The sequence below is a fragment of the Somniosus microcephalus genome, chromosome 25 (genome assembly GCF_052327205.1).
Source record: "Somniosus microcephalus isolate GS21.2 chromosome 25, FLI_Smic_1.0, whole genome shotgun sequence".
Lineage (NCBI taxonomy): Eukaryota > Metazoa > Chordata > Chondrichthyes > Squaliformes > Somniosidae > Somniosus > Somniosus microcephalus.
In genome coordinates this window covers 28479948-28740444 of record NC_141011.1, presented here as the reverse complement: position 1 = coordinate 28740444, position 260497 = coordinate 28479948, and the positions used below count along the sequence as shown (strand labels likewise).

The 260497-nt window shown below is 48.3% G+C and overlaps 3 protein-coding genes across 5 annotated transcripts; 2 read left to right on the top strand and 1 right to left on the bottom strand.

Moving 5' to 3' along the window:
• Positions 1-13524: 13524 nt before the first annotated feature.
• necap2 (NECAP endocytosis associated 2) lies at positions 13525-41691 on the top strand. Of its 2 annotated transcripts, none has more exons than XM_085966980.1 (8): positions 13525-13798; positions 30391-30491; positions 31102-31206; positions 33109-33190; positions 33608-33716; positions 34718-34886; positions 35839-35935; positions 41516-41691. In XM_085966980.1, exons 1-8 carry the CDS (start codon positions 13593-13595, stop codon positions 41526-41528), a joined length of 882 nt encoding a protein of 293 aa, XP_085823106.1. In that variant the 5' UTR covers positions 13525-13592; the 3' UTR covers positions 41529-41691. The 2 variants fall into 2 exon arrangements, with proteins under 2 accessions (XP_085823106.1, XP_085823105.1); XM_085966979.1 differs by lacking the exon at positions 41516-41691 and adding an exon at positions 37211-38208.
• Positions 41692-51012: 9321 nt separating this feature from the next.
• On the top strand, positions 51013-166693 carry crocc (ciliary rootlet coiled-coil, rootletin). The gene is made up of 36 exons (XM_085966978.1): positions 51013-51851; positions 53315-53456; positions 54047-54195; positions 70730-70921; positions 71061-71144; positions 72958-73058; positions 74255-74420; positions 77797-77903; positions 79308-79535; positions 82672-82768; positions 83623-83727; positions 85732-85980; positions 86993-87192; positions 91368-91550; positions 91665-91809; positions 92876-93022; positions 99734-99964; positions 100125-100318; positions 103804-103931; positions 104776-104945; positions 105503-105682; positions 107075-107209; positions 109666-109809; positions 112264-112502; positions 112795-112954; positions 115227-115394; positions 116654-117038; positions 119364-119581; positions 123381-123501; positions 125489-125652; positions 131403-131843; positions 146136-146285; positions 147030-147230; positions 152539-152670; positions 159511-159690; positions 162209-166693. The coding sequence occupies exons 1-36, from the start codon at positions 51792-51794 to the stop codon at positions 162290-162292; spliced, it is 6180 nt and encodes a 2059-aa protein (XP_085823104.1). The 5' UTR covers positions 51013-51791; the 3' UTR covers positions 162293-166693.
• Positions 166694-167986: 1293 nt separating this feature from the next.
• On the bottom strand, positions 167987-218667 carry mfap2 (microfibril associated protein 2). Of its 2 annotated transcripts, XM_085966976.1 has the most exons (9): positions 218586-218667; positions 203437-203524; positions 202027-202113; positions 199131-199166; positions 187956-188021; positions 186806-186847; positions 177547-177634; positions 175025-175098; positions 167987-173171 (listed from the first exon to the last, which is right to left on the bottom strand). In XM_085966976.1, the coding sequence occupies exons 2-9, from the start codon at positions 203477-203479 to the stop codon at positions 173068-173070; spliced, it is 540 nt and encodes a 179-aa protein (XP_085823102.1). In that variant the 5' UTR covers positions 203480-203524; positions 218586-218667; the 3' UTR covers positions 167987-173067. The 2 variants fall into 2 exon arrangements, with proteins under 2 accessions (XP_085823102.1, XP_085823103.1); XM_085966977.1 differs by lacking the exon at positions 187956-188021.
• Positions 218668-260497: the final 41830 nt, after the last annotated feature.

The window sequence follows — 260497 nt, the reverse complement described above, 5'->3', positions numbered from 1 at the left end:
GTCGAGAACCAGAGGACACAGATTTCGGGTGATTGGCAGAAAAACCAAAGACGACATGAGGAAAAACTTTTTTATGCAGTGTTTGGTTAGGATCTGGAATGCACTGCCTGAAAGGGTGGTGGAGGCAGATTCAATCACTGCTTTCAAAAGGGAATTGGATAAGTACCAGAAGGAAAAAAAATTGCAGGGCTGCGGGGAAAGGGCAGGGAAGTGGGACTAGGTGAAGTGCTCTTGCGGAGAGCTGGCACTGGCTCAATGGGCCGAATGGTCTCCTTCGCTGTAACCCTTCTATGATTATATTCTATATAGAGCCTTTAACGTTGTAAAATGTCCCAAGGCACTTCACAGGAGTAATTATCAAACAAAATTTGTCACCGAGCCACATAGCAATAATAGGACAGGTGATCAAAAGCTCGGTCACAAGAGGTATGTTTTAAGGAGCGTCTTAAAGGAGGAGCGGTTCAGGGAGGGAATTCCAGAGATTTCTGGCTTAGGCGATCTATTCTGCCTGGGATGATGCACAATGTATACTGTGTAGTAACAGCTAGCTGAGTAGCATGGTATAAAGCTCTAACACTTAGAGTATTCAGATGACTGAACTGATAGTGACATTTTAATATTGGATAGATTAGCTCAGCAGCTTTACTAAGGGTAGTGTAGGACGAAAATCAGTTCACTTTCTCTAATTGGATGAGAGTTCATTTCAGGACAATTTACTGTGTTACAATTTATCTAGCTTTGATCCTTTTGTGTCTGAGCAACTACACGTATGAATATTCCTGGACAGTTCACTGCATTAAAATGTGAATCATTAATGAGAACTAACACTAAGCATTGAATAATAACAATTTGCATTTATATAGTGCCTTTTTAATATAGGAAAAAGTCCCAGGGTGCTTCACAGAAGCGTAATCAGACAAAATTGACTGCGAAAGGAGGCGATAGTCGGAGGAGTGACTAAAAGCTTGGTCAAAGGTAGGTTTTAAGGAGGAGAGAGAGGCATGGAGGAGAAATTCCAGAGCTTACGGCCCAGACAGCTGAAGGAATGGCTGCTAATGGTGGGGTGAAGGGAATGGGGGATGGACAAGAGTTGGAGGAACACAGAGTAATCTTACAGTAAGCAAAAAGAAAATAACAAACATTAAATGATATGTAATGAAAGAGCCATCTGATCCCCAAGTGCCAAGATTATTTTTCCTCCCTCCTGAAGATATTTACTGCTATTTTAAAGCCAAGTGGCTATTCTTTATGCCTGAAGCTAAACACAAGAGTGCCACCACTTTCTGCTGGGAGACCCTTATTCTATCTTCACTCGACATGCACTAATGCTGGGACCATTGGAAGACTGGCTGGAGCCAAGTGTCGTGCCACATCTGCTCTGGCTGAGATCTGGCTAACTCAGCACAGAACAGGAATTGAACTTGGGACCTTCTGGTCTGTATGACTTGGTGACATACTGCCTTAACCTTTGGGGGTGTTGATGTTAATTGAAATTGTTCCTACTCACTTGAAAAATATATAGTATGTAAATAAGTGTAAAAAATGAATGAGAATATTGAATTATGGAATTATGTTTGGTCATGGAAGATGGGAATTACAGGTGTTTTGGTCACTGATGCAGAAGAAGCAAGGTAACGTTAAATTACTGAGGGCTCTCTGGTTCAGTTGAACATAACAACGTATGAAATAGGAGCAGGAATAGGCCACTTGTCCCCTCGAGCCTGCTCCGCCATTCAATAAGATCATGGCTGATCTTGGGCTCAAAGCCACTTCCCTGCCCGCTCCCCATAACCCTGCACTCCCTTATCTTGCAACAATCTGTCTATCTCTACTTTAAATCTATTTAATGACCCAGCCTCCACGGCTCTCTGCGGCACAGAATTCCATAGATTTACGACCCTCTGAGAGAAGAAATTCCTCATCTCAATTCTAAAAGGGCAACCCTTTATTCTGAGGCTGTACCCCCGAGTTCTAGATTTCCCCACAAGGGGAAACATCCTCTCTGCATCCACCTTGTCGAGCCCCCCTCAGTATCTTACATGTTTCAATAAGATCACTTCTCAATCTTCTAAATTCCAATGAGTATAGGCTCAACCTTTCCTCACAAGTCAACCCTCTCATCTCTGGAATTAACCGTGTGAATCGTCTCGGAACTTGGTAACGACAAAGCCTGCAGTGGTATTAACCCTACGAGCTAGAAGAATCCAAGTTGCATCCATGGGCTGAGCTGTGTCAATTTGTCTCAGCTGGAGCAGCAGTAGGAATGTTCGAATTGGCTTCAGTTTTTTTTTTTCCCCCCTCCTTGGTCAGGGCCCCGAGTTTCTAGCTCTGGATCACTCAATTTGGATGTCTGGTGAGGACAGAATTGGGCTAACGTGTGTTTTGTTTAATTTAAAACCCATCAAGGCCAAATGTAAGTGGAAATTTGGTAACGGTATGGGGACAGTCAACAAGTTTGCCTTTCTGCTGAAAACAAAGTACGGTAACTTATGACTAACATCTGAATACCCTTTTTAAAAAAAAAAAAAAAAAAGTTTTATAAAATGAAACTTAATTAGCAGAATTCCGCTTTTGGTTACTGTGTTGATACTTCGTTATAAAGTAGGCGAGGCCATATGTTTGTTGAGTAGTATCCACGTTTTATTAACCATACCAGTTAAACAACAGGAGTTGGAGGACCCAGGGCGCTGAGAGCTCAATGAGTCAGTAGACAACAGCCCAGACACGTGAGACACGTGACGGCGACCTAGATGTTATGTACTTATAGAAAATGAGCACTTTGCGTCACATCCTTTCCCTCACAGAAGACATACTGTCTACCCGTTTATATACTGTATAGTGGAACTCTGAAAATTAACCAAAGCAAAACACACAATCACAAACGGGCACTACGGCAAAACATTGTCATTCAATCGAGCTGGAGGCTTGCGCTGTCTTCCAGATCTGCGATTGGCTATTGGTGTCTGAATACCAGGAGTTTCTGGCGTTGAAGGTGTTGTTGCTTGATGTGGAGACTGTGGACAGTTTAGAGGACCGCTGGGGACCTGCGTTTCAGTAAAGTCCTCGATCTCAGGAGTGCTGTTCACGGGTGGTTCATCAGCTGGTGGCAATTCCTGCAGTAAGTTGAGTCTCCGATTTGCACGTCGTAGCTTTCAGGACCCACACTACAATCTCGTGCTGTAGTATTTGTTCCTTACTTGGAGAACTGTGATGAGCCAAACAGATATCACGCTTCTTGATGTATTGTTTGAGCGCTGTTGCCATCCTGGGCCAATGGAGGCTGTCGTGGGCTCTGCAGATGTGCATTGAATGTGCGACTGATATTAATTCCTTACGTACTGGAGCTACCTCCACGAGAAACTGTCTCTTTGGAAATCAATTCACCTTTGGACTATTAGTTCGTTTTGAAAGTCAAAGTAGGGGGTGGAGACATTCAGGTACCGCTGACTTGATCCCAGGCCAGCCTTGCTGAATGATTAGGCGCGTGCAGTTGCTTCTGAACCAGGTTATCCGCTGCAGCATGCCTGAGTTACCAGCGTGAGTCTCCAACCGGAAGTGATTCACAATGATCGATTTCTTCCAGCTCACGTGTCAAATCACAGATGTTAACTTCTGGCAAGTATGCTCTGTTAAGTGCATCAGCTTGGACCATCTCCACTTATAGGAAACTTTCGGACTGCATTTTTGGAGCCTCGGCAACATTTTTTGAAGTTGTTTCGGCGTGTTGTTTAGTGGCTTGAGCACTAGTGATGCCAATTGACAGTGGTCTGTTTCAACATTCACCACATCCTGGCCGTAGATATAGGCTTCAGATTTATCACAGATGAACACAATCACGAGAAGTTCTTTCTCGATCTGTGTGTATCTCGTCTCTGCTGATGTTTTTGATGCATAGGCAACTGGTCGTCCATTCTGCATCATTGCTGCTCCAAGTCCAGATTGAGATGCGTCGCATTGTAGGGCGATTTCTTCCCTGAGATTGTAATAACAGAGGACTGGTGTGCTGGTGACCACTACTTTTGAGTCGTTGCTACACCAATTCTTGCGATTCGCCTCAGAACCATTCTGCGTTAAATCTCCAAGCAGTTTCGTGATATGGCAGATGTGCGAGAAACTTACTCGGATATTAAGGAAGTGGTAACAGGGGAATGAGAAAATCATATGATTAGACGGAGTCAACATGGTTTTATAAAAGGGAAATTGTGTTTAACAAATTTATTGGAGTTTTTTGAGGATATAATTTAGCAGAGTAGATAAAGGGGAACCAGTGGATGTAGTATATTTTGGATTTCCAAAAGGTATTCGATAAGGTGCCACATAAGAGGTTGCTACACATGATAAGGGCTCATGGGATTGGGGATTGGTTAATGGACATAAAACAGAGAGTAGGGATAAACGGGTCATTTTCTGGTTGGCAAGCTGTAGCTAGTGGGGTGCCACAAGGAATTGGTGCTTGGGCCTCAGCTATTTACAATCTATATTAATGACTTAGATGAAGGGACCGAGTGCAATGTATCCAAGTTTGCTGACGATACAAAGCTAGATGGGAAGGTAAGCTGTGAGGAGGACACAGAGTCTGCAAAGGGATAGAGAAAGGTTAAATGAGTGGGCAATAATGTGGCAGATGGAGTATAATGTGGGGAAATGTGAGGTTATTCACTTTGGTAGGAAGAATAGAAAAACAGAATATTTTTTAAATGGTGATAAACTATTAAATGTTGGTGTTCAGAGAGATTTAGGTGTCCTTGTACAGGAAACACAGAAAGTTAGCATGTGGGTACAGCAAGCAATTAGAAAGGCAAATGGCATGTTGGCCTTTATTGCAAGGGGGTTGGAGTATAAGAGTAAGGAAGTCTTACTACAATTGTACAGGGCTTTGGTGAGACGACAGCTGGAATATTGTGCACAGTTTTGGTCTCCTTACTTAAGGAAGGATATGCATGCCTTGGAGGCGGTGCAACAATGGTTCACTGGACTGATTCCTGGGATGAAGGGATTGTCCTATGAGGAGAGATTGAGTAGACTAGGCCTAAACTCTCTGGAGTTTAGAAGAATGAGACTTGATCTCATTGAAACATAAGATTCTGAGGGGGATTGACAGGGTAGATGCTGGGAGGTTGTTTCCCCTGGCTGGAGAGTCTAGAACTAGGGGGCATAGTCTCAGGATAAGGGGTCGGCCATTTCAGACTGAGATGAGGGGGAATTTCTTCACTCGGAGGTTGTGAATCTTTGGAATTCTCTACCCGAAAGGGCTGCGGATGCTGAGTCGTTGAGTATATTCAAGGCTGAGATAGATAGATTTTTGGACTCTAGGGAATCAAGGGATATGGGGATCGGGCGGGAAAGTGAAGTTGAGGTCAAAGATCAACCATGATCTTATTGTATGGCAGAGCAGGCTCGAAGGGCTGTATGGCCTACTCCTGTTCCTAATTCTTATGTTATATTGAGCAAGTCCAGTCAGTCGTTGGATCCCTACTTACATCAGTCAGTGACTGCATCTCCAAAATTGCTTTAACTTTGGTTGGATCAACACAAAGTCCTCTTCTCGTAGCAACATGCCCGATAAAAGGTACTTATTGCATACGAAGTGTAGCTATATCTTCAATAGTCGGCTGAGGATAATGCTCACACCTGATGTTTTAAGTCTTTGGCATCTAAGCAGATGCGTAGTGTGCCGTTCCTCTTGGGTACAACTACTATTAAACTGATCCATGAAGTTGGCTTTGTTACAGGAGCAATGATGTCCTGTCTGACTAGACCATCCAGGGTTCCATCAGCTTATCCCTTAAAGCCATTGGTACTTGTCACGGGACATGTTGGACCAGATCTACTGCCTTGTCGAGCCTGTTTTGGTACACCGCATCAACTTGTCTGACACCATCACCGAAGACTCGAGGATGTTTAGAATCATTGGCTTTCTTCCGTGCTGTAACCATCCTTTCGGCCTGTCGAGTCCGTGCCAGCTCTCCAAGAGCACTTCAGCTCGTCCCGCTCCCCCGCCCTTTCCCCGTAGCCCTGCAAATTTCTTTCCTTCATGTACTTATCCAACTCCCTTTTGAAAGCAGTGATTGAATCTGCCTCCACCACCCTTTCAGGCTGTGCATTCCAGATCTTAACCACTCTCTGCGTAAAGAAATTTTTTCTTGCGTCGTCTTTGGTTCTTTTGCCAATCTCCTTAAATCTGTGTCCTCTGGTTCTCGACCCTTCCGCCAGTGGGAACAGTTTCCCTCTACTCTATCTAGACCCCTCATGATTTTGAACACCTCTATCAAATATCCTCTTGACCTTCTCTGCTCCATGGAGAACAACCCCAGCTTCTCCAGTCTATCAACGTAACTGAAGTCCCTCATTCCTGGAACCATTCTCGTAAATCTTTTCTGCATCCTCTCGAAGGCCTTCTCATCCTTCCTAAAGTGTGGCACCCAGAATTGGACACAATACTCCAGTTTGGACCGAACCACTGTTTTATACAGGTTCAATTTTGTACTCTCGTTTAACCGGAATTCTTTAATAACCGGCACAATTCTCACTCCGAAAACTACAGTATACAGTCGTTTATAAGTTTTGTTTTACTGTTAAGTAATTAAAGAGTTATGGATTACCCTCAACTGGCATTACTGTACTTAATCAAGCATCTTCCACCATCCATTTAACACAACATTCTGTAGGTGAGTACCCAATTATACTGCACATTTCTTGATTTTTTAAAATTTTTGTTTGTTAAAAATAGCCTCGGTAGATATACCTCTCCATTATCCGGAATTTTTTTATCAACCGGCACCATCCCGATCCCGTCGGTGCCGGATACCAAAGAGTTTCCTGTACCTCTATTTATGAAGCCCAGGATCCCATAAGCCTTTTTTAACTGCTTTCTCAACCTGCCCTGCCACCTTCAACGATTTGTGCACACATACCCCCAGGTCTCTCTGTTCGTTCACCTCCTTCAGGATTGTACCATTTAGTTTATATGTCCTCTCCTCATTCTTTCTACCAAAATGCATCACTTCACACTTTTCTGCATTAAATTTCATCTGCCACGTGTCCACCCATTTCACCAACCTGTCTGTCTTCCTGAAGTTTCACTCTCCTACTCACTGTTCACTATACTTCCAAGTTTTGTGTCAACTGCTAATTTTGAAATTGTGCCCTGTACACCCATGTCCAAGTCATTAATATATATCAAGAAAAGCAGTGGTCCTACATCAACCCCTTGGGAACACCACTGTATACCTTCCTCCAGTCCGTAAACCAACCGTTCACCACTAATCCCTCTTTCCTATCGCAGCCAATTCCGTATCCGTGCTGCCAGTGTCCTTTATTCCATGGGCTTCAACATTGCTGGCAAGCCTATTTTGTGGCACTTTGTCGAACTGCTTTTGGAAATCCATGTACACTACGTCAACTGCATTACTCCCATCAACCCTCTCTGTTACCTCATTAAAGAACTGAATCAAGTTAGTTAAACATGATTTGCCTTTAACAAATGCGTGCTGACTTTCCTTAATTAATCCACACTTGTCCAAGTGATTGTTAATTTTGTCCCTGATTACTGTTTCTAAAAGCTTCCCCACTACTGAGGTCAAACTGACTGGCCTGTAGTTGCTGGGTTTATCTTTACACCCTTTTTTGAACAATGGTGTAACATTTGCAATTCTCCAGTCCTCTAGCACCACCCCCCGTATCTAAGGAGGATTGGAATATTATGACCAATACCTCTGCGATTTCCTCCCTCAATTCCCTCAACATCTTAGGATTTTTATTCTCTTTTTTATGGCATCTGGGCGTTGCTGACAAGGCCAGCATTTATTGTCCATCCCTAATTGCCCTTGAGAAGGTGGTGGTGAGCCGCCTTCTTGAACCGCTGCAGTGTGTGTGGTGAAGGTGCTCCCACAGTGCTGTTAGGGAGGGAGTTCCAAGATTTTGACCCAGCGACGATGAAGGATCGGTGATATACTTCCAAGTCAGGATATGTGTGACTTGGATGTGGTGGTGTTCCCATGCGCCTGCTGCCCTTGTCCTTCTAGGTGGAAGAGGTCGCGGGTTTGGAAGGTGCTGTAGTGCATCTTATAGGTGGTATACACTGCAGCCACGGGCACGCCGGTGGTGGAGGGAGTGAATGTTTAAGGTGGTGGATCGGGTGCCAATCAAATGGGCTGCTTTGTCCTGGATGGTGTCGAGCTTCTTAATGTTGTTGGAGCCGCACTCATCCAGGCAAGTGGAGAGTATTCCATCACATTCCTTACTTGTGCCTTGTAGATGGTGGAAAGGCTTTGGGGAGTCAGGAGGTGAGACACTCGCTGCAGAATACCCAGCCTCTGACCTGCTCTTGTTGCCACAGTATTTATGTGGCTGGTCCAGTTAAGTTTCTGGTCAATGGTGACCCCCAGCATGTTGATGGTGGGGGATTTGGCGATGGTAATGCCATTGAATGTCAAGGGGCAGTGGTTAGACTCTCGCTTGTTGGAGATAGTCATTGCCTGGCACTTCTGTGGCGCGAATGTTACCTGCCACGTATCAGCCCAAGCCTGAACGTCGTCCAGGTCTTGTTGCATGCGGGAGTGGACTGCTTCATTATCTGAGAAGTTGTGAATGGCACTGAACACTGTGCAGTCATCAGCGAACATCCCCATTTCTGACTTTATGTTGGAGGGAAGGATGCATCCCATCCACTCCTGGTGATTTATCCACTTTAAGTACAGCCAGTCTTTCTAATACCTCCTCTTTATCAATTTTAATCCTATCAAGTATCTCCACGACCTTCTCCTTTACTATGTCTATGGCAGCATCCTCTTCCTTGAAGACAGATGCAAAGTACTTGTTTAGTACCTCAGCCATACCCTCCGTCTCCATGCATAGGTCTCCTTTTTGATCCCTAATCGGCGCCACCCCTCCTCTTGCTACCCTTTTACTATTTATATGCCTGTAGAAGACTTTTTTGGGTTACCTTTTATGAGTTGCCATTCTATTCTCACCCTCTCTTTGCCCCTCTTATTTTCTTTTTCACTTCTCCTCTGACCTTTCTATATATCGCCTGATTCTCAGATGTATTTGCAACCTGATATCTGTCATATGCACTCTTTTTCTGCTTCATCATATTCTCAATCTCTTTCATCATACAAGGAGCCCTGATTTTAGTTGTCCTGCCTTTCCCCCTAGTGGGAATGTACCTCAACTGTACCTGAACTATTTCCTCTTTAAAGGCAGCCCATTGTTCCATTACAGTTTTGCCTGCCAACCTTTGATTCCAGTTTACCTGGGCCAGATGCATTCTCATCCCACTGAAACTGGCCTTCCCCCAGTTAAACATTTTTACTCTAGATTGCTCCATGTCCTTTTCCATAGCTAATCTAAACCTTATGATACTATGATCACTGTTCCCTAAATGTTCACCTACTGACACTTGACCTACCTCATTCCTCAGAACCAGATCCAGCAATGCCTCCTCCCTCATCGGGCCGGAAACATACTGATCAAGAAAGTTCTCCTGAACACACTTCAGAAATTCTTCCCCTTCTCTGCCCTTAATGCTATTACGATCTCAGTCTATATTAGGATAGTTGAAGTCCCCCATTATCACTACTCTATAGTTCTTGCACCTCTCTGTAATTTCACTGCAAATTTGCTCCTCCATATCTTTCCCACTATTTGGTGGTCTATAGAATACACCTAGTAGTGTAATGGCACCTCTATTATTTCTTAACTCTAGCCATATAGATTCTGTCCTTGACTCCTCCAGGACATCCTCCCTCTCCAGCACTGCAACATTCTCCTTGACCAATACTGCCACAACACCTCCTATCTCTTTCCTTCCCTATCTTTCCTGAACACTTTATAACCAGGAATATTTAATATCGAATCCTGCCCTTTTTCAGCCAGGTCTCTGTTATTGCCACAACATCCTATTCCCATGTGGCTATTTGTGCCTGCAGCTCACTTACCTTGTTTACTACGCTTTGTGTGTTCACATACATACACTGTAAACCAATCTTAGACCATCCCGTATCCTCTCTTAGTTTGACCCCACCTAATACCTTACTATATCTTACTTTAGTGCTCTCTGCCTCTCCCAATCCTTTCAGCACTTTATTTCCCCTTTCTAATGTTACATCCTGCTGCCCATCCCCCTGCCAAATTAGTTTGAACCCTCCCCAACAGCACTAGCAAACCTCCCCGTGAGGATATTGGTTCCGGCCCTGTTGAGGTGCAAACTGTCCGGCCTGTACAGGTCCCACCTCCCCCAAAACCGGTTCCAATGCCCCAGGAATCTAAAGCCCTCCCTCCTGCACCATCTCTCCTATTTCTATACTCACTAGTGCGTGGCACCGGGAGTAATCTGGAGATTACTACCTTTTGAGGTCCTGCTTTTTAATCTCTTTCCTAGCTTCCTGAAATCTGCCTGCAGGACTTCATCCCTCTTTCTACCTATGTCATTGGTACCAATATGGACCACGACCTCTGGATGTTCACTCTCCTGCCTCAGAATGTTCTGCAGCCGCTCTTTGACATCCTTGACCGTGGCACCAGGGAGGCAACATACCGTACTGAAGTCATATATGCTCCCCTAACTAGTGAATCCCCTACCACTATTACTCCCCCGCCCGCCCCCCCCCCCCCCCGTCTTGGCTCTGACTATACTCCCCAGAAGAACCATTGCCCTCAACAGTGCTGAGAACTGAATACTGGTTGGAGAGCGAGATGCACTCAGAATTTCTGTATTAGTTATGGGCACCACACTTTAGGAAGAACGTGAAGGCTTTGGAGAGGGTACAGAAGAGATTTATTCGAATGATTCCAGGAATGAGGGATTACAGTTACGTGGATAGACTGGAGAAACTGGGGTTGTTCTCTTTAGGGCAGAGAAGGCTAAGAGGAGTAAAAACAGAAAATGCTGGGAATACTCAGCAGGTCAGGCAGGATCTGTGGAGAGAGAAACGGAGTTAATATTTCAGCTTAACCTGAAACGTTAACTCTTTCTCTCTCCACAGATGCTGCCTGACCTGCTGAGTATTTCCAGCATTTTCTGTTTTTATTTCAAATTTCCAGCATCTGCAGTATTTTGCTTTTATATTAAGGCTAAGAGGAGATTTGATAGAGGTGTTTAAAATAATGAAGGGTTTAGATAGTTTTTTTCTTTATTTACTCTGTTTCCAATGGCTGAAGGATCGATAACCAGAGGGTACAGATTTAAGGTGATTGGCAAAACAACCAGCGGCGACATGCCAAAAAACTTTCTTATGCAACAAGTGGTTAGAATTTGGAATGCACTGCCTGATAGGGTGGTGGATACAAATTCAATAGTAGCCTTCAAAAGGGAATTGGATAAATATTTGAAGGAGAATTGCAGGGATATGGGGAAAGAGTGGGGAAGTGGGACTAACTGGATTGCTCTTCAAGAGCTGGTGCAGACTCGATGGGCCGAATGGCCTCCTGTGCTGTACTATTCTATGATTAAGTACTCCTTGGTTGGTGGTTTGTAATTGTCGAGCTGATGCACCAGTAGAGGACGTTCTATTAATTTCATTATCTGAATACGTAATGATGTTCATGCCCTGGCAGACCTTTCTACCCAGCACAGGGTGTATTGTGTTATCGATGAGCTTACAGACCAGCTTACACCTAAAATCACCATGTTGAACCCAGATTCGTACTTGTCCTTTAACAGGAAGCCTTGAACTGCCATAAGCTACAATCTCAGTCTTAAGTGGTTCAACGTTTGATAGCTTAAAATCTCATGTAGCCTTTTGATATAGGTGAAGTGGAATCACATTAGTGTGCACCAGAGCTTTTTTGGAATCCGAGGTAGTTGCCCGACTCGAGTTTAAGTGTAATACACTGAGTCATCCAAACCAATAGCATTGACTTCGTTGATGACGAAGACCTCTTCTGTCCTTGGTTCATCATGTATTGCCCTAGCTGCATTTCTATGTGCAGGCGAGTCTCTTCCACAGCATTTTACTGCAAAATGGTTGGCTTTGCCATACTTTTTGCCAAAGGCAGGGCACAGCTCTCTTCTGTGGAACTCGTGTCTCTTCCTGCAGTTCCAGCACTTGTGAGTCTTTGGGGAAGCCTCTGGCGTTATCCTGAAGTTTGTCACTGTCGCGCCTTGGGGTCTCCTTGACTTTGTATGGCACTCGCGTTCTGTCCACTCGAATCCCCGATGACTTTGAATTGCATTACCATGCTTTCAGATGCATGACAAATCTCGTCTGTCTCCAACAGAGTTAGGTTAAGCTCCTGAAGCAGTCTCTCTCGCACCTTCAGATCTGCAATCCCACACACGAGTTGGTCTCGGAGTATCTCTTCTGGCATTATAGATTGGAAATCGCAGTCTTTGGCGAGTTTTTGCAGTGCTGTACGATACCAGCTCTGTTTCACCAGTTTCTTGTATTCTCCTGTTGAACTTGTATCTCATAGGGAATGTTCTTGCCTGGTTGGCAGTACAGAGAAAACTTTGTTAGCACAGTCCGACCATGTGGAGTAGACTTCACCCGCTTCTTTCCTGATCACTGAGAGAAGTGTCGCCACCATTTTTTTCCCCCACAGAAACCCCACAGTGCAGATAGAGGCCATTTCAGCCCATCGAGCCTGCACCGACACATATCCCACCCTATCCCCGTAACCCCACGTATTTAATCCCCCTAGCACTAAGGGTCAATTTTATCATAGCCAATCAACCTAACCCACACATCTTTGGACTGTGGGAGGAAACCGGAGCACCCGGAGGAAACCCACGCAAACACGGGGAGAATGTGCAAACTCCACACAGTCACCCGAGGCCGGATTCGAACCCGGGTCCCTGGCGCTGTCAAGCTCCGGCGCAAGGGCGTAGCTTTTCCAGGCTCACTTGAATTTCTTCCACTTTTCTGAAGCATTTGCGTCATGGATGGTGAGAGGCGGAGGTGGTGGTAGAGCATACCCTGATGTCCTCTTGAACACACTTTAGTTGTCAAGTAACTGTTTTTAAGTTGTACAGGCTATTGATATGTCCACCAGAAGTGAAAGTTGTTTTAAACAATCACTAACACCATGTGTTGATACTGCTTTATAAAGTAGGCCAGTAATAAAACCAGCGTTGAGAGAAACGTGATAGTGACAACGATGTCATGTATAGAAAAGGACCGTGTTTATTTGCAATACCTAAAGCTCTGACTGGTCCCCTTGGATGACAAGTCCTGATTGCTGATTGGTCGCAGTGAAGGACAAGACACACCGAACAGTTTCTCTAGAGTGTGTAATCAGATCCTCCCCATCGGAATCAGTTACTTTGCAAAGTGTAATTCGAGCAAAGTGATTATCTGCACGAACATTTTTGTGCCTTTACGTCAGTTATCGTGTGAGTCTCTTCTCACTGCCTGTGTTGACGCCTCCGCCAATATCCCGTGATAGCGCGGGAGCCTGGACCAGCAAAGCCTCCTCCAATATCCCGTGATGCCGTGCAAACAGCGCCTCCTCCAATATCCCATGATGCCGTGCGAACAGCGCCTCCTCCAATATCCCGTGATGCCGCGGGAGGCTGTGCGAACAGCGCCTCCTCCAATATCCCGTGATGCCGCGGGAGGCTGTGCGAACAGCGCCTCCTCCAATATCCCGTGATGCCGCGGGAGGCTGTGCGAACAGCGCCTCCTCCAATATCCCGTGATGCCTTGCGATTGTTGGGTGCGTCGGCATTGGGTCCTCCAGTAGTCGGTGGTGCGGCGGGCAGCAAGATGGCGGAAGGTGATTACGAGTCGGTGCTGTGTGTGAAACCGGAGGTTCACGTTTACAAGATCCCGCCGAGAGCAACGAACCGGGGCTACAGGTACGGTACGCGGGGCCTTCGACAGAAAGGGAGTGACAACTCGCATTAATAATAAACCACGGGCTGAGTGGCACTGGAGGTTCCGGTTTTTGGTGAAGGGAGTGCGCGCGAGAGAGAGTTTGACTGAGGGGGGAGTGAGATGACGAAATGTCTGAGGGGGGGATTAGAAGTGGAAATGACCGAGTTGGGGGGGGTGGGGAGTGAGTTGTGGAAATGACTGACGGGGATTGAGATGGGGAAATGACCGAGAGGGTGGGGAGGGAAGTGAGATGGGGTAAAGACCGAGGGGGGAAATGACGGGGGACGGGAGTGAGATGGGGGAAACGACTGAGGGGGGTAGTGAGATGGGGGAAACGACTGAGGGGGGGAGTGAGATGGGGGAAACGACTGAGGGGGGGAGTGAGATGGGGGGAGTGAGATGGGGGAAACGACTGAGGGGGGAGTGAGATGGGGGAAACGACTGAGGGGGGAGTGAGATGGGGGAAACGACTGAGGGGGGGAGTGAGATGGGGAAACGACTGAGGGGGGGAGTGAGATGGGGGAAACGACTGAGGGGGGAGTGAGATGGGGGAAACGACTGAGGGGGGGAGTGAGATGGGGGAAACGACTGAGGGGGGGAGTGAGATGGGGGAAATGACTGAGGGGGGGAGTGAGATGGGGGAAACGACTGAGGGGGGGAGTGAGATGGGGGAAACGACTGAGGGGGGAGTGAGATGGGGGAAACGACTGAGGGGGGGAGTGAGATGGGGGAAACGACTGAGGGGGGGTGTGAGATGGGGGAAACGACTGAGGGGGGAGTGAGATGGGGGAAACGACTGAGGGGGGGAGTGAGATGGGGAAACGACTGAGGGGGGGAGTGAGATGGGGGAAACGACTGAGGGGGGAGTGAGATGGGGGAAACGACTGAGGGGGGGAGTGAGATGGGGGAAACGACTGAGGGGGGGAGTGAGATGGGGGAAACGACTGAGGGGGGGAGTGAGATGGAAACGACTGAGGGGGGGAGTGAGATGGGGGAAACGACTGAGGGGGGGTGTGAGATGGGGGAAACGACTGAGGGGGGAGTGAGATGGGGAAACGACTGAGGGGGGGAGTGAGATGGAAACGACTGAGGGGGGGAGTGAGATGGGGGAAACGACTGAGGGGGGGTGTGAGATGGGGGAAACGACTGAGGGGGGAGTGAGATGGGGGAAACGACTGGGGGGGGAGTGAGATGGGGGAAACGACGGGGGGGGGAGTGAGATGGGGAAACGACTGGGGGGGGTAGTGAGATGGGGGAAACGACTGGGGGGGGAGTGAGATGGGGGAAACGACGGGGGGGGGAGTGAGATGGGGAAACGACTGGGGGGGGTAGTGAGATGGGGGAAACGACTGGGGGGGTAGTGAGATGGGGGAAACGACTGGGGGGGGGGGAGAGTGAGATGGGGGAAACGACTGAGGGGGGGAGTGAGATAGCAGAATAACTTCAAGATAGGGAATAAGGGGAAAGAAAGCCCTCCAAGAGCTGGGAGACAGGAGAAAGCTATCGAAGATAGTGACATGATCCCCGATTGCGCGAACGCATATGCACAATCCCAAGAGGCTGACCTGGCCTGAAATGAGGAACAATATAATTTTTTCATTGTTAATCATTTTGAACTTAGCAGCTTTAATAATAATTATATATTGGGCAATTAGTGAACAATATTAACTCCACAGCTGATAAATAGTAACTTTCTTTTGAGAAAATAGTCACAGTACAATAAACATTGTAAAATACGATACAGCTATTAATGGTATTCACATTCTCTTGTTATTTTGGCCATTGCTGAAGCAACATCACTAATAGATTCTGACCACTAGTTGGAACTAATCTAATTGTTGTTCTCTAAGTGCAGCAAACTGCAAATTCAGAATCTTGTCCAGGCAAAGAATAAGGATCCAGGGGATAACCCAAAATGCGGTCTGGCAGAAATTGTCTCTACTACCATTTGATGTATCCAGTCCCATACCATTTGGATGAGTCTTGTATTTGGAATGACCTGGACAGCCCTGGGAGTGCTTTCCTCGCTTATTCAAGGTCCAAGCGTATAACTTTAATAAAGTGGTTTTGCTGCAGAAATTTGAACTGTATGTGTTGAATTTATTGTGGATGAGATTGAATAGTTAATTTTATACCACGTTGAAGGCCAAAGCTGAATTGGTAGAATTGTGTATAGGGCAAATAACAATGGCTAGACAGCATTGGGAGCTGGCAGAAGGGAGCATATGTTGGTGACGTCTTGCATTTATGGTCAGCCTGCTTGTGACAACTGAGTGCCTGCATTTTCCCTATTGCATCTAAAAATACTGGCCTATTTTATCTGTGCTAATCACAAATTAGATGGAAATTATTACATCTGTGGTTATAATATAAAAACATTCAAAAGCAAAATTAAATGAATGAATGTACACAAGGACAGTCTAGATAGTTACTTAATGTTTCTGGCAAGAAATTGCCTCCAGTTACTGGCAGTAATCATCGACAGTAACTCCTACATCTGCCAATAATATCACTGACCTTGCTGCTAAATCTCAGTTAAAAGAAAAAGTTCACTGGGGCAATAGGAAAAGGTGGTACTAGTTGAGTTGAAGTGCAGCAAAGGGAGGTGGGACTGGTTAGTTTTGGGGGCCAGCGGGGGTAGGGTTGCATAGAAGGCAGGGTAAGAGGGACAGTGGAGGGTGGTGGCCCTTGTTAGGTCAGTAGGCCAGTGCAGAACTGTGAACCTACTGGGTTGGAGGTGTGTTTGTGCCCTAAAGAGGAATCATCAAATGTTTTTTTTTAATATGTTAGTGAACCCAGAACGTGACCTTGATCCTGTCATTGAGTGCAGTGCTTGGAGGAAATGTTTCACATTAGGCAGGATGCTGTTGCTGCAGAATCTGGATTTTGAACTTTGTGCAAGGTCCCACAGGCTGTGCATTCAGAGAAAGCCTTCAATGCAACTTGCACAGCTAGCTATTCAATAATCACTCAAAATATAGGACATATGGGTGTGTAACAGGAAACAGTTCAGCATAACAGCAACTTGTATTTATATAGTGCCTTTAAGTAGTAAAATGACCCAAGGCGCTGCACAGGAGTGTTATCAAACACATTTTGATACAGAGCCGCATAAGGAGATATTAGGGCAGACGCTTGGTCAGAGGTAGGTTTTAAGGATTGTCTTAAAGGAGTAGAGAGGCGGAGAGGTTTTTTGGAGGGCGGGGGCTGAAATTCCAGTGCTTTGGGCCTTGACAGCTGAAGGCGTAGCTGCCAATGGTGGAGTGATTAAAATCGGGGATGAGCAAGAGGCCAGAATTGGAGGAGCGCAGATACCTTGGAGGGTTGTGGGGCTGGAGGAGATTAGAGATAGGAAGGGGCGAGGCCATGGAGGAATTGGAAAACAAGGATGAGAATTTTAAAATCAAGGCGTTGCTTAACCGGGAGCCAGTGTAGATCAGTGAGCACAGGGGTGATGGGTGAGCGGGGCTTAGTGCGAGTTAGGATACGGGCAGCCAAGTTTTGGATGAGCTTACGCTTATGGAGGGTAGAAGATGGGAGGCCGGGCAGGGGAGCGTTGGAATAGTCATGGTGGAGAAAACCTGCCGAGAAAGAAAATCCCATTTTGGTGCAAATGCAGTGTTTGACCGTGTAGTATTGCAGGTGAGCTGCTTTTGAGGAACCCGATCCCTCAGGCTTCAGGAGATCAAGTTTCCAATGAAATGAGGATTCTGTCTGTGGAATTGCTTCATAATGGCACAGCAAACCTGCCGGCTTCTGTGCAGCATATCTGTATGTTTTGCACAACAGGTCTGTCAAGTAATTTTACAGCATGGGTTCCAATAAAAGAGTCGAATGAAAAAACTGCAGGAAGTCAGTGTTAGAGTCTTGAGCTTTGAAAATCCCTGGCAGTTTCTGGGAGTTTTATTTTTAAGCTTTGTGTAACTGACAATATTTACTGCATTGCACACTGTATTTAATTGCATGTGTGAGAAATGCTTGGTGAGAATGATGGTGTGCAGTAGAAACTGGACACCTACAAACTGGAAGTTCCTACTGTGTATTCTGTTGTTGTGGCGAGGCTCTAAGCATCTCTTGCACCCTTCTCCCACCCTGTACTGCTGCTTCTCTATCCCCATTGCTGGCTTCATAGTACCATTCAGTTGGGCGCAGGCCACTGACCTACCCAGTTGGGTGAGAAACATGACGGGCAAAAATTTAATCTTAAAAACTGTATAAAGCGATTGGCTTATATACACACAGATAAATAGTTACTTGAGAACACCTAATCATGACGGGCAGTGTCCCACTAAAAATGTACAAATCGAGAGTGGCAGTAATCGGAATCCACAGACGGCTTGCCACACCAGCTGATTAACATCATGCTGCTGATCCCTCTGAAACCACAGAGCGTGCTTTTCCAGGAACATACTGAGATAGCCAGTCACAGTGCCACTGTTGCTGCTGCTGAACATGCACTTAGTGTTTTCCTCTGTTTCAACTCGGTGCTTATCATTCAAACTGCAAGGTATGTGATAGCTGTGTCTATTCCAGCTTCATGTAACTTTTCCTTTGCTGATTCATTGCTGTCACTGTGTTGTAGTATGCCTTCACTCCTTTATATTGTGATGGGTTTTTTTTCTTTCCCTCCAATTTAATCCTGTTCTGTCCAAAAATTGCTGACTGTTCCATGGGCCCCATCACCCTGAGCCAGGCACCTATTCCTGATGAGTGTGAGCAGGCAATTTAACTGTGGAGGGGATACTGTCTATACCATCCTCCTTCAATGCCTCTGTGTTGCCCAGCTCAGAGGGACTACCCTCACTTGGTTCCACTTTTCCCTATCAAATTGTAGCCAGAGCATATCCAGCCAGGGCTTATCTTCTTGCCGTTGCCTCTGAGTCCCCCAAGGATCTATCCTTGGTCCCCTCCTCTTTCTCATTTACACACTGCTCTTAGTGACATCATCTGAAGACATGGGATCAACTTCTATGCGTACACCTAGCTCTACCTCTCCAACACCTCCCTCCACTGCCTCTCTGCTGTCAGAGTGCTTGTCCCTCTCTGCTGTCTGAGTGCTTGTCCAACGTCCAGTTTTGGATGACCGGCGATATCCTCCAGTTAATCATTGGGCTGGCCAAAGCCATTGTTTTCAGCCCCTGCCACAAACTTTCTATCCTGGCCACTGTCTCAGGTTGAACCAGACTGGGCGCAACCTTGACATCCTGTTCGACATTGAGCTTAGCTTCCGCCCCCTCCGTCACACAAAACGCCTACTTCTGCTTCCATAACATTGCTCCGTCTCCATTCCTGCCTCAGGGCCAAGCCCCTCACAATATCTCCTTCTTTGGCTCTGCATCCATTTTTGTCTGATTACGCCTCTGTGAAGTGCTTTAGGATGACTTTCTACGTTAAATGCAAGCTGTTGTGCCTGCCTAATGTCCATACCTGTGCACGCTCAAGCAGGGGTTACTGGGTAACAGTCAGGAACCTTGGTTCATTTCTCTCCTCTCTCCCTCCACTCTAGCTCAGAAATGTTGGGGCTAATTGTAATACCCGCACTGCCACAGCTGAGATGCTCACCCTGGTCAGTATGGTTCATTATCACACTTGCAGTGTCCATTTACCGCGCAATCTAGAGTTCGTGCTATTAGACACTTCATATTCCAAAAGGATGTTAGATTCAGCAAATACATTTGCAGAGTCAACATGATGTTGGAATACCAACGACAGGGTGAGATTATCTGCTGACAGGGTTTTACCAAGAAAGACAAAACCAGTCTGAACCCTGCTGGATGGGCCTGCCAACTGTGATTCACATGATCAGAGAGCTGCGATGTGGAGGAAGTGTTGGAACAATTGCAGGAAGGAAACACTAGCAAGAAGCAGAGCTTGCAAAGCCATTTTTTAAAACTCCCTAGCACCGAACAAAATAATGGAAAGAGAAAATTTTAAAATGTGTTGCCTATAAATAACCAGGCATTGTCAACACCAATAACTATATGTATCGCAGACTGGAAGATGTGAATCAAGAGAAGTATACTCCTTATTCTGTCCCAGGTTAGTGATATGGGAACAGGACTAGGCCATTCAGCCGCTAAAGCCTGTTCTACCATTCATTTAGATCGTGGCTGACATGGCAGGAGTAAATACATATTTACTTTTGACATTCCTCAATTTCTCGACTGGTTCAATTGATTCATTCACTGTCCAGTGTAGAAGTGAGCTACACAGACCAGGAACGTTCTAAGATGGTCTCTACTGAGTTAGCTGATCCTAGCCACCATGGAAGTTAGGCGTGCTACTGTTGGCTTCAATATCCCTGGGTTGGGTGAGGGGGAAATCAGCCAGAGTTCCTGCTCCTGATTACTATCCAGTCACTCCTGTTTGAAAATGTCCTTCTGTGGACATCGGGATCGGGCTTAGCTCTGAAGCTTCGCTAGTCAAATAACCTGACCAGGTTGATACATGAAGGGTGAACACTTGAGCAGAGTACTGGAGGGCATCTCCGGGGAGATGGGGAGAAAATTGTCTGGGTGGGAGTTTTTAAAAAAAAAAAAAAACCTCAACATTTCAATGCTTTGAGACAAAGTCGGCATCCACGTATACTGTGGGCAGAGTCTGACTACGAGTGCAGGGTATCTCTTGTATTACCCATACGTGAGACAGACATGGCAGGTCTATAATTGTCATAAGTACTAAAAGAAAGAGAAACTTGCATTTATATAGCACCTTTCACATCCTCAGGATGCCCCAAGCCAATTAAGTACTTTTGAAGTGTGGTCATTGTTGTAATATAGGAAACAGGACCGCTAATTTGCACACAAGCTCCCACAAACAGCAATGTGATAAAGATGAGATGCTCTGTTTTAGTTATGTTGGTTGAGGGGTAACTATTGTCCAGGACATGGGAGAACTACCCTGCTCCTCTTCAAAGTAGTGGCATAGGATCTTTTACGTCCACCTGAGCGAACAGAAGAGACCTCGGTTTAACGTCTCCTCCAAATAACAGCACCTCCAACAGTGCCGGTCTCCCGCAATATTGCACTGGAGTGTCAGTCTAGATTTGATGTTCAAGTCTCTGGAGTGGGGCCTTTTTCAATGGACCAGTAAGAGTGACACTCGGCTGCCCGAAGATCACCAGACAAGAATCATAACCAATGCCCCTTTTAGGGCACCACTAATGTAGGAAAGAAACATATAGGGCCAGAAATTCAGTGGGCTTTGCGCCCAGTTACCGCCCAAAGAGGGCTTCTGCGCCAGTAGAGGAGTTTGCGCTGATATTCAGCGCTGTGGTAATGGCGGCGGTAGCCGGTAGCGCGGCGGCGGTAGCCGGTAGCGCTGCGCCGGCACCGATGATGTCATCGGTGTGCGCAGTGCCCCGCTACCGGCCCGACCCCCATATTTAGTTGCGGCCGCCTCTTCCGCAGCGGCCGCAAACAATGATGTGAAGACTGGGCCGTGCTGCAGCCTTAGTGGCGCTAGTTAAGGCGGAGGTGCGGCCGGCCGCTTTTTCGGCAGCCGCCTGCCCGCACCTCCTTCCCCGGCCTCCTCCACCCCCCCCCCCCCCCCCCGCGGCATTGCCGGCTGCTTTCCGGGAGCCCGGCACTTCTCCGTGGTGCCGGGCTCATTTGCCAGCACTAGCGAGCGACGATCTCCGAGTTGCAGGCACCTCCCCCTTAAGAGAAGGAGGAGGCCTGCAGTACCGCAGCCTGCCGCTCCGCAGCGGGTGGCACTGCGGCACCTACAGCGCTGAAATTCAGTTTCAGCGCCCCAAGCGGGGGCGGGCACACCCTGGAATAGCGCCCGGTTCCGACTTGGGGCGCAAAAACTGAATTTCTGACGGGCACAACTGGCTCCGCGCGCAGCGCTAACTTTTGGGCGCTAGCCAGCTGGCGGGGCCAAAGTGAATTTCTAGCCCATGGTCCATTAAACTAAAAGAAGCTGAAATAAGCAACAAAGTCCCAAGAAAAGCAAAGGGAACCTTCCCAATTAAATCATCATGTTAGTAGTGTCTATAAGAGACTCTGTACTCTGCTGTGCTCACCAGTTATAAAAGGCATCAAACATACCGCATGCTGTCTCTCCAGGGTCATCCAGGCACGGACAAGACTGCAGAAGAAATGCAGGTAGCCAGAGCGACCCACTCCCTCCATGGGCCCCACTAATCCTGGACCTACAACTTGCTGTTTTAGCCAGGTCCACAAGAAGAGCCTCTGACTTACCCCCCCCACCTCTTCACCAGGTGGCCAAAGATTAGCATAGTGGGGCTAAAGTGTAACCAAAAGTTTAGGAGCAATTCCTTAAGGTAACTATGCAGGGACTGCAATCTCTCACACTGAATATATACATGGGCCGTAGACTCCTAGGCCGCAAAAATCACATGCGGATTGGGAGTCTGTGAAAGTGCTTTTTTTTTTTTAAAAAGCTGTTGCATGCTACTGCTCTCTGCAACACTCTACCCCAGATCTCCAATGGAGCAGGGAAGCACTCCTGTGTTGAGCCCTCCATTGGGGCTTCTGTCGGACGGCAAGATGACATGCCAGGGCATGTCCAGGTGAGAGACGAGGGCGAGGAAGTAGAGAGTGTGCAGGAGAGGAGTCTGCATAGGAAACCCTTGTGGAATAGCACGGAGGTAATTTCCGTGAGATGGCTCAAGTTGTGAGGTGCGGGTTTCCGAAGGAGATTTCAGGGCCTCGTGCCTGAAAAACTCCACCCGAACGACGGTAAGATCAGGCAGGATCCCTCCACACACTTGAGCCTCCTCGAAACACCTAACGGAGTCAGGGCTGAGTGTGACTTTCAACGTTTGGACGGCTTTGGCCGCGGGCCGGGCGCAGCACCTGAACATCTGACGTGCCTCTGGCGACGTACAATCCACTCTGGTGCATCCCTGACTCTGTTTACCCTCGCAGCCTGAGCCCTCTGCTCCATCAGCCACATACGGGTTTGGGTAGGCTAGACGGAGAAAGTCTGTTCCCACTAGTTGATGGTACAAGGACTAGGGGGGCACAGATTTAAGGTATTGGGCAAGAGATACAAGGGCGATGTGAGAAAAAACCTTTTTACGTGGCAAGTGGTGAGGACCTGGATCTCGCTGCCGATGGAAGCGGAGACACTTGATGTTTTCAAGGGGAGACGGGACAGGCGCTTGATGGAAATAAACTTGCAGGGCTACGGGGATAGAGCGGGGGAATGGGACTGACTGGATTGCTCTACAGAGAGCCGACACGGACTCGATGGGCCGAATAGCCTCCTGTGCCGTTACAACTCTACGACTCTGAATATCGCCCAAGCCAACCATGGAGTGGTGTTGATTGCGGAGCAGTTGCTCTGCCGAGATAGCCGCTACCTCTGACAGAGGAGAGCGCCTGCTGGAGGTAACTATGTTCCAAACCCTGATGAGATCTTGACAAAAGACGGGTAACTCCCGCAAGGCCGGAGTATAACATGCAAACATATAACATGCAAAAGGAGCTGCTGGTTATAACTCAGCCCATATATCTGGCGGAAGAAAATCATCGCCAGCGCGCACCATTTGGTAGGATCCTTTACGTACAGGTATTTCTGAAGGCAGAAAGTCACAACCTGGGTGCGGAGGCACACCAGCACCTGACCGCCCTCTGTAAGCAGGAGACCCGGAACCACAACAGAAACCCAATGCTTCTTTATCCCAGAAGAAGCCAATGTGCTTCCCCTGAATATTGGTGAAAAACTCAGGAGGAGGGATCAAAGTGACCAACCGGTACCATAGCATAGTGGCCACCAGTTGGTTTACGACCAGCACTCGACCCCGTCTCTGGAGTGGGACTTGATCCCACAACCTCCTTACTCAGAGGTGAGAGTTCTGCCACTGAACCACAGCTGAAAACCTGATGATCAGAATTAAGTGGTTAGAATGTAATGATTCACCTTCTTGCTAAATAGCTTTTAGCATTTCTTTTATTTTTCTTTTGATAAATTCCATTTCACCCTGGGCTGATTGTGCTAGCCTGGGAGAAATGCTTGTTTCTGACTGACAGTGAAATCTACAAACAGTTTGAAATGTGGAGTTTGTGTCTCAAATTCTTGATGGCAGAAAGAGGAAGAGATACTGAAGGCCATTACCAGGATATGCTAGTGTCACGTTTCATTATATCGCGTTTGTCCCCGGAGGTGAGTGTATCTTGGCGCGGAATTTTATTTTGTACTTAACAATTTTGTGGGCAGAACATGAAAACGAGTATAGATGTCAATGCCATAGAACAGTCGAATTGTTTAATAGTGCAAGCTCCTGAAAATTAATCGACCTGGCACACTGCCAAACCTTCTCATGTTTCCATCTTTGTCTTCAGTAACTATAGACTCTGGAACAGTTCCCATGGATTAGAGGGTAGCTAATGTTACCCCACTATTCAAAAAAGGTGGTAGAGAGAAAACGGGTAAGCCTGACATCGGTAGTGAGGTCACAGTCTAAGGATAAGGGGTAAGCCATTTAGGACAGAGATGAGGAATTTCTTCACCCAGAGAGTGGTGAACCTGTGGAATTCTCTACCACAGAAGGCAGTTGAGGCCAATTCATTAAATATATTCAAGGAGGAGTTAGATATATTTCTTAAGGGGATCAAGGGATATGGGGAGAAGGCAGGGACAGGGTACTGAGTTTGGATGATCAGCCATGATCGCATTGAATGGTGGAGTAGGCTCGAGGGGCCGAATGGCCTACTCCTCCTGTCTTCTATGTTAAAGCACACAAACCCATGGGTTCCAAGAAAACAACCAGGACCGCATATAGTGAGGCAACAATAGCTGAGGAGGAAGAGTGGAAATTTTCAAACTCCATTATCTGCATTTCATGAGAAATTGAGCTAACCAAGAGTGTCTCAGCCCCAGAGGTCCCAGGTTCAATCCCTGGTCTCTGCTTAATTTTCTGATTATGGCCAAGGCATCAATTTGACAACCCTAGGCTAAGAGGAGGAAAAGAATCAGCAAGGACTCCTGATCACTAACCAGTGACTGCTGCTGGAAAATGCACCTGTGTGGGCATTAGAGATGGGCAGGACCAAACTTGGCTGTTATGGCCTCCACTGTTGGAATAATCTTCCAGCACCCACTATCTCTGGAGTTACATATGAATAATGGCTTCTTGGGTGAGATAATGGAGTCCTGCCAGGGCCCATGGATCCGTGCCCAGCAACGAGTCAATGTCTCTAGAAGATTTGAGGCAAACAGTTCGTGAGTAGGCGGTCAGGGTTGGACAGAGCCAGGGAGGATAACCGTGCTGGGGATTGGGCAGTCGGGGAGGATGACCGTGCTGGGGGTTGGACAGTCGGGGAGGATGACCGTGCTGGGGGTTGGACAGAGTCGGGGAGGATGACCGTGCTGGGGTTGGACAGTCGGGGAGGATGACCGTGCTGGGGTTGGACAGTCGGGGAGGATGACCGTGCTGGGGGTTGGACAGAGTCGGGGAGGATGACCGTGCTGGGGGTTGGACAGAGTCGGGGAGGATGACCGTGCTGGGGATTGGACACAGTCGGGGAGGATAACCGTGCTGGGGATTGGGCAGTCGGGGAGGATGACCTTGCTGGGGGTTGGGCAGTCAGGGAGGATGACCGTGCTGGGGTTGGAGAGTCGGGGAGGATGACCGTGCTGGGGGTTGGACAGAGTCGGGGAGGATGACCGTGCTGGGGTTGGAGAGTCGGGGAGGATGACCGTGCTGGGGGTTGGACAGAGTCGGGGAGGATGACCGTGCTGGGGTTGGACAGAGTCGGGGAGGATGACCGTGCTGGGGATTGGACAGTCGGGGAGGATGACCGTGCTGGGGATTGGACAGTCAGGGAGGATGACCGTGCTGGGGGTTGGACAGAGTCGGGGAGGATGACCGTGCTGGGGTTGGACAGTCGGGGAGGATGACCGTGCTGGGGATTGGACAGTCGGGGAGGATGACCGTGCTGGGGATTGGACAGTCGGGGAGGATGACCGTGCTGGGGATTGGACAGTCGGGGAGGATGACCGTGCTGGGGTTGGACAGTCGGGGAGGATGACCGTGCTGGGGATTGGACACAGTCGGGGAGGATGACCGTGCTGGGGATTGGACAGTCGGGGAGGATGACCGTGCTGGGGATTGGACAGTCGGGGAGGATGACCGTGCTGGGGGTTGGACAGAGTCGGGGAGGATGACCGTGCTGGGGTTGGACAGTCGGGGAGGATGACCGTGCTGGGGGTTGGACAGAGTCGGGGAGGATGACCGTGCTGGGGGTTGGACACAGTCGGGGAGGATGACCGTGCTGGGGTTGGACACAGTCGGGGAGGATGACCGTGCTGGGGTTGGACAGTCGGGGAGGATGACCATGCTGGGGATTGGACAGTCGGGGAGGATGACCGTGCTGGGGATTGGACAGTCGGGGAGGATGACCGTGCTGGGGATTGGACAGTCGGGGAGGATGACCGTGCTGGGGTTGGACAGTCGGGGAGGATGACCGTGCTGGGGATTGGACACAGTCGGGGAGGATGACCGTGCTGGGGATTGGACAGTCGGGGAGGATGACCGTGCTGGGGATTGGACAGTCGGGGAGGATGACCGTGCTGGGGGTTGGACAGAGTCGGGGAGGATGACCGTGCTGGGGTTGGACAGTCGGGGAGGATGACCGTGCTGGGGGTTGGACAGAGTCGGGGAGGATGACCGTGCTGGGGGTTGGACACAGTCGGGGAGGATGACCGTGCTGGGGTTGGACACAGTCGGGGAGGATGACCGTGCTGGGGGTTGGACAGTCGGGGAGGATGACCGTGCTGGGGTTGGACAGTCGGGGAGGATGACCGTGCTGGGGTTGGACACAGTCGGGGAGGATGACCGTGCTGGGGTTGGACACAGTCGGGGAGGATGACCGTGCTGGGGGTTGGACACAGTCGGGGAGGATGACCGTGCTGGGGGTTGGACAGTCGGGGAGGATGACCGTGCTGGGGTTGGACAGTCGGGGAGGATGACCGTGCTGGGGGTTGGGCAGTCGGGGAGGATGACCGTGCTGGGGTTGGACACAGTCGGGGAGGATGACCGTGCTGGGGTTGGACACAGTCGGGGAGGATGACCGTGCTGGGGGTTGGACAGAGTCGGGGAGGATGACCGTGCTGGGGTTGGACACAGTCGGGGAGGATGACTGTGCTGGGGTTGGACACAGTCGGGGCGGATGACCGTGCTGGGGTTGGACACAGTCGGGGAGGATGACCGTGCTGGGGTTGGGCAGTCAGGGAGGATGACCGTGCTGGGGGTTGGACAGAGTCGGGGAGGATGACCGTGCTGGGGTTGGACAGTCGGGGAGGATGACCGTGCTGGGGGTTGGACAGAGTCGGGGAGGATGACCGTGCTGTGGGTTGGACAGAGTCGGGGAGGATGACCGTGCTGGGGATTGGACAGAGTCGGGGAGGATGACCGTGCTGGGGGTTGGACAGAGTCGGGGAGGATGACCGTGCTGGGGGTTGGACAGTCGGGGAGGATGACCGTGCTTGGGGTTGGACAGAGTCGGGGAGGATGACCGTGCTGGGGGTTGGACAGAGTCGGGGAGGATGACCGTGCTGTGGGTTGGACAGAGTCGGGGAGGATGACCGTGCTGGGGGGTGGACAGAGTCGGGGAGGATGACCGTGCTGGGGGTTGGACAGAGTCGGGGAGGATGACCATGCTGGGGTTGGACACAGTCGGGGAGGATGACCGTGCTGGGGCTGGACAGAGTCGGGGAGGATGACCGTGCTGGGGTTGGACACCGTCGGGGAGGATGACCGTGCTGGGGTTGGACACAGTCGGGGAGGATGACCGTGCTGGGGGCTGGACAGAGTCGGGGAGGATGACCGTGCTGGGGGTTGGACAGTCGGGGAGGATGACCGTGCTGGGGGTTGGACAGAGTCGGGGAGGATGACCGTGCTGGGGGTTGGACAGAGTCGGGGAGGATGACCGTGCTGGGGGTTGGACAGAGTCGGGGAGGATGACCGTGCTGGGGGTTGGACAGTCGGGGAGGATGACCGTGCTGGGGGTTGGACAGAGTCGGGGAGGATGACCGTGCTGGGGGTTGGACAGAGTCGGGGAGGATGACCGTGCTGGGGGTTGGACAGAGTCGGGGAGGATGACCGTGCTGCGGGTTGGACAGAGTCGGGGAGGATGACCGTGCTGGGGATTGGACAGTCGGGGAGGATGACCGTGCTGGGGGTTGGACAGAGTTGGGGAGGATGACCGTGCTGGGGTTGGACAGTCGGGGAGGATGACCGTGCTGGGGGTTGGACAGAGTCGGGGAGGATGACCGTGCTGGGGGTTGGACACAGTCGGGGAGGATGACCGTGCTGGCGTTGGGCAGTCGGGGAGGATGACCGTGCTGGGGTTGGACAGTCGGGGAGGATGACCGTGCTGGGGTTGGACAGAGTCGGGGAGGATGACCGTGCTGGGGTTGGACACAGTCGGGGAGGATGACCGTGCTGGGGGTTGGACAGTCGGGGAGGATGACCGTGCTGGGGTTGGACAGTCGGGGAGGATGGCCGTGCTGGGGTTGGACACAGTCGGGGAGGATGACCGTGCTGGGGTTGGACACAGTCGGGGAGGATGACCGTGCTGGGGGTTGGACAGTCGGGGAGGATGACCGTGCTGGGGTTGGACAGTCGGGGAGGATGACCGTGCTGGGGTTGGACACAGTCGGGGAGGATGACCGTGCTGGGGTTGGACACAGTCGGGGAGGATGACCGTGCTGGGGGTTGGACAGAGTCGGGGAGGATGACCGTGCTGGGGTTGGACACAGTCGGGGAGGATGACTGTGCTGGGGTTGGACACAGTCGGGGAGGATGACCGTGCTGGGGTTGGACACAGTCGGGGAGGATGACCGTGCTGGGGTTGGGCAGTCAGGGAGGATGACCGTGCTGGGGGTTGGACAGAGTCGGGGAGGATGACCGTGCTGGGGTTGGACAGTCGGGGAGGATGACCGTGCTGTGGGTTGGACAGAGTCGGGGAGGATGACCGTGCTGGGGATTGGACAGAGTCGGGGAGGATGACCGTGCTGGGGGTTGGACAGAGTCGGGGAGGATGACCGTGCTGGGGGTTGGACAGAGTCGGGGAGGATGACCGTGCTGGGGGTTGGACAGTCGGGGAGGATGACCGTGCTTGGGGTTGGACAGAGTCGGGGAGGATGACCGTGCTGGGGGTTGGACAGAGTCGGGGAGGATGACCGTGCTGTGGGTTGGACAGAGTCGGGGAGGATGACCGTGCTGGGGGGTGGACAGAGTCGGGGAGGATGACCGTGCTGGGGGTTGGACAGAGTCGGGGAGGATGACCGTGCTGGGGTTGGACACAGTCGGGGAGGATGACCGTGCTGGGGCTGGACAGAGTCGGGGAGGATGACCGTGCTGGGGTTGGACACCGTCGGGGAGGATGACCGTGCTGGGGTTGGACACAGTCGGGGAGGATGACCGTGCTGGGGGCTGGACAGAGTCGGGGAGGATGACCGTGCTGGGGGTTGGACAGTCGGGGAGGATGACCGTGCTGGGGGTTGGACAGAGTCGGGGAGGATGACCGTGCTGGGGGTTGGACAGAGTCGGGGAGGATGACCGTGCTGGGGGTTGGACAGTCGGGGAGGATGACCATGCTGGGGGTTGGACAGAGTCGGGGAGGATGACCGTGCTGGGGGTTGGACAGAGTCGGGGAGGATGACCGTGCTGGGGGTTGGACAGAGTCGGGGAGGATGACCGTGCTGGGGGTTGGACAGTCGGGGAGGATGACCGTGCTGGGGGTTGGACAGAGTCGGGGAGGATGACCGTGCTGGGGGTTGGACAGAGTCGGGGAGGATGACCGTGCTGGGGGTTGGACAGAGTCGGGGAGGATGACCGTGCTGCGGGTTGGACAGAGTCGGGGAGGATGACCGTGCTGCGGGTTGGACAGAGTCGGGGAGGATGACCGTGCTTGGGTTGGACAGTCGGGGAGGATGACCATGCTGGGAAGTTGTAAATTTTCCTGCGCTTTGCTCTGGGTGACCACGTCAAGTACTTGAAGTCACTATTAAACAGGTTTTGGGTGGGAGAAAGGTTGCAGTGCAGATTATCTCTCTGACCAGAAGTCATCAGTGTTCTTTATAATGGTGGACTACGTGCTGCATCAGGCAGTGTTCGGATATAGGTCTCTATCTGTGATTCCATGCACAGTTATATCTTGGCCAATCTGACCATTTAGGAAACTAATGAGTTATATGGTGGGGGAATGTTATGTATGTGCTTTTTATTATTAACTGTACAATAATTTCACCAGCCTAGGTTCACCCTGATCAGTGGTGCAGGTACTGGCCTCAGATGATGGCTTGTTACTCCAATATGCCTAACAAGAAGTTGCATTTATATAACCCATTTAACGTAGTAAAAGGTTGCAAGAAATTTCAGATGTTGAGCGTCAAACCTACGAGTGCGGTTATGTCCCTAAGTGTGAGGGGATGACGAATGTGAATGCGTCTACCACTGAATATGGAATGGAATTGGTGATGTCTGCCACACAACGTGTGAAAATCAATGTTGGGAGTACGATATAGCATTGCGTGTGAGCTGAGGGTGTTTAGTTTTTAAGAAGCATTGTTGTAAGACTACCCTTTTCCTGCTCAGAGCTGCAGATTGGAAATTGGACCAACCTGACTGGACCGGGAGACTCCGGATAACAGCAAAAGGAAATATTGCTTACATTAAGTTGGAAGACCGGAATTCAGGTATTCACGTCAACTCAAATTCAGATTGCCTGTGAGATGATCAAAGTTCAGTTCAGTGAGCCCATTTATAGCTTTGAACCCTCTAGAGAATAATCCCCCCCCCCCCCCCCCTCGTGGCCCAAAAAACCAGCAGATATGCTGTTCAGGACAGATGGAACCCTCCTGTTCACATTACACTCAGTAAAGATGAGTGCACTCTCTGTCTAAACCAAATTTTTTGAGTAAGCAGCAGGGACTGCTAATTGTCACCATAATTTTAGCGTGATGCGAGGGAGCTTCATGTTTCCTACCATAATACTTGTCCCATAATATCACAATGAAATGGCAGTGCCCACATTCCTGACGTCAAAATTATTTTTATAATTCAATAATTAAAGGTACCAAGACTAATAATGTATGTGGGGAAAGTACTTGTTTCCTAATGGGTGTGTTTTTGATGACTGCAGATTCTGGACATTGCGCTGTGCATTTAGCAGGTATGCTCTGTAATGAGTTCATGAGGCCACACTAACCACTGTAGAAACTTGACTTGTGGGTGACCAAAGTTGTTGCTGATATGCTGGTTGAAATGACCTTTAACCATGTATTGTTTACATGTTCTTGTCCTCAGGAGAGTTGTTTGCACAGTCGCCAGTGGACCAGTTCCCCGGGATTGTGGTGGAGAGTGTTGTTGACTCCAGCAGATACTTTGTAATTCGCATCGAAGATGGAAATGGTAATTCTACCTGGGGGTTTTATTCAGACCTGGTGTCTCTTTAGCGTTCTACTAGTGTCGTGAGGGACATGGCAACTTTTGCATGATTTTGGCTGCAGTTGATTTTTTTTTTCTTCTTTAAATTAACTTGCGAATGTTTTCATTGCATTATGTAGTTACAGCTACCAGAGGTGATTAATGACAACTTCAGCAGCATATCAATTAAATTAGACTAAAATCTTCTGTTATAAGACTGTCTATAATGTGACCTGTGATTGCAAATGGGAAATCTCACAATAAGGGAGTGAAAGAGACCAACCATAAGAATGAGTTTGTAGTTATATTGTGAATATTGAATGTCTCAGAGCATCCCTAAATGCTTCAAATAAAATGAATTGCTTTTTTTTTCCTGCTGTTTTGTATGTGAAGACATTAATTATTTTGCACATAGCAAGATCCCTCAAACAGTAAGATGATGAATGATCAGTTAATCTGATTTTGCTGCTGTTGGTTGGCCAGGACAGCAGGAGAGCTCCTTGCACTTAATAAGAACATAAGAAATAGGAGCAGGCCATTCGGCCCCTCAAGCCTGCTCCGCCATTCAATAAGATCATGGCTGATCTGATCTTGGCCTCAACTCCCCTTTTCTGCCTGCTCCCAATAACCCTCGACTCCCCTGTAGTTCAAAGACCTGTCTATCTCAGCCTTGAATATATTCAACGACTTCGCCTCCACAGCTCTCTGGGGTAGAGAATTCCAAAGATTCACAACCCTCTGAGTGAAGAAATTCCTCCTCATCTCCGTCTTAAATGAGCTACCCCTTATTCTGAAACTATGCCCCCTAGTTCTAGATACCCCCACAAGGGTAAAACATCCTCTCAACATCTACCCTGTTAAGCCCCCTCAGAATCTTCTATGTTTTAATAAGATCACCTTTCATTCTTCTAAACTCCAATGAGTATAGGCCCAACCTTTCCTCATAAGACAACCCCTTCATCCCAGGAATCAACTTAGTGAACCTTCACTGAACTGCCTCCAATGCAAGTATATCCCTCCTTAAATAAGGAGACCAAAACTGTGTACAATATTATAGGTGTGGTATCACCAATGCCCTGTACAGTTGTAGCAAGACTTCCCTACTTTTATACTCCATCCCCCTTGCAATACAGGCCAACATTCCATTTGCCTTCCTAATCACTTGCTGTACCTGCATGTTAACATTTTGTGTTTCATATACAAGGACACCCAGATCCCTCTGTACTGCAGCATTTGTGAAGCTTGCAGTCCCCATACACACATTGAAGCAGATTGTGAAATATGGAGATGTAATACTGAGCTGTTGTAATTTACACAACCTTGTTTCTGTACTCTTTGCTCTTTAATTTGTATTCTGCAATTGGTGACCTCGAGAAAACAGCAACCTCCAGGTTTGTATCGGCACCAATTCAGGTTTAGACAGTTGAGGTGATCTAATCGAGGTATTTAAAATGATTAAGGGATTCGATACAAAAACTATTTCCTCTGGTGGGTGAATCCAGAATAAGCGGGCATAATCTTAAAATTAGAGTTAGGCCATTGACTGAAATCAGGAAGCACTTTTTCACAAAGGGTAGTGGAAATCTGGAATCTCACCCGCAGAAAGCTGTGGATGCTGGGTCAATTGATATGGAGCAAAGGCAGGTAAAAGAAGTTGAAGTACAGATCAACCATGATCTAATTAAATGCCGGAATAGGCTCGAGGGGCTGAATGGTCCACTCCTAATTCTATGTTTATATCATGTGAGTCAGTTAGTTATGGGTGGTACTCTAAGGTTGTGTCTAGATCACATTGATAAGTCCACTCAATACTGGCTGGAAAGAGGATGTGTAAAATCTGAACTTGTATATACTGTATCATTTGACAAAACCTGTTTCATTCCCCAGGGCGACATGCATTCATCGGCATTGGATTTGTAGACCGGGGAGATGCTTTCGATTTTAATGTCGGTCTCCAGGACCACTTCAAGTAAGTTGTTTGACATCACAGTACTGACCGATTTTGATTGAGGATTGCTGAAGAGATGGATCAAACATTGCGATCAGGAAGTTGCAAGGCCTGTCTAAAGTCTATGGAGCAAATTGTAGTGGGGTTTTAATCTGTTCTTCACTAAAGAGAGCTCATATTTCCATCTTTCAGCCTCTAGTGACAGAAATTACAACAATATTATAGCTCCAGGTTGGAGTCTTGCAAAGTACCTGTAGACTTGGACACCCTGGATTGAATCAGTATGACTCAAATCACTGATGAAGACAATGCAATAAAATAAACATTCTGATTTTGTTTTGCTTATTTTCATTTTAAGGTCTAATTTTCATTGTAAGTTGTGGTTTTCAAAGCTTCAGCTATTCCCAAGCAACAGGCTGCATTTTCTTTGTTTTGTAGATGGGTTAAGCAGCAGAGTGAACTCGCCAAACAAGCTCAGAACCCAGACTCTGGACCCAAGTTGGATTTGGGATTTAAAGAGGGACAGACCATCAAGCTAAGTATTGGGGTGAGGCACAGCAGAAGTTAATTTTCAAATAATCCTGAATCTTATTTAAAATAAGAGAGGATAGTGTGACCAGAGGTCAAAAATATAAACTACAAAAAATAAATTTAAATAATGTACGAGAAGGACCTTCTTCACGCAAAGTAAGATAGGATAAGACAGAGATCGATAGATTTTTGGATATTAAGGGAATCAAGGGATATGAGGATCGGGCAGGAAGGTGGGGTTGAGGAAGATCAGCCATGATCTTCTTGAATGGCGGAGCAGGCTCAACGGACCGAATGGCCTACTGCTGCTCCTATTTCTTATGTAATCTGCCTCCGCCACCCTTTCAGGCAGTGAATTCCAGATCCTAACCACTCGCTGTGTAAAAAATTTTTCCCCATGTCGCCTTTGGTTCTTCTGCCAATCACCTGAAATCTGTGTCCTCTGGTTCTCGACCCTTCCACCAATGGGAACAGTTTCTCTCTATCTACTCTGTCTAGACCCCTCTATCAAATCTCCTCTCGACCTTCTCTGCTCTAAGGAGATCAACCCAAGCTTCTCTAGTCTATCCACGTAACTATTCTCTCACCCCTGGAACCATTCTTGTAATTCTTTTCTGTACCATCTCTAAGGCCTTCACATCCTTCCTAAAGTGCGGTGCCCAGAATTGGACACAATACTCCAGTTGAGGCCGAACCAGTGTTTTATAAAGGTTCATCATAACTTCCTTGCTTTTGTACTCTATGCCTCTATTTATGAAGCCGAGGATCCCGTATGCATTTTTAACCGCTTTCTCAACCCGCCCTGCCACCTTCAACGATTTGTGCACATATACCCCAAAGTCTCTCTGTTCATGCACCCCCTTTAGAATTGTATCCTTTAGTTTATATTGCCTCTCCTCGTTCTTCCTACCAAAATGTATCACTTCGCACTTTTCTGCGTTAAATTTTATCTGTCACATGTCCGTCCATTCCACCAGCATTTAATCAAAACCATTTCCAACCCATTTTTATTTTCAGAATGTAAGGAAGAAGGAAAACTCATCAACTAAGCCTCGTCTAACAGGTAGCGGAATAGGCCTACTCCCACCTCCTCCAGGGGCTAAAGCGCCAATACTGCTTCCACCGCCAGGGTCACAGGCTGTGCAGGATCGAGTGACGCAACAGCCTACGCAGGCACCTGCTGCAGGTATAGTATTACAACAGAAAGATGAGGGTTTCACTGTGGTCTTATTGACCAATATCCTGAATGATACTCATTTTCCCCCTTTTAGGTATAACAATCTTAAAAAAGAGATACAAAGTTATTTCAAGCTGGGTTCTTTTGACATGGAGCCAGAATCTATGAGCAGCTGTAATTGACCTCTATTTGACTACTGGAGTTTATAAGAGGCTGCAATTGCCTAGATTTTTTAGAATTCATTCACGGGACGTAGGAGTCGCTGGCGAGGCCAGCATTTATTGCCCATCCCTAATTGCCTTTGAGAAGGTGGTGGTGAGCTGCTGCAGTCCTTGTGGTGAAGGTACTCCCACAGTGATGTTAGGTAGGGAGTTGCAGGAGTTTAACCCAGTGACAATGAAGGAACAGCTGATATATTTCCAAGTCAGGATGGTGTGTGATTTGGTGGGGTACTTTGAGGTGGTGGTGGTCCTGCTGCCCTTGTCCTTCCATGTAGTAGAGGTCACGGGTTTAGGAGTTGCTGTTGAAGTCTTGCAGAGTTGCTGCTCAAGTGGGGCTTGAACCCGCAACCTTCTGACTCAAGTGAGAGTGCTACTCACTGAGCAACGGCTGATGCCTAGACTAAATTTGTCTATTTAGACCACTTCCCCAGAGAGCACTTGAGTGGTAGCCTTAAAGGAACAAGCCAGGATAAGCACAGTTCCATCTTAGCAGCTGAATATCACAGATGCATTACAGACTGTGATAGTAGTGGTTATATTCAGAAGGTGGGGTCAGTTGTATTGAGTGCCCAATTTCAGATTCTTTTTTATGGCCATAGCCTTGTAGTGTCACCCTGAACTACCTGTGCTTGCTGGCTTCATTCATAAATCTGGTGTGTACTGTCTGTGAATACAGATTTCATTGATTAGTTTGGATCATATGCTGGATAGTTTTACTGATAAATCTATAATTTTTGCAGAATTACTGGGAGGCTTTGGTGCCCCTAATCCATCTCTCCCTCTGGCTTCTCATGCTGCCACAACTGATCTGTGGGGAGACTTTGCAACAGCACCCAGGTTAGTGACCCAACCTCTAAACCTCATGCCATTATTGGTAAAACGGTAAAAACGAAAGTATGTAATAAGTGCAAAATAATAAGTGTTTGTCTAAATTAAGACAGCTATGGTTGTGTTAACTCGCAATACATGAAAAAGACAGCACAATTACCAAGGGTTTTACAATAAACAATTAGTGAGATACTACATGGGAAGCTCACAATACAATATTGGTAGCAAAATATCCCAGAATGCGGATAGACCTATTACTGTGTCGGTCGTGAGTCAAAGTTGTTACACTACCCTGTTTTTATTATATTCATTTTTGCATGTGTTTTTCACTTTTTTTCAAAAGATTTTACACATTCTACAAAATGGCTGCTCCAAGCTGTTGAAAAACAATTGGGAGGGAAAGGGTTACAATCCTCGAATAAAGTTAAGAGATTAGAAAAAAAGTTTGTTCCTGGACGCTGGGGATATGTACAACAGACTCTGAGGGAGCTGATTTGGGGTTATTTGGTACTCTTCAACTGAGCTGGATTGATATTAAGAAGGGGGATTGAGGTTTAAAGAGATATTAACGAGTGCTTGATTTTTTTTTCAGGGTAGATGGGAAGGGACTTGGATCTGTTCTTTAAAGCTGGATTGTGGCAGAGAGGGAAAGAGAATCCATGATAGAGTAATCATACATGGATTCTGGATAAAGTGGGCTTGATGAGCTAAATGGCCTTATCTTGCTTAAAATAATTTTAATATACAGGTACAACATCGGTAATCCGGCATCCTCGGGACCAGGCCGGTGCCGGACCACTGAAGGTGTCGAAAGTCACCACAAACACCGCCACCACCTGCTCCTCCTCTTCCTGCTGCTGCCCTCCCTGTGCCCCCGCTGCCCACGGGCTGCTTGGGCTCGGGCTTCATCGCTCCGCCGAGCCGTCGGTGATGCTGCGCGGTCCAGGCGCTGATCCTGACCCGGTGGCGGTCCCGGGACCCGAGCCGGACCCATCCCAGGGAGGGAATGTGACAGGACTTTCCTCGTGCTGGACCACTGAAGGTGCCGGACCGTCGGGTGCCGGATTACCGGTGTTGTACCTGTAGTTTATTTTGGGACTCTGATATGCAGTGGGTTGACACTCTGTCCTCTCACTCTGGGACCTGGGTTTGAACCTATCCCAGACTTGAGATGAAAGTTTTCTTTATTTGCCACTGGGATGGTACAGGAATTGTCTTTTTTAATTTTAAAAATACATTTTGCACAAAATGACTTCTGATAACTTTAACTTTCTTGTTCTTCAGCTCTGCTACAAGTCAAGTGGCCCAGAGTGCCAATTGGGTTCAGTTTTGACATGGGGCAGCTTTCTGTTTTCTCCTTTGAAAATGCGAACCTGAGAGACCATGATTGACACTTCCTATCTGATGAGATTCTTGGAGACGGAAGCTGCTGGGAGTCCATGGTGTCAGAGCCAGCAGGATTCTGGACTCTCAGGCTGCAACCTTGGAACTTTTCATTTCCATTAACAGTGCATCTGTACCAGAACATCTATCCCATCCCTGTAACCACGATGTTCCTGAGAGCCCGGACATGCATCACCATGTAACTATGGTGCTTTTGCTTTACAGTGACTGGACTCAGTCTCAAAGGTCAATGGGACACAAATGCATATCAAAAAGGAGTTATCATGTTTTTGAATTTTTTTTACGCAGGAGTATAATGTGTAATAATGGTCCTAACTCAAGAGTTCCTTAAACACATCAAACTGTTTCACACAGACACTGTATTCAGTAGATTTCCATTCCATATGTGATAATCTTCCATTATAACAGCTTGTGGGGTGGGGGGAAAGAGTACTGTAAAGAACTGATTTGTACTTAAAGAACAAAGCACTATGATTCACTGAAATCCTACAGAATCTCATGCCGCACGAGGAAACTGGCGTATGTCATGTTTCTTCCAAGTGGTGGTTTTGTAATCAGCGACGGAGTGATGTGGGTGGTGATGGACGTGGTGACCGGTGGCAGACGACTGGGCTTTTAAATACTCTCTGCTTTTCTTTCCAAAATATTTGTCTGCTTTGGCCAGTGCCCTTTTACTTTTGGGCTGACCTGTGAACTATTTGTGTCTGTAAATAAGAGTTTGTCTATTTCAGTATTTATACAGATTGATGGGAGGGGGGGAATCCTGCATCTGCGGTGGGAGAAAAATTGGGAGCTGTTGATGTTAACGCTGGGTTAAAATCAGGGAATTTCTTTAGAGTTGGAAGAATGTTCCAAATAAAAATGTCTATTGAAGTTAATTGTGTTTGGATGTTTTGAGTTTTTGTGCTGTCCCGGAGTGACTCTCAACCAATCGGCTACCATTAAAGCTCAGTCACCATTGTTATGTCAGTAAACACAGTAGCTGATTTGCACACGAGTGGATCCCACAAGCAGCAATGAGTCGAATGACCAACGATTTATTTTTTTGGGGTGTTGGTTGAGGAAGGAACATTGGCCAGGACATCAGGAGAACTCCCTGCTCCTCTTTGGTGCTATGGGACTTTTTCTGCCAGTGGCACAGGCAGCCTTGCAAGGCTGCACCTCCAACAATGCAGCACTCGGTCGCAACTACCATGGAGTGTCAGCCTAGATTATGTGCTTAAGATCAGGAGTGGGGCTTGAACCCATAACCTTCTGACTCCGAGCCAAATGTATTACTAATTGAGCCAGGCTGACCTGTAGAAAAGCAATACTCCAAAAGGAATAGGTGACCCCCCCCCCCCCCTTGGATTTCATTAATGAAAAGAGGTTTAAAAAAAAAAAAAATAACCTCTGCAGGTGAAAGAAGAAATTCAGCTATCACCGTGGTGATGAGCCTCCCATTGAAGGGTTTGTTTACCAGTGCATTGAAGCTAGATGAATATTACAACAGTTGTTCCCAAACCTCAAGAGTGTTGTTTAAGCAAGAGCAGAATTATAGTTTGTTAGCGTCTAGGGGCAGAGTTTGCTATTGGTTACCTGGCACCACAACCACAGAACAAAGACTCTATCTCTGGCCAAGTCTGTCTCCCACACTGGCTCAGATAACCAGTTTAAATAAAGGAGAGAAATTCTACAGCAAGCCCCGCCCCAGGGACGCTGAAAGAGAATTCTATAGCTCAACATTGACCACAGCAGACCAGCCGGGATCACCCACTGCTTGCCTGACTGCTGATGTAGTAAGTACTGACTATTGCTGATTTATGATTAACCTGTTGACGGCTGCTGTAATGTTTAACAAACATTTTGTCTTCTGAATTATATTTTATATACACACAAGAACAAAAATGTTACTCTGGTTTGCAATAATTTACCATCACACTGGCAGAATTCCTAAATGATTTCAAACAGAAGCTATTTCATGCCGAATCAGCTCAAAATCCTAAAGATTATAGAGAGATCTACTCTTGATATGTCTGTCAGCCCCTAAGGCCAGGGTGTCACTGACAAGTTATATTAAATTTTTCTTTCTTTGTACTTGGAGAATGATGATTGGTGACTTAACTTTTTCCATTTGTACACTGTCATGGAAGCTTATCTGGAATTTATTTCAGAATCCAACTCTTTAACCTCACGTTCAAGACACAGTTGTGAAAGTAAAGTGGACTTAATTATTGTTTTACACCCCAGACTAGGCTGTCCAGTTTGTGAACAGTATCTTTTTTTCCATTTTCTCCACCACTGCCTCTGCCCAGCACCATTTCCTTGCAGGGATACATTTCCATGAATGTCAAGTGACATCCGTCCATTTATGATCTGTGAATGAATTTAGACAGTAAGCATGGAGAAGGAGGCATCATAGTGGACTCCAACCCCAGCCTTGCCCAATGTCCAGAAACATGCACTTTCTGGAAGTGGTCTGGGACCTGCCTTATTTCTCTTGGCCAGTTGCAGCACCCCTTCTATTACCCCCAGCTGAGATCAGTGCTGGAGCCTGCCACTTTCCTGTCTCAATGCCTTGGTATTCAATTGGATGGTGCATTTACCAACTGAGCTTGTGAACCATATTAAAGATAGATAATCTGAGGTTAGCCATCTGCAAAAACTACATTGTAGAGCTGGGTGTGATCGATAGACCAGAGGTTATACTTGAGTGCCAGGGTCTATACACTTTTTTTCTTAACCAACATCAGTAAACTAGAACTGATCACCCATGACTCAGTAGTAGCACTCTTGCCTCTGAGTCAGAAGGTAGTGGGTTCATGCCCCATTCCTGAGACTTGAGTGCATAATCTAGATTTACACTTCACTGCAGTACTGTTCTTAATGCCGTCTTTCAGATGAGATGGAAGGATGTAAAATGTCCCACAGCACTATTCAAAGAGCAGAAAAGTTCTGGTGTCCTGGACAACATTGAACCCTCAACTAACATAGTTTTTTTTAATATAAAGTGATAATTTATCTCATTGCTATTTGTGGACCTTGTGTGCAAATTGGTTGCCATGTTTCCTTGCATTACAACAGTGACTACGCTTGGGAAAAGTAACATTGGCTGTGAAGTGCTTTTGGACGTCCTAAGTTTACGCAAGGTGCTATATAAATGCAGGTTTGTTCTTTCTATCTGTTTGAATCTAATAATCCCTGCAGTCCAGGGTGATAAATAGGTTTGTTCCATTGGGATTTCATACCATGGCTCCACTTCTTTGGAATTTGGTTCTTTTATTTGTTGAGAAGCATAGGTGAAGAACCAAGGCCTATAGTGTAAGACTGGCCACCATCAAGATTGGAAAGAGTAGGAGAGAAGATGTGCTAAATCAGAAAGTGATCAGCTAAGTTACCGTTTTAAAAGCCTGTAGATTGTAGGAGGAAGGGCATTAATGCAAGAAGTTCCATAAATTTAAGAGGAAAGTTCTGGATTGCCATAATAACTATTTATAAAATAGACACAGAAACAGGAGTGCGGTGGAGAGAGAAGTGTTTGAGGCTGGTAATGAGAAGGGTCACCTATAGGACCATATTGGAGGCCACAATGGTACTACAAGGATGGCACTGACTCCTAAATCTGGCGAGTTGACGAATAATTGTGTGAGCACAGGCTAGAGCGGCTGAGTTTGCAAGGGTCATGACCCTTGTGCTGGAGGTATGTTGGTTTTCACGGCTGCAGGCTGACTGATGTTGTATACATTGGTGCAGCTATTTTGGTTTAATAGGGTTGAGGTTTTATTGTATGGCTTTGAGATACAAAGCAGACATTCAAGCCCCGGAAGTGGTGCAGTGAAGAGTCAGGAGCCTCATCCCGAGTGTTACGAGGACAGAATTATGAGGAAGGAATGAACAAACGTCGTCTTTTCGCCATTGAAAGGAAATAACGAGCGATTACCATATGCAGTAGATGTATACGAGATAGTATAAGTAGTATAAAAAGGGAAATTTTCAGCTCTACTTATATTGAAACTTGACTGTGGGGGGCGCAGGTTCTAATTGGGGGAAAAGGCAAATTCTCGACTGTCCGCAAGATCTGAACACAGTGAGCAACACGTGGAATAGACTTCTGAGTTAGGAATCGTTCCAAACATTTAGCAAACAGTAATGGAGGCGCTTCTGAATGAATGAGCTAAGATGGGCTTTCTTTCTTCCCCTATTCAGATTTGCCCTGTAAACTAGTTCCCGCCCTTCACGTGTTCTGTTGAACCCTGGAACAATGTGAACTCTGACATGGTTTTAAGAAAACTCAGTAAAAACTCGAAATATGTTCCTGTTCACTCCGGACGATTCTGTTGTAACCGAAAAAAATGCAGTAAAAATAAAAACACTCAACTGAACGAGACAAGCTTCAGATTAAACAAATGGGTCATTTTTCATGTTGATCAATATTTCCCATATTTTCAGCTTCACCACATTCCGCTCTTGGGTATTGGTATTTTCTGCTGTTGCTGTACTTATGCGATTCTTTATGATTTGGGGTAAAGTGCCGGTGTCTTATCCAGAATGGAGCCGCTGCAAACCGAGCCCTGTTTAGTGTGTTCATGCATGGCGCAAGTTTAACTGGGGTCAGTGTCTATCCTGTGAGCACATCGTCGGTTCAACCGGGGTGAGTGTGAGCCCTTTGCAAGTTTAAACTGGATCAGTACGGGTTTAAACCTACGTCGGTATGTGTACGTAGTACAGATATAGTCCAGGTATCTGTGTACACGGTGCAGGTTTAGCTCGGGTCTGTCCTTGTGTACACTGCAGGTTTGGCCCGGGTCTGTTCTTGTGTACACTGCAGGTTTAGCCCGGGGGGGGGGGGGGGGTCTGACCGTGTGCACACTGCAGGCTTAGCCCGGATCTCTCCTTGTGCACCCGGTGCAGGTTTGGCCCGGGTCTGTTCTTGTGTACACTGCAGGTTTAGCCCGGGGGGGGGGGGGTCTGACCGTGTGCACACTGCAGGCTTAGCCCGGATCTCTCCTTGTGCACCCGGTGCAGGTTTAGCCCGGGTCTGTCCTTCTGTACACTGCAGGTTTAGCCCGGGTCTGTCCTTGTGTACACTGCAGGTTTAGCCCGGGTCTGTCCTTGTGTACACTGCAGGTTTAGCTCGGGTCTGTTCTGTACACTGCAGGTTTAGCCCAGGTCTGACCCTGTGTATACTGCAAGTTTAGCCCAGGTCTGTCCTTGTGTACACTGCCAGTTTAGCCCGGGGGGCTCTGACCTTGTGTACACTGCCGGTTTAGCCCGGGTCTGCCCCTGTCTACATTAGCACGCAGATTGAGCCAAGCTTCGGCTGAAATTAGCGCCCTCGCGGCCGCTCTGCCTTTGACCGGCTCCGGAGAGAGAGCCCCAGCCGGTACTCGGGATCAGCGAAGGAAGCGGCTGAGATTAAAGACAGCAGCTGGGTGCAGCGATTGACCCCCGGCAGACCGAGGAACGTGGCGCCCGGGGGTGGGAGGTAGGAGGCGGTTTCACAGCACAAAGAACAAAAGGAGCGAAATTGGTAGAAGGGATTTAATGCAGATTAACGCGTGACCTGGAAACAATAACCATGAGGCCGGCTCAAACTGACCAGCAGTTGAGCGAACATTTGGTCAGATTTTTGAAAAGAATTCCCCTTACAATCGCAATTTTAGCGAAATCGCAGTCTCTGTGTTTTTGTTGTTTGTGACTGGATCTCGGAAACAATCGTGTTTAAGAGCAATCCAACTTCTTCCCCCTTGGAGCGTTTTACTACGCTGAGGGCGGGATACAAATGCAAGTTGTTAAATAACTCCCGGCTCCTGTCTTTCTGAAAGTAAAAGCAACAAATGGCAACTTTAGACTCCAGTAAATATTACACTTAAATGCAAATCGTAAAGAAAAACAAAAGAAAACGCTGGAAAGGGAAATATTAGTGTTACCTTTGCCCTACCATATGCTTTCAGCATTTTCTGTTTTTATTTTAGATTTCCAAGTATCTTTTAGTCTAACTTTTGAATGTAGGTTTAAATCAGCATTGCACTGATTTTGGGAGTGGCGACTGAGACTGTTGACTGTCCTGGACTGGCCTGTCACTTTTTCTGATGTGACATTGACCACCCCCCCCCCCCCCCCCCCCTTCAGAGAGACAAGCCAGTTAGCATCTGTGGCTGCCTCTTCTGATATGTCTGCTGATTATACCTGGCCCTATCTCCCCACCACCTCACTCCAACCCACAGCTATCTCCCTTGCTGTCATACTGACTATTGTACATCCAGTCATAGATGTGTAAACATTTCCTCCAGCTGAACATTGAGAGTTTTAGTTCCAACTTATTGTAAATTCAGCTGTGCATATCCTGCCCTACATCGAGTCCCGTTCTCCCATCGCCCCCGTCCATGGGAAGTGAGAGGACAGTCGGGGTTATATGTCCTGATTTTCCCTCAGGAAGACCCTTGTATCCACAGCTGTGGCTCAGTTGATAGAAGGTTGTGGGTTCAAGTCCCACTCTAGGGACTTGAGCACATAAGGCTAGGCTGACAGTGCAGTGCTGCGGGAGTGCTGCATTGTCGAAGGTGTTGTCTTTTGGATGAGACGTTATACTGAGGCCCCGCCTGTCCTCTCAGGTGGACGTAAAAGATGCACTATTTCGAAGAAGAGCAGGGGAGTTATCTCCAGTGTCCTCCAATATTTATCCCTCAACAAACATAACAAAAACAGATTATCTGGTCATTATCACATTGCTGTTTGTGGGAGCTTGCTGTGTGCAAATTGGCTACCATGTTTCCCACATTACAACAGTGACTACACTTCAAAAGTACTTCATTGACTGTAAAGTGCTTTGCAACATCCAGTGGTCGTGAAAGGCGCTATATAAATGCAAGTCTTTCTTTAGTTCCTGTGATCGATCATCCCAGCAGAGATCAGCAGGGATGCACAAGAGGCCAGAGGCAGAGTAACACAGTGTCTGGAGTGCGCTGGATCGAGGTAACATGATTTGGAGGGGCGAGGGATGCAGGGTTTTAAACATGAGGATGAGAATTTTAAATTGGAGACGTTGGGAGATTGGGAGCCGATGTATGCCAGCAAGGACAGGTGATGGATGAGCAGGACTTGGTACGGCACAGGGTATGGGCAGCAGAGTTTTGGACGTGCTGAAGTTTCTGGAGGATGGGAGGCCGTCCAGGAGAGCATTGGAATGGTCAAGTCTGGGTGTGCTAAAGGTATGAATGAGAGTTTCAGCAGCAGGCAGGCTGAGGTAGAGGCAGAGAGGGGCGATGTTATGGAGGTGGACCTAGGTGATCTTTGTGAAGGTTGGAAGCTCATCTTGGGGTTGGATGGCGAGGTTGCATCACAGATTCGATCTCCACCATGCCATGACAGTCCAAAGATGTGCGGGTTAGGTTGATTGGCCATGATAAAAATTGGCCCTTAGTTTTAGGGGGGATTAAATACGTGGGGTTACGGGGGTAGGGCTTGTGTGGGATGGCTGTCGGTGTAGGGACTGGGTGCTAGGGTTTGGATGATCAGCCATGATCTCGTTGAATGGCAGGGCAGGCTCGAAGGGCCGAATGGCCTACTCCTGCTCCTATCTTCTATGTTTCCTTTCCTCATTGTTTTCAGATGAAGGTGGGAGAAAATTGGAAACAAAAAAATAATAAAAGTCTTCTAAACTCCCATCTCAGTTTTGGCAGCTCTTTCTTGTTAGTGAACTATGTGGGGTTTCATTATTAAGTGTGGTCTACAATCCAATACAAGGGCAAATTATATTATTCATCAAACCCACCGAGCTAAAGATTAACATCCATGATGCAAGTAAATGATATCTGGCTCCATCCAGTGGCCAACATCAGGTGTTGAATGATGAGAAACTGGAGGTTAGGTGATGAGGGGGTTGCAGTGTGCTCGCAACACTCTGGGCATCCTGCAGAGTGCTGGGTCCTGAAGATGGGTTCTAATTACACCGAATATTCCAGTTGTTTTTTTTAATCAGTTATTGTTTTTCCTTCTTCAGTGGCCTGCTGTCCCCCTCCCTCCCCACTGAGCATGATTTACCGTCTGAAGGCAGTCACAGCTTCAGCTGATGAGGTGTCTTTTTCACTGCCCGCTGAAATGGAGAGGTCCTTCCCATCCTTTCAATGTGTGTTTCAATAACATGGTTGTGACTGGAAACTGGTCGTGGGGTTGCCAGCACCTCACTTGAGGACTGAATCATGTTTACGGTTCTCATTGGCTGATTTTCCCCCCCCCCCTAGAAAAGTGAAGTAAAGTAACTCAGACCAACAGACTTTCTAACCCTCCCTGGAAATTTCCCCCTCCCCCCTTCACTCCACACGCACTGACTGTTGTGGGGGTCTGGTTCTACAAGCACCAGTCAGCCTCTGACATCTCACTCAAGTGGTCATGCCCAGATAGTGAGCATCAATCGGCTATTCATCCACCACAGCTAAGCCCAGTCAAGTCTTTACCCGATGCCCGCTCACGCACATTTTCCAGTAGTGATTGTTGGGCAGCGATCGGGTGTATGTTCTTCTCCCTCCCCCAACTCTTGGGCACTGAGGCTAATTGTAGCATCTACCCCCACCGTTCTGCCTGCAATCAGCTAACTGAGCACCGACAGGTGTTTGAACTATTGCTGAGACTGTTTTTGTTTTGTCGGGATCAAACTATTGTGTTTGCTCTGTTGCGTTTGGTTCAAGTCTGTAGGACGCACAATATCACAGGGAGAGGTCACCCTGAGTCTCACTGATAACATTCACTGGAGTCTTTGATGCATAAACTAGGAACAACTGTTGTTCACACGTACATTCTGCTGGTCACCTCAATGCATTTTGTAATTCACCAATTTTTACTCAGCGAGTTATGATCTGGAATGCACTGCCTGATCTCTTTCTCACTTGACGCCCATACGCACACTGTCTTAACAAGGATCACTGGATAGTGGAAGCAGATTAAATAGTACCTTTCAAAAGGGAATTGGATATATATTTGAAAATGAACATTTTGCAGGGCTATGGGGAAAGAGCAGGGGAGTGAGACTAATTGGATAGCACTTTCAAAGAGCTGGCACAAGCACGATGGGCTGAATGGCCTCCTATGCTCCAGGATTCTAAGATCACACAACGATGAGGGAAGCCATTCAGCTGATCTAGCTTATCCTTCTATGGAAACCTATGATTAAATGCCTGTTGAATGACTCCTGCATTTTTGCCTTCATTGGCCTATTCCAGGTATTTTTCACTCTGTGAATAAATGTTTCCTGACATCAGTCCTGAACTTGCATTTTATCACTTTGTACCTACCCTGCTGTTTGGATGTACAGTATTTAACAAATATTGAATCTAAATCCATATTTTTAAATCCCCCTCCTCCCTTACCTCATTTAGTGATTTAGTTTGCATTACATTCCCTGGGCTGCCTACACCCAGGCCTGTACAGATCACCCTGCAATCATAGTGAGATCTGAAGGGGTTTCTATACAGTCAAAACCCAGAAGCATGAAAATCATTCAGACTAGATGTAATGGAAGAGGGTCTAAGATGCTCGTGACAAGCTCTGCAGCTCGAGGTCGATAATAATGAGGAACAATAAATTAAGAGAACAACATAATCATACAGAGTGCAAATAAAAATAAGGGTCGATTCACCGCTGGCTCCTACATTACAACAGTGTCTTCACTTCAAGTACTTCATTGGCTGTAAAGTGTTTTGGGACATCCTGAGGCTGTGAAAGATGCTATATAAATGCAAGTCTTTTCTTTCGCAAAGCAGCACCCAGTCTTGTATTAAGCCATACAGATCAGAAGATCCTGGGTCTGTGTTGAGTTAACTAATCTCAGCTGGGGCAATGATTGGAGCACTACAATTGGCCTCCGCACCTCTGAGTTAGGGAGGGGGATGAAAATCAGTCAGAGTTCCTGCTCTTGATCACTATCCAGTGATCCTTGTTAAGACGGTGTGCGTATGGGCGTCAAGTGAGAAAGAGATCTGGCTTGACTGTGATGATCTCCATAGTTGAATGGCCCACTGACACTGTCTGGGCTCATAAGTGAAAAATGGCCACTTGGATGAGTTACTGAAGCTGCCGGACACCTATGGAGCTGTAAGGCATAATCTTATTGCATGGTGAACAGATTCGTGGGGCTGAATGGCCTACTCCTGTTCCTATGTTCCTATAACCCAGCAAGAGTTAATAGTCAGGAATGGAGGGGAGGAAACTGGAAAAAAGGAGATCCTGATATGCACTGCCTGGCATAACCTAGGTTGATAATAAATCTTTTAACAAGTCCTGCTGTTGTGCACTGGCTCAGTGTAGAAACTTAACAGCCTGAAGCCTCTTGCATGACATTGAAATCTGGCCAGGCTGCTGATTTGTGGGATTTAATTCAAAACCACTTTCTATCATTACTGTCAGTGGAGGAGCTCCCCTTAAAAAGAGGAGAGATGAATAGTCTCAACTATTGGGGATGAGGGAGAGACAATTAAAAACACAAATACCTCCAGGCAGGTGGGAAATTTTGTTATTTTTTTCACAATATGGACCATGGGACAAGGGTGCATTTATATTAAAAGTGCTCCTCCCACCATAAATGTTCACCTTTAAGGAAATGACCAGACTGTGGCCCAGAAATACTGACCTGAACTTGTTAATTATTTTTGGTAGCAATGTGTGTCAAGATGAACATAAGAAATAGGAGCAGGAGTCGGCCATTTGGCCCTTCGAGCCTGCTCCGCCATTCAACAAGATCATGGCTGATCTACTACCTCAACTCCACCTTCCCGCCCTATCCCCATATCCCTTAATTCCCTTCATTCCCCAAAATTTATCGACCTCTGTCTTGAATATACTCAACGACTGAGCATCCACAGCTCTCTGGGGTAGAGAATTCAAAAGATTCACTACCCTTTGAGTGAAGACATTTCTCCTCCTCTTAGTCCTAAATGGCCGACCCCTTATTTTGTGACTGTGACCCTGTGTTCTAGATTCCCCAGCCAGGGGAAACATTTTCCCAGCAAGGGGACCTGGGATATACACAGCCAGTCAGTTAGTGTGTCAGCTGTGGCTCAGTGGGTAGCACTCTCGCCTCTGAAGGTTGTGAATTCTAGTCCCACTCCAGAGACTTGAGCACAAAATCCAGCCTGGCAGTCCAATGCAGTACTGAGGGAGTGCTGCACTGTTGGAGGTGCCGTCTTTCAGACTTAAAAGATCCCGTGGCACTAGATGGAAGGAGAGCTATCCCTCAACTAACACTACTAAAACAGATTATCTGGTCATCATCACATTGCTGTTTGTGGGAGCTTGCTGTGCGCAAATTGGCTGCTGTTTTTCCTACATTACAACAGTTACTACATTCAACAATGATGTGAAGATGCCGGTGTTGGACTGGGGTGGACAAATGTAGGAAGTCACACAACACCAGGTTATAGTCCAACAGCTTTATTTGAAATCACAAGCTTTCGGAGCGCTGCTCCTTCGTCAGGTTCACCTGACTAAGGAGCAGCGCTCCGAAAGCTTGTGATTTCACATAAAGCTGTTGGACTATAACCTGGTGTTGTGTGACTTCCTACATACATTCAACAAGTACTTCATTGGCTGTAAAGCGCTGTGGACGTCTTAAGGTCGTGAAAGGCGCTATATAAATGCAAGTTCTTTCTTTCAGCTTGCAGAAGGGGAAAGACGGACTTTTATGTCCAGTGCAAACCCAATAACTGCTGCATACTGTGGCTCTGAGCTTGTGAGCTGAGTTCGATGCTGGAGAAGGTGGGCAGTGATGTCGCTGCCGCTGTGGGGAGGGACCGGTCATGGGCTCACTGTATTCACCGATAGGCGGGGGGGTCCTCGTCTTCGTCCTCTTCCACTCCAAGCAACGGTTACAGAGCAGGGAGCAAAGCTAGTGGCAGTATCTTCCGGGTTTGGAGAATCCGAAGAGAAGATCATTTCAAAAAAAAATTAAAATATTAATCCAGTTATTCAGTTCAAAGCTGCAAACTTTTAATGTCTAGTTCTCATTGGATTTTTGCAGAATATTAAGCTGCACCATGTAAACATGGTGCCATATGAAGTCTCCGAGGGTATTTCAGGCCACCTGATGGTCACAGCAAGTGCTGCAGGTGGCAGGAAGCAAGGAACATGCGGCATAGAGTTACCACGGAGACAGACGCATGCAGTTGCCAGGAGGAAATTAAAGTTATGTATCCCCGGCTGCAGAGTGTCTGCCGGGTCCTAGAACCTGCACTAACTTCCTGCAGCTGAGCACAGCCACAGGAAGCTCCAGTTATCCTGCGTTTCAGAGACCCTGGTAATGGGACTGCTCCACAGCCACCGCTGCTCTGTAATGTGTTCTGCTGTCAGTAGAATAGAATCATAGAAATTTACAGCACAGAAGGAGGCCATTCAGCCCATCGTGTCGGTGCCGGCCGAAAAAGAGCTATCCAGCCTAATCTCTTTCCAACTCTTGGTCCATAGCCCTGTCGGTTACGGCACTTCAAGTGCATATTCATGTACTTTTTAAATGCATTCATTTACATTCCTGCTTTTCTGCTTGTTATTTTCTGGTTCTGACTCCCTCTTTTCCACTTTTCTTCTCACAAGTTCCACCCCCTCCCCCCCCCTTTCCCTTCACCCCCTCTCCTGGAAGGTGCTGCCCTGTGATGCAGTACAGGTTCCACAGGGGCCCTCTGGCACACCACACAAGTAGCGACGTGCGAGCCAAGACGGTATCAGTTGGGTATTCAACCGTGGGGGCTATCACAGCCAAATTCGATCAAGTCCTCACCCAACATCCAGACACACACCTCCCAGCAGGTGTCACTGGATAGTGATCACGGCTGATTTGTCTCCTGTATAACCCGGGGCATTAAGGTCAGTTGTAGTTGTCAGCTAACTCAGCACAGACCTGGCCCTGCATGGTTCAGGACCAAACAGGTGGTGCATTTATCAACTGAGCCATTAGAACAGCTAATGCAGCTCAACTAGGGTGGTGCAGCTGTGCATAAAGAGCAAACACCTCGTTCCAAGGCCTGCTGTTTGTGTCTCATCAGTACGGTGCCTAAAAAAAAAGACTTGCATTTATATAGCGCCCAAAGCGCTTTACAGACAATGAAGTACATTTTTGAAGTGTGGTCACTGTTGTACTGTAGGAAATGTGGCAGCCAATTTGCGCACAGCAAGCTCCCACAAACATCAATGATAATATAACCAGATAATCTGTTCTTGCTATGTTGATTGAGGGATAAACATTGGCCAGGACACTGGGGATAACTCCCCTGCTCTTCTTCGAAATAGTGCCCTGGGATCTTTTACGTCCACTTGAGAGAGCAGGCGGAGCCTCAGTTTAACGTCTTATCCAAAAGACGGTACCTCTGACAGTGCAGCATTCCCTCAGTACTTCACTGGAGTGTCAGCCTAGATTTTTGTGCTTAAGTCTCTGGAGTGGGACTTGAACCCACAACCTTATGGCCTTAAGAGGCGAGGGTGCTACCATCTGACCCACTGCTAGACTCCTACCATGTAGTGTTAGAAAAATCAGTGCTGGTCTAGGTTGTGGGGGGAGGAATTTCTACATCTGGTCCAGTGTCTGTTCCATTGTCGTCTGTATTCCCTTGGTGTCTCATTGGGTAGGGATCGGCAGGTTTAAGTACAATCATAACCTCGGCCCCCATTAATTTTTTACCTGTAATTTTTCCACTCCTTCCCCCCCCCCCTTTCCTTTTGTTTCACTCTCCCACCTGGCAGCTATCTCTTGCCCTGCCAGTACACTTCACACCTAATCTCAGCCTATTACCATCTCGTCTGGCTTCGAACACCTTTTATTGTCTCTTCTACTTCTTTTGTCTCTTTCACTTCTTTTGTCCGATCGCAGCCCTGCCTTCGATCTATTTTCTTTCTGTTGTTATTATCAGTATCTGTGCTTGGGTCAAATAATTTCTAAACTTTACAGATCAATGAATCTATAAACCACCTGAATGCTCCTCAGACTTTTAATCTGCATATCAATGTCCATCACACTACAGACCCCCAGACACTAGGACCTTGCAGACTCCCGGAGAAGAGATCCTGTGTCTCTTCCAGATCCTCCCAGTGCCTGTCACATGGACGCAGTGTGTTGGGGGGATTTAAATTAATCCCGGGTCTGACTGCTGTGAGGTGAAAAAAAGCAACAGATTTGCGGACATCGTCTAGTGACGAATACACACGGTCTAGGCATCGAGATTCCTTTTGAGCCACTACAGGGTGTTTACAGAGAGAGAGAGAGAGAGAGCAGGTAATAAAGAGAAAAGAACAAAAGCCAGAGAAAGAAGGAAAGAAAGAACAACGTGCACTCTTCAGACCTCCGAGAAGATCCTGAGACCGACGAGTTGTAATCGGTCAGTTCATTGATTACTGGAGCAGGCTGGTCGAATCACGTTCATTCCCTCCACCCCGACCTGTTCTCCATGGTACAGATTGGAAGCTCCGTTTGAAAGTTTCCCTGCTGTCGTGTCTTGACCTCTCGATGAGCTCATGTGGAGACTTTGCAGCCGAGGAGGGGTACACGCTGGAAACGGTGATCCAGGTCTGTGTGAGCCGAGGAGGGGGAGCGGGGCTGAGCCCAGGCTGCTTCATTCAGCGCTCGTTTTAATTTCATTCTCTGAGGTTTTTTTTATATAGTCAGTCAAGATCCGGGCATGAGACAGTATGCGATAGGAGACAGTTTGGATTCCTGGTCTGTGCTGAGTTCGCTGATGTCGCTAGGTAGGGGAAACATCCTGCCAATGGCTTCATTCTCTTGTCACCCAGTTTTGTCCCTCAGTTTCTCCTGACACCTTGCTGGCTACAGATTCCCAAGGTGAAACCCCTGTACCTGCAGAAGCTGAGAAGGTTTACAATGGAAAAGGGAAGGCTGAGAGGTGACCTTATATCAACAACTTGCATAGAAGCATTCAAGGTCTTAACAGGTGTAGTAGACAAGATAAGCGTCGGTCTGTTTAAGGTAGTCACAGATCCTACAAGAGGACAGCTGTAAATTTAGGAGACGCAGGGTGAAAGGACAGATGAGAGTTAACTACTTTACACAGAGGATGATGAATGGGTGAAGCACTGTCAAGGGAGTCAGTGGGGATGATTTTATTAGCAAATTCAAGAGGGGGTTGGATAAATAATTAGAGGGAAAATTAATGGAGGGATATCGTGCAATGTGATGCATCCTAGACACTGGAACATGTCAGATGGACCTGATGGCCTTTCCCAGTCCTATATACCTTGTCCGAATGGCCACCCTTCATATGTGAGCCCCCATAGTAAGTATCAGCAGAATATTCAACTGCGGGGAAATGACAGCCAAGCCTCACCCATTAACAACACTTTCCAGTACGAGGCACCATATCAGGAGCAGGAGCCCCGGCCAATTGCCCCACTCCCTCTTGTCTTGTCTCGGTTGAGTCAGCATATGCAGTCTAGCTGCACTCCGCCAATTTTGTATGGGATATTTTATGTCCACCTGAGAGAGCAGATGGTTTAACGTCTCATCCGAAAGACGGCACCTCCGACAGTGCAGCATTCCCTCAGTGCTGCACTGGAGTGTCAGCCTGGATTTTTGTGCTCAAGCCTCTGGAGTGGGACTTGAACCCACAACCTTCTGACTCAGTGGCGAGAGTGCTACCAACCGAGCCATGACTGATACAGCCGAGTTCAGCTGCTGCCCAGCTGAGATCTGCTAACTCAGCACAGACCAGGAACAAACCTGTGACCCTGGAGTCCTTATGGTCAGTACCACACCAGGGAGCCAATGTACCAATCTGAGTAACCAGGGGAGCACAGCTTGATTTGGGTGGGATATTTGAGAATATTCTCCCTCAGGTTCCTCCCCTTCAGGGACTCAGTTGTATGGGGGAATTAAGCTTGATCAAGCCTGAATCCACTGCTCCGTGTCAGGAATAGCGGCAGCTTTCAGGAGGGCTGGAATTCCGGAGTAATCGTGAGTTAATCTATGAGTCTCTCCAGTGCTCACTTTGACATGTTTCTCTGTCTCTTTGACAGACATTACAGAGCACGGTGCAGAGTGCAGAGAACGGGAAAGGATTTATATTTCGAGGAGACACTGAGGATTCGCCACTGACTGGTCTTTCTGCCAAAATACGAGAAATCGTCACCAAAAACTTAACGGAGGAGCAGAAATCAGGTAGGGACAAGGAGAAAGAAGAGCCACCGGGATAAATGGCAACCTCCCCACTGCTTCATCCAAACTACAAGTAGTGGTATTTCTGCAACTATAAAGTCAGAGAGTGACCCTTACCCTGCTGAATAAACAGTAACTCAGGGAGTGAGCCTTACCCTGCTGAATAAACAATAACTCCGTATAGTTACACAGGGAGTGAGCCTTACCCTGCTGAATAAACAGTAACTCCGTACAGTTACACAGGGAGTGAGCCTTACCCCGCTGAATAAGCAGTAACTCCGTACAGTTACACAGGGAGTGAGCCTTACCCTGCTGAATAAACAGTAACTCCGTACAGTTACACAGGGAGTGAGATTTACCCTGCTGAATAAACAGTAACTCTACACTTACAGTGAGTAATCCCTACCCTGCTTATTACAGTTATAGATTGCAGAATGCATTAATGTTGTGGTGTACACAGTCCTGCACTCAGTGTCCATCAACCCCAGGAGTTGCTGGAAGTAGCCAGTGCAATCTGTCCGTGCACCACCTTTTGATCCTGTTAATTGACGTTTGTCAGATTTTGATGTTTTCTTGGTTCCCTCTGCTTGTAGCATTGCCCCTGGAGATGACGTCTGTGCTGCCTCTTCAAGAAGAGAATCATATCTTGCAGCAGGAGCTGTCCCGTGTCGAGGACCTCCTGGCTCAGAGCCGAGCTGAGCGGGATGAACTGGCAATTAAATACAACGCCATCAGTGAGCGGGTAGGTGAACCAACAGCACCTGAGGCTTGGCACTGCCTGAAAGAAGCCAACTTTGTACTGGAGACAAGTTTGAACAACACTTGAGGATTAGGCAGTGTTATTTCAAAATATTCAGTGCGAAGAAGACCCAGCCTCTTACCTGCTCTTGTAGCCAAGGCATTTATGTGGCTGGTTCATGGTGACAATAAGCACCAGATTCATGCTGCCCTTGAGGTGGTGGTGGGCCTTCTTGAAATGCTGCAATCCATGTGGTGAAGGAATCCACAGGGCTGTTAGGTAGGGAATTCTAGGATTTTGAGCCAGTGACAGTGAAGGAATGGCGATGTATGTCCAAGTCAGGATTGTGTGTTACTTGGAGGGGAACTTGGAGGTGATGATGTTCCCATGCACCTGCTGCCCTTGTCCTTCTAGATGGTGGAGGTCGTGCGTTTGGAAGGTGCTGTCGAGGAAGTCTTGGCGAGTTGCTGCATTGTGTCACGGTGCAACCACGGTGCACCGGTGGTGGAGGGAGTGCATGTGTAACCTAATGGATGGGCTGCTGATCAAGTGGGCTGCTTTGTCCAAGATGGTGTCGAGCTTCTTGAGTGTTGTTGCAGCTGCACCAATCCAAAAAGTGGAGTGTATTCCATCACACTCCTGACTTGTGCCTTGTAGGTGGTGGAGAGGCTTTGGGGAGTCCGGAGATGAGCCACTCGCTGCAGAATACCCAGCCTCTTGTAGCCATGGCGGGGAGACACAGTAAACAAGCTCTGAAATCAGCTCTATAGAAGTAATAAAATCTGCAGATTGCAAATTCTTCAATGGTTTTTAATGGTGGGGTGTGAAAAGCTGATGCAGTATTGAACTAGACCTCTCTCGCTGGCGCACTCAGCCGCACAGTACTCAGAACAGAGGGTACAGTATGTAAACTATCGAATGATATTAGATTTGGAAGCAGGATTTTGGATGTTGGGGGGTGGGGGGTTGAGATAGACATATTGAATGCCTTTTTTGTTTAATCCTACATTCTGCCCCCAATGTTCTGCAGCCTTTACTTGTAATGATGCTGCCTCTTGCTGTACGTGGGTTCCATAGGCATCGTGAGCTCTCCAGAATCTCATTCCATTTGAACCTGAGTGCTGCAAGCTATTCGAGGGTAACAAGTATCACAGGTCAAACCTGATCTTGTCCTCACCTGATGTCCACAGATGCACTTTCCAACATGGCTCACCGGATAGTTATCCGGAGCAGGAAACCTGCCTGATTTTAGGCTCCTTAACCCAGGGCACTGCCCGGGTGAGATCAACAAATTCAGCACACACCGGAGTTCGAATTTGGAATTCTCCTGGCCTGCGCGGCTCTGTACCACAGCGAGTGCTGCAATTACCCACTGAGACGGGACTTTGCCCGTGTATTTTTATGTTACTGCTTTTAAAAAAAAATGAATGGCCCCAGTGCTCCACTGATGTGTCAGCAGTGGCTCAGTGGTAGAAACATAGAAACATAGAAGATAGGAGCAGGAGTAGGCCATTCGGCCCCTCGAGCCTGCTCCACCATTTAATGAGATCATGGCTGATCATCCAAATTCAGTACCCTGTCCCTGCCTTCTCCCCATATCCCTTGATCCCTTTAACCTTAATAAATATATCTAACTCCTTCTTGAATATATTTAATGAAGTGACCTCAACTGCTTTGTGTGCACTCTTGTCTCTGAGTCAGAAGGTTGTGGTTTCAAGCCCCACTTCAGAGACTCGAGCACCTAATCTAAGATGGCACCTTAGTGCAATACAGAGGGAGCGCTGCACTGTTGGAGGTGCCGTCTTTTGGATGGGGCGTTAAACCAATGCCCTGTGTGTTCTCTCAGGTGGATGTAAAAGTTCCCATGGCATTATTTTGAAGAGCAGCACTCCCCGGTGTCCTGGACAATATTTATCCCTCAACCAAGACCTAAAAAAACATTCTCCAGTCATTATCACATTGTTGTTTTTGGGAGCTTGCTGTGCGCAAATTGGCTGCCGCATTTTCCTACATTACAACAGTGACTACACTTCAAAAAGTGTTTAATTGGTTGTAAAGCGCTTTGGGGTGTCCTGAGGTCGTGAAAGGTGCTGTATAATGCAATTCCTCTGTCCTTTATGTGTTAATCAGACTCAAGTAATGTTGTGTTTCTGACCCTTTGGCCTGGTTTTTGTTTTGAATTTGATCTTTGAGTTCCCTACGCGCTGAAATTTAATGTTGACTCTGGGAGAAGCATTGCAGCAAATAACTGGTTGTGCCCCCATCGGTGAGGTGTCCCAGGCATCAGCACAGGCACGTTGTTTGGGAATGGAAGCTGTGTTTATGCTGCTGTCGCGGATTCATCTCCTGTTAGGAATGTGCTTAGGTTTCAGTAACGAGGCGAATGGTGGCAATGACCCAGGAGCAGACAGCCTGCCTGGGCTTGCCTTTCTTTTTGAGTAACTCAGCAACATGTCTGAACACGCCCCAGAATAGACCCGGGATTCAGCCCCGCTGATTACTTCCAATATAAGGCAGTGGACTGTGATACGCTACACAACACCTCACATTCCAAGCTACTGCAGTGCGTTACAGGCCAGACCAACCCCCAGCCCCCCTCTAAGCTTGAGGTTTCAATTTGGAGTTCCCCATTGGCTCTGTTGATTACTGCATTGCCCAGTGGGGTACTGAGCCATACAGACCAGGAGAGTCCCAGCTGATCTCAGCAGTAGGTTTGGAGACTTGTCGCAAGCCACTGTAACACAAGCACAAAATTGTAAGAGAAGTCACCTACATAATAATAATAATAATAATTCAACTTTATTGTCATTGTACAATGCACAAGTACATGAACAACGAAATGTGATCTTGCAAGCTCCCATGAGTCCAGTACAAATAACATTAACATTAAACGTAAATAGCACCGTCCTGGGAGAAGCAAAGCCGCTGCGTCTGTGCGCACCGCCATTCCATTTCCACCATTCCTCCTGTCCGACAATCTTCAGCCCAACGCCCGGGCCTGCTCACCAGCCGCCCCTCCCGGGGCTCCTTCCGTGACCTTCTCACCAACCGCCCCTCCTCGGGGCTCCTTCCGTGACCTTCTGCACCTGGTCTTCCCTGATGGTCACCCCTCCAGGTACTAACCAGGCCTGGCTCTGCTTAGCTTCCAAGCCACTACATTTCCATAAAACTTGAAGTGGATCTGCAATTGTTCTTAAATACTTTAGCACAAAGTTAGACATTACGCCCGTTTAACCTGAGGTTGAACCAGAGCAATTTACAGCACAGAAGCAGACCATTCGGCCCATCATATCTGTGCTGACGCTTTGATGGAGCAATTCCAAACTAATCCTGCTGCCTTACTCTCTCCCAAAAGCCTTGTATTTTCCCTTGCTTCAAATATTTATCCAATTTTCCCTTAAAAGATGCACTGGGCTCTGCCTCAACCCCTCCCTATAGCAAAGCGTTCCATGCTCCAATGGTCCTCTGCATATAGATTGATTAGGAAGAGGGGATATCAGCCAGGCTCCTGCCCCTGATCATTATCTAGTGACCCCAGCTAGAAAGTGCCTATGCGAGGGCATCGAGCGAGGACGGGATCATGGCTTGGTTGTAAAGCCCGTCTTGATCAAATATCCTGCCCACACTCACAGTCAAGGCTGCAGAATGGCTATGTGCTCAAGGACCAGAGGGTGGCTGGTGCCCGTGGAACCTGGCAAGTCTCACCTTTTAGCAGAGGAGGGAAGAAAATTGATCCAAATTAAAAAAACCTGTAAAGGCGACAGAAGAGTTTTTGTTCAGAGGAGCTTCTTAAAAAGGCACGTTGAATTTTCCTTGTGAAAACTACAGGAGGTTAATACCCTTTAATCCCCTCCCCCAGGCTGCCAGAGAGCTGTGAACCCTTGCTTTATCCCATTAATATTTCCCAGCAATCAGCTGACTTCCTCCACACACTTCCAGTTCCCTCCCCGCCCCCCCCCCACCCCCCATGGCTTGTCACATTGACAAGAACAGCACAATTCTCTGCTTGGTTACCATGGCTGCAGCCACTCAAGGGGGCCACTGACGTTCCAGTGAATAGCGGAGTCTTATTGGTATGGAAATTTCTAGAGGAAAGTAATTTTAAAAAGCTGACCATCTGGGCCTGCGGGGATAAGGTGACAAAAAAATAACCACGAGACCCCGTAGGTTTGATGTTTCTGTGCCATTTGGAAAAGTCAGATTTTGAATTTCTAACAGTTTGCAGCGTGTAGCAGTTTGTCATTAACCGTAATGTGGCTGGGCCCGGGCAGCAGGTAGTTTTCTAATTAAACATAAAAGAAAAAGAAAGACTTGCAATAAATCGCACTTATCACAACCTCAGGATGTCTAATGAAGTACTTTTGAAGTGTAGTCACTGTTGTAATGCAGGAAACGCAGCAGCCAATATGCACACAGCAAGCTCCCACAAACAGCAAGGTGATAATGACCAGGTAATCTGTTTCAGTGATGTTGGTTGGGGGATAAATATTCTCCAGGACACCAGGGATAACTCCCCTGCTCCTCTTCAAAATAGTGCCACAGGGTCTTTTACGCTTACCCGAGAGATCAGACTCGGTTTCATGTCTCATCTGAAAGACGACACCTCCGACAGTGCAGCACTCCCTCAGCACTGCCCTGGAGTGTCAGCCTAGATTTTGTGCTCAAATCTCGGGAGTGGGACTTGAACCCACAACCTTCTTCTTAGAGGCGAGAGTGCTACCAGTGAGCCATGGCTGACACCTTTAAATTGACGGCTCCCTTGATGGTTCGGTGGGTGAATGAAGGTGAATGTTTGATACCGAACTGAGTTAGGTGATCTCAGCCCTGGCCGCAGTTGGGGTGCTACAGTTAGCCACAGTTCCGCTGGGCTAGAGAGGAGGAGAGCCAGCCAGGATTCCTGCTTCTGATCAATGACCAGTAACCCCTGCTGGAAAGTGCGAGTTTGTGGACATTAGATAAGGCCAGCATCAAGTTTGGCTGTGATACCTCTACAGTTGACAGCCTGCTGAAGGACGGTCACTTGGGTGATGTAATGGAGCCCATTGAATTGTACCTCAGCAAGAGTTCAGAACAGGATGGGAGAAACTGCTCCCCTGCAACGCCACCCACCCCCCCCCCCCCCCACCGGCTCCCGCCATCTCCCCCACTCTCCTGAAGGTACCACTGTTATTGGGCTGCAGCTCCTAGGACCCCTCCATTACCTTACCCAAGTGGCCATTCTTCATGGACAGTGAGTGTTGTCAGGATATCCGGCCAGAAACCATCATAGCCAAGCCCGACCCTGTATCCACAAGCCCACACTCTCCATTGCGCGTCAGTCAGTGGATACGGATCGGGAGCAGGAATGCTGGATGATTGTGTGTCCTTCCTTAACTTATCCCGACAGTAGCGCCCTGGCTAGCTCAGTACAGACCAGGGATGGACCCTGGGGCCTCCCCGGCTTATGTGGGCCAGCACCAGCTTGTGCGTTTACACAGCGAGTGTTTCTACTTTGAGAGAACTGGCTTGAATTTTCCTGTTGACTGGGTGGCAAGGCACTGCGGAACCAAATCCCCACTGTCTTCAGGACAAGTATTAAAGGGAGAAACCCGAAGGAAGTAAAGGGAGAAAAAAGGACAGGAAAATTGGAGAAACAACAAGAAAAAATATTAGTACTACTTTGCAGTGGCTCAGCAAATCTATCCAGTGAGTAGTTGAGCCGCATAGAACAGGAAGGTCTCCTAAGGGTTTCTCCGCTGACGATTGAATGATGCACCATGGCACCGAACAAGCAGCCCCCTGAGTCTGGTGCCCAAACCAGACAAATGGCAGGAAACACGCATGCTTCTCTCACTGGCATGTCATTTGCCCGGGTTCATCCACATATGGGTGGGCACATTTTATGCTACCAGGCCCCTCCTCCCGGAAGATGAGAGAGGGATTTGACGGACTGTGTCCCCGCGCACATTTTCAGCCTTGGTTGCTCCACATTTGCTGGAAAACTGGTGGGAGAGGCCTGGAAAACTTAGGCCTCACTGTCAACTTGGAGACATGATGAGTGTAACTGTAACCCCCACACAGCAAGCAAAGCCCGCAGGCGGAAAAGGAAGAATATTTGTTAAGGATCTTTTCACTCTTGCAATTGTGCATCAGTGTAAGCTAGTGCAGTAACTGAATTGGATGAGGCCTGGGCTTGGTACAGTAGGAATAGTCTAGAGCTTGGTGAGGTAGCAGACTGCAGCTGGGAGGTTAAGTCCATCAGCCTGTTTACAACCAGGATCAGGAGCTCTGAGAGCAACAGCAAGGGACTGACTGCCTGAGCAGTTACCATAGAGATGAGCAGAGCTTTTAAACCACAAGAGAGCCTCGCCGTAACATTACAATATGTCTGAATCCCCCGACCCACCCAGGGAGCAGCCAGCACCCCCAGCCAGCACCCCCACAGCCTGAACATCCATCTGCCCCGGGGCTGTATGTGAAGAAGAGAGTTAAGCGGGCAAGTAGCCGGGTTCCTCGGGTCTGAAATGGAGAATTCCGTTGCTATAGAAACCTACATTTACTGGAATGAGGATGTGAAGATGAAGCGAGATTGCTTCTGACAGCAGGAGTCTGGCAGCGATCGAAGAGTCTGTCTGTAATCGAGGGTGTGAGTCAGTGTAATAGGGGAGTGAGTCTGTCTGTAATGGAGGAGTAAGTCTGTCTGTAATAGGGGAGTGAGTCTGTCTGTAATGGGGAGTGAGTCTGTCTGTAACGGGGGAGTGAGTCTGTCTGTACTGGAGGAGTGAGTCTGTCTGTAATGGGGGAGTAAGTCTGTCTGTAATGGGGGAGTGAGTCTGTCTGTAATGGGGGAGTGAGTCTGTCTGTAATGGGGGAGTGAGTCTGTCTGCAATGGGGGAGTGAGTCTGTCTGTAATGGGGGAGTGAGTCTGTCTGTACTGGAGGAGTGAGTCAGTCTGTAATGGGGGAGTGAGTCTGTGTAACGGGGGAGTGAGTCTGTGTATGGGGGAGTGAGTCTGTCTGTAATGGGGGAGTGAGTCTGTCTGTAATGGGGGAGTGAGTCAGTGTAATGGGGGAGTGAGTCTGTCTGTAATGGGGGAGTGAGTCTGTCTAATGGGGGAGTGAGTCTGTCTGTAATGGGGGAGTGAGTCTGTCTGTAATGGGGGGGTGAGTCAGTGTAATGGGGGAGTGAGTCTGTCTGTAATGGGGGAGTGAGTCTGTCTGTAATGGGGGAGTGAGTCTGTCTGCAATGGGGGAGTGAGCCTGTCTATAATGGGGAGAACCAGTGGATGTGTATTTGGACTTTCAGAAGGCTTTCGATAAGGTCCCACATAAGAGATTAGCGTGCAAAATTAAGGCACATGGGATTGGGGGCAAGGTATTGACTTGGATAGAGAACTGGTTGGCGGACAAAAAGCAAAGAGTTGGAATAAATGGGTCGTTTTCCGAGTGGCAGGCAGTGACTAGTGGGGTACCGCAAGGATCGGTCCTAGGACCCCAGCTGTTCACAATATATATTAATGATCTGGACGAGGGAATTGGATGTAATATCTCCAAATTTGCAGATGACACAAAGCTGGGTGGGAGGGTAAGCTGTGAGGAGGATGTCGTGAAACCCCAGTACGATTTGGACAGGTTGGGTGATTGGGCAGAAACATGGCAAATGCACTATAATGTGGATAAATGTGAGGTTATCCACTTTGGTGGCAAAAACAGGAAGGCAGATTATTATTTGAATGGCAATAGATTGGGAGAAGGATAAGTGCAAAGAGACCTGGGTGTTATTGTGCGCCAGTCGCTGAAGGTAAGCATGCAGGTGCAGCAGGCAAATAGTATGTTGGCCTTTGTAGCAAGAGGGTTCGAGTACAGGAACAAGGATGTCTTGCTACAGTTGTACAGGGCCTTGGTAAGACCGCACCTTGAGTATTGTGTGCAGTTTTGGTCACCTTGCCTGAGGAAGGACGTTCTTGCCATGGAGGGAGTGCAGCGAAGATTCACCAGGCTGATACCTGGGATGGCAGGAATGACGTATGAGGAGAGATTGTGTCGATTGGGCTTATACTCACTGGAGTTTAGAAGATTGAGAGGGGATCTCATCGAAACTTATAAAATTCTAACAGGACTAGACAGACTAGATGCAGGAAGGATGTTCCCGATGGCGGGGGAGTCCAGAACCAGGGGTCACAGTCTAAGGATAAGGGGTAAGCCATTTAGGACAGAGATAAGGAGGAATTACTTCACCCAGAGAGTGGTGAACCTGTGGAATTCTCTACCACGGAAGACAGTGGAGGCCAATTCATTAAATATATTCAAGAAGGAGTTAGATATATTTCTTAAGGCTAAAGGGATCAAGGGATATGGGGAGAAGGCAGGGACAGGGAACTGAATTTGGATGATCAGCCATGATCTCATTGAATGGCGGAGCAGGCTCGAAGGGCCGAATGGCCTACTCCTGCTCCTATCTTCTATGTTTCTATGTTTCTGTACTGGAGGAGTGAGTCTGTCTGTAATGGGGGAGTAAGTCTGTCTAATGGGGGAGTAAGTCTGTCTGTAATGGGGGAGTGAGTCTGTCTGTAATGGGGGAGTGAGTCTGTCTGTAATGGGGGAGTGAGTCTGTCTGTAATGGGGGAGTGAGTCTGTCTGTAATGGGGGAGTGAGTCTGTCTGTAATGGGGGAGTGAGTCTGTCTGTAATGGGGGAGTGAGTCTGTCTGTAATGGGGGAGTGAGTCTGTCTGTAATGGGGGAGTGAGTCTGTCTGTAATGGGGAGTGAGTCTGTCTGTAATGGGGGAGTGAGTCTGTCTGTAATAGGGGAGTGAGTCTGTCTGTAATGGGGGAGTGAGTCTGTCTGTAATGGGGAGTGAGTCTGTCTGTAATGGGGGAGTGAGTCTGTCTGTAATGGGGGAGTGAGTCTGTCTGTAATGGGGGAGTGAGTCTCTGCACTGGAGGAGTGAGTCTGTCTGTAATGGGGGAGTGAGACTGTCTGTAATGAAGGAGTGAGTCTGTCTGTAATGGAGGAGTGAGTCTGTCTGTAACGGGGGAGTGAGTCTGTGTAATGGGGGAGTGAGTCTGTCTGTAATGGGGGAGTGAGTCTGTCTGTAATGGGGGAGTGAGTCTGTCTGTAATGAGGGAGTGAGTCTGTCTGTCTAATGGAGGAGTGAGTCTGTCTGTAATGGGGGAGTGAGTCTGTCTGTAATGGGGGAGTGAGTCTGTCTGTAACGGGGGTGTGAGTCTGTCTGTAATGAGGGAGTGAGTCTGTCCAATGGAGGAGTGAGTCTGTCTGTAATGGGGGAGTGAGTCTGTCTGTAATGGGGGAGTGAGTCTGTCTGTAATGCGGGAGTGAGTGTCTGTAATGGGGGAGTGAGTCTGTCTGTAATGGGGGAGTGAGTCTGTCTGTAATGGGGGAGTGAGTCTGTCTGTAATGCGGGAGTGAGTCTGTCTGTAATGGGGGAGTGAGTCTGTCTGTAATGGGGGAGTGAGTCTGTCTGTAATGAGGGAGTGAGTCTGTCTGTAATGGGGGAGTGAGTCTGTCTGTAATGAGGGAGTGAGTCAGTCTGTAACGTGGTTCCAAACAACACACAAAGTTACATTATATACTTATAAAAAATCTAATACTGTACCTACAATGAAACTCAGCTTGAAGAGCTTTTTTCTAAAGTGACCCATCAATCCTATCCCACACTGCATTGACAATCAATTTAATTTTTAAAAATTAATTTGCATTTTACCCTTCCACCAGATACCCTTGTGTTTTCCGTCTGTCACAGCCTTGCTTGCTGTCTCTTATCCCTGTGCATTCTCTCTGATCGCCATGCTGCTCCCAACTATTCCTGCATTTCCAACAGTTATCTCTGAGCTTAAAGTTTCCTTGCAAACACACTATTACCTGGGCCGCTCCCAGACCTCTGATTGTTGTGCTGAATAAGAAGCCACAAAGATCCATGTAAGAGTGTCGGCAGGGATGGGAAGCTCAGTGCAGTGCTGTCAGTCCCGAGGTTTAGAAAGAGTTGTCACTCCAGTGGTTCAGTTGGTCAAAGCATTGCCTCATGTAGTGTCGTGTGGAACCAGAAGGTCCTAGGTTCAATTCATGAACTGTAATGAGCTAGTTGATCTCAGCAGTTGGGACAGATTGACATCTGCACCCCTGGGTCAGGGAGAGGAAAAATCTGCCTAGTTTCCCAATTCTGATTGTTGTCCATTGACCCCCTGTGGGGACTTTGGGAGAGGACAGGATTGGACTTGGCTGTGTTGCTGTTTGAATAGCTTGCTGAATTTCACTGTCCAGACTCATGTGAAGAATGGTCACTTTGATGTCACACAGTGGAGTGAATGTTACGAACATACGAATTAGGAGCAGGAGTAAACCACTCGGCCCTTCGAACCTGCGCCGCCATTCAATAAGATCATGGCTGATCTGATTACTCCACATTCCCGCCTACCCCCGATAACTTTTCACCCCCTTGCTTACCAAGAATCTATCTACTTCTGCCTTAAAAATATTCAAAGACTCTGCTTCCACTGCCTTCTGAGGAAGAGCGTTCCAAAGACTCACAACCCTCTGTGAGAAAAAATTTCTCCTCATCTCTGTCTTAAATGGGCGACCCCTTATTTTTAAACAGTGACCCCTAGTTCTAGATTCTCCCACAAGAGGAAACATCCTCTCCACATCCACCCTGTCCAGACCTCTCAGGATCTTATATGTTTCAATCAAGTCACCTCTCACTCTTCTAAACTCCAGCAGATACAAGCCTAGCCTGTCCAACCTTTCCTCATAAGACAACCCGCCCATTCCAGGTATTAGTCTAATAAACCTTCTCTGAACTGCTTCCAACGCATTTACATCCTTCCTTAAATAAGGAGACCAATACTGTACACAGTACTCCAGATGTGGTCTCACCAATGCCCTGTATAACTGAAGCATAACCACCCTACTTTTGTATTCAATTCCCCTCGCAATAATAAATGTTACTCCCATTGGGAATGGCGCATGCAGCTACTTTAGTTTAGAGTTGTCGGTAGTTGCTTGCTCCGGGTGTTTGAGGTATGTGTGCAAATGTGCAAGGCGTCTGTGTTCAATGATTGTACCCTCGCTGAAGTGCATGTGAGGTGTCTGTGCTCCCTCATTGTACCTTTGCTGTTTCATGTGTTTCTGACCCCAGTGACTATTGTTTCTCTGTCACAGCTGGAGGAGTCCCTGCGCTTGAAGGGCAAAGAGGCAGTAACGAACGCTGATGTGGGTATCCTGAACCCAAGATCAGATGTTGTAAGATGATGTAAAGCAGGGCTTGACAGGGGCTGGAAGAGGTGGATAGCAGGACAAGTATAAGGCTTGGATGTGACAGGCCTTGGGAATAGGGATGGTGGATTTTGTAATTAAAGAAAAGTCTTTGCAATTTCAACTGTCAAAAAGATATTTAACTAAGCTGTCCCTGATTGTTCAGTATTGTCCAATAAGAAGTGTGTGTTTCACTTTAAATTTAATCTTAACGTGAAACTCTACAAAAAAACAGGGTGCTTTTGCATATCACAGAGACCAATGGTGAATATTTCAAAATCCTGCTTATAGAAAACTCCTCCTCCTCCAATGCCCTGTTAGATCCCAGCTTCTATCTGTTGTTCTGTGCATGAGTCCTTGAAAAATCATCTCAACTTATAAAATAGGCAACGAGGTAAAGAAGGCATGTTTCACCAGCAGGGGGCAGTCCACTGAGTATGACCATCCTACAGTGCTTCACCAGCAGGAGGTGCTGTGTCAGCAGTGACACACCTACAATAGGTGCATTATTTTAGCAGCAAGGGGCGCTGCACTGGGAATTATGCATCTGCTGCAGATATTTCTCCAACAGGAAGTGCTACACTGGTGATGACATGTATATAGGTGCTTTGTTTTACCAGCAGGAGGCACTGCACTGACACTGATGAGCTGACAGTTTCACCAGATTACTTTCCAGGTCCCCTGAATAGATTCTTGTAGGAGAATTATAGAATGTTACAGCCCATATACAGGCCATTTGATCCATTAAGTCAACATCATTGTTTTTCTCTGCATTAACCACCGTCTAATCCCATTCTCCTGCTCGCTCCCCATGCACTTTAATATTTCTCCAATTCAAGCTGCTTTCTAATTCCCTTTAAAGGAATTTATGGACTCTGTTTCAACAACAGGCGTGGCAGAGAATTCCACATTCTAACCACCCTCTGTGTAAAGACATTTTTTTCCACATTCCCCTCTAATTCTTTTTGTGATTGTCTTAAATTTGTGCCTCTGATTAGGGATACCTGTAGTTTTGTGGCTTATAACACCATGAACCAATTCTTGTAGAATCCCTTGCATCAGCATAGAGAGGAGACTGCCATCCCATCCGCCAGAGCTCGATCTAACTGGAGGTTCCTGAGCTGAAAGGACAGCTCTTAAGCAGTGCGCCACCCAGCCCCTTATTGACCTTAATTACTTCACTGGCAGCAAGCACACCACCCTCACTGGTGAAACGCGCTGCGCCCTGTGTTTGCTGTTAGATTGGTTGACATTTTAGTTCTGGTGATTTTTGTACATTCTTCTTTTTATTACTGTTGTCAAGTTGTTGAACTGTTTGTGCCTCTGATTAGGGATACCTGTAGGAGGCAGAGCAGGCTCGATGGGCCGTATGACCTACTCCTGCCCTTATTTCTTATGTTCTTATGCATTGATCTAAAGGCGCAATTGGCAAATGCACCGTCCATTGTTTAATTGAACACTACAGACCAAGAAGGACCTGGTTCCATCTTGGCCTGTGCTGATTTAACTGACATCATCCTGGGCGGTGATATGTGCTGTTGCAATTCTTGCCTTGGTGTCTCTGTCAGGGTTGCTGTCACGGGGCCGTGTAGACACGGGGCCGTGCTGTCCGGGCGAGGCTGGTTCTGGACCCAAGTGCAGACAGACGAGGCGAGAAGCAGATATGCAGTCTAAAATAACAGTACTTTACTAGAATCACACAGGTAAACAGTTACAAAACATAGGAGCTCAAGACAAGCTACCACATAGGCAAATGGCTAGTCAAGATAGGAACTCAAGACAAGCTACCGTGAGGCAACCGGCTTGTCAAGACTGAGCTCAAGACAAGCTACCACGGGGCAACCGGCTTGTCCAAACTGAGCACCTTATCAAGACTGAGCAACTTGTCAGCACCTTGTCAAGACCGAGAACAAAGGGAAAAACCACAGAACTTAAATACAAGCAAAACATAACACAGATAAACAGTTATAGACATAGGAGCTCAAGACAAGCAACCACTAAGGCAACCGGCTTGTCAAGGCAAGCTACCACAGGGCAACAGGCTTGTCGAGACTAACTCCCTTGTCAGGACTGAGCCCAGAGAGAAGAAACCACAGAACTTAAATACCAGCAAAAACAGGTGAAACCAATAAACCTGATAAAAGGCAGTTAAATAATAAACAGGAGAAACAAGTAACAATTAACAAAGGGAAACAAACAAGTGAAGGTGCCATCTAGGGGTTACTGAAGGAACTGACCGGCACCCTCACAGTCTCTTGGTTATGGAAGGGGTGGGAGGTTGAAATCAGCCAGAATTTCCACTCCTAATCCCTATCAAGTGATTTACACTCGAAAGTTCTTGTCATGGACTTTGGGTGAAGACAGGCTTGGGTGTGGCTACTGACATTTACAAAGCACTTTTAACGTAATACGACATCCCAAGGCACTTAGGCAAAAACAGACGCTGAGCAATAGTGGAAGAGGTAGAGGAAGTGACCGAAGTAACAATTGAAGAGGTAGGTTTTGAGGAGAGTTGAAGGAGGAGTGAGCAGGTGCAAGGTTTAGAGACAGAGTTCCAGAGACAGATCTGCCAATGCAGGTGGAATGGAAGAAGAAGAGGGAATGCAAAGGTGGCCAGGGGCGGGAGAGCAGAGGGCATGCACTGGCATGTAGGCTTGGAGGAGGTTGCAGATGCAGGAAGGGCAAGGCTGTGGATAGATCTTTAAACAAGGACTTTGAATTCAATGCATTGGGGAATGGACAGCCAGTGGAGATTAGTGACGACGGAGGTGATAGGGGACTGGGACTTAGTGCAGGATAGGATGCAGGTGGTGGAGTTTTGGACGATAGCTTCTGTAGAGTGGAGCTTGGGATTGGGGAGGTGAGAATTAGAGAAGTTAATGCTGGGGTGACAAGGATGTGAAGGAGGGTTTTGGTGCCAGTGGGAGTGAGGTAAAATCAGAGGTAGACGATGTTGCGGACAACTTGCTGATGGACAGGATAAGGGGGTTGAGGCTCAAACAGGACACCAAGTAGCCTAGACACTCACCGTCTAGACTCACACATGAATGGGCAGTTGGGTCAGGTACTGGCAGCAGGGCCAGCTCCCATTGCTGGCCCTGTATCCTAGTAACAGTAACAGGAGAGAAAGTGGTGAGGGCGGGGGAGGGGGGGGAACTAGAGGGCGAAAAGCAATGTAAAATAGTTATAGAATCCGTGAGGGTTTAATGGTATGGCGAACTCACCACAACTTTATGAAGAAAGTTCTCTATTTTCTTCATGGAGTTATACTCTGAGGCTTTGATGACAAGAATATAGATGTAGAAATCAACCTTGGGGAGGGGGATATGTAGGATATTGCATCTGGAACTAAGAGGCATTTGGTAAATTGGGAGACACCTGAGATTCAAATATCACTCCAGGTGTGGGAGGGATGTGGAGACTCTGATAGCCACGAAGGAGCGATCGCATTACTGTGCATCCACTGAAAGACGGCTTGTAATAGAAGAGAGACACCGCCCCATTTAACAGATGGCTGTCAGCTAGTTGCATTGCCTCTGGCTGGGTTGAGGTAACATTAAGTTTTCTTTTTGGCACAAGCTGAAACAGCCAATCAGCTGGAGCTTGGAGGGGCCAGGGGCCAAACGTCTGAATGAAGAACTGATAAAGAAGAACCAGATGGTAAGAAACCGCGTTGGCTACTGATGGGGCCAACTGACCTTCCTGTGGCAGTCAGGGGTCAAGGTCTGATTATCTACACTGATGAACATAAATGGATGTCTTATCGTCATGGCAATATTCAGTTTGCCAACATGTCTCGTTAAATTGTGCTGGGCCGCATAGACCAGGAAAGTCTCAGGTTCAGTCCCTGGTCTGTGCTCAGTTAGCTGATTCTGTGCAACAGTAGGGTTGCTACACTTGACCTCAGTGTCCCTGGATTAGGGAAGGGGAAAATCAGGCAGACTTCCTGCTCTCCTGATCACTGTCCGATGGTTGCTGCTGAAATATGCATGTGTGTGGATGTTCGTTAAAGACAGGACCGGGCTCTCGTGATGCCCTTCACACCTGAAACATAACCACCTGGCTGAGGTACAGGAGGGTGGTTGGTATCTGTGGAACTTGCACCCTGCAAGAGTCAGCACCTTCGGAAGGGGTAGGAGAAAGGAAAGTTTAAAAAAAAACTACCTCAGTAATAATCACACCAGGGGACCGAACTATGTGGAGAAAGGGGATTTCTATTTTTTTAGTACCTCATTAACATTTCAGAAACTCCCCACAAAAATTGGGCAAGTGGCAGCTCTGTCTGGACACCTCCGCCCCGCCCCCCCGAATGGACACTGCCGCCTCTCCCCCCCCCCCCCCGAATGGACACTGCCGCCTCTCCCCCCCCTGAATGGACACTGCCGCCTCTCCCCCCCCCCCCCCGAATGGACACTGCCGCCTCTCACCACCCCCCCACTGAATGGACACTGCCGCCTCTCCGCCCCCCCCCGAATGGACACTGCCGCCCCTCCCCCCCGCTCCACCCCTCCCCCCCCGCTCCACCCACCCCCCCCTCCACCACCACCCCCCTCCGAATGGACACTGCTTACTCTAAAATGGAGATTGGCTACCTTGACCACAAGTTGCTTGGCTCCAGAATCTTCATTGTCCTTTATTCAACCAGTTACTTATTATTTTGTCAAATTTTGCCAGATAATACTCCTGTGAAGCGCCATGGGACATTTTACTATGTTAAAGGCGCTATATAAATGCAAGTTGTTGTATTTATTTATTACCTCTTTGTGATTTCAGCTCCCTCTCCCCACTCTCCCGGTAGCTCAGTTGGTGAATGGACTGCTCAGTGTTGTACTGAGTCATTTAGACGAGGGAGGGCCCAGATCCGATGCCCAGACTGTGCAGAGTTAGTTGCTCTCAGCCAGAGCAGCAGTGGGAACGCCTCTGGTGGGCAGTGGGCACACCATCCTGACATGGATTGGGTCAGGATTGGGCTTAACTGTGATGCCCCTGACTTGAGTAGCACGCCAGCACTCACTGTCCAGGCCCACGCAGGAAGACTGGTGACTTGGGCAAGACACCGGAGGGCGTGTGGGACTGTATCCCACCCAAAGTCAGCGCCTTGAGGATGGGGCGGAGATAACTGGGAAACAGAACTCCCATTCTGACTGTGTTGTCACACTCGTCCATGGGATGGAACGGACCAGTAACAATTTTGTTACCAGATCTGTCTGTAAGTAGAAAATGGAACTGTCCGAGGTGTTCTTGTTCCAGCCTTGACTGATGCCTGTAGCTCTCTCTGTCTCTTCACAGCTGGAGCAGGCCCTGAGGCTGGAGACAGGGGAGAGGGAACGCGAATGTCTGGAAAACAAGAGCCTGGCGCAGCAGAACATCGAGCTACGTCGGCGACTGGAGGAGGAACAGGCTTCATATAAACGCAAACTTCAGGCCTACCAGGAGGGTCAGCAGCGACAGGCTCAACTCGTCCAGAAGCTTCAGTCCAAGGTAATTATGGGATTAACGCGGTGCATTATGGGAATGGACCAGTGCATAATGAACTGCGACACGGGCCTGTGGGACTTGGTGCATTTGTGGGGTTGTGCTTGTGCATATTGGGACTGACGCTGTCTGCTTCAAATGGCAGGTCCTTCAGTACAAGAAGAAATGTGGCGAGGTGGAGCAGCAACTGATGGAGAAAGCCACAGAGCTGGAACAGCACCGACTGACGGTAGGTGGGAGCATCAGCGCAGTGGGGGAGGGGCTGTTCCAACTCACTCTATCATTTAATACTTTGCTCCCCCCCCCCCAATAATGTGCAAGGTACCCAGAATTTGTGTGTTACCGCAAAGCAGCTGCCTTATCGTGGAATGGGCCTGTTTAGAGTAGTTGGGCGGTTACCATGGTGATGGGGCCTACCTGAGTTAATCCACCGTGTGGAAATTGTTTCCCCAGCTCTGGGCGAGGGGTCTGTCTGCTGCAATTCTATATAGGAGCAATGATTTTCATTGTTTCTTCTTTAATATCTGAGAGCTTTTTATATGTAGATCAAATATTTTAAAGCCTTTTATTGAAAAAATTAGGCATTTTGGTGGGTTTTTTTCATCTTTAGAGGGTAAATACCATCCTGGCACCCCAAGGATGCAATGATCTAATTACTGTGAAAATTAAAATTTCGGACTTGCAAACACACTCGGTCCTTTTAATGGATGGGGATTAGATTCCGAGGCCTGACTCCATCGCAGATATCCAAAGGAGTGAGAGGATTACTGGTGGATTTAGGACTTCTTTCTGTGATATCCTAAGATGCCTTGCGGCTGACTCCGATCCCTACTGGGGCCTCACTAACACTGTGAGGAGATGAATTGCTTAGCTTGTAAAGTTGGAAATGCATTCATGGAGATTTTCTCTGGTCGGTGTTTCAAAGAAACATAGAAACATAGAAGATAGGAGCAGGAGTAAGCCATTCGGCCCCTTGGGCCTGCTCCGCCATTCAATGAGATCATGGCTGATCATCCAAATTCAGTACCCTGTCCCTGCTTTCTCCCCATATCCCTTGATCCCTTTAGCCTTAAGAAATATATCTAACTCCTTCTTGAATATATTTAATGAATTGGCCTCAACTGCCTTCTGTGGTAGAGAATTCCACAGGTTCACCACTCTCTGGATGAAGAAATTCCTCCTCATCTCAGTCCTAAATGGCTTACCCCTTATCGTTAGACTGTGGCCCCTGGTTCTGGACTCCCCCGCCATCAGGAACATCCTTCCTGCATCTAGTCTATCTAGCCCTGTTAGAATTTTATAAGTTTCAATGAGATCCCCTCTAATTCTTCTAAACTCCAGCGAGTATAAGCCCAATCGACCCAATCTCTCCTTATACGTCATTCCTGCCATCTCAGGTATCAGCCTGGTGAATCTTCGCTGCACTCTCTCCATGGCAAGAACATCCTTCCTCAGATAAGGCGACCAAAACTGCACACGATACTCAAGGTGTGGTCTCACCAAGGCCCTGTACAACTGCAGCAAGACATCCTTGCTCCTGTACTCGAATCCTCTCGCTATGAAGGCCAACATACCATTTGCCTTCTTAAACGCCTGCTGCACCTGCATGCTTACCTTCAGTGACTGGTGCACAAGGATACCCAGGTCTCGTTGCACTTCCCCTTCTCCCAATCTATTGCCGTTCAGATAATAATCTGCCTTCCTGTTTTTGCCACCAAAGTGGATAACCTCGCATTTATCCACATTATACTGCATTTGCCATGCATCTGCCCAATCACCCAACCTGTCCAAATCATACTGGAGTTTCTCAGCATCCTCCTCACAGCACACACGCCCACCCAGCTTTGTGCCGTCTGCAAACTTGGAGATATTACATCTCGTTCCCTCGTCTAGATCATTAATATAAATTCGAAGCGCGGAACACAGAGGAAGTCTTCCTGAATGTGTTCACCATGCAATGACACGACAAACAGCGCGGCTCACCCACCCCCCGCAGTTTCTCCATCTCGTATTAATCAAAGTCTATGATGCACTCTTCACAGAGCCGCCTGGACGCCGCAGAATCACGACTGCGGCAGTCTGACGAGGAGCAGAGCAACGAACTGGAAAACACCCTGATCCGACTGGAGGAGGAGCAGCAAAGGCACGTGGGAGCATGACATCATTCTGACCCGGAAAGGAGGGCCCCCTGTAAATATTCCCAATCCTAGGGACCCCCTGTAAATATCCCCACAATTCCAGGGACCCCCTGTAAATATCCCCACAATCCCAGGGACCCCCTGTAAATATCCCCACAATCCCAGGGACCCCCTGTAAATATCCCCACATTCCTAGGGACCCCCTGTAAATATCCCCACATTCCTAGGGACCCCCTGTAAATATCCCCACAATCCCAGAGACCCCCTGTAAATATTCCCACAATCCCAGAGACCCCCTGTAAATATTCCCACAATCCTAGGGACCCCCTGTAAATATCCCCACAATCCTAGGGACCCCCTGTAAATATCCCCACAATCCCAGAGACCCCCCCTGTAAATATTCCCAATCCCAGGGATCCAGTGTAAATATTCCAAATCTCAAGGACACCTATAAAAATCCCCACAATCACAGGGACCCCTGTAAATATTCCCACAATCCCAAGGACACCTATAAAAATCTGCAAAACCTCAGGAACCCTCTGTAAATATTCCCACAATCCCAGAGACTCCCTGTAAATATTCCCACAATCCCAGGAGCCCCCTGTAAATATTCCCAATCCCAGGAACCCTCAGTAAATATTTCCACAATCCCAAAGACCCCCTGTAAATATTCCCAGAATCTGAGGGACCCTAATACTGTAGTAGCTGCAGTGTGACAACAATTTCTCTTGGCTCTTGGTAATAGTATATTTAGTAAAACTCCAGATATTTGCACTCTGCTGCTGTAATCCACATTTTTAATGGGTGTTTTATGGGTAAGTTTCCTTTTTTTCCTGTAAACTTTCTCCCCCTGTTTATTCACCCAGCCTGACATCTTCGAGTGTGCTGCCCCCCCGTCAGACCACAGCCAATGCCACCCTGTAAGTGGGCACTGGGAGGTGCCAGAGATTGCCTAGGCATGACTTAGCATTGATGTTCCAGGCCTCAACGCGCCCCTCCCCCATCCCCCCATCCCCACCACCGCCCCTTTCTGCCCCAGGCTCTGACAGTCTCCACTGCACCATTCCTTGCTTGAAAAGTTCAGACCAGGAATTGATTGCCTGATCCAGCTCTGTGGCATTAGTTTGCTCTTTTGTGCTGTACTGGAAGTGGTGACCTGAGCCGCCTGGTCTGGTTTAATGTACTTGTGCTCTGGTTATAGAAGTGCCAGCCTCACCCAAGTGAACTCCATGCTCCGGGAACAGCTGGACCAGGCAAACTCGGCCAACCTGGCCCTGAGTGAGGACATTCGCAAACTGACTGCCGACTGGACAAAGGCGCGGGAGGAACTTGAGCAGAAGGAGGTGGAATGGAGACAGGAGGAGGAGGTACCGTGCGACACAATTCAGCGACACCCAAGCTCACGTCAGCATTTATAATATTTCTGTATAACTCAGTCAGACTCGGACACTGCTGATTATATTCAGGGCACTGCATGGGTTTATATTTGTTAGACCAAGGAACAGTGGATTATAGCGAAGACCCACTCAGGAACAGTGAGATATACCCACTGGGAACAGTGGGTTACAGAGGAGAATCACTGGGAACAGTGGGTTACAGAGGAGAATCACTGGTAACAGTGGGTTACAGAGGAGACTCATGGAGGAATAGTGGGTTACAGAGGAGAATCACTGGGAACAGTGGATTACAGAGGGGAATCACTGGGAACAGTGGGTTACAGAGGAGACTCACTGGTAACAGTGGGTTACAGAGGAGACTCATGGGGAATAGTGGGTTACAGAGGAGACTCACTGGGAACAGTAGGTTACAGAGGAGACTCACTGGGAACAGTGGGTTACAGAGGAGACTCACTGGTAACAGTGGGTTACAGAGGAGAATCACTGGGAACAGTGGGTTACAAAGGAGACTCACTGGTAACAGTGGGTTACAGAGGAGACTCACTGGGAACAGTGGGTTACAGAGGAGACTCACTGGGAACAGTAGGTTACAGAGGAGACTCATGGGGGAATAGTGGGTTACAGAGGAGACTCACTGGGAACAGTGGGTTACAGAGGAGAATCACTGGGAACAGTAGGTTACAGAGGAGACTCATGGGGGAATAGTGGGTTACAGAGGAGAATCACTGGGAACAGTGGGTTACAGAGGAGAATCACTGGGAACAGTGGGTTACAGAGGAGAATCACTGGGAACAGTGGGTTACAGAGGAGAATCACTGGGAACAGTGGGTTACAGAGGAGACTCATGGGGGAATAGTGGGTTACAGAGGAGAATCACTGGGAACAGTGGGTTACAGAGGAGACTCATGGGGAATAGTGGGTTACAGAGGAGAATCACTGGGAACAGTGGATTACAGAGGGGAATCACTGGGAACAGTGGGTTACAGAGGAGACTCACTGGTAACAGTGGGTTACAGAGGAGACTCATGGGGAATAGTGGGTTACAGAGGAGACTCACTGGGAACAGTAGGTTACAGAGGAGACTCACTGGGAACAGTGGGTTACAGAGGAGACTCACTGGTAACAGTGGGTTACAGAGGAGAATCACTGGGAACAGTGGGTTACAAAGGAGACTCACTGGTAACAGTGGGTTACAGAGGAGACTCACTGGGAACAGTGGGTTACAGAGGAGACTCACTGGGAACAGTAGGTTACAGAGGAGACTCATGGGGGAATAGTGGGTTACAGAGGAGACTCACTGGGAACAGTGGGTTACAGAGGAGAATCACTGGGAACAGTAGGTTACAGAGGAGACTCATGGGGGAATAGTGGGTTACAGAGGAGAATCACTGGGAACAGTGGGTTACAGAGGAGAATCACTGGGAACAGTGGGTTACAGAGGAGAATCACTGGGAACAGTGGGTTACAGAGGAGAATCACTGGGAACAGTGGGTTACAGAGGAGACTCATGGGGGAATAGTGGGTTACAGAGGAGAATCACTGGGAACAGTGGGTTACAGAGGAGACTCATGGGGAATAGTGGGTTACAGAGGAGAATCACTGGGAGCAGTGGGTTACAGAGGAGAATCACTGGGAACAGTGGGTTACAGAGTAGACTCATGGGGAATAGTGGGTTACAGAGGAGACTCACTGGGAACAGTAGGTTACAGAGGAGACTCACTGGGAACAGTGGGTTACAGAGGAGAATCACTGGGAACAGTAGGTTACAGAGGAGACTCACTGGGAACAGTAGGTTACAGAGGAGACTCATGGGGGAATAGTGGATTATAGAGAAGACCCACTGGAACAGTGGGTTACAGAGGAGACATACTGGGGAATAGTGGGTTACAGAGTAGACACTTGGGGGAACAGTGAGTTATAGAAGAGAGGCACTAGGCGTCAGTGAGATACAAGGGAGACCTGATGTGGAATAGTGGAGAGACAATGGGGAATAGAGGAAAATCAAGTAGACACACTGGGGAATATTGGGGAAAGGGGCATATGGACGAGGGAACACACTCTGATATACCCTTCAGTGTAACACTCTCTGATATATCCCATGCCCTCACTGTAACACACCCATACAGCCCATTTCACCCACTCTCTGATATACCCTACATACCCTCACTGTAACACTAATATACCCCATTCCCTTAACTGTAACACTCTCTGATATACCCATTTCTTTCAATGTAAAATCTAAACTGACACTTCAGTGCAATACTGAGGGAGTGTTGCACTGTCGGAGGTGCTGTCTTTCAGATGAGATGATAAACCAAGGCCCCACCTTCCCTCTCAGGTCGACGTAAAAGATCCCGTGGCACTATTTCGAAGAAAAGCAGGGGAGTTATCTCCGGTGTCCTGGCCAATATTTATCCCGCAATAAAATCAGATTATCTGGTCATTACCACATTGCTGTTTGTGGGAGCTTGCTGTGCACAAATTGGCTGCCACGTTTCCTACATTACAACAGTGACTACACTCCAAAAGTAATAATTGTCTGTAAAGTGCTTTGAAACATCTGAGGTCACGAAAGGCGCTATATAAATGCAAGTCTTTCCTTTTTTTCCTTGTTAACGCTCTGTTATACCACACAGCCCTCACTCTAACATTCTGTAATATACCCCACACCCCTCACTGTAACACTCTCTAATATACCCCACACCCCTCACTGTAACACTCCCTGATATACCCCACACACCTCACTGTAACACTCCCAGATATACCCCACACCTCTCACTGTAACACTCCCTGATATACCCCACACCTCTCACTGTAACACTCCCTGATATACCCCACACCCCTCACTGTAACACTCCCTGATATACCCCACACCTCTCACTGTAACACTCCCTGATATACCCCACACACCTCACTGTAACACTCTCTAATATACCCCACACCACTCACTGTAACACTCCCTGATATACACCACACCTCTCACTGTAACACTCCCTGATATACCCCACACACCTCACTGTAACACTCTCTAATATACCCCACACCCCTCACTGTAACACTCCCTGATATACCCCACACCACTCACTGTAACACTCCCTGATATACCCCACACCCCTCACTGTAACACTCCCTGATATACCCCACACCTCTCACTGTAACACTCCCTGATATACCCCACACCCCTCACTGTAACACTCTCTGTTATACCCCACACCCCTCACTGTAACACTCTCTGTTATACCCCATCCCTCTCACCCTATCTGCCCTGTGTTATTTGGTGCTAGTCTGGATTGTAGAGTCAGTGAATGAGTGCTGTAATTTTTCCTGTATCTTTGATTGTTTGTAGTCCTTTAACGCGTACTTCAGTAACGAGCACAACCGCCTGCTGAAGCTCTGGAGACAGGTTGTGGGTTTCAGACGTCACTTCTGTGAGATAAAATCGGCGAGTGAACGGTGAGATCCAGTGGCATAGTGTATACAGAGAATGGCGTGTAGGCCAGAGGGCGCTCTGGGGGTGGGTTTGCTGATGTTTGGCCCCGGTCCTGCTGAGATCAGCATATTACACTATTTACAAAGTACTGGTTATCATCCCAGTCACTCCTATGGTCGACTGCTGCAAATGGCAGATCTAAGGAGGGGAAGATCAGCTCGAGTTCCCGCTCCAGATCACTATCCACCGACTCCTTCAATAGTCTGTGAGATGGGACGACAGAGGACAGGATGGAGCTTTACTGTGACGGCCCCTTTGGTTAAATACAATACTGAACTTACTAACAGCTGAAGAATGGGCACTTTTAAAAAATTTGTTCCTGGGATGTGGGCGTCGCTGGCAAGGCCAGCATTTATTGCCCATCCCTAATTGCCCTTGAAAAGGTGGTGGAGAGCTGCCTTCTTGAACCACTGCAGTCCGTGTGGTGAAGGCACTTCCACCCTGCTGTTAGGGAGGGAATTCCAGGATTTTGACCCAGCGGCAATGAAGGGACGGCCGATATATTTCCAAGTCAGGATGGTGTGTAACTTGGAGGGGAACTTGCAGGTGATGGTGTTCCCAGGTGCCTGCTGCCCTTGTCCTTCTAGGTGGTAGAGGTCACGGGTTTGGGGGGTGCGTGACATACCAGCGGGCAACCGGTCCCTGTGGATCGTGTAAACCAGCATTCGGGGGAAGGGAGAAAACCGAGAGGGGGGGTGGAGGGGAGATGCTCGGCATCACTCCCAGAATGAATTCATCCTTTCTACCTTGTTTAAACTCAACCAAGGGTTTGATCCTGGCCTAAATAACTGGGTGTGATTAATGCGTGACATGAGTTCAAATCCCACCACGGCAGCTGGGGAATTTAAACTCAGTCAATTAAATAAATCCGGAATAAAAAGCTAGTACCAGTAATGGTGATTATTATGAAACTGTTTTTCCCTGTTGTTGTAAAAACCCATCTGGTTCACTAATGTCGTTCAGGGAAGGAAATCTGCCGCCCTTACCCGGTCTGGCCGATATGTGACTCCAGACGCACTGCAATGTGGTTGACTCTTAACTGCCCTCTGAAATGGCCTAGCGAGCCACTCAATTGTATTTAAGAGGGCGGCTCACCAGCACCTTCTCGAAGGCAATTAGGGATGGGCAATAAATGCTGGCCTTGCCAGCGACGCCCACATCCCGTGAATGAATTAAAAAGAATTCATGTATGTGTGATTTGGGGCTTTGATTCACAGGTACACGGTGGGGGGGGGGGCAGGTTGGGTTGTTTCAGAAGGTAATTAACGTATTTAAATGGGTTCCTGTGGCTGTCCCGTGGGGCAGGGGAGAGTGGAGGGTGGGAGTGCTCTTTTTGTCTGAGCTGAAACGATCTGTAATTTCCCCAGGGATCTCTCCGAGCTGCGGAATGATCTGGCAAAATCCTCGCGCACGATTCACGCCTCGTGCCTGAACCTGAGCAGCCACCTCCGCCTGTCGGAGACCAGCTCGACGGTGACACTGGAGAAACAGTTGGCTCAGCTCGCACAGCTGGAGGAGCAGCTGCGGGACAAGGTGCGGGAGATGATCCAGCTGCAAGCCAAATACGACCGGGAAAAGGCCGAACAGAATGCCAGGTGTGTGCAGCACATCTGCTCCAATATGTCGCTTTACGTCACAGGATGTGCGAAACGTTAAAATTAACTGTGGGATTAAACATGTGAAGGCATGCGCAGTGGACGCAACATCCGGTTGAAGCTCCCCGCATGTCTCAGCGGGTAAATGCACTATCCAGTGTGGTACCAAGTCAATCAGACCAGGGTTCCTCCTCTGGTGATTCTCTAGTGATCCCTGATGGAAAGTGCAGGGATGTGAGGACATAATCATGACTCCCTCCGTGGTTGAATTGCCTGTCGATGCTCACTGTCTGACCTCACACAAGAAGAATGGCCTCGTGGATGAGGTACACCCTGTACCCCAGTACAGATTCAGTACCAATCTACCCTCTAATTTTTTTTTTAAGTGCGTGGTCCCTTTAACTGGGTGCGAGGCCCATTCAAATATTCACAGATGCACGGTTTCTTCCCTGTAGAAGCCGGTGAGCGGCCTGCACGGGACCCCCAGGCAGCCTCGCAGCTTAGCGGGAATGTTGTTCAGTACCTTCAGTGGGGTGGGGGGGGGGGAAGAAATAATCAAAAGGGCAATAGCTCCCACAGAAGTAGTTACGTGGACAGTGTCTGGGAGAGGTGGGGTTTTAGTGACATGGGGCAAAGTCTGGGTAGGGCAGTTGATGACATCTTTTAAATTTCATCCTATTGAGCTGACTGCGCCAGGAAAATACAAATTCAGAGCTTTTTTTTGATATCCAGCAAAAGACATCAGTGTCACAATTCTTCTCGCTTTCACCTTGATTTAATGGGTACATTTACACCACTAGCTGAGTGCCACACCCACAGTAAACTAGTGTGGTGTAAATCTAGTTATAAGGATCCAACCTGACTCTGAAGCAAAGTGCAGTGAGACTGTCCCCTTCAGGACGGGCCCTGACTCTGCATTTAGGCTGCATTTACACTAACTAGAGGCAAAACCAGTTTACACTGAAGCTACAGATTGTCGTGCAACTGCAACCTGCAAAAGTTTTGATCCAGGCACTTGAAGTTGCAGTTATCAAACATGGCAGCAGATGGCGCCCAAAGCCTGACTTTACCTGAACTGAGCCGCTCCTTCCTCATGTGTCTGAGCTGAGAGATGGAGACTTAACATTAGTCCCTATTGTTGCACAGAAACCATCCCGTTTACAGAAGGCACCAAAAGATGGTCAGCACGCTCCCCCCTCCCCCATTCCTACCATCCTGTCAACCTGCTCTGTGCTCTCTTGGTCTGTTTTGCCTCCAATCCCGGTGACTCAAATTTAAAAGATAAAAAGGACACTGGAATAAAGAAACTGCCCAGATCCCCGCTGGCCCTGGGTGGCACTGAGGCAGACAGGCCAAGAACGTGTCTCATTCCTGGTCCGTGTTCAGTTGCTTGTTGTCAGCCCGAGCACTGGTTAGGCTTGCTGCAAACTTATCTTCACCGCCGCTGGGGAGCAAAATCAGCCAGGGTCTCCACTTCAGATCGCTGTTCAGTGCCTTCAGCCAGACAGTGCACGTGCATGAGTGCTGGGTGAAGACAGAATCAGCCGTGTTACCTTAGACAGTCAAAAAGATCTGCTGACACTTCCCGTCTAGCCTCAGGCGGGGAGAATGACCTCGTGGGTGAGGTACGGAGAGTGACTGGTGCCAGTGGAACCCGTATCCCAGCGAGGATCGGCGTCTCCAGGAGAGTTAAGGGGGTAAATTGGAGATGGAAACAAATCTGCGCAGGAGGATTACTCTGTTCAGCAACAGGTCACTGGGTGCCTCCGGGTGGCTGCAACGCAACTTGATTTGGGGCGAATGATCCTGGTGATGGCTGTGGTTTCTCGAATGGATTGTTTTATTACGAACTAAAAGACTAAACTAAAATAAAAGCTAAAGCACTGCGGATGCTGGAAATCTGAAACAAAAACAGAAAATGCTGGAAAACACTCACCGGTCAGGCAGCATCCGTGGAGGGAGAAGCAGAGTTAACGTTTCAGATCCAGGACCTTTCATCAGAACTGAAAGATGTTCGAGATGAACGGCTTTTAATAATTGCAGAGCCAGGGGAAAGGGGGAAAGAACTAAACTAAACTAAAATGTGGCTGCCCTTGGGCAGCATGTGGCTTTCTGTTAACTCTGCATATTAAAGAGGTGCCATTGTCCTTTGCTCAGTGACTGTGGTACCAGCAGAGCAATCTTACTGTATGAAGCTCACTTTTCATCCAGAGGCTCAGTCACTCCCATGTGCCCAATACAGTTGTTTAAAACCAAGCCTGGGGCAGGGGGAGACTTCCGGTGTGAACCTTTGTGGTGAAATTATAAACCTGCCCTTTAAACCGTTTCCTACATTACAACAGTGACTGCGCTTTAAAAATACTTCGTTGTCTGTAAAGTGCTTTGGGACAGCCTGAGGTCGTGAAAGGCGCTATAGAAATGCAAGTCTTTATCTTTTTAACACTCTGATATATCTGACACCCCTAGTTACATAGAATTGTACAGCACAGAAACAGGCCATCCGGCCCAACAGGTCTGTACCAGTGTTTATGCTCCACACGAGCCTCCTCCCACCTTAGTTCATCTCACCCTATCCTCCTTGTATGTACGTATCGAGCTTCCGCTTAAATGCATCTATGCTGTTCGCCTCAACCACTCCCTGTGGTAGCGAGTTCCACATTCTCACCACTCTCTGGGTAAATAAGTTTCTCCTGAATTCCTTATTGGATTTGTTAGTGACTATCTTATATTTATAGCCCCTAGTTTTGGACTCCACCCACAAGTGTGTAACACTCGCTGAATCATCCCAGAACACTCTCTGTTATCCCATCTTTCTCACCTTGCCTGTTCTGTGTTTTTCAGTGCTAGTCTGGATTGTTGAGTCAGTGAATGAGTTGCTAGCACAAAGGCACAGAGGAAATCTCCCCGCACCCCCCTGCCCCCCAGGTTTTCCAGCAGGATGTTCTGGGATGATTCAAGGCTGAAACACTGATGTCCCTTTAGCTGGATTGCAGTCCCTGCTCGCCAAGTGGGACCAGGTATCCCCACCAACTCCAACACTGCAGTCGCTTGAAAGATGTAATTCAGTGTGTGAAGCACCTTGTGACCAGTCGACAATGTTGGTCAATCGCGGTAAAAATACAAGTGTTTCTTTCAGAATCACGGAACTGATGGTGACCGTTGAGCGTCTGAAGACCCAGAACAGTGAGAGGGAGAAGACCATCAGCAGCCTGAACCAGACAGTGGAGAACCTGGTGGGTGAATGGCATGCCGGGAGAGGGGTGGGTGGCTCGAGTCCCGTGGTCGCTGATGAAAATATATTAAAAGCCTCCGTAACAGCTCTATATCATTGAGATACTTTAGTAAGAGGAAAAATAGATTTTTGTTTTACAAGTCAGATCTTTGGTGCCCAGTTTTCATCTTAGTGTCCGGATGCCCCACTCCAAAACCAGGTAGGTGGCAGCCTGGTCCATAGGAACAGGAGTAGGCCATTCAGCCCCTCGATTCTGCTCCGCCATTCAATTAGATCAATTAGTCCAAGGCAAGGATTTCTCAGACCCTGATTCAGGCTGGGTACCTTGCCAAGCCATTGGTTCTGAGATACCGGGTGCCAAGTGATGGGTGCCATGCCACATGTTGGGTGCTGGATACCGGGTGCCAAGTGATGTGTGCCATGCCACATGTTGGGTGCTGGATACTGGGTGCCAAGTGATGGGTGCCATGCCACATGTTGGGTGCTGGATACCGTGTGCCAAGTGATGGGTGCCATGCCACATGTTGGGTGCTGGATACTGTGTGCCAAGTGATGGGTGCCATGCCACATGTTGGGTGCTGGATACTGTGTGCCAAGTGATGGGTGCCATGCCACATGTTGGGTGCTGGATACAGTGTGCCAAGTGATGGGTGCCATGCCACATGTTGGGTGCTGGATACTGGGTGCCAAGTGATGGGTGCCATGCCACATGTTGGGTGCTGGATACCGTGTGCCAAGTGATGGGTGCCATGCCACATGTTGGGTGCTGGATACCGTGTGCCAAGTGATGGGTGCCATGCCACATGTTGAGTGCTGGATACCGGGTGCCAAGTGATGGGTTCTTTGTTGTTGCAGGAGTCGCGCCGAGCTGAGGCACAGGATGTTCAGGACGGAGCTGAGATTGAATCTGTTAAAGCAGAGATGGAGTCACTGCATCAAATTCTGAGAGACATCACACAGGTAAGGCATCGGAAAGGCAACTGGCACGGATTGTCTAGTTTGTTCTGGCTAGGCTGGTCACTGTGTGGTACCTTTAAGAGCACTCATCATAGCTCCCCTAATGGCTCCGTTGGTAAATGCATCGCCAGTCGTGTAGTCTCTGCTGAATTACCCAATCTCAGTCGGGACAATTAGCCGTGGTGTCTCCTGAGCTAGGAAGCAGAAAGCATTGACACTGATCAATACCTACAGGAGAAAATGAGCATTTGTGAGAGGTTTTGGCTGTTTGCTTCACTCTCTGTTAATTGTGACTCCACTACAGTAGGAGGGTACGTACTCTATGGGGGACATGTCTCTAACCTGATTATTCCCTGGGGGCCTCTTTAACCTGGTTACTCCCTGGGGGCCTCTCTAACCTAGTTACTCCCTGGGGCCTGTCTAACCTGGTTACTCCCTGGAGGCCTCTTTAACCTGGTTACTCCCTGGGGGCCTCTTTAACCTAGTTACTCCCTGGGGGCCTCTCTAACCTGGTTACTCCCTGGGGGGCCTCTCTAACCTAGTTACTCCCTGGGGGGCCTCTCTAACCTGTTACTCCCTGGGGGGCCTCTTTAACCTAGTTACTCCCTGGGGCCTCTTTAACCTGGCTACTCCCTGGGGGGCCTCTCTAACCTAGATACTCCCTGGGGGGCCTCTTTTAACCTAGTTACTCCCTGGGGGGCCTCTCTAACCTGGTTACTCCCTGGGGGGCCTCTTTAACCTAGTTACTCCCTGGGGGCCTCTTTAACCTGGTTATCCCTGGGGGGCCTCTTTAACCTGGTTACTCCCTGGGGGGCCTCTCTAACCTGGTTACTCCCTGGGGGGCCTCTCTAACCTGGTTACTCCCTGGGGGCCTCTTTAACCTGGTTATTCCCTGGGGGCCTCTTTAACCTGGTTATTCCCTGGGGGGCCTCTTTAACCTGGTTATTCCCTGGGGGCCTCTTTAACCTGGTTACTCCCTGGGGGCCTCTTTAACCTAGTTACTCCCTGGGGGGCCTCTTTAACCTGGTTATTCCCTGGGGGCCTCTTTAACCTGGTTACTCCCTGGGGGGCCTCTTTAACCTAGTTACTCCCTGGGGGGCCTCTTTAACCTGGTTATTCCCTGGGGGGCCTCTTTAACCTGGTTATTCCCTGGGGGGCCTCTTTAACCTGGTTACTCCCTGGGGGGCCTCTCTAACCTGGTTACTCCCTGGGGGGCCTCTCTAACCTAGATACTCCCTGGGGGCCTCTTTAACCTGGTTACTCCCTGGGGGCCTCTTTTACCTAGTTACTCCCTGGGGGGCCTCTTAACCTGGCTACTCCCTGGGGGGCCTCTCTAACCTGGTTACTCCCTGGGGGGCCTCTTTAACCTGGTTACTCCCTGGGGGGCCTCTTTAACCTGGTTATTCCCTGGGGGCCTCTTTAACCTGGTTACTCCCTGGGGGGCCTCTTTAACCTGGTTACTCCCTGGGGGGCCTCTTAACCTGGTTACTCCCTGGGGGCCTCTTTAACCTGGTTACTCCCTGGAGGCCTCTTTAACCTGGTTACTCTCTGGGGGGCCTCTTTAACCTGGTTACTCCCTGGGGGCCTCTTTAACCTGGTTACTCCCTGGAGGCCTCTTTAACCTGGTTACTCTCTGGGGGGCCTCTTTAACCTGGTTACTCCTGGGGGCCTCTTTAACCTGGTTACTCCCTGGGGGGCCTCTCTAACCTGGTTACTCCCTGGGGGGCCTCTTTAACCTGGTTACTCCCTGGGGGCCTCTTTAACCTGGTTACTCCCTGGGGGGCCTCTTTAACCTGGTTATTCCCTGGGGGCCTCTTTAACCTGGCTACTCCCTGGGGGGCCTCTTTAACCTGGTTATTCCCTGGGGTGGATACTTTAATGTGGCCCATTAAAGCCGTTAAACTGTTGGGTAGGTGTTTGACTTTGCAGAATGAGGCTTGTTGGCCGTCACTGTGGTGTCTCTGGTAACCATGGTAACCAGTGCCGCCGAACGCACTCTCTCCGCAGGTCATAATTTCTGACGCCGACAGCGGGGCTCAGTTCACATCTGCTGAACGGACCGGCGACGTCACGGAAATGGATTCCTCAATGTTTAGCTCCTTGGGGCTCTCACCCAGCCTGCGCACACCGTCTCCACGCCGACGGACCTCTCCTCGCCGCAGCCATTCACCGGGACACAGCCTCTCGCCGGCCTTCACCGACTCCATGTACACAGCTGTTCAGGCCGCAGTGCAGAAGAGGCAACTCCTGACCCAGGTAGAGAAACGCCACGGACCACGAGGTCTATGATCACGGGACGAGTCCGTAACAAAATGAACCTCCGCTCTAGCGATGACTAGACGTTTAAAAATATTTCTCTTGCACGTATCAGAACAAGAAATGACGGGAGTGAAAGAAATGTTATCCGCCGCGCTGGTTTTTTCTCCCCAATTTTGCCTCCTGCATTCCTGAGGGTGCTGACTCTTGTTGCGGGCACAGATTCATGGTCACATTTTGCCCACATTTCACCCAAAGGCCCATCTGAGCCCAGACAGTGATTGTCGCCTGAATATTCAGGTGTGGAGGGCATCGTGGCCAAGCTTCAACTTGTCTCACCCGCCATCCAGACACGCACTTTCCGGCAGGGCTCAGGAACAGGAGCCCTGGTTCATTTCCCCCCGTCACCCAAGAGGACCAAGGCCGATAGTACCTTCCCTGCTACCGCCCTGGCTGAGATTAGCTCACTCAGCTCAGACCAGGGCCGGGACCTGTTTAGTTGCTGCCAGACACACTGTTACCACTAACGATGCTGGCAGTTGAAGAGGAGCAAAATTTAGACAATGGGTAGACGTGTTTGAAGACTTGTTTGACCAAATCTTTTCCTCCATTGGGTTCCTGCTGACACACTTGGGAATGGGGCAGTCTGCCTCTCGTGTCGAACCCCCGCTAGCCAGGAATACTGCATCTAGATGATGCATGATGCATGTTCTCCGCGAGACTCTGCTGGTCCCACAGACTTTACCCTCCCAGTGCGCTGAGAGAGGAATTGGATTCAGGTGACCAGCAAGTCTGGGATTCAACCGTTTGGATTGCTAATTAGGAGCCCAGTGGAGTGCTGTACCCTTGGAACATTGGCCCCTCTCAATGGGTTTTCAGCTCTCCAGCACTAAGGTTACCAACTCCCACACTTCCTACTGGTAGTCCGGTTAAACCTGTGACCCCTCTTTATAAACAGCACAGACGCTCTTGTTAAATCCTCGGTAACTCCTAAAACATTTTGTCCCAATAGGAACTCCGTGCAAAGTACGAGGCAACCCAAGACTCGTTGGCCAGTCTGAAGAAGCAGTCGGGCGACAGTGAGAACGAACGTCGGGCACTAGAGCAGCAGATTCTAAAGCTCAGGGAGGAGACCGAGGACTCGGTGCGAGCCAAGGATGATGCCAAGCGCGATGCCAACCGTTTCCGCTCCTCTGCGGACCTACTAGGAAGGTGAGACTGCATGAGGGCAGGTGGGTTGGTGCTGGTCATTGTCCTTATCCTTGCCCTAATCCCTACCCCAACCGATGTCAAGGCCTCTGCAGCGATGAGCTTCGTCACTCCACTTTCCCCCAAACTCGCTAGATTTTCTTCCTGTATCTCTCTGCTTTGTTTTCCCCCATGAACTTTATGCTGAGCAGAGCGATGGGTGTTAATGCAGTGGAATGGACCAACTTCTGTTTTTCAGGCACCCTGTGTCAGCATCAAGCCATCCCAAGTCAGGTACAGCACTCATTAAAGAGTAAAGAGCCCTCTACACTGGCACAATAACTATTCTGGGGCCAGGTACAGCACAGCTTAGATACAGAGTAAAGCTCCCTTCAATCTGCCCCAACAAAGTGCCTCAACCTCAGAACAGCGTCCTCTACTGTGAATTGCTTCCAGTTCCTGCACAACCCATCCTGTGGCCTCTCTGAGTAAATTGTCAGTTTAGTACCAGTTGGTCATCATTTTATGCTGTGGGCCTTTGCCCACTAGACACGGGATTGAAAGTATCTCAACTCATTTCACATCAGAATCTGACAACAATCAGACAGAAGAATCTTCAACCCAACAGTCTATTTTATATTCATTCATTCATTGGATGTGGGCGTCGCTGTCAAGGCCAGCATTTATTGCCCATCCCTAATTGTCCTTGAGAGGGTGGTGGTGAGCCACCTTCTTGAGTCTGATTTGAACCAAGGTCCAGATATATCGAACCCATAAGGATCATTAAAGTTGGGGGGGATTTTTAACCAATTTTTGCCATAAATTCCCAGAATTTTTGACTTAATGGATCGGTAAAGGCTGATTCTCTCCCAATATATATATATACTAGCTGAAGTGCCCGGCGGTGCCGAGGCTTTTTCGAGGGCATGTTGTTGTTGGAAGAGAGAGAGAGAGCGACTGGGGGGAAGAGAGAGAGCGACTGGGGGGAAGAGAGAGAGCGACTGGGGGGAAGAGAGAGAGCGACTGGAGGGAAGAGAGGGAGGGGAGGGGAGGGGGAGGGCGGGGGGGAGGGGAAGGGAGGGCGGGGGGAGGGGAGGGAGGGGGAGGGTGGGGAAGGGAGGGAGGGGGAGGGCGGGGAAGGGAGGGGGGAAGGAAGGGAGGGAGGGGGGGAAGGGAGGGCAGGGGAGGGGAAGGGAGGGAGGGGGGGAGGGGGAGGGCGGGGAAGGGAGGGCGGGGGGGAGGGGGAGGGGGAGGGAGGGCGGGGGGGAGGAAGGGAGGGAGGGGGGAGGGGGGAAGGGAGGGCGGGGGGGAAGGGCGGGGGGAGGGGAGGGGGGGATGGAGGGCGGGGGGGAGGGAGGGCGGGGGGCGCCCCCCCCCGAGGGTCGCCCCCCCCCCGAGGGTCGCCCCCCCGAGGGTCGCGCCCCCCCCCCCCCGAGGTGAAGACCGCCGATTGCGCGCGCAGCAGGAGCTGAGACGCGGCGTCTCTCTCGGCCGGCGGGCCCGGTTGCCAGGGCAACCGTGACGCTGACCAAGCCAGAGAGAGAGACGCCGCGTCTCAGCTGCTCCTGCTGCGCGCGCGGCCCCCCCCCCCCCCCGAGGGTCGCGCCCCCCCTCCCCCCGAGGTGAAGACCGCCGATTGCGGCTGTGCGATACGTCCGGCGGGCCCGGTTGCCAGGGTAACGCTGGACGCTCAGCAAGCCCCGGCAGAGAGAGACGTCTCAGCTCCTGCTGCGCGCGCACCCTAGCGCCGCTGGGCTGAGGCTCGGCCCTCCAGCCTTCGAATGGGGCCGGGAGGTGCCTGGCTCGGGCGTGGGTGCGGAGGAGACGCCGAGGCTTCTAGGCCTACCTGGAAAAACGGGGAAAGGTAGGAAAATTAATGAGATTAGATAAGTTAATTACTTTCTAAATCATTTTTTTTTAAAACAATATGTGTTTTAAAAGCAACGTTTTTTTTCAAGATGCAGAAAGCGGGAAAAAGAAAGGAAAAGTTTGGAATCAAGATGGCGGTGACTCACCTCGGTTCAGAACGATAAAGCCCGGCCACACGCGCACCGATTGGCCCGGCGGCACACGCCAGCAACCCGGCGTACGATTGGTCGAGCTCGAGGTCACTCTGTCGCTAATGAGCGGATAATGAGATGCTAATGAGCGGAATGTTGAAGGTTTTTGGGATACCGCGGGCGCAATTTTAGCCCGGCCGAAACGTAAATACGCTTAAAACCGTCTCGGAAGCGTAAGCTTTCTTTGGAGGTAACGCGCACGTAGGTACGCCCTGTAACTTTCGAGTGCATACCCGCAACGCACACGCGATGACAGACAGATAGACAGAATGACAGAAGTACCGATTTATATATATAGATATATTTGTAAAGAAGACAAATTCTCCCTATCCTTCATGCTGAAGATCAGGCCCCGTAGATGTGCATGCCTCGCATTTCTGATGTGATCACGCGTATTGCACATCCAGCGCACAATGCGCATGCTGTCGCTGCAAATGCGAAGCGCCTGCATCCCGGGACCTGACTTTCGGCAGGAAAAGAACCGATGCTTGAGGACTAAGTGACAGTGTGGTGAGAAGACCCTGTGATGGAACATAAGAACATAAGAAGTAGGAGCAGGAGTAGGCCATACGGCCCCTCGGGCCTGCTCCGCCATTCAATAGGATCATGGCTGATCCGAATCTAGACTCACGTCCACTTCCCTGCCCTCTCCCCGTAACCCCTAATTCCCTTATCAGCTAGGAAACTGTCTATCTCCATTTTAAATGTATTTAATGTTGCAGCTTCCACAGCTCTCTGGGGTAGCAAATTCCATAGATTTACTACCCTCTGAGTGAAGAAGTTTCTCCTCATCTCAGTTTTGAAAGGGCAGCCCCTTATTCTAAGATTATGGAGATCCCACCTAACTCCTCGCAGACCCTCCGCTACTGCTAGATCAGTGGGATTGACCCAATGAGTTGTTACAAGGCCTAAAGGAGACCAGGCCCATTTAACCAACTGTTGCTCCAAGAGATTTGAGGGCTTTGAGCAGCCTCGGACCAAAATTATGAGGGGCCTAGATAGAGTGGACAGGAAGGACCTAGCTCCCTTAGCAGAGTGGTCAATAACCAGGGGGTATAGATTTAAAGTAATTGGTAAAATGATTAGAGGGGAGTTGAGGAGAATTTTTTTCACCCAGGGGGTGGTGGGGGTCTGGAATTCACTGCCTGAAAGGGTGGTAGAGGCAGAAACCCTCACCGCATTTAAAAAGTACTTGGATATGCACTTGAAGTGCCGTAACCTACAGGGCTACAGACCAAGAGCTGGAAAGTGGGATTAGGCTGGATCGCTCTTTTTCGGCCAGCACAGACACGATGGGCGGAATGGCCTCCTTCTGTGCCGTAAATTTCTATGATTCTAAACTGCACTATTTTGGCCCTTGGTCCCATCTACATCTGAAAGTTGATCATAATATCTGGTCAGAACTGAAGTACCCACCACCATTTGAAAACTTTAAAATAATATTAAGGATGGTGTTGTGGATTAACACTGTCCCTTCGCCTCAGGAAGGTAGCTCCATTTCTAGCTTACCTGTGCCTCACACAATGGCTCCAGACTCCCAGTAATTGTGTTCATTATTAAAGCAATGTTTTTTTTCATCCATTTTTATTCTTTCCAAATAAATACAGAATTTTGCTGACTTGCTCTAAACTACAAAGTTTTTGGATCCAAATTCCGCTCCCGCCCCCCCCACACACTTTATGATGCTAAGAATGGAATCTGAAAAACAGCAATACTTTGTGATATCCGGCACCGACGGGACCGAGCTGTTGCCGATCTATCAAAACTGCCGGACAAACCAGCGCTAATTCTGAAGGATACGGAGGTTTTCATCTCCGTATTTGACAACAAACACTGTTGCTTAGCAACAGCTTCTAAACAGTCGTCCGGTACCTTGGAAGCGTCTCTGTAGCTTAGCAACAGCTTCAGAGAGACTTTCCAGAGCCCGACTGTTGAAAACAAAGCCACGAGAAGAAAAAAAACCTAACCAAACGGCTCCTGATTTCTGCCGGTGGATCGAGGTTTCCGGACATACAACCTCCAGATAAACCAAAGTTTCCTGTAGTTTAATTTAATGATCCTTAACTGATCCACTACACATCTCACCCCCCACCACTGCCCAGTTGGCCTGGTCTATCTCACGGTTTTTCTTTCTAAAAGTGAGAAGTCAAACTTGGAGAAGTCTCTTCAGTCGCTCCAGCAGCAGATTGAGATGGCTCAACAGGAGAACGAGAAACTGCAGCTGGCCAACTCCGAGCTCCAACGCCATCGGGACAACCTGGAGGACGAGAAGGAGGATATCTTGAAGGACAAGGAGAGGGCACAGAAAGAAATCGAGCGAGGGTGAGTGAGTGAGACTGGGGATTCAGAATTAAATTGAGGCCTGCAGCTCGCTTTGAGGCCCCTGGGGCCTGACCCTCCTGAATGTTCGTGTGCTTTCCCCCCCTCCCCCATCAGCCACAAGATACTCGAGCAGCTGGAAGTAAAGAACTCGAGTGCGAAAAAGGAGCTGATACTAGTGAAGGAGGCCTTGAGCAAGGCCGCGCTGGACAAGGAAGTGATGGAGAATGAGAAGGCTGGAATGGAAGAAGCACTGTCCAAGGTAAACTTGGAAAATGAGGTAGAGTTGCACAGCCGGGCTATAATTATACACAAGACTGGATTTTATTTTCCACTCCAGTTTTCATCCTCCTCTCCGGAAGGTGGTAACTCATGTCAGGATAGAGTTTCACGGGCAATAGGTGTTTTTGGTAACTTGCCCAAACAGCCAATCTCATGTATGAGCTTTGACAGTGTGTGTTGCCAGGACATTTGACCGGGTTGGGGGGGGTGGGGGAACATCACAGTTGAGCCCAAACCTGTCGTCAACCAAAATCCGCACAAATGGACTTCCAGGAGGAGTGACTGGATAGTGAACTGGAGCAGGAGACCTGGCTGATTTTTCCCTCCCTAACCCTGAGCTACTGTTCCCAACTGGGTGAAATCAGCTAACTCGGCACAAACCAGCAATTGACCCTGCCTGGGATCTGCCTGGGTTGTGCAGCTGAGCAACAAACCAGGGCTTGCATTTACCAACTAAGCCACTGGGGGGAGCTCTGTCTTTTGACTTGAACCCTTTCTGTAATTTGCCTGTCCGGGTACCTTTCAAATAGACCGGAGTTAGACTGCAATACTGGAGCAGGAATCTTGGTGAGCCGCCACGGTCAAGTTCACATTGAAGGACGGGCTACGTAATGGTGGCTTCTCCGAAAAGTGTTTTGGAGATTGCAGAGAGCCCCCCCCCCCCGAACACTCCTAAACTCACCATCATTTGGCCTGAGGGAAAACTTCTGCTGGTCGTGATTTTCTAGCGACTTGGTAACTGCGCGTGCTCCCTGGGCAGCTGCGACCGTGGACGCGGCAGAGAGAGACTGTCGTTAGGGGAGCTCCACCCCACAGCCAGACATGACACGAAACGTAACGTAGAGTGAGAATGCCCCCTCGCCAGGGGACAGAATGCTCCCTGGTGTCACCTGTCTGAAGTTGTGCGTGGGTTGAACAGAGATCAGATGGAATATTCTGCTCTCTGTGCTGTTTTTAGCGAGCAAGCCCGAGTATAAAGTGGGGAACGTTTGGCTTTTGGGGTTGTGCCGGATTTAACGGTGCTGGAACTGCTTGCTCCTTCCAAGGTGGAGACTGCAAACGCCGAGATGGAACTTTTCCTGAACAAGCTGAGGACGGAACACGCTTCTCTCCGGGATTCCCTGTCCAAGATGAGTGCCTTCAATGAGGGGCTGGCCCAGGACAAAGTGCAGCTGAACAAAATCATCCTGGAGGTAACAAAACAGTTTGCAACAGAAAACCACACCTCAAGCTCATCCCAGTTTCCCGCCCACCCACCCCCTCCTCTCCCAGAGGTGCTGATGCTTGCTGGAATACAGTTCCAGATAAACCAGCAGCCCTCCAGTACCTCATCAAAGTGGCCATTCTTTGTGTGCCAGCCTTCACAATGAGTGACGGTCAGCTATTCTACTGTGGGCAGCATCACAGCCCAGCTCAATATTGTCGGTGTAAGCCCTTCACACACATGCTTTTCCAGCAGGGTCACAGGGCAGTGATCAGACGCAGGAAGCCTAGCTTATCTTCCCCTCCCTAACCTAGGGACGCTAAAGCCAACTGCAGGACATCTATTGCTGCTACAACTGATCTCAGCTGACTTGGTCCACTCTGTGGTGGGACCTTGGACCTTTCTGGTCCGTATGAGTCAGTTCCACATTGGGTAGTGTGGTAAACCACTGTTATACCTGCCTGTGTGTGTGTTTGTATTCCACTGTGTACATGTCTGTACATGCCTCAGCTGACTCCTCCCACGAGTCCAGGTATAAAGGTGACTGCTCCACAGTCCCTCTGTATTCTGGACTGGTCGACCACTCGAGGCACACCTTCATTCTCTTGTTAATAAAAGCCTGTTAGTTACTCGCTTAACCTCAGTCTTTTGAGTAATTGATAGCGCATCAATTTTATTAACAAGATTTTTTTATAATGGAGAAGATCCTCACACCAGCATGCCTGGACTTAGACCATCGGGAGGCGGACGCATCCACCAAGTTTGCTCACTGGCTTAAGTGCTTTGAAAGATCCCTGATCACCTCCGCTGCAACGGTCAAATCGGATGAGGACAAACTGGATGTCCTGACCTCCAAAGTGAACCGCCGAGTGTACTCGGTCATCCAGGACGCGACCTCGTACACGGCTGCTCTCAAGCTCCTCAAGGACCAGTACACGCGCCCAGTGAACGAGGTGTACGCCAGGCACCTCCTGGGGAGTCGTAAACAACAACCGGGGGAATCGACCGAGGAATACCTTCAGGCACTGTCTGTGCTTGGCCGGGCCTGTGGTTGTAAGGATGTAAAGGCCGCCATGTACACAGAGGAACTTATCCGGGACGCTTTTGTGGCGGGCCACAGGTCCAATTACACCCGACAGCGACTGTTGGAGCAGAGTGACCTCGACCTCAACAAGGCCTCTGAACTCGCACTATCATTGGACGCAGCCTACCGGGGCATGGATGCCTACTCCTCTGCACCGTGGACGCCGCGGGGAACGACAGCCTGGGACACGGTAGGACCGTCTCATAGCGCCGTGCCACCCCAGCCACATCCCAGCAACGGCCCAACTACCGCAGCAGTGTCCCAAGGCCAGAAATGCTACTTCTGTGGCCAGGCCAAACACCCCAGAGCGCGCTGCCCGGCGAAAAATGCGATCTGCTCGGGTTGCGGGAAGAAGGGACACTACGCCAGCGTCTGCAGGGCCAAAGCCACCCCGAACCCCAGCAGCGCCGCATGTGGGCCGCCATCTTGGGCCTCCCCAGCCATGTGCGAACCACCGGAACAGCAGCCATTTTGGACGCCTCCAGCCACATGGGGATCATGGACGCCGCCATCTTGGACGCCAGCCGGGACGCAGCAGGCCCCCAACACCGCCTCATCTGATACCCGCAGCGACACACCGACCCCTACGCTGGCCTCCGTTACGCTGGACCAAGCGAGACCGCACCAACTGGCCCGGTCCACAATGGACATTAAGGTAAATGGTCACGAAACAACCTGCCTTTTTGACTCTGGGAGCACGGAGAGCTTCATCCACCCCGACACGGTGCGGCGTTGCTCTCTCCCAGTCCTGCCTGCGCACCAGCGGATTTCTATGGCCTCCGAGTCCCAGTCGGCGGACATTGGCAGCTACTGCGTGGTGACACTCTTAGTAGACGGGACTGTGTACGATAATTTTAAACTTCTGGTCCTGCCCCACCTCTGCGCTGCCGTTCTACTGGGGTTAGATTTTCAGTGCCACCTTAAAAGTGTTACGATGGCGTACGGTGGACCCCTCCCCCCACTCACAGTCCGCAGCCAGCAGCTTCCAAATTGCCCGCCGCGCACCAGGTGCAACCTCTCCACACTCAGAGTCACCCCCCCCCCACTGTTTGCTGACCTCACCCCCGACTGTAAGCCCATCGCCACAAAGAGCAGGCGATACAGTGCCGGGGACAGGGTTTTCATTAAAACCGAAGTGGAGCGGCTCCTGAAGGAGGGGATTATTGAGGGCAGCACCAGCCCCTGGCGAGCCCAGGTTGTGGTCGTTAAGACCGGCGAGAAGCAGCGCCTGGTCATCGACTACAGCCAGACAATAAATCGCTACACCCCGCTGGACGCTTACCCACTCCCCCGCATAGCTGATATGGTCAACCAGATCGCGCAGTACCGCGTCTTCTCGACCATTGACCTGAAATCAGCGTACCACCAGCTTCCTATCCGCCCTGAGGACCGCCAATATACTGCCTTTGAGGCAAACGGCCGCCTCTATCACTTCCTTAGGGTTCCCTTTGGCGTCACCAACGGGGTCTCCGTCTTCCAAAGGGAGATGGACCGGATGGTCGATCAAAATGCGTTGCAGGCCACTTTCCCATATCTGGACAATGTGACCATCTGCGGCCATGACTTGCAGGACCATGACGCAAACCTCGAAAAAATTCCTCTGCACTGCCCAACTCCTGAACCTGACGTATAACAAGGAGAAGTGCATATTCCGCACAAGCCGCCTTGCCATCCTTGGCTGTGTTGTGGAACACGGAGCCATCGGTCCCGACCCCGACCGGATGCGTCCCCTTATGGAACTCCCATTGCCACACTGCCTCAAGGCCCTGAAGAGGTGCCTAGGGTTTTTCTCCTATTACGCCCAGTGGGTCCCCTACTATGCGGACAAGGCCCGTCCGCTGATCAAGTCCACCTCTTTTCCCTTGACGGCAGAGGCCCGCTTAGCCTTCCACCGTATCAAGGAAGACATTGCCAAAGCCACCGTGGACGAATCCATCCCCTTCCAGGTGGAAAGCGACGCATCCGACTTTGCCCTGGCCGCTACCCTTAATCAGGCGGGGAGACCCGTGGCCTTCTTTTCACGAACCCTCCAGGGCCCGGAGACCAGACACTCCGCTGTTGAGAAGGAGGCCCAGGCAATTGTGGAGGCTGTGCGTCATTGGAGGCACTACCTGGCCGGAAAACGATTTACCCTGCTCACTGACCAGCGTTCAGTTGCTTTTATGTTTAACAACAAGCAGAGGGGCAAAATCAAAAATGACAAGATCTTGAGGTGGAGAATCGAACTTTCCACCTACAATTACGAGATCTTGTACCGGCCCGGGAAGCTCAATGAACCCCTGGATGCTCTATCGCGTGGCACCTGCGCCAGCGCGCAGATCGATAGACTGCGGGCCCTCCACAATGACCTCTGCCACCCGGGGGTCACCAGGTTCTTCCACTTCATCAAGGCCCGCAACCTGCCTTACTCCATTGAGGAGGTCAGGACCATGACCAGGAACTGCCAAGTCTGCGCTGAGTGCAAACCGCACTTTTATAGACCAGACAGGGCTCACCTGATAAAAGCCACTCGCCCCTTCGAGCGCCTGAGCGTTGATTTTAAAGGGCCTCTCCCCTCCTCCGACCGCAATGTGTACTTCCTCAACATTATTGATGAGTACTCCCGTTTCCCGTTCGCCATCCCCTGCCCGGACATGACCAGTGCCACGGTCATTAAATGTCTGAACGACCTCTTCACCCTGTTCGGTTTCCCCAGCTATATCCATAGCGACCGGGGCTCATCGTTTATGAGCGACGAACTCCGTCAGTACCTGCTCGCTAGGGGTATTGCCACAAGCAGGACCACCAGTTACAACCCCCGGGGGAACGGACAGGTGGAAAGAGAGAATGCGACAGTTTGGAAGGCCGCCCTGCTAGCCTTAAAGTCTAGGGGCCTTCCGACCTCCCGCTGGCAGGATGTACTCCCCGATGCGCTCCACTCTATTTGGTCACTGCTCTGCACTGCCACTAACGCCACCCCTCATGAGAAAATGTTTGTCTTCCCAAGGAAGTCCACATCGGGGACATCGCTACCGCCATGGCTGACGTCCCCAGGGCTGGTCCTACTGAGAAGACACGTGAGGACCCATAAAACGGACCCCTTGGTCGAGAGGGTCGACCTCCTCCACGCCAACCCCCAGTATGCTTACATTGCGTACCCGGACGGGCGGGAGGACACAGTCTCCATACGAGACCTCGCACCCTCGGGGGCCCCAGTAACCCACTACCCACTACCACCCCCCCCCACGATCCAATATCCAACCCCAGCAGACAGCACGCCTGGGCCCCGCGACCCGCTAGACACCCACGAGGACTACACACCAGTGCCCCAGCCTACGCGGGACTCGACGCCGGAAGCTTCACTACCCCTGCCGTCGCCACGCCGATCACAGCGGCAGACAAGACCTCCGGAGAGACTCCAATACACAAACTTTTAATACACTTCACCCCGCCGGACTCATTTTTAAACAAGGGGTGAATGTGGTAAACCACTGTTATACCTGCCTGTGTGTGTGTTTGTATTCCACTGTGTACATGTCTGTACATGCCTCGGCTGACTCCTCCCACGAGTCCAGGTATAAAGGTGACTGCTCCACAGTCCCTCTGTATTCTGGACTGGTCGACCACTCGAGGCACACCTTCATTCTCTTGTTAATAAAAGCCTGTTAGTTACTCGCTTAACCTCAGTCTTTTGAGTAATTGATAGCGCATCAGGTAGTGCAGGTAGTCACTGGACCAGTGCAGGTAGTCACTGAACCAGTGCAGGTAGTCACTGGACCAGTGCAGGTAGTCACTGGACCAGTGCAGGTAGTCACTGGACAATTGGAGGCGCTCTTTTAGTAAGCTGTCAAGCAGACCGAGATGTGAGCTAATGCAGTTGTTCTCAAACTTTTTTGATTGAAGGACCCTGTTTCAAATCGATTAGTAATCACGGACCTCCCATCGGAATTATACTATATAATACTCATAATATGAAAGTGCAGCATGTAAAGAGTGTTTTAATAATGCTTTTAAGAAAACAGGTAGTTACTTACAGACATCAGTGAGATGGGTGTGCCTCCTACTCGCACCAATTCTGGGCACTCACTCCGCAGCAACAGACGGCCACTATTAGCCACTTAGTGCTGGACAATTTTTAAAGCTGTCAGCAGGCTGGCCAAGGTGAGTGAGGGGACGAGCACCCGTGCATGTGCTGGGATGCTGCTGGAAGCATGACTCACCCCACACTGTCCCACCGCCATGCTGTCCCACTGACATGTTCTGTAACAGCTGCACTGTGGGATTGTACGTGTTTGCGTGAACACGTTCAGGCACGTGTTTGAAGGGCCCCGCAGGCGTTCTGATCACGTGCCGGGAGGATGGCACAGGGTCGCAGCATCAGGGAGAGGAATCAGCTCGACTGGCGGGGAGCGCTCGTTGCAAAGTGAGTGAGAGCTGTGGGCCTCTGTGAGCAGCCGTTGAGAATAATTCGCAAGAACGGAATCAGTGTCGGTTTTATAAAGAGGAGCAGGCTCGAAATGACCTGATTCTATGATCACTGAAACTACTGAACCGTTTCACGAATCAGGCTGACTTTTGGCACCATCAACATGTTGGATAAGACAAGCCGACTGCCACCAACAGAGGCTTGCTTCTCCCAGCCCTGTTCCTGATTAGGAAGGCAGGCATACGACCTGCTCACAAACCTCGGCCACTTGAACCGGGCGTAAACAGACATGCAAAGTGCGGCGGCGTCCATTCACCACCTGCTGCAGCCTCCACACACACACACAGGAGAAAGGATTTCACTCAAATCAAGAACTCGGCACGTGCACAAACTCGGACCCACAGCCCGTCAAAGGTGCACCGTGTGCGCGCACGTGCGAAATGTTTCGGGTCGCAAAGCCCTGGCGCGCACCCACCCCGCCCACCCCCTCTGCTCCATCACACAACTCAGCAGCCCGGCCTCCAACCGAATAAATTCAGCCGGGGTTAAACGAGCCCGGGGACTGGCCGCCGGCAAACCTCGGAGAAGGAGACGACCCAGCAGGGTACAAGTAACCCGGGGGGAGCTGTGAAACCCCACCACAACCCAAGCACTTTAGATCCCAGTATACAGACTGACTGAATGATGGAACACTTGCAGAATAAGTGGAGCACAACTGACCCTTCTTACCGCACGTGCACTGGTACCGTGCACATTTTCCACTTAAAGTTTCCATTTCCCGTCATGAGTCTTTACTGCATCAGGGGCAGCGTCTTGAGATCCCTGATTCCGGGGTAGAGGGAGGGGCAGGAGAAGAGCCGGACCCCGGGGAGGCCTGGCCCACTGGCCATTCAGTGACTCCCCCTCCCCCCCCCCCCCAAACCTCCCCGCCACCCCATCCCCAGCGGCTCAGCTCGGCTCCGGCTCCAGTCACTGTCCCCCGGTCCCAGCTCACAGTCCCAAGGACTCTTCCACAGTCTCAATAACAACAAGGTACGTGGCGCGGGACGTGCCCGATCCCAGAGCTTGAGGGAAACCGGTGGCGCAGGTCGATACGGGGCCGGGCGGCGGAGAGCAGACAGGCCGCGGACCCCGGTTTGAGAAACACTGAGCTAGTGCACACCAGCCCTTGGTTTTGCTCTTTTACTCTCTGCTGTCTTGTACACTTGCAGCTAGAGGATGAGAAGGCCACACTGCTGGGTCAGAAGAAAGAAGTTGAACAGGAGAAGGCCTCGATCCGCGACGAGTTAGTCCGACTGGAACAAGAGAAGCTGGACCTGCACACTGAGCGTCACGGCCTGGACCACTCCCTGCAGATCGTGGAGCAGAGCCGTGAGAAACTTGAGCAGGACCTGATGACGTATCAGCGGGAAAAGGGGGAGCTGCAGGAACAGCTGGGACAGGTAGAGAAACTGCTATTATAAATCCTAACCCTGCTGCACAAACAGCAACTCCATTCAGTTACACAGCAAGTAGCCCTTAACCTGCCGAATAAACAGAAACAGTTCTGCAATGAGTAAGATATGGGACAAAATTCAGAGCTCCTCGTCTGTTTTCACGCAGGTGACTCGACAAAAGAACAGTCTGAGCGAGGAGTTGCGTCAGGCTTGCGGTGAGATTGAGCGCCACAGTGAGTCGCTGCTCCGGGCGGCCAAAGAAAAGGAAGAACTGGCCAGGGAGAAGGCGAGCCTTGTGGTTCAGCTCACTGCATCAGAGCGTGAGAACAGGGCGCTGGCAGAGGAAGGAGCAGGTCTCAGGTGGGTGCAGACACACGTTTGGTGCTGGGAATAAAGAAAAGCTGCCTCCCAACTGGTCAATACAAAAGCAAAAAGTATACGATATATCTGCTATATGTCAAGCCCCTCACTGGCACTCCCTGACAAACCCCACACCCCTCACTGTAACACTCCCTGATACAACCCACACCCCTCACTGTAACACTCCCTGATATAACCCACACCCCTCACTGTAACACTCCCTGATATAACCCACACCCCTCACTGTAACACTCCCTGATATACTCCACACCCCTCACTGTAACACTCCCTGATAGACCCCACACCCCTCACTGTAACACTCCCTGATATAACCCACACCCCCTCACTGTAACACTTTGATATAACCCACACCCCTCACTGTAACACCCCCAGACATACCCCACACCCCTCATTGTAACACTCCCTGATATACCCCACACCCCTCACTGTAACACTCTCTGATATACCCTACACCCCACTGTAACACTGATACACCCACATCCCTCACTGTAACACACTCTGATATACTCCACACCCCTCACTGTAACACTCTGATATACCCCACACCCCTCACTGTAACACTCCCTGATATACCCCACACCCCTCACTGTAACACTCCCTGATATACCCCACACCCCTCACTGTAACACACTCTGATATACCCCACACCCCTCACTGTAACACTCTCTGATATACCCCACACCCCTCACTGTAACCTTCTCTGATATACCCCACACCCCTCACTGTAACATTCTCTGATATACCCCACACCCCTCACTGTAACATTCTCTGATATACCCCACACCCCTCACTGTAATATTCTCTGATATACCCCACACCCCTCACTGTAATATTCTCTGATATACCCCATACCCCTCACTGTAACATTCTCTGATATACCCCACACCCCTCACTGTAACACTCCAATATACCCCACACCCCTCACTGTAACACACTCTTATATACCCCACACCCCTCACTGTAACACTCTGATATACCCCACACCCCTCACTGTAACACTCTGATATACCCCACACCCCTCACTGTAACATTCTCTGATATACCCCATACCCCTCACTGTAACATTCTCTGATATACCCCACACCCCTCACTGTAACACTCCGATATACCCCACACCCCTCACTGTAACACACTCTTATATACCCCACACCCCTCACTGTAACACTCTGATATACCCCACACCCCTCACTGTAACACTCTCTGATATACCCCACACCCCTCACTGTAACACTGATATACCCCACATGCCTCACTTTAACACTGATGGACCCCACACCCCTCACTGTAACACTCTGATAGACCCCACACCCTTCATTATAACACTCTGATATACCCCACACCCCTCACTGTAACACTCCCTGATATACCCCACACCCCTCACTGCAACACTCTCTGATATACCCCACACCCCTCACTGTAACACTGATATACCCCACATGCCTCACTTTAACACTGATGGACCCCACACCCCTCACTGTAACACTCTGATAGACCCCACACCCCTCACTGTAACACTCTGATATACCCCACACCCCTCACTGTAACACTCTGATAGACCCCACACCCCTCATTGTAACACTCTGATATACCCCACACCCCTCACTGTAACACTCTGATATACCCCACACCCCTCACTGTAACACTCTGATAGACCCCACACCCCTCACTGTAACACTCTGATATACCCCACACCCCTCACTGTAACACTCTGATAGACCCCACACCCCTCATTGTAACACTCTGATATACCCCACACCCCTCACTGTAACACTCTGATATACCCCACACCCCTCACTGTAACACTCTGATATACCCCACACCCCTCACTGTAACACTCTGATATACCCCACACCCCTCACTGTAACACTCTGATATACCCCACACCCCTCACTGTAACACTCTGATATACCCCACACCCCTCACTGTAACACTCTGATATACCCCACACCCCTCACTGTAACATTCTCTGATATACCCCACACCCCTCACTGTAACATTCTCTGATATACCCCACACCCCTCACTGTAACACTCTGATATACCCCACACCCCTCACTGTAACATTCTCTGATAGACCCCACACCCCTCATTGTAACACTCTGATAGACCCCACACCCCTCATTGTAACACTCTGATATACCCCACACCCCTCACTGTAACACTCTGATAGACCCCACACCCCTCATTGTAACACTCTGATATACCCCACACCCCTCACTGTAACACTCTGATATACCCCACACCCCTCACTGTAACACTCTGATATACCCCACACCCCTCACTGTAACACTCTGATATACCCCACACCCCTCACTGTAACACTCTGATATACCCCACACCCCTCACTGTAACACACTGACAGCCTCAAGCTATGGATGACTCTGGGAAGCGAACTGTTAGTTTGGTTTGTCAATTTAAAGGTGTAATAAGGTTCTAGTTATGGATTGTGCCGTCCTTCCACATCATAGAATCATAGCTCACCCATGGATTAAACAGTGAAGGGAGCACAGAGCTCACCATCAGAAAGGTTAAAACGTAAAGCCTACTCATGGTGTAGTGTGCTCTCCAAAAAGGTGTTGTTTGGAAATGCCCGTGTACATGACCTGTGCCATACCAGTTCATCCTGTCCCAGGCCTAGATATAAACTCTTTCTTAGCCTAATTGTATCTTTTATGTTCAAAGAAGCCCAAGAAAGTGAGGGGGTGAAATTGGGTGCCTTTGCGCTTCCCGTTAGCGCCCTTGGGACGCGGCGCTGACATCAACTCCTGCCATGTTTGGCGTGAGTTTTGCGGTGGCGTTACGGCGTTGCGCCCCGATCTCCTTTGCTCGGAGATTGTGACATCATTGCCATGCGCGTCGCCCCGGTAGCGCCCCAGACTCGAAATTGTCTACCGCCCCCTGAAGCAGCGCCGGTCGAAAATACCGACAGCTACAGGAGGCGTGCATCGGGCGGCTGGCCGCTTCGGGGGCGATGATTAAAGGCGAGGTGGCCAAGGTAAGTGGAATAAAAACTTACCTTTCCTGTTCTAGTTTCTTCCGCGGGTTCCAGCCCGCGATCGATCAGCCTGGCACTCTGCTTGAGTGCTGGGCTGATCGTGCGGGATCGCGGCTGCCTTGGTGGTCCAGGCAGGTACTTATTAAATTGCAGAGCCTGCAGCGATGGCCGTTCCCTTTAAGGGAGGGAAGGAGCCTTTGAACGCGGCAGCGCTGCTGAAGTCCCCGCCCCGCTTGATTTAGCGCTCCACTTCCCTCTTGGCGCGCTAAAACTCAATTTTGCGGTCACCGGCGCTAATTAGCACCGGGCGCTAAAGTTAGCGTCCAGGCGATGTTAGCTCCCCAAAATGATCGATACCGAGTTTTTCCCCCTGAATACGGTTACTGAGGCAAAAACCTGGTCTTAACGCAAGTTGCCATTTGCAAGGTGGCCACGCTCACCTTCTCTGACTGTATCTCTCATCCTGTCAGGTCTGAGAAGGAGGCGCTCGAGACCACCCTGTTTGATACCCAGCAGCAACTGGTTCTGCTGGGGGCGCGAAAGGAACAGCTTGAAGGAGAGCATCAAACTCTACTCCTGGCCAAAGAGGCCCTGCAAGGTAAGACCATCACTAGGGGATAGAAACGACAGAACAATGTTATAAAGTGGGCCAATTTGGGCAAAACTCTGATTAAATGGTAAATCCCTCCCTCTCTCCCAATGCTCACACTTCTGCAATGGGTACTTTAAACACCTCGCTCGAAGTCGAGCTGTAAGCCGGAACGAAGGTCCCAGGTTTATGCCGCGTTAGCTGATCTCAGCTTTACTGTTGGCCTCAACACACACAGGGTTCAGGGAAGGAAGGAAAGAAAGCAGCCAAAGGATCCTGCTTCGCATCGCTGTGGGAGTGACCCCTGCTAGAGATATGCATGAGAGGACGCTGGGTGAGAGCAGAATCCGACTCAGCTTTGATGTCCTCCCATCGCCAACTCCCCTTCTGATACTCACTGTCTAGGCCCTCACGCGGATGAGGTGCAACAGGGCAGTTGGCATCGATGGAACTGTGTCCAAGCAGGAGTCAGTGCCCTCAGGAGAGAAGGGGAGAAAACTGTGGGGTGGGGGGGGGTGGTATCCCCCGACCCACCCTTCTGTATTTCATAAAAGGCAAGCACTTAGCGCTCCAATGTCCGATGCTTCATGCCCTGTCCCACTGCCCCTGGTCTCACTGTCCCCTTTCCACTGCCCCCTTCCCACTGTCCCCTTCCCCATTGTCCCCCGATCCCGCTGTCCTGCTGTCCCCCGATCCCGCTGTCCCCCAATCCCATTGTCCCAGTCCCACTGTCCCGGTCCCATGGCCCTTGGCGGCCCATATTCTCCATCCCACCACATTGCCTTATCCCACCACCCCAGCCCTGTTAAATAACCGCACCAGTGACCCTCGATTGATTATGTTTGTACCTCAGTTGAGAGTACCCGTGTACGGAAGGAAATGGAGATCGAGCTGACCAAGGTGGAACGAGACAAGGAGCTTATCACGCAGAAACTTTCCCAAACTGAGCATGAAGCGCAAGTTGCTCTGAAAAACGAGCAGACTTCCCATGAGGAGGACGTGGATCGACTGCAACGAGAGAAGGTAACGGGGAGGTCAGTGGTTGGGAGTATGATGGGACCTTCTTAAATGGGGGCGTTGTAAATAGCCACTGACTGGTACTGTTGCAGACACGTCCAGTGCCTTCAGCCAACCTCGCTATATATAAACTGGAAAATGCTCCGACACAGGCCTAGGACAGCCCGTGGTTCCATCACTCGTCTGATGCTGAGCTAACTGGGGCGCTGTAATTAGCCGCGTTAGTGATGGGAAGTCATCCAGGGTTCCCAGTCCCGACCTGCTGGAAAGTGCACATGTAGGGGGGGCATCAGGTGAGGACAGGATTGGGCTTGGCTGTGCTGCCCTCTGCAGTCAAATAGCCATCTGTCACTTACTGTCCAGACTCGCACCTGAAGAATGGCTGCTTGGGTGAAACACCAGAGGGCAACCAATGCCCATGGAACTGTACACAGCAAGAATCAGCATCTTCAGGAGAGGAATTCCGAGGCTGGGCTTCTGTGCCTTTGAGTAGTAGTAGATAACCCAGTGCCGGTGTGGGAGGGCTCTGACCTGAAGAGGTGGTGTCCGTTTCCCTGTTGCAGGAAACCTTGCAGTTGGGGCTGGAGGACGAGCGAGAGGAGTTGATTCATCAGATGAAGCAGGAACATGAGGAGCTCTGCGCTCGGTTTGAAGCTGAGAAGGAAGAATTGAGTGAAGAGATCACGGCCCTGCAGCAGGAGCGGGATGAGACTCTGCTGCTGGCTGAAAACGAGAAGCAGCAGGTAGGGATAAGCAGATGGGGACTGGAGACCCACACCTCAATAACACTACCTGTTCACACTCTGCCTGCTCACACCTTCCCTCAGCCTTTGGATTTATTTAAGAGTAAAGGGTGCGGGGCGTTTCCAGGCAAGGATCAGTTGGGGATTCTCTCTGGCAGCATGGGTTCCCCTCTTGCTGCTGGAATTGCTGGACTTGACCCTGAACTTTTCTCTGTGTTCTGCTACGTTTATGATTTGCTCACTGGAGCCAACCGCTCATAACACGGGTGGCTGATCTCCTGGGGACTGGCTGTGGTTCACTGAGGACATCTCTGTGATTTCAACCATTCAAACCATTCAAACTCAACCTCAACAGCAGAAGAGGTTCAACTCGTCTAAAACTTTAAGCTAAGGCTACTGGTTAAATTTATTTTTGGGGCCTTTGTGCTCTTTAAGGTGAGAGATGTAATGCTCAAAGGGGAATGGAACATTTTCCATTTCAGGTACCCAGTGTCAGCTGTTAGCAGTCACCCTCCTTTCACCTCTGGTTCACAACAACACGTTTTGAGTAAGCACAAGACTTTGTAGTGGAGTATACGGAACAGACTTTATTGATCCATAGTAAAGGTGATCAGTCTTTAACTGTTTCTGTATCTTTCGAGCTCTCTGACATACTGTTGAAAACTGTGATCCTTTATACACCATATTTTGGCTACATAAAATTAAAATATCATAGGTAAGACTGTTTTATTACCCTAAAGCTAAAGTTACATTTTATTACCTGCACTTAGTTCCTTACACAAGCACTTTACATATTAGAAGACACACCATGCTTTCTCCTCACGACACTCCAAAGTCATCCTGTTTATATTTGAAAGCGAGGAAAGCCTGTTAATCCAAGATACAAAGAAGTTCAACTGTTAACCCTTAACTCCCCAAGATGTCCATCATACATTTCTCCGGGATGTCCAACATCAGCATTTAAGCACTCCCAGGTCAGGCAGAGCACAAGTTAGATGCACAGCAAAGCTTTCTTTGCCCTGACCTAACCTCAGTAGAGTGGCCCGACTGTACCAGTGTGACATTTTCCATTTCCCACACCAGCTATCCTGTGGTGCTCTCTAAATTACGAACAATTTTGTGCTGTGAGTTAAGCTCCACAAACAACTGGGTTGAGACTGCCTAACTGTTTCATGTCAGGACCTTCCAGCCAGCTTTCATCCCATCAGTCTGGGCTGGATATTAAGCATAGGTCCCACAGATTGAAAGGGCAGTGTCTAACCCATTGTGCCACTAGCTCCCAACCCCTGGCTGGTTTAATTGAGAATTCCTGACTGAGTAGTGGCTGCTCGGGATTGTGCTTCTCCATATTCCTTCCTGTGACTAAGTCTAATGATTTGGTCCCTCCCACAGATCTTGTCCTTGAAGGAGTCGGAGAAGGCAATTCTCTCAGAGAAGCTGACCTACACCCAGCGTGAACTCGCCACCGTTTCAATGGATATGGAGCAGCTGAGACGAGACACTGGCAGCCGGCATGAGCAGGACCGAGTACGTATGGTCGTCTCCTTCCGCCGTGTAACTTTAGTGGCCCTGCTTGGCCGCTGAAAAGATTCACTTAATGCTTAAACAGTGCCACTCAAGGGCAGCAAAGCTGGTGAATTCACACAGCGTTGAACTTAGTTCAGAGCCAGGCTCAGGTTATCCAAGCTGAGTTGAGTTGAGTGACTCAGGAGTAGGTGTTCCGAGTGCAAACAGAAGCCATCATCAACACTTTAGAGAGAGGACATTTACACACAGATACACATACACATTCAGAAGCACGTACATACATACGCACACACACACACATATACACACAGACACATCCACATATATATGGACAAGGACTCATAGACACAGATAGACATGCACACAAAGACAAACACAGACATGCACACAAATTTATAGGAACGGAGATGTGGAATCTCTGATACTGTATGTGACAAAGCAATTCAGTTGAATATTATGGGTAAGGAGGCTCACGCGGTGAGTGGGCAAAACCATTTCAAACTCACATGGTGTATCCATGTGCGAGAGCTTTTTCATGTTTCGTGTATGCTGGAGGGGTGGATTGTTCAATGTGGTTCCCATTCATCCTTCTGTGTCTGGGAAGGCTGGGTATGGGATTCTGTTTCTCTGGGAAGGCCAAGTATGGGATTCTGTTTCTCCGGGAATGCTGGGTGTGGGAATCTGTTTCTCCAGGAAGGCAGAGTGTGGGATTCTGTGTCCGGGAAGGCCAAGTGTGGGATTCTGCGTCCGGGAAAGGCAAGTGTGGGATTCTGCGTCTCCGGGAATGTTGGTTATGGGATTCTGTATCTCCAGGAAGGCCGAGTGTGGGATTCTGTGTCTCTGGGAAGGCCGAGTGTGGGATTCTGCGTCTCCAGGAAGCCCGAGTATGGGATTCTGTGTCTCCGGGAAGCCCGAGTGTGGGATTCTGTGTCTGGGAAGGCCGAGTGTGGGATTCTGTGTCTGGGAAGGCCGAGAGTGAGATTCTGTGTCTCCGGGAAGACCGAGTGTGGGATTCTGTGTCTGGGAAGGCCGAGTGTGGGATTCTGTGTCTGGGAAGGCCAAGTGTGGGATTCTGCATCTCCAGGAAGGCCGAGAGTGAGATTATGGCCTAGAAATACGGTGGAGCCCCAAATGGGGCGCCAAGCTCGCCTGGGCGCCGGAATTACTGCTGCGAACGGAGCAGTTGTGCCCGCCGGAAATTCAGTTGGAGCGCCCCAAGAGGGACGCGGGGCGCTGCTCGAGGCGCCCCGCGTCCCTCTTGGGGCGCTGAAACTGAATATCGCAGCGCAACGTGCCGCAGCGCCACACACTGCGGCACAGCGCACTGCGGTACTGCAGGCCCTCCTCCCCTTCTTAAGGGGGAGGGGCCTGCACCAGCGCGATGACCGATCGCGAGTGCCGGCAAAAGAGCCCGGCACCGAGGAGAAGTGCCGGGCACTCGGGACACAGCCGGCACTGCCCGGGGGGGGGGGGGGATCAGGAGGCCGGGGATGGAGGTGCTGGCAGGCGGCCACCGAAAAAATGGCCGCCCCGCACCTCCACCTTAATTTGCACCACTACCGCCACAGGTAGGCCCCGTGAACTGGGCGCGATTTGCGATCGGCGTTACAGAGGCGGGCGCGACCAAATATCGTGATCGGGGCGGTAGCGGGGCGCTGCGCACACCAATGACGTCATCGGTGGTGGCGCAGCGCAACAGGCTAACGCCGCCATTAGCGCCCCGCTTTATATCGCAGGAGGCACGGCCAGTGGCGCTAAAGCCACTGAGTGCCCTCTTTAGGCGCTAACTGGTGGCGCAGCCCACCGAATTTCTAGGCCTATGTGTCTAGGAAGGCCGAGTGTGGGATTCTGCGTCTCCAGGAAGGCCGAGAGTGAGATTCTGTGTCTGGGAAGGCCGAGTGTGGGATTCTGTGTCTGGGAAGGCCGAGTGTGGGATTCTGTGTCTGGGAAGGCCGAGTGTGGGATTCTGTGTCTGGGAAGGCTGAGTGTGGGATTCTGTGTCTGGGAAGGCCGAGAGTGGGACTCTGCGTCTCCAGGAAGGCTGAGTGTGGGATTCTGCGTCTCCAGGAAGGCCGAGAGTGAGATTCTGTGTCTGGGAAGGCCGAGTGTGGGATTCTGTGTCTGGGAAGGCCGAGTGTGGGATTCTGTGTTTCTGGGAAGCCCAAGTGTGGGATTCTGTGTCTGGGAAGGCCGAGAATGGGATTCTGCGTCTCCAGGAAGGCCGAGAGTGAGATTCTGTGACTCCGGGAAGGCTGAGAATGGGATTCTGAGTGTCTCTGGGAAGCCTGAGTGTGGGATTCTGTCTCTGGGAAGGCCGAGTGTGGGATTCTGTTTGTCCCGGAAGGCCGAGTGTGGGATTGTGTCTCTGAATGCTGGATGTGGGATTGCTGATGTTTGTCCTCTGCTTCATCCTTTTCACTCGGTCCATGACCTGTCCTGTCCTTCACCTCCTGCAGAGCCAAATCAATAGTCTGACATCGGAGTTGAAGAATTTCCATGCCCAGTTTGAAGAAACTGTCACCGCCCATGAGCGAGAAGTGAAGACCCAAAATGATCAGGTCAAGGATCTGATGAAACAGCGCGAAGCCACACTCCGAGAGGTTGGTATAATCAAAAGAAAGGGGCATATCCACGAAAAGCCGAGTAGGCCCAACTAGCCCCTCCGTTTGTAGTGCCCTTGCCATATAGAATCGCAGAATTTTACTGCACAAAATAGGCCATTCGGCCCATTTGGTTTGTGCCGGCTCTCTGAAAGAGCTCTCCACTTATTCCCATTCCTCTGCTCTTACCCCAGACCCTTTTAAAAACATATATATTTAGCCACTTCCCTTTTAAAAGCTATTATGGATTCTGCTTCCACCACTTTCTGATAGGGCATCCGTATTCTAACAACACTCTGCCTAAAAAAACAGTCTCCAAACCTCTCCCTTTGTATTTTAAATTTATGGTCTCCAGCTACTGATTCACCCCACCAGTGGAAATAGTTTTGCCAAATTTCCCTTATTAAAATCCCTCATAATTTTGAGTACCTAAATCAGATCTTCTCTTAACCTTCTTTGTTCTAATGAAAAGAGCCCCACTTTCTCTCGCCTCTCCTCCTAACAGAAGCCTCTCATCGCTGATATCATCTTACTAATCACTTCTGCACCTTCTCCATGGCCTTGACATCTCTCCTAAAGTAGAACACTCAAAACGGAACACAATATTCTAATTTTGACCTTACCAACAATTTGTATAGTTTAGTATTGCCTCTTTGCTTTTGCACTCTACACCTCTATTTATAAAACCTAGAACCCTATGTGCTTTTTTTTGACAGCTTTATCAATTTGTCCTCAAAATTTCAAGATTTATGTAGCTAAAACAAAAAGTATCTTTGCTCCTCTACTCTTTTAAAGTTTTGCCATTAAGTGTACAGCATATGGCCTCTCCTTATTCATCCTCCCAAAATCTATCACCTCATGTTTTTTCTGCGTTTAATTCTATCACATCTATCTGCCGAATCTACTAAGTCCTCCTGAAGTTGCGTACAGTCCTTTTCATAGCTAACCATGCTTCCTATTTTTGCATTGTTTGCAAATTTTGATATTGTGTCCCCTTTACCCAAGTCCAGATCATTATATACACATACTGAGAAGAGTAATGCAGGAAACTTTGTTATATCCGGCGCCGACGGGACCGAGCTGTTGCCGATCTATCAAAACTGCCGGACATACCAGCGTTAATGTTGAAGCATACGGAGATTTGCAGCTCCGTATCTGGCAACAAACACTGTTGCTTAGCAACAGCTTCTAAACAGTCGGCCGTACCTTAGAAGCGTCTCTGTAGCTTAGCAACAGCTTCAGAGAGACTTTGCAGAGCCTGACTGTTGAAAAAAAAGCCACGAGAAGAAAAAAAACTAACAAAACGGCTCCTGATTTCTGCCGGTAGATCGAGGTTTCCGGACATACAACCTCCGGATAAACCAAAGTTTCCTGTAGTCCCAACACTAGACTTGTTTACAATCTCCAGTCTGAAAAATATCCACTAACCCCTGCTCTCTGTTTCCTGTCCTTTAATCCACTTCCTAGCCATATTGCCACACTCCCTTTAATACCATCTGCCTTCATTTTAGCAACAAAAGTCTGTCAATCCTTTTATTTTTACTTACCAAAAGCTACAATACTAGTTTGTGCGAATCGTGACTGGAAGAAATCGGGATTTAATCTCAATTTTGAATGCTGCTCACACTTGGGATGCTTAATGAGGAACCCAGAAAAGGCCCGTTAGGTGGTGTGAAGGGGTGAATTGCTGTTCTATGGTGCGTGCCTCAGTTTAATCACTGATACCCTTCAGTACTTAGTGTCACAGATGAATGACCCTGCTTTATGGCCAAAAGAAGGCTGTGTTTAGCTGCTACAGAAGAATTTTCTTTTGATCTCCTGACGCCCTCTTACTTTGATTCTCCATGATTGTCCTGAATCGGCCCATTCTTTTAAAAATATTTTTGTTTCCCTCCTCTCCTGACGGCCCTGACTCGCGCTGGGGAACAGTGGCAGATACGATAGCTGGACTCCAGTACCTCAGCAAAGTAGCCATTTTTCACGCGTGAGCTTAGACACTGAATGACAGATAGCTGCTCAACCAAGTAGGGAGAAATCAGAGTCAATGCCAGCCCTGCGCTCACCCAATATCCAAACACCTGCACTTTACAGTTACTGGATAATGATGAAGGGTGGGCACTCTGGCTGATTGTTTTCCTCTTCTTAGCCGAAGGGCACTGAGGCTAATTATGGGTCCCTATAGAGATTAGTTAACTCAGCACAGACTAGCGATTGCACTCCTGATCTTCCTGGCCTTTTCTTGGCTCCACACCACAACATGAGGTGTATTTGGCCATGAGCCATGAGCCATTGCAGTGCCCAATCAGCTAGTTCTGAATGTTCTCAGTTGTGGTAACCATGGCAAAGAAGGAGAAAGCGGACAGTGCAGTTGAGGCCGATGGTCAAAGCACCAGTTAATATCCTAGCTAACCCATGTGTCTATATGCTGGAGTAAGCACCGACTTGCCTTTGTAGGTGGAGGAGCTGAAGACACAGCTTCGAATGGCTGAAGACGCCCGTGATGGCATCCGGCGCGACCTAATCGAAGCTCACCGTAAGAACCGAGAGCTGCAGGAGGCCCAGGAGTTGCAGCGCAAAGAAGTCATGGACCTGAAACGTTCGCTATCTGACGAAGCAAAGGAGAAGGAGGCAGTTCAGCAATCAAACGAGGAGCTGAGGTTCAACATCAAGAAAACGGAGAGCGAAAGGATCAGGTGCGGAACTGTGCGGGATGACCAAATATTCCCGCCCGTATTTGAATAAGAAACACAAATATATTTCTGTCCAGCTCCGGTTATCCTCCTTCTCTCCTGAAGCGGTTGACCTGTGCCTGGGGTATGGGTGCCAGCAACTTCTGGCAAGGTGGTAGAGGGCTGCCAATGCCCTTGGAGCTGTGCCCAGCAAGAGACAGCACCTTCAGGAGAGCAGAGGAAACAATAATGGCGTTCGGCTGCCGGAGCTGTTAATGAGGAAACTCCTGCATCTTATAATCTGTTGTATTTTCAGTTTGAAACGAGCCAATGAGGAGAAGGAACAGAAGATGTCTGTGCTCGAGGAGGCGAAGGTGAACGGAGAGAAGGAATCAGCAGATCTTCGAGCGAGTCTCCGAGAAGTCGAGAAATCCCGCCTGGAAGCACGGCGCGAGCTTCAAGACCTGCGCCGACAGGTAGCTACTGTCAAGGGCTGTTGAATTTAGGAAAAGACATGAGGAACAATCATTCTAGAGATAATTAATGGCGTTTGTAGGGTCTTGGTGTAAATCACAATTAGAGAGACCGTTTTAAATCGGGTATTCCCTGCTCGACAGCCACCTCCTCTGATAAGATATTTGCTACATTGCGAATCATGGGCTGAGAATTGTACTGCACACTGGGTTTTCTTTGGAAAAGAAGTGACCTAGCTGAAGTTTCAAGATTGTGAAAGGAATCGATAAAACTGACCCAGGCAACTAGTTCAAAGGGGAAGAGTTCAAATACCAGGTGACATAAGAATAAACAAATGAGGAAATTACGATTAAGAAAGGAAGTCAATGGAAATTTACACCCAATGAGCAATCGGGTTGTGGAATAGTGTTGAAGCCGGCAAGATAAATGGGCTCATGGCGCAGAGAGAAGGGATATGATGTAAAGTGAGTCAGTGTCGTTGATCTATGAAAAAGGGGCAGCCTTGTTGGGTTTTAAAGGCATTTTACTTTTTCTAAAAATTCTTTTGTTATGTCCCACTGTCATCAGTCCGACCTGTGGTTTTTAAATTTTTCCGCACTTCCTGAGTCTCAGGCCATTTGTAATGTGACCTTTCACCTGTGGGTAGTCTACTTAGCTGTGCTCAGGTTGAATTCCAGCTCAGTGCCGTGTTTATCCATGCTCAGGTTGAATGCTGACATGCTCAGGTTGAATGCTGACTTGGTGAACTGTTTATCTGTGCTTGGATTAAGTGCCATCCTAATGCCCCATTTAGTCTTGCATGGATTGAACAGATCACTGCCAGATCAGTGACCTGTTCACCCATGCTTGGATTGAATGCCAGCTTGATGCCCTGTTTAGTTGTGCTAGAGTTGAATGCCAGCTTGGTTCATTGTTGCTCCTGCATTTTATCTTAACGTTTTGTCAGTTGTCAGGCAGAGTCTTTTTTATTCGTTCCTGGGACGTGGGCATCACTGGCAAGGCCAGCATTTTTTGCCCATACCTAATTGCCCTTGAGAAGGTGGTGGTGAGCCGCCTTCTTGAACCGCTGCAGTCCTTGTGGTGAAGGTACTCCCACAGTGTTGTTAGGGAGGGAGTTCCAGGATTTTGATCCAGCGACGATGAAGGAATGGTGCATAACTTGGAGGGGAACTTGGAGGTGGTGGTGTTCCCATGCGCCTGCTGCCCTTGTCCTTCTAGGTGGTAGAGGTTGCAGGTTTGGGAGGTGCTGCCGAAGAAGCCTTGGCGAGTTGCTGCAGTGCATCTTGTAGATGGTACACACTGCAGCCACGGTGCACCGGTGGTGGAGGGAGTGAATGTTTAAGGTGGTGGATGGGGTGCCAATCAAGCGGGCTGCTTTGTCCTAGATGGTGTTGAGCTTCTTGAGTGTTGTTGGAGCTGCACTCATCCAGGCAAGTGGCGAGTATTCCGTCACACTCTTTAGTTGTGCCTTGTAGATGGTGGAAAGGCTTTGGTTATACCTGAGCTAAAGTCCACTAAAGTGATCTAGTTACTTGGCTGCTGATATTTTTTAGTATTGAGAAATTCAGATGAAGTGGCCCACAGTGAAGGACGCCAACATGGTTGAAGAGAGTAGGCAAGAAGACACGACAACTCGTCAGTCATATTGCGAGCTTTTTTCCAGCACAAGGGAAGTGCCGGAAGACTGACTTGAGAGCATTGTTAGGCACACTGGAGTTTGAGTAGGCTTGGTGTTACCATAGTTATGCTATTTCAGATTGTTAATTTTCTTTATATCACACTTTCAATCCTGGTTTTATTGATCTCAGTTATCAGGTCTAATTTCTAAATTCTCCATTGACCAATGAAAGAAAGGACGTTCTGACGAAGGGTCATCGACCTGAAATGTTAACTCTGTTTCTATCTCCACAGATGCTGCCGGACCTGCTGAGTATTTCCAGCATTTTCTGTTTTTATTTATGAAAGAAAGAAAGACTTGCATTTCTATAGCGCCTTTCACTACCTCAGAATGTCCCAAAGCCAATGAAGTACTTTTGAAGTGTAGTCCCTGCAGTAAGTCCCTTTGCTTTAGTACAGTCGGATCCTGTGCTCCAATACAGTAGGGTTTGCAGTCTAGTACTGTAGGGTCCTGCCCTCTAAAAGCATAAGGCCTTGTGGTCCATTGCTGAGTGTTCTTGTACTTCATCGCAGTTCCTTCATTCCAGTACAGTAGAGCCCTACATTCAGGTGAGGTGGTCTTTTTTCTTGTAACCCGTTTGACGTTGATCCCCCCAGGTGAAAATGTTGGATAGTGAAAACATGAAGAAGAATAAGGAGGTTCTGGAGCTTCAGGCCCGTGTGGTGCTTGATGAACAGCGAGAGGAGGAGAGCAGACGCGAGTCATTTGAACTAAAACAGAAAATAGTGCAAACTGAAGCCAACAGGGAATCTGCTCGGAAAGAGGTGAATAAATGATCTTATTCTTGAGCACAAGCTGGACCTAATTACAAAGCAGTTGGAGCTGCTCGAAATGACTTGTGGTTCCATGCATTGCTCTGTGTGGTACTGAGCCATACAATTCAGAATGGATCCTGTGGGTGTGTGGTCAGTTCTGGTGCATGTGGGACTGTCGCTGCCTTCAGAGCAGAAGTGTTAAATTGGGGGGAAAAATGCAAAACAGGTGGTTTGTTTATCTTCCTCCATTTCTGTCGGTTTTCTCCCCATCTCTCCTGAAGTCACTAGCCTTTCTCGGGGCCAGGGTCCCATTGACACCTTCTGGTACCTCCTGATTGTGGATTGGCAGTTAGGATCAGATCAGCCATGATCTTATTGAATGGTGGAGCAGGCTCGAGGGGCCGATTGGCCTACTCCTGCTCCTATTTCTTATGTTCTTATGTTTTTATGTTCTTATGTTCTTATGAAAGTGGCCATGTGAGTCCAAACCATGTCTGGAGGTTATTGGATCATGAAGGGAAATCACAGCCGAACCCAATTCTGTCCTCACCCAACACCCAAATCTGTATTTTCCAGCAGGGGTCAGGAGCAGGAACCCTGAATAATTTTCGCCTCCACAACCCAGGGTTGGCAAAACACCCCTACTAACCCAGGTTAGAATCATAGAAGGAGGTCTTTCAGCCCATTGTGCCTGTACCGGCTCTTTGAAAGAGCTCTCCAATTAGTTCCACTCCCCTACTCTTTCCCCATAGCCCTGCAAAATAATTCCCCTTCAAATATTTATCCAATTCCCTTTTAAAAGTTATTGTTGAATCTGCTTCCACCACCCTTTCAGGCATAACAACTCACTGCGTAAAACAAATTCTCCTCATGTCCCCTCTGATTCTTTTGCTATTTACCTTGAATCTGTGTCCTCTGGTTACCGACCCTCCTACCAGTGGAACCAGTTTCTCCCTATTTACTCTTATCAAAACCACTCATTTGAATTCACCCAGCACAGACCGGGAATGGGAACTAGGACTTTCCTGATTTGTATGGCTCAGCTACTCACTAGATAAACTCACTCATCCATCGGGGGAAGCCTCAAAGCCTGTTTGTTTGTTCAGAACTGATGCCATCTGATTTATCAACTGGATTGCCACCAGCAACAAAGCTGCCGTTATTAAAGTGGTGTAAATGGGCTCAGTGAGAAATGACGACGGTTTGAGAGCTGAGGGTTTTTCTCTCGAGCAGCACTTGGATTTCCAGCGAGTGTTTTGTCATTGCAGGTCACCAACCTTCAGCGTAAGATGGCGGAAGTAGAACAAGAATTCCGCATCCGGGAGAAAGACCTGTTGGGCAGCCTGGAGGAGGTCCAGGGAAACGGGAAGAAGCTTCTGGACAACGCGCGCAACCTCGAGTTGAAGCTGGAGAAAGCTCACGCCGAGATCCATGAGCTCTGCCTGAAGCTGAGTGCAGCCGAGGGACGGGTAAATGGATTGGAGGCCGAGCTTGCGCGGGTGGAGGGGCTGAAGCGGGACGTGGAGTTCAAGCTGGGGAGTCTGCATTCTGCACTCCGCCGCACACTTGGAATCAGCCGAACTGGGCGGACGCAGAGTCCCGCAATCCGTGGACGTAGCATCTCGCCTAATAGACCACAATCTCCGACAAAAGGTAAACACTGCAGACAACTATTTCAGGAAGGATTTCTGCTATGATTCCTAGGATTTTAATAGAGTTGAACTGTAAGTCTGGGAGTTGTTTTAAAAAAACCTCCCCCCAGAAAATTTAAATTGGATAATTTCATGTGATGTCTCTCTCTTTCTTTCACTCACTCATTCACTCGCTCACTCACTCACTAATTCATTCACTTACTCACTCACTCACTCACACACACACACACTATGTCTGGGTCTGTGTCTATTTCAATTCTGTCTCTGTACGTGTCCTCAGTGTCTGGCTCTTCCTTGTCTATGTCTCAGTCGTTCTCATAATTCTATCTCTCTGTCCCCTTCTGTCTCTCTCTCTCTCTCTCTCTCTCTCTTCAAATCTCTCTATCTTTGTCTCTCTCCCCTCCTCCCCGCACCCCCCCCCACCCTGACCTCGTTCTATCTCTGTCTCTCTTTTTCCGTGTGTCTCTCGATACTTTTTCTATCTTTATTTCAGGATGTCTCGCATTCTCATCATCCTCCATGTACTCGTGAGTAGTTCAGGTCATTAACAGAGGAACATATAGGCAAAGGACCTTGCTGATCTGTATGATGTAAGACAAATCACTACAATACCCACTGAGCCATTAAAGGGAGCGGCTTTGGAATCTTACAAATCTACACAGATCTGAAAGTCATGAAAAGGTTATTGTTATTCGGAATATCTGGCATTAGAAACAATGCTCCAATTTTCCAGGTCTCCACTCGCAACCAAAGCACAAGAAGCAGGCCTAGAGGAAAGGGCAATAAGGACAGTGAGAGGGACCATCGCCCTGTTCCACCTCCAGCAGCTGCTTACACAACGGAACTCACAGATTCCCGAGAAAGTCTTAAAAACATTGAGGACATTAAATAGAAAGTGGGAGGGGGAGAAAGCACTGATCAACCTTTCCCCGGTAAATGAGAACTCCTGTTAATTTTTAAAAATTAATTCACGGGATGTGGGCATCACTGGCAAGGCCAGCATTTATTGCCCATCCCTAATTGCCCTTGAGAAGGCGGTGGTGAGCTGCCTTATATAACTGAGTGGCTTGCTGGGCTATTTCAGAGGGCAGTTAAGAGTCAACCACATTGCTGTGGGTCTAGAGTCACATATAGGCCAGACTGGGTAAGGACGACAGATTTCCTTCCCTAAAGGACATTAGTGAAGCAGATGGGTTTTTATGACAATCTGGTAGTTTCATGGTCACCATTACTGATACTAATCAGTATTACAGATTTGTTTAATTAACTGAATTTAAATTCCCTTGCTGTCATGGTGGGATTTAAACATGTCCAGATCATTAGTCCTGGCCGCTGGATTACTAGTCCAGTAACATAACCATTACCCCACCATGTGATGGATGATGCCGATCTTAGATGAGCCATGCTCAGGGTTTACCAATATTAGTGCCCTGGTGGCTCAGTGGGTAAGTGGTCACTGGTCTGGCACTGAACCACACGGACCAGCACGGTTCCAACGTTCGATGCCTAGTCATGTTGAGTTAGTCCGTTTCAGCGGGAGTGATGGTAGAGGCCCTGCGCATGGCTTCTGGGCTACTGAGTTAGGGAGGGGAAAAAATTAGTCCGGGTTCCTGCTCTTGATCACTATCCAATAATCCCTTTTGGAAAGTGTGTGTGTGCATGGTGGTTAGGCAAGGACAGAACCACTCTTGAGGTGATGCTCCCCATAGATGAATAGCCAGCCACCACTCACTGTCCAGGCTCATACATGAGGATGGGGGCCACTAGGATAAGATAGTGGATGGTGCTCAGTGCCTGTGAATCACACTTCTGCCTGATTCAGGGTTTCAGGAGTGGCTGCGAGTAAGAGGAAAACAACTGAAAAAAAATGTTACGTTGTAAAGAAAGAAAGAGCGTACATTTATATGGCGCCTTTCATGACCTCAGGATGTCCCAAACAGCTTCACAATACTTTTGAAGTGTAGTCACTGTTGTAAGCTCCCACAAACAGCAATGTGATAATGACCAGATAATCTGTTTTAATGAAGTTGGTTGAGGGATAAATATTGTCCAGGACACCGGGGAGAACTCCCCAGTTGTTCTTCGAAATAGTGCCATGGGATCTTTCACATCCACCTGTGAGGGCAGATCTCGGTTTAACGCCTCATCCGAAAGACAGCACCTCAGACAGTGCAGCACTCCCTCAGTACTGCACTGGAGTGTCAGCCTGGATTATATGCTCAAGTCTCTGGAGCTGGACTTGAATCCAATACCTTCTGACTCAGAGGCGAGAGTGCTATCCACTGAGCCATGACTGACACCTGTAGATGTTGTTGTGCGATTTCAGGTTTTGACAACACCTTCACCACCACAACGGACGGTCAGGGCAGCCCAATCCCTCAGACTGGAACCCCTGAGCGCAGCACCATATCCCGCCCTGCATCACCTGAGCGCTCGTTCTCGCCGAACCGCAGCGAGCAATTTGTGGCCGATATTGACCCAGAAGTGGTTCGAGCAGCTCTGCGAGATTTCCTTCAGGAGCTGAGAGACACCCAGAGGGACCGGGTAAGGATGGAAGTGGGATCACTCCCACTGGTACTGAGCGAGACTAAGTAAGAATTGTGGGGTGCTGGGTGGCAGGATCTGTAATAAGGGCACTGAGTGAGGTTGGTTAAGGATGGGAATGGAATCAATGATTGCTTAAAGGCACTGGAGAAGGTGCAAAAAAGATTTACAAGGATGATACCAGAGCTGACAGGTTATAATTATCAGGAAAGACTGAACAGACTGGGGCTCTCTTCCCTAAAACAAATAGAGGTCTTTAAAATTATGAAGGGGTTTGATAGGGTAGATGTAGAGAAGATGTTTCCACTTGTGGGGGAGTCCAAAACTAGAGGGCATAAATATAATATAGTCACTAATAAATCCAGTTACGAATTCAGGAGAAACTTCTCTACCCAGAGATTGGTTAGAATGTCGATTTGCTACCACAGGGAGTAGTCGAGGTGAATAGTATAGATGCATTTAAGGGGCAGCTAGATAAATACATGAGGGAGAAAAGAATAGAAGGCTATGCTGATAGAGTTCGATGAAATTGGGCAGGAGGAGGCTTGTGTGGAGCATAAACATCGGCATAGACCAGCTGGGCTGAATGGCCTGTTTCTGTGCTGTAAATTCTATGTAATTCTTAATTCCGCATGTAAAGGTTAGCACTGGAAGCAACAATATCTGGGACTTTAGTGTTCAGTAAAGAGTCAGAGTTGACAGGTTACCTGGAGCTGACAGAACACCTTGCTGCTTTGGACCAGTCTATTGTAAGATTTAATATACCGGATTGCAGCAAATTTAGGGATGCTGGAGAGACCTGGAAGTGGCTAAATGGGAGAGGGAGCTGGTGATTATTGCAATACACAATGGGACACTTAAAAAAAAAATTTAAAAAATTCCGAAAGGTTGTGATGCTTTAAGCATCTCTGTGAGGAGAAGGAAAGTGTGTGATGAGTAAAAGCCACAATGGCATCGTGGGGACTTGAGTAACTTGTGCTCAAAAAGAAGTATTCTGCAGTTTATAAAATTAGTAATTGTCCATTGGTTGGGGAAAGGTATAAAAAGCAGTTAGCATTAACGAAAAGAAATATTAGCCAAACTAAAATGAATCTCGAAAGGAGGATGTTGAGCATACTCAAAATTAACGGGAAAGCATTTTTGCTTCTATTATGAGTCAGGGGTCAGTTGGCGAAGACACAGGACCGTGGCAGGGTGGCTCAGGCAGGATGATAGATGATGACAAGGACACTGCAGAAGAGTTCAACAGATGCTCAGTATCTTAACTGTGAGAGGGCTGGGCCCTGACCCTTGTATAGCAGGTAAAACTGAACCTCAAATGGGTTGCTCACACATCTCCAGGGAAACGGTGAAAACTAAATTAAAGGGGCTCAAGGTGGGAAAAAAGCACCAGGGCCAAATAAAATTTTGCCTAGGGGACTGAAGAAAGTGGCTGATGTCGTGAATGATGCCTGAGTAAATATTTTTAATAGTTCACTGGAAACCAACTAAGTGCTGAATGATTGGAGGCAGGTAGATTTTAAAAATGGACTAGAATCAGAATCTGCCAACTATTGACCAGTGAGTTTAACCTCTGTAGTGGGGAAATTAATGCAAAGCTTCATGAGGGATGCTATTAATGATACCTAGAACACTCGACCTTGATAGGGGATACTCACTGTGGCTTCAGAGAACAGAGGTCATGGTGACAAACCTGATCCAGCTATTTGAAGAAGTTACTAGAACAGTAGATCGGGGAATTTCAATCGATACTTGATTTCCAGAAAGCTTTCAATATAATGCCACGAGGGACTGTGCTAAAATTAAGTCCCATGGTGTCAAGGGTCATATTTTGAGATAAATTGCAAATTGACTAAAGGACTATATGCAAAGTGTGGTTTTAAATGGAACTTCTTCCCAATGGGGTGTCCCAAGGATCCATGCTGGGTTCTGCCCTGTTTACTATGTTTATTAACAATTGTTCAGTATAAAACTAGGTCCAGAATAATATAAGGCTTTGAGGACCCCTCATTTGGAGTACTGTGGACCTTTACAGTCCCCCCCACCACAAGAAGGACATTTTGCCTTCAGAGAAGGTACAGGGAAGGGCAGTGAAGATGAACTCTGACCTAATGCACTGAGCAGTGGAGATAGACTTAATGCCTTGTTTTGGGTTTATTGGAGAGGCCTAGACTTAAAAGAAATCTGAATCAGGTTTTAAATTGATCAAGGACATCGATAGAAAACAAGTGGATAGATTATTTGAGTTGGTGGGCTCGGATAGACCTAAACTGGGATGTGGGCGTCGCTGGTAAGGCCTACATTTATTGCCCTTCCCTAATTGCTCTTGAGAAGGTGGTGGTGAGCCGCCTTCTTGAACCGCTGCAGTCTGTGTGGTGAAGGTACTCCCACAGTGCTGTTAGGGAGGGTGTTCCAGGATTTTGACCCAGCGACGATGAAGGAATGTCGATGTGAGGTTAGAGTGTGGAAGTTTTATTTTTCTCTGAGGGTAATCGACCTATGGAATGGCATTCCGGAGGTGGTCATGAGGACTGACGCCTTGCAGTCCTTCAGAAAGTGTTAAATGCATTTCTGGAAACTACACGATCAGGGCAGAAGGAATATAAGATTTTGGGTAGTGACCCATGGGTTGGGGCCCCCTGGGGTTTACCTGATTGCCTTTGAAGGGGTTGAAGAGGAATTGGCTATTTTTTTTTTACTCTCCCAGGTGGACGAAGGGCGGGGAGGAGATATTTTAAGATTTGCCCTTTGGAAACGTTACCTGGTGAGCCAATGTGCTCTATTACAGAGGACAGGCTGTGTGTTTGCACAATGGTTCTCTCATATGGAACAATCCTTCTCTGTTCAGATCATTAGGGAGAGGCAGTGTTAGAGCGTCAGTCAAGACCAGCTGAGGAGCAGTACTAGCTCAGGCTGATCCCTGGCCTGCCCTCTGCCAGCGAGTGCTGATTGATGGGAATAGGCAAGGCCGTAGGCTTTGAAAAACACCATGCGCGCGCATGAAACAGAAACCTGCTCGCACATATATGAATGTGGATCATCCCACTCGCCCATTGCATGCGTTTAAATACAGCAATCCAAAAGCAGTATTTTTCTGTTCTGCTGTCAATTATTGAAGTTCTTGGCGGACACCCCCAAAAGCAAGACTGTCCAGTTGAAACCCAGAGGTCTGCTCACCCTGGGCGCAAACGGGGGATAAATGAAAGGGTGAGGTAAATCAATCCAACAGTGTTTCATTGAAAATTGTAAGAAAGGTCCCAGCAATGCAGTACTGGCAGGGCCTCCATAAAGAGTCCATCCAAGCTCGCAGCCCATGGGGCCTGGTGGATGATCTGTTGTAGTGACAGGTCCCGTCAGGGCCTCATTTAATGTTGGACGTTTGAAAAGAAAACACGAGAGGGTAAATTTTGTGAGACTGCACACCCAACCCAGAGCCTCGCCGAATGGCAGCTGCAATCAGAGAATCAGACATTGAGGACTTGCAACCCTCCCAATGTACCACGTGGAGCCGTGCAAAATCTACCCCAAGCGTCCCATCAGTATCTGAAAGAGAAATATGGGGCTACCGTTTTCAGTAAGTCTCTTCATCAGAGCAGCCATGAAGAGTTACAGCTGAAACATTCACCTGTCCTTCAGAAGCTGATCGACCTGCAGTGCATTCCAAGTAGTTCCTGTTCTTGTACTGATTGTACAATTCAAACTCAATCATCTTTTGTTTATTTAGTGCCCCTCCCTCTTTCCCAAGGGGAGGCCCTCAGCACGCGGTCGCTCCAGCTAATTCTGCCATCTTTCCCCTCAGAATGAAGCGCGCATTCAGGGCTCCAACCTGAGCAGACAGCTGAGAGAGATGGAGTCCGACCGGGACAATGTCAATAGCTGCTTACAGCAGCTGCAGCGATCATTGGCTGAATGTGAGGAAGGTTGGTCACACAGCTAATCTCTCTGATTGTGGTTTTTTTGGGGGAAGGGGGTAGCCTAAGTCATGTTAACTACACCTCTGATGTAGGAGCTGGAATTTGTGATACACTAAACAGATGCTGACCGGGGCTGACAGTAGTGGGGAATGAAACATTTACCCATTTCAGGCACTCTGTGGCAGCAGCAAGCACTCCAAGGTCAGGTACAGCACAGGTTAGATACAGGGTAACACTCCTACACTGTCCCATCAAACACTGCCAGGTCAGGTACAGCACAGGTTAGATACAGGGTAACGCTTCCATCAGACACTGCCAGGTCAGGTACAGCACAGGTTAGATACAGGGTAACACTCCTTCTACACGGTCCCATCAAACACTGCCAAGTCAGGTACAGCACAGGTTAGATACAGGGTAACGCTCCCATCAAACACTGCCAGGTCAGGTACAGCACAGGTTAGATACAGGATAACACTCCTTCTACATGGTCCCATCAAACACTGCCAGGTCAGGTACAGCACAGGTTAGATACAGGGTAACGCTCCCATCAAGCACTGCTAGGTCAGGTACAGCACAGGTTAGATACAGGGTAACACTCCTACACTGTCCCATCAAACACTGCCAGGTCAGGCACAGCACAGGTTAGATACAGGGTAACGCTTCCATCAGACACTGCCAGGTCAGGTACAGCACAGGTTAGATACAGGGTAACACTCCTTCTACACAGTCCCATCAAACACTGCCAGGTCAGGTACAGCACAGGTTAGATACAGGGTAACACTCCTTCTACACGGTCCCATCAAACACTGCCAGGTCAGGTACAGCACAGGTTAGATACAGGGTAACACTCCCACTACACGGTCCCATCAAACACTGCCAGAGAATTAAGCGCTCTACACTGACCTTACAAGAATGCCCCATTCTGCATCAGTGTAAAACTTTTCATTTCCCGCAGCCACCACCCTCTGGCCTCTGAGTGACAATTTAGTGCCAATTAGGGGCTAGTTTTGTGCTCTGTTCCCTTTCACCATTAGGAACTGGATTGAGTCCGCCCCATACTCATTTCACGTAGGACTCATAGTCAACAGAGAGAAGAGAGTCCGCCTGGACCAGATTTGAGCCCAGAGTTGAATACACTGTATCTAACCCAGTGTTGTCCATTTTAAGGGATTGGTTGCCAAATTGAAGGACTTTAGTTGCAACAATTGTACCTATGTTTATAGGGTTACTTAGATCCTTAGTTTGACCTTAGTTGGAGACAAGCCCAGGTCATTTTCCCAGATGGTGCAAATGTTCCAACTTGGACATCCTGGGGAAGCTGGGGATGACTATAACGCTCCCAAACCATCATTGTCACAGCGGCAGGGTTCCAGGAACTGTATGGGAAGACAGCATGAGAGGCATCCATTTTATTAACGGAGCAGGTTATCCAAATCCAAATTTATCCAAATCACCTTTAATTTAGATTACTTCAGGCTTGAAATTGTATGAAAAGCTCATCCTTTCTAAATGCACCAGTCTAGTCCATCCCAGTGTAAGCTCAAGCAGTGTGTGCCTGGGCTCTTTATAAGGAGCTTTAACAGATGTCTTTCTCCTGACTCCAGTGTAGGCAGCCATCTTCCAGTAAGACTCCCAGAAAGCACTTCTACACACCAAGGGTAGTGGTAATCTGGAACTCTCTCCCCCCAAAAAACTGTTGAGAATTTGGCACGGGTAGTAAGGGATACTGAACCAAGGTGGGTAGATGGAGTTAAGTTACAGACCAGCCATGATCTATATAAATGGCAGATCAGGCTCGAGGAGCTGAATGGCCTACTCCTGGTCCTATGTTCCCTGTAGCCTGATTCTGACCAGAAAGGACGGACAGTGTGAACAAGGCCAAAGTTCACTGACCCGAGCTCCTGCTTCACTGAGCCCAGGTACCAATATCAGTGGAAGACTGGAGAGGTTGTTAAGGAAGGCACTGACCCTGGATGACACTCTGTGTTTCTAGGTAAGCGGGGTATTGACGGGCGACTGAGCAGTGCTCAAACTGCACTTACGCTGCAGGAGGAGGCGATCCGTCGCAATGAGCGAGAACGCAAAGTGCAGCTCGATAAGATTGCGACACTGGAGAGGACCATTCAGTTAGCTGACAGTGACAGGAGAACCACACAGGTAAGGCTTACCATGAGCGATTCAGTCACCCAGCACCCATTTCTTACAGGAATTGTTACACCACGCTGGTTTCCAGTTTTCTCTTCACTCCTCTCCTGAAGATGTTGACCAATAGCTGGGGTATGGGCACCTCCTCAGTTTAATGTCTCATCTGAAAGATGGCACCTCTGACAGTGCAACACTCAAGTCTCAGGAGTGGGGCTTTAACCCACAACCTTCTGACTCAGAGGCGAGAGTGCTACCGCTGAGCCACGGCTGACACAGTGAACACTCCATGCGTGAGTCGAGACAGTGAATGTAGGCAGGCTATTAGGCTGTGGAGGGGATCACAGCAGGGTCCGATTTCCTCCTCACCCAATATTTCCCACATGGGTCACTTGAGTTGGAACTTTGACTGATTCCTCTCCCGGATTCCAGTTCTGAGGCTAATACTCCTTCTGCTGCCTAAGCTGGGATCAGGCCTGAAACCTGACGTGGGTGGCTCTCAATACTACATTGAGCCAAGGAGGATCTCAACCCTGCAATTATAACAGAGATCACTTGGACATCACAAGAGCATTTTAACCACTCACGTCCTCCCACCCCACACACCACTAGGAAGCATCTAATCGTGAACACGTAAACCAGGATTATATGGAAATCCAATGAAAACGACAAATTCTTAGTCATTAACAAATTCTCCTGAAGCTGCCAGCCCAGAACACATACTCTGCTTGTCTTAAACGAGCTCCCCTAGTGCTGGGGTCCAGACTGCTTTGCTTTGTCTGGTTTCTGTTTTAGTTAACGAGGGGAGTTGAGAGGTGGAGTGTCTGCCAAATTGGTGGAGCGTGTGGATACTGTGAGGCCAGGCCCAGCTCTGCCCCAGTAACAGCATTAAGGTGGAGTGTGAGAATGTCTGAAAGGGGCTGTATTATGCTGCAATACACCGTACTATGTTTATGCACACAGTTTGTATTGGGTCTTGAGGTGAGTGAGCTGGGCACTATTTGATTTGTCTCATCCTTACTTCCCCTCCACCCCAATCTTCCCCCCCAAGCTGAGCAACTTGCTCTAGCTGCTGTGTCATTCCACGGGCACCAGTTGCCACCCTCATCCTCACCCCAAACTCATCTGTGATCCTAGAGACCACATATTCAATCATGACAGATGAGCCTGACCCTGTCCTCACTCGTCATCCCCATCGGTGCAGTTCCCGGCTGGGCTTGCCGAATAGCAGGCACCCTGGTTGATTTCCCCACCTCCCCCCACCTCCCCTCCCTCCACACTTCCTAGCCCAGAACTACTGAGGCCTATTTGTGTTTTTGGTCAGGTGCCCAAGAACAGCCCCTTTAAGTGCTCCTTTCTGAATGTGCCTCAAAAATAAATGTATGTTCCCCACTCAGTCCCTCTTCCACACAGCCCTGTAGCCCCTGCACAGAGTGTTGGCATTGCCTGGCATCTCCAATCACAATCCAATCCACATCAAGAAAGAAAGAAAGACTTGCATTTATATAGCGCCTTTCCTGACCATCGGATGTCCCAAAGCGCTTTACAGCCAATGAAGTACTTTTTGAAATGTTGTCACTGTTGTAATGTAGGAAATGCGGCAGCCAATTTGTGCACAGCAAGCTCCCACAAACAGCAATGTGATAATGACCAGATAATCTGTTTTTAGTGATGTTGATTGAATGATAGATATTGGCCAGGACACCGGGGATAGCTCACCTGCTCTTCTTCGAAATAGTGCCATGGGATCATTTACATCCACCTGAGGGAGCAGATAGTGCCTTGGTTTAATGTCTCATCCGAAAGGCAGCACTTCCAACAGTTTAGCACTCCTGGAGTGTCAGCCTAGATTTTTGTGCTCAAGTCTCTGGAGTGGGACATGAACCCACAAACTTCTGACTCAGAGGCGAGGGTGCTACCCACTGAGCCACAGCTGATCCCTACCCCCTGCCATCACACCAGCTCCACAAAGCCAGTGACTGCCTTAACCACCACTCCAATTAAAAGAGAACTGCTTGCCACTCTCCCAGTGGGTTTTACCTATTAGGCTCCATGTGTGGCTTGTGCTAAATTAATGGATTTCATCCATATAGCGCCTCTCACGACCTCAGGACGTCACTGAAGTACTTTTGATGTGTAGTCAGTAGGGGTGCTACGATTGGTCTAAGTGGCCCTGAGGTTAAGGATGGGTTACTCACCCAGCAAAATCCACGTGGACATTGGGTGAATGCCGCATCAAGCTCAGTGGTGATGCCCTCCAGGACTGGATATCCTACTCACACTCACTTTCCATGTCACTTGAACGAGGTACCAAATGCCATCTGATGTCCACGGAACCCGTACCCCCAGCAAGTTCATCTTAAGGAGAGTAGGGAAGAAAATTGCAGTGAAGGGGAGAGTCTTTTTGCCTAACAGATCAAGGAATCGGGGGCGGCGGGGAAATAAGAAAAACAAAGGTGAGCAAATTGCCCAGCCGTACAAAAATAAGGAATAAACTGAGTCTGGATCTGACAGGACGCTCTGCAGCCCACGGTATAACATCCAGACCAAGTCCATCAAAACACTGGAATCCTGTCCGTCAGACTGGAAGATGAATAGAAGTTTGCTCCAGTGCCCTGGGATACAATACTAATTTGCAAGATATTGTTTAGAGAAAAACAAGGGAAAAGAAACACAGGAAATTCAGGGAGATTAGGACATCCTAGGCCATCACATTGCAGTTAATATGAGGATTAGATGGAACGTCCTTAAAGGCTAGTCCTGGAAGAGACGGCAGCTCCCGGAATCCAAGGGAACCCCACAGACTGCACTTAGCAGTGTTGGAAATTCCAGAGTTGGGTGGCTAGCATCTGGAGCGGCGTCACGTGCACTGGCTGCAGTCCAGGAGAACACTCGCTATTTCTCTTGGCACTGAGTGCTGGGGGAAGGGCTGGCAGGCAGCAAGCGGTTACAGCGAGAGAAAGACAGCCTCCTGGACTGGGGGGGAGTGGGCTGGGAGCAGATTTGTGGAAAATGCTTGGCCCGCCATGCTGCATTGATGAGGAGCCTGGCGGGTGCAGCCAAGTCCGCCTGTAATGAATGCCCACGGGTAGCAAGATTGTGTGGAGCAGTGCTGGTTGTACTGGCAGGTAGATTGAAGGTGCTGTCTGGAGTATGAGGAGAGCATGTGGGTGGGAGAGGGTGTCCATGGTTATAGTGAGAGGGAAACTAGTTCTTGGGTCACCGCGAGGTTGTAGTCAGCCCCTGGTGGCTCAGTGGGTAAATTAAGTCCCTGTTGTGTTACTAAGCCTTAGAGACCAGCAAGGTCTTTGCTGACTTAGTCAGCAACTCTCTGGTACCTTAGTGACAACAACAGCTTGCATTGATATAGCACCTTTAAGGTAGTAAAACACCCAAGGCGCTTCACAGGAGCGTCATCAGACAAACATTGACTCCGAGCTACATAAAGAGATATTGGGACAGGTTAAGCGATAGGTTTTAAGGAGCGCCTTAAAGGAGGAGGGAGAGTTGGAGAGGCGGAGAGGTTTAGGGAGGGAATCCTAGAGCTTAGTGCCTAGGCAGCTGAAGGCACGGCCGCCAATGGTGGGGCGAAGGAAATCGGGGAGGCACATGAGGCCAACATTGGAGGAATGCAGAGTTCTCAGAGGGTTGTAGGGCTGGAGCAGGTTACAGAGGTAGGAAGGGGCGAGGCCATGGAGGGATCTGAATACAAGGATGAGAATCTTAAATTTGAGGCGTTGCTGGATCGGGAGCCAGTGTAGGTCAGCGAGCACAGGGGTGATGGGTGAACGGGACTTGATGCAAGGTAGGACACGGGCAGCAGAGGTTTGGCTGTCAGCTTTGACAGTGAGTGGCAGCAGGGTATTCAGCCGTGTAGGGAACCGATACTGTCCTCACCTAACATGCACACATAGCCATTCTCCAGTAAAGGCCACCAGATAGCAATCAGGAACAGGAATCCTAGCTGATTTGCCTCCTCCCTAGCCCAGGGGGCTGAGGTTAATTGTATTGCCCCCAACTGCCAACGCAGTTGAGATTCATTAACTCTGTACAAATCAATCAATTGAAATATTCAGGACCGAGATCGCTAGATTTTTATTGGGTAAAAGGGATATCAAACAAAGGCAGGTAATTGGAGTTGAGGTACAGATCAGCCATAATCTGATTAAATGGTGGAAAAGGCTCAAGGGGATGAATGGCCTACTCCCGTTCCTATGTTCCGAGGATCCACCATCTGTTGAGTTTGGCTGAATGCGATCCCAAGCAGTGCGTTTACCAACTGAGGCACCCAAGGGAGCTTCCTCCTTTTTGTAAGTTTTAGGGGAAAATTTTCAGTGTTCCACTTGCTGAACCATGCCTGCCGAGAGTGCACATCAGCAGACTGCCTATGCACCGCCCGTGATTTTTCATTCTTTAACTTTCATGGAGTAGGAAGGCAGAGAATCTCCCCTTTATTCCCTTACACTAAACCGTGTCCGTAACACGACAGAAAGAAATAAAGAAATTGCATTCCTATAGCGCCTTTCACGATCCCAGGATGTCCCATGGCGCCTTACAGCCAGTAAAGTACTTTTGAAGTGTAGTCACTGTTGTAATGTAGGAAGCGAGGCAGCAAGTTCCTGCAAAGTGATAATGACCAGGTCATCTGTTTTGGTGACATTGGTTGAGGGATAATTATTGACCAGGACACCTCTGCTGCTCTTCTTTGAAACTGTGCCAGGGGATCTTTTTACGTCCACCTGACAGAGCAGTCGGGGCCTCGGTTTAATGTCTCATCCGAAAGATGGCACCTCCGACAGTGCAGCACTCCCTCAGTACTGCATAAGAACATAAGACGTAGGAACAGGAGTAGGTCATTTGGCCCCTCGAGCCTGCTCCGCCATTCAATAAGATCATGGCTGATCTGATCTTGGCCTCAACTCCCCTTTTCTGCCTGCTCCCAATAACCCTTGACTCCCTTACCTTTCAAAAATCTGTCTATCTCCACCTTAAATATATTCAATGACCCAGCCTCCACAGCTCTCTGGGGAAGAGAATTCCAAAGATTCACGACCCTCTGAGAGAAAAAATTCCTCCTCATTTCCGATTTAAAAGGGTGCCCCCTTATTCTGAAATTATGCCCCCTAGTTCTAGATTCCCCCACGAGGGGAAACATCCTCTCTGCATCAACCTGTCAAGCCCCTTCAGAATCTTATATGTTTCAATAAGATCCCCTCTCATTCTTCTAAACTCCAATGAGTATAGGCCCAACCTGCTCAACCTTTCTTCATAAGCCAACTTCTTCATCTCCGGAATCAACCTAGTGAACCTTCTCTGAACTGCCTCCAATGCAAGTATATCCTTCCTTAAATAAGGAGACCAAAACTGTACGCAGTACTCCAGGTGTGTTCTCACCAACGCCCTGTGCAGTTGTAACAGGACTTCCCTACTTTTATACTCCATTCCCTTTGCAATGAAGGCCAACATTCCATTTGCATTCCTAATTACTTGCTGTACCTGCATGCTAACTTTTTGTGATTCATGTACAAGGCCCCCCCAGATCCCTCTGTACCTCAGCATTTTGTAATCTCTCTCCATTTAGTGGAGTGTCAGCCTAGATTATGTGCTCAGTTCTCTGGAGTGAACCCACAAGCCTGCTGACTCAGAGGCGAGAGCCCTACCCATTGAGTCACGACTGACACCAAGATAAAACACAAGAGGTGAAAAGCAGTACTGCACTCCGGCGCCTCCAATCACTATCTTCACTGTTTGTGTTTTAACTGCAGGACAAAATGAACAAAATGAAAGCAAATGAGGCCAAGCTGGAGAATGAGAAGCGCAAACTGAAGGAGATCCTCGATGCCTCCGAGAGCCGCATCACGAAGCTGGAGCTGGCTCGCCGCTCGCTGGAGGGAGAGCTGCAGAGAATGAAGCTGGTCATGAGTGACCGGGAGACCGAGATCCAGGTGCTTCAGGACCGCATCGAAACCCTGCAGAGGCAGGTGGCCGACAGCCAGACCAAGGCCAACAGCCTGCAGCTGACAGCAGACCGGCTGAATTCCTCCCTTGCCAAATCGGAGGCGGGAACAGGCCAACTGAAGGACAAAGTGCAGAACTTGTCGCTGTTGCTGTCCGACAGGACAGCCGATGCCTCTGCACTCCAGGAGAAGGTGATGCAACTGCAGAAGGCATTGACCAGCAGCGAGCACGACCGCCGCATCCTTCATGTGAGTGTCGCCATGGTTACACTGCCCGGCAGGACCCTCACTACACACACACAAATCACATTTCTGAATTTTACATCTAAAATACACCCACTGGGCTCCCACTGGCAGTCTGACCTGCTCCAGAATTAGCTGCACTCTTTATCAAACATATTTATTTAAAGAGGAGCCTCTTTTCCATTTCAAGTGGCAGTCTCAGCAACATTACTTCCTAGACTCACCTATGCCTGAGCAGTTCATCTATTCTCTTCCTTTTCTACCATCCTCTTCCTCCTCTGCATTCTCTTCCACATTTTCTTTCTCCCTTCCTCTCCATCTCATCTCCTTCTGTCCATCCTATTTTTCTCTCTCCACGTCTCTATCCTCTCTCCCCTCTTACCCTTCTCTTCCTCACCATCCTTTCTTCCCCCTCCATCCTCTCTCCCCCTCTCCCTTCTCCTCCCCCTCTCCCTTCTCCTCCCCCTCTCCCTTCTCCTCCCCCGCCAGCTTCTCCTCCCCCTCCATCTTATCTTCTCCCTCCATCTTATCTTCCCCCGCCAGCTTATCTTCCCCCGCCAGCTTCTCTTCCCCCGCCAGCTTCTCTTCCCCCGCCGTCTTAGCTTCCCCCGCCTTCTTATCTTCCCCCACCAGCTTCTCTTCTATCTCTCCATCTTTTCTTCCCTCTCTCGGACCTTAAAGGGGCCCCTTTAACAGCCCGTTAAAGGGGCCACGCGGCCCAAAAAAATTACCCGGTCTGGCCTACATGTGACTCCAGACCCACAGCAATGTGGTTGACTCTCTAACTGCCCTCTGAAATGGCCTAACAAGCCACTCAGTTGCATTCAAGAAGGTGGCTCACCACCACCTCCTCGAGGGCAACTAGGGATGGGCAATAAATGCTGGCCTTGCCAGCGACGTCCACATCCCGTGAATGAATTTTTAAAAAACCTTATCTTTCCCTCCATCTTCTCTTCTATCTCTCCATCTTTTCTTCCCTCTCTCGGACCTACAGAGCCGCGGGGGTGGGGGAGGCTACTTTTTAATTTGGTTGGACATTTAAAGTAATTATGTAAGCGTTCCTCCTTCAAGGAACACCACCAAAAACAGGTTATCTAATTATTCATCTCAATTACAGTTTCTGGGACCGTTCCATGTGCAAATTAGCTGCCATGCTTGCTTACATAGCAACAATGACTACACTTTAAAAAGCCTTCATTGGCTGTGAGGCCCTGTGTGGGATGTCATGAACGGTGCTATATAAATGCGCCTAGATGGATATGTAGGTAGGGTTAGATGAAATAGGGTGGGAGGAGGCTTGTGTGGGCCAGGTGGGCCGAATGGCCTGTTTCTGTGGGGTAAATTCGATGTAACTTCTTTCTTTTCTGACTTTCTTCCTAACAGTTGAGATTAACGTGCAGTTATAAACAACTGGGCCTCAATGTCGGCTTTTGTTGTCCTCCCTTTCACTGTCCCTCTTAGCCTGTTGATTCCTTAAATCTTTTTAGTCCCCAAGTGTGTACTGACGTCTGAGCTGCTCACACACCCTGTTTCCTCTCAACCTGGCAAAGGTGGCTGGAGATCGACAGGCCAGACATAACAACGCACCGCCTGGCTGTGGGCCCAGGAGAGGCTGGGAGCCTGTTTCATTCTGAAGGTGTCTCTCAGGATAGGTGCATGCGATGGTATTGGCTGCCCCTGTGGCTACGGTTAGTAAGGTAGAAAGATCAGAGCTGCTGAGAATCGCTAAACAGGGAATTGGCTCCTGTATAGCGTGAGGGTGGCTAAAGGCAGAGTAGTTTTGTGCTGGGCACAGTTATGGCCCCATAACACAAGTTTGTTTTTGCTACTAATAGTTATTTTAGTAATCATTCACAACTCCTCAGATAATGAAGCAGTCCATGCCTGCATGCAACAAGACCTGGATGAAGTTCACGCTTGGGCTTATAAGTGGCAGGTAACATTCGCGCCACAGAAGTGCCAGGCAATGACAATCTCCAACAAGTGAGAGTCTAACCACCTCCCCTTGACATTCAACGGCATTACCATTGCCGAATCCCTCACCATCAACATCCTGGGGGTCACCATTTACCAGAAACTTAACTGGACCAGCCACATAAATACTGTGGCAACAAGAGCAGGTCGGAGGCTAGGTATTCTGCGGCGAGTGTCTCACCTCCTGACTCCCCAAAGCCTTTCCACCATCTACAAGGCACAAGTAAGAAGTGTGATGGAATACTCTCCACTTGCCTGGATGAGTGCAGCTCCAACAACTCAAGAAGCTCGACACCATCCAGGACAAAGCAGCCCGCTTGATTGGCACCCCATCCACCACCTTAAACATTCACTCCCTCCACCACCGGCATACCGTGGCTGCAGTGTGTACCATCTACAAGATGCACTGCAGCAACTCGCCAAGGCTTCTTCGGCAGCACCTCCCAAACCCGCGACCTCTTCCACCTAGAAGGACAAGGGCAGCAGGCACCTGGGAACACCACCACCTGCAAGTTCCCCTCCAAGTCACACACCATCCTGACTTAGAAGTATATCGCCGATCCTTCATCGTCGCTGGGTGAAAATCCTGGAACTCCCTCCCTAACAGCACTGTGGGAGTACCTTCACCACACGGACTGCAGCGGTTCAAGAAGGTGGCTCACCACCACCTTCTCAAGGGCAATTCTGGATGGGCAATAAATGCTGGCCTTGCCAGCGATGCCCAGATCCCATAAGGAAACTTTAAAAAAAAATCAGGGATGGGGCATCTCAACAAAAGGCCAAGTGTTGGTGATGTAGTGTGTGTGACAACCTGTCTGTGTATGTGTCTGACAGCCTGTGTGTGTGACAGTGAATGTGTGTGTGTTTGGGGTCATTGAATGTGTGAGACAGCCTGTGTGTATGTGTTTGGGGTTGGGAGGGGCCGTCGCTCTGCCAGTGGCCTACTATTACACTAACTTCCCAGTCAGTATGATGGTCATGCGGATCAGAGACAAACTGAACTGGACCCCAGAGCACTGAGCTCCAGTGTTGGCGTCCTCACTTCTTCATTAGCTGCCGGTCTGAGAGTTCCTTACAAGGCGGGTGTCCGTTGCCTTTACAAATGCAAAGCCATCACCCAAGTACAAAAAACAGCTGGGATGGGAATATGAGATGGCAGGAGAAGCTGAGCCAGAGGGATGAGAAGAGGTAGAGACAAGGCAGGGCTGGGAATGTAGAGGAAACACAGATTAAAACAGGGAAGAATTGAGGAGTGAGAAGGGAGAGGGAACAATGGGACGGGGGAACGACACAGTTAGTGCAGTCATTTTACACTTAAATTTTTTTAGAAGCAATGCAAGTGTGCGAGTGGCACTGAAGGAGAGGCACAGCATGCACGAGCAAACATTCTACCTAAGAATTAACAGGAATTTTCCAGACTAGTGAAAGAAAGAAAGAACTTGCATTTCTGTAATGCCTTTCACAACCTCATGACATCCCAAAACGCTTTACAGCCAATTAACTACTTTTGAAGCGTGCTCACTGTTGTAATGTAGGGAAACGCAACGGCCAGTTCAGGCACAGCAAGCTCCCACAAACTGCAATAAGATAAACGACCAGATAATCTGTTTTCGGTGTTGGTTGAGGGATAAACGTTGGCCAGGACTGCCCCGCTTTTCTTCGACTAATGCCATGGGATCTTTTACATTCACCTGAGTGGGCAGACGGGGCCTCGGTTTAACCTCTCATCCGAAGGACAGGACCTTTAGCAGTGCTGCACTCCCTCAGTACTGCACTCAAGTACGTCAGCCTAGATTATGTGCTCAAGTCACTGGAGTTGCACTTGAACCCACAACCTTTTGGCTCGGAGGTGAGAGTGCTACCACTGAGCCGAGGTGATTTGTACAACACACCCAGCACTATCAAGGTTAGCGTCAGATTTATACTAAATGAGCAGAACGGTTCAAATCTAAATTCTCCAAATGCAAACAGGATACCGGGATTGATTCAAAGTGTCCAAAACCACCAAGATTTGTAACTTACTCTGATCTCATTGTTGGCCCAGCCTCACCTCAACACACTGGCCCCGAAATTCCTCGGGTTGCCGATTTGCAGGGCCAGTGGGAGGCTACCTCATCAGCATGAACCAGGCGGGTGTAACGCCACTATAAGTGCATCTCTGCCACCTGCCTGCCCCATGCCTGCCTGTTACCCAGGTCTCCCAACTCCAGCCATGTTCTCCTTGGTACCTTGAGCAAGGGGCTGATCCAGTGAAATGTTTTTTAAAAGTCTCTGAGGCACTTGTCCAGGCTTAGAGCCTCCTCACCTCTGGCTCTGCCCCGGCCATTATTTGCCTTGTAAAGGGTGGATGGAAGTTTCAACCTCTTACCAGGCACTGAGGAATCTCCCGGAAACAGCAGCGTCCTGGTGCAACCATTTCTCTGGGGATTCTGCTGGTTTTCTGCTGGAGTTACAGCAGGAGACTGGTGGAAACCCCACAGAATTTCAGAGCCACAATGTTTATAAGACAAAGTTAGACCTGTAGTGGTGACTGCGCAGAAACGTAAAACACACTGGCTGGCACAATGCCAGAACCGTGGAGCTTTCCTTACTTTAGTACAATAGCAAAATACTGCAGATGCTGGCCGAAATAACAACAGAAATTGCTGGAAAAACTCAGCAGGTCAGGCAACATCCGTGGAGAGAAATTTGAGTTGACATTTCGGGTCGAAACCCTTCTTCAAAACTGGAAAGAAAAGAAAATAGATCAAAGGCAGGGCTGCGATCGAACAAAAGAAGTAAAAGAGACAATAAAAGGTATTCGAAACCAGACGAGATGGTAATAGGCCAGAGGAGACAAAAGACAGCTGAGATTAGGTGTGAAGTGTACTGGCAGGGTAGGAGGCAGCTTCCAGGTGGGAGAGAGAAACAAAAGGAAAGGGGGCAGGGGGCGGGGGGGGAAAGGAAGACCCAAAACAAAGGGGTGGAAAAAATTATAAGTAAAAAAGTAATAGGGGCCGAGGTTATGATCTGAAATTGTTGAACTCGATATTGAGTCCGGAAGGCTGCAAAGTGCCTAATCGGAAGATGAGGTGCTGTTCCTCGAGTTTACGTTGAGCTTCCGTGGAACAATACAAGAGGCCAAGGACGGTGAGGTCCGAGTGGGAATGGAGCGGTGAATTAAAATGACAGGCGACCGGAAGCTCGGGGTCACCCTTACGGACTGAACGGAGGTGTTCCGCAAAGCGGTCACCCAATCTGAGTTTGGTCTCCCCAATGTAGAGGAGACCGCATCGTGAGCAGCGAATACTGTATACTAGATTGCAAGAAGTACAAGTAAATCGCTGTTTCACCTGGAAGGGGTGTTTGGGGCCCTTGGCAGTGGGAAAGGGGGAGGTATAGGGGCAGGTGTTACATCTGCGCTTGCACGGGAAGGTGCCAGGCGAAGGGGAAGGGCTGTTTGGGGTGATAGAGGAGTGGACTAGGGTGTCTCGGAGGGAGCGGTCCCTACGGAATGCTGAAAGGGGAGGGGAGGGGAAGATGCGTTTGGTGGTGGGATCACTTTGGAGGTAGCGGAAATGGCGGAGGATGATCCGTTGAATGTGGAGGCTGGTGGGGTGAAAGGTGAGGACAAGGGGAACCCTATCGTTGTCCCGGGAGGGAGGGGCAGGGGTGAGGGCAGAAGTGCGGGAGATAGAGCGGACACGGTCGAGGGCCGTGTCAACCACGGTAGAGGGGAATCCTCGGTTGCGGAAAAAGGAAGACATATCGGAAGCACTGGTGTGGAAGGTGGCATCGTCGGAGCAGATACGGCGGAGACGGAGAAACTGGGAGAATGGAATAGAGTCCTGACAGGAGGCGGGTAGCTGTGGGAGTCAGTGGGTTTGTAGTGAATATTGGTCGATAACCTATCCCCAGAGATGGAGACGGAGAAGTCGAGGAAGGGAAGGGAAAAGTCAGAGATGGACCATGTGACGGTGAGGGAAGGGTGGAAATTGGAGGCAAAGTGAATGAAATTGTCTAGTTCGGGGCGAGAGCAGGAAACTGCACCGATACAGTCATCAATGTATCGGAAAAAGAGGTGAGGGAGGGGACCTGAGTAGGACTGGAACAAAGATTGTTCCACATAGCCCACGAAAAGGCAGGCATAGCTAGGACCCATGCGGGTACCCATAGCAACACCTTTGATTTGGAGGAAATGAGTGGAGTTAAAGGAGAAGTTGTTCAATGTGAGAACAAGTTCAGCCAGGCGGAGGAGGGTAGTGGTGGATGGGGACTGGACGGGCCTCTGTTCAAGGAAGAAGCGGAGCGCCCTCAGGCCATCCTGGTGGGGGATGGAGGTGTAGAGGGATTGTACGTCCATGGTGAAAAGGAAGCGGTTGGGGCCAGGAAACTGGAATCTGTTAAAGTGGCGGAGGGTGTCCGAAGAGTCGCGGATGTAGGTGGGAAGAGACTGGACAAGGGGAGAAAAGATAGAGTCGAGATAGGAAGAGATAAGTTCCGTGGGGCAAGAACAGATCATAACCTCGGCCCCTATTACTTTTTTACTTATAATTTTTTCCACCCCTTTGTTTTGGGTCTTCCTTTCCCCCCCCCCCCCGCCCCCTTTCCTTTTGTTTCTCTCTCCCACCTGGAAGCTGTCTCCTATCCTGCCAGTACACTTCACACCTAATCTCAGCTGTCTTTTGTCTCCTCTGGCCTATTACCATCTCGTCTGGTTTCGAATACCTTTTATTGTCTCTTTTACTTCTTTTGTTCGATTGCAGCCCTGCCTTCGATCTATTTTATTTTCTTTCCAGTTTTGAAGAAGGGTTTCGACCCAAAACGTCAACTCTAATTTCTCTCCACGGATGTTGCCTGACCTGCTGAGTTTTTCCAGCAATTTCTGTTGTTATTTCAGCTTTCCTTACTTCCCTGTTTTCCTGCGCTATCTGCTCCTTACTCTCTCCATCCCGCGCTATCCGTGCGTGTCGGCTTGGAGAGCTTTGATCCCTCCTCCCCTCCTGATCGCAGCCCGGCTTGAGGCACTGAACAAAGGCAAAAGAGGGAGGGAAAATCAATGGGGGCGGGGGGGGGGCGGCGTTGGCATCATAATCAGGCCAATGTCACTCAGCCCCTGACTGCCAGTCCAGTGTACAAACTGGGGAGCAGATTGCTTACCCACCTTAAACTGGCAACAGAGTCCTGAAGAGGAACAAAATGGGAAAGGCCAAAGTGTAACACACAACTCTCCACAATAAACATGTACAGTATTATATGAAACAGCTTTCATTCTGCTGGTTTACAGTCCACCTGCAGGGGGTGCTCTTACGCCTCAATTTAGTCACGTTGAGTTGAGTTTTCGGGAGGGAGTAAGCACATGGCAATCTAGCTGCCCTTATTTCCCCGTTTTCTTGCAATCTTTCAGCCTGTCTCTGTTACGATATTTCACTGAGCTTTTTTATTCTTCCCCTGATTCTTTCCTCTACATTTCTGAACACATTGCTTCTTGCTGGGGTACAGTTCCACAGATGACCTCTGGTGCCTCGGCTTGGTGGCCATTCTTTATGTGTGAGCATAGACTGGCTGTTTGACTGTGGGAGGCATCACTGCCAACCCCCAATCCTGTTCTTGCCTGATGCCCACACGTCACATTTTCCAGCAGGTCACTGGATTTTGACCATGGGCGGGAGCCTTAACTGATTTTTCCCTTCTTTTGCCCAGGGAGTCACAAGGTTGTGGGTTCAAGTCCCACTCCAGAGGCTTGAACACAAAAATCTAGGCTGACACTCCAGTGCAGTGCTGAGGGAGTGCTGCACTGTCAAACCGAGGCCCCGTCTGCTCACTTAGGTGGACATAAAAGATCCCATTATTTTGAAGAAGAGCAGGGGAGTTATCCCCGGTGTCCTGGACAATATTTATCCCTCAAACAACTTCACTAAAACAGTTTATCTGGTCATTATCACATTGCTGTTTGTGGGAGCTTGCTGCCCCATATTGGCTACCGCGTTTCCTACATTACAAAAGTGACTACACCTCAAAAGTACTTCATTGACTGTAAAACGCTTTGGGACGTCCTGAGATCGTGAAAGGCGCTAAATAAATGCAAGTCTTTCTTTTCAGGGACACGTATAGTCTTCCATTTAAAGACACTTATAGATGCTGCCCTGGCTGAAGCCAGCTAACACAGCACAGACCAGGAATCAAACCTGGAACCTTCTGATCTGTTTGGATCCTGCTCCTCTCTCAGCCATCAGACGTGCTTTTTCCACTTGAGTTCTACAGAAAAAAAATTGTTAAATTAAAATTCTGAGGAGGCCGGAAATTTTGTCTGTTCCCCTTGATTGTGTTGCTCCTCAGAGCTCTGTAGACTGCATCATTAAGTCAGTCTCTAATCATAGGCTTGTTCAGCCAATTGAACCTGACACATCTCAAGTGAGACTCACTGTACAACCTGATTCATTCCAAACCTGGCCCTGATATTTAACGTACTGCCAATGTTGTCTGGCTGGCACACTGACCACATTCCCCGACATGGTCCAAACACCGCACAAGGGCCTGGAATACCCACCTCCCGTGGCAGGTTATACAAAGCTGTAGCAGCCCTGCCAAAAAAATACAAGAACCATCGACGTCACTGCAACAGGCAATAAAACCAACACCACCAGAACTAGCCCTGGAGCCATCCATAAATGCTTCCCAGCCTCTGTAAAATGCTCTGGATTACAGTTTGTTCTCCGGGCCACCATCAGAGACTGATGCTTCAGTTACTCTCCCAACCCCCCCTCCTTCTCTTCAGTGCTCTCTCCCTAACCCACTCCACTTCCCTATCTCCTCCCTGATGCGCCATCAATTACTCAAAAGACTGAAGTTGAGCGAGTAACAATCAGGCTTTTATTAACTAAAGAATGAAGGTCTTGTCTCGAGTGGTCGACCCGTCCAGAATACTAAGGGACTGGGAGGTAGTCACTTATATACCTGGAATAGTGGGAGGAGTCAGCCGAGGCATGTCCAGACCTGTACCTAGTGGAATACACATACAGACACAGACAGGTATGACAGTGGTTTACCACATTCACCCCTTGTTTAAAAATGAGTCCGGCGGGGTGAAGTGTATTTAAAAGTTCGTGTATTGGAGTCTCTCCGGAGGTCTTGTCTGCCGCTGTGATCGACGTGGCGACGGCAGGGGTGGTGGAGCTTCCGGCGTCGCGTCCCGTGTAGGCTGGGGCCCTGGAGTGTAGTCCTCATGGGTGACGGTCCAAGGCGAGCCGGCTGCTGGGGTTGGATATCGGGTCGTGGGGGGGGGTGGTAATGGGTAGTGGGTTACAGCGGTCCCCGAGGGTGCGAGGTCTCGTATGGAGACTGTGTCCTCCCGCCCGTCCGGGTACGCAATGTAAGCGTACTGGGGGTTGGCGTGGAGGAGGTCGACCCTCTCGACCAGGGGGTCCGTTTTATTGGCCCTCACGTGTCTTCTCAGTAGTACTGGCCCTGGGGACGTCAGCCATGGCGGTAACGATGTCCCCGATGTGGACTTCCTTGGGAAGACAAACATTTTCTCGTGAGGGGTGGCATTGGTGGCAGTGCAGAGAAGTGACCGAATCGAGTGGAGCGCATCGGGGAGCACCTCCTGCCAGCGGGAGGTCGGAAGGCCCCTAGACTTTAAGGCTAGTAGGGCAGCCTTCCAAACAGTTGCATTCTCTCTTTCCACCTGTCCGTTCCCCCGGGGGTTGTAACTGGTGGTCCTGCTTGTGGCTATACCCCTAGCGAGCAGGTACTGGCGGAGTTCGTCGCTCATAAACGATGAGCCCCGGTCGCTATGGATATAGCTGGGGAAACCGAACAGGGTGAAGAGGCTGTTCAGACATTTAATGACCGTGGCACTGGTCATGTCCGGGCAGGGGATAGCGAACGGGAACCGGGAGTACTCGTCAATGATGTTGAGGAAGTACACATTGCGGTCGGAGGAGGGGAGAGGCCCTTTAAAATCGACGCTCAGGCGTTCGAAAGGGCGAGTGGCTTTTATCAGGTGGGCTCTGTCTGGTCTATAAAAGTGCGGTTTGCACTCAGCGCAGACTTGGCAGTTCTTGGTCATGGTCCTGACCTCCTCAATGGAGTAAGGCAGGTTGCGGGCCTTGATGAAGTGGAACGGCTCCTGAAGGAGGGGATTATTGAGGGCAGCTCCAGCCCCTGGCGAGCCCAGGTTGTGGTCGTTAAGACCGGCGAGAAACAACGCCTGGTCATCGACTACAGCCAAACAATAAACCGCTACACCCTGCTGGACGCCTACCCACTCCCCCGCATAGCTGACATGGTCAACCAGATCGCGCAGTACCGCGTCTTTTCGACCATTGACCTGAAATCAGCGTACCACCAGCTCCCCATCAGCCCTGAAGACCGCCAGTATACTGCTTTTGAGGCAAACGGCCGCCTCTATCACTTCCTTAGGGTTCCCTTCGGCGTTACCAATGGGGTCTCCGTCTTCCAAAGGGAGATGGACCGAATGGTCGATCAAAACGAGCTGCAGGCCACTTTCCCTTACCTAGATAATGTGACCATCTGCGGCCATGACTTGCAGGACCATGACGCAAACCTCGAGAAATTCCTCCGCACCGCCCAACTCCTGAACCTGACATATAACAAGGAGAAGTGCATATTCCGCACAGACCGCCTCGCCATCCTTGGCTGTGTTGTAGAACACGGGGTCATCGGTCCCGACCCGGACCGGATGCGTCCCCTTATGGAACTCCCACTGCCCCACTGCCTAAAAGCTCTGAAGAGGTGCCTAGGGTTTTTTTCCTACTACGCTCAGTGGGTCCCCTACTATGCAGACAAAGCCCGTCCGCTGATCAAGTCCACCTCTTTTCCCGTGACGGCAGAGGCCCGCTTAGCCTTCCACCGTATCAAGGAAGACATTGCCAAAGCCACCATGCACGCAGTGGACGAATCCATCCCCTTCCAGGTGGAAAGCGATGCGTCCGACTTCGCTCTGGCCGCCACCCTTAATCAGGCGGGGAGACCTGTGGCATTCTTCTCACGAACCCTCCAGGGCCCGGAGACCAGACACTCCGCGGTCGAGAAGGAGGCCCAGGCTATCGTGGAGGCTGTGCGTCATTGGAGGCACTACCCAGTGGTTTACCACACTCCCTAACCCAGTGCACCTCCCTACCTCTCTACCTAAACTACCCCAATCCCTGCCTCTCTTCCTAAGTCATTCCTCCAAGTCATTCATCACCTCCCAAGTTCTCCTCCAAGTCGCACATCATCCTGACTTGGAAATATATTGCAGTTCCTTCATCGTCGCTGGGTCAAAGTCCTGGAACTCCCTCCCTAACAGTACTGTGGGAGTACCTTCACGAAGGCGTTTCACCACCACCTTCTCAAGGGCAATTAGGGATGGGCAAAAAATGCTGGCTTTGCAAGCGACACCCAAATCCCATTAATGAATAAAAAATAATTCCACCTCCCTACCTCTCTCCCTACCTCTCCACCTCCCTACCTCTCTCCCTGTCACTCCACTCCCTACCTCTCTCCCCATCACTCCACCTCCCTACCTCTCCACCTCCCTACCTCTCTCCCTGTCACTCCACTCCCTACCTCTCTCCCTGTCACTCCACTCCCTACCTCTCCACCTCCCTACCTCTCTCCCTGTCACTCCACTCCCTACCTCTCTCCCTGTCACTCCACCTCCCTACCTCTCTCCCTGTCACCCCACCTCCCTACCTCTCCACCTCCCTACCTCTCTCCCTGTCACTCCACTCCCTACCTCTCTCCCTGTCTCTCCACCTCCCTACCTCTCTCCCTGTCACTCCACCTCCCTACCTCTCTCCCTGTCACTCCACCTCCCTACCTCTCCACCTCCCTACCTCTCCACCTCCCTACCTCTCTCCCTAAGTCACTCCACCTCCCTACCTCTCTCCCTACCTCTCCACCTCCCTACCTCTCCACCTCCCTACCTCTCTCCCTAAGTCACTCCACCTCCCTACCTCTCCACCTCCCTACCCCTCTCCCTGTCACTCCACCTCCCTACCTCTCCACCTCCCTACCCCTCTCCCTGTCACTCCACCTCCCTACCTCTCCACCTCCCTACCCCTCTCCCTGTCACTCCACTTCCCTACCTCTCTCCCTGTCACTCCACCTCCCTACCTCTCTCCCTGTCACTCCACTCCCTACCTCTCTCCCTACCTCTCCACCTCCCTACCTCTCTCCCTGTCACTCCACCTCCCTACCTCTCCACCTCCCTACCTCTCCACCTCCCTACCTCTCTCCCTAAGTCACTCCACCTCCCTACCTCTCTCCCTACCTCTCCACCTCCCTACCTCTCCACCTCCCTACCTCTCTCCCTAAGTCACTCCACCTCCCTACCTCTCCACCTCCCTACCCCTCTCCCTGTCACTCCACCTCCCTACCCCTCGCCCTGTCACTCCACCTCCCTACCTCTCTCCCTGTCACTCCACCTCCCTACCTCTCTCCCTGTCACTCCACTCCCTACCTCTCCACCTCCCTACCTCTCGCCTTTCCTTCAAAGCCCTCAAAATATTTTTACAGTTTGTGCGCTGCAGGCTCTGAAGGTGTGTTGGGTCCTACATTTTGTGAATCCTGAGAACAGAGGTAGGAGACACAGAAAACAGTGACTTTCCATTGGCCCTCCTACAACACCCGGCAGCACACAGGTGCTGTGAAGAGGGGAGAGTAGGGCTTGGAATTCCAGGGTCTCCACGGTCCCAGAGCATGAGGCACAGGTCAAAACCTTCTAGAGCCTAACTCTCGGACTGTGTGTTCAGTTCACCCCTTAATCTCTCTTGTCTCGTTCAGTGTTCTCCACTCATCCTTGTAAAGAGCTCTGAAATATTCCCCTCTGTGAGGACACAATGGGGCAGAATTTCCACTGTTTACTATCAATAGTGAAATTGTAAGCGTGTGACTCAAGAAAGAGTTTACAATTTCACTGCAGAAGTGAACGGTGGGAGTTACCTCCCGGTAAACGCACGGTGTTATATGTATGGATCACTCTCTCCCACTCGTTATCTCTATACAACCGTTGATCCCGCAGATTCTACACTGCATCAGTAATGTATGGCTGTGCTGTTACTGAGCATCTATTTGGATTTAAATAATAAATATGTTTAAATTAAATACAGCTTGAGGCCTGTAGCTGGTCCCTACCTCTCTCGTAATCATTTATCCTTGCTTTATCTCTCCATCTTTAAATAGGTCTCTTACCACTAGTTCATTGTGCTCCTCTGCCTTTGGCATCCCTGATTAAAATCGCTCAACCATTTGCGGCCGTGCCTTCTGTTGCCTAGGCCCTAAACTCTGGAATTCCCTGCCTAAATCTCTCCGCCTCTCCACCTCTCTTTCCTCCTTAAAACCTACTTCTTTGACCAAGCTTTTGGCCATCTGCCCTAATTTCTCCTTATGTGGCTCGGTGTCAAATTATTTTGTCTTATAATACGCCTGTGAAGCGCCTGGGGACGTTTTACTATGTTAAAGGCGCTATATAAATACAAGAAGTTGATGTTGTTGTGGTAATGCGCTCATCTGTAGGGACCATTGTGGTGATTTAGGCCCCAGAGGTCAGGGGTTACCTGATGGGTGCAGGGGTCCCTTGGTTTTGGAGCTGATTATTGTGGCTATAGCTTTGAGTTTATCCCCACACCCGTTCCTCCCCCAACGATCGGCAGCAGAGCCCGCAAAGCCTGCACTTTCCAACATAACTGATGCCGTCCCTCACTTCTCATAGAAACCAGGATTAAAAGCAGGGTCCGCACATCCAAAACCTGGTAAGGGAGGTTAGGACTCGGGGTGAGGTCACTCTTGAGTTGTTGCCGATGAAAATGCATTGAGAAATTTAATCGTTAATGCCTCGGCATCATAACTCAAGTAAGTTTTGTTCTTTAGAAATCTGCAGATAGTTTGTTCGAAACCTGTGCTGTCCATAGTCAGTGCCCTTTGCTGGAAGCGCTGTGGGCACCAGGCGAGGGCAGAACCGAACTTGGCTCTGATGCCCCCCTGGGGTTGAGTAATGTGCTGACGCTCACTGTTTAGGATCACAGCATGAGGAATGGCCACTTGGATGAGGTATCAGAGGTAGCCTGCATCTGTGAGACTGCACCCCACTCTTCAAAAAGGGAGGGGAGAAAATCCGTGGTTGGGGGAGGTGAATATCAAGGCAAAGTTAATTCAGGAGCTGGTATTACTGGGTATCAGAATGGGTTCTGCAAAGAGTGGGAGAGCCAGGTTGCTGTATGAATCTGGGATACCAGGTGCAAACTGCATCTAATTTAGTTCCAGTCAGTGAATGAAATATGAGTTTGTCAGAAGAAGAGAGCTGAACTTTCTGTTGATTTTTTTTATCTCGTGTTGCAGGAGCGTCTGGAGGCAGCACGTCAGGCTATTATCGAGACAAAGAAACAGAATTCCTCACTGGCCGACAGGGTCCAGACCCTCCAGAATGAGCAGCAGGACATGGAGTTGCAGCAGGTGGAGCTGGGATGTCAGCTCCGCAAACACCAGGAGGTGAGAGCCTTGAGCTTGTATTTGCTGCACTTTGGGGTGAATTCTGTACTCGTTAAATTGTCAAATGTCAGTTCCAGAAATGGAAGGTTTTTCTGCTTTTTGTTGTTGGCCTTATTGTCAAGCAGGTACAGGGGTAACATGTAAAATAAAGCTCCCTTTACACTGCCCCATCAACACTCCCAGGTCAGGTACAGCATGCAAAATAAATGTCCCTCTACACTGCCCCATCAGCACTTCCAGGGCAAGTACAGCATGGGTAACATGTAAAATAAAGTTCCCTTTACACTGCCCATCAACACACCCAGGTCAGGTACAGCATGGGTTAGATGCAAAATAAAGTTGCCTCTACGCTGCCCCACCAAGCACTCCTAGGTCAGGTACAGCATGGGTAACATGTAAAATAAAGCTCCCTTTACACTGCCCCATCAACACTCCCAGGTCAGGTACAGCATGGGTAACATGCAAAATAAGGCTCCCTCTACACTGTCCCATCAAATATTCACAGGTTAGGTAGAGCATGGATTAGACGCAAAGTCTGTTGACTTCAATGGAGAGTAAAATCGGGCAGGGTGTAAAACCAACATTGCACCCAATCTCGTCAGTTTCCCAACGGGCGGGTTAGGTTAAAATTGCCCTCCTCCCCCAGGTGTGTAGTGACCCCAATCTCGTGCCTTGTGATGAACAGTCCAGTTGGGAAGAACTCATTTTGTTTTCCGGGCCTTTCATTCGCCATCTCTCCTTCAGATGTTGCGCCAGCGTCAGGAAAGCGATGAGATCGCACTGCAGAGTGTTCAGAAACTTCAGGAGGAGAAGCATCTTTTCCAAGAGCGTCTGGGTGTTCTGCAGCGCGCCATCGCCCAGCTGGAGAACGAGAAGCGCGAGGTGGAGCGGTCATCAATACGTCTGGAGAAGGATAAAACTGCCCTGAAAAAAACACTGGACAAGGTGGGTGCGAAATATCCTGGACTTGTAAGGCAGTCAGAACCTGCCCTAATAAAACAATGCTCGTTCTAAGGGTAACAACTGAGGGGGCTGAAATGTATCAGGAGTGTACTGGGGATTTTTTTTAATTGAGAGGCCACAGTGAGGTACAGCATGGGTTAGATCCCAGTTCCTGGGATGAGAGGGGTGTCCTATGAGGAGAGATTGAGTAGAATGGGCCTGTACTCTCTGGAGTTTAGAAGAATGAGAGGTGATCTCATTGAAATGTATAGAATTCTTAGAGGGATTGACAGGGCAGATGCTGAGAGGCTGTTTCACCTGGCTGGAGAGTCTAGAACTAGGGGTCATAGTCTCAGGATAAGGGGTCGGCCATTTAGCATTGAGATGAGGAGAAATTTCTTCACTCGGGGTTGTGAATGTTTGGAATTCTCTACCTGAGAGGGCTGTGGAGGCTCAGTCGTTGAGTATATCCAAGACTGAAATCGTGAGATTTTTGGACACTAAGGGAATCAAGGGATAGGGTGGGAAGATGGATTTGAAGTAGAAGATCTTATTGAATGGCGGAGCAGGTTTGAGGGCCATATGGCCTAATCCTGCTTCTCATAGAGTCATAGAGTTATACAGCACGGATAGAGGCCCTTCAGCCCATCGTGTCCGTGCCGGCCATCAAGCCCTGTCTAATCTAATCCCATATTCCAGCATTTGGTCCGTAGCCTTGTATGTTATGGCATTTCAAGTGCTCATCCAAATGCTTCTTAAATGTTGTGAGGGTTCCTGCCTCCACAACCCTTTCAGGCAGTGAGTTCCAGACTCCAACCACCCTCTGGGTGAAAAAGTTCTTTCTCAAATCCCCTCTAAACCTCCCGCCCTTTACCTTGAATCTATGCCCCCTAGTTATTGACCCCTCTACTAAGGGAAAAAGCTCCTCAGTATCCATCCTATCTATGCCCCTCATAATTTTGCACACCTCAATCATGTCCCCCCTCAGCCTCCTCTGCTCCAAGGAAAACAAACCCAATCTGCCCAGTCTTTCTTCATAGCTGAAGCGCTCCAGCCCTGGTAACATCCTGGTGAATCTCCTCTGCACCCTCTCCAAAGCGATCACATCCTTCCTGTAGTGTGGCGACCAGAACTGCACACAGTATTCCAGCTGTGGCCTAACCAGTGTTTTATACAGCTCCATCATAACCTCCTTGCTCTTATATTCTATGCCTCGGCTAATGAAGGCAAGTATCCCATATGCCTTTTTTTACCACCTTATCCACCTGTTCCGCCGCCTTCAGGGATCTGTGTACTTGCACACCCAGATCCCTCTGCCCCTCCGTCTTGCCTAGGGTCTTACCATTCATTGTATATTCCCTTGCCTTGTTAGTCCCCCCCAAAGTGCATCACCTCGCACTTTTCCGGGTTAAATTCCATTTGCCACTGTTCCGCCCATCTGACCAACCCATCTATATCGTCCTGCAGACTGAGGCTACCCGCCTCGCTATTTACCACCCTACCAATTTTTGTATCATCCGCAAACTTACTGATCATACCTTTTACATTCATATCCAAGTCATTAATGTAGACCACAAACAGCAAGGGACCCAGCACCGATCCCTGTGGCACCCCACTGTCCACAGGCTTCCAGTCACAAAAACAACCTTCGACCATCACCCTCTGCCTTCTGCCACTAAGCCAGTTTTGTATCCAATGTGCCAAGGCACCCTGGATTCCATGGGCTCTTACCTTCTTGACCAGTCTCTTGTGCGGGACTTTATCGAAGGCCTTACTGAAATCCATGTATACCACATCCACTGCTTTACCCTCATCCACACACCTAGTCACCCCCTCAAAAAATTCAATCAAATTAGTCAGACATGATCTTCCCTTGACAAAGCCATGTTGACTATCCCTGATTAATCCTTGTCTCTCCAAGTGGAGACTAATTTTGTCCCTCAGAATTTTTTCCAATAATTTTCCTACCACTGATGTTAGGCTCACTGGCCTGTAGTTCCCCGGTTTTTCCCTACTTCCCTTCTTGAATAATGGTACTACATTAGCGGTTCTCCAGCCCTCTGGCACATCCCCTGTGGCCAGAGAGGTCCTGAATATATGTGTCAGAACCCCCGCAATCTCTTCCTTTGCCTCACACAGCAGCCTGGGATACATTTCATCCGGGCCTGGGGATTTATCCATTTTTAGGCCTGCTAAAACCGCCAATACCTCCTCCCTCTCGATGTTAATATGTTCGAGCATATCACAGTCCCCCCGCCCTATTTCTATGTCTACATCGTCCTCCTCCATAGTGAAAACAGATGCAAAAAATTCATTTAGAACCCCTCCTACATCTTCCGGCTCCACACACAGATTGCCACTTTTGTCCCTAATGGGCCCTATTTTTTCCCTAGTTATCCTCTTACCCTTAATATACTTGTAAAACATCTTAGGATTTTCCTTTATTTTGCTCGCCAGTGTTATTTCATGGCCCCTCCTTGATCTCCTAATTTCTTTTTTAAGTATCCCCCTGCACTTTTTGTACTCCTCTAGGGCTTCCTCCGTCTTTAGCCTTTTGTATCTGCCAAAAGCCCTCCTTTTTTTCCTAATCCATTCTCGTATATCCCCTGACATCCAAGGTTCCCTGTGGTTTTTGGAACCACCCTTGACCTTTACGGGAACATGTTGCCATTGTATGATCTCAATCTCCCTTCTGAAAGCCTCCCATTGCTCCGATGCGGATTTTCCTACAAGTAGCTGATCCCAGTCCATTTTGGCCAGATCCTGCCTTATCCTATTAAAATCGGCCTTCCCCCAATTTAGAACCTTTATTTCCGGCCCATCCCTGTCCTTTTCCATGACCACCTTAAATCTCACCATATTATGGTCACTGTCACCAAAGTGCTCACCTACTAGCACTTTTTCCACTTGGCCGGCCACATTCCCTAGAATTAGGTCCAGTACCGCCCCCTCTCTTGTAGGACTTTCTACATGCTGGCTCAAAAAGCTCTCCTGGATGCACTTTAAGAATTCTACACCCTCTGAGCCTTTCACACTTTGACTATCCCAGTTAATATTGGGGAAGTTGAAATCCCCCATTATTATTACCCTATTATTTGCACATTTCTCTGAGATTTGCCTACATATCTGTTCCTCTATCTCCCCCTGACTGTTTGGAGGCCTATAGTACACTCCCAGCAAAGTGCTTGCCCCCTTTTTGTTTTTAAGCTCCACCCATATGGCCTCATTAGAGGAACCTGCTAATATATCATCCCTCCTTACTGCAGTAATTGACTCCTTTATTAATATTGCGACACCCCCTCCTCTTTTACCTCCCCCTCTGTCTCGCCTGAAGATTCTGTACCCCGGAATATTGAGCTGCCAGTCTTGCCCCTCCCTCAACCATGTCTCCGTGATAGCAACAATATCATACTCCCATGTGTTTATCAACACCTTCAGTTCATCCACCTTATTTGCAAGACTCCTTGCATTAAAATAGATGCCATCCAGCCTTGCCCTTATATATTTGCCCTGTCTACCAAGCTGACTTGTTTTTTTCTCTATAATTGGCAGCACATCACCCCCTATTTCAGCTCCCCTCTGTATCCCATCCCCCTGCCAAGTTAGTTTAAACCCCCCCCAACAGTGCTAGCAAACCTCCCCGCAAGGATATTTGTCCCGCTTTGGTTCAGGTGCAACCCGTCCGACTTGTACAAGTCCCACCTTTCCCAGAAGCAGGCCCAGTGATCCAGGAAACTAAAACCCTCCCTCCTACACCAACTCTTTAGCCACGCATTCATCTGCACTATCCTCCTATTCCTATACTCACTAGCACGTGGCACTGGGAGTAATCCAGAGATTACAACCTTTGAGGTCCTGCCCTTTAATCTGTTACCTAGCTCCCTAAATTCTTGATGCAGGACCTCATCCCCTTCCTACCTATGTCGTTGGTCCCAATGTGGACCACGACCTCTGCCTGCTCACCCTCCCCCTTAAGAATGCCCTGTAGCCGCTCAGTGACATCCATGACCCTGGCCCCAGGGAGGCAACAAACCATCCTGGAGTCACGTTTGCGGCCACAGAAACGCCTATCTGTTCCCCTTACGATAGAATCCCCTACCACTATTGCTCTCCCACTCTTTTTCCTCCCTTCCTGAGCAGCTCCTATTTCTTATGTAGGTGCCAAAGCCCATAGAGCAGGACACACCAAAGTTGAGGACAGTAGAAGATAAAGTGGGGTAAATCAGGAAGTAGTGGTAAGATTATGCCACTTTTGGGTTTTAAAAGCCTGAAAATTGTTGGAAGGATAGAAGACTGAGGGTGTGAGGGGTCCAATATTTGAGGTCCTTGTTGGGCTTTATTGGCTTTTCTTGTTTCTAAAAACCCTAGTGCAGGACTTGAACTCTGAAGGCTGTGAGTTTGAGCCCAAGACCAGGGTTTGAGCTCCAGTGCTGTACTGAGGGAAGGCTGCATTATCAGCAGTGCCGTCCTTCAGATAAGACATTAAACCAAGGCCCTGACTCCCTCCTCCTGTGGTTTATATGGATGTTAAAGATCCCATCTCCGATGTACTGAACAACATTCCTCCCTCAACCAACACCTTATTGCTTGAAGAAGAGCAGGGAGTTCTCCCGGTGTCCTGGCCAACATTTCTCCCGCAACAAACATCAAAACAGATTTTCTGGCCAGTCATCTCTTTATTGTTTGCAGGATGTTGCAGGCACAAAATGGCTGCCGTTTTTCCCAACATAACAACAGTCACTGTACTATAAAGTAATTAATTGTGTGACATGCTTTGAGACATTTTGTCGATATGAGAAAGCGCTATATAAATTCGTCTTTTTTTTTCTTAAAGCTTTTTAGAGTTTTCAAGCAGTACTCTAGTCTGCAAACAATAAGACTGGTATGTGCGGCTGTACATACAGGACCTTGGCAATAGCTCTGGTTGGAGCAACAATGTGTTTTTAAATTGATTTCAGCCTGGTGTTCATAGAATCATAGAATGATACAGCACAGAAGGAGACCATTCGGCCCATCGTACCTGTTGCAGAGCTATCCAACTAGTCCCACTCTCCTGCTCTTTCCCCTTAGCCCTGTAAATTTTTTCCCTTCACGTATTTATCCAATCCTCTTTTGAAAGTTACTATTGAATCTGCTCCCACCACCCTTTCAGGCAGTGCGTTCCAGATCAGAAAAACTCGCTGCGTACCAAAAAAAAAGTTTCCTCATGTCACCTCTGGTCATTTTGCCACGTGTTGTAACACGTCATGTTATTGTTTGCAGCCTTGTACTTGAACCGGGTAGTCATAACGTCTCATCCCATTGGTTGCAGGTGGAGCGCGAGAGACTGCGGTCGGAGGAAGATACCATGCGCGTGTCTGCAGAGAAAGGGCGCCTGGATCGTTCACTCACAACAGTGGAACAGGAGCTCGTGGAAGCTCAGACACAGACCCAGCAACTGCAGGTAGGAACCAGCAGGTAGCGGCCAAATACGCAGAGCAGGGGTCACATAGACCTGGAATACAATGGGCAGGGCAAGAGCACACCTCAACAGTGCAAGACAGTACAGAGAAAACTAAGCATCCAGCACCTAGGCCTGAATCTGAAGTGTAACTTTAATTAGGACCACACTAGTTATCATGTTCTATACTCAGTCATTGAGCAATTGATGCCCAATAACGATTAATCTTGTCACTGTAACTGACCTTAATTCCGTACATGCCATTGTCAGCCTATATTTGTTTTTACAGATGTTTTCCCCACTCCGGCCCAATTAGTGCCCCCTCTTTTCTTGAAGCATTGAGTCATTTTGGGATTTGGTTACAAGCACGCCGGTTGCCATTGGGATCTCCCCCCCCTGCCCCCCACCCCCCTTCGGCCAACAGAAACTTCCCCAAATGGCCATTCTTCATTCTGAGCCCAGACTGTGAGCATCGGCAGTTAGTCAGCTGAGGAGGGCCTCACAGCTAAGCACAATCCTATCCTCACCTGACACTCACACATGAGCATTTTCCAGCAGGAGACACTCGATGGCGATTGGACAGAGGAAAGTCGGGCTGATTTGTGGCTCCCTATCCCAGGGGTTGCCGAGGCCTGTTGTAGCGCCTCCAGTAAATAATTTTTTAACGTGTAACTTAAAGTTAACAATGAATTGAGGATCAACCTCACTGCCCAGTGAGTCCACACTGCGGCTTGGGATTTGCACACTTAAATGAAACCTGTTGGAGTCGGCAGTGTGAAGCTACTGACAGCACTGGAGCGAATGTTTAATGGGTTGCCTGTTTGAAAGAGTAAGGAGATTGTTATATGTTTCCATGAATGCTGAGGAGGCAAATGTTCATCCACTTGAGCCTCTAAGGAAGTTGTGTCTGGAGTCAGGAATCTCTGGAGAGCGAGGCTGGGTGTCTGCCAAGTGGGGAAGTGAGGTACGAGTATTATTTTATCCAGATGTGGTAGTAAGTCAGTCAGTGCTATTGTAACTGGGTTCAGCCACTATGTTAAATCTAACCTCAATCCTCAAGGCCCATAAATTATATGATTAATGGCAATGTGCAGCTTTGAAACTCAACAAACTGAAGCCTCCAGTACAAAGTAAGTAATGACTGAAGCACAGTTAATATAAATGGATCCTTCCACTGAGCCAGACCATTCTCAGAATGAGGTTCCTGTGCTCTGTTATGGCAACTGTCTGTGTTGTCTGTAAGGCTCTCACTGGTCTTGCATCTCAGTGTAATACGACTGCACCGTCGACCAGGCTCCACGTACTTTGCGAATTGTTTAACTTACTCTGAAGTCCAGTCCATTTACTGACCATTAGCTAGCCCGTAAACCTAGACTGACAGCGGCTTTCAGTTTGTTGCTCCAACCCACCGATCGCTTCATTGGCTACCTATTAATGAGCTCCGGCTGCGCGACAGTGAGGCTGCTTCTTTCCGCTTTTAAGATGCTGCCAGATAAAGACGGCGGCCTGGACTTTCCGCTAGGTTGCGCTGTTTTTTTCAAGGCAATTCGCCTGAAATCGGCCAAGCCATCTTTTCGGACTCGAACTTTTGCGCGCGTTTTTAAAAAAAAATCATGCTAGAAGCCGGCTCCGCCCACAAACTGGCCATGCCCCCAGATCGAATTTATCTTCATGGCGAGTTTCCACTCATTGCGCCCGTTTGCGGGCCTTCGAGGAGGCTCTTAAAATGAAGCTTTTCTTAGGCGCAAGGACGCTAACAGGCACGATTTAAAAGTTTTTGAATATAATTTTTTTTACTTTATTAAGAAACTGACTACCATACACCAATATAACTAGCAAAAGGTTCTGTATAGTTTGTTCAAAGTCATTTTCAGTTATTTAAAATTGGGTTACTCACAGGTGCTGGACTAGACACTCTGATTAAAAATGCTTATTTTCTGTGATAAACCCATATTCAGCTGCATTAATCAAACTGCACCAAGTTACCACTTTTAAATATATCGCGGAATATTTTTTAATAACAAATTTTTTTTTTTTAAATTACGTTCTAAATCGCTGCCCGATTGCGCCGGTTCATATTTGGTGATATGCAAATTAGTTTGAGCAGAAACCGGAGCAAAAAAAACACTTCTTAAAACGAGCGCAAATTTGGGTGCAAGTCGCGCCCGGATTGCCGATTGCGCCCAAAGCGGAAACTCTTGGCCTCCATCTCTTGTGCAGTGATGGTCCCAGTCCCAGGTTTACCGCGAGCCCCACAATTTGCTGACATTTTATTAAATTCTCGCACGTTTAACTGTATGTAGATATGTCCAGCACAAATACTTAAAAAAGTTAATGCAGATTTTGGAACTTGTGAGTAAATCATGAGAGTTGGCATTGTTGGGAAGTCGTCTGCCCCTTGGTGTCGCTCGCATGTTAACTCTGCACCCTGTTAAAGAAAAAGAAACGCGTGCATTTATATAGCGCCTTCCACGACCTCAGGACATCCCAAAACGCTTTTTGAAGTGTAGTCAATGTTGTAATGTAGGAAACAATGATTAGCAGTCAATGAGTTCTGCAGCAGTGAATGTAGCTGTACCTTGCATTATAAGACCTTACTGTTGTAGCTCTATCAGGTCCCAAACCTATAATACTAGCTGAAGTGCCCGGCGGTGCCGAGGCTTTTTTGAGGGCATGTTGTTGTTGGAAGAGAGAGAGAGAGAGCGACTGGGGGGAAGAGAGAGAGCGACTGGGGGGAAGAGAGAGAGCGACTGGGGGGAAGAGAGGGAGGGGAGGGGGAGGGAGGGGAGGGGGAGGGGAAGGGAGGGCGGGGGGGAGGGGAGGGGGAGGGCAGGGAAGGGAGGGAGGGGGAGGGCGGGGAAGGGAGGGCGGGGGGAGGGGAGGGGGGAAGGAAGGGAGGGAGGGGGGAAGGGAGGGCAGGGGAGGGGAAGGGAGGGCGGGGGGGAGGGGAGGGAGGGGAAGGGAGGGCGGGGGGGAGGGGGGGAGGGGGAGGGCGGGGAAGGGAGGGCGGGGGGAGGGGAGGGAGGGCGGGGGGGAGGAGGGGGAGGGAGGGCGGGGGGGAGGAAGGGAGGGGGGGAAGGGAGGGCAGAGGGGAAGGGCGGGGGGAGGGGAGGGGGGATGGAGGGTGGGGGGGGAGGGAGGGGAGGGAGGGCGGCGGGCGCCCCCCCCGAGGGTCGCGGCCCCCAAGGGTCGCGACCCCCCCCCCCCCCCCGAGGGTCGCGCCCCCCCCCCCCCGAGGTGAAGACCGCCGATTGCGCGCGCAGCAGGAGCTGAGACGCGGCGTCTCTCTCGGCCGGCGGGCCCGGTTGCCAGGGCAACCGTGACGCTGACCAAGCCAGAGAGAGAGACGCCGCGTCTCAGCTGCTCCTGCTGCGCGCGCGGCCCCCCCCCCCCCCGAGGGTTGCGGCCCCCCCCCCGAGGGTCGCGGCCCCCCCCCCCCCCCGAGGGGTCGCGGCCCGCCCCCCCCCTCCCCCCGAGGTGAAGACCGCCGATTGCGGCTGTGCGAGACGTCCGGCGGGCCCGGTTGCCAGGGTAACGCTGGACGCTCAGCAAGCCCCGGCAGAGAGAGACGTCTCAGCTCCTGCTGCGCGCGCACCCTAGCGGCGCTGGGCTGAGGCTCGGCCCTCCAGCCTTCGAGTGGGGCCGGGAGGTGCCTAGCTCGGGCGTGGGTGCGGAGGAGACGCCGAGGCTTCTAGGCCTACCTGGAAAAACGGGGAAAGGTAGGAAAATTAATGAGATTAGATAAGTTAATTACTTTCTAAATCATTTTTTTAAAAAACAATATGTGTTTTAAAAGCAACGTTTTTTTTTTAAGACGCAGAAAGCGGGAAAAAGAAAGGAAAAGTTTGGAATCAAGATGGCGGCGACTCACCTCGGTTCAGAACGATAAAGCCCGGCCACACGCGCACCGATTGGCCCGGCGGCACACGCCAGCAACCCGGCGTACGATTGGTCGAGCTCGAGGTCACTCTGTCGCTAATGAGCGGATAATGAGATGCTAATGAGCGGAATGTTGAAGGTTTTTGGGATACCGCGGGCGCAATTTTAGCCCGGCCGAAACGTAAATACGCTTAAAACCGTCTCGGAAGCGTAAGCTTTCTTTGGAGGTAACGCGCGCGTAGGTACGCCCTGTAACTTTCGAGTGCATACCCGTAAGCACACGCGATGACAGACAGATAGACAGATAGAAAGACAGAATGACAGAAGTACCGATTTATATATATAGATACAATTGCTTTCAATTACTAGGGGCCACAAGTTAATCATTCGGCGTAAGGAGGGAAATCAAGGGGAACCTTTTCACCCAAAGGGCAATAGACTCATAGAATGAGTTACCAGGGCAGGTCTTTGAAGTGGGCAGTGTGAATGGGTTTAAGAGATGACTGGATGTGTTTCTGGAGAGATGGGGTTGAGCATTATGGTGAGAAGATGGGGTTGATCTGTAAAAAAAAAAAATAGGATGGACTTGTTGGGCCTATTGCTCTGTTCCTATTCCTCAAGCTTCTTGTAGCTTTTAACCAGTAAATGATCTCAATGAGCCGCTGGTGAATGGAAGGTCTGGTTGTCTCAGTGGGGGCCCATTCTGTGAGGGTCTGACTGGGAAATATGTTGAAATTATTAGATGGTCAGTTTTTCTCTTTCCACTCCCTGCTGATCCTTGAAGATGGAATTACAGATTATTAGGAGGAAGATTTCGTCTTGTCTGGTGAGTGCAGCTGTCGTGTTTAAAACAGACCTGTCCCAACAGACAGTGCCAATGTCTCAAACACGGCTTCCCTTTGCGCTGAAGTCCTTGTCGTGCCAGCAGTGAGCTAGTAAGGCCTTTGTTCCCACTCCTAATGCCCAAAAGCCAAGCTCATGGGGATGCGTTTACGGGTGTTAGTGGATGCTGGCTAATTCACATATATGTCACAGCTTGAAGAATCTGAAGGTTTAGTCACAGAGGGTGGGAAAATCCACATGCCGTAATCCAAACAGTTAATGGGGTCAGTGGGAGAGCACCCCATTTGCATGGGGCTAGTGGGTACATGCACCAGTATGAGTGCATCTTGGGGGCACTCCAGTTCATGCTGCCAGGAACTCCGACACCCGCCAGTCTGCGGAGGGTGCCCAGGCCATCCCCTCCCCTCCGAGACCCCATTTGCATCCCCCTTCAGTATAAGGGGCAGATAATTGAAACGTTCTAAAAATATATATATATTATACAGATTTGGTCATCTTTGGGTGTCGAGGACACTTCTCTGCCCTGTGTCCCCCTGGTGTGTCCTGATTGCACTCTTCAGGAGGCTGGTGTACCTCAGCTGACAGTGTGCCAGAATCCAGTCTTAAACAGGGTCCCTTATAGGCTATGGGAAATGGAACTCCATCTAGGGAGTCCTCAGCCCTGCCCTCACCCTTTCCCTCTCTGATACGACTGGCTTCCTCAGGAGTCTCTCTACCTTTAACAAGGCCAAGTGGAAAATCCAAAATAAGGTCAAGACCAGGAACATCCAGGTCCCAGCTTTTCTCTAAGCTTTTCTGGTGAATTCCCGTCATTTGTGAGCCCAGCCGTGGGTACAACCCAGCTGAGTCCACTCCTAATCTCACCCAATGCTCACCCACACAGGTGCTCTTTCCAGCAGGGTTATTGGGTAGTGACCAGAAGCAGTTTTTCCTCTTCCTATTCCTAACCCAGGGATGTTGATGACTGTCCTAGCATCACCTACTGCCACTCTGTCTGAGATCAGCTCACTCTGCCTAGCCATGGGTCAGACTTGGCACCTTCCTATTCTGTACGGCTTGCTTCCTCGCTGAGTGGTGCAGTTACCAGCTGAGGCAATCGAGAAGCCCTGAATGGTTTTTATGTTCTCGCAGAAGATCGGGGATGGCATTGCAGGACTGCTTCCTCCATCCCACCCCATAGCCAGGGCAACTCTAACCTATTCACTCCCCGTGATCTTCTCACACAGCTTCCAGGCTGAGAGAATCCCTGAGAAAGGCAGTGTTGGGGAAGAATCCAAGGCAAATAAAATGAAAATAGTCAGGTCTACATTGGGAGTCCTATTCTTGGCTTTTGGGCAAATGATTTTCAAGCCTATTGTGGTAGATGATAGCGTGACAGTAGAACCAGATCCCCAAGATCGTGCTTTGGCATTCGATGCCTGCTACTGCTAGGAACGGTCTATTCACAACAATTGCAGATAACATTATAAACTGCTAGTACCCAGCTTCACTAGTGCTGTTGTCAGTGGTTAAATACCCCTGTGCAATTTATAACTAGAACTTTTCCAGTAAATGTTTGACCTTTCATGCAAAAGGTTGTAACCCTTCCATTCTGAGTCAAGAGAGTGATGGGGTTAGAGGTTAAAGCAGTGTTTCTGTTTGTCTGATTGTGTTGGCCAAATATGGCTCCTCCTGTAACAGGTGACAGCATCATCTTCCTCACTCTCCACCCTGAGCTGAGAGATTGACAGCTCAGAGGGTGTATTGTAGACCAGTCTGATAAGTCGTTATTAATTTAGGCCTTTGCCAGATACCGGAGCCACTTATTTACCCAAACAAAAACAATGACAGGGTTGAGATTTTCATGTTACTCTGAGAGTTGAGAATGGCGTGTTGTACAGACCTGACGCTCTCCCAGTTCTGCTATAGATCAGCAATGGCTCCGCATAAAATGCTCCCCTTGTTTTGCAGATGGTCTGACATGGAGCTGGAGTTTGCTTTGAAACATATCAAGTAAATGCAGTAGTTGATGGCCTTCGGTGAGAGGAGATCTTTGTCCCCTTTCCCTGACTGAATTCTCTTCCCCCCCCCCCCCCCCACCCCCCACCCCACCTCATCTGATTATTGCTGTTCCCTTTTCAGGCCCAGCTTTCAGACATCGAGCAGTCTCACACCCAAAGCCTGATCGAAGCTGCCGCCCGCCACCGACAGGAGCTCCAGAAAGAGATGGAACGACTGCGTGTGGCTCAGTTACAGACCGAGAGGACACTGGAAGCACGAGAACGTGCACATCGGCAGCGCGTGAAAGGACTTGAGGAACAGGTACCCAAAGCGGGTCTTTTCCCCCTCCTGTCCGGAAAGCACTGACTTTTGCTGGGGTCCAATTCTACGGGAGCCACCAGCTTCTGGTATCTCAGTCAAGCGACCGTTCTCCATGCGTGATCCTAGATAGTGAATGTTGACCATGCCGAGATCACAGACAAGCCTGGTCCTGTTCTCAGTCTTCACTCGCAGTCACCAGGAGTTACTGGATAGAGACCAGGAGGAGCAGGGACCATGGCTAGTTTTATTTTTCTCTCTAACCAGGGGTGTTGAGTACAATATTTGCCGCATGGCTGAGAACAGCTAACTCAGCAGAGACCAGGGTTGAACCTGGCGGGTGTGTATTTCTCAGTACCACAACAGGCAGTACATTTCCTTTGTGAGTCAATACTTCTGCCACACAAGGCAGCCACTCCATAAACTCACAGCTGTGTCTGCATTGGGATGAGCTTCATCTCCGTCTAGAGTGGATTGTGTTTCATCGGTTTCTGTCCATATAGCTAGTGTACTACCTCAGGATAGTGTCCATCAGGAATGTGTACCACCTCAAGGATAATGCACTCCAGTAGGATACTCTACCACCACAGGATAGGATACTACATCAGTACAATGTGCCACATCAGTCGAACACTGTACCGCTTCAGGATTGTGTACCACTCTCTGTATGGTGTTCTGACTGGGCTAGACAGACTGGAGGCAGGGAGGCTGTTTGCCCTGGCTGGGGGGTCTAGAACGAGGGGCCACAGTCTCAGGATGCGGGGTAGGACATTTAGGACTGAGATGAGGAGAAATTTCTTCACTCAGAGGGTGGTCAACCTGTGGAATTCTCTACCACAGAAGGCTGTGGAGGCCAAGTCACTGAATATATTTAAGAAGGAGATAGATGGGTCTCTAGACACAAAAGGCATCGAGGGGTATGGGGAGAGAGCAGGAATATGGTCTTGAGATGGAGGATCAGCCATGATCATATTGAATATATGGAGAGCTGTGGAGGCTGGGTCATTGAATATATTTAAGGTGGAGATAGACAGATTTTTGAACAATAAGGGAGTGAAGGGTTATGGGGAGCGAGCAGGAAAATGGAGCTGAGCCCAAGATCAGATCAGCCATGATCTCATTAAATGGTGTAGCAGGCTCGAGGGGCCAAATGGCCTACTCCTGCTCTGATTTCTTATGTACATCAGGATAGTGCACCACCCTCTGTATGGTTCTATATCGGGATAGTGCACCACCCTCTGTATGGTGTTCTACATCAGGGTAGTGCACCACCCTCTGTATGGTGTTCTACATCAGGATAGTGTACCACCCTCTGTATGGTGTTCTACATCAGGATAGTGTACCACCCTCTGTATGGTGTTCTACATCAGGATAGTGTACCACCCTCTGTATGGTGCTACATCAGGATAGTGCACCACCCTCTGTATGGTGCTACATCAGGATAGTGCACCACCCTCTGTATGGTGCTACATCAGGATAGTGCACCACCCTCTGTATGGTGTTCTACATCAGGATAGTGTACCACCCTCTGTATGGTGTCCTACATCAGGATAGTGCACCACCCTCTGTATGGTGTTCTACATCAGGATAGTGTACCACCCTCTGTATGGTGTTCTACATCAGGATAGTGCACCACCCTCTGTATGGTGCTACATCAGGATAGTGCACCACCCTCTGTATGGTTCTATATCAGGATAGTACACCACCCTCTGTATGGTGCTACATCAGGATAGTGCACCACCCTCTGTATGGTGCTACATCAGGATCGTGAACCACCCTCTGTATAGTGTTCTACATCAGGATAGTGCACCACCCTCTGTATGGTTCTATATCAGGATAGTGCACCACCCTCTGTATGGTGTTCTACATCAGGATAGTGCACCACCCTCTGTATGGTGTTCTACATCAGGATAGTGTACCACCCTCTGTATAGTGCTACATCAGGATAGTGCACCACCTTGAGGGATAATGGATGCCAATCTCATTTGGGTTTATTAGATAATATGTGGTCATGTGTGTGTAAATAAACCTGCTTCCCAATGGTGATAGAATTTCCCCAGAATGATTATTAATTAAATCCTCTATTTAAATTTGGGGAACAGCTCTCCTCCAAGTCTTCACTGCCTACTGTTTTTATATTAACCTATTTGCTTCTGTGGGGAATATAAAATACCCAAGCACTAGGGAGGGCTAGACTGATACCAAGGTAAGTTTACAGACTTGAACAAGTCTGCATTCTGTACCAATATACCCAGGTGGGCAGTAATGAATACCATGTAATGCATTGTTTAATAGCGAGGTCTGTGCCACACGGGAGGGAGGATGATTGTTGGCAGAAGTGGGTGGGGCAAATCCTATCCACTCCAGCTGTACCCTGGGAGGGGTTTATCTCAGCCAATCTCCCTGGATGAATTCAGGTGAGGGTTTCCTATGGGACTTGAATCTGCATCTGTCTCCACTCTGTATTCTAATCACCTGCACTGTGGTTTTACTCTGTGTCTTTGTTTGTTATGTGCTGCAGATATCGACTCTAAAGGACCAACTGCAGCAGGAGCTCCGGAGACGCCAGCCTCAGTATTCCCAGTCCATCCTCTCTGGAAACTAACTCCATTGCAGACACTTTGCAGCGACCATGTGGCAGGCTATCAGCCTGCATTCCCTTGTACAACAGTGAGCAACCACAAGACGCACCGGACCCCTACTGACAGCAGAGTCATGGCCCCCCACCCCCACCCCAACCAACGTCTGGATCAAATCATCACCACAGGGACCGAATCTAATGCTTCCAGTGTTGGGAGAAATCTCCAGCAGCGACGTTCTTACAGGACAGGCTTCATGTACTCCTCATTTCTTTCCCTTGTGTTTGTGTTCTGTATGTAGGTTGCCACCACTTCTCTTATAAAGCCCACTCCGGGGGGGGTGCTGCCAATGCGTTGGGAAGTGGTCAATCCCTCAGCGCAGAATCAGGGCCAATCTAAAAAAAACATTCCAACTAAACAAAGGGATACTTTTTCAGGAGCCTGGTTTTGTTCGGTATCCCCTTCTTCCCATTTTAGTAACAAAAATGGCAACAAACTGTTCAAATTTTAAAAAGGATTTTCAGCCTCGAGAGGATTAGATACACTGATCTGAGGTGGTTAAACTCCTGAACTGTGGTCTTAGAAGGTCAGACCTCCTGTGCCTCTCAAGCACAGGTCCACAAGGGTTAGACCTCCGTCCTTCCCCGAGCGCTTGTCTAAAAGAGTTAGCGACTCTCCTGAGATTACAGCCCCACCTATAAGTTAAAGCTTGTGCAAACTCTAAACCCCACCCCTCCCTATTATGTTCGCTGGAAGTGGCTCATTTTTCTTTCAGGCCTTGTAGTGTTCTGCCAGTCGTTGATTGTGGGTATCGGCCCATTCGCTTTTCTGTGCGATTTGAAAGGCACTGGTACCTGGCCACCATCAGCGGACACATCAAACACATTCAGCCCCAGCCACCACTCTCTGTCCCGGCCCATCGCTGTTTCCCACCTGTCGCGGAGCCCTTGAGCATCGACAGCCTGTTGCACCAGGTTTGAATTGCTGTATTTCCACTTGTTTGCTGATCTGTCGGCATTTATAATGGAAGGCTCTGACTGGCTGAGTGCTTCAGTGGTATATGTAAAGAAGGATTCTGATTGACTGAGTACAGATTATCTCATTCTGACATAAAACAGAAAATCCGCACATCCAAGAATGTCATAGGGGCTATTTGTGGGGTTTAGGTTGTCCACAGGGGCTGTGATGAACCCTATGGTCGATAGCAGTCTAATGTTTGAGTGAGAGGCTATCTGGAAGTTTATAAGCTGTACACTGAAAATCCAATTTACTAATCTAGTTTTTTTAACATAGAACTCCCATCTTTTCACTGCAGGGTCTCGCGGTGTGGAGCTGTTATCAGTTACTAAGTTTTTCCAATTAATTTTCATCAGTTGAAAAGCTAACATCACAACTTGAACCCCGACCCCACTCTCTGCCACCGATCAGTATATATTGGCAGGAGGTGCCAGTCTTAATGAACTTGGCGGAGGTTAAACTATTGGAGCTGTTGTGTGCTATTGATGGAAGAGCTATTTTTTTCTGGTCAAGGCTGGCAAGACTCAATACTGGGGACTGAAGCGAGAGTCAGAGGCACCAACAAACACACATCAAAGAAAGAAAGACTTGCATTTATATAGCGCCTTTCATGACCTCAGGACATCCCAAAGCGCTTTACAGCCAATGTACCTTAGAAGTGTAGTCACTGTTGTAATGTAGGAAAGGCGGCAGCCAATTTGCACACAGCAAGTTCCCACAAACAGCAAGGTGATAATGACTAGATATCTGTGTTTAGTGATGTTAGGCGAGGTATAAATGATGGTCCAGACACTGGGGAGAACTCCCCTGCTCTTCTTCGAAATGGTGCTGTGGGATCAACATGGAGAAAGATAGCGATGATTTGCAGCAGAATGTTAACTTTCGCCAATGGGGACACAACATATGATGCAGGATAAGGAGAGGATGCTTCAAGTACTGTTGTGTGCTTTACTCCCATCCTAGTTTTGGCTTTTTAATCTAACCATGTCCCTGGAACTTGCACTGTTAGCTTCTTGACCAGCATTTGTGAGCAATCTCATAAATTGTGTTTGTATTTTATTTTTAAGTATAGATTACTGTGGTGCTACACTAAATGAATGCTGGGAAACCTAGTTCCAGATTAGCAGGAGAGATTAGGCCAATGAGATAGATTTTTATTAAAGAACTGATGTTTTTTTTAAAAATAATTGCTGCAGAATTTTGAGTGCGGGACAGGTTCCGTTAACACGGCTCACATTAGGGTTTTTACTAGTGTAATATTAGAGCTTCCCTGAGCTGTCAGTGGATAAATGTGGCACTGAGCCATGCAGACTGGGAAGGTCCCAAGTTTGATCCTGATCTGTGATGAGTTATCTGATCTAAGCCGGGTGGTCATTGGGGCCTCAGTGTCCTTGGGCTAGGGAGGGGCTGCTCCTCTGACTGTCCTTCGCCGGAGTGGCCATTCATATGACTGTCGGAGGAGAGGGAAGGGCATCACAGCTCAGCCTGATTCTGTCCTTGCCCAAAATCCGCACAAGCGCACTTGGCAGCAGGAACTGGTGGATAGTAGTCAGGAGCAGGAACCATGGCTGATTTTTCTCGCCACTGCCCTAACTAAGATCAGACAACTCAGCACAGACCAGGGATTGAATTTGGGACCTTCATGGGCTTTGTGGCACAGTATCGCACTGGCTGGTGCATTACACACTGACGCACAGGGAGAGAGTCTCTACAATCAGAGTCTCTGACAGTGCACATAAGTGCTGACCCAGGTCCAACTATCTTTATGTACCATTAGTTTCTATATTTTTTTCCTTGTAACTTATCAGAATCCATGTAATGAATTGGATTTGAGGATAAGTTTAATTTAATAAATTTAATTCAAAACAGATTTCTTTCTATAATTATCAAGAATTTATTATAGCAACTTCTCTTGGACTGTCTGTCCATAAAGCAAATTTATTCTAAAAATATTGCAATAACTAGCAGTTGATGAGACCAAACTCTAATTGTTTGAGGCAGCTAATGTTCATCTCCTTGCATGCATCTGGGTATATTTTTGCAAGTCAGTGTTTAGGCCAGTTTCCCAGAAGAAGTGAACTACTGTATTAACTAAAGCTGAGTTTTGAGATCATGTGCATTAAGACTACTGTGTTTGTGAAATTAATGTTAAATGTTGAATTCTAAATACACCAGCTCCATTGTTTGACGGTATCTTTGATGTGCTGTAGACAGTGGAACGTAGACAGTTTATCAGAGCTTAATTAATGGAGCTTACTGTCTCTGTCCAGGCCCATTCTTCATCTGACTAGATGAATAGTTTTTCAAAACTAGCTAGAGTACTATAATTTTTTTAAGTATTGCTTTTTTAAAAGATAGATTTAAAATCACAATGATCTTTTGTTCATAATCTAAAGAAGAAATCAATGCAAACAATGCTTGAAATATCTATTTTTGGTGTGTTTTTAAAAATGTTTCCCTGTTTTCTAGTCTTTTCTGATGTTTCCCAGTGGCTTAGTGCTGATAGTTCTGGCATCATCTTTAAACGAGAGCGAGAGAGCTCATTGTTTCTGGTTTCTTGTACTTAATCCAGACGAGTGCAGAAGGTGCTTTGCATCTGCCATTTTCTAACAGATTGTGACAGATGCTGGGTGATGTTTTACAGCTTCTCAAGGTTATGTCTGTCCCAGAGCCCTGTGGAGTTTTCGCGGTGTAGTTTGGGAACCTCACAAGGCGATTCTTGCTGTCCTGTTATAGAACCTTGTGGGGCCCTTACTGAGCTGTACTGGAACATCAATGAATTCTGGAACTGATGGCCAAAATGCAGTCGGGATGTCTGGCACTCGGGTAACCAATGCTAAGCCGTATCGAAACTGGCAGTGTGAGCCCTGGGGAACAGAAACATCTGGTGCCATACCCAGCGATGAAATTGAGACTGTTGTTTTCAGCGAGGGGTGACCAGCAGGGAGCATCTTGAAATATGCTGGAGCTGCAAGGTTGAATTGATCCCACCAAGTGCCACCTGCAGCGTTCCCAGCCGCGCCCTCGTCATCGCATGTTACCTTTTATATAAATTTAGCTTTTTTTTTGCCAAACACCAGATTGCAGAAGAGAGCATCCTGTTCTGACTTTTTTTCCAAAATGTTTGCTACATTTGAGCCCTGTGATGTGTTTGTGCTGATTTCAGGTGCGTTAGGTGGCTATTTTTGTCGGTGTGTTACTGCTTTAACCACTGTCCCATCCCTTGCATCCACTAACTGTACTTCACCTGTTCAGTGTTACTCAGTGTTATTTTTCTACTCAAATGTTTTATATTACACTGAGAAGGAGTGGATTGGAGAGATGATGGGTGCCACTCATTATGATGGGCACTTTGCTGTGTGACTTGCAGTGTTAGATGGTACAGAAAATAAACAGTGAACAAAATTCAATTATCCCGTTTGCTTTAAGAAAATGTTTTTTTTTTGCTTTCATTCATTTTTGATAGCAGTCCAGCTGCTACAGAAATTGTGCGGCGCACTCTGGATTGAGACCTGAATTTGAAACCGACTTTGATTGATGTTGATCGCTTCGGGCTGGATTTTGCCAATGGGGAGCTTTTGGAGGCGGGACTCTCACTTGTCGGGTTTCCATCCCGCCTTGTCAACTTCTGGCCAACCCACGTTATTTTCCCTTGATTGACCCTGTTGAGCCCGCCCAGCGGGCTTAGCAGGCCAATTAAGGGAAAGCCGGTAGCAGAGAACGTCAACGTATGACGTTTCATCTGTCAAAAATTTTTGACAGATGAATTGTCATCATTTGAAAGCTCTGTGAAGCTGTCAAACACTGACATTCTATGTAGTTTGATGAGTTCTTGAATTCAAGACCTCATCAAACCTATTTCTTTTGCAGAAATTAGATGGTTGTTGCATTGGAGAATGCAATGGCCATCTGTCATCTCTGCCGCAGAGGTGCTCTCCGCATCCCCAACTCTTGAAGCCTGCAGGAAGAAACAAAGGTAAGTAAACTTTTTCTAACACTTCCCACTTACCTCACATACTCACCTCTCCACACTTGCGCCCATCACTTACCTTCACAGCGCACTTTTGCACCCCTCCGACCCCTGCAGACCCACTACTTGCCTCGGTGACCCTGGCGGGGTTTGGAGCCTTCGGGAAGCCCGCACTTCAGGCTCAAAATGGGGATAATCCTCTTATCTGACTGTTAACTACCTGTTTACAGGCACATAAGTGGCACTAATCCCCTTCCTGCCTCCAAGGAGATGTGACCCAGCACGGGTCGGCTACCCGCCTCCTGGCAAGATGGCACGGAGGCGGGTTGGGCACCCGCCCCCAAATTCTGCCATTTTCCCGGCATGCCCGCCTCCTCAGGGCTGGCAAAATCGCCCCCTTAGATCCTAAGCCATGACCAGGTAATTTGTGGGAAGAGCTGTCTGAATGGCTATTTTTGCACATTGTGAGAACAAGGAGTGATCAGACCCTAGCGGTTGCCTCTGATTTTTACCTCCCTCCCTGTGTGGAAATATCTGGCCTCCACTCTACATCGCCTTTCAGAACGATTAACATTAGGAATGCCCAGATGCAGATTGTAGGTCTGAGGCCACTACTATCTCTCAGTGGGAAAGCTGCTGTCACACCCAACACCCTGCGGACCATCAGTCTTTGCGCTGTTATAACAATATGAAAGGGAGACTCAAATAAAAACAAAAGGAATGGAATGACAAGTGTTGTTTAAGTGACTTTTATTTTTGTACAAAACGGAATATATCAGTTATAGTATGAATCAGATTACACAGAAATATCTCACTCGGCTGTACATACTGCGGCACCTCCTCCCAATGGTACTTCAAGAACATTTATACCAAGGAGTTCTGAGCAAGCACATGTCTCAAGTTTCATTTTTCTAACTGTTACTGCTTTAAACTGTGCAGATGGATCAGAGCAGAAATGAAGCAGCTTTTTTGGGGGGATTTTTTTCTCCCAAGTTTTGCACCCCCCCCCTCTCCCTCCTTAAGGCAATGACTCTCTGCTGGGTTACATATCCATGGGCACTGGGCACCCTCTAGAATGTTGCTCCAAGTGACCATTCTTCATTTATAAGCCCGGATAGTGAGTATTAGCAGACTATTCCAATATGGGATTCATCAATCCAATCCTCACCTGTTGTCCCAGTACACATGGATTTTTCCAGCAGGAGTCGCCGGGATAGCAGTCAGGAGCAGGAACCGTGGCTGATTTTCTCCTCCCTAACCCAGGAGCATTGAGACCAATTGCAGCCCTAGTACCGCCGCCCTGGCTGAGATTGGCTAACTCCACACAGACTGAAGATGGAATTGGGGGTCTTCCCAGTCAGCATGGCTCATTTGCACACTGGGTGGTATATTTATAACCGAGTCGTAGGGGGCTTCTCATTTCCCTTTTGATCTGATATAGTCATTGTTGGAGCCAGTCAGCGGCCCAATGGGTTGCTGATACTAGACTCTCAAAATCATACGCACAGAAGGAGGCCATTCGGCCCATCGTGCCTTTGCCGGTTCTCTGAAAGCTATCCAATGGACTACACTCCCCTGCCCTTTCCCTATAGCCCTGAAAATGTTTCCTTTTTAAGTAGAGATCCAGTTAATGTGGACTATCCTACGTGGACCTCACTGGAAAAAAATCATATCCAATTCATAGACATGAATTGGCAAATTGGGTCATTACAGCAAATATATATTGGTGTAAATGTTTGGCCACTAGTTGTCAGTCACACATTCAGTAACTATATATATTTCCAAAAGCATGCTGTGGACATCTTGGGGCTAAAAACTGTTTCTGCGCCAATTTTTTTATCTCCACCATGAGCCTTTAAATAGCATTTCATATTCTGGATAGGAGTCTGAATTGCCAACTGGTTTGAGATTCTTAGCTACACCTGTTGCTTAGAGCAGACAGTATGCTCCAAAGTGGATGGGCCTAGGCTGGTGCTATGGAACCTACAAGTCCTTTAGGGTCTAATTTAAGTCCCTGTATTTAGGCCTCATGCCGGGTGTTGCTGTATTCCCAGTTTATTTCGTTTAAATCCAGTTGATCTCATCACTACACTCCTCAGATGCAATATAATGTCCTGGGAAACAACTGAAGCGTCAGAAGAAAGTCAGCAGCTGAAGCAAAAAAATAATCATTTCACTCTGTCAAAATGCTTCTGAAGTATTCCTGCCACCAACGCCATATTGCGGTGTAAAGGACACAAATTCCAAGCCTCAAGCGAGGTCCTGCGCGCAAATCCTTGTGGATCCCGAGAACTGCTGTTGTTTGCAGCGCAGAATATGACCACCAACAGATTAGCGTCGAGACCAGCAGCACACTCACTGCAAGATAAGACGGCAAGAGGCGGCGCTGCAAGATCACAGGCCTCCGCTCAGGGCCATTCTCACAGCACCCTAACAACAACATACAAACAGCAGAACAGGCACGTTTCAACCTTTAAATCCTGCACATGTGTGAATGCTCCCCGCGCTGTGTTTAGGGATATTTAAGCACCATCAAACATAATTATTTCAAAAAAATAAAATGCAACAGAAAGTCAAGTTTGATAAACTGAAGATATCCTGAACTCCTCAGAAAGCCTCTAAATCCAGTATAAGCGCACACTGTTGCATCCCAACAGCTGCTGAGTCGAGGGTTTTACAATACTGCGTTCCTGAGGAGAGTTACAGGGAGGAAGACTTCAGCTGACAGTAAACGTTTTTGATCACACTTGGCAGTAGTGCAGCAGTAACTATCGCAACACATGGGGATGTAGCAACCCCATGAAGTCTCAGTGTGGCCAAGTGATCTTGTGAACCTCGGATTAGTTAATGTGTTCGTCCAGTGAGCAGGATCTTGGAATCCTAGAAACGACTGATACTAATTTTTAAATGCTTAACAGATTTGTTTGAAACTACTAATTTAACAGAACAGTTAACATATTGTGTTAACGCCTCCATTGAAACAGCAGGCAAATAAGCGTGTTGAGCATCCCTGTGCTGATATCGCACATAGTCATATCTAGGCTCTAATTACTATAGATTTAAATCCCTGAATAGAAATTGCACCAGTGACACCCTGTAGGTTGGAGAAGGGTTAATTTGTGTCTGAAACACAGAGAGCTGCCTAGGAGTGTGTAGCGAGGCTGTACAGTAATACTGAGGAGTGAAAAAGCAGCAAGAGTGAATGAAGCTTATTGGGTTATTAATGCCTGGGAGCATGTTACAAGATTGTGGTAGATGCCTGGGAGTGTACGACAAGGCTGTAACCGATGACTGGTAGTGTGTTACAGGTGGGAATTCAGTTGAGGAGTTCAAATAATATAGCATATAAACATGAGCCTAAAGTTCAAGTGCTGTGTGAACATCCATTGAACCCCTTAGAGCACATTCTCTCTCAACTATTTTATGATATGCATCAGATGCCTCTTATTATCATCCAGACATGTTTGGGGGGTGGGGAGAATTCCGATGCTGTGGCCCATGATGGCTCTGTGTATTGTGACATGGAACAGGTACTGCAGGTTTAGAAATTTGGTTATGCTTATTGCCAATACAAACTTCTCATTAGTAAAAAAAATCCTTGCTCCTGATTCCTTTTGTTCCACTAAAACCAGTAATGGAGCTCAAACCATTCAAAAAGGAGTCAGATTAGACAGGAGTACAGGTATTAGGGATATGCACAGACTGAGATGATCAATTATTCTATGGGACACGATGAATCTGGAGGTTGTTGGGGGGGTGTGGTGGGGGCAGGAAGGTGCTGTCTGGTGAGGCAGGAGGCCAGGATTGACTAATGGGGATGTGAGGATGGATGAATGCTCTAGTGTTTTGCTTGATTGCCTTTGGGGATCAGGGAGTATTTATACAGAACTTTCCCTCAGGAGATTAAAAGGTGGGATGGAGCTCATGATACAGTAGATCATACATAGAGTGGGTGGGGAAGGGTCATTGATCGGACAGATTGCACAGGGTCTGTGGAAGGAGTGGGCTTGGCTTGATGGACCAAATGGTCTATTCCATTTCCAGGCTTTATTGTCTTCTTATAAAAAGTCCCATCATAATTGTTGGGACTGTGTCACAGCCTTGCACCACACTCAGCCATATGCTCTGGAACCTGTACAGTTCTATTTTGTAAAAGCTTACAGTTTTGCAGTGATGGTTTTCTTCCTTTGGATGTGGTGACTATAGTGGTGCTATAAAAGGGAGAAGAGTGGGTTCACCCCCTGCCTCCCTGCCCCCCTTTATGGACCACTGGCAAATGACACAGTATTTGTTTACATTATTTTAAAAACATAAAACAGTAACAGTCGTGGGCAGGGGCACTGAGGTGAGTACCTAATGGCAGCTAGGTCGCTACAGGAAAGAATTACACTCAGGTGGCTGATGTCTGCCTCCTAGTCCTCCATTCAGTGCAGCAGAGGCCAGGGAGTAGGTTAGCTATTCTCTTAACTACAGAAGAGGGACTTGGGAGAGAGAGAGGAAAATGGAAAGCTCTAGAAATTGTGAAGATTAGCAGAAAATGCTTAACCCATTCATACTAAATTTTGCCATTCGTTATTTTAAACCGGCATTAAACCATTTAAAATAGTTGACAAAGGGATTTTAAATGAACACATTAAACATCTGTTTGCCAATCTTCATACAACATCACTTTCAAGGCCAAAGAGTCTAACTCGTCCATTCAGAATTGAGCTGGCATACGGGATCAGTGCAGTATGAGTTTAGTCTATTTGGGTCACACACCAGTTTCAGCTTTGCCCTGACACAAAAGGTGGTGTGCGACCAGCTAGGATTGAATCGATCTTCAGACGCAAAAGCACCTGGTGGTTCTGAGACCTGACCTGCAGATCAGAATGTAAATGTGTGCAGTTCAGGTCCCAGAGGGAAAAGTTGAGCAAGGATGAGAGAGGAAAAGAAATCTCATCATATCGAAAATGGTTCGCCAATTGGTTGTCTCTCTTGGAGATACGATGTTAAAAATATTGTAATGGCTCCAAAAGTAACAAGATTGTTTTGTGAACATGTCGCAATGTCGTGTCACCACACAAGTATCAGGATGTCGCCATCTAAACAAATCCAACAAACTCAGATCAGAAGGGCCGGTATAAACTGTCCCTCCAAAAAGTGAAGCGAACTCGGGAGTGACCCACTCAGAGTTCGATTGCTGGTGTTTAAATCATGTTAGGCTGCCTTCAGAACAGAATTGTGCTGTAGGATGGGTTTTGGTATTCGATTCATTCCTAACTACAGACATCACGCAGTTTCTATTTTCTTCGTAAACTTAAAAAAATTCTAAACCTCCGGACAGACACAAAGCATAAATGGCAGGTCAGCAATAGGTAACAGCAATGATGTGAAAGGAATCTGTAGAATTTATTTGAGGAGGTGGATAGAGGAGGGACAGTAAGTTCAGTGCGAGGTACTCTCAATCCTCTATCCTTCTCCCAGACAAGCGCAATACAGCCAACAAGGAATGGCAAAGGCTTTGGTTCATGAATCATCATGGCAACACGGGTAAAAAGCTGGAATGACTGAATGCCCAAGGCTTCATAAGTAACCCGCATTGTAATGATCCCCTCCCACAAACAGTAAAAATCTAGAACATTATGTGCACATAAAAAACGGACTTTATCTTGAGGTTTATACGAAAAATCCCTCAGCACCATCAGAGTTACAGAAATATGAAAATGATCCCTCTAAATTATTTAATGTCATATTATTGATATATATGGAGATTCCTCTATCTCCTGGACCAAGGCTCCACGCGTGGCCCCTTCATCGATTTGCTCGTCCTCCTCAACAGGAGCCACAGCTCTTGACGCATGATGAAGCCATCTGGCCACAGAGCCCACTGTTGGCCATGACCCCACACTTTGAGTATTGGTCTCGGCACAAGTCAGCTGGAAGGGAGAAGGAGAAGGTGAGAACAGGGAGAGCAAATAGGGTGTGGATTAATAAGAACGTAAGAATTAGGAGCAGTGGTAGGCCATACAGCCCCTCGAGCCAGCTCCGCCATTCAATAAGATCATGGCTGATCTTCGACCTCAACTCCACCTTCCTGTCCTATCCCCATATCCCCTGATTCCTCCGGAGTCTAGAAATCTATCTATCTCAACCTTGAATATACTCAATGACTGAGCATCCACAGCACTTTGGGGCAGAGAATTCCAAAGATTCACAACCATCTGAGTGAAGAAATTCTTCCTCATTTCAGTCTTAAAAGGCCAGCCCCTTATCCTGAGACAATGTCCCCTAGTTCTAGACTCTCCAGCCAGGTGAAACAATCTCTCAGCATTTATCCTGTCAAGCCCCTCAGAATCTTATATGTTTCAATGAGATCACCTCTCATTCTTCTAAATTCCATTCTAAACTTAGACACTGTTCATAAAGGGAATACGACCCAATAGTGAACAGTCAGTAAATTCACTTGTTTCTTTATAAAAATCTGTGTGTTCCCACATGCGACATGGAGGGCAGGCTAAGTGTCCCAAACTTTGAACGGTAATACTGGGTGTTACAGTTCCAGGGGATCATTGTCCGGGACAAGGCCACACAGCCTCCGGCTGGCTGTAGAAAGGAGTGCTGCTCTTTCAGCCTCCTGCACACTCACCCCTTCCCCAGGGAGGACCGGTAGTTGCTTAAAAACATCCCATAACATTGTTAACATTAGCGAATATGGGGAAAATGTTCTTCCAGCAACTAACTGACAATTTTCACAAGATAGTTTCTATCCACAATATCCAAATCGGATACCATCTTCAGGAATCTGTGGTTCTTCAACATAGAAACATAGAAGATAGGAGCAGGAGTAAGCCATTCAGCCCCTTGAGCCTGCTCCGCCATTTAATGAGATCATGGCTGATCATCCAAATTCAGTACCCTGTCCCTGCTTTCTCCCCATATCCCTTAATCCCTTTAGCCTTAAGAAATATATCTAACTTCTTCTTGAATATATTTAATGAATTGGCCTCAACTGCCTTTTGTGGTAGAGAATTCCACAGGTTCACCATTCTCTGGGTGAAGAAATTCCTCCTCATCCTCTGTCCTAAATGGCTTACCCCTTATCCTTAGACTGTGACCCCTGGTTCTGGACTCCCCGGCCATTGGGAACATCCTTCCTGCATCTAGTCTGTCTAGTCCTGTTAGAATTTTATAAGTTTCAATGAGATCCCCTCTCATTCTTCTAAACTCCAGCGAATATAATCCCAGTCGACCCAATCCCTCCTCATACGTCATTCCTGCCATCAACAAAAAAAAACCAAAATGGAACAACCCTACTGGAATTGTTCCTCCAAAGCACAAAGCTTCCCCGTAGAAACATCTCCTCCTTTTGCTCCATTCTGTCCTCTGTCACCAGTAAGCCTGCATGGTGTCCTAGGGTGAGACTTGGGCCATACACTAACATGGGAAGACCGGATAGGGGCATTGCAGCTGGCCCTCCCAATCTCTACTGAAGCAGAATGAGAAAGGGAGACCTCAAACTACTGCACCGTACCTCACCTTTCACACTCCAAAAACTGACCCTGGATCACTAGCAGAACTGGGGTGAAAAAGAGTGTGCCAGCACTCATTCCAATTACAGCCAACGCCTCTTGTATCTCTGACTCCAGGCCTTCCAGAGAGAGCTCCAGATGACCAGTGGAGCCATTACAGGAATCTGAATCCAAACCCAAACTCATGCCGCTCAGCCTACTGCTAGTGGCACGATACCATCCCTGCCCGTTCAGTTGTGGTTCTGAGACCTAACACTCACCTCTCAGTAGCTCCTCGTGAGCACAGACGGTGCGAACACAGACCTCCTTGTTAACCACATAGACCCTGCGAAGGCTGCAAAGCAGACAATGTGAATGATGGGGACAGAAACCAACACATGCTGCAGAATATCAGAAGTTACGGTTGAAATACATTCTACAGAATAGTCTCTGTTTTCAGACATTCGCAATATTTGATTTGATTGCTACACCCTCTTCCACTCATAGCCCCCATCAGATCCTGATATGGAGAAGGTGGGATGCGATTGAAAGAGTCGTAACATCCTTTCCAGTATGTCAATCTATTATCTGGCATACAGAGCAATGTGGCCTGCAGCTTCCTTACAGATCCAAGTAGGGTGCAGGTGCCTGAAAGAGAAGTTTGTACCTCAGAATGCCTCACCTTTCCAGGTAAGGGTAATTTTTTTTTAACCATTTACCACAGAAAGCATTTGAAAATATAGGCCTCGTGATTAACCTTCCCATGACCGGGGGCTGAGGGTTAAAAAGCAAAATGCGCAGAACGCAATCCCAACACGCCTTCCACGCGCCCACTGACATTTTTACTGTGGTGGATATCGGGGCTTCATTAACATTTTAAATCCGGCTCCCACAGGGCAATTGGGAGCCTGGTTTTGAAACTTACTGCTGCTGCACGGGTTTCCCAGGAATCGGGGAAACTCGGCAGTAAAACGGAGGCGGCAGCTGCCGGCTTCCGGGGAGGAGGCAGAGCTACAAGATGTTAGCAAAGTCTTGCTGTTAAGATTGACAGGACCGCTGGGTCCCCGGTTTTGCCAGGCTCCTTCGGTCGTTTTCGGTCATGCCACCCCTGCAAATATCAGGCCACAGTTACTTTTAATGTTGGGTTTTTAAAAGCGTAATGTTAATGAGCTAGCTTTGATGTTGCTTCCCCATAGATTGTTAGCCTATCTTGGCAATTGAAACACACTTCACACCCCTCAGAACGGGATTTGTGCATAGGGTGTCCGAGGTGAATGGAGTACCCGGTAAAGGAGAACGGCATGAGGCTAGGCCTCATTTAATATTTGGCATCTGTCTCCCGCCCAAAGCTGGTGGGAATGATGTCAAGGCGGTGGGGGGTGGGTGGGTGGAGGGTAGTGCGAATTGAGGCAGGAGCTGGATGCCAAGGTGACCCAAGGGAACGATCCCTGGCATAAGACAAGTGTTGGGGGGGTTTACAAACAGGTGCCAGTGTAGGGAGGAAGAAGGAGGGCAGGAGCAGGGGAGGCCCAAAAATGCCTTCCGGGCCCGGAGAAGCACTCCTGCTCCTCTCGGCCTCCAAGGAATCCTGCCGAAGATTAAAAAATAAAACTTACCTTGGCCTCTCTGGCCAATCTTCGGCCTTTCTCTGGCAGGTTTTCCACAAGACAGGACTCCCCTCAAGTTGTAGTTAAAAATCGTCACGCTGTTCAATTAGGCCCGCGCCTGTCTGTAGCGAGAGCCTTAGCTGACTTGAAAATGGCGCTGGGCGGAAACGGAGCAACCTCAGGCCGGTTGGGGGGGTTAAAATTACCCCCCTCCCCCCCCCATTGTCTCAGAAAGCCTTTGATTCCTTTTTTTGTTGTGAACAAAAAGGACACAAGGTACAGATTGTGACACGAGGTTAGAAACGGGAGAGGGACAGTAAGAAGATACCTAGTTTAGTCAACCCACTGATGTGTAGCATATTCATTATTTTTGTACTATTCCGCGAAGACATGCTCTACAGATTGAATTAAGCAAATCTGATCATAACAGTTTCTCTGTATGTTCTCGTGCTGTGAAATAAGCAACTCAATGATTTGTATCACGCTTCGTCTCACCAAGTGGTTTGTGCCTTTTCCTTTTTTTTCTCTCCCACGCGGCAGCTGTCTCTCACTCTGCCAGCGCATTTCACACTTCATCTAGAGCCATCCTTTGTCTCTTTACCTGTCCTATTACCATCTCGTCTCGCCTTGAATATCTCTTAATGTCTCCTCACCCCTCCCAGACCTTCCCTTTTGTTCTTTCATCCCCTCCCCCATTTCCCAGCCCCCAAACTTGCTTTTTAATCTGTTTCATTTCCTGCTTTTTTCTCAGTTCTGACGAAGGGTCTTCGACCTGAAACGTTGACTCTGTTTCTCTCTCCACGGATGTTACCTGACCTGCTGAGTTTTTCCAGCGTTTTCTGTTGTTATTTCGTCTCACCAAGTGTTTGCTTAGTCTGCCCTCTGAGAGATTGAAGGAATACACATGCAAAGGCATATCCGGTCCAGGTGACAATGGGGGTATTATTGTTACACTCCCAGGTTATATTATCGCACAAGTAGAAGTAGGGCAGTGAGTTAACTCCCACAAGAATAGCGCACTTGGACTGCTTATGGAAGTGACTGATGTCACTGAACCCGAGAAGGTATCTACAGCAGACTCGCGTTTGTAACAATGGTAAGAAAGTCTGATGAAGTCAGGTTTAAGTGGAAGACCGCTTTAAGACACAAATAAAACTTTCTCAAATAGGTGAACGACGAGGACCGAGTGTGCTTACCTGTAAAAGCAAAGGCTCTTGAGGCACTGTTTGCAGGGTCTGTGTACAGAATAGAGTCTGGTGCATGGATACTGCTCCTCCCTGCAATCTGATAGGCAGAGAAAAAGGAAACGTTGCTGTAAGGGTTGGAAGTGGACCCAGCACAAACAAGCACAACTGTTTCACCACACGGACCAAGGTCAGTCAATCCCCGGCCTGTGCTGAGTTTGCTCATCTCAGCTGAAGCAACTGTAGAAACATGGGGGAAACAGAAAAAAAATGGCCAAGGTTTTTTTTTATTCGTATATGGGATGTGGGTGTCGCTAGCAAGGCTAGCATTTACTGCCCATCCCTAATTGCCCTCAAGAAGGTGGTGGTGAGTCGCCTTCTTGAACCGCTGCAGTCCGTGTGATGAAGGTACTCCCACAGTGCTGTTAGGGAGGGAGTTCCAGGATTTTGACCCAGCGACGATGAAGGATCGGCGATATACTTCTCAGTCAGGATGGTGTGTGACTTGGAGGGGAACTTCCTGCTCCTGGTTGCTCTACAGTGATTCCTGCTGGTAGAGCACATGTGTAGTTGTCTGATGAGGACAGGATTGGGTTCAGATGTAATGCCCCCACAGTTGAATAGTTTGGTGATACTGTCAAGATTCACACATGAAGAATGGTTATTTGAGTGAGGGACCAGAGGGTGTCCAGCTCCTGTGGAACCATTCCCCAGTGAGAGAGTCAATACCTTTAAGTTGATTGAGTTGTTTGATGAAGTAACGGAGAGGGTTGATGAGGGTAGTGCAGTTGATGTTGTGTATATGGACTTTCAAAAGACATTTGATAAAGTACCACATAATAGACTTGTTAGTAATATTGAAACCCATGGGATTAAAGAGGCAGAGGCTGCGTGGGTACGGAGAACTTAGCTAAGGAACAGAAAGCAGAGAGCAGTGGTGAACAGTTGTTTTTCAGACTAGTGGGAGATGTGCAGTGGTGTCCCCAGGGGATTGGTGTTGAAACCACTGCTCATTTTGATATATATAAATATATTAATGAAATGGGCTTGGGCATACAGGACATAATTTCAAAATTTGCAGATGACACGAAACTTGGAAATGTAGTAAACAGTGAGAAGGATAGTAACAGATTTCAGGAGGACAGACAGACTGGTGAAATGGGCAGACACGTGACAGTTGCAATTTAACACAGAGAAGTGTGAAGTGATTCATTTTGGTTGGAAGAATAAGGAGAGGCAATATAAACTAAATTATACAATTTTAAAGGGGGTGCAAGATCAGGGCGACCGGGGGTGGGGGGGGGCGTATGTACACAGGTCTTTGAAGGTGGCAGGACAAGTTGAGAAGGTTGTTAAAAACCATGACTTTATAAATAGAGGCATAGAATACAAAAGCAAGGAAGTTATGCTAACCTTTATAAAACAGTGGTTAGGCCCCAGCTGGAGTATTGTGGCCAATTCCGGGCACCACACTTTAGGAAGGATGTCAATGCCTTAGAGAGGGTGCAGATGAGATTTACTGGAATGGTGCCAGGGATGAAAGACTACAGTTACTGTATTTGGAGAGACTAGAGAAGCTTCGATAGTTCTCCTTAGAGCAGAGAAGGTTAAGGGGAGATTTAATAAAGGTGTTCAAAATAATGAAGGGTTTTGATAGAGTAAATAAGGAAGTAAATAAGGAGAAACTGTTTCCAGTGGCAGAAGGGTCAGTAACCAGAGGACATAGGTTTAAGGTAACTGGATAAAGAACCAGAGGCGACATGAGATTTTTTTTCTTCATGCAGCGAGTTGTTATGATCTCAAATGCATTGCCTGAAAGGGTGGTGGAAGCAGCTTTAATAGTAACTTTCAAAAGGGAATTGGATATATACTTGAAAAGGAAAAAATTGCAGGGCTATGGGGCAAGAGCAGGGGAGTGGGACTAATTGGAGAGTTCTTTGAACGAGCCAGCACAGGCATGATGGGCTGAATGGTCTCCCTCTGTGCTGTATGATGCTATGATTTGGGCGTTGGTTGTGGTGCCATGTCACTGGCTCACACGTGAAAAAGTGCCATTTTGGCAAAGTACCACAGTTTCTGGAACTGTAGTCCAGTAAAGGTCAGCACTTGAGAGAGAGGAGAGGAGAAAATTGGGGGAAGTAAGAAATTTCAATTAGTTTCTCTTTGATCTTGAGAAGCTGATCTCTAAACAAGTCTAAATTGATGAAAAACAAGCTGTCCATTGTGAAAATCTTCTAAAATTACAGTCAGAGGCTAATCACATCGTTTAGATTTTGTCCAACATTTCATTTAGATTCGAGGAAATGGACTGTGCAACTAAAAGCACATATTTTACAAATGATGGTAATAACTTGCAGTGACTGAACTGGTGCCAGCATCAAAACAATCAAAAGATCAAACTATCTCTCTATAGTAACCACACAAAGCTAGACCTCACCATGATATAGCATAGAAAATGTAGCATAGAATTTAATTTAACTCCTTACTCCCCTGAAGGGAGACAAACTTATATTTATATTGCACCTTACCAATCCCTCAGAAACACCCCAAAATGATCAAATTAATTGCTAAAATTAATTCAATTTTGATGTGCAGTTATTGTTGTTATGCAGATAAATGCAGTTTCTGCACAGCAAGATCTCAAACAGCAATACGTTGAATCAATTAATTGTTTTTTGGTGGTGTTGGTTGAGGGAAGAATGTTGGCCAAGACACTTGAACCACGTGTAAATGTATCATCCAAAGGACTGCACCTCCCACTATGCAGCACTCCCTCATTAATGAGTCGAGTGTAAGCCAAGATTATGTACTTGAGTCCCCAGAGTGTGTCTTGAACCCAGAACGCTTTGACTCGGAGATAAGAATGCTACCAATTGAACCAAGCTAACACAGAAGATGTAGATGTAATTTATCTGGATTTTCAAAAGGCCTTCGATAAGGTACCCCATAATAGACTGATGAACAAGGTCAGAGAATGCGGAGTCAGGGGACAAGTGGCAGAATGGATTGCTGGCTGGCTTCAGGACAGAAAGCAGAGAGTAGGAGTAAAGGGTAGCTATTCACAGTGGCAGAAGGTGGGTAGTGGTGTTCCACAAGGATCAGTGCTGGGACCAATGCTGTACATTTTACATTAACGATTTAGACTTAGGAATCAAAAACACAATTTCTAAATTTGCGGATGACACCAAATTGGGCGGGATAGTCAATACTGAGGAGGTCTGCAACAAGTTACAGGAGGACATTAATAAACTTGCAGAATGGGCATATAATTGGAAAATGAAGTTCAACACAGTTAAATGTGAGGTATTACATTTTGGTAGGAAGAATAGGGAGGTCACATTACTTGGAGGGTGCGAGTCTAGGTGGGGTAGAGGAACAAAGGGATCGAGGAGTACAAATACACAAATCACTAAAAGTTGCGACACAGGTTAGCAAGGCCATAAAAAAAGCAAACCAAGCACTAGGGTTTATTTCTAGAAGGACAGAATTGAAAAGTAGGGAAGTTATGCTAAACCTGTATCGAACCTTGGTTAGACTACACTAAGAGTACAACGTACAGTTCTGGTTGCCATATTATAAAAAGGATATAGAGGCACTGGAGAGAGTGCAGAGAATATTTACAAGAATGATACCAGAAATGCGAGGGTATATGTATCAGGAAAGAATGAACAGGTTGGGTCTCTTTTCTCTTGAAAAAAGGCTGAGGGGTGACCTAACAGAAGTCTTTAAAATTATGAAAGGTTTGATAGAGTGGATACAGAGAGAATGTTTCCACTTGTGGGGAAGAGCATAACTAGAGGCCATCAATATAAGATAGTCACCAAGAAATCCAAAAGGGAATTCAGAAGAAACTTCTTTACCCAAAGAGTGGTGAGAATGTGGAACTCGCTACCACAGGGAGTGGTTGAAGCAAATAGTCAGATGCATTTAAGGGGAGGCTAGACAAGCATATGAGGGAGAAGGGAATAGAGGGTTATGCTGATAGATTTAGATGAGGAAAGACGGGAGGAGGCTCGAGTGGAGCATAAATGTTGGTATGGACTGGTTGGGCCGAATGGCCTGTTTCTGTGCCGTATATCCTATGAAGGTAAAGAGACTTGTTGAGGAGTGGACTTCAGTAATCAAGTGGCCATTCTTTATGTGTATGAGCCTAGACAATGAGCAGCAACAGGATATTCGACTGTGTGGGCTAATACAACTGAGCCCGATATCTGTCTTTACCCGACATCTGTGCACGCGCGCACACTTTCCAAACATGGGTCACGGGATAGTGATCAGGAGTGGAACCACGGCTGTTTTTTCTCCCCTACCTAGCACAAGGGTGCTGAGACTAATTGTAGCACCCTGGCTAAGATCAACTAACTCACCACAGATGGAACCTGGGACTTTCTACTCTACATGGCTGGTCACAGGATTTACATTTTATAAAATAAAACCTCTAGGTGGGTCCATGACTACAGCAGGAAACTGTCCCAACGCAGTCAGCACAGCTTCTGCAGGCTTCTCCTCCTAAGCCTGCAAGGCTCCATGCTTGGCCCCTCCTAATTCCCGTCATATGTTGCCACTTGCCAACATTATCCTTAAGAATGAGGTTAACTTCTGTATGTACACTGACTGACCATACCCAGCCTTTTCTCTCGACCATAACCCACAGCTCCACAAGTCGTGGATGAGCCAGAACTTCTTGCAGCTCGTTATCGGCTGGATCAAAACTATACTGTTCGGCCCTCACCAGAAACTCAGTGCCTTCACCCTTACTCCAGGCCCCCTCCCTGGATGCCCATTTAAGTTCAATCTGACTGTGCGCTGTTCAATCTCGCATCCAGTCTGTCACCAAAACTGCCTCCTTCTATACCCAAAATAATTGCCTAAGTCCGTGCCTACCTCACCCCCACTACAGCTGGAACCTTTGATTGTGCCTTTTGTCACCTCCAAACTCAACTTTATTCAACGTCCTCCTTGACGGACTCCTGGGTTCCACCCTCCATAAACTCACAAACTCTACCAGAACTCCGCCACCCATATCCTGTCCGCTCACTCGTCTTTAAAATCTCCATTTGCTCCCTGTCCCTCAGGATGTCGACTTCAAAGGCCTCGTCCTCATCTACAAATCTCTCCACAGCCCCATTCCTCCCCACCTACGAAAGCTCCCCCACCGTATAGCCCCACTTATACCCTCCGCACTCATGTCTCTGGTCTACTGTGAGTTTCCCCCCACCCCCCTCCGCCACCCTCTGCTCCACCATCTGTGACAGAGCCTTCAGCCATTTACCCCTGAGTTTTGGAACTCTGTCCCTAAAGTCCTCCCCATCGTTTCTCTCTCCAGCCTTCAGCCACCTCCCCTAATTTCCTTCCTGCCCAGCTCTGACCCAAAGTGTGAAGTAACTTGGCTGTTTTGCTACATGAAAGGTTCTATATAAAATGTAAGCTAATTCTTTCAAAGAGCAGGGTGGACTTCCCAAATGGTAACACAATGTTTTTTAAAATATAAATGATAAGTCTATTAGTTATTGTCTGTCCTATAGTTCGAGTCTTCAGTTATTTTTAAGTGGTTCTACTCCTGCTTCAGCTTTGGCTCCCTTGATCCCAGCTGCTCGGATGGGCTGCAACTGCCTTCAGGTGCGGACAAGCTCTCCCACATCGCTCCTTGCTGAACTGCTTTGACAGCTGTGTAAAGTCAGCAAAGATGGACTCGAGTCTACAGCTAGTGGACTGGCTTTTCATACAGTACAGGAACTAGAACATGCCATTAGTCCGAAGGGAACATTAAAACCGTCACACTACCTAACCATTTTGATTTATTTTACACCTTCCTTGAAATGATAATGTAATTCAATTTGAGCTGCGGCTCCTCGATACAAATCCAGGCCAGGCACCAGAGAGGATGTCTCTTTGTTGTGGGATTGGACGATACAGTGGGTCGTCACTGACCTTTCACCTATGGCACCTTGACAGACAATATTGGCTTAAAATGAGACAGTAGGAGATGTACAGTGCCAACTCTTAGTACCTCAAAATTGTTATTCTTGAAGGGTTAGAAGAGGATGGAGCTTTAACCTGGTGGCTCTGTGCAGGATTCACAGACCAGATAAGGGCTAAGCCAACAGCAGTGCCAGCAATAACATTGCCAGTATGCCCTCTAAATTCCAGCACCAAACTCTGCATTTTCTTACACGAGGCTTTGGTCCAAAGAGAAGAAGCCAAATTATACAAATTATTAGTAAGGAATAAAATATTGAAAGCAGCTGTTCAAATATTGTAAATCCAAGGGGCTCCAAGTACTCTTGGCAAACTGTCGTTGAAACTGTATTCAGACAATGTTCAAACACATCCCTTTTAATCAGAACAACGCGGCTCAATGTAACTCTTTTCATAACGGTCAGTTTTTTGGGGCAAAATATCCATCTGTCCAGTTTACTGAGCATTCCCGAATCCCAACTAGTAGCCATTTGTGGTGTCAAATGGTCCATTTCCTCCACGTGAGTTTCAGCAATTCCGATTGTGACAAAAATTATGCATTTGTTTTTTTAAGAAGGTGGATTTTTTTTACTAAGTTGTTTCTTGCTGGCCACAGCAAACACAGGGGTAGAACTTACAAAATTATTACAGGGCTTGATAGGGTGGATGCTGGGACAATGTTTCCCTTGGCTGGGGAGTCTAGAACCAGGGGCCACAGCCTCAGGATAAGGGGTCGACCATTCAGGACTGAGATGAGAAGAAATTTCTTCACACAGAGGGTGGTGAATCTTTGGAATTCTCTACCCCAGAGAGCTGTGGAGGCTCAGTCATTGGGTATATTCAAAACAGAAGTCAATATATTTCTGACTAGTAAGGGCATCAAGTGATATGGCAATAGGGCGGGTGAATGGAGTTGAGAGAGAAGATCAGCCATGATCTCATTGAATGGCGGAGCAGGCTCGAGGGGCCGAATGGCCTACTCCTGCTACTGTTTCTTATGTTCTTATGTTCTAACTGGTTACTGCCAGCTGTTTCTATGAACTGCATAGATATACATTATGGTCTGGTGTGTTAAAAGCACTGAAACACTTACCCTGGACTATTGACGTCAATTGGATTGTTCTGAAATGATGGGATGGCCATTGTCTTTGGATGGGGACCTATCTCACAGCTCATTCAAAATGTTTGGAATAGATCAATGGATTTCCCACGAGTGAAACATTACATTCAATTACAAGCATCCTATGGGCCAGTTTACGGTACATATTTGCTTGGTGGCTTTATTTGTATGGGCAAAGGTTGTTTTGAATCCTGTGAATGTCTAGTCACCTAAATGTGGTTATGAAAAACAGTTTGTTTTGTATCTCTTCAAAGGAATTTGGTGTTACTGCATGGAGGCAGCAGTCACTCTGACGCAAACAGAGAAACGGAGTGGAGCAGCAACTCTGGTATCATGCAGCCGCAGAGGTTAAGGAATGGTGCTTCAGAGGTCAGTTTAATACTAGGAGTTACTGTAGGGAAAGTGTCTGCTGCTTATGATTCAGAGAATAGTGAATTTTATATTTACTGTAACTCTCCTGTTTGTATTTAACACTATTCATTTGTGTTTAGCGCTCACTGTTTTTTGTTTATGCAAAACGTATATAAATGTATATATATTTATATCTGTAGGTTTACACCCCGAGCAGCATAGACCGTAACACTTAACCCTCTATCCCAAACATATCCATAATCTTTAACTCTCCGTCTATTCCTAATCTTTAACTCTCAGTCTATTCCTAATCTTTAACTCTCAGTCTATTGGAGTGTATACTATTCAACTTACCGAAGATAAGGAGGTCACGTAATATTGTGTGATATATTCCAGTAAGCTAGAGCACAGAGACAAGGTTCTCTGAGTGACGTCTAGGTGTTGCTTTGTTTAAGAACATAAGACATAAGAATTAGGAGCAGGAGTAGGCCATACGGCCCCTCGAGCCTGCTCCGCCATTTAATAAGATCATGGCTGATCTTCGACCTCAACTCCACTTTCCTTCCCAGTCCCCATATCCCTTGATTCCCAATGAGTCCAAAAGTCTATCTAGCTCAGCCTTGAATATACTCAACGATTCAGCATCCATAGACCTTTGGGTAGAGAATTCCAAAGATTCACAACCCTCTGAGTGAAGAAATTCCTCCTCATCTCAGTCTTAAATGGTCAATCCCTTGTCCTGAGACTATGCCCCCTAGTTCTAGACTCACTAGCCAAGGGAAACAACCTTTTAGCATCTGCCCTGTCAATCCCCCTCAGAATCTTACATGTTTCAATGAGTTTACTTTGATATTGGGCAGGTAAAGGCACAATGTGGCTCACACAGGATGTGATAGCCACTTATGCGAGCAGCCAGTGACGCTAAACTCAAGGAAGCATCTTGTATCACAATCCCCAAAAGGTTAACAATGACCTTCACTAACCATCAGCCTGTGATCCCTCACCTTCTGTGATCACACATTAGGAAACTTGGGCACATACTATGCATCTTTTTCTGTCCATTTATGTCCATCCCTAACCCAGGGATGCTGAGGCTAACTGCATGCCTGAACTCCTGATACGCACTTGTAGCAGGCAAGGCTCCCGCTGGTAACAAAGTTGGAAAGATACCCCTTCTAAAATATCAAGCAGAGGAAACATTCTCATATTTGTTCCAGTGCTGCTATACATAGTGACTGGAGAAATCCTCTACCAGCAACTTGCACAACTGTCCGACACAGTTGCCCATTTTCAGAGGAGTGCAGCTGTGAATCGTATCCACAAGGAAAAGTCAGGAGAGGAGCCAAGTTGTCCAGCATATTGTAATAAACAGTAACAAGGGCTCAGGGTTTCCTAAACCTGAAACTGCAGTGAATTATACTCATTGAAACATATAAAATTCTGACAGGGCTAGACAGACTGGATGCAGGGAGGATGTTTCCCCTGGCTGGGGGGTCTAGAACGAGGGATCATAGTCTCAGGATACGGGGTAGGACATTTAGGACTGAGGTGAGGAGAAATTTCTTCACTCAGAGGGTGGTCAACCTGTGGAATTATCTACCACAGAAGGCTGTGGAGGCCAAGTCATTGAATATATTTAAGAAGGAGATAGATAGATTTCTAGACACAAAAGGCATCAAGGGGTATGGGGAGAAAGCAGGAATATGGTATTGAGATAGAGGATCAGCCATGACCATGTTGAATGGCAGAGCAGGCTCGAAGGGCCGAATGGCCTACTCCTGCTCCTATTTTTCTAAGTTTCTATGAATTAACCTGGGAAGGTGTGATCATTTAATTACTTACCAAGAGGGCCAGGCTCTGTGGGTTCTGTTTCAAAATTTGTGCCTATTGAAAGAAAAGAACAATTAGCTACATCCAAGTGACCACCAACACAGCATTTAAACAAGAAGCTCCTGTACACTGCAGGTACTACAGTGTGATTGTTGAATGGAAGGCATTTTGATGAGAATACCCTAACTTGCACCAAGTCCCATTCACTCATCATCCCTGTGCTCACTGACCTACATTGGCTCCCAGTCCTCCAATACCTCAAATTAAAAATTCTCATCCTTGTATTCAGATCCCTCCATGGCCTCGCCCCTTCCTATCTCTGAAACCTCTTCCAGCTCTACAACCCTCTGAGAGCTCTGCGTTCCTCCAATTCTGGCCTCACGTGCATCCCTGACTTCCTTTGCCCCTCCATTGGTGGCCGTGCCTTCAGCTGCCTAGGCCCTAAGCTCTGGAAGTCCCTTCCTAAACCTCTCTGCCTCGCCACCTCTCTCTCTTCCTTTATGACGCTTCTTCAAACCTACCTCTTTGACCAAACTTTTAGTCACCTGTCCTAATATCTCTTTCTTTGGCTCAGTGTCAATTTTTGTCTAATTATGCTCCTGTGAAGTGACTTGGGACGTTTTACTATGATAAAGGCACTATAGAAATGCAAATTGTTGTTGTACCTGTACATAATCTTCACAAACCTAGATATTATGGTATTGGTGATTCTTGATTAGCTTGTTAAACTTTCTCCAAACAATTTTCTTGCGCCCTATGTGTGAGCCTGGACAGTTCTCAGCGACAGGCTTTGCAAATGTTGGCAACATCAGAGTCAGGCCCAATCCTGTCCTCAACCGACATCGACACACACGCACTTTCCAGCGGGAATAGTGATCAGGATGTTATTTTTCCCCATCCCTAACCCAGGGATGCTGAGGCTAACTGTGATGCTGTCTTGGCTGAAATCAGCTAACTCAGCACAGTAACGGGGATCAACCTTGGGATCATCCTAGTCTGTACGGTTCAGTTACTCACTGTATAGACTCACAGGCATTGGGGGAGCCAATCATTTGCTTTATAGCATCTGTATGAGGTAGGATATAGTCTAACTATAACTATCATGATGTCACTCGTTACATGTAATCTACACCCATACAGTCTGTACAATACCCTTCAGTACCTAAATCAGTCAGGATCTCTGAGGTCTGGACTGGTGGAAAGATTACTTGTGGAAGAAATCCAGGACCTATAAGAGAATGACAGCCAGTCAGTTGAAAATAACAGGGGTCTCCTTAGAGCATGAGCCCAGGCCTTCAACACCAGTGGATCAAATGATTTCTGGGCCTCACACCTGCCCCCCAAAGCACATAACAATATTTGTGCATCGTAACCTGTGTGTCTGGCAACTGAGTTGCTAAGAACTTTTTTGGAGAGAGTGTTGTAACTGGGATTCATAAGAATGTAGAATCAGAAAAGGTCATCCATCCCATCAAAGCCACTCCATCTGCAGCCGATGTACAATCTACCTTATCACTGATACAACCCCATTCATTTAATCTTCCACAGCTATGTAAAACTTAGCACACCATGAACTCTAACCCATCCATTTAATCTCTTTCCACAGGACAGGTACAATCTCCACTCTACATTACAAAAGTGACTACACTTCAAAAAGTACTTCATTGGCTGTAAATTGCTTTGGGACGTCCTGAGGTAGTGAAAGGCACTATATAAATGTAGGGTTAATTTTCTTTCTTTATGGTGGACTTTACCCCACTCAATTAATCTCCTGTATAAATATTCTCTGATCCCCAAAAGGTAATCAAGCAAAACTTCAGAATATTTATCCATTCTCACATCTCCATTATTCAACCCTGGCTGTGGTAGTTGTCCAGATAACATCACCACCTCACAGAAGAGAAAACATCAGGTTCTGTGGGTGGCTTAATAATTTCACTTATTACCATGTTTGCCTCTGAGCCAGAAAGTTGTGGGTTCAAGTCCCACTCCAGAGGAGAACATAATTTAGGCTGATACTCAAGTGCAGTGCTGAGGGAATACAACATTATTGGAGGTGTTGACGAGATAATTAAACCGAGGCCCTGCGTGTAAAGCAATTAAGATGTTTCAACAAAATGATACGGTGGCCTATAAATGAAAATCTTACTCAGCTGTCCCAGAAGCCTCCAATCTTGGTTCCAGATATTAATGACGTTCCTTTTTGAGGGAGTTCATTGTCTCAGCCTCTTGCTGAGAGTCTCACTCCGGTTATACTGTGCCTTTGCATAGGATGAGGAACTAGGCTCAGCCGATCTGTTTTTGTTCCTGTGTTTTCAACTGCATGGAAGCACTTGGAACGAAGGAAACCGTACCCATTGCAAGTCAGCGAAGCCTACATTACAACAGTGACTATACTTCAAAAGTGCCTGTAAAGCACTTTGGGACATCCTGAGGTTGTGAAAGGCGCTATATAAATGCAAGTATTTATTCTTTCTCTTCTTTCAGGAGAGGAGGGAGAGAAAAACCCAACCCTTGGATCCATTAGGAGTCTGTTCCACTGGCACGCAATAGGCAGGCTAGTGTTTACAAGGTTTCATTGCGGGAGAAGTTGCTAATGCTGTTTTTCCATGAACTGACGGCTGTGTACATGCTCCATGTTCCTTTACATGGTACTCCCCCTGGGCAACAATTGACAATAGTGTAAACAACTGGGATGCTGTCCAACTGCAACTTGGACCATGCCACAACTATTAACAAAAAAAAACAAACCGAGAAACAGCTGGACCTAATTGCACCACACTAATATCTACTGGCACATATCCAACTCCCTAAGACTGCTCCTCTCATTCCCTGAGTTTAGTCCTTTCTCCTTCCCCCCCCCACTCCCGGCCAGACTGCTCCACTCTCCTACCACGAGGCCCCCCACCACCCCCAGGGGTCTTGCCACCTAGTCTCAGACATAACTAGCCGGTCTCACTGCTTTCCTTACCTCAACAACCGATGCTACCCTTTCCCAGTCCCATTTCCCCCTCATGTGGCCCTTTCTTCTCCCCACCCCCACCACAGTTTTCCAATCAATATGTAAAACAACATCTTTAAGAAGTTCTTTTATCATGCCTGCTGAAAATCAGCTCCAATGATTTGTTGCTGTGTAAGCAGGTATGAAAATTGTGCCTTGTTTGAGAAAATTCTACTTATTCTTTGCCCTGTGTTATCTGATGTGCAGCCAGCGTGCGCTGGGAAATGGAATGTTCCATTTTTACTAGAGCATGGGGAGGTGGAAAAGTTCTAGTTAACTCCTCATCTCACAAGTGTAAATATATGAATTTGTACTCCAGGTCAGGGTTAATAATTGTTGTTGTAGCCGTGGGTAAATTTGTGTAGCAAGACTTCAGGCATTGCAAAAGTTGACTTTTAGTTGAAGTTAGTGTAGCCCTGAATGGATCTGGCAGCCATGTTGTCTTTACACCAGAACAGGTAAAGATTTTGCTGTGAGCTCTGGGAAATGTAATTTCTTCCTTAGTACAAGTTTAATATTTTGTATTGAAGTGAATCTGCAGAGCTCAGGGGGAGCTACCTGTAATGGTGAGACTGTCACGGAGTCTGTGATTTGATTTGATGGAGTGAGCGGGTGTGTTTATGAACAGGTACAGGAGGGAGTCACAATTTCTGCAGTGATGAATTTATTGAGAATTATTTTTAAATCAAAAATATAAGGCTGTCAGTTAATCACGGTTACCTTCTGCAATTAACGCGTTCATTTTTTTGGTGATTTAAAAAAAAATGCGCATTAATCGCAGAAGTTACGCAGAGAGGAAGGAGCCAGGCGAGGGTGAGGATGGGACACGGGTAGGGAAAGCCTGAGGGAGGAGGCATCAGGGCGAGAGTGAAATGGCTGAAGCATTTGGAAGCAGAGTTCAGGATCAAGCAGGATGCCAGCCAGTCAGTTCTATCTAACATTCTATTCAGGAGCTCATTATCTTTCCCATAAACTCAGAATAACTCGAAAAATAACTTTCCATTACTTTTTCTTTTGTTTTCAGGAAAAATATGCACTTGAAGTGCCGTAACCTACAGGGCTACGGACCAAGAGCTGGAAAGTGGGATTAGGCTGGATAGCTCTTTTTCAGCTGGCACAGACACGATTGGCTAGAATTTTTTTTTATTCGTTCACAGGATGTGGGCGTCGCTGGCAAGGCCAGCATTTATTGCCCATCCCTAATTGCCCTTGAGAAGGTGGTGGTGAGCCGCCTTCTTGAACCACTGCAGTCCGTGTGGTGAAGGTACTCCCACAGTGCTGTTAGGGAGGGAGTTCCAGGAGTTTGACCCAGTGACAATGAAGGATCGGCGATATACTTCCTAGTCAGGATGGTGTGTGACTTGGAGGGGAACTTGCAGGTGGCGGTGTTCCCATGCGCCTGCTGCCCTTGTCCTGCTAGGTGGAAGAGGTCACGGGTTTGGGAGGTGCTGCCGAAGAAGCCTTGGCGAGTTGCTGCAGTGCATCTTGTAGATGGCACACACTGCAGCCACGGTACGCCAGTGGTGAAGGGAGTGAATGTTTAAGGTGGTGGATGGGGTGCCAATCAAGCGGGCTGCTTTGTCCTGGATGGTGTCGAGCTTTTTGAGTGTTGTTGGAGCTGCACTCATCCAGGCAAGTGGAGAGTATTCCATCACACTCCTTACTTGTGCCTTGTAGATGGTGGAAATGCTTTAGGGAGTCAGAAGGTGTGACACTCGCTGCAGAATACCTAGCCTCTGACTTGCTCTTGTTGCCACAGTATTTATGGCTGGTCCAGTTAAGTTTCTGGTCAATGGCGACTCCTAAGATGTTGATGGTGGGGGATTCGGCGATGGTAATGCCATTGAATGTCAAGGGGCGGTGGTTAGACTCTCGCTTGTTGGAGATAGTCATTGCCTGGCACTTCTGTGGCACGAATGTTATCTGCCACTTATCAGCCCAAGCCTGAATGTCGTCCAGGTCTTGATGCATGTGGGCATGGACTGTTTCATTAAATGAGGAGTTGGAAATGGCACTGAACACTGTGCAGTCATCAGCAAACATCCCCATTTCTGATCTTATGTTGGAGGGAAGGTCATTGATGAAGCAGTGGAAGATGGTTGGGCCTAGGACACTGTCTTGTTTTACACACTTTATACAAAAATAATAACTTGCAAGACAACGGAGTATTACAGTTTAACTCTTTTATTAAGCATTAGGTCTGATCTTACTCATAGCAGCACCATTGGAAAAAGCCTGGCATTAGGACCCCTAGCCTGGGTCTTCAAAACAATAGTAGTCCTTACAGATGCCTGCAGGCCAATGACAACTCAGCATGTGATCACATGTGAATATAATAGGTATTCCTTACAGATGCCTACGGGCCAATGATAATTCAATATGCAAATGTTACATCCCCTTTCTTTTAAAAGAAAAATGTTATGCATTACTTTTAAACCTTTCTTCTACATAATGTTCTCGGTAGCATAAACATATAAGTAAACTCAGCATTTAACTAGCACTGAAAACATCTCAACATTTCAATAACGATGTACAGTTTTTTTTTAGGGCAGCGATCCGCCTACACCCTTTGACAGTTCACAAGTCAAGGATAACTCTAGGCTTGACCTCTCGTCCCGACCTTGTGTGGTATGAAACTGAGCATGCTCCTGAATCGGTCAACAATTCAGGTTCAGGTAAGTGTGATGTGTTTTGTGTATTGCTCTGTTCATCACACTCTGTTGAACTGATCCTCTCGTCGGAATGACGGTGTTGTTCCTTGGTGTTCAGGAGGTGCCTGCGATTGCGGCGGTACACCTGTCCTTCTGGGGTGCGGACGTGATACGATCGCTCAGTGTCAGCTGGCTGGATGACGACTGCTGGCTTCCAGTAGTCATGCTCCTGGGTTCTGACGGATTCTCCATTGTGCAGCGGCAGCAGTAGTCTAGCTGACCTGTCATAGTATCTCTTTTGGTGTTGCTGTCTCCGTACACGTTTTGCATGCACTTGCTTGCAGCTGACAACCTCTGGCTGCAGCTGCTGGTTGGTGCTTGGAAGGATTGAGCGAAGTCTGCGGCTCATCAACAGCTGTGCTGGTGACTTGAAGTTGTCAACCGGAGCGTTGCGGTACTCAAGGAGACTGATGTAGGGGTCTCTTTTGTCCGCTTTGGCTTTGTCCATGAGTGTTTTTGCAATCTGGACAGTTTTTTCAGCAAGGCCATTACTTTGAGGATAATGTGGGCTTGATGTGACATGTGTGAAATCCCATGCCTTGGAAAACGACTCGAACTCTTTTGATTTGTATTGGGGGCCATTGTCTGAGACTAAAGTCTCTACCATGCCATGCCTGGCAAAGGCTGCCTTTAGCTTGTGGATTACAGCTGCAGATGTGGTGCTGGGAAGCTTGTCCAGTTCAAAAAATCTGCTGTAGTAATCAACAGTCACTATGTAGTCCTCGTTGTTCCATGTGAACAGATCCGTTGCCGCGACCTGCCAGGGCCTGTCTGGGATACGGTGAGGTATCATGGGCTCTTTGACATTTGATGGGTGGCGTTCTAGACAAATGGAACATTTGCCGACAATGTCCTCAATGTGTTTGCACATTCCGGGCCAAAACATAATGTCACGTGCTCTTTGTTTGCATTTTTCCATGCCCATATGTCCAGCATGAATTTTTGTCAACATCTCTTCCCTGAGACTGGTAGGTATGATGATTTTCTCCCCTTTGAAGACGATTCTGTTGATTTGTGACAGTTCGTCTCTGTGGTTCCAGAATTCAGATATGCTCTGAGGGCATTTCCTCCTTTCCTCAGGCCATCCTTCATGTATGACTTTGCTCAGCCATGTGAGTTGTGCATCTTTCTCTGTTCCTGCTCAGATCTCCTTCAGTTTTGAGTCACTCACAGGTAAGCTGTTGTACACCATGTGCACCTGCACATCCATGCCTTCACTGAGGCTGCTGTCCTCTGGAGAGCGTGTCTGCGACAGGAATGTCTTTGCCTGGACGGTGAGTGATTGTGAAGGCGTACTTCTGTAGCTGAAGGATCATTCTCTGTAGCCTTGGTGGGGCTGCGGCTAGTGGTTTCCTCATGATTGACTCGAGGGGCTTGTGGTCAGATTCCACAATGACTTGTCGGCCATAGACATACTGGTGGAAACGCTTACATCCAAACAGAATTGCATATAGCTCTTTCTCGATTTGAGCACAGTTGATTTCACTGTCTGTGAGAGATCTGGAAGCGTAGCCGATGGGCTTTCCTTCTTGCAGTAATACTGCGCCTAGTCCGTACTTTGACGCGTCCACTTGTAGTCTGAGCTCTTTGTTGGGGTCGAAGTAGGCAGGAACTGGTCCTGGTTCTCTGGTGATTAGGTCTTTCATTTTCTGAAATGCTGTGTCATGTTGTTTGTCCCACAGGAACTCATTGGATTGTTTGAGCAACTGACGCATGGGTGCGTTGATTTCGGAGAGGCTCGGGGCAAACTTGGCTAAGTAGTTAACCATGCCTAGTACTGTCTCTAGCTCTGCGCGGTTCTTCGGTGGCTCCATCTTCTTGATGGCGGAGATTTTCTCTGGATCCGGCTTAATGCCATCAGTTGAGAGGCGATGCCCGAAATAACTGATCTCGGTGGATCCGATTATGCTTTTCTCGGGGTTGAGCCGGATACCTTTCTCCCATGATCTTTGTAGCATCGCACGGAGGTTCCTGTCATGTTCCTCTCTATTCCTGCCATAGATGAGGATGTCGTCTACGATTGCGACTACTCCGTCGAGGCCTTCATAGGTTTCGTTGATCTTCCGCTGGAATTCATCCTGAACTGAGACAATACCAAATGGTAAACGCAGAAATCGGTAGCGTCCAAATGGTGTGTTGAACATTGTTAGCTTAGATGACTCTTCCGTGAGCTTGATAGTCCAGTATCCTGATCGTGCGTCCATTACACTGAAGTAACATGCTCCCACTAGCTTGGGTGTGATGTCATCTAGCGTTGGTAGAGGGTAGTGAGGGCGTTTGATAGCCTTGTGCTTGGGCTATCTCGTGCGATCTAGCTATGTCCATAGCTTTGTCCAGCATTAGCCCGGACCCAACATTCAAAAGTTTCTCTCTCACTTTAGCTGAATGTATTCCAAACACGATGTGGTCTCTGACCATCTCATCTTTATCTGCATATTCACAGTCTTTTACCAACAGTTTTAACTCAGTCACGAACTGTTCAAACGACTCACTAGCTCCTTGTACTTTCTCCTGAAACTTGTACCTAGCGAATATCGTATTTGTCTTGGGCATCACATATGATTCAAAACGGTCAAAATAACTTTTCAGTACCTTTGCTTCATCCGCGGTGAGAGACTATGTGTTAAAAATGTCTCTCCCTTTTTCTCCGATCCACAGGAGTAGGTAGCTGCATCTTTCTTCCTCCCCTTTGCTTTTCAGCGGACCCGAGAACATCAACTCCACGTGTTGCTTGAACTTGCGCCATTCTCTAGGTAAGTTCAAAGATTCCCAATCGAGTCGAGGCAAGGGAGCTCCAACGATGTCCATTTTCAATCCCTGTTCTGACACCATGTCTTGTTTTGCACACTTTGTACAAAAATAATAAGTTGCAGGACAACGGAGTATTACAGTTTAACTCTTTTATTAAGCATTAGGTCTGATCTTACTCATAGCAGCACCATTGGAAAAAGCCTGGCATTAGGACCCCTAGCCTGGGTCTTCAAAACAATAGTAGTCCTTATAGATGCCTGCAGGCCAATGACAACTCAGCATGTGATCACATGTGAATATAATAGGTATTCCTTACAGATGCCTGCGGGCCAATGATAATTCAATATGCAAATGTTACAGGCACTGCCCTGAGGAACTCCTGCAGCGATGTCCTGGGCTGTGATGATTGAACTCCAACCACCACAACCATCTTCCTTTGTGCTAGGTATGACTCTAGCCAGTGGAGAGTTTTCCCCCCGATTCCCATTGACATCAGTTTTACTAGGGCTCCTTGATGCCACACACGGTCAAATGCTGCCTTGATGTCAAGGGCAGTCACTCTCACCTCACCTCTGGAATTCAGCTCCTGTGTCCATGTTTGGACCAAGGCTGTAATGAGGTCAGGAGCCGAGTGGTCCTGACAGAACCCAAACTGGACATGAGTGAGCAGGTTATTGGTGAGTTAGTGGCACTTGATAGCACTGTTGACGACACTTTCCATCACTTTGCTGATGATTGAGAGTAGACTGATGGGGCAGTAATTGGCCAGATTGCATTTGTCTTGCTATTTGTGGACAGGACATACCTGGGCAGTTTTCCACATTGTTGGATAGATGCCAGTGTTGTAGTTGTACTGGAACAGCTTGGCTAGAGGTGCGGCTAGTTCTGGAGCACAAGTCTTCAGCACGACAGCCGGGATGTTGTCGGGGCCCATAGCCTTTGCTGTATCCAGTGCGCTCAGCCGTTTCTTGATATCACGTGGAGTGAATCGAATTGACTGAAGACTGGCTTCCGTGATGATGGGGACCTCAGGAGGAGGCCGATATGGATCATCCACTTGGCATTTCTGGCTGAAGATGGTTGCAAACACTTCAGCTTTGTCTTTTGCACTCACGTGCTGGGCTCCACCATCATTGAGGATTGAGGATGGGGATATCCATGGAGTCTCCTCCTCCCGTTAGTTGTTTAATGGTCCACCACCATTCACGACTGGATGTGGCAGGACTGCAGAGCTTTGATCTGATCCGTTGATTGTGGGATCACTTAGCCCTGTCTATAGCATGCTGCTTCCGGTTTTTAGCATGCATGTAATCCTGTGTTGCAGCTTCCCCAGGTTGGCACCTCATTTTTAGGTATGCCTGGTGCTGCTCCTGGCATGCTCTTCTACACTCTTTATTGAACCAGGGTTGGTCCCCTGGCTTGATGGTAATGGTAGAGTGAGGGATATGCCAGGCCATGAGGTTACAGATTGTGGTGGAATACAATTCTGCTGCTGCTGATGGCCCACAGTGCCTCATGGATGCCCAGTTTTGAGCTCTTAGATCTGTTCTGAATCTATCCCATTTAGCATGGCGATAGTGCCACACAACACGATGGAGGGTGTCCTCAGTGTGAAGACGGGACTTCATCTCCACAATGACTGTGGGGTGGTCACTGCTACCAATGCTGTCATGGACAGATACATCTGCGACAGGTAGATTGGTGAGGATGAGGTCAAGTAGGTTTTTCCTTTGTGTTGGTTCGTTCACCACCTGTTGCAGGCCCAGACTCGCAGCTATGTCCTTTAGGACTCGGCCAGCAGCGGTGCTACCGAGCCATTCTTGGTGATGGACATTGAAGTCCCCCACTCAGAGTACATTCTGTGCCCTTGCTACTCTCAGTGCTTCTTCCAAGTGGAGGAGTACTGATTAATCAGCTGAGGGAGGGCAGTAGTTGGTAATCAGCAGGAGGTTTCCTTGCCCATGCTTGACCTGAAGCCATGAGACTTCATGGGTTCCGGAGTCAATGTTGAGGACTCCTAGGGCCACTCCTTCCCGACTGTATACCACTGTGCCGCCACCCCTGGTGGGACAGGACATACCCAGGGATGGTGATGGAGGAGTTTGGGACATTGGCTGAAAGGTATGATTCTGTGAGTATGACTATGTCAGGCTATTGCTTGACTAGTCTGTGGGACAGCTCTTCCAAGTTTGGCACAAGTCCCCAGATGTTGGTGAGGAGGACTTTGCAGGGCCGACTGGGCTGGGTGTGCCGTTGTCGTGTCCATAGCCGGTGCCGAGTTCGATGCCGGGTGGTCCGTCCGGTTTCATTCTTATTATTGTTTTTCGTAGCGATTTATTACAACTGAGTGGCTCGCTAGGCCCTTTCAGAGGGCAGTTAAGAGTCAACCACATTGCTGTGGGTCTGGAATCACATATAGGCCAGACCAGGTAAGGACGGCAGATTTCCTTCCCTAAAAGGACATTAGTGAACCAGATGGGTTTTTATGACAATCCGGTAGTTTCAGGGTCATCATTACTGAGACTAGCTTTTTATTCCAGATTTATTTAATTAATTGAATTTAAATTCCCCAGCTGCCTCACATTATAGGCATTTGAACTCACGTCTCCGGATCATTGGTCCAGACCTCTGGATTACTAACCCAGCAACATAACCACTATGCTACCATTCCCGGAAATTTCTATGATTTTACCTCCGTCTCTGTGTTATACTATTAATTCTACCATCGTAAACCAACCAATCCTCCTTGTACTAATTGATCCAGTTTATAATCAACCTTTTTCCCGGCAGATAAATCACCCCCTGCTAACAGTAAAGATAAGCCTGACACATAGGCCGAAACGGACATGAATAGAACCAACAGGACAGCCAGAAATTATGATAGTAAAGCTGACACGTTAAATACTTACGCCGATGACAACAGGATCAATTAAATGTGATTAAAACCATGGTTCACTGCGATTAAAACATTTTAATTGCAAGATTAATGGGAATTTTTTTTTTTTAATCGCTTGACGGCCCTACAAAAAACATTTCTTGATCCATTTTGATAGGACATTAAACACCTATAATGTGAGGCACCAAACTGGCCTTCAGATTCAGATGTGTGAACAGGAGGCTGGACAGCTCTCCAGAGGCAGGCATTTTTATAAGATGTCAGACAAGAGGACAATTAAAAAGTTTTGTTTCAAAGCTGGTGAAATCAGCCACCAAATGGATCAATGCGCCTCCTGTTGAGGTACTAATCCCCATCTAGAGTAGCGGGGAGGAGTCCCTGTCCCAATCCCTGGTCTGTGCTGAGTTAGCTGGCCTCAGCATTCGGAGTGCTACAACTGAACTCAGCACCCCTTGACGGAGGGCTCCAGATTTTGATTGCTACCCAGTGCTGTTTCAGTGTGCACATGGGTATCAGATGAGGGCGCTATGCCCTTCATGGATGAACAGCTTGTCCAAAATTACTGTCTAGGCTTGCACGTAAAGAATGGTGACCTGGGCGAGGTACAGAGGGCAGCTAGTGCCTGTGGAACCCATACCCCGGCAAAGAGTCAGCACCTTCTGGAGAAGTGGGGAGAAAAAGATTCAAGGAGAAAAATGTTTTCTCACTAAGGTGATGAGTTCACCGTGACAGAAGTCTCCACATTCAGTGGAGGAAAGAGTTTAAAAACAAATTATAAAAATGAACCATTAATTATATAAGCTACATGTATGGAGTTTACCTCTGGCACTGAGGCTGCTCCTGACCATTGCACTGAGTTCTGAGTGTAGAACTCCCGCTACATGTGGAATATTTTACACACTTGCAGTATTCTAAGTTCGTTACCTTATTTCAGGAGGGACTGCCTGATGTAGAAAAAGGTGCAATATCAACACTTACCAGTATACTCGAAATCTGTGTTATAATCCTCTGGACCTGGGGAAGGAGAAAAGAACAGTGGTCATTGACAGGTCATAGAGTGACCTCGGTCTTGTTTAAAACACTGGTACGATGATGTGACAATGCACTGTGCCCTGTTGGTTTGTTTAACCTGCATCATCAGCGCCAGTGATTTCCCCCGGCGGGGGGGGGGGCGGATTCCTGATCTCCTGCCATAACATTGGCGGAAATCCGAGAGAAATGGCGGAAACGGCCATTTCACCAGGGTACCCGCAAAAGTTACAATGGAAGATCGCAAACCCCCGTGGTAATTCTACACAACCTTTCACCCCTTCTTTAGCTCCTTAATCCCAAGGGGGTGGTGCTCACCCATTCGTAGCTTCTACCCTAATTTCCTGCAGATCCACCACAGCAACGGGGGAGGGGAGGAAGATGGTGATGATAACGATGAGGATGAGAAGGAGGAAGAGAGACTTAAGCACCTACTGGCCAACTACCATGATGACGAGGAGGATGACGATGAAGAGCGAGGTAGTGGTGGACTGAAGGCCACCCGTGAGTTCCTGCTCAGAACTTCTGCCCCAACCCTCTCCAACTCACCCTTCTGCGACACTTGCTTCTTCACTTCCAGGCACCAGCTCAGATATCTTTTCACTTGGGGGCAATTAGATAGTGTTGGTGAGGATGTGCTGGCCGATTCGGAGTGGGGGGGGAAACCAGAGGACTGGGAAGTGGGTGCAGATGTGAACCTTTCCAACGAAGGCTGGGGAGAAAGCTGCTTACGGCTTCGGAGTCGTGGGTCCCAGATCCCATGCCCGAAAAGAAGGATGTACGTGCAGGCTCTGAGGATGTGTAGCAACTGACAGGTGTGACTCTCAAGTCTACAGCTTTCCTGTGCAGCAACATCAGGGAAGGTTTTTCCTCATTGCAGGGACCAATGGAGTGCGTGGCAGCTTCATTTGGAATCTGCAGCAGGCCCCCACAGAAGAAGTTGCCAGGGACCAGTCAGTGAATCTACTTCCTCCGAAGCACAGACTGCAGTTCTGGTCAGTTGGGATTTGGCAAGTTGATTGCGGGAAGGATCAAAAAGCCTTGGGGAACTCGGGGAAGCATTTTAATGGCAGAAACAGCTCCCGCCTGATTATCCTGCCTTAAAAAATGTCCTGCACCATTTATGCACTACTAATGTGCTGAAAGTGGCATAGAAAATCATGCCCCAACATTCAGACCTGTTGATTATATAGAGGTTACACCTGGGCCTCACCCATGCCACTATTTGGAAATATCTGACCCTGGTCCACCCTGGATCAGTGGCGAAAATATCTATTCTAGGCCTGCCTTGGGCCAGTTCTGGAGATATCTGTACCAGATCTGGCCTGGGCTGGTACTGATGCCACCCTTCGCCCTCTGATGTGACAGTAAATAGTGTTGACTGATGAGATGCTCACTCAGTATAGCTACAGATGTGGCGAAGGACTGGAGCCGCGTTGCTGAAGAAGACACTGACAGCCATATTCTAGAGACAATGGGCAGGATTTTCATTGGGCCGTGGAGGCGGGATTGGAAGCGTGTGGGGGGTTAAAATCCCGAAATCGGGGTGGGGGGCATGAACCCATCCCGCACCCAACCCGCCTCCATGCCAGTTTCAAACGAGGCGGATACCCGACCCGCATTGGGACCCGCCTCCCCGAGGCGGGAAGGGGATTAGTGCCAATTAGCTGCCTGTTAACAGGTAGTTAACAGGCAGTTTTTAGCCTAATCCCTATTTTTAATGTTGAAGTGTGGGATTCCCAACGGCTCCAAACCATGCCAAGTTAGAGGAGGCGGACCATCGGGATGAAGGGCTTGGGGGGGTCGAGATGTCCGGTGTTCAGGCGAGTGATGGGTGCATGAGTGCAAAGGTAAGTGTGTTTGGTGTGTGTAAAGTGTTTAAAGAAGTTTTACACACCTTTACTGCCTTCCATCCTTCAGGTCTCAGGAGTCTCTCGTCTCACTGGCACAGAAAGCAGAATGGCTGCGAGCTGTCAAAAATTGCAGCATTCAGCTTTCTGTTCCGGGGAGATCTCTAAATCAGCCTGAGAGGAAGGAATTAACCTGGAGTATAGATCGTCAGTGTTTGACAGCTTCAAACAGCTGTCAAACGCTGATATTTCATCTGTCAAAAGGTCTTCAGAATCACAGAATCACAGAAACGCCACAGTGCAGATAGAGGCCATTTCGGCCCATCGAGCCTGCACCGACACATATCCCACCCGATCCCCGTAACCCCTACACCAACACATATCCCACCCTATCCCTGTAACCCCACGTATTTAATCCCCCTAACACTAAGGGTCAATTTATGATAGCCAATCAACCTAACCCGCACATCTTTGGACTGTGGGAGGAAACCGGAGCACCCGGAGGAAACCCACGCAAACACGGGGAGAATGTGCAAACTCCACACAGACAGTCGCCCGAGGCCGGATTCGAACCCGGGTCCCTGGCGCTGTGAGGCAACAGTGCTAACCACTATGCCACCGTGCTGCCCTTGACTGCCCTTGACAGATGAAATATCAATCTGTGATGTCACCTGTTGCCGGGTGGCCCTTAATTGGCCTGCTGAGCCCGCTGGGCGGGCTCAACAAGGTCAATCAAGTCAAAATCGCGTGGGTTGGCTAGAACTCGATGGAGGCGGGACTACAACCCCGAAAGTTGTAGTCCCGCCTCCTACCAGACTCCTCAATGAAAATCCAGCCCAATATCTGGGACTTTCCCTGGTGCTGCTCCCGCTCTGACGCTGTAACTTCACTGGAAGCGCAGTAGAAACCCTGCTTCTGCACAAAAACGCTAAGGTAACTTGCATTCTAACCGTCCAGCATTTTGAGTCAATAGAAACAAGTGAGCAGATGCTTACTTATCTGGGCTTCGTATTGTGTATACTGTGGCTGTAGAGGGTACAAGTGAGTGTCTGGCAGATCATCGTACTGACCCTGAAGCATCACTGCAAAGATAAACAGATGGTGAGACACAGCTCAGAGGAATTCCATATTCAATTTGCTTTATCTGTTGGACAAGGCACAAGAAAAGCTTACATTCTGATAGCTGAACATTCTTTCACCTCTTGCCTTCTGTTAAAGGCAATGGATGTAAATGGGTTACCGATTCGCTATCGTCCATTTTACACCATCTACCCTACACAATGCAGTCTTTCTTTATCTTTCTATTTTATCGATATTTTTAAAGATCAGTTTTCCTCTGAACTTTTCAATAAGCAAAGGAAACCGTTCTGATTGTTTCCAGCCCAACTAATGGGATTGAGCTGAGATTTAATTGGAGATAGCTATAATATAACGTGTGCCACAAGATGGAGGCAGTTCAGAGACGATTCACTAGGTTAATTCCAGAGATGAGGGGTTTGACTTATGAGGAAAGGTTGAGCAGGCTGGGCCTATACTCATTGGAATTTAGAAGAATGAAAGGTGATCTTATCAAAACATATAAGATACTGAGGGGGCTCGACAGGGTAGATGCAGAGAGGATGTTTCCCCTCGTGGGGAAATCTAGAACTCGGGGGCACAGTCTCCGAATAAAGGGTCGCCCTTTTAGAACTGAGATGAGGAGGAACTTCTTCTCTCAGAGGGTCGTAAATCTGTGGAATTCTCTGCCCCAGAGGGCTCTGGATACATTTAAAGTGGAGATAGAAATTTTTTTCCAAGATAAGGGAATGAAGGGTTATGGGGAGCGGGCTGGGGAGTGGCTTTGAGCCCAAGATCAGCCATGATCTTATTGAATGGCGGAGCAGGCTCGAGGGGCCAAGTGGCCTATTCCTGCTCTTAATTCTTATGTTCTTATGTTCTTACCAGTTCCTTTGACTCATTTTATATTTTGTAACGGTTTTCTCTCTGCTGTCCCGAGGGTGTCAACATCTTCCTGGGCTACAGTTCCATGCAACAGCCTTCTGGCTCTCCCCCAAGTGAGCCTAGACCAGGAGTGCCAGCCTGCTGTTCAACTATGGGGACATTACAGTTGAGCCCGCTCCCGGCTTTGCCCCAGATCCACCCACAACCACTTTTGCAACATAGATCACTGAATTCAAGATCAAGATTGGGAACTTTGACTGATCTTTCATTCTCTACCCAGGGACTCCCCACGGCCAATTGTAGTGCCCCTACTGTTGTCCCAACCTAGGATCAGCTAAACCACAGCACAGTGTGGAGGGGGTGGGGAAGCAAGGAAAAAAAAGTGTTTAGCAGAAGTTCCCGTAATTGAAGTGAAGTATTTTTGACGCCACTCCCTCAACACCGCTGCATGTTTTCGTACTCACCGGGTAGACAGAGGAGGACGAAGCAGGCGGCTCTCACAGCCATGTCTGCAGTCAAGATGTCGAGTAGTTAGAATTCCAGGCACACTGTCTGGGAGAACAAGTAGAATGGCGTTAGCAGGAAATATCTGAGAGTTCCACGGACAGATCAGACAGAGCGGCTCCCAGTGAGGCCCCCACCGTTTACAGCTTATGCACAACAGAAGCCAGAGACCGATTTGTTTAACTCACCGTCAGGTACACTGCAGACAGAACAACCCTAACGGAGACAATTCAAAGCGCAAGTACCTCTGTTCCTCCCTCCCAGAGTCTGGGGATACGATTCCCATTTGTGCCACACACAGTGTGTAGTGATGCCCTGCATTAGCTGTAATCTGAAACAGCACCAGGCAGCATAGACAGAAACGGCAATTGTTTCCTAAACACAAATTAACTATTTTTTTCTGTTAATTTTTCAATGTCATGGTTTTGGCGGGGGGGGTGCGGAGATGGAGAAGAGAATGAATTTGGTTAGAGAACATAAACGATTCCATTGAATATTGAAGGCGACAAGGGTTCTGCGTTGTGAGGGTATTGTTGTGTATGGTGTTGGTCATTGCAAGGGATCAGGAGCCCCTCACTGCAACTGGCCTGTGACCCACACAACTTGGTAATGCTGAACAAAATTATCAGCGTGTTCATCACAAGCAATGATTAGTGATAAGTTTCAAGTAAGTCTGTAAGTCAATATATTTGAACAAGTAACAGTAATATACACAAAGACATAAAAAGATATGTGCAAATATAATATACATGTGCAGATATATAACCACACACTTATACACAAAAAGACATATACAGGCGCACAGACACAAACACATACGTATATACTTACACAAACATGCATACAGACACACAACATATGTATTATGTACACATGCACATGGACACAAGAACATATACATATGTACATGTACATACTGCCATATTTAGATACATGAACATATAAACACAGGTACATACACACACATATGCATGTATGCACACACACACAATGTACATATAAAGCACACTGTATATTGTACATGATCCTTTGAAAGTGCGAGTATAAGTAGATAAATCCATTAAAAAAAATCAGTATTTGGGATTTTATAATTAGGGGCATAGAATAGGATGGCAAAAAGATAATGATAAGTTCATACAATGCAATGGTTAGGCCACAATTAGAGTACTGTAGGAAGCTTTGGGTACCCCACAACAGAATGAACATTCAAGCCATAGAAAGCATATAGTGTAGATTCAGCAGGATGATACCAGGGTTAAAAAAGCTGTAGTTATCAGGAGTGACTTGAGATACTGGTACTATTTCCGCTGGAGCAGGGAAAGCTAAGGGAGATTTTATACAGGTTTTTTAAATTCTGAGGGATGAAAGGGCTATTTTCTCTGGTTGAGGAGCCACTGACAAGGGACCACCAATTCAACATTCTCAACTAAGAGAGTGAGGCGAGAGGTTAGGAGAAATTTCTTGCTGCAGATTTATTGGAGCAAGTAACACGTTACCACATGGAGTAGTGGAAACAGATGGTTACATTTAAGGGAAAAGGAGATAAATATTGGAAGCACAGGGAGATACAGGACTATGGGTAGAAAGCAGCTCAGTGGAATTGATTTTGGATTGCACTAGCAAAATTTGTCAAATGGCCGCCATCTGTGCTACAAATGTCTGAGATTCTATGGTATGGATATACAAACTCACATGCTATACACAAATACGTACAAACATATTATATATATATTTGGTTTCACAGACACTGGTATCCCTTTGGCTCCTCGTCCAAGTGGCCATTCTTCAGACAGGCTACTTCTCATGGGGGGACATCATAGCCGAGTTCAATCCTGACCTGACGTCCATGCCCTTTCAGCACAGGTAGTGATGAGATGCAGGACCCTGGCTGATTTTCCTCACCCAGAGGCGGGCACTCTGAGACTGATAGTAGTGCCCCCAACGCGCCCCCGCCCCCGCCCCCAACTGGGATCAGCTAACTCAACACAGAACTGGGGTTGAACTCGGGACTTCCCTGGTCTGCATGGGTCAGTACCCCACCAGGCACTTGCTTTACCAAGTGAGACAGTCACCTGGAGGAAAAAAAAATGTGAATTATCTGGTAATTCAAATTAAGCAATTTGTTTCAGTGAGTCTTCGGCTTATTGGTAGCATTCCTGAGTCAGAAGGTGCAGGATTCGACCCCCGCTGCGGACAGTCCCAGCGAGTGGAGACCAGAGCCCCAGCTCTGAATTCTGGGTTGAGATCCAGTGGATACTTGTGTTCGCTGGTTCCCCTCATCATTTGGGTTGTGGGAGCCCATAAAACCCTCCTGCCCTAAAGGACTAACCACCCCATCATGGCCCGACATTAATCAGCCTGCAAATCCTTCCACTACTTCATATTATTCTCCAAGGGAAGTGAGGGAAGATGTGAAAACAACAAGGACAGGAATTTAGAAACTTCAAATTCGAGGAGTGGACTGTACAGCAGACTGTCCTCACATCTCTCTCTCTTTCTCTGCTCCCCCTCCGCCTTCTCCCCCCACTCCCCACCCCCCCGAAGGTCAGGGATTCAAGTCCCACTACAGGTCTCTAGAACATCATTTTAGGTTCACATTCAGTGCATTACTGAGTGAGTTCTGCATTGTTGGAGGTGCTGTATTTCGGATGAGGTGTTAAGCAGAGGCCCCATCTACCTACATGGACGTAAAGGATCGTTTGGCATTATTTGAAGAAGAGCAGGGGAGTTCTCCCGCTGTCCGGGGTAATACTGAACCCTCAACAAACATCATCAAATCAGATTAAACGGTCAATCGTCTCATTGCTGCTTGTGAGAACTTGCTATGAAGCACTTTGAAACATCCTGAGGACATGAAAGGCACTGCAAGTTCTTTCTTTCGTTCCCTCCCTTTCCCCCTCTAACCCTCTTTTACCTAAACTTCTCCTTTACCCTATCTCACTTCATGTTCATCTCCCTTTGTCTCCTTCTGCTCTGTTTCTCCCTCTCACGCTCCCACCACCTCCCTCTTTGTCCCTTCCTCAACCTCTCTCTATCTCCCTCGCCATCTCACTAATACACACACATATTTACTGAGTGATGTTATTACTGAGGAGGAACAGACTCCCGTTTGCTTAACCCTGCAGTGACCCCCATTGGGCTGTTTGGGGGCCTGTTTTGATGCTCCACTCGCCCCTCCATGTTGTGACCAAGCGCGGAATGAATGCATCCTCCCTGCCTTGCGCCTGTTCGGTTTCCCAAAAACACAGAAAATTAGCAGGTTGCAGCTGCCATCGCTAACAGAGATTTGGGGGAGGTTTTTTTTAATTAATTTATTTCTCAATGTTTTCATTTTTTTCTGCTTTGGGCCTGTCCTCTCTGGTAGTCCTGGTGTTACTGATTGTGGGTCTGTTCTCCAGCTGTGTACTGAGGGGTGGGGTTATCAACGCTCCTGGCAGCTCCCTGCAGCTCGACACCAGCTCGTGTTGTTAGGATTGGTCATCAGTTTTTGTTAAAACGCAAATGTTAGCTGAAACCCAAAGTGCCCTGAACACTCCGCTCCAGACATCCCCTCCTCCCAATCACACCGGTAAAGGGACGTGTCTGTCAAACACTGAGCCAGTCCCACAGGAGAGGAGAGTCCATGACTAGTTTGGTGAGGATGTGCGTGTGTGAATCCCACCAGCCCTGGAGACCCCCAAGGCGTATGTGAGGGTGAAAGCCCTCAGCGAATGGGGCGGGGGGGTTGAAACTGCTCCAAGCTGGAGGCCCCTCGGTATAGGCTGCAGATAGCCTCTGTAACCCGAGACAGATCACCTCCGGCCTCTCAGGAATCATCTTCCTGTAATCATTTAAGGTACCTTGGCACTGGTCAAACTACTGTTATATAAGTGTTAAATCAAACTTCGGTGAGAGCCAATGGCAGGGGAGGGTGGGAGGAAATGGGTGAATATTTTCAAGGAACAGCAATTATGCAGCTGTAATTCTTAAATCCCATTCAGTCGCCAAAGCTGGTGTGGAGCAGGAAAGGATTCCTGACCCCACCAGACCATACTAGATCAGTGCGAGGTCACCTAATAATTTCAATAAATCAGGCAGGCGCCCGTGCCAGAATGATTTTGAGCTTCCGTTAGATGGGGATGCAGCTTCAAAATCAGAGGTCTGCACCTAATCAGCCCCTTTTATAAGGAGGCTGAATTAAAACATTTAGTCAGAACAATTCTGGGGTCTTCCAGGCCATTCTCCAAGCCTGGAGACTCTTGTGGATCCCACTTCCACAAAGCCATGGACATGGGTGCCAGTAACTTTCTGCCTGAAACCGCAAGAAATCTCAGCAGCCCTGCCTCCTTTTATGGCCATTTATGAGGCAGACAGAATGAGAGGGACTTTTGAGGGAGAGAAACTCCTGAGGAAGAAATACATTAAAGGGTGCAGTGGAAGAGCAGGAAGCTTTGGTGTGCAGCTGGCTAGGGTCCAGTGGGTCAGAATGACCTGCTTGCTGCTGCCTGCGTCGTCCCACCCCCGCAGGAGATCCCAACGGGTATCTTTGAGGCAGATACTCGGCATTGCCAGGTCTCGCCCAATATTCCACCCCCGCCAGTTCACTCCTGCTGCTTCTGTGCCAGGACTCTGCCCCATCCTCACCCACTCAGAGCCCTGAACCTCCATCGGCCCAGTCCTTACCAGTTTCCACTGGCTCCCTGTGCCCCTACCAATCAGCTTCAAGGTCTTCAAATACCTCATCTACCTTTCTTCAGCAATCTCCTTCAGCCTTATCCTCCTGCTCACACCCTTTGTTACTCGACACTGGTCTACTTTCTCTGTGCTCTTCGCTCCATCATCAGTAGTTGTGCTTCCAGCTACCATGCCCTGCTTTCTAGAACTCATTCCCAAAATCCCTCCACCTTACCTCCTCACTCCTGCTTTCAAAGCCCTGCTAAGGACCTTTCTCTTCGACCTACACCGCAAATCCATTCTACATGGTCTTTTCCACTTGGTGTCCATTTTTCTTCTTCTCTTCTGTATAAAGTGTGCAGGACATCTTTCCAATGTGATGAGTGCAGTATGCATGCAAGTTGCTGTTGAATAGAAGCTGAATACAGGTAGGCCTCAGGCTTTTTACTCCCTCTGAGGATCAGAGGTTTGTGTTGCACATTGCCAATTTATTTGGCTCTCAGAGATTTACAATATTTCTGTGTCTCCAATCTTCTTATGTCAGCTGTGGCTCAGTGGGTAGCACTCTGGGTCTTGAGTTAGAAGGTTGTGGGTTCAAGTCCCACTCCAGAGACTTGTGCACAAAAGTCTAGGCTGACACTCCAGTGGAGTGCTACACTGTCGGAGGTGCCGTCTTTCGGATAAGACGTTAAACCGAGGCCTCGTTTACTCGCTCAGGTGGACGTAAAAGATCCCATGGCACTATTTTGAAGAAGAGCAGGGAAGTTGTCCCCGGTATCCTGGTCAATATTTATCCCTCAATCAATATCACAAAAACAGATTATCTGGTCATTATCACATCGCTGTTTGTGGGAGCTTGCTGTGCGCAAATTGGCGGCCACGTTTCCTACATTACAACAGTGACGACACTTCAAAAGTATTTAATTGGCTGTAAAATGCTTTGGGACATCCTGAGGTTGTGAAAGGTGCTATATTTCTGTGAAAACGTTAGTGGGAGTGGTATACAGACCTCCAAACAGTAATGCGGAGGTTGGGGATGGCATTAAACGGGAAATTAGAGATGCATGCAATAAGGGCACAGCAGTTATCATGGGTGGCTTTAATCTACATATAGATTGGGCTAACCAAATTAGTAACAATACTGTGGAGGAGGAATTCCTGGAGTGTATACGGGATGGTTTCCTGGACCAATATGTCGAGGAACCAACTAGAGATCAGGCCATCTTAGACTGGGTATTATGTAATGAGAAAGGATTAATTAGCAACCTTGTGCGAGGCCCCTTGGGTCAGAGCGATCATAATATTATCGAATTCTTCAATAAGATGGAGAGTGAAATAGTTGACTCAGAGACTAGGGTCCTGAATTTAAATAAAGGAAACTACGATGGTATGAGGCGCGAGTTGGGTAGGATTGATTGGGGAATGTTACTCAAAGGGTTGACGGTGGATAGGCAATGGCAAACATTCAAAGATCGCATGGATGAACTACAGAATTTGTTCATCCCTGTTTCGCATAAAAATAAAAATAAAAAGGTGACTCAACCGTGGCTAACAAGGGAAATTAGGGATAGCATAAGATCCAAGGAGAGGACATATAAATTGGCCAGAAAAAGCCGTAAACCTGAGGATTGGGAGCAGTTTAGGATTCAGCAAAGGAGGACAAAGGGATTAATTAAGAGGGGGAAAATAGAGTATGAGAGTAAGCTTCCAGGGAACATAAAAACTGACTATAAAAGCTTTTTTAAATATGTGAAGAGAAAAAGATTGGTGAAGTCAAGCGTAGGTCCCTTGCAGTCAGAATCAGGGGAATTTATAATGGGGAACAAAGAAATGGCAGACCAATTAAATACATATTTTGATTCTGTCTTCACAAAGGAGGACACAAATAACCTTCCAGAGATGTCGAGAACATAGGGTCTAATGAGAGGGAGGAACTGAAAGAAATCAGTATTTGTAGGGAAATGGTGTTAGGGAAATTGACGGGATTGAAGGCCGATAAATCCCCAGGGCCTGATAATCTACATCCTAGGGTACTTAAGGAAGTGGCCCTAGAAATAGTAGATGGATTGCTGGTCATCTTCCAAAATTCGATAGACTCTGGAACAGTTCCCATGGATTGGAGGGTAGCTAATGTTACCCCACTATTCAAAAAAGGTGGTAGAGAGAAAACGGGGAATTATAGACCGGTAAGCCTGACATCGGTCGTGGGGAAAATGCTGAGTTCATTATAAAAGATGTAATAGCAGAGCACTTGGAAAACAATGACAGGATCGGACAAAGTCAACATGGATTTACAAAAGGTAAATCATGCTTGACTAATCTACTGGAATTTTTTGAGGATGTAACTGGTAGAATAGATAAGGGAGAACCAGTGGATGTGGTGTACTTGGACTTTCAGAAGGCTTTCGATAAGGTCCCGCATAAGAGATTAGCGTGTAAAGTTAAGGCACATGGGATTGGGGGCAAGGTACTGACTTGGATAAAGAACTGGTTGGCAGACAGGAAGCAAAGAGTTGGAATAAATGGCTCTTTTTCCGAGTGGCAGGCAGTGACTAGTGGGGTACCGCAGGGATCGGTCCTGGGACCCCAGCTATTCACAATATATATAAATGATCTAGACGAGGGAACTAATGTAATATCTCCAAGTTTGCAGACGACACAAAGCTGAGTGGGCGTGTGTGCTGTGAGGAGGATGCCGAGAAACTCCAGTATGATTTGGACAGGTTGGGTGATTGGGCAGAAGCATGGCAGATGCTGTATAATGTGGATAAATGCGAGGCTATCCACTTTGGTGGCAAAAACAGGAAGGCAGATTATTATCTGAACGGCAATAGATTGGGAGAAGGGGAAGTGCAATGAGACCTGGGTGTCCTTGTGCACCAGTCGCTGAAGGTAAGTATGCAGGTGCAGCAGGCGGTTAAGAAGGCAAATGGTATGTTGGCCTTCGTAGCGAGAGGGTTCAAGTACAGGAACAAGGATGTCTTGCTGCAGTTGTACAGGGCCTTGGTGAGACCACATCTTGAGTATTGTGTGCAGTTTTGGTCGCCTTATCTGAGGAAGGATGTTCTTGCCATGGAGGGAGTGCAGCGAAGATTCAACAAGCTGATACCTGGGATGGCAGGAATGACGTATGAGGAGAGATTGGGTCGATTGGGCTTATACTCGCTGGAGTTTAGAAGAATGAGAGGGGATCTCATTAAAACTTATAAAATTCTAACAGGACTAGACAGACTAGAAGCAGAAAGGATGTTCCTGATGGCCGGGGAGTCCAGAACCAGGGGTCACAGTCTAAGGATAAGGGGTAAGCCATTTAGAACAGAGATAAGGAGGAATTTCTTCACCCAGAGAGTGGTGAGCCTGTGGAATTCTCTACCACAGAAGGCAGTGGAGGCCAATTCATTAAATATATTCAAGAAGGAGTTAGATATATTTCTTAAGGCTAAGGGGATCAAGGGATATGGGGAGAAGGCAGGGACAGGGTACTGAATTTGGATGATCAGCCATGATCTCATTGAATGGCAGAGCAGGCTCAAGAGGCCGAATGGCCTACTCCTGCTCTTATCTTCTATGTTTCTATATAAATGCAAGTCTTTTCTTTTTTCACATCCAACACAATACTTAACTCAGAGGGTTTGTGTGATTATTTATTGCATTGGTTCCTTGGGACTCTCACAGCGGTTGCTTCTGTTTCTGCAGCAGTTATAGGGGAGGTTGTGTGTTTTGGCTGATTCTCCAGTCATATGCGCACTGCCCCCCATTTCCTTCCAGTCGCAGTTATTGATGCACTGGGTTCCAACTTTAGCTCTCCTAAAAATCCTGGTATGTCTGGTATCCAGGACGTATTTAGTGAGCTGGAGTTAGGTAATCTCACCCAGGACAACAATTGGAGCACTACTGCCAGGCTTGAGGGGGGGGATGCGAGATCAGCTAGGGTTCCCGCTCCTGATCCTTATTCAGTGACACCAACTGGAAAATCCACGTATGTGGAGGTTGAGTGAAGGCAGAATCGGGCTCAACTGTAACGCTCCCTAAAAATCCCAACGACGCTCTTGTCTAATCTCACGCATGAGGAATAGCCATTTAGGTGAGGGTGGAGAGCAGCCCGTGGGACAGAACCCCAGCAAGAGTCAAGATCAGAATGTAGAGAGTTGGAGGAAAAAAAGACACTTTCCACCTTCGGTTATCCCTGAGTAGAGAGCACCTCAGATAACTGGAGCCAATTTTACACCGTTACACTTTCCAACTTTGTGATTTAGGTGATGGAGAGTGTCCCACAATTTGTACAATCCAATTCCACCATCCTCTTAGCTGTGAATGGTGAGAGGCGGGTCCTTGTAATGTCTGATTGAGAGTTTCTGGGATGTGAGTTTGTCAAATTGTTTAGCATCCCGTTTCTGCTGAGAGAAAGAGATCTGCTTTCATTCTTCAGTCTGATTGTAGTGAGCGCGTTAAAGGAATGAGCCACGAAATCCACAAGGAATAGTGTGGCCACAGGCAAGATAACAGTTCAAAGTGATTGCTGAGGGAAGGGAGGGGGTTCACAACCAGCCGCAGCCAACAGTGAACCTGCGCCGGGCCCCACAGCGAACACAACAAAGGGCCACAAGCAGTCTGGACAGAGCTGCCTGTCTTGAGCACAAACAGGGGTAACAGAAGTGAGTAACACACAGTGTGGGACTGCACAGAGCGACCCACCGCCATCTGCAGCCCTGCGGCAATAGATTGGGAGAAGGGGAAGTGCAACGAGACCTGGGTGTCCTTGTGCACCAGTCGCTGAAGGTAAGCATGCAGGTGCAGCAGGCGGTTAAGAAGGCAAATGGTATGTTGGCCTTTGTAGCGAGAGGATTCGAGTACAGGAACAAGGATGTCTTGCTGCAGTTGTACAGGGCCTTGGTGAGACCACACCTTGAGTATTGTGTGCAGTTTTGGTCGCCTTATCTGAGGAAGGATGTTCTTGCCATGGAGGGAGTGCAGCGAAGATTCACCAGACTAATACCTGGGATGGCAGGAATGACGTATGAGGAGAGATTGGGTCGATTGGGCTTATACTCGCTGGAGTTTAGAAGAATGAGAGGGGATCTCATTGAAGCTTATAAAATTCTAACAGGACTAGACAGACTAGATGCAGGAAGGATGTTCCCGATGGCGGGGGAGTCCAGAACCAGGGGTCACAGTCTAAAGATAAGGGGTAAGCCATTTAGGACTGAGATGAGGAGGAATTTCTTCACCCAGAGAGTGGTGAACCTGTGGAATTCTCTACCACAGAAGGCAGTTGAGGCCAATTCATTAAATATATTCAAGAAGGAGTTAGATATATTTCTTAAGGCTAAAGGGATCAAGGGATATGGGGAGAAGGCAGGGACAGGGTACTGAGTTTGGATGATCAGCCATGATCTCATTGCATGGCGGAGCAGGCTTGAGCGGCCGAATGGCCTACTCCTGCTCCTATCTTCTATGTTTCTATAACGGAAATAGGGCACCACCTCATGCAATGCCCCACGCAACGCGCTGCTCAGTAAAGTGAGCCTCTATCTGTCATAGAATCATAGAATAGCATATCACAGAAAGAGGCCATTCGGCCCATCGAGTCTGCGCCGGCTCTTTCGAAGAACAATCCAGTTAGTCCCATTCCTCCGCTCTTTCCCCTATCCCTGCAATTTTTTCTCCTTCAAGTATTTATCCAATTCCCTTTTGAAGGCTGCTATTGAATCCGTTTCCACCGCCCTATCAGGCAGCGCATTCCAAACCCTAACCACTCGTTGCGTAAAAAGGTTTATCCTCACGTCGCCTCTGGTTCTTTTGCCAATCACCTTAAATCTGTGACCCCTCGTTATCGACCCTTCAGCCATTGGAAACAGTTTCTCTATCTAAACCCTTCATGATTTTAAACACCTCTATCAAATCTCCTCTTAGCCTTCTCCGCTCTAAGGAGAACAACCCCAGTCTATCCACGTAACTGTAATCCCTCATCCCTGGAACCATTCCAGTAAATCTCCTCTGTACCCTCTCCAAAGCCTTCACATCCTTCCTAAATTGTGGTGCCCAGAATTAGACACAATACTCCAGCTGGGGCTGAACCAGTGTTTTATAAAGGTTTAGCATAACTCCCTGGCTTTTGTACTCCATGCCACAATTTATAAAGCCCAGGATCCCATAGCTTTATTAATTGCTTTGTTAACCTGTACTGCCACCTTCAAATATTTGTGCACAAACACCCCCAGGTCTCTCGGTTCCCCCTTTAAAATTGTACCGTTTAGCTTGTATTGTCTCTCCTCCTTCTTCTTACCAAAATATATCACCTCACACTTTCTGCGTTAAATGTCATCTGCCATGTGTCCGCCCATTCCACCAACCTGTCTATGTCCTCTGGAAGTCATTTAAAAAAAATATTTGTTCCTGGGATGTGGGCGTCGCTGGCAAGGCCAGCATTTATTGCCCATCCCTAATTGCCCTCGAGAAGGTGATGCTGAGCCACCTTCTTGAACCGCTGCAGTCCGTGTGGTGATGGTGCTCCCACAGTGCTGTTAGGGAGGGAGTTCCAGGATTTTGACCCAGCGACGATGAAGGATCGGCGATATACTTCCTAGTCAGGATGATGTGTGACTTGGAGGGCAACTTGCAGGTGGCGGTGTTCCCATGCGCCTGCTGCCCTTGTCCTAGGTGAAAGAGGTCGCGGGTTTGGGAGGTGCTGCCGAAGAAGCCTTGGCGAGTTGCTGCAGTGCATCTTGTAGATGGTACACACTGCAGCCACGGTACGCCGGTGGTGGAGGGAGTGAATGTTTAAGGTGGTGGATGGGGTGCTAATCAAGCAGACTGCTTTGTCCTGGATGGTGTCGAGCTACTTGAGATCTTCCTCACTGTTTACTACACTTCTGAGTTTTGTATCGTCTGTAAATTTTGAAATTGTGCCCTGTACCCCAAGTCCAAATCATTAAGGTATATCAAAAACAGCAGTGTTCATAGTACTGAACCCTGGGGAACACCATTGTATACCTCCCTCCAGTCCGATAAACAGCCAGTCACCACAACTCTCTGTTTTCTATCCCTTAGCCAATTTTATATTTATGCTGCTACTGCCCCTTTTATCCCATGGGCTTCAGTTTTGCTAACAAGCCTATTATGTGGCACTTTATCAAACGCCTTTTGAAAGTCCATATACACAACATCAACTGCACCGCCCTCTTCTACCCTCTCTGTTAACTCATCAAAAAACTCACAACTCGATTTGCCCTTAACAAATCCATGCTGGCTTTCCTTTATTAGTCCGTGCTTGTCCAACTGGCTGTTAATTTTCTCCCGGATTATTGTTTCTTAAAGCTTCCCCACCACCGAGGTTAAACTGACTGGCCTGTAATTGCCAAGTTTATCCTTCTCCCCTTTTTTGAACAAGGGTGTAACATTTGCAATCCTCCAGTCCGCTGGCACCACCCTTGCCTTATTGTAAACTAGCTGGAGTGCCCGGCGGTGTCGAGGGTTTTTTGAGGGCATGTTGTTATGAAAAACGTAGAAATCATTTTTTATATATATAAATGAGTTTGTCTGTCTGTCTGTCTGTGTGTGAAGGAGAGAGAGAGAGAGGGAAAGAGAGAGAGAGACTGGGGGGGGGGGAGAGAGGCCCAGGGATCGAGAGAGAGACTGGGGGGAGAAGAGAGAGACTGGGGGGGAGAGAGAGAGAGAGACTGGGGGGGGGAGCGAGAGAGAGAGAGACTGCGGGTGAAGAAGGGCGGCCGCCATTTTGTGAGGTCAGCGGGAAGTTCCCTCACCCTCTCTCCCTCCCCCTCTCTCTCCAACCCCCTCTCTCTCCCTGCCCGTCTCTCCCCTCTCTCTCCCTGCCCCTCTCTCCCCGCTCTCTCTCCCTCCCTCTCTCTCCCTCCCTCCCCTCTCCCTCCCTCTCCCTCTCCTCTCCCTCCGACTCACCACGGTACCAGAACGGAGCATATCCGACACCGGGAATCCGGGTGCCCATCGCTCCAAAGCGAGCCCGGGGTTCCTCATGGTTAACGCGGCAGGCCTTTGGACCCGGTTGGCCGGGCGGCAGTGGAACGCCTTTCGCTCCGGACTCCCGTGTCCGATATCGGTCGGGGACGGCTCGTGTGAAAGGCCCGGTTTTCCCGGTCCCGCACTCACAGCAAGAGAGAGAGGGGGAAGGAGAGAGAGAGGGAAGGAGAGAGAGAGAGAGAGGGAAGAAGAGAGGGAAGAGCAGAGAGAGAGGGGGGGGGAAGGAGAGAGAGAGAGAAATTTTTTAAGCTTCAGGCCCAGCCGGTCTGTAATGGCCGCCACTCACCTCAGTAACGGCAGTTTGAAGGATTAGGCCCCGCCCACAAACGCCATGAAACGCCCCCCGTGACGCACCGATTGGTCAACCATCAGGTCACTGAACTGTAGGATTGGTCAACCATCACGTCACTCAACGCTAATGAGCGGTAGGATTGGTGAACCGCTAATGAGCGGATTTCTTTCCGTTTTTTGAACGTTTTTTGTCTACTGTCCGAACAATTTTTGTCTGACCAAAAAGTAAAGATACCTAGTAGACTCCTCTAATCATAAGCTTTCTTTTGATATAACATATGTGTAGGTACGCGCTATAACTTTTGAGTGATGCCCGGAGAGACAGACAGACAGACAGACAGAACTATCCTTTTATATACGATAGCAAAATACTGCAGATGTTGGAAATCTGAAATAACAACAGAAAATGCTGGAAAAACTCAGCAGGTCAGGCCTTTTATATATATAGATTATTACTATTTTAAGATCATAAGATTTATTAAACAGATTTGTTAAGGTCAAATCATTTAGTGTGTGGTTTTGATGGAATTTAACATTTATGAGCTTCCCCCCCCCCCCCCACGGCTCAGGAGGTAGGCGCACAACCCTGGGCCTCTTGTGCATCCCCCACTCCCTTCGCCCCACCATTGACGGCTATGCTTTCAGCCGTCTAGGCCCTAAGCTCTGGAATTCCCTCCCTAAAACTCTCCGCCTCTCTACCTCTCTCTTTTCCTTTAAGATGCTCCTTAAAACCTACCTCTTTGACCAAGCTTGGGATACGGTAGCATAGTGGTTATGTTACTGGACTAATAATCCAGTAGGCCTGAGTTCACAATCGCCACCATGGCAGCTGGGGAATTTAAATTTCTGTTAATTAAATTAATCTGGAATACAAAGATGGTATCAGTAATGGATTGTCTTAAAACCCCATCTGGTTCACTGATGTCCTTTAGGGAAGGAAATCTGCCGTCCTTACCCGGTCTGGCCTACTCCAGACCCACAGCAACCTGCTTGACTCTTACCCGCTCTCTGAAATGGCCAAGCAAGCCACTCAACTGTATAAGGCGGCTTACCTCCACCTTCTCAAGGGCAATTAGGGTTGGGCAATAAATGCTGGCTTTGCCAGCGATGCCCACATTCTGTGAGTGAATTTTAAAAAAAAAGCTTCTGGTCACCCTGTCCGAATAGCTCTTTCTTTGGCTTGGTGTCAATTGCTGTTTGCTAACGCTCCTGTGAAGCGCCTTGGGATCTTTTTTACTGCGTTCGGGGCGCTATATAAATGCAAGTTGACAATATGATGGCAAAGCACGTTAGGAATGGTTTAGAAGCAGCATCTCTATTGGTAAAATGGAGTTCATCCTGTGGGAGATCACTGGATGACATTCCAGCCCTTTCAGGGCTGCAAGCCAGGTCTGTGTCATTTAGAAGCCTCACAGTTCAGCTTTCTCTGCGGGAGTCCCTGCTGTGTTCTGGCAGACCTGCAGTTGCTGAAATCCACATCTGGGTGTAATTACTGTGCATCCTCCACCCCCCCCCCCCCCCCTCCCTCCCCATACACAAACACACACACACACACACACCTCCCCCACCTCCAGCTCCACATCGCGGGGCTTCAGACTCTCCAGGAGAACAAAGAGCTTTGGCTTCTGAGTTACAGTTTGTTTTTCAGGCACACGTCCTGAAATTAACTTTTTAAATTATAAAAAAAAAGTTGATTCAGCTATGAAGCTGGACTTCAAGGATCAGCATCAGGTATTTTTCCTGAAGGAATATCTGTGTGAATCAGGCTGAAATATTGTTGGATAGACAATTATTTAGAGCACAGAGCGAGGAGCAGTTCACACCTCACAGGGTGATTAAAGCCTTACCTCTAATTGGGATAAAAAGACAAAATCCATTTTCCGACAACCTGATCCCCCCTCCCTTTCTCTTTGTTTAAATTTAATTTGTACAACTCCCAATAGTTTCTAATTATTTAACAGAAACAGATATGAAACACAGTTCCCCTTTCAGCTGGAGATTTTGAAATTTTATCTAAAGTTAGAGCTTGATGTGATCAGAATGCCACAGACTGCAGGAAAGTACAGATAGTTTGCGATCTCAGCCTGCATTTGTGGGTCTGAAGGCAGGCAAGCCGGGGGCTTTGCTCTCCTACACAATATCCAGTATATATTCATCTTGTTCTTACCAGATCCTCTTGTGGAACTCTCCAACTGCGCTCCGAGTGAGTCTGACTGAAACACACTCCAGATGGCACATCAGCTCCTGCTCCTGCCGCTGGACGCCACTGGGTCTTAAAGCCTGGTTATTTAGCAGCACTGTAACTCCAGTAATGAGGGTGACTAACAAGCTGTCAGCAATTAAGTAAATGTTTAGTAGCTGTTGCAGAGCTGACAGCTCGTTAAGGTAAGCGCCACCAGAAATATTTCAGTCATTCATTCCGGAAGATCCCTCTCCCATCTCTGCCTTCTAATCTCTCTCTCCATCACAGTCTTTCCTTTATTTTATGGATACAACTATGGTCAGTGCTCCACCGAACTTTCCTCTCTTGTTCCTGACACCCACCCGCGCACTCTTTCTCCCCTTGTCTCGTCAGTTTTATTCCTTGACCGCTTTCTCCCCTCCTCTCCTGAAGGTGTTGACTCAGTGCTGGGGCGCAGTTCTGCAGGTGCTGGTTATCCTCTGGTGCCTCACCTAACTGGCCATTATTAATGTGTGAGCCTAGGTAGTCAATCTTGATGGGCTATTCCACCATGTAAGTCATCACAACTGAGCCCAATCTTGCCCTCACTCAACATTCACACTCATGCACTTTCCAGCAAAAGTTATTGGAGACTGATCGGGAGTGAGAACCCTGGCTGATTTCTCCCCCCCCCTTTCCTAACCTAAAGGCACTGAGGCCAATTGTAACTTTCCTATTACGGCCCCATTTGAACTCAGACTAAGCACAGACTGAGCAGTATCCAGACTCACTGGCCAACCGCCAGTCCATGCAGCCGCCTCGTCCAGTGCCCATTGACCAACCAATGCCCCCCCCTAAAATTCTCCTGCCTGGAGTCTATCTGGCGCAGGGAACTGAGCTGTGGAAGCTGCCCAGGTGATGGGTACACAATCTGTAAGAATGTTCCCGGTGACCCTGTGCACAAACAGAATGGAAACCTGCACTCAGGCGGTTGTGTGGAACACAAGGCCTTGGGAAAGTTCTGACGAAGGGTCATTGACCTGAAACGTTAACTCTGTTTCTCTCTCCACAGATGCTGCCTGACCTGCTGAGTATTCCAGCATTTCCTGTTTTTATTTCAGATTTCCAGCGTTCCCAAAAGGGAAGGTCTGTGATAGGATGGAAGTCAGGAGAGATTAAGAGACAAAAGGGATGATGGTGCAAGGCAAAAGGAGATGGTAATGGGACAAGTTAAGAAACAAAAGATGACTCTCGATGAAGTGTAAATGGCACTGGCAGAATCATCAACAGCTGTCATGTGTGAGAGAGGGAAATAAATGATAGGGGCCGAAGTTATGGCCTGAAATTGTTGAACTCGATGTTGAGTCCAGAAGGCTGTAAAGTGTCTAATCGAAAGATGAGGTGCTGTTCCTCGAGCTTACGTTGAGCTTCACTGGAACAGTGCAATAGGCCGAGGACGGAGAGATCAGAGTGGGAGTGGAGCAGAGAATTCAAGTGACAGGCGACCGGAAGCTCGGGGTCACCCTTACGGTGAACGGAGGTGTTCCGCAAAGCGGTCGCCCAATCTGTGTTTGGCCTCCCCAATGTAGAGGAGATCGCATCGCTACTGAGGCAAATTGGAGCACGTGCCACTGCTACCTTACTTGAGATCAGCACAGACCTGGAATGGAACGTGAGAGCATCTGGTGTCGATGGTTCAGTATAGGGGTGGTGCATTAACTCAGGTCAGGTAACCTGCTGCTTCTTGGGGGTAAAAATCGATTTGCGCCCAAAAATGGACATATAGGGGGCGCAGGGAACGATCCCTGTGCCTGAATGGATGGGCCCGAGGCACACCTAATATTGGGCCTCGGATATCATTATCATTGAACCAGTGAGCCACAGACATCAAATGGGCATTCCCAGGCAGCTCGCCAAAGAAGAGGCCTCGAAGATCGGGCCTCTGCATCACCAGCACCTCAGGTAAGTCCTGAAAGGGGATAGGGAGAGGGGGTAACTGGGAGGGGCCAATAGTGAGACGGGATGACTTGGGGTGGGGGGGCGATCAGGAGAGAGGTGAGCGGTGGCCAGGATCGGGGAGGGTAGCGGTGGCTGGGAGGGATGACGACTGTGGCAATCAGGGTGCTCCGAGGTCATGTTTCGGGAGGAGTCAAGGTCACAATCGGAGGGGAGGGGGCGAGCGATGGCCAGCAGCAGCCCGCAGTTTTAATATGGAGTCTGGAGGAGTACAATTGTTCCTCCCGGCTCCTCATTCAATTAAGTAATTTTAACAAACTTACCTTTTTGGTTGCAGCCTGCAGCAGTCCCTTTAAGGATCGCCTGTTAGGCCACATGTAGACCTAGTTTACATGAGTGCAGCCTGCCTCAGGGAAAAACAATATTCCAGAGGAGGCTTCAAACAGGCATTAGGCCTTTATTTGCATATGCAAAGGGCCTATTAATTGTTTCAGTTTCTGGCCCCAGATGCTTTTTTCCCCCCTATACCAATATGGCAGGCCTTCTGGTAATGAGCACGCACTTCATGCCGGCCATATTTGAGGCTTAGGCGCCCAATTAGCGCCCGACAAAGAGGCATGGCACCATCTAGGCTTAGACCTGAATGGTCAGAGAGCAGTTGTAATTTTAATCCTTACATTGGGTTAATCAATGCCTTTGGGAGCGGAGACAATTGGGGAAAAACCCGCGCTACCAATGCAAAATCCATGGTTGCATCAAACTTACCTTTGCATGGATGTGCTAGACAGGTTCAAAGGGCCCAGATCCAATAAAACTCTAGAATATACCCAGGGGTGGGGTAGCAGTCTATGATATATTGACACTCATCACAAGCGAAAGCGAGTCATTGAATACAAGGGAGGTGCCACTAGTTTGGAAGGAAGCCAGTATGGAGGCTGAAAGAGATCTGGGAGTGATAGCAGATATCGACACTGATAATGCCTAGTCATACGAACGATGACATAGAACAGAATCATAGAATGGTTACAGCACAGAATGGTTACAGCACAGAAGGAGGCCATTCGGCCCGTCGAGCCCGTGTCAGCTTTCTGCAAGAGCACTTCAGCAAGTCCCACTCCCCCGCCCTTTCCCCGTAGCCTTGTAAAATTTTTTCCATCATATACTTATCCAATTCCCTTTTGAAAGCCGTGATTGAGTCTGCCTCCACCACCCTTTCAGGCAGTGCATTCCAGATCTTAACCACTCGCTGCATAAAAAAGTTTTTCCTCATGTCGCCTTTGGTTCTTTTGCCAATCATCTTAAATCTGTGCCCTCTGGTTCTCGACCCTTCCGCCAATGGGAACAGTTTCTCTCTATTTACTCTGTCTTGACATCTCATGATTTTGAACACCTCTATCAAATCTCCTCTCAACCTTCTCTACTCTAAGGAGAACAACCCCAGCTTCTCCAGTCTATCCACATAACTGAAGTCCCTCATCCCTGGAACCACTCTCGTAAATCTTTTATGTGCCTTCCCTAAGGCCTTCACATCCTTCCTAAAGTGCAGTGCCCAGAATTGGACACAATACTCCAGTTGAGGCCGAAAGGACCCATCCAGCCTGTCCAACACAACTGTGATGCCTTGTGGCTCACAATATATACACTCCCCACCACTTCCAAAACCATGTGATCTCCTGGGAGAGACGAAAAAATAGGTAGGGAGTTCCTGGATTTTGACCCAGCAATGATGGAAGAATGGTGATATATGCCCCCTCCTATTTCCCATCTACATGCTGTCCCTTGGCGACATCATCCGAAAACACAGCGTCAGTTTCCACATGTATGCTGACGACACCCAGCTCTACCTCATCACCACTTCTCTCGACCCCTCCACTGTCTCTAAATTGTCAGACTGCTCCAGTACTGGATGAGCAGAAATTTCCTCCAACTAAATATTGGGAAGACAACGCTCCTGTGAAGCACCTTGGACCATTTTACTATGATAAAGGCACTCGACAAATGCAAGTTGTTGTTGTTGTTATTATTGTCCAAGTCAGGATGGTGTGTGACTTGGAGGGGAACTTGGAGGTGATGGTGTTCCCATGTGCCTGCTGCCCTTGTCCTTCGAGATGGTAGAGGTTGTCTGAGGCCCTGGTGCTGAAGCAGCATCGTGCTCTGGTCAGGATGCGTCTAGAATACTGCGTTCAGTTCTGTTCGCTGTGGCTCAAGGAATATGCCCAAGCCTGGAAGTGGAGCAGAGAATTGTCACGACCCCTGGTGATAAAGGACTGAGCTTTGAGGAAAGGTTAGAAAATCTTGGACTCTTCACTGCATGAGAGGGGATCTTATCGACTTATAAATACTAAGTGGCGTAGAAAAGATTAACCCTGCATCACCTTTTCAAAGTAAACCCAAGCTGCAGGACAAGGGGGCACGGGTACAAACTGGTAGAGGGCAAGTCCAGGGCTGCTGTTGATAAGAATTTAAATGGAGTAGAACAGCAGAGAAACCTGGGTGTGCAGATATGCCGATCTTTACAAGTGATTGTGCAAATCAATACGCCAGTAAAAAAGGCAAACAGAATCATTGGCTTTGGATCTAGAGGCATGGAAAACAAACCCAAAGGAGGCAATGGTGAACTTGTACAAGTCCTTAGTTGTGTCTCAGTTGGATTATATTGTATAGTTTTGGGTATCCCATTGTAGGAAATTAGGGCTTTTTCGCTGAAGCTGAGAAGGTTGGGGGATGACCTGATAAAGGTCATCAAGATTGTGATGGGTGATGATAAGGTAAATAGTGACAGGTTGTTTCCATTGGTCAGCAAGGCAGTAACGAGAGGGCAAACATTTAAGATAATCACAAAAAGAATGAAATGAGAGGTTCTAAAAAATTCCTTTAAACAGGGTGGTTAGAATGGGGAATTCTGTGCCTTATCATAACCCATCACAATCTTAATGAAACTTTATCTGTGCCAGAAACACAGAGTCCATCAATTCTTTTAGAAGTGAATCTGATACCAGATACTTGAAGGTGATGAATATTAAAGGGTATGGAGAGTGAGCAGGAGACGTTAAACCGAGGCCCTGTCTACCCTCTCAGGTGAACATAAAAGATCCCATGGCACTATTTTGAAGAAGAGCAAAGCAGTTCTCCCCGGTGTCCTGGCCAATATTTATCCCTCAACCAACATCACTAAAAACAGATTATCTGGTCATTATCACATTGCTATTTGTGGGAGCTTGCTGTGCACAAATTGACTGCCCTATTTCCCAAATTACAACAGTGACTACACTTCAAAAAAGTACTTCATTGGCTGTAAAGTGCTTTGGGAAGTCCTGTATAAATGTATGTTGAATGTTTAAGTGTCCTAATCCAAATTGTACACTCTCGGGAGCCGCAAGCCTACATTTCGTTGTACTGCACTTGTGCACTAACAATGACAATAAAAGTTGATTTGATTTGATTTTTTTGATTTGAAAGGCGCTATAGAAATGCAAGTCTCTCTTTCTTAAGGGCCTTTACTAGTCAGGAAATGGTCTCCACACAAAGAATGATCACAGGTCTCCTGGGTGGGACAGTGGAGACTGGAACTCAAGAGACAGTTCAATGCTGTGACAAGGGAACATGGCTTTCTAGAGAAAGATGAACGAACTGGGCTGAATTGCATCCCCAATCTGTACTTGGTGATCTTTGTGACCTCTTGTGTGTCAGTGTAACGCACCACCCTGTGGTGATAATGTCACATTGCAGCAATGTCAAAAAACACTTCACCCGAACCAAACGCTCTTTTTTTAAAGATCGGCGGGAGTTTAGTTGTGGGAAGCTGGGTGCAGCCCCTCTGATGATTCTGTCCCAGTCATGGACATGGGTATTTATTGTTTCAGAGTGTCAAAGGGTGCATTTAAAGGAGGGCATCCTGACGGCAGAAAGAAGGAAGATCCAATGGCCTAGAATGAGGCTGGACCTGCCCCTGTAGAGATGGACCAAGGCCTGAACACAGTCCTTTACCAATGTAACAACGGTCATTGCATTTCAAAACACATTCATTGCGTAAAGTTACAAAATTCTTTCAGAGGGAATTTGATAGTTGCTTGATGAAGAGGAATATTAAAGAACGTGGGGAATGAGCAGGAGAGTGGGATTAGAGAAGGTGGCTATGGTGCAGACCTGATGGGCTGAAGGGCCTGTTTTTGTGCTATAACACTATGATTCTGTGATTGCATCTCTCAGAAACATCTCAAAGTGCTTCAGATACAGTGAGTTACATTACATAGGATTACATCGGATATACGACTCAGGAACAGGCCATTCGGCCCAACCAGTCCATGCCGGCGTTTATGCTCCACTCGAGCCTCCTCCCGTCTTTCCTCATCTAAATCTATCAGCATAACCCTCTATTCCCTTCTCCCCCATATGCTTGTCTCACCTCCCCTTAAAAGTATCTATATTATTCGCTTCAAGTAGCGAGTTACACATTCTCACCACTCTTTGGGTAAAGAAGTTTCTTCTGAATTCCCTTTTGGATTTCTTGGTGACTATCTTATATTGATGGCCTCTAGTTATGCTCTTCCCCACAAGTGGAAACATTCTCTCTGTATCCACTCTATCAAAACCTTTCAGAATTTTAAAGACCTCTATTAGGTCACCCCTCAGCCTTCTTTTTTCAAGAGAAAAGAGACCCAGCCTGTTCATCCTTTCCTGATATGTATACCCTCGCATTTCTGGTATCATCCTTGTAAATCTTCTCTGCACCCTCTCCAGTGCCTCTATATCCTTTTTATAATATGGCGACCAGAACTGTATGCAGTACTCGTGTGGTCTAACCAAGGTTCGATACAGGTTTAGCATAACTTCCCTACTTTTCAATGCTATACCTCTAGAAATAAACCCTAGTGCTTGGTTTGCTTTTTTATGGCCTGTGTTGCAACTTTTAGTGATTTGTGTATTTGTACTCCGAGATCCCTTTGTTCCTCTACCCCACCTAGACTCGCACCCTCCAAGTAATAAGTGACCTCCCTATTCTTCCTACCAAAATGTAATACCTCACATTTATCAGTGTTGAACTTCATTTGCCAATTATATGCCCATTCTGCAAGTTTATTAATGTCCTCCTGTAATCCTTCTCAGTATTGACTATCCCCCCCAATTTGGTGTCATCCGCAAATTTAGAAATTGTGTTTTTGATTCCAAAGTCTAAATCGTTAATGTAAATTGTGAACAGCAGTGGTCCCAACACTGATCCTTGTGGAACACCACTACCCACCTTCTGCCACTGTGAATAGCTACCCTTTACTCCCACTCTCTGCTTTCTGTCCTGAAGCCAGCTAGCAATCCATTCTGCCACTTGTCCCCTGACTCCGCATTCTCTGACCTTGTTCATCAGTCTATTATGGGGTACCTTATCGAAGATCTTCTGAAAATCTAGATAAATTACATTTACTGCATTACCATTGTCTACTCTCTCTGTTACCTCTTCAAAATAATCAATGAGGTTGGTCAAGCAGGATTTTCCCTTTTGAAATCCATGCTGACTATTCATTACTACGTTTTTGGTTTCTAGATGTTCTTCTATTTTCTCCTTTAGTAGGGATTCCATTATTTTTCCTACCACCGATATTAAGCTGACTAGTCTATAATTCCCCGGACATGTTCTATCAACCTTCTTAAATATTAATATTACATTAGCTATCCGCCAAGCTCTGGCACTACACCTTTTTCTAACAAATTATTAAATATGTGTAGCAATGCCTCTGCTATCTCTTCCCTAGATTCTTTTAAAATGCGTGGATGCAATCCATCCGGACCGGGGGTTTTATCCTCTTTGAGTTTGATTAGTTTATTTAATATATCCCCTCTTTTTATTTTAAATGCACTTATCTCATTACTAATCTCATCATCCAATGTCATGTCCACCTGTTCTATCTCCCTGGTATATTGAGATGTTTCACTGTATAAATGCAAGTTTTATTACTTAGTGTGTAGAAGAGTGAAATAAGAAACAGAAGTCCACAAAGGAGGTGGATTGATGACACCAGGGTTGGATGAGCAATGGAATCCATGCTAAAAAGGTAAAGGGAAGGACTGTGCCAAGTAGGTTCATCCTTCCACGAGCCGATAAAGGGTGATCTGCTACAATTGGTCTGGTTTTCAGCAGCATTACTATTACTGCAATGACGATAGAAACCAGTGAATAAGTAATTAACAAATAATAAATAAATCAGAAGTGGGGTAACTCTCCTGCTGTGCTCTAACTGACCCAGATAAATATTGGGAGGACAACAATAACTCCAAATGACTCCCCAAAGCCTTTCCACCATCTACAAAGCACAAGTAAGGAGGGCATCAGTGAGCAGGTTATTGGTGAGTAAGTGCTGCTTTGAGAGAGTAGGAGGTGGGTTGTATGAATGAAATGAGTTTGGAGAGGGGAGAGAAAGCAGAGTGAGGTTGTTTTCTGGACTAGGGCAAGAGGCTGACTAGGGGGAGGTTTGGCTTGGTGGGGAAGGGGGAAAGCAGCTGAAAGGATGGTCTCTATCTCACTGATAAAGAGGTCCTCGCACATGTTAGGAGAGGGTGGACGGAGCAGGGGAGAGGGTTTAAGGAGACAGTTGGTAATGGAGAAAAGACGCTGGGGGTTATCTTTGCTCTGCAGGATGCTACAAAAGTAGTGAGCGGTTTTGGCAGAGGAGCATGAAGCCCAGGAGAGCTTGATGTGATCCAGATGATGGATGGTTAAGCCATTTGAGTGCCAGGTCCAACTCTCTATCTCTCCTCCTTTAAGATGCTCCTTGATACCTAACTCTTTGACCAAGCTTTTGGTCACCTGTCCTAATCTCTGACGAATGGTCATCGACCTGAAACGTTAATTCAGTTTCGCTCTCCACAGATGCTGCCTGACCTGCTGAGCATTTCCAGCATTTTCTGTTTTTATTTTAGCTTAGATAGCTCCAGTTGAAAAGCTAGGTCCATTTGAAATCTGGGGCCAGCATGGGCACGATGGATTGAATGGCCTGCTTCTATGCTGCAATTTCAATGATTCCTCAGAGCTCATAAAAGATGAGTGCTGATCAGGCTAAATATAGAAAGTTCAGCGGGGAAGTGAAAAAGAAAATAAGAGGGGCAAAGAGGGTATGAGAATAGAATGGCACCCAACATAAAAGGTAATCCAAAAGTCTTCTATAGGCATATAAATAGTAAACGGGTAGTAAGAGGAGGGGTGAGGCTGATTAGGGACCAAAAAGGAGACCTACACATGGAGGCAGAAGGCATGACTAAGGTACTGAATGAGTACTTTGCATCTGTCTTCACCAAGGAAGAAGATGCTACCATAGACATGGTGAAGGAGGAGGTAGAGGAGGTACTGGATGGGATAAAAATTGATAAAGACAAGCTACTAGAAAGGTTGGCTGTACTTAAAGTAGGTAAGTCACCAGGACCGGATGGGATGCATCCTAGGACGCTGAGGGAAGTGAAGGAAGAAATTGCAGAGGTACTGGCCATAATCTTCCAATCCTCCTTAGAAATAGGGGTGGTGCCAGAGGACTGGAGAATTGCAAATGTTACACAAAAAAGGGTGTAAAGATAAACCCAGCAACTGTAGGTCAGTCAGTTTAACCTCGGTAGTGGGGAAACTTTTAGAAACAATAATCAGGGACAAAATTAACAGTCACTTGGACAAGTGTAGATTAATTAAGGAAAGCCAGCACAGATTTGTTAAAGGCAAATCGTGTTTAACCAACTAGATCGAGTTTTTTGATGAGGTAAAAGAGAGGGTTGATGAGGGCAATGCAGTTGACGTGGTGGACATGGATTTCCAAAAGGCTTTCGACAAAGTGCAACATAATAGGCTTGCCAGCAAAGTTGAAACCCATGGAATAAAAGGGACAGTGGCAGCATGGATACGAAATTGGCTAAGTGATAGGAAACAGAGAGTAGTGGTGAACGGTTGTTTTTCAGACTGGAGGAAGGTATACAGTGGTGTTCCCCAGGGGTCGGTACTAGGATCACTGCTTTTCTTGATATATATTAATGACTTGGATGTGGGTGTACAGGGCACAATTTCAAAATTTGCAGATGACACAAAACTTGGAAGTGTAGGGAACTGTGAGGAGGATAGTAATAGACTTCAGGAGGACATAGACAGGCTGGCGGAATGGGCGGAGACGTGGCAGATGAAATTTAAAGCAGAAAAATGCGAAGTGATACATTTTGGTAGGAAGAACGAGGAGAGGCAATATAAACTAAAGGATACAATCCTAAAGGGGGTGCAGGAACAGAGAGACCTAGGGGGTATATGTGCAAATCGTTGAAGGTGGCAGGGTGGGTTGAGAAAGCAGTTAAAAAAGCTTACGGGATCCTGGGCTTCAAGAATAGAGGTATAGAGTACAAAAGCATGGAAATTATGATGATCCTTTATAAAACACTGGTTCGGCCTTAACTGGGTATTGTGTCCAATTCTGGGCACCGCACTTTAGGAAGGATGTGAAGGTCTTAGAGAGGGTGCAGAAAAAATTTACGAGAATGATTCCAGGGATGAGGGACTTCAGTTACATGGACAGACTGGTGAAGCTGGGGTTGCTTTCCTTAGAGCAGAGAAGATTGAGAGGAAATTTGATAGAGGTGTTCAAAATCATGAGGGGTCTAGACAGAGTCGATAGAGATAAACTGTTCCCATTGGCAGAGGGGTCGAAAACCAGAGGACACAGATTTAAGGTGATTGGCAAAAGAACCAAAGGCGACATAAGAAAAAACTTTTTTACGCAGTGAGTGGTTCGGATCTGGAATGCACTCCTTGAAAGGGTGGTGGAGGCAGACTCGATCAATGCTTTCAAAAGGGATAAGTACCTGAAAGAAAAAAATTTGCAGGGCTACGGGGAAAGGGCGGAGGGGTGTGGGACTAGCTGAAGTGCTCTTGCAGAGAGCCGGCACAGGCTCAATGGGTCTAATGGCCTCCTTCTGTGCTGTAACCATTCTATGATTCTATTCTATGACCACTAAACAGAGAGGGCACTAATGATGCTCAGCCAGCAGAGGGTGCACAAAGGCCATGTGTAGTTCGAAATAACAGAAAATGCTGGAAATGCTCAGCAGATCAGGCAGCATCGTGGAGAGAGAAACAGAGTTAACATTTCAGGTCGATGACCTTTTGTCAGAATTGGGAAAATTTAGAGATGTAACAGATTTTAAGCAAGTGCAGGGGCAGGGAAAGAGGAGGGAGGAAAGAACAAAAGGAAAGGTCTGTGATGGGGGGAAGGCAGGAGTGATTAAAAGACAAAAGGGATGATTGTACAAAGCAAAAAGAGATGGTAATGGGAGTTTTGTTCCTCAGCCAGCAGATGCGGCACAGGGGCCATGTGTAGTTGTGTTCCTCAGCCAGCAGAGGGTGCACTAGAGTCATTTGTGTAGTTATGTTCCTCAGCCAGCAGAGGGTGCACTAGAGCCATGTGTAGTTGTGTTCCTCAGCCAGCAGAGGGTGCAGTGGAGCCATGTGTAGTTGTGTTCCTCAGCCAGCAGAGGGTGCACTGGAGCCATGTGTAGTTGTGTTCATCTTCTTCTTAGGCAGTCCCTCGGAACCGAGGATGACTTGCTTCCACACTAAAAATGAGTTCTCAGGTGACTGATGAGTCCAATGTGGGACCTACAGTCTCTGTCACAGGTGGGGCAGACGGTGGTTGAAGGGGCAGGTGGGTGGGGTTCTTGGGTTGACGTGCGCTCCTTCCGCTGTTTGCGCTTGGCTTCTGCTTGCTCCCGGCAAAGAGACTCGAGGTGTTCGGCACCTTCCCGGATTCTTCTCCTCCACTTTGTGCGGTCTTGGGCTAGGGATTCCCAGGTGTCGGTGGGGATGTTGCACTTTTTCAAGGAGGCTTTGAGGGTGTCCTTGAAGCGTTTCCTCTGCCCACCTGGGGCTCTCTTGCCGTGTCGGAGCTCCGAGTAGAACGCTTGCTTTGGGAGTCTCGTATCGGGCATGCGAACGATGTGGCCCACCCATCGGAGCTGATCGAGCGTGGTCAAAGCTTTGATTCTGGGGATGTGGGCCTGAGTGAGAACACTGACGTTGGTGTGCCTATCCTGCCAATGGATTTGCAGGATCTTGCAGAGGCAGCGTTGGTGGTACCTCTCCAGTGCTTTGAGATGCCTGCTGTACATGGTCCATGTCTCTGAATCATACATGAGGGCAGGTATCACTACTGCTCTGTAGACCATGAGCTTGGCGCCGGGTTTGAGGTCCTGGTCTTCAAACACTCTCTTCCTCAGGCGACCGAAGGCTGCGCTGGCACACTGAAGGCGGTGTTGGACTTCAGCATCGACGTTTGCCCTTGTTGACAGTTGGCTCCCGAGGTATAGAAAGTGGTCCATGTTGTCCAAGGCCTCGTCATGGATTTTGATAATCGGGGAGCAGTACTGTGTGGCGGGGGCAGGTTGGTAGAGGACCTTTGTCTTACGGATGTTTAGTGTAAGGCCCGTGCTCTCGTACGCTTCGGTGAAGGTGTTGACGATAGTTTGGAGTTCGACCTCAGAGTGTGTGCAGACACAAGCGTGGTCTGCATACTGTAATTCGATGACAGAGGGTAGGACGACCTTGGATCTGGACTGGAGGTGACGGAGGTTAAACAGTTTCCCGTTTGTTCTGTAGATTAGCTCCACTCCAGCGGGGAGCTTACTGAGGGTGAGATGGAGCATTGCAGCAAGGAAGATCGAGAAGAGCATTGGTGCGATGACACAGCCTTGCTTGACCCTGGTCCGTACGTAAATTGGGTCTGTGGTGGATCTGTTGGTCAGGATCATAGCTTGCATGTCGTCGTGAAGCAGGTGGAGGATGGTGACAAACTTTTGAGGGCAGCCGAAGGTGCACAAGCGTCATGTGTAGTTGTGTTCATCAGCCAGCAGAGGGTGCACAAGGGCCATGTGTAGTTGTGTTCATCAGCCAGCAGAGGGTGCACAAGCGCCATGTGTAGCTGTGTTCATCAGCCAGCAGAGGGTGCACTAGAGCCATGTATGGTTCTGTTCCTCAGCCAGCAGAGGGTGCACTAGAGCCATGTGTGGTTCTGATCCTTGAACAGAGGCCCAACCAATCCCCATCCATCACCACCCTCCTCCGCCTGGCTGAACTTGTTCTCACATTGAACAACTTCTCCTTTGACTCCACTCATTTCCTCCAAGGTGTTGCTATGGGTACCCGCATGGGTCCTAGCTATCCCTGCCTTTTTGTGGGATATGTGGAACACTCTTTGTTCCAGTCCTACTCGGGTCCCCTCCCTCACCTCTTTTTCCGGTACATTGATGACTGTATCGGTGTTGTTTCCTGCTCTCGCTCTGAACTAGAAAATTTCATTCACTTTGCTTCCAATTTCCACCCTTCCCTCATCTTCACATGGTCCATCTCCGATTCTTCCCTTCCCTTCCTCGACTTCTCCGTCTCCATCTCTGGGGATAGGTTATTGACAAACATTCACTACAAGCACACTGACTCCCACAGCTACCTGGACTACACTTCCTCCCACCCCGCCTCCTGTAAGGACTCTATTCCATTCTCCCAGTTTCTCCGTCTCTGCCGCATCTGCTCCGACGATGCCACCTTCCACACCAGTGCTTCCGACATGTCTTCCTTTTTCCTCAACCGAGGATTCCCCTCTACCGTGGTTGACACGGCCCTCGACCGTGTCCGCTCTATCTCCCACACTTCTGCCCTCACCCCTGCCCCTCCCTCCTGGAACCACGATAGAGTTCCTCTTGTCCTCGCCTTTCACTCCACCAGCCTCCACATTCAACCCTCCGCCATTTCCGCCACCTCTAGCATGATCCCACCACCAAATGCATCTTCCCCTCACCTCCCCTTTCAGCATTCCGTAGGGACCGCTCCCTCCGCGACACCCTAGTCCACTCCTCTACCACCCCTAGCACCCCTTCCCCTTCGCCCGGCACCTTCCCGTGCAAGCGCAGGAGATGCAACACCTGCCCTTATACCTCCCCCCTTCCCACTGTCCAGGGCCCCAAACACCCCCTTCCAGGTGAAACAGCGATTTACTTGTACTTCCTGCAATTTAGTATACTGTATTCGCTGCTCACGATGTGGTCTCCTCTACATTGGGGAGACCAAACGCAGATTGGGTGACCGCTTTGCGGAACACTTCCGTTCAGTCCGTAAGGGGGACCCCGAGCTCCCGGTGGCCTGTCACTTTAATTTTCCACTTCACTCCCACTCAGACCTCGCCGTCCTCGGCCTCTTGCATTGTTCCACGGAAGCTCAGCGTAAGCTCGAGGAATAGCACCTCATCTTTCGATTAGGCACTTTACAGCCCTCTGGATTCAACATAGAGTTCAACAATTTCAGACCATAACCTCGGCCCCTATCACATATATATATTTTCTTTTTTTTATCCACACTCTTGTTTGGCCTTTTTTCTTCCCTCCCACATGGCAGCTGTCCTTCATTCTGCCAGCGCAATTCACGCCTCATCTAGAGCCATCCTTTGTTCCTTAACCTGTCCCATTACCACCTCCTCTCGCCTTGAATATCTCTCAATGTCTCTCAATGTCTCTTAATCTCTCCTGCTTTCTATCCTATCACTGACCTTCCCTTTTGTTCTTTCATCCCCGCCCCCTTTTCCCAGCCCCTAAACTTGCTTTCCATTTCCTGTATTTTTCCAGTTCTGACGAAAGGTCTTCGACCTGAAACGTTAACTCTGTTTCTCTCTCCACGGATGCTGCCTGACCTGCTGAGTTTTTCCAGCGTTTTCTGTTGTGATTTCGGATTTCCAGCACCCGCAGTATTTTGCTATCGCCATGTGTTGTTCTGTTCATCCAGTTTTATCTTTTTTCTGCCGCCAATTATTTTGGCAGCTGAGTGTGTGACGTGGGCATATTTCACAGTCTTCAAACCAAACTACTGAGAGTCCACACAGGTGGGGTAGTTGGCCGACGTGGAGTGCATATTCTCCCCACGTAGGGACACACCCTACTTTTTTCTCTGCATGACAACAGTGACTACACTTCAAAAAGTACTTCATTGGTTGCAAAGTGCTTTGGGATGTCCTGATGTTGTGTAGGCCTGAGAAAAATGCAAATTCTTTCCCCTATTGAAGCAGTAGGTGTAAGTGGATGGATTCAACCAAAGAACTTACATTTATATAGCGCCGTTCACAACCTCAGGATGTCCCAAAGCGCTTTGCAGCCAATGAAGTACTTTTTGAACTGCAGTCACTGTTGTAATGTAGGAAACGCGGCAACCAATTTACGCACAGCAAGATCCCACAAACAGCAATATGATAAAGGCCAGATAATCTGTTTGCAGTGATGTTGATCGAGGGATAAATATTGGCCAGGAAATCGGGGAGAACTCCCCTGCTGTTCTTCAAAATAGTGCCATAGGACCTTTTATGTCCACCTGAGAGGGCAGACGGGGCCTCCGTTTAACGTCTCATCTGAACGACGGCACCTCCAACAGTGTAGCGCTCCCTCAGCACTGCACTGGAGTGTCAGCCTACATTAATGGGGGGAGAATGGGAGACAACAGGATGGTGAGGACTCAGTAGGGTAGAAGGCAGGAGACAGGTTGGGGAGTGGGAGTTGGGACAGTCAGAGGAGGCTATGTGGGTGGTCTTGATTTTAGACAAAGAAACCCACAAATTCCCTGCATTTAAAGTTTAAGGTGAGGAGGGGGGAACCACTGAGCAGGTGTTCTTTCTCAAAGGGACAATGTATCTCTTTAAATTGTATCTATTCTGAAACTAAAAATAGACACAGCAATATCGAGTGAAGATTGGATAATTTAAATTGAAAAATCTAACTTCCTCTAATATTGGATATTTCAGATGAAATGTTTGAGATGGAGATGGCCATAGCGAGCACATTGTGCAGATTCAACAGGATGTAGAAGATGCATTGCTGGTCATCTTCCAAAATTCTATAGACTCTGGAACAGTTCCCATGGATTGGAGGGTAGCTAATGTAACCCCACTATTTAAAAAAGGTGGTAGAGAGAAAATGGGGAATTATAGGTACCTGACATCGGTAGTGGGGAAAATGCTAGAGTCCATTATAAAAGATGTAATAGCAGAGCACTTGGAAAACAGTGACAGGATCGGACAAAGTCAACATGGATTTACAAAAGGTAAATCATGCTTGGCTAATCTACTGGAATTTTTTGAAGATGTAACTGGTAGAAGAGATAAGGGAGAACCAGTGGATGTGGTGTATTTGGACTTTCAGAAGGCTTTCGATAAGGTCCCGCATAAGAGATTAGTGTGCAAAGTTAAAGCACATGGAATTGGGGGCAAGGTACTGACTTGGATAAAGAACTAGTTGGCAGACAGGAAGCAAAGAGTTGGAATAAACGGGTCTTTTTCCAAGTGGCAGGCAGTGACTAGTGGGGTACCGTGGGATCGGTGCTAGGACCCCAGCTATTCACAATATATATTAATGATCTAGACGAGGGAACTAGATGTAATATCTCCAAGTTTGCAGACGACACAAAGCTGGGTGGCCGTGTGTGCTGTGAGGAGGATGCAGAGAAACTCCAGTATGATTTGGACAGGTTGGGTGATTGGGCAGATGCATGGCAGATGCAGTATAATGTGGATAAATGCAAGGTTATCCACTTTGGTGGCAAAAACAGGAAGACAGATTATTATCTGAACGGCAATAGATTGGGACAAAGGGAAGTGCAATGAGACCTGGGTGTCCTTGTGCACCAGTAGCTGAAGGTAAGTATGCAGGTGCAGCAGGCGGTTAAGAAGACAAATGGTATGTTGGCCTTCATAGCGAGAGGATTTGAGTGCAGGAGCAAGGATGTCTTGCTGCAGTTGTACAGGGCCTTGGTGAGACCACACCTTGAGTATTGTGTGCAGTTTTGGTTGCCTTATCTGAGGAAGGATGTTCTTGCCATGTAGGGAGTGCAGCGAAGATTCACCAGACTGATACCTGGGATGGCAGGAATGATGTATGAAGAGAGATTGGGTCGATTAGGCTTATACTCGCTGGAGTTTAGAAGAATGAGAGGGGATCTCATTGAAACTTATAAAATTCTAACAGGACTAGACAGACTAGATGCAGGAAGGATGTTTCTGATGGCTGGGGAGTCCAGAACCAGGGGTCACAGTCTAAGGATAAGGGATAAGCCATTTAGGACAGAAATGAGGAGGAATTTCTTCACCCAGAGAGTGGTGAACCTGTGGAATTCTCTACCACAGAAGGCAGTGGAGGCCAATTCATTAAATATATTCAAGAAGGAGTTAGATATATTTCTTAAGGCTAAAGGGATCAAGGGATATGGGGAGAAAGCAGGGACAGGATACTGAGTTTGGATGATCAACCATGATCTCATTAAATGGCGGAACAGGCTCGAGGGGCCGAATGGCCTACTCCTGCTCCTATCTTCTATGTTTCTATGCTGCCAGGGGCGTATATTATAGTTATAAAAGGAGAAATGTGAGTTACTGGGACTATTTATATTGGAGCAGAGAAGCTAAGAGGAGATTTAACAAAGGTTTTGAAAAATAATTAAGGGTTTTGATAGGGTGAAGAGGGAAAGACTATTTTGTCTGGTTGAGAAGCCAGTGGTGAGGGGTATTGAATTTTAAATTGTCATTAAGAGAGAGTGGGAAGGAGGTTAGGAGAAATGCCTTTACACAGAGGCTTGTTGTAGCTTTGCTACAGGGAGCGGTTGAGGCAGTGAACGTTGCATCTTTTAAGGGAAAAGTGGATAAATATTTGAAGCAGATTAAGATACAGGGCTGTGGAGAGAGAGTGGGACAGTAGTTCTGGATTGATGAAGCAAAGTGCCAGTACAGACACGATAAGCCAAATGCTGTAAACCTCTTTGGTTCTATGGATTTCAGAAAGGATTTGTATTGTTTAAAAATGGTTTATTGTTTAGCTCCCTAACATCCATTCCTGCACTGTAATACCTAGGACCCTCTATAGTGTCCCTGGGACTGTAGTTCCTGTGGATGCCATGGCTCTGAATGTGAGGCATGCACTCCTCTTACTCGTCTCAGTCTTTTCACATTGTTTTATTTCATAAATGAAGTTATTATATTGCTAAAGCGGTCCAGACAGATTATCACGAGCACTTCCCATATCCAGCAATTTGACTCATTTGGGACTTGGAGTTCAGTCCTCACTTCTCTCCCACTCTGACTGCAGCCCTGTTCCACTGAGCGTGTGTATATAGAAACTAATCTGTGGCGAGTGATTGGTGCCTGCACTGGTGACAGGAGCTCAGAGATTTCGATGGGGGTGACTCCGCACTAATTCTGAATGGCAAAGGTGACAAAAGGCCTTGTGAACCTAGACACTGACATCTACGGAAAATGCAGGAAGTTAGACGCCCCTTAAAACCTACTTCTTTGATCAAGCTTTTGGTCACCTGTCCTAATATCTCCTTATGTGGATTGGTGTCAAGTTTTGTTTGATAACGCTCTTGTGAAGCGCCTTTGGGACATTTTACTACGTTAAAGGCGCTATATAAATGCAAGTTGTTGTTGTATGTAGATGTCTGTTCATTCACATGCAGTTGATTTGACTGCAATTAATAACAAGCCCCACCAGCTCATCTTTTCATACCTTTCGCATCTACAGGTATTTGTGTATTGCAGTCGGGCGTGTAACCGATATGTCGCTGCTCCAAAGTGAGGTGAAGGGTGGAATTTCCAGATTGCTTACCTGAACATCATGCTAAATGCTGGTGTGAAGTGAAGGTGACAATGAAAATAAATAATAAGGGCATTAAAAGGATCACTGACAGTTAACTGTACAAGGAGTGAAGTGCAGTCTGGTTGGGTGTAAAAGATGTGTTTCATGACCCACCAGCATTTACTGCTGTGCCTGGGACTCTGTGCCTGGAAGGGCTGCCTGCAGGTTCAGAGTGCCTCAGGCCAGTTCTGTGCGTGACTGATCCGGCCAATATCTCTTCTGCCATCGTCCTTCATTGCAACTTAGTTCCCAGTGCTCCATGCTCCAAAAGAACACGTGGAGAACTCCCTTCTTTTCTTCCCATAGTGCTAAGACATTTTTACGATCCATCTGATTTACCAGAACAGGTAGACAGGTCTGGGTTTCAAATTTCATTCAAAAGCTGCCATCTGCACCAATGCGGCACTCCCTTAGTACAGAGGCGAGTGCACTATCAACTGAGCAACCTGACACCAACCCAGAATAAGGGCGTCTCACTCCAGAGAGCTGGGAACCCTGCAGGGCAATGGTCGGAGCACAGCCGTTGGTCTCAGTGAGCTGAGCTCAGGAAGGATCGAATCATAGAATAGTACAGCACAGAGGGAGGCCATTCGGCCCATCGAGTCTGTACTGGCTCTTTCGAAGAGCCATCCAGTTAGTCCCACTCCCCCGCTCTTTCCCCATATCCCTGCAATGTTTTTCTCCTTCAAGTATTTATCCAATTCCTTTTGAAGGCTACTATTGAATCTGTATCCCCCACCCTATCAGGCAGTACATTCCAAATCTTAACCCCTCGTTGCGTAAAAAGGTTTTCCTCATGTCGCCTCTGGTTCTGTTGCCAATCACCTTTATCTGTGCCCTCTGGTTACCTGTATCGACCCTTCAGCCATTGGAAACAGTTTCTCTTTATCTACCCTAGCTAAACCCTTTGTGATTTTAAACACCTCTGTCAAATCTCCTCTTAGCCTTCCCTAGTCCGAGGAGAACAACCTTTGTACAGACTGAACTACCGGTGAGAGCTGTGCCAGTAACTGGTGGAAGTGACTGTTGGTAGGAATATGATAGGACTCAGCTGAATAGCCTGCTGACACCCACTTGGGCTATTAACCAGAGGGTGGCTGACACCCATGGAACAGGAGTCAGCGCCTTTGAGAGACATGGGGAGGGGACTGCAGTATCCGAGTTTTGTTTTCTTCTCCTGTTGAGAAAGGCGAAGAGAAGCTCCGGCAGTTTGAGTGAAACTGGGAGTCAGTCTCTGCGAGAGAGTGACAGGAACTGAAACTTGAAGCAGCTCCACTCAATTAATCTCAGCAGTACCAGTCGCAGCGACAGAATGATGACATGGAAAAAGCAAACAATTGAGATTCATTGTGCAGTGACTGGGCGAATGGATCCGACGGAGATCCCACCACTGAAATTAAACGTCTAAAAGTCTCCCTCAGCCTATGTTGCTCAATCGCCGGGCATTTATTGGGTGTTATAATTGGCTGCAGCATCTCAGCGTTCAGGAGCAGAATAATCAGCCAGGAGTCCTGTCTGATTGTGATCCAGTCAGATGAAGACAGGATTGGGCTCGGTTGTCTGGGCTCCAAATGAAGAAGGGCCTGGTAGATGAGGTATTGGCAACAACTCCCGCAATTGTCTTCAGGAGAGGAAGAAATCTGGAGGTTCCGCCAACAATTTCAGGATAACTACCTGAAAAACAATTTGAATTTTAGTTTTGAAATTGCATTTTTAACTCGGGGGAGGAGCAGCTGCAGAATCAGCACCTGTTGTGTATATATTTACACTTTGGGTTCACAAACTGGGACAGGGTGGCCCAGCAGCTTCCAGTGGCATATCCTGCACATGCACGATGGGCCAAATGGCCTCCTTCTGTGCTGTATCATTCTATGATATCACAGCCTGGCCTGCAACTGGAAAAAGCCTGGGAGCAGTTGGATGTGTTTTGGTGCGATGATTAATGGGCTGGGTGATCACCGGCTGTGCAAAGTGCTTGTCCTGCTTATCAGTGACCAGAGAGAGATCAGACCTGCTGTTGAATTGGTCTGAAGTAGGCACTTTTCCTACCCAGGGCACCCTCTTAACTTTATAATCCACATATGTTTATTTGCAAAGATGGGCAGCCTTGCGTTTTCTTGCATGGTGCTCACACACTTGTGTGTTCACAGCAACTTCAGATTATCATTTAAAAGAAAGAAAGAACTTGCATTTGTATAGCGCCTTCCATGACCCCAGGACGTCCCAAAGCGCTTCACAGCCAATGAAGTATTTTTTGAAGTGTGGTCACTGTTGTAATGGAGGGAAACACAGCAGCCGATTTGTGCACAACAAGCTCCCATAAAGGAGCAATGAAATAAATGACCAGCTAATCTGCCTTTGATGGTGTTGGCTGATGGATAAATGTTAACCAGGCGACCGGCAGAACTCCCCTGCTCTTCCTGGGAAAAGTGCCATGGGGATCTTTTACATCCGCCTTAAAGGGCAGACAGGGCCTCAGTTTAACAACTCAACTGAAAGACGGCACCTCCGACAGTCCAGCACGGCACTTAATTATTGTAAAAAAAAATGAATCCAGCTTAATTCAACAATTCGGGACATTTTCCCCAAAGAAATAATAATTTTGAAGATACTGGGATACACGGCAATATGGATGGCACTTCTGTCATGTTAGGTGACACGAACAGTGCAGATACTATGGGCTATTTATGACTATTCTCATACATGTCAGCTGTCAGCTTTTCACACTAACAGGGAGCCTGACAAAAAGCACAGATCTCCCCTTAATGATGCTTCTACCACGAATGGAAGTGATTCTGGCTTCTGTGTACAGCAGGTGCAGTAGGAGGGAATTCTTGTGAGAACAGGAATAACCACATAGAGTAGCAGCCAGAATCACTTCAGGTAGCACTACGGTAAGAGCAGCAACAAAGGGGAGGGAAGAGGGAAGGGAGGAAAATGATGGGAGATTGGGAAGAGGGCAGAAGCCAGGAACGATGGTCTGGAGGTGGGGAAATAAGAGTAGTAGTATAATTGGGGGGAGGGGAAGAGTGGCAGTATTAATGGGGGCGGGGGGGCGGAAGAACAGTGCCAGCGTTAACTGAAGGGTGATGAAGAGCACCAGAATTAACTAGGGAAGGGGGATGAGTACCGGCATCAACTAAGGGGAGGTGGGGAGAAGAAGAATTCGAGTATGCTCATCCACAACTTTGCTGCCCGTATCCTAACTCGCACCAAGTCCCGTTCATTGCCCTTGTGCTCGCTGACCTACATTGGCTTCCAGTCCAGCAACACCTCAAATTTAAAATTCTCATTCTTGTGTTCAAAGAGTACAGAATTAGAGGAGCGCAGATATCTTGGGGGGTTGTGGGGCTGAAGGAGATTACAGAGATAGGGAGGCGTGAGGCCATGGAGGGATTTGAAAACAAGGATGAGAATTTTGAAATTGAGGCGTTGCTTAACCGGGGGCCAATGTAGGTCAGCGAGCACAGGGGTGATGGGTGAACGGGACTTGGTGTGAGTTAGGACATGGGCAGCCGAGTTTTGGATGACCTCAAGTTTATGTAGGGTAGAATGTGGGAGGCCAGCCAGGAGTGCATTGGAATAGTCAAGTCTAGAGGTAACAAAGGCATGGATGAGGGTTTCAGCAGCGGATGAGCTGAGGCAAGGGCGGAGACGGGCGACGTTACGGAGGTGGAAGTAGGCAGTCTTAGTTATGCCGCGGATATGTGGTCCGAAGCTCATTTCAGGGTCAAATATGACACCAAGGTTGCAAACAGTGCGGTTCAGCCTCAGACAGACGTTAGGGAGAGGGGTGGAGTCAGTGGCTAGGGAACGGAGTTTGTGGCGGGGACCGAAAACAATGGCTTCGGTCTTCCCAATATTTAACTGGAGAAAATTTCTGCTCATCCAGAATTGGATATCGGACAAGCAGTCTGACAAATTAGAGACCGTGAAGCGGTCGAGAGAAATGGTAGTGGGGTAGAGCTGGGTGTCATCAGCGTACATGTGGAAACAGATGCTGTCGCCAAAGAGCAGCATGTAGATGAGAAATAGGAGGGGGCCAAGGATAGATCCTTGGGGGACACCAGAGGTAACGATGCGGAAGCGGGAAGAGAAGCCGTTGCAAATGATTCTGTGGCTACAATTAGGTAGATAAGAATGGAACCAGGCCCACCCAGCTGGACGACGGTGGAGAGGCGTTGGAGAAGGATGGAGTGGTCAACCGTGTCAAAGGCTGCAGACAGGTCGAGAAGTTTGAGGAGGGATAGTTTACCTTTGACACAGTCACAAAGGATGGCATTCCTGACTTTGATGAGAGCCGTTTCGGTACTGTGGCAACGCGGAAACCTGATTGGAGGGATTCAAACATGGAGTTACGGGAAAGATGGGCACGGATTTGGGAGGTGACAACAGATTCAAGGACTTTGAAGAGGAAAGGGAGGTTGGAGATGGGGCAGTAGTTTGCAAGGATGGAGGGGTCAAGGGTTGTTTTTTTGAGGAGAGGGGTGATGATGGCAGATTTGAGGGAGGGGGGACAGTACCTGAGGAGAGAGAACCGTTAACAATGTCAGCTAACATGGGAGCCAGAAAAGGAAGTTGGGTGGTCAGCAGTTTAGTGGGAATCGGGTCGAGGGAGCAGGAAGTGGGTCTCATGGGCAGGATGAGTGCGGAGAGGTCATGAGGGGAGATTGGAGAGAAACTAGAGAAAGATGTGAGTTCAGAGCTAGGGCAGGGGGGAACCTTAGAGGAAGTATGGCTCAGTGGGCTAGGGGAAGGAAGGGAAGTGGCAGAGGCAGCTGAACAGATGGTCTCAATCTTAGAGACAAAGAAGTCCATGAGCTCCTCACACTTGTTATCGGAGGTGAGGGTGGAGGAGACAGGGGAGAGGGGTTTAAGAAGACGGTTAGCAGTAGAGAATAGGAACCGGGGTTTATCTTTGCATTCCAGAATGATTCTGGAATAGTGAGCAATTTTGGCAGACGAGAGCAAGACCCAATAATGTGATCCAGCCAGATCTGGCAGTGAATGGCGAAACCAGTTGTCCGCCATATCTGTTCAAGTCTGCGTCTCTTGGACTTAGGTCAGCGAAGATGAGAGTCGTACCAGGGGGAGCGGCCAGGGTGAGAGAGAGCAATTGTTTTAATAGGGTCTGAGCAGGTCAAGTGGTGGAAGGTATAGCCAGGCGGGGAGGCTTCAGTTAAGGGTAAGGTGTCATCACCCCGCAACCAAGTTTCCGTCAGGGCCATGATATCGATGCAATCATCCATGATAAGCTCATGGATTGAAGAGGCCTTGTTCGCAAATGAACGGAGGGAGATGTGGAGAGGGTCAGTAATGGCTGCCCCACTGCCAGCGTCCACAGGGTCAGCGCTGGGGGTGATGAGTTGGACGGGGAGGAGATTGGCAAGAATAGCCCCCAGTGGGCGCGCAGGGTAGGAAGGTCGGCGAGAGAGTAGGATGGGACAGTTGGGGTTACTGCTCATAAGGAGGCAGTGACGAGGCTTCAATGGGCCCTTCGTAGGATGCCAAGAGAGGCACAGAGGGAAGCTGTGGGCTTATCTAAGAGGGAGTCAAACCTGGAGAGGCGGCGGGAGAGTAGGAAGGTCGAAGAGTAATGAAGGATTGGGGTAGGGATTTGGAAGGGCAGAGTATCCGAGAGAGGAGAGATGAAAGGAGGCATGACGACAGGAGAGAGCAGTCAGAGAGGGATAGAGAGAGAAGGAAAAGGGGGAGAAAAAGTGGAATGGCTCGGGTCCAGAGCAGCAGCCAAAGTGCGCATGCGAATGGACACGGGAAAATCTCAGGTTACATAGGCCTGGTTAAATGTAATTAATGGGATACATATTTCCTGGTAGCAGGGAATAGGTTGGGAACAATAGTAGGGAGACCAGGGTCAAAGTCAGAGGTCCCATGTAGGTCGACGTAAGCAGGATGGGGCTGGTACAGAGCATCGACGAACCGCTGTCCAAAGCAGGCGAGTGAAGTCCAGAAGCTATTTGAAGGGTAGAGAGTTCGAAGAACGAGTCACCGGACAGCAAGTGGAGCGGCAGCTGCTGAAACACCAGTAGAACCACTTCAGCAGAGACACAGCCGCAGTTTAAAAAATAAAAATCTTTTAGCAGCAGAGATAGAGAAACCATAGGTAAGTCTTACAGTGTAATCCAGTGTAGAAACGTAGTGGTGTAATCCAGTGTAGTTCAAAGCAGAACGTAGTCTAGAGGTCCGGAGAAGGCCAGGAGATCGGAAACCAATTTGACAAAAGAATTCCGCAGCTTAAGACTTGAAGCGACTGAAAAGCAGAGCAGCGCCACGGCCGCTGAATCAAACCGTGTAGTCAACGAAGTCCTGTCCGCGAGGAATCCAGTGATGGAGGTCAAGTTTCAGCAGAGTTCCGGCAGTTGAAAGGGCTCAGAGAGAACAAAGACACGCCAGAGACGGGCAGTGGACTCTGCAGGGGGAGCTTTAAACTTGTAGGTTGAACTTATAGTGTGGGCTGAAATGCCTTCACTATCAGAGCCAGGGCATCTTAAGCAATGGAAGAGGAGATTGGGGGAACAAAGGGCAAAGGATGGCAATGGATGACCAAGGATAAAGTTCCGTGTTTTAAACTGCATAGTAAAGGAAACAAGCCAGTTGGTAGATTGTTGCAGATCACAGTCTGTTTTAGACTGATGCATTAAAATCAGAAATATATTCCACCACAATCTGTAACCTCATGGCCCGGCATATCCCTCACTCTACCATTACCATCAAGCCAGGGGACCAACCCTGGTTCAATAAGGAGTGTAGAGGAGCAGCACCAGGCGTACCTAAAAATGTGGTGCCAACCTGGGGAAGCTGCAACACAGGACTACATGCATGCTAAAAAGCGGAAGCAGCATGCTATAGACAGGGCTAAGCGATCCCACAATCAACGGATCAGATCAAAGCTCTGCATTCCTGCCACATCCAGTCATGAATGGTGGTGGACCATTAAACAACTAATGGGAGGAGGAGGCTCCATGAATATTTCCCAATCCTCAATGATGGTGGAGCCCAGCACGTGAGTGCAAAAGACAAAGCTGAAGCGTTTGCAACCATCTTCAGCCAAAAGTGCCAAGTGGATGATCCATATCGGCCTCCTCCTGAGGTCCCCACCATCAGAAGCCAGTCTTCAGCCAATTCGATTCACTCCCCAGCCGTAATGTATGTAATGTATATATGTACCTTAAGGGAGAGAACTACTTTTTACAGCTCCTGTATACTGTAGTACCGGCAGTGACCACACCTGCATATAAACCCTGAGTAGTGATCTGTACAGTTAGTTCTAGAGTAACCCTCATTCAGTAAACACCTGTTGAATCGTTCCCTGCAGTCTGTTGTCTGATTATTGAAGGACACAACATTAAGATACACGGACATAACAGTGGCGACGAGGATGGGATTCGAACCTACCTGTAACTCTGCATCACCTCCCAGGGATTCGCTCCTGGAGAACAGTGGAAGAAGGTCGAGTCCAGAAGCATGGGCGTCGACCACGGGCAACCGCCCAGTCGTCCAGCGGAGATTTGAGCATCGCAGGGGAGGCTGTCGAGAGCCAGGCTTGGCTTTCCAGTCACGGTGGTCCAGCGAAACGGGCTGGCAACAGGTACTGCGCAGACCCTTCCCGGACAGCGGCGGGCTAGAGCCCGACCGAGCGGCACAGAAAAAGGCCGAGCAGCATCGACGGGGGAGAGAGAGAGGGAAGAGCGCACAGGGCGCAGCCGGTGTTCAGGACCGAGCGGCGTCAACGGGGGAGAGAGACGAGAGAGAGCAGAGCACAGCCGGTGTTCAAGGGCCGAGCAGTGTCAACGGGGGAGAGAGGCACGCAGGAAAACGCGAGGTGCTGCCATTGCCATGAGGACCGCAGAGAGCGGCGTTGGCAGCAGCGCAGGAGCAGCGCGCGAAACCCACAGGGCGTCGCCATTTGCCACGAGGACCGCCAAGAGCGGCGTTGGCAGCAGCGCGGGAGACGCCATTTTAAGCCGCAGCGGGGAAGAAAGGAAAGCGCGGGAGACGCCATTTTAAGCCAGTCTAACCACACCCAAAAATGCCGAAGAGTGGCAGTATCACAGCATTCGACAATGAAGTCGAAGATTGGACGACATATGTCGAACGCATAGAAGTATACTGCAAGGCGAATGAAGTGCCAGATGACAAGAAAGCGCTGGTATTGTTGAATACAATGGGTGCAAAAACGTATGGCTTACTACGAAACCTAGTAACCCCAGAGAAGCCAGTAGAAAAGGATTTTGAAAACATAGTGTCAATCCTACAGGACCACTTAAACCCCACACCGCTGCTGATAGCAGAAAGATTTAAGTTTCACAAAAGGAACCAGCATAAAGATGAAAGTAATACTGAGTATTTAATGGAACTGCGCAAGCTATCGAAACACTGCCAGTTTGGAACGGGACTAGCAGATACTTTAAGGGACAAGTTTGTGTGTGGGCTTCAAAGTGAAGGAACCCAGAAACGGCTTCTATCAGAAAAGGATCTTACGCTGGACAAGGCTTTCAGCATTGCAGTATCACACGAAGCAGCAGCACGGGGCGCTGCAGAGATACAACGGAGACCGCAAGTATATGGCACAAATGAAATGTCATACGGAACAGTGAAGTGCTATTGCTGCGGCAGAACAACACACGACCATAATGATTGCTGGTTCAAGGACAAAGTGTGCAGACAGTGTGGAAAAGTAGGACACATAGCAAGAGTCTGCAGGTCGGGAAAGAAAACCAGCAGCAAGAAATCTCCACAGGAGAAGTACAAGAAGGTACATAAGGTGACGGAGAGTAGTTCAGATGAACAGAAGAGTGATACAGACTCCGGAAGCAAGGAGCTGGGTTGTCTGAAACTACATAATGCGATCAAAACGGAGGATCACCAAACTATCTGGGTCACGCTCAAGATAGCAGGAGTCCAAGTGAAAATGGAATTGGACACAGGATCAGCCCTAACAGTCATAAACCGAAGGGACTACAAGCGGCTATTCTCACATATACCCTTGAGAGATACAAAGATTGTCTTGAAGACGTACACGGGGCAAAAAGTCTACCCCAAAGGAAAAATAAGGGTGAACGTTATATATAACGGCAAGGAAACACCAAAAATGGACCGATATGTATTGCCAGATGGAGGACCACCACTCCTAGGATGTGAATGGATCTGGAAGATACAGCTAGATTGGCATTCCATACAAGCACTGACTGTAGATGCCAAAAAGGATGACAACGTCACACCTGGACGACTGTCAAAAATGCTAACTGACGCACAAGATGTGTTCCAGCAGGGACTCGGAACACTAAAAGGCATAACAGCGACGATCAAAATAGAGGAAAATGCAAGTCCAAAGTTTTTTAAGGCCAGATTATGACAGTGATCACCACGCCAACCTTATGCAATCCGCCCAGCCGTCGAAGCAGAGCTGGAAGGTTTGGAACATTCAGGAGTACTGTCCAAAGTGGACTGGAGCGAGTGGGCTACACCCATCGTTCCTGTAATGAAGAGGTCATTGAGTAATATGCCTGGGGAACCAAAGAAGGTTCGCATCTGTGGGGACTTTAAGATGACAGTGAACCCAGTCCTTCACATGGAACAATATCCGCTTCCGCGGATTGAAGATATTTTCGCCTCGCTATCTGGAGGGAAACGCTTCACTAAGATTGATCTGGCCCAGGCGTACCTGCAAATGGAGGTAGAAGAAGCCTCGAAACAGTACCTCATGATCAACACTCATAAAGGTCTCTACCAATACAACCGGCTGGTGTTTGGGGTAGCATCAGCTCCGGCTATTTGGCAAAGGGCAATGGAACAAGTCCTGCAAGGGATTCCAGGGACCCAGTGTTATTTGGACGACATCCTGGTCACGGGCGAAAATGACAGTGATCACCTCGCCAACCTGGAGCAGGTGCTCACTAGATTGAAGGAATATGGGCTCCGAGCTAATCGCCACAAATGCGAGTTTTTCCAGAAGCAGATCTCATATTGTGGCCACGTTATTGATAAAGAGGGGTTACATAAGTCCCCTGAAAAGATTGAGGCAGTAGTCAAGGCTCCAGCACCGGAAAATGTGTCATAACTGAGGTCGTTCCTCGGGCTGGTGAACTACTACCATAAGTTCTTGCCGAATTTGTCTACCGTACTACACCACTGAACACCCTACTGCAAACGGGGGTACCATGGAAGTGGAGTGACGAATGTAAACAAGCTTTCCAGAAGAGCAAAGCATTGATCACATCAAAAGAGGTGTTGGCTCATTTCAACCCAGCACTACCAATTCGGTTGGCATGTGATGCATCACCCTATGGCATTGGAGCGGTGCTGTCGCACAAATTCCCGGACGGCTCAGAGAGGCCAGTAGCCTTTGCGTCTCGGTCACTAACCTCAGCCGAGCGTAACTACGCCCAGATTGACAGGGAGGCCCTCAGCCTAGTGTGGGGAGTGAAAAAGTTCAATCACTATCTGCACGGGAAGAAGTTCACCTTGCTGACTGACCACCAACCACTTGTCTCCATCTTTAATCCAAAGAAGGGCGTTCCGGTGATGACTGCACAACGGCTACAAAGATGGTCCCTTTTTCTAGGGGCGCACCAATATGAAATCGATCGAGTATAAGGGCACGAAACAGCATGGAAACGCTGATGGGCTATCACGCCTGCCACTGCCTACTGCGGAGGAAGCACCAGCAGTGGATCCTGTCGAAATATTTCATTCGACTATAATTGAATGCTTGCCAGTAACTAATGCTGGTATAGAGAAGGAGACCCGAAATGACCCGACACTGTCTCGGGTATATGATTTGACGGTGAAGGGATGGCCAGCACATGGCGACTCACTGTTGCCAGCATTCTCATCCAGAAGAGAATAGCTGTCAGTATGCCAGGGGACCTTGATGTGTGGCTCCCGAGTGGTAATTCCACCCAAGTTAAGGGAGAGAGTGCTCAATGAGCTTCACGAAGGTCATCTGGGAGGGGTGAAAATGAAAAGCCTTGCTAGGGCTTATGTGTGTTGGCCGGGGATCGATCAACAAATCGAGGACCTGACAAAGAGCTGCTCAGGATGCCAGAAGGTCCAAAATGCACCACCACATGCCCCTCTACACCCATGGGAGTGGCCCTCATCTCCATGGCAACGGGTGCATATTGATTTTGCTGGTCCATTCATGGACTCAATGTTTTTAATAGCCGTGGATGCGCACTCGAAATGGCCTGAGGTGATCAAAATGTCCTCCACCACCACGGAGAAAACTATTGCAGTCCTACAGACCATTTTTGCCAGGAACGGCTTGCCAGAGCAGATTTGCTCTGATAACGGACCACAGTTTGTGTCCGAAGAGTTTCGAAGATTTATGAAAAGGAATGGGGTAAGGCATTACACATCCGCCCCGTATCATCCAGCTACAAATGGATTGGCTGAGAGGTTCGTACAAACCTTTAAAAAAGCAGTAAAGGCCATATGCGATGACGACATTCCACTGCAGCATAAGGTGGACAATTTCCTGTTAGCCTACAGAAATGCGACACATGCAGTCACCAACCAGGCCCCGGCCATGATGTTCTTTAACCGAAGGTTGAGATCTCATCTGGATTTGCTCAGACCAAATGTACGAAGAGATGTTGAGAGTAAGCAATTCCAGCACGTCAATGAGAAGCCGACAAGGAGCTTCAATGTAGGGCAACCAGTCTTGGCCCGCGACTACCGAACAGAGAAATGGCAACCAGGAACGATATGCACACGGCAGGGGCCACTAATGTACACAGTGGATGTTGGGGAGAACATTGTGAGACGCCATGCTGACCAGATCCTAGAGTCACAGGAACGAGTCAACCCCATGTCTCGGCCATACATACCTGGTGAGGAACCCGACGTACAGGTCGCATCTACCTCAGAAACAATGGCCCAGTAATTCCTGTCGGGGGCTTGCCGCGCGTGCAAGCCCCCGATGTGCACTTACCCGGCGCGCCGACATCTGAAACCTGGCCCGCAGTGGATTTCCTGTAAGTGGCCCGGTTCTGATCTCGGCGCGCTGTGCTAACCTGACCCAGCGGCGTAGTTAGTGCGATGTGCCGGCTGGGATCAGGTGAGCACTGTTCAGCCAATCAGGGGAGGGGAAACTTCATTCATAAGTTTGATAGTAAAGACTGTCAAACTCATGAAAAGTACGGCACCCCAAAACACTACTTAAACTTTAAATAAAATTTTAAAAAGCATCCCAATAATTAAATTAACTATGAATAACTTAAAAAAACTATTTTAAACAATTAATCAAATTTTTGAAAAAAATAAATTTTAAAAAAATAGGGTCTAAAACTAAACTTACCTTACTGTAGATTCTTTAAAAATAATAAACCTGTGGAAAAAAAAATTCTAAATTGTACTAAAAGACCACTTACCTGTAAAACTAAGTACTTACGTGTGGTTTTTCAATGCGTAAAAACCGGAGCCCTTTACACACGCGCAAATCTGTAAAAATACAGGAAATCCAAGTCGCACGCGCTGCCCAATACCGCGCATGCGTTCAGCCTCTTAACCCCTTGGGTCAGAGGACAGGAAATGCCGGTTTTCAGCGCATGCGCTGTGCATGCTGAAAACCGGCAATTCCTCCTGGCACACGCGTGAGTACCCTGTCCGTACTCACGCGTTGTGACAGGAATTACTGGGCCAATAGCATTGGAAGCTGATGAATCAACTGACGACAGGGTGCTAGAATCGCCTCTGCACCAAGAGCGAGACACTCGGGAAAGGCGTTATCCAGAAAGAATCAGGAAGCCTCCCCAGAGACTGAATATATGAATGGACTATTTTCATATAACATTGTATATTAAAAATGTTAATTGTTAAATGAGTATTATGGTACTGTTAATCTAAAAGGGGAGGAATTGTAATGTATGTAATGTATATATAACTTAAGGGAGAGAACTACTTTTTACAGCTCCTGTATACTGTAGTACCGGCAGTGACCACACCTGTATATAAACACTGAGTAGTGATCTGTGCAGTTAGTTCTAGAGTAACCCTCATTCAGTAAACACCTGTTGAATCGTTCCCTGCAGTCTGTTGTCTGATTATTGAAGGACACAACATTAAGATACACGGACATAACACCAGCAACATCCTGACTGTCATGCTGACGACTTGTGCTCCAGAACTAGCTGCGCCTCTAGCCAAGCTGTTCCAGTACAGCGATAGCACTGGCATCTATCCCGACAATGTGGAAAACTGCCCAGGTATGTCCTGTCCACAAAAAGCAGGACAAATCCAATCCGGCCAATTACCGCCCCATCAGTCTACTCTCAATCATCAGCAAAGTGATGGAAGGTGTCATCGACAGTGCTATCAAGTGGCACTTACTCACCAATAACCTGCTCACTGATGCTCAGTTTGGGTTTCGCCAGGACCACTCAGCTCCAGACCTCATTACAGCCTTGGTCCAAACATGGACAAAAGAGCTCAATTCTAGAGGTGAGGTGAGAGTGACTGCCCTTGACATCAAGGCAGCATTTGACCGAGTGTGGCATCAAGGAGTTCTAGTAAAATTGAAGTCAATGGGAATCAGGGGGAAAACTCTCCACTGGCTGGAGTCATACCTAGCACAAAGGAAGATGATTGTGGTGGTTGGAGGTCAATCATCACAGCCCCAGGACATCGCTGCAGGAGTTCTACAGGGCAGTGTCCTAGGCCAACCATCTTCAGCTGCTTCATCAATGACTTTCCCTCCATCATAAGGTCAGAAGTGAGGATGTTCGCTGATGATGCCATTCACAGCTCCTCAGATAATGAAACAGTCCATGCCCGCATGCAGCAAGACCTGGACGACATTCCGGCTTGGGCTGATAAGTGGCAGGTAACATTCGTGCCACACAAGTGCCAGGCAATGACTATCTCCAACAAGTGAGAAGCTAACCACCGCCCCTTGACATTCAACGACATTACCATCGCTGAATTCCCCACCATCAATATCCTGGGGGTCACCATTGACCAGAAACTTAACTGGACCCGCCACGTAAATACTGTGGCAACAAAACCAGGTCAGAGGCTGGGTATTCCGCGGCGAGTGTCTCACCTCCTGACTCCCCAAAGCCTTTCCACCATCTACAAGGCATAAGTCAGGAGTATGATGGAATACTCTCCACTTGCCTGGATGAGTGCAGCTCCAACAACACTCAAGAAGCTCGACACCATCCTTCATCATCGCTGGGTCAAAATTTCGGAACTCCCTCTCTTACAGCACTGTGGGAGTACCTTCAGTACATGAACTGCAGCAGTTCAAAAAGGCGGCTCACCAGCACCTTCTCAAGGGCAATTAGGAATGGGCAATAAATGCTGGCCTTGCCAGTGTTAGATCCGTGATTCTGAGAGTATGATGTTTTTCAATAACCACACGGATGCTGTAACTTAAAGATAAACAGGTATTTACTGGAGGAGGGTAGTCTCAAGACTGGGGGTACAGAGGCATGCGCAAGGCTTATATACAGGTGTGGGCACTGCCGGTACTACAGTATACAGGAGCTGTAAAAGTAGTTCTGTCTTAAAGGCACATACACTACAATTCCTCCCCTTTTAGATTAGTAGTACCCCTAATATTCAAATAACAATTAACACTTTAACATGTACATTAAACAACAATAGTCCATTTATAGATTCAGCCTTTGGGGCGGCTTCCTGACCCTTTCGGGATAGCGCCTTTCCTGAGGTTCTTGTTCTTGGTGCAGAGGCGATTCTGACCCCTTTTCATCGGGTAGTTCATCGGGTTCCCCTGCTACTGGTTCTGAGGTAGATGCTACCGGTATGTCGGGTTCATCCCCAGGTACTCGAGACATGGGGTTGACGCGTTCCTGTGACGCTAAGATCTGATCGACGTGGCGTCTCACAATGTTCTCCCCGACATCCACTGTGTACATTAATGGCCCCTGCCTTGTGCATATCGTTCCGGGTTGCTATTTCTCTGTTCGATAGTCACGGGCCAAGACTGGTTGTCCTACATTGAAGCTCCTTGTCGGCTTCTCATTGATGTGCTGGAATTGTTTGTCCTCAACATTTCTTCGTACATTTGGTCTGAGCAAGTCCAGACGAGATCTCAACCTTCGGTTAAAGAACATCATGGCCGGGGTCTGGTTGGTAACTGCATGTGTCGCGTTTTGGTAGGCTAATAAAAAATTGTCCATCTTATGCTGTAGTGGAATTTCATCGTCGCACATGGCCTTTATCGCCTTCTTAAAGGTTTGTACGAACCTCTCAGCCAATCCATTTGTGGCTGGATGATACGGGGCGAATGTGTAATGCCTTACCCCATTCCTTCTCATAAATTTTTGAAACTCTTCGGACACAAACTGTGGTCCATTATCAGAGCAAATCTGATCTGGCAAACCGTTTCTGGCAAATATGGTCCGTAGGACTGCAGTCGTTTTCTCTGTAGTGGTTGAGGACGTTTTTATCACCTCAGGCCACTTCGAATGAGCATCCACTGCTATTAAGAACATTGAGTCCATGAATGGACCAGCGAAATCAATATGCACCCGTTGCCATGGAGATGAGGGCCACTCCCATGGGTGTAGAGGGGCATGTGGTGGTGCATTTTGGACCTTCTGGCATCCTAAGCAGCTCTTAGTTAGGTCTTCGATTTGTTGATCGATTCCCGGCCACCACACATAAGCCCTAGCAAGGCTTTTCATTTTCACTCCCCCCAGATGACCTTCATGTAGCTCATTTAGCACTCTCTCCCTTAACTTGGGTGGAATCACCACTCTGGATCCACACATCACTGTCCCCTGGCATACTGACAGCTGTTCTCTTCTGGATGAGAATGCTGGCAACAGTGAGTCGCCATGTGTTGGCCATCCCCTCACCGTCAAATCATATACCCGAGACAGCGTCGGATCATTGCGGGTCTCCTTCTCTATATCCGCGTTCGTTACTGGCAATTGTTCAATTATTGACGAATAAAATATCTTGATAGGGTCCACTGCTGGTGCTTCCTCCGCAGTAGGCAGTGGCAGGCGCGATAGCCCATCAGCGTTCCCATGCTGTTTCGTGCCTTTATATTCTATTTCATATTGATTCGCCCCTAGATACAGGGACCATCTTTGTAACCGTTGTGCAGTCATCACTGGAACGCCCTTCTTAGGATTAAAGATGGAGACAAGTGGTTGGTGGTCAGTCAGCAAGGTGAACTTCTGCCCATGCAGATAGTGGTTGAATTTTTTTACTTCCCATACTAGGCTGAGGGCCTCCCTGTCAATCTGGGCGTAGTTGCGCTCGGCTGAGGTTAGTGGCCGAGACGCAAAGGCTACTGGCCTCTCCAACCCGTCTGGGAATTTGTGCGACAGCACCGCTCCAATACGAGAGGGTGATGCATCACATGCCAAACGAATTGGTAGCGCCAGGTTGAAATGGGCCAACACCTCTTTTGATGTGATCAATTCTTTACACTTCTGGAAAGCTCGTCTACGTTCGTCATCCCACTTCCATGGTACCCCTGTTTGCAGTAGGGTGTTCAGTGGGTGTAATACCATGGACAAATTTGGTAAGAACTTGTGGTAGTAGTTTACCAGCCCGAGGAACGACCTCAGCTGTGACACATTTTCGGGTGCTGGAGCCTTGACTACTGCCTCAATCTTTTCAGGGGACTTATGTAACCCCTCTTCATCGATGACATGGCCACAATATGAGATCTGTTTCTGGAAAAACTCGCACTTGTGGCGATTAGCTCGTAACCCATACTCCTTTAATCTGGTGAGCACCTTCTCCAAGTTGGCGAGGTGATCACTGTCATTTTCGCCCGTGACCAAGGTGTCGTCCAAATAACACTGGGTCCCTGGAATCCCTTGCAGGACTTGATCCATTGCCCTTTGCCAGATAGCCGGAGCCGAGGCTACCCCGAACACCAGCCGGTTGTATTGATAGAGACCTTTATGAGTGTTAATCGTAAGGTATTGTTTTGAAGCTTCTTCTACCTCCATTTGCAAGTACGCCTGGGCTAGATCAATTTTGGTGAAGCGTTTACCTCCAGATAGCGAGGCGAAAATATCCTCAATTCGTGGAAGCAGATATTGTACCGTGTGAAGGACTGGGTTCACTGTCACCTTAAAATCCCCACAGATGCGGACCTTCTTTGGTTCCCCAGGCGTATTACTCAACGACCTCTTCATTACAGGAACGATGGGTGTAGCCCACTCGCTCCAGTCTACTTTGGACAGTATTCCTGAACATTCCAACCCTTCCAGCTCTGCTTCGACAGCTGGTCTGATCGCATAAGGCACTGGTCTGGCCTTAAGAAACTTTGGGCTTGCATTTTCCTCTATTTTAATCGTTGCTGTTATGCCTTTTAGTGTTCCGAGTCCCTCCTGGAACACTTCTTTTGCGTCAGTTAGCATTTTTGACAGTCGTCCAGGTGTGACGTCATCATCCTTTTTGGCCTCAACCTTCAGTGCTTGTATGGAATGCCAATCTAATTGTATCTTCCGGATCCATTCACGTCCTAGCAGTGGTGGTCCTCCATCTGGCAATACATATATATCCATTTTAGGTATTTCCTGGCCTTTATATATCACTTTCACCCTTATTTTTCCTTTGGGGTAGACTTTTTGCCCCGTATACATCTTCAAGACAATCTCTGTAGCTTTCAAGGGTATATGTGAAAATAGCCGCTTGTAGTCCCTTTGGTTTATGACTGTTAGGGCTGATCCTGTGTCCAATTCCATTTTCACTTGGACTCCGTCTATCTTGAGTGTAACCCAGATAGTCTGGTGATCCTCCATTTTGGTTACCTGATGTAGTTTCAGACAACCCAGCTCCTTGCTTCCGGAGTCTGTGTCACTTTTCTGTTCGTCTGAACCACTGTCCATCACCTGGTGTACCTTTTTGTACTTCTCCTGTGGAGATTTCTTACTGTTGGTTTTCTTCCCAGACCTGCAGACTCTTGCTATGTGTCCTGCTTTACACACTGTCTGCACACTTGGTCCTTGAACCAACAATCCTTCTGGTCATGTGTTGTTCTGCCGCAGCGATAGCACTTCCCTGTTCCATAGGACATTTCATTGGTGCCATATTCTTGCGGTCTCCATTGTATCTCTGCAGCTCCCCTTGCGGCTGCTTCATGTGATACTGCCATACTGAAAGCCTTGTCCAGTGTGAGATCCTTTTCTGATAGAAGCCGTTTCTGGGTTCCTTCACTTTGTAGCCCACACACAAACTTGTCCCTTAACGTATCTGCTAGTCCTGCTCCAAACTGGCAGTGTTTCGATAGCTTGCGCAGTTTCGTTAGGTACTCAGCATTGCTTTCGTCTTTGTGTTGGTTCCTTTTATGGAACTTAAATCGTTCTGCTATCAGCAGCGGTGTGGAGTTTAAGTGGTCCTGTAGGATTTCTACTATGCTTTCGAAATTCTTGTTCACTGGCTTCTCTGGGGTTATTAGATTTCGCAGTAACCCATAAGTTTTTGCACCCATGGAATTTAACAAAACCAGTGCTTTACTAGCATCTGGCACTTCATTCGCCCTGCAGTACACCTCAATACGTTCCACGTATGTCGCCCAATCTTCGACTTCATTGTCGAACGTAGAGATACTGCCACTCTTCGGCATCCCTGGGTGTGATTTAACTGTCAAAAATGGCGCCTCCCGCGCTTCCCCTTCTTCTCCGCTGGCACAAAATGGCGTCTCCCGCGCTTTCCTTCCTTCCCGCGCTCGCCCTTCTTCTCCGCTGTGGCTTCTAAAAATGGCGTCTCCTGCGCTCTTCCTTCTTCTCCGCGGCTCAATGGCGTCTCCCGCCCTCTCCCTTCTTCTCCCCGCGGACACTGTTCAGCCCTTGAGCCCTGGCTGTGCTCTGCGCGTTCTTTTTTTTTTTCCTCGACGCCGCTCGGTCCTGAACCCGGCTGCTGCTTTACCCTCTCTCCGTTTTTTTTTTTTTTCTCGACGCCGCTCGGTTTTCAACCCCCGGCTGCGCCCTGTGCGCTTCACCCTCTGTCTTACCCCATCGACGCTGCTCGGCTTTCTCTCCGCCATCGGTCGGCTCCAGCCGCCGCTGTCCGGGAAGGGTCTGCGCTGGACCTGTCGTCAGCCTCTTGCTGATCGTCGTGGCTGGGGAACCAAGCCCGGCTCTCCACAGCCTCCCCTGCGATGTTCACTCTCTGCCGGATGACTGGGCGGTTGCTCGTGGTCGACGCCCGTGTTCCTGGCCTTGACTTTTTTTTTGTTACACCGCCCTCCCGGAGCGAATCCTCGAAGGGAAATGCAGAGTTGCAGGTAGATTCGAATCGACACTCGTCGCCACTGTTAGATCCGTGATTCTGAGAGTATGCTGTTTTTCAATAACCACACGGATGCTGTAACTTAACGATAAACAGGTATTTACTGGAGGAGGGTAGTCTCAAGACTGGGGGTACAGAGTGATGTGCCTCAATTATTCCGAGACTCGAAGTTAGCAGAACAAAAGTAAGGCTTTTATTAACTCAGAACATAACACGTAAAATAGAGAGATGTCTACCTTCAGGAGGCTGCTGCCCGACTGAAGTTAGATTACAAAGGAGCCAGGTATGGGCGGAGCCCTGCACACAACCAGTTCCAGCACATTCCAATACATAATACATGAGGACTGGGAGAAGGGAAAAGACACAGAAAGCAGGCAGTTACAAGACACAGAAAACAGGCAGTGATGAATGGAATATATTTCATCACATTCACCCCTTCTATAGATTTAGTCTGTTCGGGGGTTTGATAGTCCTCTGCGACCGACGTGGCTGTTGTGGTGCCGCGGGTGTCGGCTGGGTGTCCCCGGTAGCCTCCTGGGTCTCTGCCGGGGGTGCCGCCGGGGTTGTTGAAGGGGTAGTTGGTGGGGGTGCCGTTGGTCGATGTTCTTCCGGGGGTGATGAAAGAATAGTGGGTGGGTAAGGGTTGCTGTGATCGTCGTCGCTGCTATTGCCGTGGTTGTTGTCGATGCCGGCTGGGGCGACGTCTTTTATGGACACGGTGTCCTCCCTTCCGTCGGCGTGCCGGACATATGCGTATTGGGGGTTGGCGTGGAGTAGGTGTACTGGCTCCACGAGAGGGTCCGTCTTGTGGCCCCTCACATGCCTTCGCACGAGTACCGGACCTGGGGTGGAGAGCCATGACGGCATGGATACGCCTGAGGTGGATTTCCGAGGAAAGACAAACATTCGTTCATGAGGCGTGGCATTAGTGGCCGTACACAATAGCGACCGTATCGAATGGAGCACATCCGAGAGGACTTCCTGCCAGCGGGAGATAGGGAGGCCCTTGGTCCTTAGAGCTAGAGTGACTGCTTTCCACACTGTCCCGTTCTCTCGCTCCACCTGGCCGTTACCCCGGGGGTTGTAGCTGGTGGTACGGCTCGTGGCGATCCCCTTGGACAGCATGTACTGGCGTAGCTCTTCACTCATGAAGGACGCCCCCCTATCCGTGTGGATATAGCTCGGCATACCGAACAGGCAGAACAGGCTGTTGAGGCATTTAATGACCGTGGCGCTGGTCATGTCTGGGCAGGGGAAGGCGAATGGGAAACGGGAGTATTCGTCCACAATGTTCAGGAAGTAAACATTGCGGTCGACGGACGGGAGGGGGCCCTTGAAATCTAAGCTGAGCCGCTCGAAGGGCCGTGTAGCTTTGATTAAGTGGGCTCTATCTGGGCGGTAGAACCGAGGCTTGCACTCAGCGCAAGTGCGGCAGTTCCTGGTCAGAGACCGAACTTCCTCAATCGAGTAGGGTAAGTTACGGGACTTTATGAAGTGGAACAGCCGCGTGACCCCTGGGTGGCAGAGGTCGTTGTGGAGGGTCTGTAGCCGATCCTCGGTGGCGCTGGCACACATCCCTCGTGAGAGGGCGTCAGGGGATTCGTTAAGGGCCCCTGGCCGGTAAATGATGTCGTACTCGAAAGTGGAGAGCTCGATCCGCCACCTAAGAATCTTATAATTTTTAATCTTCCCCCTCTGTTTATTGTTGAACATAAACGCTACCGATCGCTGGTCGGTAAGTAGGGTGAAGCGTTTGCCGGCTAGGTAGTGGCGCCAGTGGCGCACTGCCTCCACGATGGCTTGGGCCTCCTTTTCCACGGAGGAGTGTCTGATCTCGGGGCCTTGGAGGGTCCTCGAGAAGAAAGCTACGGGCCGCCCCGCCTGGTTGAGGGTGGCCGCCAAGGCGAAGTCGGACGCATCACTTTCCACTTGAAATGGAGTGTTCTCGTCCACTGCCTGTAGCGTGGCCCGCTCAATATCCTGCTTAATGCTTTTGAAGGCGGCGTGGGCCTCAGCAGAGAGCGGAAAAGAGGATGCTTTCAAGAGGGGGCGGGCTTTGTCGGAGTAGTTGGGGACCCATTGGGAATAGTAAGAAAATAACCCCAGGCACCTTTTCAGGGCTTTGGGAGTGTTGGGCAGGGGCAGCTCCCGTAGGGGGCGCAATCGGTCGGGGTCTGGTCCGATTTCCCCATTCTCCACCACGCTGCCCAGTATGCAGAGGCGCGTGGTGTTGAAAACGCACTTGTCCTCGTTATAGGTGAGGTTGAGTTTTTGTGCGGTTTTCAGGAACCTCTCGAGGTTCGAGTCGTGATCCTGCTGGTTGTGACCGCAGATGGTGACGTTGTCGAGGTAGGGGAAGGTTGCCTGCAAGTGGTGGTCATCGACCATGCGATCCATCTCCCTCTGAAAGACCGAGACCCCGTTCGTCACCCCAAAGGGGACTCTGAGGAATTGGTAGAGGCGTCCGTTCGCCTCGAAGGCGGTGTACGGGCGGTCCTCTGGTCTGATAGGGAGCTGGTGGTACGCTGACTTGAGGTCGATGGTGGAGAACACCCGGTATTGGGCGATTTGGTTCACCATTTCTGATATGCGGGGTAGCGGGTAGGCGTCTAGTAGGGTGTACCTGTTGATCGTTTGACTATAGTCGATCACCATCCGTTTCTTCTCGCTACCCCTTACCACTACCACTTGGGCGCGCCACGGGCTGTTGCTGTGTTCAATAATGCGCTCTTTCAGGAGCCTGTCTACCTCGGTCGCGATAAACCGCCTGTCCTCCCAGCTGTACCTCCTGCTTTTGGTCGCTATTGGTCGGCAGTTAGGGGTAAGGTTCGCGAATAGCGAAGGCGGCTTTACCTTCAGGGTAGCCAGACCGCACACTGTGAGGGGCGGCTGGGACCCACCGTACTTGAGCGTGATGCTTTGGTGGTTGCACTGGAAATCCAAACCCAAGATCACGCTCGCACATAGATTCTTCATGATTAATACTTTAAAATTATCATACACAGTTCCGTTAATGCACAATTGTACCGTGCAGTAACCCAGAATGGTCGATGTCTGGGTTTTATCGGCCATAGAGATGGTACCCTGAGCAGGGACCACCTTTAGGGAGAGTTGTTGTGCCAGTTCAGGGTGGATAAAACTCTCCGTGCTTCCACTGTCAATTAAGCATTTAACCCGGCACCCATTTACCTCGATGTCCACCATTGATTTGGATAGCGGATGCGGCCTGGTCTGGTCCACTGTGACCGATGCCACTGTAGGGCCCTGATCGAGACAAGATGGCGTCTAAGATGGCCGCTCCCACGGCGCACACGCGGCGGTGGCGGGTTTTCCGGCGGTTGGTTTTCCGGCGGGGTTCCCTCTGCACACCTTCCCGAAGTGCCCCTTCTTACCGCACTTAAAGCAGGTGGTGCCTTTCGCCGGGCACAGGTTTCTGGTGTGCTTTGGCTGCCCGCAGGAGTAGCAGTTGGGTCCTTGACGCGTCGCGGCTGTCGTAGGGCTTCTGGGGGGAGAGCTGGGCCCCGCCGGTGTCGGGCTGCCGGGCGGGGAAGATGCCTTCCAAGATGGCGGCGCCCTCGGCACACACGTGGCGGCGTCGGCGGCGCGGGCTGAAGAGTAGGCGTCTGAGTTTCTCTGGGCCATCTCCAGGGACCGCGCGGTGTCCGCAGCCTGTTTCAGGTCCAACTCCGTTTTTTCCAGCAGTCTTTGCCGGATGTGAGTGGAGCTGAGGCCTGTGATAAAGGCATCGCGAACAAGCTCGTCGGTGTACACTGCGGCTTTTACATCTCGGCACTTACAGTCCTTGCCAAGCTTTTTCAGGATGCTTAGGAACTCCTCCACCGATTCCCCAGGTCGCTGTGCGCGAGTAGCGAGTAGATGCCTAGCATACACCTCATTCGTAGGCTGCTGGTAATGCGCCTTTAAGGTGTTGCAGGCGGCCAGGTACGTATCGGCGTCTTGGATGAGGGGGTAAACCCGGTGGCTTACCCAATTCCGTAGCATTCCGAGTCTCATCTTCGCAGTGTCCGTAGCGTCTTTGACGGCTG

Excerpts from the sequence above, each read along its gene's own strand:
- necap2 (XM_085966979.1), top strand. The coding sequence starts at position 13,593 with ATGCCGCGGGAGGCTGTGCGAACAGCGCCTCCTCCAATATCCCGTGAT. Across the intron at positions 31,207-33,108 it reads TCGCATCGAAGATGGAAATG|GGCGACATGCATTCATCGGC; the intron begins GTAATTCTACCT and ends TTCATTCCCCAG. Across the intron at positions 35,936-37,210 it reads GACTTTGCAACAGCACCCAG|CTCTGCTACAAGTCAAGTGG; the intron begins GTTAGTGACCCA and ends CTTGTTCTTCAG.
- crocc (XM_085966978.1), top strand. The coding sequence starts at position 51,792 with ATGAGCTCATGTGGAGACTTTGCAGCCGAGGAGGGGTACACGCTGGAA. Across the intron at positions 99,965-100,124 it reads TGCAGGAACAGCTGGGACAG|GTGACTCGACAAAAGAACAG; the intron begins GTAGAGAAACTG and ends GTTTTCACGCAG. Across the intron at positions 112,503-112,794 it reads ACGGAGAGCGAAAGGATCAG|TTTGAAACGAGCCAATGAGG; the intron begins GTGCGGAACTGT and ends TTGTATTTTCAG.
- mfap2 (XM_085966976.1), bottom strand. The coding sequence starts at position 203,479 with ATGGCTGTGAGAGCCGCCTGCTTCGTCCTCCTCTGTCTACCCG. Across the intron at positions 177,635-186,805 it reads CACAGAGCCTGGCCCTCTTG|ATTGCAGGGAGGAGCAGTAT; the intron begins GTAAGTAATTAA and ends TCTGCCTATCAG. Across the intron at positions 173,172-175,024 it reads TCACGAGGAGCTACTGAGAG|CTGACTTGTGCCGAGACCAA; the intron begins GTGAGTGTTAGG and ends TCTCCCTTCCAG.